Here is a 288,358-nt window from a genome sequence, read left to right on the forward strand (position 1 = left end):
CGTATTCTGCTTTTAAAGAAATTATCCAAATAGCCTGACCACTCATAGTACAATGCATCCAGATCGTTATTTGACTTGTAGATTACAATACCAAATAATGTTTCCTAATAACTTTTTTCTTCACTGTTTCCCTGTAATGTAGATTGTTAGTTCGTTCTACCCTTTTTGTTCTAGTTAATCTGGTTTTACAAACTCTGGCACTGTTAGCTCTATTGCCAAAGACGAGGCATATCTTGCCTAGTTTTTGGCATTTTCTGTCTTGCGATGTGCCACATCTTACATACTCCCCTATTCTTTCTGGCATCTCCACAAGTTTTGTTGCAGCACTTATTGGTTTCATGGCCTTTATATTCCTTCAGGAGAATGTTTTTCTGTTTGTTTGCCTTTCATTCTTCTAACTTTTTTGTCTGCTCTGTCTTAAACTTTCATGTCTTATTGGAAAATTTCTTAAACTCGGAAGTATAGGAAAAATTGATCATATAAATTTAGCCTCTTTCTGCTCACAGAATTTTCCAAACAGATTAAAATGTCTTTGATTTTGTTTTGTATTCATTTGACAAATTGTTTTGCGAATGTTTTTAATTCACGGGATTAATTGCAAATTTCCTATTCGAGTTGTGTTGCTTACTTGAGAGATTGGTCAGATAAGTCACATGGTTTTGGGTCTGTTCCCCAGTCAGATGACCAACACTCATGCATGCGAATTTAAACTTCAGTATCTATGAATATTCATGATCTAGTGTTGACATTTTGTTTCTGTGAACATTTGTGCCACTATGCACTAATATTTCAGGAAAAGTGAATGCAAGTGCCATAAGACTGGGTGAAGCAAATTCAATTAAAATTAAATTGAATTTTCACATATTATTATTTGTTTTATCCACTGAGTTTTGCATATTCCTTTGCAGCCTTTAAAGCTGAGGGGATTTTCATCATTTTTGAATGCTGTGGCCAGACATTAGGATTCTCTCTTTTATCATGTTCTAAGAATTGTCAAAAGAGCCAATTGACACTAGCAACCTTACGTGTGACTCGCTCATCTACAGTTTATCTTCTCTTGGCACCTTCATAGAATCTTTTCTTTCACACACCTGAAGAACAACATGACAAAACAAAAAAATTAAAAATGCACAATTCTTTTTTTTAGGGGCTGGTTTGTCTGCTTCAAACATCTCCTCATCTGAGTACCCAGAGTTTGACTCAGCCTTCAACTTTTGACCAGCACAACTCGAACAGTGCCTTTTCCCTGCACCTTACCATTTGGAGCCTGCTAAGCCCGCTAATATGAGCTCCTTCCATCAAGCTCAGCTTTCTGCTACATCCCCTGATTCTAATTCCTTATCACTTTGTCAGTCTTCTTTCTTTTAGAGGTCCTGCAGAGCTAGCATCCTGTGAGTAATCCTTTAGCCACTACATGTCACTGCTCTAGGGCTCCTTCCCTCATCCTATTCCTTGTCACTCTGGAAGACTTCCAGTTGTATAGTATATCCTGCTCTTCTACACTGTGAATGTGATGATGCCCTGGTACAAACACTATACAAAAGTTACCTAGTAGCTCTCCTGATTTTTAAATTCAGCTATCTTTATTTTATCTGTCTGTAGTTTTTAAAGAGGGAAAACCCATCTCCTTGTTCAACCTCTGGAACCATCTTACAGGGCTTGATTCTGTAAGCTTTTATGCAATATATAACAGGTTGCCTGCACGCAAGTGGAGGTTAGGCCTGGGCACCAAAAAGTTTATGCACTTGGTGTAATCTTCTGCATTTAAAGGCCATAATCCTGGACGCCTTTGTGCTCCAGTCCAAGTGAGCATAGCCTACTCAAGGCTGCATATGAAGTTAAGCATTAGCTGTAGTATTCTGCCCTTAAAAGTTAATTCTCAAGATTACAGAGAAAAAAAAAGATGATAGAGCTTAAGTAGGATCCTCATTATTCCTATAAGGTGCTTAGCTATGTTTTGTTATGCTAGGGGATGGGTGAAACCTTTTTGAAGCAAGTGGGCATAACAGCTGCCCTTCCTTTAGGATAAATGTAAAAAGCAATGAGGCTTCTTTATGGAATAGAAAGTTGAAACAATAGGCCGCATGGAAGACTAGAGTGCAAGTTGAGCCTTGAAGTTTGAAAAAAATTGAGGTGGGCTGGGTATTGTTTAATGGAGCTGTGTGTTTGTGAGGGAGGGAGAAGTGGCAGAAACATCACAGAAGAAGACAGGGAAAGCTAATAGGAAGCCCCAGAGAAGCATTTGTAGCATGACCCTGAGAAAATGCTAAGAGAGGGAACTTTTTGGACAGACTGCTGGCTGAAAGGGGTTTGGAGGTATGAACAAAGAAACCCATTTCCCATTTCATTCCTCCTGTGTTCAGGGAAACAGCACTTTGTACACTCTTTGTAAATAAACAGGATTGCGTCAGAGATACTTGACTCCATCATCACTTTTTTCCCCTTAACCAAAACAACCCACAGGGCCCTGAATTTTGGCTAATTGCTTGGGGCAAAGGGGATAATATGATTATTACAGCACTGGAATATAGTAGCTGTGCAATTCTTAATACTTCCTACTGCTCCATGTTGTCTTGTAGAAATTGGGAATTTGCTGATCTGCAGGGCATGTTCCATGGCTCATCTATTTTCCTGGTTGTTTAGGCAAAGTTGAGAAACAAGATACCTTCTTGGGGAGAGTTCTTCTTGCATTTGATTGCCTAGTTGGTTGATCAGATAGTTATGTGGATTGGGGTTGTGTTAATCTTAATTTGTATGGTTTATTTGTAAAGTATGTTGAAGCATCTAGAGGTCTAGAATAGATACTTTTGGTATCAAAAGCAATAAATAGTTTATATGAACATAATTTAGCCACTACATGGTCATGCTAACACCATTTCCTTTTATTTTCATTGATATTTTCTTTGATTTTACCCTTATTAACAATGGGCCAGTTCTGCCCAGATGTAAATGAGCACAAAACCATTGAAGTCAATGGAATTGTGTGCCGCTTGAATTTGGCCCAGAAAGCCTGATCTCTTGAGTTTGTAGTGTCAGAACTAAGTATTATGACAAACCATTGTTATGAAAATGGTCACATTTCCCTTTCAGCTACACCAATGCAATCCCACTGAAGTCAGCTGAAAGGAGAATTTAGCCTCTTATTGCCAAGGCAGGAATTTTTTCACTAGGCAATCTCAGTAAGTGTCTTCTGAACACTAACATGACCCAATCCTATTGGAGTATAATTACACTAATAAACTTTCTCTTTTAACATCTTTCTTTACAAATATTTATTTTGGCTGGAGCTTTGCAAAACAAACAAGTCTAGAACTGGCTCAAACTTACATCTATACTTCTCCTAAAAGTGCAATTTCCTGTCTTTGACTGAAAATTAAGACATTAGAACTGGCATAATTTAAGGTGCAAAACTAGTGTGAAGTGCCCTTTATGAATTCTGTGTTGATTAAGACAGTGGTTCTCAAACTTATGTGATCGCACCCACCTTCTTTGCATCTGTAGTAATTTATGCCTCCCTCCACCCGCCACACAGGTATATTTACGCATTGCCACTCTTACTTCTCTGCTACTGCTGGCCACAGCGCTGCCTTCAGAGATGGGCGCCTGGCCATCAGCTGCTGCTTTTGCTCTCCTTTTTGCTTTCAGAACTGAATGGCCAAATGCCTACTGACATGTCTGGAGGAATCAGCTTTGCTAGTTATTCATTGCTGTGGATAAAATGTACGCAGTATTTATTTTTTTCCCTAAAGTTTCTCACACACACAGAGAATACATTCCACACATCCCCAGTTTGAGAACCTTTGGGTTAAGGTATTGTGCTGTTGATGTATGTTCCAAGCCTTAAGACCAGGGTTTCTCAAACTAGAGGTCAGGACCCCTTAGTGGGTCACAAGGGTATTATATGGGGAGTCACGAGCTGTCAGCCTCCACCCCAAGCCCCACTTTCCCTCCAGCATTTATAATGGTGTTAAATATATAAAAAAGTGTTTTTAATGTATAAGGAGGGGTCGCACTCAGAGGCTTGCTGTGTGAAAGAGGTCACCAGTACAAAAGTCTGAGAACCCCTGCTTAATATTAAGATCTTTGAGACAGATGTTGAGCAAATCTCATCTATAATATTACAGCAGTATATACAGTGACAACACTATTTAAATGATAATTTTAGATGCTAGTTAGTTTCATCCAAATGCAATATCATATACAAAGAATTTAAGCCTTAAAAGTGGGAGTTTAAAATAAACTATAATACACCCTTAAAACAGCACTGCTATTCTTGCTGCTCTATTGCAGTTAATAGGCTATCAGCATTTTCAGTTTTCCAACTTGGATAGATTTTTATGGGGTATAGGAATATGTATATGTCAAAATCTATCGCAGCTTTAAAAAGTTTTTATTGAAGATCATTTTAGGCAGGTAGTGTAATGAACTCACTAATGTGCACAACTGCCTGCTATTAGAAGAGGTCAGAACTGCTCAATTTTGTACTGCTAGTAGAGTTACTGCTAAACTAGTAGAGTTTTTTTCTTTACCTCAAATGGTAAGATTGTGTGGTTTTGGAGAAAGAAAATCTGAGTTCAAAACATGTTGACACAAAGTTCCAAGTGTTCATGGTATGCAGTTTAGTGACAACAATGAAATCTCAGAAAACAACAGATTCATTATAGTAGATTGGAGATCTGGGCATTTGAGGTTACAAGGGTATAACTGAGAGCAGAATTTGGCCTTTTTGTTTAGGGAATTCTCACTAAAAGAAACACTCTGTTCAGTTAAGATTCTTTTTTGAGGGGCAGGATCATATTACAAAAACATGAAGATCTTTTTAAGAAGTAAATATGGCTGACTGGAAAAACTTCAACAAACCATTTTCCATTGGGAGATGCAGTTCTGTCAAAATTGAAGTGCTTTGCAAAATCATGTATTTTGCAGAAGATTCATCTTGGAGAAAATGAAAAAACTCTAACTCAAAACATCTCATTCTGACACTTCCAGAACTAAACGTTTTGATTTTTCCCTTTGAAATTACTTATTGGTTTGTTTGAATTTTGTATTTTATTATATATCATAAAATAAAAAGGTAAAAAATAAAACAGAATGATTCAAATTTGTCAAAACAAAACAATCTGCAATGATTTATTTTCTGAAATTTTCATTCACAGAGAATTTCAGAATCTGGGGGTTCTATTCTAAATTGAAATAAAACAAATTTCAAATCTCAAATTCCTCCACAAAATGGAATTTTCATTTTCCACACAACTCTAGTCCCAGTACGGGACACTGTAATAAAGGACTACCCATATATATTAGGAATGTTCAGGTCTGCTTTCCTAATTAAAGCCACCAACTGAAATTATGAATATTTCATCAACATCTATAAAATGGAGGCCAATCTAACATTATTGCTAGGTGACATCATTACTAGGTGAGAAAAATACTGTGTCAGGATCTGTGGAAGTAGAACCCAGGTTTGCAGAGCCTGGGACCCCTGACATTGAAACCAGAAGGGCAGGTAGAACCACATCCAGGAAACTCTGTGGAGATTGGGTACTGCAGGAAGTACCACCCAAAGGGTTCAAAGTGACATTACCCTCTGATTGGTCAAGCACATTATTTAACCCTGGAGAGTGCCCTAGGAAGTTGTCTGGGCTATCACACAGACTTCTGGCTTACTATGACTCTTCACAACATCTTGTCTTCTGATAGCCAGTCTCCAGCCTTGACCTGACTCTGACTTTTGCTTATTGAACCCAGCTCTAGCAATTCTTCTGACCTCTGCTCACAGACTATCGGCATGTGGCTGTCCTTGATATGTGGACACAAGCCCAGCAGTACAAAAGTCTGAGAACCTACACCCCAGTCTCTTACATATTAGTTCAATGTTTCATTTTATTTCTTTTCTGTGCACCATGCAACATATAATTTTATACTATACTCTTTATATGCATGTATTTTATGAGCTTTACATGTCGTGCTCCTGCAATATTATTTTTCACAAAATTTATAAAAAGACAGTTTAAAAAAAAAAGAAAAAATTTGGAAAGGAGATTCTTCCCTAGAATAGATAAAAGAATAAATGATAGGGACTGTAGGAATGCTGCTGTCACTATGCTTGTCCCGCACCTCTTTGTTGACCAGCCTGTTCTGACATCCCTCCCTTGTACCTGATGTACATTTTGACCTATATTATCAAAACATAGTATGTGAGCTACATGCATAAAATGTTTCAGATGCTTCATTGTTGCTCATTGAAATCGGAAGCATGTGAAAGACCAATGTCTGAAAAGTGGGTATAACAGGTCTGTAAGTTATACTCCAACATATGAAATAGGTGCCTTGTAATTCATAAGGAGGAAATGGGATCTTGTGCTACACCTATTATAGCAATGACTGAAATGTGTAGGTATGGCTGCTATTATTATTATTTGTTTACCATAGCCCCTAGAAGGCCTAGTCACGGGCCAGACCCAGTTGTGCTAGGTGCAGTACAAAACAGAGGACAAAAAACAGTCCCTGACCAAAGTGCTTACAAACTAAGTATAAGTCAAGCAACAGCAGATGGACACAGATAGATAGTCTCATTGTTTTCTCTGCACTCCCCTATCTTGGTTAGCACCAAACTCCAGCACCCAAGAAGCCTAACCGTTGTCCAGTTTGTTTTGTTTTGTTTTGTTTTTGTAAGCATCATGGCAAAGAAAGTTTTGAAGAGGATTTGAACATGAAGACAAGCAGCAATAGAGAAGGGGGAGCCAGAGAGAAGTGAAGAAGGTAGACAGGGAAGTCAGATAGCACATAGCAATCTGCCAAAGTCCATAGTAACAGCATAAGTACACAGTCATGAGCAAATAAACCAACACTCCCCTGGTATCTGACAAACCTAGTTGCTCAAATACTATAGTGATGTATGGTATAAATGCACAGAAAGACAGAATTGCATTGTGAATTTCAACAGTGAAATATAGTTGGCAATGCCTTCCATAATTGTTTATCCATCCCAGGATTTAGGGAAATCCTGTTTGTGACATAGCAAATCTGTGTTTATTAGTCTAGGACACAGAGAGCAGAGAGATTACATTTGTGACCACACGAGATAAATACAGTTAAAGAACCTATAGCATTTTTCAAAGGGGTAGGAGTGTTAACACCTCATTTCTGGCCACAAATATAGGTAATTATGTTTTTCTTCGTTAAATTCCCGTACAGTTCCAGTTAGAGATAGCATTGTTCACCTCCTTTCCGAAACTGCTGTTTTATTTTGCCATGCACAATTGAACAGCTGCCTTACTAGACCCCAGAAGTGTATACATTTCTCTGGTGGATGAAGTGAACTTTACAAAACCCTTACCTACATCACAAGGGATATTGTGAGTGGTTTAATTAGATAACATTAATAAACTGTTGTGAGATACTTGGATTAAAAGCATTATGTAAGTGAAAATTTATATTAATAATAATACAAACCTCGATCTAAAGGGCAATTTGAATAAAGAGTAAAACACTGAGATTTCTGTGTGAGTCATGCCCAAATTGTGGTAAATCAGCAAAAAGATTTTAAAATCTTCAGCATTGATGCAAATCTGTGGTAATATAGCATATATATTCTTGCCACTGAGCGAAATTCAGTGAAACCAGGATTGCACCCACTACGTGTTTTGTGACATGTTCATCGGATGGTAAGCCATGTAGGCTACTACTACAAGAGCAGAAAAAGCAAATACACTAAAAAGCCTCAAGTGTGGGTCCTGACCTGGCGTTCTGGATTGAATGGTGACTAGGAACATTTTCATAGCAACCTTTTGGCCAGTAAGGTTGAAAGTTTTTTTCAAGAGAGTCTGGGAAGTTAGGTACCCAACTTACATTGAATTTCAAAAGGATACAGACACCTGACTCCTTCATGCCTCTTTCAAACCACCAGCCTAAATCTTTATTTCAGTTAATATTTTTGGATTTAAAAGAGAAAGATTGAGCTAAAATTATAATATATAATATAAAACTATCAAAAAAAAGATGTAATTACAAGTATATCTAGTGCAAAGAAGTATACTGCCTTTAGTAGTAGACAATATCTGCATAATTCTTTCTGTGATTACATTTCAACTCAGTAAGCCAAATTATATTTTAGTTACTATGTAACTCACAAATCTCCTGGATGTGGTGCTCTGTCCCCTCTAGTGGCGCTGAGACCACTCAGAGATTAATGAGTCTGTTACAGCCCTAGCTAAGAGCCATGTGGCTTTTAGCTTATGCAGTAGAGGCTCATGTATTAAGCTCCAGAAATCCCAGGTTCAGCCCCGCCCGACGACGACTGGGGTTTGTTGGTGTTACAAGTGAGGATTCATCTGGGAAGTCTTTGAAGATACATTTCCTCAGCTAGGGGAAGTAGGTAACCCATACACCCTCCTGGGTATGGTGCTCTGTCCCCTGTAGTGGCACCTAGATCATTTAGAGATTAATGAGTCTGCTGCAATGTCACCTAGGAGCCATGTGGTTTTTAGCTTATGCAGTAGAGGCTTATGCTTTTAGCTCCAGAGGTCCCTACTTCTATCCCGCCCACCAATGACCAAGGTCTCTCAGTGTTACAACGGTAAGTAGGTAGCCAATGACCAGTTTAAAAACAAAATTTCAATTTAAAATATTAAAACTTTCACATGCAGTCAGAGTTCTCTTTTTTGTTGTAAATGCAAGACTTGATGTGGCTGACTAAAGCATAGCGTGTAAATGGCATTCTTAATGTCTGGTTCACTTATTTTCATTTTTCTATCCTTTGTACTACACTATAATGGGGATTGCCCATTTTGAGTTTGTTAGATTATAATTATTTATATCCATAGCTCAGCCTATTAGAGAATATCATATTATTTCTCACTTTCTGGTTCAAGCAAAAACTAGCCTAGAATGTCTGACACAGTCATCACTCTCAACATTTTAATGTGTTCCCTCCCTGTAACAGCTAACAGATTTGTTACATTTTGTTTAATTTTTCAACACAAAAATATTAATCTCCCTGCCCTCTAGCTCTTTTTCATAAAAAATGAAATTCACATTTCAAAATAAACTTCAGCAGAGCTGTTTGCATTCTTCCTGTGAGTGCAAATGCAACATGATACACACGAGCGACTGCGTGCTCTGTGCACGTGCAATAGGAATGATGGTACAGGAGGATCTGAATTTCACCCAGAGAGAACATACCCTTCTGAGCACATAGCCAGAGCAAGTGTTCTTTGTGTGGGGAACTCAGATGGGGGCAGGGGCAGGCTGTTGATCTACATGGCCACTAATTCATCCTGTATTTGACAATAGTGGCCTCAGGATCTGTGTGTCCCTTATCACCAAATTCTGGGCCATTGAATCCATGTAAGGGATCCATCCAATAGTCTCTCCCTTGGCCCATGATAGCCTATTATTATAAGTTTGCTTGAAGACCTTTCCAGGACACACAGGGTCTTCAGTAACCTCCTACCCCTTGTGGCCACTTCACTTATAACCTTTCCTCTCAGAGGGACACTGCAAATAGGTTGGAGTCCCTTACATGGGCCATCCACATTTGGGTGACTGTTTCTTCTGTGTGCTGTGAATGAAAGCACAGAAAGGTCTGCGTTCTCTCTATGGACTCACTAGGGATTTTTCCTTTCACACTGTTCATCATTTTAACTTGCGATGCTGACTCCAGAAAGACTGCACACATTGTGAACACAAAGCAAAGACACATATTGTTTGTTGTGCTTAGACAGATTTTTCTTTGCATACCGAACATGGTTTATGTTTTTATTTAAAACACAGAATTTTTTTTCAAAATTCAGCCAAGGGTCCAAATTCAAGCCATGTGCAAGCAGATGCAGTTGCATTGACTTCAAAAGAGTTACACCCACTTACAACAGGCCTGAACTGGCCCACAATCTAAGTATCATCAACTAATCACACAACATTTATTCCAAGGTAAATCTTACTGTTTTTTATCTATGTATTAAAGGAACAGTGGAAACAGTGAAAAAGGAAAGTAAAAGAGCCAGTTGCAAAATATCAAGAATTTTGGTTTATAGCAGAATCTCTTTTAACAGGAAATTTCTCTTAACCAAATTAAATTCAGAGAGCTAATTTTACCCTTTGCTAATTCATTTTTCTTTTTTTTTCTCTTTTATAATTCTATTTCCTATTCCATTATAAGGCTTTGGATAGATAGTCTTGCTTAATTATTTCAACATGTATGGTCTATGGTTTTATATGTATTTATTTGACTTAGGCCTATATAAAACTCGTCTGCTGTTTTCATGTATTTTATTGTTAATGGTAGAATTTACAAAAGAAAGGCTTTTAAAAAATTGGTTTATTCCAGGGATCTCAAACTCAAATCACCAGGAGGGCCACATGAGGATTAGTACATTGGCCTGAGGACCGCATCACTGAAACCTCCCATGAGGCCCTGCACCTGCCCCGCCCCTTCCCACCTCTTCCCCGCCCCCATTCCAACCCCTTCCCCAAAGTCACCACCCCAACTCCGCCCCTTCCTTGCCCCATTCCAATCCCATCCCCATCCCGGCCCCGCCTCTTCTCCACCTCCTCCCCTGAGCGCACTGTGTCCCTGTTTCCCCCCCTCCCTCCTAGAAAGTCTAAGAACCACCAACAGCTGTTTGGAGGCAGTAAAGCGTTGTAATATAGGCGGAGGAGCGGGGACATGGCGCACTGGTGGGGGAGGAAGGCAAGCTTGGCGGGCCACAGGAAATAACTCCAGGTAGAAGGCGGGGGAGCAGGGGAGCTTGGCGTTATTTGAAAACGTGTTTTGAGAACGCTGGTTATTCTATCTATGAGAAATAAAATATGTGCCCATTTTTCTCACAAGTCAAACTAACCATAAAGTCCTATGATATTATTGTTAAGGTTTACTTTACCATAGCACCTGGGAGCCCTAGGCATGGACGAAGACTCCATTGTGGCTAGGCACTGTACTAACACAGTACAAGGAGGAGGGTCCTGGATTCCAGGCTACAGCCTGAGCCTGAATGTCATACATATCCCTCTATGTATGTCATCCGATACAAACCTGGCTGTGAGTTTCAGTTGTCATTATTTATTTTCTTCTTCCCAATATTATGATGAAGTTTGAATAAATAGATGTCCGTGTCAAACATTTCTATATTCTGTGCCTTTTCATGTGGTTACTCAATAATGTTTCCAGAGATGATGATAAAATCAATATGTACAACTAGGGATGCTAAGAGATCATCACTGTAGGGGAAAAAATGATCATCTGACAAAGTTTTCACTGTATACGTTCTCATTTTGGATTGCAGCCAACTCTTTGTTGGCAAGAGCTACTCATTAAGAGATCGATCCTGCAAAATGGCAGACATAGTCAATTTAATTTTTGTTTTTTTTTAAAAAAAACACAAATTAAAATTTCCTAACTATTTTAGTTAAAAACAATTTTAACAAAAACAAACCTGATATTAAAAAACTTGAATGTTTAACTAAATTCAAAAATGAATATGCTTGTTTTGTTAAAATATTATGTTTGCTGTTGAAGAAAAAAATCCAGAATACATAACGTTGTTGTTTTATTTAAATAAAACAATTTAAATGTCTGTCTGGTGACATTCTCCTACTAATACAGCATGACAAGAAAATCTTCCAAATATTAATGATTAATCTGTTGAATTGGAGATAGTTTCACCTCCTAATGACTTCATAAATATCTGCTTCAATTACCTCTGGTAAATGAATAACCAAACATCATTCATTTTCTGATATAGCTGTAAAACTAATCTGAAAAATGTTCAAAATAAATCACTTAAAAATGTATAGTGTGTATCTTCTAAAAAGGAAACTTACATCTATCTCTGAGTTGAGAAGATTATGTATTAAGGTTATAACACCCAACAAGAATGCACTTTTATGTAGAAATCCATGATTAAATCAAGTCTTCCTGACTAGTGATTTAAATCATGAGATTTAAATCAAATCCACCCTGTCCTATTTAAAATTTAGTGGCAACACAACATTTTAAATACATGAGAAGTACTCTGATACTACAGTGAGAGGGGGCAGATATGTACCGGGATTAGAGAGAAATAGAGAGATTAGATAAATTCGTTTATCATTTAAATTATGATCCCAGTATTTTCTAATTTTTCCATTTTTTTCTATTTAGATATTATGTATTTACTGAGTTGAATGATTGCATAGTTTATAAGCATCCCTTGATCACATCTTAAATTGACAACTCTGCTGATTTCGTAAACACAGCAACCTCTGCATCACCCCATCACATCACATCAGAGAAATAGAAAGGGAAGAGAAGGGTGATCATACTTGTCCAGTCATCAGCACTTCAAAGAATCTATACTGAGCTTATCCTGAAGTTGAGTTGAAGTTTGTTACCTTAGAATAGCTATTAAAACATACACAGCACACAGAAAAGCATCCAGCTAGCTAGATTAAAATACTTTGACAGATGTCAAAATACTGAAAAAACACAACTGATTTAATAATCCCTTAGCACCAGCGGGTCCTAGATGCTTGCCAAAAAAATGTATTACCTTTGTTGCAGGAAATATCAGCCCAATGCTATTAGAGTTAAGTAAGTGAATTTGCAGGACTTTCAAAACATTTCATATCTATTTCTTTGACTTTTTATTTTTTAAATAAAAAATACTTTGCAGGCATTGAGAGAATTTCTCTAGAGTGAATTAGAGAGATTATTGGAACATAGGACATAAAAACTGATATACTTACAAAAAATAAAATGAGAAACTGTTCCATCCCACTAGACATTGATGATTTGCTGTCCTTGTGGGACAAGGTATACAGAAAAGGGGCTCAGTTCACTTCCAGATGGTTTTTGCTGGTGAAACCCAGGGTGTAGGATTCCTGTGGCAGAAAATGTACCTAGAAGTGGGTTGCAGCTGTTCAATCCACCTCTAACTCCTGCTCTGCGAGGTGCCCGGAGTTGGACTCACTGTTACCTCAGAAAAGCACGAGAACAGTGCGTCTTTGGGTAGCTTCCACTAGCTGGGTTTTTCTGCAACCCTCATTCAAGTTGAAAGAGACTTTTCACTGGCAGAATCACTTAGATGATGGGAGTGCAAACAAAGTCTGCCCTCTCTGGGGTACCCACTGACACAAAGCATTCAAATCAACATGTGCTAGTAGTGATGACTGTATCTGTGGAGTGTGTAAATTCCAGTTTTTGAGCAGAGGGATAACGGGAGTCTGCCACAGAAGAGCCTTGCCATGAAAGGATGGGCTGGGCCCTGATAGTGAGCTAAGGAACTGCATACAAAGGGAGAAATCTCTCTTGTATTTAGAGATTTTGATTGTGAGAAGTATTGTTTCTTGGTTTAGTTGGAATTCCTGCTGCAGAAAGCCATTTGCTTTGCATTATTCTGTTGACACCTGAATCATTCTCAGTGCTGGTGAGTGATCATTTTAACTGTAGCCAATGGAATCAGTAGATAAAGACCCCTCTAATGTAAATGGAGTATTAACCTTCTGAACCCTGAGAGTGCTCATGTAAGTGGAAAGAGATTTCCAGTTTCCTGCCAGCAATCATAATCTAGCCATTCTCTCCCCTGTCTGCCTCTGTGTGGGCCACACTGAAGTCAGTAGGAGCAGCTGTGTGCTCAGCACTTTTGAAAATCAGGCCATTCATTTAGGCACCTTATTATGAATTTGGGAGACTAATTTTAGGCAACCATTATTGACCATCTTGGCCAAAGTGTGTTGACACCAGCATTGTAAAAACAATCTTTCTTATGGCTAACAGAAGTAATCCAAGCAGCATTTGTGAAGTAGTAAACAATTGGGCAGGGCATGCAGCAGTGTCAGTTGGTGGAACAGAAGATTGCTGCAAAGTGTAATATGTCTGCTCTGAAGAAATATAAACACCTGGGCACAATGGAAATGCAAGATAGCAAGGAAAAAGGTGTGTAGCATTTTAGGGTTTCTCGACACAGGAAAGTTAATCTGGAATAAGGTAAACTGTGAATTTAAAACAGATTTAGTATCTCCAATTAACTCCATATGTGGATGCTCTTATTCTGGAATAAGAGTGACTGAATTACAGATGAGTTTAATCCAAGTGAAGGCAAGACTGTCATTTTGTATAGAGGGACTTTGATACCCCAGACGGGGAGGACTATAGTGACTTGGCTGGAGGGCTGAGTTATGAAAGGGCACCCTGATTGCCAGAGGAAAAGAGAGATCACAGGAAGAGGAACCGACAGAAGGAAGTGTAGAACCTGTAAAGAGCTAATCCCCAGAGAAACCAGAAGGAAGTGCCCTAATGGTGAATGGGTCCCATGACACAACTGAAAATCAAGATTGCAAGAACCCAAAGAAACAAACAGGAAAAGTCCAGAAAGTATCTGCCTTGACAGAAATCCTCCTTGGAATTGTAGGCATTTAGCTAATAACAGGACCATTTAACTGATTATCTTAAGCTATTTACATTTAATTCATCTGTTTTCTAATTCAAAGACTTCAGTAACAAGAAGTCAATAATACATTAAGTTATGAGAACAATGCATCAAAAATAACCTGCTCTGTCTGATTAAATACACTGAAAGGAGAATATCGCAGCCTTCAGCATATCAAAAGAGATTGGGTCTTTTTTCATTTTCTCGCCTATGGCAACATGTAACATGGGGAAAAGAGAAATGTTGTCAGTTAACAAAACTTCTAAGTTTGATAAGACTAGGATTAGAAAGAATATAGAAACATTTTGAAAATTAACACATTAAGAATACAGTAACAAAGGCAGCCTTAGATTTCATGTTAATATTTCTTCATTTTGGTTATTAGTCTGTAATATTAGCAAATGTTGGAGGCTTGAACTACAAAGTAAGCTCCAGTCTAATCAGTCTTACTTGAGCTACCAACATTTGGAGAAAACGCATAAGTACAGGTTTTTGGACATTTCAAAGTCAATGGAACTGTCTTTGGGGAGAGGAAGGAGAAGTGGGGGGTTAGATTTACTGTGAAAAAATTATGCTCCTGAGAATTCTAAATTTCCTGTTTACTAAGGCTTAAAGGCATAGATACATTCTATATGTACAGCAGTTGACAGCTCAAATGCTAGGAAGCTAATCTCTCTGTGTTTACTTTTCGTTCTGTGTGGGGAAAGCCAGCCATACACTATGCCTATCTGGAGAGCAAAAAGAGGGCTCAATCTAGCAGTCTAGACCATTCCCAAAATAAAACCACTTTGCATGTCCTCTCCTTCCCATCTAGGGGATTGGGAGGCAGCCAGCCAAGGAGACCAGATGAAGTCCACACAGACATAGTTTACCAACTATATCCGTTTGCCTGTGCAATCTTTAAACTCTGGGGGAATTCCTGACACTGAACAGTCCTAAACCTTGTTCTTGAAAGGCAATTCCCAGACTAACAACAGTCATTAAACAGGACTTAAGGCTGTAAACATTTATCAGTTATTTTGGATGGGCAGGGGAGCTTCAGCAGAGCATGGTGTATCAAATCCTGAAATCTTTGTCCCCTTCTTATTTGGGCAAAATTCTGCCTGACACCAATAGTCCTGTATTTCTGAGTGTGCTAAGTTCTTTTAAAGACCCACATCCCATTTTAAAAAAATAAATAGATACCTACCTTAACTCCAATTTAATGAGTTTTTACTTAGAAATTCAGGATATACTTTCCACTGAGACGTTAAATGTTATTATCATTATTTAATTAATTGTATTTTGGTAGCACTTAGGAGCCTCAGTCATGGACCAGAACCCCATTGTATTCGATGCTATATACAAACAGAACAAAAGGTGGTCCCTACCCCAAAGAGCTTACAGTCTAAGTAGCCCTGTTGTGCCTGATGATAAGGGTGAGTGGGTGCAGCTCTGAGAGGCAAGTCAGAGCCCAAAGAAAAATATTTATGTCATGATAGTTAAGTTTCTGCGTATTCTAGAGAAAGAAAATGTCAGTGTCTTGCATTGTTACCCTGCCACCATTGACCTCTAGCTTAGTTCTCATTCCAGACATGTCCCCAAATCTGAACACATAAAATTGATTTAAAAAAATTCAGTGAGGAACTATATGTATGTGTAATAGTAGTTCCCAAAATCCCACTAGGTGCCTACCTGCAACTTTAAGCATCTAACTACCGTTAGATATCTGTCCAAAGAGCCTGGTATCCAAACTCTTAATCTTCTACACTATAGAAAAATAATTTTTAGTGAACTACTGAAAACAGAAGGGATTTGTTAAGAGAAATCTGGCAAACCTGAATCTGTACCTACATAAAAACAACAAGGAGTCCAGTGGCACTGTACAGACTAACAGACTTATTTGGGCATAAGCTTTCGTGGGCAAAAAAAACACTTCTTCAGATGCATGTTTTTTGAGATGACCCAATGCCCTGCTCAATACAAAACAAGTTTTCTTGCAATGAATGCCATGCAAGCAAACTCGTGCTGAGCCCCAGTGTAGTCAGTTGGATTCCCAAGGGTAGAAGAGTCAGTTTGCTCAGGGCCATTGTGCTACTAGGGCCTAATCTTTCATTTTATACTCCCAGCACTTTCCAATTCACTCTGTTCTACAAGGAATTGTGTGTTCTGTCAGGCAAATAGAAATATATAAAAATCATTCCTTTCCTGCAGTGCAGAAGGAATCTTAAAGGGCCAGGACTTGAAGGCTGGGATTCTTAGAAGTTGCTCAGCATTAAGCCTAACTCTACTCTATTGAAGTTAATGAGAGTTTACCACTGACCTCAATGTGAATGTAGTTGGCCAACATTTAGCACTTCTGAAAATCACATCTCAAGTTGTTGTTTTTTTCAGTTTATGATTTTGAGTTATATTTTCTGACTTGTGTCACTATTTTGCTAATTCAAATTATCAGTGGTGAAAAATAAAGTGAAGTTAATTGTTTAAGCCATACTTGCCTCTAATTACAACCATCTGATTCCTTGTTGCAGCCAAATTTGCTCTTCTCATCTTTCTAGTAAGAAATAATTTTGCCCTGGTATATATCAGAATCCTTCTGTTCCCAGCTAAATGTCCTCCCTTCTATCTTTTCATTGGGTCTCCCATCACTGTGGTAACCAACTGCTTACTACTTAATCTACAAGTCAAAAACTCAAACAGAACAAAAAGAGGCTCTAGAAAAAAAGCTTAGATTCTAGTAAAATTAAAATATTAATTCTGGTGAGGTCTCTATTTTAAAAATAATATGGCAGCAAAGGTCTTAATATTCTAATAGCTTGAATATAAGCTGTAAGTTCACCATGCAGAAAAAAAATGGATATGTGATTTTTAGAGACTCTAGTGAATGTAAAGAAATGTACAATAGATATTCCTGCCTCTAAAGCTTGTCAGTTTTATAAATTATTTTTAATAAATTTAAATGTTATGTTTAATAAACATGATAGTGTCACTATCAGAAAGCCATGAGAGACAAATCTTGATGTGCTAAATATGGCCATGGTCTTGCACTGGATCTGTTCAGACTAGCCCATGTCTTTAGTGGGCCTCTGTGGAGGTATAAGGGTCTACACATGGTTCCAGTTTAGCGGCTACTGTTTGGAAGTGTTAGCTGGATTCCATTTAAACACACTTTCAACCTAAACTCTATTTTTAACAGAAACTGTTGTTTGCAAATATTATACATCTTTACTTTTCCTGTTAACCCACTGATGTAAAATACATTTTTACATTTTGCATTAATGAACTTCTCCTCAACAAGCCCAACAAAACAAAACAATATGAAGTTTGGAAGCCAAGCCATTTTGACAAGCCATTAGCAAGAGTATCAAAAAAGTCAATAACAAGTGGATGTTTTAAAAACACTGTCATTCAAAGGTGTCTTCTGGTTTCCCCCCCAAATATCAAAGAAAATTTCAACCTTGGTTAGGATTCCATGCGGAATTTTCAGGAGGATCAGTTTATTTTGGGAGAATTTAGGGGATCTACTTTGTACATCCAGCTTGTGATGGGCAGTTAGCTTTGCTTCTAGCTAAAAGGTGGTTACTGTAGATCCTTAATATTACTTTAATGCTAACCAATGTACAGCAACACCCAGTGCCCATTTGAGTTAGTGGAGTCTTTCCATTGATTTCAATGGGAAGTTGGAAGACTTCTAATGTCTGCTCCAAAGAGCTTAATTCTAAAAGAAGAAACATGTGAAAGACAGGTGACTGGATACAACATAGAAGCAATCTTTTTTATACAACTTGTGAAAAAGATACTATGAAAAATAAATTTGTATACATTTAATAGTTTATACTAAGATACCAAATTCTACCTGCAGTAATTCTAATTATTTGATCTCCATATCATTTACTATAGGCTCCTATTGTACAATATTAGATACCTTTCTTACCTGGCATCATGATGTGGCCAAATGACAGAAATAATGAGTTCACTAGTACTCTATGCCACATGTGTCACTACAGGAGGCTATCCTGATCTCAGTAAAGCTGATGGAAGATTTGTGTCCTGTATGACAATATCAACTAGGTGATATTCTATGGTGAAGTTGATTTATTCATTTTTATTTATTGCCTCAGCTGACTGTGGGTCCTCTATGTAGAAGATGGAATTAAAACAACTAAATAAGTTGTGATTCAGACCTTTAGTTAGTCTCCTTATAGACATTCTTGATTTGGAATAATAGTGCTCTATTTTGATACAACTTAAGTCAGTAAAGAGCTGACTTAAGCTATATTGAAAGAAGGAACTCTTAGTCTGAAATATATATACACACAGAGACTTGCACCAAAATAACTAAAGATGTGAATTACAACTGATTTAGGGTTTTTCAGTTCCAGTTCCCATGTAGACAAGATCCAAGTTCCAAAATGTAATTAGCGGCTATTTACCAAGAAAATGTCCTATTATGACCTTTCAATATATTTTCAGGTTAGATATTATGAAACAGGTAACTTGAGTGAAAAGATAAAACACTGGACACTCTGAAAGGAAATGATTACTGATGTTATCTTTAACATTATTGGATCTTTTTAAATCAAAGATTTCCTTTTCTGTGTAATTTTTGTAACATTAACAGTTTTATAGTATTTGTAGTTTATTTAATATAGCTAAAGCTTAAAAAAAATTTAAACAGCATACCATTTTTCTTTTGTCCCCCATCTCTTTTTGAAATTAAGGGGTTTTTTTGGTTTGCATCTCACTAAAAAGCATCTTCTGAACACCTTCAAAGCAATTTCTAAGAAATGATCATAGATATTAAAAATAGACAAAACCTATGAGCCTTTACCAATCTACACTGAAAAAAATAGTTCTATAAACAGCTTGTGCCTTTAAGCATTTTATTTTTATGGAACACTGGATTTCAAAATTATTCTGAGGCTTGTTTATTTTAATGGTTTATCTGAAATAACTGTCTTTCATCACTTTGCCTTTTAAGCTTGACTTATTTAGAGTGACTTTCAGGGAAAAATGCTTTTCTAATACTACTGTCTCAAAAATCCCTTTCAAGGATCTACTTTTAACACTCATTGTCTAAGCCCTTATAAAAGTATTATTTGAATTACAGTATTGCACTTATGCCTCTACAGTTAAGGGCCTTTTGATATTTCCATTACAAAGTTCTGTTTTCAAGGGCTTTTACAGCATTGTTGGATCTATAATCCTTTTGGGGTTTTGAATATTTGACAGGATTTTGAAGGGTTTCTGTGAAACCATGTAGATATTGTGCAGGGGACTTATTTAGCAAGTGTATTGTAGTGAATATATATATAACTAATGTAACTTGAGGGTATCTCTTTTAGTTACAAATGGTGCAAAACTTATTTTCTCTTAAAAACTTGTAAATACTGTAGCTTGGAAATGTACAGATGATATTTACATAAGAACATAAGAACAGCCATACTGGGTCAGAACAAAGGTCCATCCAGCCCAGTGTCCTGTCTGCTGACAGTGGCCAATGCCAGATGCCCCAGAGGGAGTGAACCTAACAGGTAATGATCAAGTGATCTCTCTCCTGCCATTCATCTCCAACCTCTGACAAACAGATGCTGGCTAATAGCCATTAATAGACTTAACCTCCATGAATTTATCTTGTTATCTTTTAAATCCTGTTATAGTCCTATCCTTCACAACATCCTCAGGCAAGGAGTTCCACAGGCTGACTGTGTGCTGTGTGAAGAATAACTTCCTTTTATTTGTTTTAAATCTGTTGCCCGTTAATTTCATTTGGTGGCCCCTAGTTCTTACATGATGGGAACAAGTAAATAACTTTTCCTTATTCACTTTCTCCATTCCACTTATTTTTTATATACCTCTATCATATCCCTCCCTTAGTCTCCTCTTTTCCGAGCTGAAAAGGCCTAGCCTCTTTAATCTCTCCTCATATGGGACCCGTTCCAAACCTCTAATTATTTCAGTTGCCCTTCTCTGAACCATTTCTAATGCCAATATATCTTTTTTGAGATGAGGAGACCATATCTGTATGTAGTATTCAAGATGTGGGCGTACCATGGATTTATATAAGGGCAATAAAATATTCTCCATTTTATTCTCTATCTCTTTTTTAATGATTCCTCACAGCCTGTTTGCTTTTTGGCTGCGGCTGCACACTGCGTAGACGTCTTCAGAGAACTATTCACGATGACTCCAAGATCTCCTTCCTGATTAGTTGTAGCTAAATTAGTCCCCATCATATTGTATGTATAGTTGGGGTCATTTTTTTCCAGTGTGCATTACTTTACATTTATCCACATTAAATTTCATTGCCATTTTGTTGCTCAATCACTTAGTTTTGTGAGATCTTTCGAAGTTCTTCACAGTTGCTTTTGATCTTAACTATCTTGAGCAGTTTAGTATTGTCTGCAGACTTTGCCACACCACTGTTTACCCCTTTCTCAGATCATTTATGAATAAGTTGAATAGGATTGGTCCTAGGACTGACCCTTGGGGAATTACCACTAGTTTTCCCTCTCCACTCTGAAAATTACCATTTATTCCTACACTTTGTTCCTTCTTTTAACCAGTTCTCAATCCATGAAAGTCTCTTCCCTCTTATCCCATGACAACTTAATTTACACGAGGGACTTAATTTGGTGAGGGACCTTGTCAAAGGCTTCCTGGAAATCTAAGTACACTGTGTCCACTGGATCCCCCTTGTCCACATGTTTGTTGACCCCTTCAAAGAAGTCTAATAGATTAGTAAGACATGATTTCCCTTTACAGAAACCATGTTTACTTTTGTCCAACAATTTGTTCTTCTATGTGTCTGACAATTTTATTCTTTACTGTTGTTTCAACTAATTTGCTCAGTACTGACATTAGACTTACTGGTCTGTAATTGCCAGGATCACCTTTAGAGCCCTTTTTAAATATTGGCATTACATTAGCTATCTTCCAGTCATTGAGTACAGAAGCCAATTTAAAGGACAGGTTACAAATCATAGTTAATAGTTCCACAATTTCACATTTGAGTTCTTTCAGACTGAATCTTTAGGATTGAATATGGATTAATGACTCTGATATCTGTAAGAATACATATATTTAATTTATAAACAATTTAATTTATTAACTCAGTTTTAAGAGAAAAAATCATGAGCACCTTTACCACATGCATATCTCTGGAGGAAATAAATACACTAACCGAGGAACCTATCCTTGCAACAAAGCCTGTTGCCAACTCTGTCCACATATCTATTCAAGGGACACCATCATAGGACCTAATCACATCAGCCACACCCATCTACCACTGTGATATATGCCATCATGTGCAAGCAATGCCCCTCTGCCATGTACATTGGCCAAACCAGACAGTCTCTACGCGAAAGAATAAATGGACCACAAATCAGATGTCAAGAATTACAACATTAAAAAACCAGTCGGAGAACACTCCCTGGTCACTCAATTACAGACCTAAAAGTCGCAGTTCTTCAACAAAAAACTTCAAAAACGGACTCCAATGAGAAACTATAGAATTGGAATTAATTTGCCAACTGGACACCATTAAATTAGGCTTGAATAAAGACTGGGAGTGGATGGGTCATTACACAAACTAAAAACTATTTCCCATGCTATTTTTTCCCTCCTACTGCTACTCACACCTTGCCACTTTAACTGGGGTTACCAAACAGTTCATTTTAAACCCAATATTGGATTAGTTTAAGGGCTTGTCTATACTTAAAACACTACAACAGCACAGCTGCACTGATGTAGCGGTGCTGCTGTAGCGCTTCAGTGACGATGATACCTATGCTGCAGGAAGGCTTCTCTCATCCATGCAGGTACTCCACCTCCCCAGGAGGCAGGAACTTTGTTGATGGGAGAAGCCTCTGTTAACATAGCGTTTTCTACATAGGAGTTAGGTTGGTATAACTATATCACTCAGGGAGTAAATTTTCCACTTGGCCACTTGACAGGTAATTGCCAATCAACTTTTACACCTGGCTAGAAACACCAAGTTGTCCTTTGTCTTTGAGAAATCAGTTTACCCACTCCCCAGACTTGTCTGCTAAAGACACTGGTATAATTTAAGCTTGTTTTCATCACTCAATATACATTTCAAACATACATTACACAAGAATATTAATAATTAGTGTGTTAGTTTTTAATGATACTCCAGAAGGCATATTTTGCACAAACATGATGATGATGATGTCTAGGGTGTGAATACAAGGGTGCTTTTAGTAACACAGGGCAAAATACTATTTTCTTTAAAACTGACAGAACAAGTCCTGACAACAGGGACAGGAGTAAGTACTTTGGATTGGAGGGAAACATGTTCAGCAAAAGATATCTCATGGCAAAAATGCTAGGTCCAGCTGAGGTTTCCTTCAAAGTGGACTGTGTCTTAAAAGTCCTTCGTACTCTGAAGGATTTAAAATGTTGCTCCTTGAAGGTATTTATCAGCAAGATATACTGTTCTGGGGACTAAGTAAATATTTAAAATTAAGAAAATGTGAATGTATAACAAAATAGATTTTGTAACTCATAGCATCTCTCTTGCAGTGGCTACAGTTGTGGTTGAGGAGGCAGTTCTGTTATAAAATCCTATTTTATGGTACTTAGAGCTTGTCAAAAATATGACCCTTAGCGCTAATATTTTTCATGTTTATTCTCCATCCAAAACATGAATTATTTTGGAAAATGTGGTAGAGTTCAACCTGGCTGGTTGTGAGTTATGAGAATATGAAAAAATAGTGTTTTTCATCAGCTGGAAAAAATGTTTCAGGTGCCTTTTTACACACTAATTCCAGTAACTTCAATTCATTATGGGGATCACTACAGGCTAACATGGGGGCTTCCCTAGTCAATCGCCTTTGGCATGTTCACAGAAATTCTGGTTTGGAAATAATAAAGTCACACATTTTAAAATTGCAAAACCTAATCATGACAGTGCCACACTGCACATAAGTATCCAAGGTTTGAGATCCATTTTCCCCTGAGATCTGTGCTTGACTTCTAATGAATTCACAGAGAGTTTTATATGCACATATATGTGCAGCATTTGGCCATAAAACATTAACATTATATGCAAACTACAAAATACTGGAGATGAATAAGGAATGAAAGTTATGTCTCTAGGACAAATAACTATGGTCCAAACTAACCTAACTGTAGATACAAGAGGATTATCTCTACAAATACTTCACATGCTACAATTTCATCCTAAGTAATCAGAGATCAGTTCAGAGAGAAACTGATTAAATTCCAGTTTAGCTCCTTAAAAACCTTAAGTAAGTTCCATGTAATACATATATCAAGATATTACATAGAACTCAGCTTTCTTTATGGTCTCATGCTAATTACCCAAATCAACAAAGTGAGCAATTGCCCCTTCTAAACTACAGTTTTCTCCTTTCCTTTTTTCCATAGAACCCAAAGAATTAAGAACATTTTCACTAAATATGTTACTTACCAGTTAAGTGTATAATAAAATCTAGTTCATGTACAGCTTAAATCAAATGTTGCAGTTAAAATCAATAACCAGTGATTTTACAAATTATAATATGAAACATAAGTCTCATTTAAACCAAACCCTAACATAAAAGGACCACTGCAATTAATATAACACTTTTTGTTTATGAACTATGCATGTGAAATAGATTTCATGGATTTACAAGGAAATGTGCTACAGAGGGGTTTTAGTGATGATATAAGTCATGACAGCTCAATTTAATTGTAAAAGTATGCATACTGTAAAACCTAGAATCATTTTAACTGCATTGTCTTTCCATCCGATAAGGTATTGTAGAATAAACTGCTAAGCTATCTCAATAATCTTTCAGGAAGCAGAGTTGACAACCTTATAAAACTTTTATATCTTCTTGTGAAGTTACAGCCAAGTATAGTTTTTCTCTTTAAGAACAAATATGGTTACAGGCAGTATAAGCTATAAATCCTAGCAGATAAGTTACTGTCCATTCCATGGGAGAATTTAAGATGCAGTCAGGGAGGCTGACTGGTATCTTTCCACAGTGGTAAAGGCATCAGCTCTCTCTGCTGATACAGTTTTCAGTAAAGCAGTGGTGTCCGATTTGAGGCCCCACTGATGGACCTAGAGGCTCTAAACCAGTAATCCCCAAACTTTTCATGGTCATGCCTCCCCCTCCCCACCTTACCCCTGTGCACACCCATGGGAGCTGGGGCTAGACGTGAGGCCGTGACTCCTGGGAGGCTGTGACTCCTCAGGGGGGCTGAGGCCGCAGCTTGGGGGCAGGGCCAGGAAATAAGCTGCAGCCAGGGGTGGGGCTGGGACTGGAGGAGAGCCAAGGCCGGGGACCAAGGCTGGGTCCGAGACCTGGAGTGGAGCAGCAGCTGGGGGGCTATGACTGGGCGCTGAGCTGAGGGTAGGGGTGGAGCTTTGGCCAGAGGACAAGGCTGGTGCCGTGGCCGGAAGCTATGGCTGTGCCACAGTCAGGGGTCAAAGCTGGGGGCAGGGCTGGGGCTTGGAGTAGAGCCAGGGCTGGGAGTGGGTCTGGAGCAGAGCTGGGGGCAGAGCAGGCCTGGGTGGCGCTCCCTTCCTGCCCCACCTGGGGGTTGGCCCAGGTCCTGCCATGCTCTCTCAAACATTGCTCCATGCTCCCCACAGTTTGGGGACCACTGCTCTAAACAGTGGTCTTCAAAGACAACTGTATTAGAAAGAAAACTTGTATTTGGTTAGGATTAGGAAATGTTTCCTGAGCCATACTATGTGATTTTTAACTAATATGTTTGAATCAGCCCCATCAATAAGTGGAGGAGGTAGTATTATTTTTTTCATTATTATTTGTATTGTGGTAGTGCCACCACTTCTGCAATCTCATGAGCCACAATGGTGTGATCTGAGAATGCTGTAAGCAGCTGCTCTCCCTTTGCAGCTGCATCTGCTCAGCTAGTCAACTTCTGGGAGGTAGGAGAGGGAAGTTTTCATTGCTCTATTGCCTGTCTCTCTGGTGGGCTGTGGGAGCCCCAGGAAGAGCAGGTTAAGAGCTGACTGGCTTTTCCTGAGCCTAGGGGAAAAGTTAAAGCATAGATTGTGACTTTTTGAAAATATATGATCAGCCCTCAGCTGGAAAAGTTTGAGCACCACGAATCACAGTATGCTTTGTTTATCTCCTGATGCGAGTTGACATGTTTGAAATTTGTTGGTCAGCAACAAAAATGACTTCTAATTCCATGGCTTTTTATGGCAAAACTGCTCCACTTCATTTTAAATGAATCTGTTTAGATTAAATATTGCACTGAGAACACTAGCAGTATTTTATGAGCCTTCCTAGTATTCTGTGAGCATTTCGGAGTTGTTACCTCCTTCTCTGTGTGTGGGGACACAGGGCCGGTGCAACAATATTTTGTGCCCTAGGCGAAACTTCCACCTTGCGCCCTCCCCGCACCTCCACCCTGAGGCACCCCCCGCGGCAGCTCCTTCCCTCCGCCCTGAGGTGCTGCCACTGTGGCAGCTCCCTCCCTCTTCACTGAGACACTCCCCTTGCGGCAGCTCCCCATCCCCGCCCTCCGACCTGTGGGCCACTCTCCCCCGCTCAGCTCACCCCCACCCCACCTCCACCCCGAGCACGCCATCGCTGCTTCACTTCTCCCACCTCCCAGGCTTGCGGCCCCTAGGCTGATTGGCACCGCAAGCCTGGGAGGCGGGGAGAAGTGAAGCAGCCACGGTGTGCTCGTGGAGGAGGCGGGGCAGGGGTGAGATGGGGTGGGGAGTTCTCCTGTGTGCCGTCCCCCCCTTACTTGGTGCTGGCGGCCCTCTCCGCGCTTCCTGCCCCAGCTCCCTCCGCCTAAATGCTGGTGGCGACCGGGGCGGCCGAAGATCTGGCCGCCGTGGTCGCTGCCGAAGAAAATGGTGCCCCAGGATCTGCCAAGGTTGCACCAGCCCTGGGTGGAGATAGAGAAACCTTTCCTTCTTGGGCTTTGAGATGCTAAATTTTTGACCATCTAATTTAGTAACCATGTTGGACACCAGGAAAAACTAACTGATTATCTTAAGCTTAACAAATGTACTGACTTCAGTTCAGATATGACAATTTACACCAGCTGAGAGTCTGTCCCACTATTTATAAGGGTAAAGCAACAAAGTTTATGTAAGACACTTCCCTTTTTCAGCGTATCAACGGTGAGGACTAAACTGGATAAATGTTCATTCCATAGAAAGAGGACTATGTAGCATGCAACTATATACGTGGGGTAAAGAATGTAAAAAATAGCCCAAAGTAAGAGCAGTTCTCTGGATCTACTATAAATGAGGTGTAAATCTTTCTTTCACTAGATTTGAATGTGTAACATGGATCTTTATATCATGGGTTAATTATTTTATAGCTACTATTTCTTCCTTTCTGATTCTGAAACTTCTGTATGGATTTCATAGATTATAAGAGCAATGACAACTACAGGAACTCCTCACTTAACATTGTAGTTATGTTCTGAAAAACGAGACTTTAAGCGAAACAATGTTAAGCGAATCCAATTTCCCCTAAGAATTAATGTAAATGAGGGGTTAGGTTCCAGGTAACACACACACACACACACACACACACACACACACACACACACACACACACACACACACACACACACACAGTATACATTTTAAACAATTTAATACTGGTACACAGTGATGATTGTGAAGCTTGGTTGAAGTGGAAGAGTCGAGGGTGGGATATTTCCAGGGAATGCCTTACTGCTAACTGAACTAGCAATTGACTGAGCCCTCAAGGTTAACTCTCACAACACTCTACAAGGCAGCAGGAAAGGAGGGAGGGCAGACAGAAAGACACATCCTGTGAGTGAGAGAAAAATGCGCATTTCCGCTTTAAGTAGCTGACCCCAGGATTAAGTACACTGCCTTGTTAGTAAATCAGCTTGCTGAGACCTGAGAGGCTCCCTCTCTCTGTCTTGTGTGTCCCCTGCTCTATGGGAAGATGGGTGGTAAGTGGGTGGAGGAGCAGGGGAGAGGGGGAGACACCTGACATTAGCCCCTTTTCCCTCTCCCCCTGAACAGCAAACAGGAATCTCTGGGAGCAGCTCCAAGGAGAGGGCAGGAGCAGCACATAACAGTGGAGAAGGGACAGCTGCTGCACAGGGAATTTAGGGAGTGGGGAGCTGGTAGGGGGGCTCCTGGTCCACCCTGGTTCCAGCCATCCACCAGCTAGCTACAATGGGCTGTTCTTCCTGAAAGCAATGGACAAAACAGGTGGCTGCCAAACGACATTAGAAGGGAGCATTGCACAACTTTAAATAAGCATGTTCTCTAATTGATCAGCAACTCAACATTGAAACAACGTTAACCAGGACAACTTTAAGTGAGGAGTTCCTTTACTTTTACACATCCTTTATTTTTTTTTAATTTTATTTTTGTGACCAGAAATCAGTTGTTTTGTAGGGAGGAGAATAAAATATCCCCAAAAATGTTTTGATATCCTTCAATTAGTAGTGATATGTAAATGCCATATCGTCCCCATCCATTTTTTAAGCAAAGTCCCACAGATGTCTGCCTGTCATTGTGACCACTTGCTGATATGTTTTATGCTTTTCTTTCACCCTTACTAGTGTCCTCCAGATTGTAAACCAGGGGTCGTCAACCTTTCAGAAGTGTGTGCCCTAAGTCTTCATTTATTCACTCCAATTTAAGGTTTTGCGTGCCAGTAATACATTTTAACATTTTTAGAAGGGCTCTTTTTATAAGTCTATAATATGTAACTAAACTATTGTTGTATGTAAAGTAAATAAGGTTTTTAAAATGTTTAAGCAGCTTCATTTAAAATTAAATTAAAATGCAGAACCGCCCCTGGACCAGTGGCCAGGACCTGGGCAGTGTGAGTGCCACTGAAAATCAGCTTGCGTGCTGCCTTTGGCACACGTGCCTTAGGTTGCCTACCCCTGTTGTAAACTTTTAAGGCAGGGACTCTCTTTCTAGTATTAGTACAGTACGTAACACAATGGGGCCTTTTAGAATTACCAAATATAAACAAAAGTGATTTTATTAACATAAGGGTACAGAGGTGCAAAAATGTACATAAAGTATGATTAGATATCTGCCCAGACAGATATGCATCTGACGAAGTGGGTATTCACCCATGAAAGCTCATGCTCCAAAACATGTTAGTCTATAAGGTGCCACAGGACTCTTTGCTGCCCAGTTTTTCACAATAACCAGCTGCAAGCTGTTACATATTATGAGGGTATTTTATTTGTTTCTTTCACTTCTCCCAAAATTAAGCTTACTTCTCTGCCTTGCTTTCTGAATGAGAGATTTTTTTTTTGCATCAGAAGTTATACTAGTTTCTTTCTTTCCTGTTCAGTTTAGAATTAGATGTTAAGATGGGTTAATACTTAGCTCTGTCATGAGGTCAGGGAACTGGACTAAAGGCCTCTCCAGGTCCCTTCCAGTCCTACACTTCTGTGATTCTATGTTATAATCCTTATAATGTCTACTGGTGAATAAGAATATCTTCTGTGTAAAAGACAACTTATGTAAAGAATATCATTTCTGATAAAGTTATCTTAGCTTCTACTCCAGTTAGGGACATAGTGGCTGAATGTCTTTAAGCTGGTAAGCTTTGATCAGGGTTCTTAAAGTAAAGCACACATTTCTTATGCAGAGCTACATAAATGCTTTTTTGAAGTTTTAAAAACAAGCTGTTTTTTGAGTTATCCAAACACAAGTGACTGAAATTATTTAAGTGAAAAATTATTTTAAAAGCTCCCCTGGTACCTCAGAATCAGTTGAAGAAAGAAACAAAGTTGAATAATATGAAAAATATATTTCCCTTTTAACAGAGTAGTGGGGGGAACCCATACCTAACATTTGAAAGGTTCTTCCTCTCCCAAATAATACCTGTGTCTGTATCCTCCAAACTCTAGCAGCAGGTGAGTTCACACTCTCCAATATTGTTTATTTGTACTACTGGACCAAGACCCATTGTGCGAGGCACTGTAGAAACAGAACAAAATGATAGTGCCTGGTCCAAAGAGCTTTCAGTCTAAGTATGAAAGAAGGGACAACAGCTGGATAGAGACAGACTTATGAGGGAGTAGCTCAAGTTAAAGCACCTCATCACTTGGAGAAGTGGGGTACTCTGGTGTTAGGTGTCCATTATAATATCTGTGTCAGCACAAAATATTATGAGCAGGGACAGTTCAGGTGACAAATAGGTACTTTGGCTCCAGCGAGATAAACTAGATGAGTGGAAATCTGGTAACTATTCCCCTTCGGAAACAGGTCTGGCCCACCCAAGAGAGGTTGAGTTAGCTTATATGAAATTGTTAAGAGGTTAGGGGAAGGTCTGGAAAAGAGTCCCAGGCACTGGCCATCTTGTATAAGGAGTAGTGTGGCAAGCGGCCGTACCAGAGCTGACTCCAGCCAGGGGGTGTAGCAGAGCAGGTGCGGAGGGAGGTGCTGCAGGCTGTTGGATGAGTTTTTTTTGTGTGGGGGGAGAGTTGCCGATTCCCTAGGGAGGCTCCCCCTGTTCAAGTGCAGCGCACGCTCAGCAGAGCTGCCCAGAGGGTAATCGCGGCTTTGCGCGGACGCGGAACCCCGCGAAAGTCTCCAGGAGTGTCCCGCGGAGGACCTGAAACCGCGGGCAGCCCCGGGACCCACTCCGCCCGCCTGTCCCCTCCCCGCCCGGGGGCTGCTCTCGGGTGCCGGCCCGGCGGGGCCCTGCAGGGGGCCGCGTGCCCTGCGCTGGGCCGAGCGAGGCGGGGAGCGTGAGGGCGGCGGCTCCTAGACTCGAGGCCTTCGATGGAGCCGGGGGGCAGCGCGGGCGTCCCGGCTCCTCTGCAGGTGGGTATCTCCGGGCGGGGGCTGGCCCCGATGCGGCCGCGGTGCCCCCTCTGCGCGGTGTGGCCTGACCCCGAGGACGCGGAGGAGCGGGCGGGCTGCACCCCATTGCCGCCCTGAGGGGTGGAGCCGAGGCTCATGCCGGGCGGGCCGCGGGCAACGCGCGGGCCATGCAGACCAGCCGCCAGCCCTATCGTGCGCGCCCTCCTGCCAGCCCGCCCGCGGCGCCGCTTCTGGGCTGCCTGGCGCCGGGAGGGGCTGAGCGCTGCCCAGTGCGGGTTCCTGCCCGCTCTCGGCCGGCGCGGCTCTGTCAGGGCTGGCGAGCTGCGCGCACGGCCGCGGTGGGTCTGCCCCTTTGGTGCTGCTGGCTGTGCTGGACTCAGGAGGCTGCTGTCCCTCGCCGAGGGGATACTGACCACAGCTGGGACCTGTTGTAGCAGGAAAGCTCCCATGACATCTTTTCCTAAGTTTAGGGCCGGTATCCTGTGTGCAAATAGGCCATCTGCTTGTAGCAATTCTCCCTGCCGTTGTAATTGATAGCTGCAGAGTTGCAGGGCTCGCTCTGCTTTTTATCCACGACACATTTTTGCTGAGTGGGTTCACGTACAAATTTTGTATTCATGTAGGGCTCTATCAGTTGGGTACAGCATTAATAGCCATGTGTGCTGACCCCTTGTTATGAGCTGTTTTCACTGCCTCTTTTGATCCTGGTAATTGCTCTATTTAGGGTCTAGGTGAATAAGTTCCTTAAATACCGCACAAGGATGTTTAGTGGCCTAATTAATCTCTGTAAATTAAATTCTTGAATAAAAGGTCTTATGGCATTGCAAAGCCTTATAGATAATAGAGATTCAGACATTTTTAGTTCCGTTTTCAAAAAAATAGTTGTGTATTCTTGGCCTATTTGCATACTGTAGATAAATCTGCAGCGCAGGCCTCATTCTCCATCCCCTTGCGCCAGAGTTAAACCTGAGCAATTTACATCTGATCTCAAGACATCACTATTCCATCTGCCACAACGTAAACATTTTCAAAAATATCTCCAGCACACCCTCCAGTTATGCCCAGTTTGCCATTGCTATTTTCAGGACTGATTCTAGGCACTGTGCATTAGTCACTATAACAGATTACCAGCAACCTTTTTCTCTCTCTTCTGACCTCTTCTGCAGATACTTCCTCATCTCCAAGCAGTCCCGTTTTACATTTCGTAGAATTACTGATATATGTAAAATGGGTACAACAGAGTAGAGAATTATGGCCTTAAATTCTGACAAACTGTTTCTAAGAGAAAACTCATTAACAGGAATTAATCTGGTAGATTTGTAATTACTGCAAATCTCATAAAATTCTTGTTAAAATTTAAACTTTTATAAACTTGTCGGTGTTCACTTGCATAATTAGCTCTACAGCTGCTAATATAATAATGCATAAATAATGGTAGTGTCCACCAGCTTATTTAACGTTTAAAATGGGAATTAATGCAGCAAAGTTCTGTTCCTTGTAACTTCATTAAAGCAAAGTTTCTGAACTGAAAATTGGCATGTGTGTTCTATACATAGGAGTTAATATCTTCCTGTTCCTATGTAAAAATGTAAGCCAAGAAGTTTGTTATAAATTAGATAAGTACAAAATAATTGGAGTGGAATATTTATTTACATTTTTAGTCTTAAACTGCAGCAGTTTTTCTAGAAATGAGACAGTCTTTGAAAGTAATAGTAACAGAGGACTAAATAATTCTATTTTAATATAGTCAAACAGTCTGTCACATCACAAATCCGATTAACATTATGTTAAAGATAAGTCAGTATATCGACACTGAGTGGGTTTGACTCTCACTGTTTATTATAGGCAGGTCCGGCAAGGGGAAGAACGTTAATTGTTTCTTAAGATTAAGGTGAAGATCAAGGCACATGGAAAATTATCTCATGGGAGTGAGAATGGAAAGTGAAGAGACACTTTTTAAAATATTCAAACAGGCACTGCATGTATTTCGGGAAATCTGGGCAACAGTTTGACACATTTGCTGTTAAGACAGAAAGACAAACTAATATTTTGGCATATTTACTGTTTTATTTATTTCTATTACTGTTGTGTCCACAGTATGCCAAGTGCTCTCCAGACATATAGTGAGGCACGGACACCACTCTCCCCAAGAGCTCACAACTGAAGGAGTGGATGGGGAAGAGCAGAGACAACATACTATCAATTTTTTTATTATTAAAAAGGAAGAGACAGTTATCCCCAATTGCTGCTCCAGCTGATTTCTTGTAGGTGTTATGGTGGAAGTGATCATAGTAGGGAGGAGTTGAAGGAGAAGAGGTTAGGGGCCTGCCTTGCAGACCCATTCAGGGAGGGCATTCAGTATGGAACTGTGTCTTCCAAAAAGAGGCCGATGGGCCAAGGCTGGCATAATTAATGGGGCAGAAAGTTGGGGACAATCAGAAAAGACACAAAATCAGGTAAGAAAGGAAGCAGAGTGTTAAAGATTTTAAGGTGAAAATGAGAAACTTGAGCATGTTTTGGTGGAAGATGCGGAATCAATGAGGGATTTAAATAGAGGGTGACATAGTGAGAATGATAGCTAAGGAAGAGATTAATGGGTTTTTGTCAGTGTATTGATCAGATATTGGAGAAGGAGAATGCACAGTGATTATCAGTTGCAGGATTGTATCCTTTACTTATGTGAATAATCCTGTAGGCTGATCAAGCAAAGAAAGAGGTTAAGGAGGAATCCTAAAGATCTGCTGTAAGTAGAGTATTTTCTTAAGCATGTGGAGGTTGGTATGTACCACCACATTCTCCTTCTAATATGGCAAACAGAAAGGAGGATATACTGGTAATTTCCCACAGTCCCAAATGGCTTTTGTAAACTTAGTCTTTCTTTTTTCATAATTTAAATTCCATAGTTGCATTCCTGTTTGTATTTTATTCTCTTCTCTGTTTTACCTTCTCCAGTGCTGACTTTCTCCATGTTTGTGTTTTCCCCCTTTCCTTAGATCTTGATTTTTAGTCATAGTGACTTCTGCTCACTTCTTCTTTATCTGTCAGTGGAAACCTTTCACTCTTAATTTTTGTCAGTCCGGATACATTTACAAAGTTAATTGTAAAATGAACTTAAAAAAGCATGTTTGAAGTTAGTCCTATGATGTCTGTTACAGTCTTATATTTTATTAGGGTGGAATTATAGTTTATCCAAAAGAAGATTAGCAGCAAGCATGAAACTAGGCACATGATATAAGGCCTGTGTTATATGACTTGTCTTACAAAACTATGTAAGAAAGTAATGTCATGTTTCCAAACAGAAGGAGGTTTAGGCCATTTCAGGTAAAACAAACAAACAAACAAAAAAAATTGCTGTTATACCTTTAGTGAGAGAAATTCTAGAGGGATGTAGACAGGATAGATTAGAAACCTGGACCACCAAGTAATTCTTTAGTTTTTGAAGAGTAAACTTTATGGGATAACGTCCCTGTATAACTATGTGTGTGTAAGTACAGGTGGGACAGGGGAAATCTGTGGTAATGGTACATGGCAGATTCAGTAGATATTCTAAATGACACAGCAAAGAGAGCTTGTCGTGGGAGATAAAAGGATCACGAGGAAGAACAGCTTGTAGGGAGAATATATACATAATTTAAAATTGATCAGAAATCTCAAGATTACACTAGGATTTTGATGTTTGGCCTATTCTAATGGGAATAAAACTGAAAAAAAGAATGCTTTTATCTCCATAAGACTCCAGTAGTGCACGGTCTCCCTTGCCTCAACACTTTTAAAGTCTTTTCAATTATTGAGGGACTTGAACTGTTGAGTGACTACATATTCTTATATGTAAAATTGTCTGTTGTTCTCTAGTGGGCACGTCACTAAACACAATACGCCAGAGATATGATAGCTAGGAAACCTGTCAGCTGAAGCTGATCAAAAAGAGCTAGACCAAACTTGTCCAAATTTCTGGAGTTAATTCAAGATGTATCATAGAGTTGTAGTAGCACCATTAGTTTTATGGATGAGAAAACATCTTAAAATAGGGGTTTATAAACTTTCTGATGGGAAAAATATCACCTTGAACTAAAATTTTCTCATATAACCTTTCACTCCAAATGCATGTCCCTTGAGCTAGTGGGGCAGACTAAAGTGGCCCATGCATCTTTAATTCTGTTTCTTTGGTAACTTCTAAATACTTGATTTTGTAACCTTAACTTTCTTTGTAAGAGAGGGGTTCTTTAATAAAATTTAAAAAAAAATAGTTTGTGTATGTGTATGTGTGCATATTTATGGATTTGTATTTTTAGTTATTCAGGGTGTAGGTTAAAATGATCAAAAGGGTGTTATTTTGGAGCCCAAGTCTCATTTTCTATAGGAGTAGCCGTGTTGCCACCTAAGTCCTGTTGAAAGTCAGTGGCCTTCCTCCCTTTTGAATGTAGAATTTGGGTTCTTATGTCACTTAAGGTATGTCTGCACAGCAAGAAAAAACCCATGGTAATGAATCTCAGAGCTCAGGTCAACTGAGCGCTTGTCTACACTTAAAACACTGCAACAGCGAAGTTGTAGTGCTTCAGTGTAAACTCTACCTATACCAAGTGGAGGGTTTCTTCCCTCAGCATGGGTAATCCATTTCTATTAGAGGTGGTAGCTACATTGATGGAAGAATTCTTCCATCGACCTAGTGCTGGTCTACACCAGGGATTCGGTTGGTATAACTGTGTCTCTTGGGAGTCGATTTTTTGCACTTTTGAGAGATGTACCTATGTAAAGTAAAGTTCTAGTGTGACCAGGCCTGAGTTGTACTCATGCTGTGAGGCTAAAAATAGCTGTGAGATGTTTTGGTTCAGGCTGGAGCCTGGGCTCTGAGATCTGGTGAGGAGGGAGGATTCTCAGGCACTTTTGAAAATTGTAGCTTTGGTGAAAGTAGAAAAACTTGGGGAACTTAAATGGCTTTATTTTTAAAACCTGAAATAACTTTAAAGTTGAAGTGTTTGATATTAGTGCAACTTTTGATCAAGGTTTGACCTAATATTTTAATCTTTATAGTTTGGAAAATAACTGAACATGCTCACCATATAAAAAGATGAGTATGTTGAAGCTTTCATTTTGAGCTCAAGTTAGTAAAACTGATTTGGTTTCTCCTACAGATATACATTGTGGATATATTTGCCCGGTGTTATTGAAAAAGGACATGCTCAAGTATAAATACACATTTATACACTAGAAGCTGCTTAATTGGAACATCCTGATTATGCAGCTGTCCCATTATTATTATTTATTTTTTTACATAAATAAAACCCTAGCATCATGCTAGGTGCACCAATTAAACCAAGTTATTGGTTATAAATAAACATTTTATACAGTTATAAATAAACAGTTATAAATAAACATTTATTTAAATGTTACTTAGTGTCATAAAACAGACAGCCACAAAAACAGAAAACCCAATAATAATGGGGGATTTCAGCTATCCCCATATTGACTGAGTACGTCACCTCAAGATTAGATGCAGAGATAAAATCTGTAGATACCATCAGTGACTGCTTGGAGCAGCTAATCTTTGAACCCATAAGGGGAGAGGCAATCCTACAAACTGTGGTATGTAACCTATCACTTAAATCAGCCTCCAGTTTTTTTAAAAAGGCTACAGTGATGACTCTGGCAGTTAGTTACAGGATGGTAAGCTTAATTTCAATTAATATGTTGCAGGTTTATAACATAAGGAAGTACTTGTTTATACAACACACAGACAACCTGTGGGAATTTGTTGCCAGGGGATGTTAGTAAGGCCAAAACTATTAGTTGGTTCAGAAAAAAATTAGATAAGTTCATGGAGGATAGGTCCATCAATGGTGATTAGCCAAGATAGTCAGGGATGCAACCCTATGCTCTGAGTGTCCCTAAATATTTGATTGCCAGGTCCTGGGACTGGATGATGGGATGGATCACTCAATAACTGCCCTGGTCTGATCATTCCCGCTGAAGCATCTGGCACTGGCCACTGTCAGAAGACTGGATACTTTGCTAGATGGGCCATTTGTCTGATCCAGTGTGGCCGTTCTTATGTTCTAACCACATGTGGAAAGTTTTCCCCCTCTTTTGTAGCAGTTAAATGAGAGTTAGGATAGGCGAAAGGTGCAGGACTGGGCATGGCTAGAGGCTTTCATCTTTCTCACCAGAGGCTGGGTTGGGAGGGGCAAGGAAGAGAATTCCTTCTCATTCCTTGCAGGCAGGGATGGTTTGGGGTGTGGGGGAGGCTTTCCCAGTTTCAGGCTTCTATCACTCAAAGCTGGTATGAAAGCTGAGGGCTATTAGTAAGGTCCTGGGACAGCCTTTTGTTTGCATTATTCCAGCTATTTAGTGCCTGTCCACTGAGCCCCTGGATAATAGGGGTAGGGGCACTAGACTGTCTCAGGGAACCTAGAGGTATTTTCCCAAATTCCCATGCTTACCAACAATTTCCCAACCTTACCAAAGCATGCATTTTATATTAAGGACTTCATATTTTGCCAACGTTGGTGATTTTAAAATGAAACTGCTTTAACTATTCATGTGCAGAGAGAGTCTGAGCAATTTTTTCTTATGCTATACTGCATAAAGAGGCTGATGTTCTCTATAGCTAATTTTTGGAAAACTTGCACTTCCTTGAGCTTGACACGGATGTGAGCTTACTCTCTCAGCCTCGTTGACTTTTGACTGTCCCTAATTTAGTGGACTAGAGCAATATTTATGGTTCAGAGATTTCAGAAAACATTGAGCATGCCACCCTTATTGCCCCTGACACGTGGGAAGAAAAACAAGGAATGTGGTTTAATTAGGCTGCAACTTTATTAACTGAAGTATCAGAGGGGTAGCCATGTTAGTCTGGATCTGTAAAAGCAGCAAAGAATCTTGTGGCACCTTATAGACTAACAGACATTTTGGAGCATGAGCTTTCGTGGATGCATGCATGCATGCATCTGACGAAGTGGGTATTCACCCATGAAAGCTCATGCTCCAAAATGTCTGTTAGTCTATAAGGTGCCACAGGATTCTTTGCTGCTTTTATTAACTGAACTCATCTGAGAACTATCCTACAGTAACTCATACAGTGCAGGTCATGATTCCTTCCTTAATAGTTTCTACCAGGTGGAAGGCTTTAGTCTCCTACTTCTCTGCAGCTGGTTCATAGCCTGCTGCTGTGACTCCTTTGCCCATGCTTTGAATGACGGTTAGGGGGCTGAAAAAAGGGGGTTGTCTCCTTGCTGTAGCTCCAATTCTATTCCCCAATTTCTTTAGGAGATGCCTTCCCCTAAGTCCCATTCCAATTCCAGTTTATCAGGGAATTGGACCTTCTGTAGAATGAATACTTGTGCTAGAGATGCCATCAATCAGAGTAGCTGGGCTGCTCCTTCCCAGAGGAATTCTCAGATAGTTAACAAAAATATATCCACTCCTTTGCTGGAAAGGTGTAGCCATATTTCCTGAATTTCACAGATATCAAATATATTTTTGGTGTGTAATTACTGATCCTTGCTCTTTATGTACCATCTGGCCTTGTCAACCTGTGGAGGCTTCATGGTTCCCCATCCTACCCTCTGCTGCTGCATTTCAGATGGGCGGGGGGAGGTCCCTGATCTGCCCTAAATTTCTGTTTGTCCTAATGACGGGTCACTTCTGTACTAAAAAGTTGTATCTGTAGCATTTGTTCTTGCAAACAGTGGTTGACATAGTTATTTTGTTAGAGTTCATTTCAAGTTTACTGGTGCATTGCCTCCTCCGAGTGACAGGTTGTATCAGCAAAAGATGGATGGCACTGTGGGTAAGCATTCCAGTACACTGCACCACCACCTGGTTTGCTAATTTCAGGGAAATTTTTGCAGTGTACCAGTTCTCTCAGGGAATCATGGGAATTTGGGGGCAAGTTCCTGCATTTCCCTTTGTCTCATCTGATAGTCTTTTTCTCACGCTTAAAAATAAAATTCTCACATTCTTTGTTACATCTCATAATATGATCTTCCTCGTACTAGTTTTCAATCTGGCTGCCATCTCACTGTCAAAAGCATGGATGATGAACTGATCAGCGGAGTTCTGTCCATTTTAGAGACACGGTGCCTGAGTTGTCATCGTCTTTGTGGAACTTGAGCTACCAGCCCAGCAGCTGGTCATGCAGCAATGGATATGAGAAAACGGAGGAAGAATGGATGATAAAGACAGTGAGTGAAAGTGACTAGGTGCAGCTGCACACAGGGGAGCGGTGCTTCCGGGAAACAAGTTTCAAGTGGTGAGATCAGATCAAATGCAAATCTGTGAGGACCAGCAGTGGCTGCAGAACTTTTGGATACAAAAGGCCATAATCTTGGAGTTGTGTGCTGAGCTTGCCTCAGGCCACCGGTACAGAGATGCCAGAATGAGAACTAATTTGACAGTGGAGAAGTGGGTGGCGATTGTGCTGTGGAAGATTACAACACCATTGCTGTTGGTGGTAGGCAATCCATTCCATATTGGAAAGTCTGTAGTCAGAGCAGTTGTCTAGATCACAAGCCCATTAAAACTGTCGTGCTGCACTGGATTATGACTTTGGGCAATGTGCAGGTAATAGGAGATGGGTATGATGCGATAGGCTTCTCTGTGTTGGTGGCATCATTGCTTCTGAGTACATAAAGAGAAAAGGGGTACTTCTCCACAGTTATGCAAGCTTTGGTGCATCACTGAGGCTATCTCACTAACATTAACATTAACATTGGGTAGCCAGGGAAGATGTATGAAATGTGCATCTTTTGGAGTACAGGACTTTTCAAAAAGCTACTAGCAGGGACACTGGCACTGCAACCCCTCCAATGTGGGGACCCAGCCTACCCTTTTCTTTGCATCATAAAGCCATACACAGGGACAGGAGCAAGGAAAGATTTAACCTGAGCGGTGCAGTATGACCATAGGTATATGTATCAGAGGGGTAGCCATGTTAGTCTGGATCTGTAAAAGTAGCAAAGAGTCCTGTGGCACCTTATAGACTAACAGACATATTGGAGCATGAGCTTTCATGGGTGAATACCCACTTCATCAGATGCATGTCGGTATTCATCCACAAAAGTTCATGCTCCAATACGTCTGTTAGTCTATAAGAACTCTTTGCTACTTTTACATGGGGTATATGTTTGGCAGATTAAAAGGGCCACTGGAGATGGTTTAGCACTAGGCTGGATCTAAGTGAGCCAAATGCTGTTATTGCTGCATGCTGTATTTTATATAATATTTGCAAGGCCAAGAGGGAAGTGTTACAGAAGGGTAGAGGGAGGAATTGGAAAGACTGATGATTTTGAGAAGTCTGACACAAGGGCAGTTACCAAGGCCTGTTGAAGCACATTACAGCTGAAGGAGGTCTTACAAACTCACTTAGACCATGTGCAGGGGTGGCTCTAGGCACCAGCAAAGCAAGCACCTGCTTGGGGCAGCCCATTTGCAGGGGTGGCAGGGATCTAGCATGGGAGCTAAGAACCAACAGGGGGCTCTGGGAGCTGTAGTTCCTTGGTTAGTTCCCTGCCTATAGAGCCAGCCCTGGAGCAGGGAAAGAACTACATTTCCCAGCATTCCCTTGGCCACTACAAACTGGAAAGGAAAGAGGGGACCTCATGCGGCAGCGTGCTGTGAGCGCTGTGAATGGTAGGGAGACCATATTTTAACATTCAAAAAACAGGACACTCCACGGGGAGGGAAGCCCCACCCTGCCACCATCCACTCCCTCCGACTGCCCCCCACAGAAACGCCAACCAATCCAACCCCCCCTTCCACTCCCTGTCCCATAATTACCCCCCCCGGGCTTCCCCTTGGGACCCCAGCCCCTATCTAAGCCTCCATTCTCCTTGCCCCAAACTGCCCCTTCCTGAGACCCCCCCACTTCCCTGCTAGGACCCCACCCCCTACCTGTCCCCCGACAAACCCCTGAGACTCCCATACCTATCCAACCGCTGCCTGTCCCCTGACTGCCCCCTCGACCCATCTAATCCCCCCTTCTCCCTTCCCCTGACTGCCCCCCGAACCTCCACCTCATCCAACCCCCCTGCTCCCTGTCCCTTGATTGCCCCCCCCGAACCCCCTACCTGTTCTCCAACCCCCCAGCCCCCTTACCGTGCCACTCAGACCAGCGTGTCTGGCTCCATGCAGCACCAGACATGCGCCTGCATACATGCTGCCGTGCTCCCGCGTGGAGCCCACAGCCCCCGCCCCACACACCCAGCACCTGCCTTCCAGATTTGAACACCTCAAAATTCAGGAGTGCTCAAGCTCAATTTGGGCAGCTGTTACTTCATTTCTCCCAAATCAAATATACTGATCCACTGTAACTTGCTGTAGAAAAAGTAGGATAAAGTTGAGCAAGAAATGCTTCCCAGTGGTTATTAGGACTGGAATTGCTATTTTCAGCAGCCATTGCCTTTTTTGTTTGTTTGTTTGTTTAAAAGGAAGACAGTGATATTGCATTGGCAAATTCCCCATAGAAAGAAAGAAAGAGTGAAACAAAAGAATAATAAAGGCAACTCAACTTTTCCTCATTTATGGAGGACAGTCTTGTAATATGCATCCAGATATCCTCCAATCACACAGGCTGAAAATTGTTCCACTTTACTGCAGCTCTGTAACCATACGGGAACCAATCCTGTTTGTGTTCTCTGGAAATCCAAAATTCCTGCTGAATGACCCGCCGTGGGAGCAAGTTACCAGTGACCCAGGGCTGCAGCGGAAGGAGGGTGCAGGTGGGAGGGAGGGGAAAGGGCCCAGGGCTGGGGCGGCAGGAGGTGTGGGGGGGCGGCACTGGGGTGGGGAAGATGGGAGCCCAGGGCTGGGGCGGCAGGGGGTGGGGGGAGGGCACTGGTGGGGGGGAAAGGGGGAAGCCCAGCGCTGGGGTGGCAGGGGGTGTGAGTGGGTGGATGGGGGAGAGCCCAGGGCTGGGGCAGCAGGGAGGTGTGGGGAGGAGCCCAGGGCTGGGACGTGGGGCAACCAACATTTTTTTTTGCTTGGGGCAGCAAAAAATCTGACCATGTGCTGTTTTTTGTGTTTTGTATTACTTTGTGAATAAACAGTCCAGATTATGTCCTTAAATATGTCCAGATTATGAATGATTATCAACGTTTATGAATCTGATGAGGGACTATTGATTTGAAGGGTTACATCTCTGTTGTAAGAGGTGTAGTTGCCCCATAGCACTCCATCTTAGCAGTGTGTGATTTTGGAGGTGCTCCCCGCCTCAATTTCCCTTCAACAGGCTTTTCAGTCTCAGGGATTCATATGGCTCAGCCCTCTGGCTGGATCCCACTCACAGTTCAGTCCCCTTCCAGGGTAACAGAAATCCAAACTATCAAAAGTTCTCCTCCTCACTTGTGCTTCTCTTCAGCTTGCCCTCTGTGCTCAGTTCTCAGCTCCTTCTGGGTTACCTTTGTCTTTCCTGCTCTGAGATAGAGCTCTGACTCCGCTGATTCTTCTTGACCCTGCTTTAGGGGCCTGTTCATAGTAACCCAACTTGCTGGCTGTGGTTCCTCTACCAAACTGAGTTTTCTGGCATTTTATTAGGCCCAGGTGTTTATCAGGCTGTCATCTGACCCCAGTTAGTCCTTCCCTGCTTAGCCTTGAAGGCAGCAAATTATGGCACATATGGGCTTATTGAACAGGGCTGACTAGTTCCAGGCCTCCTGGCTCTTGAAGGGCCAGGCTGCCCTATTCTAAAGACAAAATAAATCCTGGTTTTCACCACACAGAATTATTGCAAAGTAATAAGCAGAGTATTAAAGATTAAAAAACAAAATGCAAGGTGCATTTTGCTTTGAGATTCATCTCAGGTCAGTGTAGGTGCAAATCATAGCAGTTCTCCTTTTTTTCCCCCTGCTTGGGTTGAGTGGAGGAGATACTGTTGCAGGGACTGCTTCTGCCTTGAGTGGAGGGATGGACGGCTCAGGCGTCATGAAGAGGATATTGTCCAGGCAGTGTAATGGGCTGCTGTGCTGTACACCTTCAGAGGCTTTTCTCAATAATACTTTCGAGCATCTGAGTTTGCTGTCTGAGGATGATGTCTTTGTGCATTTGCTGATATACACCTTGGTCCTTCTGCCTTTCCTTCAGCATGTTCCCCCTCTATTCCCTGGCCTTGTGGGCACAGAACTCTTGATCAGGGCTCAGAACGTGCCTTCCTTATCCATTTCTTTTCCTCCATATTGAGGTCAGTCTTTTCAGCTAGTATGGTGAGAGTACCTCTCAAGGATGCCTCAGCTGAGGCCACTAATAATCAGCCAGAGAGTACTTACTAGACTTAAGGGACTAGCAGACACCAAACGAGTGTCATAACTATCTACACTTTTTCTCCCGTGTATGAATAGGGTCACATTCACTATTGCTTGCTTTCAGGGATGTTCAAAAACATACAACACAATAAATATATGGGGTTACTTTTCAACACTCTAGCCAGGAGGGGTGGGAGGCTGGATGTAGGGTGTCCCAGGTAAATGTACAGAGAGTTCAGTAAACACTGCTAAACTTATTACAGGCAGTGATGATCCTGGTGGGTGTATTGCTTATGAGGGTGCCAAAGGCCCAGAGAAGGTAGGTCCTTGAGATGGCTTGAGGTCACTGGGGCCATGTGCTACTGGCCTCTTCACAGCAACAGTGCTGCTGGAGCTGGTTGTAGAGATGTGGAAAAACAAAGCCCCTAATCCATTCAGTGTGGCTGTAGTTGCTGGCACCTAGGGCTAAAGCAAAATCCATCAACAAGGTATCTAATTTCCTCAACTGGTCTCCTCAGTTTAACATTCATGCATTTTACACAAACAAAGATGAGATCATCTATAAAGATGTTCACATTTTCTTTTTATCATATCCATGTCTAAACATCACCAAAGTATACTTTGAGATCATCATGTTAATGAACGGATACATCCATTATTACTAGCTCAAAAAAGAGAGAAACTATAGACACCAAGGCAAACATGCTTTTATCTCTGCAAATTTGGAACTAAAGGGCTTGTTAACATGAGAACAGGACACATAGCACACAAAGGAGAGAACAAACTGTACTTGAAACTAGAATGAAAGCAAGGAATTCCAGATGCATCAGAAGTAAATGTATTCCAAGTTTGGTCAATGAAACCAACACTAACAGCCTCCCCCACCAGGGAAATCTCTGCTTTCAAATACGGTTCTGCTCTGCAAAGTAACTTTGTAAAAATAGGTTTTGTGGGAATCCATGCTTATTGTCTCAGTAATTTCAATATGAAATTTATACAATTTAGAAGACATGATGTTTTGTTTTTTTTTCTATCTTCCAGCCTTGCAAATTCAGCTTTGGATCTGAAGATCAAGAGTTGCTCTTTCTTTGCGTCACCCTAGTAATTAAGATCCTTACCCTGCAAGGTGCTCTGCGCAGACAGACCCCCTATGTTGGTCCCCATTGACCTTTAGAGTCCTATGGAGATCCATGCAGAGCAGTTTTCAGGATCACAGTCAAAGATTTTGCAATGTATTTGTTGCCATCTGTTACACCTGTGCAGCTCTGTTGTTTCAGTGGAGTTTCACAGATGTAATTTAGATCATAATTTTGAAAGCAGTGGAGTTTCACACACGGCCCTGCAATTGGAAAAAGAAAACTTCTGTTGATGTATGAATCAGGAAAAAATCCAGTTTGCTGTCCCAGAGCTGTGTTTAATTTTGTAGAACTGACAATAGTAAAACTTATTAAACTTTATTTTTTCCACTGATATTGTCAGATATAACTGAAAACTTGCAGGAAGCAGACTGGTAAATAAGTTATGCAAAAATGACACCTCAAACTGGAACCATGTTTTAGAAAAATAGTTCTAAGTATACCATGCATTTTTCAGTGAACTATTCAACGCCTAAAGACCAGTTATCTTACTTGTCTCTTTAGCCATGGAAGAGAGGTTTCATGGTACATAACAGTTAAACTTCAGTACAAAACCAAAAGAAAGTATTAGAAGCAAATGAAAAAAATAAGTTTTATAGACTTATTCTCAAATGTACTGTAGTCTCTTCCCTGTCTTTAACCGTTTGGAGTTAAAACAAGCAAATTCATTATTTTGTTTTGAAAATATAATTCCAGCATATAATGGCTGTCCAAAGTTGGTTTTCATTTTGACAAAACTGTCAATCTTGCAGAAATGATTGATAAACATATTTATTTGAATCCTTAATGTGCAGTAAAATTGCCCTAAATAAGTAGACGATAAATTGGATAACATACCTTCTCATATAACATCATCCATTTTTCACAATGATTAAATTAACTAATTTAAATGAATTCAGTGTTCATTTGTTTATATGTTTCTACATTGTTAAATTATAATGTCATCTAAAATGTATGGCAAAATTAAGGCTCTTCAGTGCAACTTGCAAAATATATAAACTGTTTTGGGAAGTGTATATTAGTGTTTCTCAAACTGGGGTCGCGGGCCAAGGTATGTACTGGCCGCCGCTTCTAGCAGCTCCCATTGGCCTGCAGCGGCGAACCACGGCCAGTGGGAGCCATGATCAGCCAGACCTGCGCCTGGAGCAGGTAAACAAACCGGCCTGGCCCACCAGGGGCTTTCCCTACACAAGCCGCAACCCCACTTTGAGAAACACTGCTGTACATGATCTTGGCTTTTAATTGACCCCAGTCCAGTAAAAGCTTTTAAGAATATGCATAAATTGGACCAACTTCAGTGAGACTACTAAAGTGTTTAAAGTTAAGCATATGCTCAAGTGCTTTTGCTATATGGAGACCTCTCAGGATCAAGCTCTTTTATATCCTTGCTTGTTGTTAAAACTGACTGGAATATCTGAACTGAGATTGTAAATGAAGGAATTGCCTGTCTAATCTCTTGCTTTGTCTGAATTTCTTTTCAGGATCCGCACTTGGTAAAGTATGTATTGTTACCCAAATTATATTATGGGTGCTTGTCAAGGGTTTTTTCCCCACTTTGAACTTCAGCGTCCCAAAAGTGGGGACCTGCATGATCTCTTTTAAGCCTAATTAGTAGCTTAAATTTGGTACGCTGCCACCAGCCAAAAATATAGTGTTTGGCACACTTCCTGTTCCCCAAAAACCTTCCCTGGGGAACCCCAAACCCAGACCCCTTGGGTCTTAAAACAAGGAGAAATAAACCATCTGCCCTCCTTCCCCCCCCAGACTTTCCCCTCCCTGGGTTGCCTTGGGACGCTACACAGATCCAGACTCCTTGGATCTTAAAACAAAGAGGAATTAACCATTCCCTTCCTTTTCCCCCCACCAATCCCTGGTGAGTTTAGACTGAATCCCTTGGATTCCAAAACAAGGAAAAATCAATCGGGTTCTTAAAAAGAAAGCTTTTAATTAACGAAAGAAAAGGTAAAAATTATCTTTGTAAAATCAGGATGAAAAATGCTTACTGGGTATTCAGATTCATATAGACTGTGGGACCTCCCCCCACAGCCTTAGATTCAAAGTTACGGCAAACAGAGGTAAAAATCCTTCCAGCAAAAAACACATTTACAAGTTAAGAAAACAAACATAAGACTAATCCGCCTTGCCTGGCTATACTTACAATTTTGAAACATGAAAGACTGATTCAGAAAGATTGGGAACACCTGGGTGTACGTCTGGTCCCTCTTAGCCCCAAGAGCGAACAATGAACAAAACAAACAACACAAAGACTTCCCTCCACCAAGATTTGAAAGTATCTTGTCCCCCCATTGGTCCTCTGGTCAGGTGTCAGCCAGGTTCACTGAGCTTCTTAACCCTTTACAGGTAAAAGAGACATTAACCCTTAACCATCTGTTTATGACAGTGCTATTGGCATTTGGTAGCGCTTAATTATTTAAGTCATAGATTTAAATCAGCAAGCAAGAAACCTTGATTTAAATAATCAATATTAATCATGTTTTGTATTTGTACATTTTAGTTACTTTCCTAAAGAGTGGTTGATTCTCATTGGTTGGTAACCATTAAAATTTGTTGATTTGCAGTTAAATATAGTCTCTGTACTAAATTTGAAGCTTCTTTTGCTAACCATGGTGATACATTGTTTATTTAAATAAATATATAGCTTAACTTACGTTAATTCTCTTGATTTTTACATTTTGTGTTATGTTAATAATGGTGAATTATGAATTTCTCATTTTATGGGATCATTAATTTTTTACTTGTAATTTGTGTCATTTCATTTGGATGAAAAGTTAATTAAAATGTACAAAACCAACATTTAAAAAAAAATAAAACTGTGTTAAATATGCTGGATTTATAAAAATGTTTATCAAAACGTTTTTTGCATTTTAAACTAACAGTTATTAAACAAAGGAAGTTTGTTTAATAAAGGATTGGGTCAAAAGAAATCTGATGAGGTTCAACAGGGACAAATTCAGAGTCCCGCACTTAGGACGGAAGAACCCCATGCACTGCTCCAGACTAGGGACCGAGTGGCTAGGCGCCAGTTCTGCAGAAAAGGACCTGGGGTTTACAGTGGATGAAAAACTGGATATGAGACAACAGTGTGCCCTTGTTGCCGAGAAGGCTAACGGCATTTTGGGCTGTATAAGTAGGAGCATTGCCAGCAGATCAAGGGACGTGATCATTCCCTTCTATTTGGCATGGTGAGGCCTCATCTGGAGTAGTGTGTCCAGTTTTGGGCCCCACACTACAAGAAAGATATGGAAAAATTGGAAAGAGTCCAGCGGAGGGCAACAAAAATGATTAGGGGGCTGGGGTGCATGATTTATGAGGAGAGGCTGAGGGAACTGGATGAGGAGAGGCTGAGGGAACTGGGATTATTTAGTCTGCAGAAGAGAAGAATGAGGGGAGATTTGATAGCTGCTTTCAACTCTCTGAAATGGGGTTCCAAAGAGGATGGATCAAGACTGTTCTCAGTGGTAGCAGATGACAGAACAAGGAGTAATGGTCTCAAGTTGCAGTGGGGAAGGTTTAGGTTGGATATTAGGAAAAACTTTTTCACTAGGAGGATGGTGAAGCACTGGAATAGGTTACCTAGGGAGGTGGTGGAATCTCCTTCCTAAGAAGTTTTTAAGGCCCAGCTGGACAAAGCCCTGGCTGGGATGATTTAATTGGGGTCCTGCTTTGAAGAGGGAGTTGGACTAGATGACCTCCTGAGGTCCCTTCCAACCCTGATATTCTATGAAGTGTCTGTAGTTAGTGAATTGAACTAATGATTTCTGGTCACTGTCTTTCAAGATTTTAGAATTAGCAGATCTCATCTTCTCACACCTAGTTTTTAATCATAGATTAGAAGAGGAAACAAGCTTCTCTGCTTTTTCAACTTCCAAATGATTACTTAACTTTGACTGAACTGAATAAACTGAAATGGAGAAACTATTCTCTCTGCACCTGCAGAAGAGGCTGCTGCTGTCAAAAACTGGTTTCGCACTTCAACAAACTCTGGTTCCAAGTGTTTTGCCAGTGACTTCCATTAGTTGAGGGGTTTGACTTTTAAACTTGGTAGCACATGTGTAGTGCTTAATATTTTTTGTATTTAATTTAAATGATTTTAACATACTGTTATAAGTTTAGACCTTAACATAGATTACCTATTTAAAATTCAATTTTAAGTTGACATTTTAAAACATAAACTTATATTTTAATTTAAATTTTAAAAAAGTAAAAAAAAATTTTTTTTAAAGAGAAAAATTTATTTTTAGTCACTGCAAAGTTTAGATTTGGTTGCCCTTGGAGAGGTCATGTTTATTTCTATAAAAAAGATGAAAAACTTGCCATGATCCAATGCAGAAGTTCTCTGAAAAAAAAATCCAGTTGATGTGGTGAGGTCTTGCTAGAATAGTATTCCATTCAAACCATTGTTATGAAGAGGTTAAAGGCAGCTTCCCTAACACCTTGGCTCAAACTTCTCGCTGGCAGTTATATCTGTGTAGAACAAAGGTCCCCAATGTGTGGGGTGCACCCCTCTAGGGGGATGTGGAGGAACATCTGGGCGGGCACAGAGGGGCATGGGTCATCCCTGACCGGAGTTGGGGGAAAGCACCTCCCAGTCCCGCCGTGCCTCCCACCCCAGCTGTGTCCCCAGCTCCTAGCCCTCCTCCTCTCCCCGTCCCCAGTCTTGGCATGGCTCCGCTCCCGGTTAGGGGCAAGACTGGGAGCAAAGCCACACCTGGCTGCAGGCCTGGCTGGTGGCCGCTGCCGCAGGCCTGGCTGCAGCTCTGTTCCTGCCCCAGTCTCGGCCCTGGCTGCAGCCCCACTCCTGGCCCCAGACCTACCTCCAGCTGCGGCCCCAGCCTCTGCCCCCTTACCCTTGTCCACATTCCCCCTCCCCGTCCCCAGAGCCACGTTCTGGCTTGGGAGGTAGGGGGGAAGGGGATGGGGGAGTTCGGACACGGGTAAGGGGGGGCATAACCCTCAAAAATTTGGGGACGGCTTGTGTAGAAGCTTCCATGCTGATGATCATTTAAAATAGTGTTAATTTTGAGACTGAACTTCTTGGGGGAGAATATGTGTCCTGCTCTGCAGTTTTACCCGCATTCTGCCATATATTTTGTATTATGGCAGTCTTGGATGATGACCCAGCATATGTTCGATTTTATGAACACTTTCACTGCAGATTTCACAAACCATAAAGAAGGTACTGTGAGATTTCTAAAAATAGCTACAGCACTTGACCTAAATTATGGAGTCACAGTCATTGGATCCAAACATATCAAGTGTACAAAAAGACAAGCTAGAGTCATTTTATGAAGATCTTTTTATAAGATTCCTTTATTTTTAACACTTTACAAAATCATGTAATGGATAAAGTATGTACGATCCAGTACGCATTCTGCAATCATGAGGTTAGAACTTAGTGTTGGGATAAAATGTGCATTAAAATATTCACTAGAATATTTTTCCTCCTAAGGTAAACTTGTTTTGAGATGCATACTATTCCCGCTATTAGTTTCAAACTACCAAACTGAATTTGATTACTGACATTGCCTGCGTGCTACTTTTGCATGTTTCATGTTCATACTATATGTGATTGTTTAGATTTGTGTTTCTGTTGATTGATCTAAGGCCACATGAGAAAAAGATAATTAGCCTCACTGTGGAATATAGCCATCAGTAAATGAGATACATAACTAACTAAACAAAAAAACTTACTGTGACTTTTTCATTATATGATAGGAATAAAAGACAGAAAAGAACATCAAGCATGGTACTTGAAAATATCAAAGCTGGCACTGGCTTTGGCAATTATCCACTCAAAGCCTCCAGAAAAAAGCAGCAAAGAATACACAGAGCATCTTGCTAAAATTATTTCTGGACAGGATTTTAAATGGAGATCAAAAGTTGAAGCATTAGAAGCTGAAGTCCTTAGATTACGTCAGGAGCTTCTTTTGAACAAGATCTGTCCAAGATTCTGCTTGGAAAATAGTAAGTCTCTGAAGTTGTTTTTTAATAACATCTAACACTGCACTAACATTTGAAAAACAAAATATCAGAATGTTTTTGCTTTGCAATAGTATTTTTTTATGCGTAGGTAAAGGTGTCTTAAATGCAGGAATCTTTGTTTTTTTCCAAAAAGTGTACAGTGACGAGACACTAGTTTCAGTTATAAGAGGAATTCATATAAAAATTTTGAGATTTATTCAGTTAAAAAAAATCTTTATTCACAGTAGAAAATAAAATAACATAGGATTTGGCTATCAATCTTCAGTCTGTTGCTGTCTACAGCATATTGGATAATTTCAGAAGATATCATGACAAGACTTCTTAAATTTTCACAGCATAGCCTACTAGTTTTAATTTAATGGGAATATTAATGTACCATATTTAAATTTGGAACTCTATCTTTTGAACTTAGTTTTCTATCTCTAACCACATTAAATAGACTTAAAAATCAGCATTTGGGCCTAATATGTAATATATTGAAAAAAAGATAGAAGATAATATTTTAATCATTTTCTAATTTGTATCTTAAGTCCAAGAAGTTCTGAGACCAGTTGTGACTGGTTGGTGGGGAGGAAGACTGAGTTGCAAGATGCTGCAGGCTTAGTGCAATATGCCGGTAGATCTCTCTGCACCTCTCAGAGATTTGGCTCACAGGACAGTATGATTTAAAAACAAAATGTGATCAAGTTTTATTTAGTGGCATGATTTTTTTCACACCAGTGTTTTAGTTTAACTTTTGTCTATGGGAGGAATTTCTTTCCCCTATTTTTTGAAATGGAGAGGAGGCAATTTTATGCTGCTCATCCGCATTCAGTGTTAATTGTGGGTCTCCATTGTGGCAGTTTCTGGACTTTGTCCCCTTTTTTGTATATCTCTGCTTCCCTTCTTGTATATTGCCAGCCTTCTTTCTCAACACCTCCATCCCATACACACTACCATACTTTAAGCCAGGGGTCCCCAACACGATGCCCGCAGGCGCCATGACGCCCGCCGGGGCATCTAAGTGCACCTGCGTACTGGCTGGCAGACAAGCATTCTCTGAAATGCCGCCAACAAGTAGCGTCATCCAGAGGTGTCACTGCTGAAATAACGCCAAAAATTGATGGCATTTTGGCAGCGATGCCTCTGGATGACGCTACTTGTCAGCGACATTTCAGTGGTGATGACTGACGTTACCAGTTGTCGGTGGAATTTCGGCAGGTGATCATCCGCCACCACGGTCCTCTATGGCTCGTCATCTGGCGCCTGCCAGACGAAAAAGGTTGGGGACCACTGCTTTAAGCAGTATTTCAAGAAGAGGAACTCTCAGCTCTTCAGAATACTAAATCAATCGCTGGGCATCTGTGACAAGAAGAGCTTGAAAGATATGAGTGTGGGAGGCTCATTATCAGGATAGACTGCTCCTCTGTATTGGCTACCAAGGATATTGTAATTGGGGATGTGTGGTCTGCAGAACATGTTGACCAACTGGAAATGCAGAAGTTCCAGGTGAACAGATTTCATTTCAGCCTTTGTATTTTACAGTCTTGTTCATGGAGGCGTCTTACCTCCTCAATCAACCAGTGGCTAGGAGTGAAGCTCTGCTTTGAGGGGTACTATTAATCCTGAGGCAGAGAAGAGCAGATACGTTCCGGGGAATGGAGTCTCTATCAAGAGATATTGAGTCTCTCAGCCCTAGTTTAGTCACAGTGAAGGTGGTTCACATACCTCACCCTGATGACTGTAGCCAAGTTAGCCTTCGTTTCATCCTTACATGGATTTGTGTCTGTTGTAGAAGAGTCCTTTAATTGGTGCAGATCAGGCATCCAACTCCAGACGTCCAATTCGGATGTCAATACACTTTATCAAATCTCACTGACTAGTACAGAAGAGTCTGGAGTTTCCCTACATTGTGCTGTGCAAATAGGGGGTATTTCCCCTTTTCATATACTACCTATGAATATTCTAGTTTTCTCCAGTTAGCCAGAAAAGAAGAATTGTGTCACAGTACCTAGAGCAGGGGTGGGCAAACTTTTTGGCCCAAAGGCCACATCTTGGTGGGAAAATTGTATGTAGGGCCATGAATGTAGGGCTGGGGCAAGGGTTTGGCGTTTGGGAGGGGTGTGGTGTGCAGGAAGGGGCTCAGGGAAAGGGGTTGGGGTGCAGGAGGGGGCTCAGGGCAGGGACTTGGGGTGCAGGAGAGGTGTGGGTGTGGCCAGGGATTCAGGGAAGGGAGTTGGGGTGCAGCAGGGGCTCAAGGCAGGGGATTGGGGTGCGGAGTGCAGGAGGGTGCTCAGGGCAGGGGGTTGGGTGCAGGAGGGGTGTAGCGGGGGCTCAAGGCAGGGGTTCGGGGGTAAGGAAGGGTTTGGAGTGTGGGTTCTGGCCTACACCACTTACCTTGAGTGGCTCTGGGGTGACAGTGGGGCTAAGGCAGGCTCCCTGCCTGCCCTGGCCCTGCACCATTCCCAGAAATGATCAGCATGTCCAGCAGCAGCTCCTGGGGGTGGCGTGGGGTGCAGGTGGCTCCACCATGTGCTGCTCTTGCCTTCGGGTACCACCACCACCCTCGAATCTCCCATTGGTTGCGGTTCCCCATTCCTGGCCAATGGGAGCTGCGGGGGGTGGTGCCTACAGGTGAAGGCAGTGCATGAGCCTTCTACCCCCACCACCTTACTCTGGGCTGCAGGGACATGGTGCTGGCCGCTTCCGGGGGTTGTGCAGGGCCAGGGCAGGAAGGGAGCCTGCCTTAGCCCGGCTGTGCCACAGGGCTGGCAATCCCACCCTCCCCTGCCTAAAGAGTTTCCCTTCCCTGACCTGAAGAGTCAAAGTTCATCACTTACTACTACCAGAGGATCTATGGATGGCTTCTTTGTGGGGTTTCATGCCTCGTTAAAGTGTTTCTAAATGCCATCAAGCCCTGCATACATTTCATGGAAATTCAATCTAATATTCAGAACACTGTACCACTGTTCAATGGCCACTATTTCTTTAGAATTGCTTTAATTCAAAGTGGCACTCCTAGTTGTGATTACCTGAGCCAGGCAGGAGATGAGCTAGCTGCCTCTTCTAATTTTCCATTTGTTACCTTTTATCCTAACAGTTTTGAGAACTGTGCCAAGCTTCATTTCATGGAAGAATTCAGGTTTCATATTAATCAAGAGGTTTTTATCCCTTTCTTCTGCTCAAACCTGAAATATTACAAAGACGGGATTTCTGGCAATTTTCCAGGGAAAAGGACACAAAACATTTAGGTCAGCTGACCGTCTCTCTTTGGTTTGGAGAAGCACAAAAGACAAAATGGATACATTTAGCTATCCTCTGAGGCAGGTTTCCTTACCCATCATTAATAAGAGCTCATCAAATCAAGGATCATGTTGCTTCTTGGCAAGAAAGTGAGTCAGTCTCTGTAGCAGAGATTTGAAAAGCTAACACCTGGTATTCCAGCTCAGGAAGGCATTGCTAAACTTAAAATGGACAGAAAATTGCAGATTGGCTCCAATCGTTCTAGCATACATCTGGTGAATGGAGTATTAGAGGGTAGATACAGCTTTAGATTAATGCATTTGAAGGGCTGTAATTCAGTTAGCCAACATGTATCTTAGCAAAAGTCATCAAGGGGTACATTCCCCCCACTCGCATCTTCTAATTTAGCTCATCTGACTAATCACAGTCAACTGATTTGAATTACTGGAGATACTTGCTGTAGCAGAAGGAATCTTTCTATACCTCCAAAACTAGTTTGTTCTTTTTGCTAAGGCCCATAAATACATTACTCCAGCCTGCTTACAGCTTGGGGGCAGAACAAGAAAGGAACTAGGCAGGATTAGGGAAAAACTGACTTCAGGGCAAGCAGCCCCTGCTTTCCCACTTCCATTAGGGCAGTGAAGTCAGATGGACAGATAGAGAGCTTTTTGCTTTTAAGCTTTACCATACCATTTTAGATGCGTGCTCTCCCCTACCCCCTGGTCTCTCTCCAGAATCGTGGTAGCAATAGTACTGTCTTTAGGGAAGGGAATTCATGTATCTCTTCCTGGACAAAAGCAAAGCACACAGAGTGGGATGGTTTCTGGAATATCTTGGATTTAGGACAGATCCAGACATATGATGCAGGGACGCCAATTACAGTCTTGGGCTGAGGATGAACACGCTATTGCTGATTCGCCTGTGTTTTTTTGTGTGAGAGATAGGATTTAAGAGGGGACAGGCACTCTTCTTGTGATGATGCAAGAAACTTCAGCTCCCTCTTGAAGTTCATCACTGCAGGAAGAGTTTGTCCCTTCACTTGCAGAGCTCACAGGAGGTAAGAGTAGGAGGAGGGAGCAGAGAGCTCAGCAGCACAGCACAATGCTGCTCCCCTACCCCTCTCCTTCCTTGCTGAGGCCAAACAGCACCTCCTCTCCCTTACTGCAACACCCACCTTGAGAAGGAGGGATGGGGACAGGCTCCACTGCAGCTCCCCCAGGCGAAGAACCCCGAGGGCTGTAGAAGTGTAAGTGGTGGTGGAGGGGTGCAAAACTGATGGGGGGGGGTTGGAAGGCCTGGCAGATGTGGGTTTGGGGGCGAGGTAGATGTGGGCCTGGGTACGGCGTTGTTATGGGTGGTGGGAGCTGGAGGACAGACAGTTGGTACGATAGGCAATTGTGGGGGTGGAACTGATGTGGGAACTAGGAGAACAGGATTGGTTTGAGGGCAGAATTAATTGCTGGGCAAGGGCTGGGCAGATGTATTTTTTTTTGTACAAATCCCAACATTAAATGCTTCCATAGGGTGGTCATTGACTTTATTCCAACTTTGCAAGAAGAAAGGGCATGGCATTTGAACCTTATTCTGCTCCTCACAACACTACCCAGATTGGACCTCTTCAGGAAGCATTGTTACATTTCCTGTCCTGATGACTATCTCCGATCAGCTGAGACTTTGTATTTAAAGTTGGGAGCATTCTCTAATGAGATGTTATATAGTACTTTAAATTCAGACAGCTAGCTCTCACAACTATCTCACAACTATCATAGCATTCATTCCGTAACTAAATTCAACAAACATTGCTTCTCCAGTTAAGCACTGAATTCCAGTCCTCAGGAGCACTAACAGTCTCAGGGCAGAGTAGTTATGCCTCTTAGATTGAGTTCCATTAGATGTACATTAATTCTCCAAATTCTGCACATTGATCATCCAATCTTACATAATTGTTATGCGTATAAGAAGCACACAGAATCTTTTTCAAGGGTATAATCCGCCGCATTTATTGAGAGTATAGTTTAAGCATTAAAATCAGCATATACTTCCATTCTCTCTCTCTCTCTCTCTCGCGCACACACACACACGTTCTGCAGCTGGATCTTATAGTTACCAGCCCTTAGTGTTGCTTGGTCAGTTTCAGTGGCCAGCTGAAACTGCACAAGAGGGAGAGGAGGAACTGAAGCTGGGTCTTTGTTGGATGCGACGGAAGCTCCGATGTTGATGAAGAACGAACCCAAAGTCCCCTGACAATACACCCTTCTTTTATAGTAATAAGTTCCCATACAAGTCTGTGGACCTTGCTGTGTCGCATCGGAGCTGTTAATCACGAGGTAGTCAAGGTTGCTCCCAATCAGCATTATATTGGGTTGTTACTGGGAGTATGCACAGTGGTTTCTTATCTTGTCCCTCTGGCTCCACTCTTTATCTTGTCCTTGGGGTGTATGCCTTTGCTTTAGGGTCGTCAATCTGCCATTAGGGTGATTCTGATAATAAGATTGGTGCCTCTTAACTTCCCCTCTCGACCATCCGGCCCATTAGTACTGGTGCCTCCTGTCTCTTCTCTGTTAGCATGCTGTACGTTCTTCATTCATACACAAAACAGTAAATAATTTCAGAAGCAAGAATTTCAGCCATAACACTTCTATTATTCTAAAAACGATCATTAACATGTAAAGCAAAGAATAAAACCAAAACAATTTCTTCTTACTAATTCAAATCTAGCAAAACGGAGTACAATTTGCATGAGACAAGTTCTCCCCATTAGGCTTTTGGCATACATAATGCCATTTCCTTTCTTTTGGTAGAACTCTTCTTCGAATCTTAATGTCTAGGTTTAAACATATATCCGCCTAGTTTCAGATGTTGTTCTGTAAAAGGTGTTCCTGCTTCTCACACTGAAGGTAAACTGCTATGAAAATCTCATTGTAACAGCCTTGTGGTGCTTAGTATAAAGAAGTATAGAAATTCTGAATGCCTGATTCATGCTCATTTCTCTGAGTCTGTTCTTAAATGGGAAATCTGTAGTACAACCAGCTTTCTTGAATCACAGTCCTGTGTTTTTAATCAGAAAAGACCATTCTTTCTTTAATTTTTTTGTAAAAGTCCACTGAAGTATATAAGCAGACCCTAGAGCAGGGGTCCCCAATGCAGTGCATGGCGCCCGCCGGGGTGTCTAAGTGTGCCCATATACTGGCCAGCAGATGAGCATCCACTGAAATGCCACCGAATTTTGACGGCATTTCAGCGGCGATGTCTCTGGATGACAGTACTTGCTGGCGGCGTTTCGGTGGATGCCCGTCCATCACCACAGTCCTCCATGGCTCGTCGTCTGGCGCCCAACAGACAAAAAAGGTTGGGGACCACTATCCTAGAGTACTTGGTGTAAAATCTCTCTAAAGAGAAAATGTGTTGCTTGCTCAGTATAGAGAATCTTGCAAGCATTTACCATCTGCAGAACTATTCTGAAATAATACATAGAGGATGTAAATAGGTCCTGGGCAGAATTTATTTTATTGACTCAAAGAAATAAGGTCTATAAAAGCAGATCTTGTTTCCAAGGGACCATAACTGCCATAACCATATTAGTTTGCTAAACAGATAAAAGTTCTTGAAGTTGTGAAGGAGGGTTGTTTTTTTTTGCAATCCCAGCAGCTTAATTTTTAATGAGTTGAATAGTTACCAAAAAATTATATGGCAGAGAGAAGCTTACATAATAAGTCAGTTTAAAAAAAAAGCCACAAATACAAATAGTTGAAAGGATGGAAAAATGAAGTGAATAAACCTGATTCATCGTTCATGAAAGTCTACCTAGCAATATTTCAGCCACTGAAGACTTAATGAAGGGTAACAGGGATGCCTCAATGTGAAAAGAGAGACAGCAATAAAAAATAGATAAATAAACCATTCTGGTTTTTGGTATGCGGTTCCTCTCTCTTCTCTGAATTAGAGGCTCTCAAACTATGGTTCATGGAGCCCAAGATGGTGGTAACAGTGCTAGCTATCACGTGGTGCTGATCTTCCTCCTCCTTTCCAGCATTACCAACCAAAAATATATTCCTAACAGCTAAGCCACTGTTGTCATTGCCACAGGGATGATATGTGAAACATTGAAATTAAAATATTTAATGATTGGGGACCTTTCTCTGATCAACTATGATATTTACAGAACTAAATCTTTTCACTGCTTACAACAGAGTTCCACCTCATCCCAGCTTTTAAAAAGTTACTTGAGATGTTGTAAAGCTTTATTTATTCTAAAAAAACCCCCAACTTTATTTCAAAAAATCATTTAATGTTCTTAAGTGACAATACTGTACTTACCTATCATACCTTTTACAAAATCCAAGCATTTGCAAGCATGGATATGAATCTAGTACATAAACATAACATTTTTAAAACCACCTAGGTTCCATTTTATCAACTAAGGCACTTAGTGGCCTAACGGTCATTGAAGGTCAGTGGGATTTACGCTCATTCTTAAGGTGCTTTTGAAAATTTTAGCATAAACAAATTGCCCACTGTGGCAGCGCACCTTCTCGGTCTCCCCAGCCTCCGCTGCTTTTAGCCCTGGCGAAACAGGCCTGGGTAATATCGTCCCCCTTGGGGCACAGGGAAAGTTCATTCCTTCTCTCTTCCAGTCCTTTTTAGCTTATTTTTCTCCCTTGTGGGAGGGAATACAGCCTCTCCTCCTGGTGAGGCTCGCTGTCTTGCTGCTCCTAATCTCCTGGCAGCAGGACTCTTTTCTCTCTCTTTCCTCCCCTCCTTCCTCCCAGGGGAGGGTTTAAAAAGGTCTCAGGCAGCCCTTAGTTGGAATCAGCTGATCCTAATTGATACTTTGGTAACCCCTTCTCAGCTGAACCTGATTGACCTGTAGTTACCCCCCAGTTGATAGGGAGGAGGGCCTTTTAACCCTCTGAGACTGATTTCTACCCCCTACCCCCTTGCAGTTGTCTGTCCTGAGTTTATCACACTACATAATAAATGTAAACACATTTGTATCAAACAAAAAAGAATGGACATTTCAGCCCAGCCCAGCAATCTTAACTCTGACCCCTGTATTTTTTTTAAAAAGGTATATTTTTGTTGTCTTGATTTTGGTATCAAAATATTTTCTAACCCTGAGAAATGTTCTACTCTAATCTTTTTTTCAGTTCTTGTATTTAGGTGTTACTTATAACAACTTATAGATAACACATTTCCGTCCAAGATGTTCTTTGACTCCCCCCCCCCAATTGAATGTTTCTCTTTAAAGGTTAATTGTGATCAATTTCACATTTTTAACCAGTTGAATCTAGATTAGCTTCTAAATTGTTTAGGAACGTACTATTTAAAGCATGTTAACACATTCTAGAATGGTACGGTAATGCAAATAAAAAGTAATAGTAATCCATTTTCCAGGCATAGACAAAATCCAAGAATTTTTTTTTTCCTAACAGCACCCATAATGTGATACCTGCATAGAATCATATTCGTAAGCTGTCCTCCCTTGCATAGTGCGGAAGAGAGTAGAAGAACATTCATGTGTTTTCCCATGCAAAGCATAATTTGATTTGCTTGAATGACAAAGTAAATAGGTCACTTTTGGGGATATTTGACAACGAAAAAATTGGAAGGAGATTACTTAGTAGATACAATTATGTTAATTAGCTTTTAAATGTACAAAAATACTATTCTTTAAGTGGAAGGAGTAGTGAAAAAGGTAGTGGGAGATGGGGAATGGCATACAGTTCGTTTTTTGGAACTGATAGTAGCTTAAGTCCTATGAAGTCTTTGAACCATCAGAATATTTAAAATCAGATTAAAACTGTTACTCCTAAAATGCTCAAAGGATTTTATCAGAGATACAGGTTGGACTATCTATTTAAGGCAGAATCTCAATAAGCATTGTTTTCAGAGATTTTTAACTTTTTTAAAATGTGTTTTAAATTCTATTAGTATTAAAATTGATGGCTGGAAAACAACCTACTGTATTATTCATTTTTTGCATTTAAGATTTATGTTAAAAACACTGGATTAGATATAGTACATTCTTCGTGAAAGTGTCTCAGAAATATAAATATAACTTTCATGTTTGTATTTCAGGAAACCCAGATGCATTTACTGAAATTCTGCTGGATCAAGAACATATAAACCCTATAATAAATTGCTCAAGTCAGCTAGAAGATTCTGGGTGTGATGTATCTAGTGACTGTGTATTTGATACTGTAGACATATCCCATAACTTTGGGCACTCTGAGCATAGTTGTAACACTTCATCTTGTACATTTAATTCTGAAATACTTCCCATATTGAATACTCATTGTACTAGCAAAGAAAAAACTCTGGCTGCTCACATGCAATTCTTGCAACATCTCCTTGAATTAAGAAAACTGACTGAAGCAGGAGGTCTGAAAACAGTCTTTACAAAGCTTGAAAGCAACTGCTCCACAATATCAGATTCTGTCTCTCGATTGCTTGATGGCCTGCTTACTTTTTACAAGAATCCTAAATTTCCTGTCTCAAATTTTCTGACAGAAGGAGTTTCTGTTTTGATCAATTTAATAACTGATGCTAATTTATCTAATCATGTTCTGAAAATGTGTTTTGAGAAGCTAGAAGAATTTAAGAAAAACCTAGTTCAGGTTATTTTAAGCAACAACAATATCAATAGGGTAAGTGAAATAACTTCCAACCTCACTATCTACGTTAGCATGAAATCCAAATATATAGTTTACATTAATAGTATTGTTAGTTAGAAATAAAATATTATGCCTCCTTGGAACTTTCAACAGAGGCTAAGAAAAAGTAAATATGTAAAAAAGAGAGCATGTTGTAGCACACGTCTTGTTGTTATTGCTTAAGAATAGGATTTCAGTGAACTTCAGCATTTGAAAATCTTTTATTTTAATGTATGCAAAGTTCTCCTCCAGCCCCAAATTTAGGGTTTATCCTCCAACTAGCCGGCTATATGCAGATCAAAACAAATTTGTGGAAACTGGAATAAATACTGTTTTTTTGCTTTGTTGCATGAGGCGATTGTATAGTTTGACACAGGCTACTAAATATGTCTAATGATTTATTTTCTTTTGCCTGCATTACATATGTGGGGTCAGATCCTCAGCTGGTGTAAATCTGCATACTTGCTGTAATGAAGCAGTGTGGCCCCCCTCCAGCCCAGAGGAGGAAGAGCCCAGCCGGAGGCCAGAGTGGGCGGGGCTAAGGAGCTCTGAGCCCGCCCCTCAAAGGGTCAGACGCCGACCCAGAAATATAAAGGCCGGCCCTTAGAGCTCAGTCAGGGCCAGCAACCGGAGAGAGCAGACATGCGTCAGGGAGCTTGGGACAGGGAGACTCCTGCAACCCAGAGCAGCCACCCAGACTGGCCTGAGCTCCCCCGCGCCTGCTACCCGGAGGAGCCCCCGGAGCTCCCCCACGCCTGCTATCCGGAGGAGCTGCCGGAGCTACCACCCAGCCCTGGCTGTGACGAGCCCATGCTCCTGGACCCTGCAGAGGCCGACGTCAGGACCCAGGTAGGCCCCGAGAGGGAGTACGGAAATAGCCCCGGGGTCAGCTAACCCCAGTCTGGCTGCAGCATTACCAGAGCTTATGTCAGTGTGTTGCGGCCAGGATCCCCACTGACTGAGCAGCGGGTCGTTAGCCGCTGCTAGGGCTCCGGGCTGGAACGCAGTGGAGTGGGAGGGCCTGCGTCCCCCCTGCCACTCAGCTCCTGGGTGGCAGACTCCCCCTTCCCCTGGCCTGAGGAGGCCAAAGCCGGTTATTGTTGCTCAGACCTGCCCAAGGGCCTGAGCTTTCTGACGCAGTGTTTGCTGCCCCGCCCTGACCTAGGGCCAGGCCTTAACTGTTGTTGTTGCTCAGCCCTGCCCAAGGGCCTGAGCTTCCTGACTCAGTGCTTGCTGCCCCGCCCTGACCCAGAGCCAGGCTTATAGCGGTTGTCACAGCTCAGCCCTGCCGAAGGACCTGAGCCCTTGCCCCACAGGGCAGGCGATTGCCACGAGGACTGCCGGGCTATTTTTCCGCACCCACTCATGCGTAGTGAGTCAGCGTGGCTCCCCTCATCTCCCCGGAGAGGGTCGAGCCCCGGCCGCACTCGTGTACACATGGTACCAGAAGTGGGGAGTCGGAACCCTTGACCCCTGTGAGAAGGGGCCAGAGGGGGAGGTCTATGCTAGAGGACCATGGAGATGGAGCGGTTGTTTCAGCTGCTGGTGGAGAGTCAGGACCGGCAGCAGACCGCCCAGCTACAGCAGCAGCACCAGGCAGCTGCCAGCTCCAGCACAGCAACAGCGAGATGCCGCCCAACTCCAGCAGCAGCAGCAGCATGCCACCCAGCTTGAGCAGCAGCAGCAGCAGCAGCTTATCTAGCAGCTTGGAGCCCAGCTGCAGCAGCTGGTGACTGTGTTACTGCACCCCGTAGAACCGCCGGCAGGGAATGGCGCTGGGACGCCATGCTCTGCCACCCCAGTCCGACTAACAAAGCTGGGCCCCGACAATGACCCCGAGGCATTCCTGGTCACGTTTGAACGGGTGGCTCTTGTCGCTGGGTGGCCCCGGGTCCAGTGGGCCACCGTTCTGGCCCCGTACCTAACTGGGACTGCCCAGACGGCGTACCAGCAGCTGGCGATGGAAGAAGCCAGGGATTATGCCCGAGTAAAGGCCATGATCTTGGATGCACTGGATGTCAGCCCCGAGACTTGTTGGCAGTGGTTCCGGAGCCAGACGTATCCCTCGGGCACCCAACCTTGGCTGGTGGCTCAAACCCTCAAGGAGGCGTGTCGGCAATGGCTACAGCCAGAAACGAGGATGGCAGAGGAGGTCACTGAACAAGTTGTTTTGGAACAGTTTGTGCACACCCTACCGGCCTGAGGACGGGCCTGGGTGCTCCACCTCCGGCCGGCAATGTTGACCACAGCCGTCTCACTAATGGAGGACTTTCTTGCAGCCAAAACGTCAGTGGGGCCTGCCTTCCAGCCTCCAAATCCCGACCCTGTACGCCCTAGCTCTGACAGAAAGGAGGATGCCCTGACTGGGCTGCGAAACCCTGGCGACGGGCAGGACGCCCACCCGGGGCCTTGGTTCCGGCATCCGGATTTGGCTTTGCAGTCCAGAATGGCGCCCTCCGGGCTGGGGCCCTTGAGGGCCCATTGGAGTCCCCTCAGAAGTCCAAGGGGAGCCCCCTCCAGGGGCGGCCACCCTGACCTCGGACCCTGTTTCTGTTGTGGGCAGACTGGACACCTGCAGCAGGACTGCACAGAAATGGACTGCAGCTTCAGGCAGGTCTGTGCAGGGGACACCCGGGCTCGGCTACCACAGGCCCCCAAGATCACGGTCCTGGTAGTCATCGGGGACCAGGCCACCTAGGCTTTGATTGACTCTGGGTGCGGCCAGAGTTAATCCACCAGGCCCTGGGACCCCTGGCAGACCTCCGCCTGGAAACGATACACCTGCAATGCATCCATGGAGACGTCTGGCGCTACCCTAGTGCTTGTATCCCACTGATGGTAGCTGGCGTCACCCGACGACTCATGGTCGGCTTAGCCCCTCGACTGGCATACCCAGTGATCCTGGGGCGGGACTGGCCAGCCTTCGGGGAGGTCCTCCGGTTGACATTGGCGCTGGAGGGAGAGCGCCAGGAGGCCCTACTGGAAGAAGTGGATGGGACCCCGGAGACCGAAGCGGAGAACGAGGAAACCGATAATCTTCGGCGGGAGCCCGCGGCCGAACCCCTCCTTCACACTGATTTTTGCCAGGACCAGAGGGCTGATCCTACCCTTAGCCGAGCCTATGAACAGCTCATGGCAGTCGATGGGACCATCATCGACCCCCAGCGCGCAACCCAGTGGCCCCACTTCGAACTGTGCCGGGACTGTCTTTACCGAATTGACCATGACGCCCACACGCAGGAACCCCAAACGCAGCTGCTGGTACCGCGGTGTCACCGGCGGGCCGTGATGAAGCTGGCCCACGACATCCCGGTGGCCGGGCATCTGGGCCATGAGAAGACCCTCGCGTGGATCCTAACGCTGTTTTTTTGGCCCGGCATTTACCAGGAGATGAAGAACTATTGTAACTCCTGCACAGAGTGCCAGTTAGTCGCTCCACTATGAGTACCCAAGGCACCCCTGGTCCCCATGCCTGTAATAGAGACGCTGTTTGAATGGGTGGCCATGGACCTGGTGGGCCTGCTCCCAAAAAGTGCTTCCGGTTTCCGGTATGTTCTGGTCATCGTGGATTATGCCACCCATTTCCCCGAGGCCATTCTCTTGCGAAGTACCACTGCCCAGACCATCGCGGGGGAACTGGTGAAGGTCTTTGCTCGAGTGGGCTTGCCCTGGGAGATCCTAACAGATCAAGGCACCAGTTTTACCTCCTGGTTGCTTCAGCAGGTCTGTGAGCTCCTAGGGGTTAAACAGCTATGCACCTCCGTGTACCACCCACAGACGGATGGGCTGGTGGAACGATTCAATCAGACCCTCAAGGAGATGTTGCGGAAGTTCCCCCTGGAGGAGCTACGCCGATGGGACCAGTTGCTCCTGCCCCTGCTGCAGGACTCAGTCATCGATCAAGTTCTCTCCATTTGAAGTATTATACGGGCGCCGTCCACGGGGCCTGTTGGACTTAATGCGGGAGACCTGGGAACAGTCTCCCTCCTCAACCCAGGGACTCCTGAAGTATGTTCTGCAGCTGCAGGAGTATTTTGCTCAGGCTGGGGCCCTGGCGCATGGAAACTTAAAGACTGCACAGGACCGACGGGGCAGACCTACAACCAGGAGGCGCAGGTGCGTGACTTTGAACCTGAGGATTGGGTCCTGCTCATCCTGCCCTCGAGCGAATTGAAGTTAATGGCCCTCTGGAAGGGACCCTACGAGGTAGCTCGTAAGGCTAGGCCTGTCACATACGAGATTCACCAACCGGACAAACGCAAGAAGACCCAGCGGTACCATGTGAATTTGTTGAAGCCCTAGTGCGACCGAGAGGGCCTGCTAATCAATCCCTACCCGCCCGAGCCGGAACTGGGTCCCCACGCGCCCCAGACAGAGGATTTCGTGGCACCCCTGCTTGGTGACACCCTTACGGAAGAGCAGCGCAAACAGGCCAATTGTCTCCTGCGGGCTTTCCAGGGAACCTTCACAGCTCTACCTGGATACATGACTCTGGCCTATCATTGGATCCAGACCAAGCCAGGGAAGGTTATCTGGGAAACAACCAGGCCGCTGCCATACCGGATGTGCCAAGAGGTCGAGGAAGAGGTACAGGCTATGCTGGCCTTGGGAGTCATCGAGCCGTCCCAAAGTGAGTGGCGCAGCCCCATGGTCTTGGTACCCAAGCCCAATGGCACCCGCCGGTTTTGTATAGATTTCCGGAGGGTGAATGCCATCTCCAGGTTTGACGCCTACCCAATGCCCCACATGGATGAGCTGCTGGGCTGCCTAGGGGAAGCCCAGTTCATTACCACCCTTGACCTCAGTAAAGGATACTGGCAGATCCCGCTCAATGATACCTCGAAGGAAAAGACGGCGTTCGCCACTCCGATGGAACTCTACCAGTTCACGCGGATGCCTTTTGGCCTTCATGGGGCCTCGGCGACCTTCCAGCGACTAATGGACCACCCACTACGGCCCCACCGGGACTACGGCGCCGCGTATTTGGACAATGTAATAGTCTGTAGCCGCTGCTGGAAAGAGCACCTGGACCGGGTAGCGACAGTCCTGAGGTCCCTGCAACAGACGGGGCTGACAGCCAACCCAAAAAAATGCCGCATCGCATGGCAGGAGACCACGTATCTCGGCTATACTATTGAGGGCGGACGGGTGAAGCTCCTTGTGGGGAAAGTGCAAGCCCTGGCGGCCTGCCTGACTCCAACTACAGAATGCCACATCCGGCAGTTCCTGGGCCTTGTCGGGTACTATCGGCGGTTCATTTCCCAATTTGCCTCCATCGCAGCGCCCTTAACAGGACTATTGATGAAGAACAGCCCCCCGCAGGTACGGTGGTCCCCAGAATGTAAAGAGGCCTTCCGGATGCTCCAGACATGTCTCTGTCAAGAGCCAGTCCTATATAGCCCTGACTTCAACCGAAGGTTCATCCTCCAGATGGACGCCTCAGAGGTAGGGTTGGGGGCTGTCCTGTCCCAGGAGGTTTATGGAAGACACCACTCGGTTCTTTACCTGAGTCGAAAGTTATTTCCCCGGGAGAGGAACTACGCCGTGGTGGAGAAAGAAGCACTGGCCATAAAGTGGGCCTGTGACGCCCTCCACTTCTACCTCCTGGGGGTTCCGTTCACGCTGGTCACGGACCATGCCCCCCTCCGATGGTTGATGAAAATGAAAAACAACAGTGACCGCCTACTGCGCTGGTATCTGGCCTTACAGCCATATGCATTTACCATCCAGCATAGAGCGGGTAAGAAACATGTAAACACAGACTTCATGTCCCGCCTGGGGGGGATGGAAGCGCCTGGCCCCGATGAGCAGGAGCCAGATTTGAGAGGGGGTGTGTGTAGTGAGGCAGTGTGGCTCCCCTCCAGCCCAGAGGAGGAAGAGCCCAGCCGGAGGCCAGAGTGGGCGGGGCTAAGGAGCCCTGAGCCCGCCCCTCAAAGGGTCAGACACCGACCTGGAACTATAAAGGCCGGCCCTCAGAGCTCAGTCAGGGCCAGCAACCGGAGAGAGCAGACATGCCTCAGGGAGCTTGGGACTGGAGACTCCTGCAACCCAGAGCAGCCACCCAGACTGGCCTGAGCTCCCCCGCGCCCGCTACCCAGAGGAGCCCCCAGAGCTCCCCCGGGCTGACTATCCGGAGGAGCTGCCGGACCTACCACTGAGCCCCGGCCGCAACGAGCCCATGCTCCTGGACCCTGCAGAGGCCGACGACAGGACCCAGGTAGGCCCCGAGGGGGAGTACGGAAATAGCCCCGGGGCAGCTGACCCCAGTCTGGCTGCAGCATTACCAGAGCTTATGTCAGTGTGTTGCGGCCAGGATCCCCACTGACTAAGCAGCAGGTTGTTAGCTGCTGCTAGGGCATCGGGCTGGAACGCAGTAGAGTGGGAGGGCCTGCGTCCTCCCTGCCACCCAACTCCTGGGTGGCAGAGTCCTCCTTCCCCTGGCCTGAGGAGGCCGAAGCCGGTTATTGTTGCTCAGCTCTGCCCGAGGGCCTGAGCTTTCTGACTCAGTGTTTGCTGCCCCGCCCTGACCTAGGGCCAGGCTCATAGCAGTTGTCATGGCTCAGCCCTGCCGAAGGACCTGAGCCCTTGCCCCAGAGGGCAGGCGATTGCCACGAGGACTGCCGGGCTATTTTCCCAGACCCACCCGTGCGTAGTGAGCCAGCGTGGGTCCCCTCATCCCCCTGGAGAGGGTCGAGCCCCGGCCACACTCGTGTACACTTGCACTGAAGTCTGTGGAATTATACTGACTCACATTATCTGGGGATCCAGTCTCTTGAAGCTTGAAAATAATATTTAAAAATAAAACATAGGAATTAAGGAAGGAACATAGGAATTTAATGCCCACTATTATGAGAGTAAAGAGGAGTGCATACTTTACCTTTTGTATACCATACATCATTTTATATTTTCTATCATGCTATTTTTGATTAGTTGTCTCTGTTACCTCAGAATTTGACATTCTTGTGTGTACCTCAGAACTTGACAGTACTGCTGTCAACCATTTTGTATGTTCAACCACTGCCAGCTAAAAACCAAATACCACAGAGTGAAAAATAATCTTGTCTTTGTAAGACAAGGTCAAACAGCTGCATACTTTCAGTTGCTAATGAAAATATTTTTTGTTAATTTTGTTTTATTTTTTATTTAAAAAATAACCTTAATTTTAAATACTTCTAACATTATTATTATAACTAAAATGCTAAAACATTTTAAATAATAAATATATTCAATATAAACCAGTACAATTACTATACTAAAATAACTATAAATTATATATTTTGTATTAATAGTAACTATAAAAATAAACAATTTGCTTTAAAAAGTCCAAAAAAGCATTTCTTCAATGAAAAAGCTAACATCTACATTCCCCATCAGCTAAACTAAAAAAATCCTCTAAAAGCCTGGCTAATAATCACTCAAAACCATCTCCAACTATAAATAACTATATCTAAAATATCCTAAACCTATTGCATGTCTGTATGTATGCGTGTGTATAATGCTTAAAATCTAATAAATAACTTTAAATATAAGCACAGTTGCTTATACCACATATCAAACAAATAAGCTACATCCCTTAATAATTTATTCCTAACGCTGCCTAAAAAAAAGAATTAAATTGCCACAGTTTTAAATTCTAAAAAAACCAAGTAACAATCTCTTCCAAATTAAATAGTCCTTGTCTTTCTCTATGTGGAAGTTTTTTCCAATGCCTGCACTTGAACTTTCCATTTCTGCTCTGTTTTCTTGAATTATGAGAACTGAACACAATAAGTAGAATTTATGAAGTATTTTAAGTACATACAAAAATCCCCTTCAATATAAAAGAAAAGGGACGGGTCTAAATATTGTACAGTATGTTTTACTAGGGGAAAAGTGTTCAGCAGGACTACTCGTGCTGAAGTCTTTCCATGATAAGCGTCGTAAATGTGTAATTTCAACACGTTCTCATGATTGGATTTCTTTGTTGTGTTCTGTTCAGCTTCCCATCTATTTACTAGCTAGTCAGTAGTTTGGAAGGGCTTGAGAATTCCAACTATTCTATACTTGTGGCATAAGGAATAACGCAGCGTAGACCTGACTACAGTAACTCCTCACTTAACGTTGTAGTAATGTCCTGAAAAATGCGACTGTAAGCAGCATGATATTAAGTGAATCCAATTTCCCCATAAAAATTAATGTAAATGGTGGGGGGGGTAGGTTCCAGGGAAAAAAAATTCACCAGACAAAAGACATTATATATGCGGTTTGACTCAGAGCTGTGGCTAGGTAAGTGAATATCCTCTGGTCCCAGAGCCCTGGTAAGGGCGTGGGCCAACAACACCCCCACTCCTAGGCCTGCAGAATCCTCCCTGTGCAAGCTTTGTGGGTTTGGGCTCAGCATGGGAACCAGGCAGAGCTGGCAAGTGGCAGCACATAGGAAGTGACACTGTGCTGCATCCTTCCCCAGCACCGATGGGGATGTGTCTGCTAGTCTCTGAGCAGCAGATCACACAAATGCCTGCTCCAGTTAGTCACTGAACGTGCTGCCCCTCCCCCCTCCCCCCAAGGGTGCTGGGGAGGCCAGTCGTCTCATAAGGGAACCAGTCTGCTTGGTTGCATGGTACGCTTGGAACACACAACGCAGAGGCACTGGACCTCTAGATCCCTGCACAGCTGGAGACCGCCATAGGCTTCTGGGGCTACAGCTGATTGTGGGAGGCATGGAGAGGGAGAGGGGAGGCGCTGATCTGCGGGGCCCAGCAGCAGGCACTGATGATGGTGGAAGCTTTTATAACAGAACATTGTGCAACTTTAATAGAACAAAAAGAACAGGAGTACTTGTGGCACCTTAGAGACTAACAAATTTATTTCAGCATGAGCTTTCGTGAGCTACAGCTCACTTCTTCGGATGCAGTAGCTCACAAAAGCTCATGCTGAAATAAATTTGTTAGTCTCTAAGGTGCCACAAGTACTCCTGTTCTTTTTGCGGATACAGACTAACACAGCTGCTACTCTGAAACCTCTAATAGAACAGTGACTTAATAATGAAACAACTTTAACTGGGACAACTTTAAGTGAGGAGTTACTGTACACTGAGCCTTTCCTAAAGCTGGTGACTTCTCTTTTTTTTTGCTCCTAGTCCCTCCACTCTTGACTCTTGATGCAGAGCAAAGTACTTGGAACATTGTACTTCTGAGCAGAGGAGCCAACAGCAAAGATAATGAGGGTAGTTTAAAGAGATGGGAGAAGAGCAGATGTCGAGTGGTTTTCAAGGGCTTCTTGAGGATCGATTGTATCTAGAGTTTCCCTACTTGGAGGTGGGTGGGTGAGGAGAACAAGTGGACTTTTATAGAAAAAAACAAAACTGAAAAAATGATACATCACAATAGCACATCAAAAAACCAAAAACAATCTGCGGAAACTAGGTAGAGTTTATGAATAGAATCAGGAGGATATCGGAGGGAATCCAGGAAGAGGAATTCATTGTTGGGATGGGGAGGAAGAAGAGAGAAGAAACCATGGTTTGTGTGGGAGGTGGATTTAGCGTATTTTATATAGGAAGAAAGCTGAGTGTGGGATTGGAAGCAGTGTTTCCCATTGGGCAAACCCAGATAGAAGCCTCATGAGTTCCAAGTCAGCTTCATCTCTACTATTTAACTACTGGTACATTGAAATAGACAACTTTTTTTGCCAAATTACAAATGATATACATTCTACAGTATATTAATAGAACTCATTACTGCATTCAGATAGTTTGAGTGAACATCTGTTTAAACATATATTAATTAGTTAACGATGCTGTAGTAATTGCTAAGTTTCTGAAAAACTATTTAAATTGATATGGTTAATACCAGTAATGATGTGTTAGTGATACTTTAAGTAGAAAAAAATGAAACAGTTTATTTTTAGTTTCAGCCTCAGTGCTGAAAGAAAAAATAAGTAGGATGGAGTGTAGAATTTTTAATAGAAGTGGTGTGACTAATATGTCTTTTATCTAATATCACCCAGGAACATTTTTGTTTAGTTTTAATTATTGCTATTTACCCAAACAGTGATTGAAATATGGAGGATATTGATTTAAAACAAGATAGCAAGTGTGTGGCAAACTGGCAGCTGGTGAAAATTCATATCACTTAAACACCTTCAGAATAAAGTAGAAATTTTTTTTAATGTCTAATCTTAATGTTCGTGAGAATGACTTTGAAAACACGAACCCAGTACAAACCAGTGCAGTATTATCTATTTGACGTTGCAGACAGCCTGAAATAATAGTTGTAAAAGATGTGAACTTTCTGTTAATTTCAACAAAGAATAACTGAAACCTAGTGATGAGTGATGGCAATTTAGAGTAACACTTAGCTGTTTCACTGATGATCATGTTAGTAGAAGTATCAAGTCATTCTTATTCAAGTGCTAGTCCCTACATGTAATCTACTGTGGGTATGAATGTACTCCATGCACCCAGAATGCCACAGAATCCAAAGACCTGCTTCAGAAATTTGGTCCATCTGGCTGTGGATTATATTAATTGTAACTGCTTAGAGCACCAAAGGATCTCAGCAGTTTACAAATAGTGACTTAAATACTTTAAAAAATTGTTGCGAGGTGGGAAGAAATATCTCCATAGTATAGATAGGGAGAAAAAATGAGGCAGAGACGTTTGATGTAACTTACAAGAATCCCATTGCTTGAGTTACTCATCACTAGGTTGGACAAAGCACTAGAAAAAATATACTGTAGGAACCGATAAGACCGCTTATTCAAGTTAGGCACTTCAATTACAAAATTTTTGGTCTGAAATTCTAAACTCACATTTAAACAAAAAATTGCTTGTTCTTCAGGATGAAGGAGTTAGAATTAAGGAAAATACTTCTAATTTTAAAATATAAACCCCCTTTGTCTTGTAAAATTAAAATAAAAGAAGACTAAAATACAGTAGCTACTTCCATTTCCTTTTTCTTTGGCAAATAGTTCATAGGTGCATAATTTTCAGAGAAATGCACAGATTTTTTTGAAGGTGTCCTATAGATCAATTCCAGAGTATCCATGTAACTGTAAAGTTGGAAATCTGAAGTGTTACTTTGTCTTTTTCCACCGAAGCTGTTTACAGATTCCTTAAAATCTGTTTGGATTGGCATTAGTCTCCTCTAGGTAAACTTCTTACGTCTTTGTGTCCTCCCTGACCTTCTCAGTGATTACAGTCTATGGTGAGTTGTGCTTCAAGGGCTTTGCTTGCCTTCTGGTTTGAAGGCAGTTGTGGTGTTTTTATTTCTTCCATTTTAAGACAAGGGATAGTATCCCACAAAACTGTAGGAAGTTTTCAAAATTAAATAATTCTGTTCCATGCAATTCATTTTCAGGATTATATCCAGTAGTTCTGTAGTGGAGCTTTTTTTGTTGTGCCTCTTATCTGGCTGTTGCGAAAACCTATCCCTAAGAACCTTTTTTTTTTTTTCAATAGGCCACAATGTAATTGCATGTTAAATACAGTAACTGTTTGCTTTTTATGGTTTTTAAGTGTTTACGAAGTTGGAATATGCTTATAGTTAATTAAGATTCAGTGAAGCTATAGTTAAAAATATCAAATTGTCTATATAAACTGACATTTAGATGAAGTTTTTCTTTGGGGTTAGAGAACTACTTCAGTGGAATTATTTTACAGTATTTATTTTCAAAATTTTGAAACTGGAAAGCAATTTTTTGTGACAATTTCAGCCTACTCAAGTACAGAAGGTTAGCATCATTTCACTTACATAAAATAATATATATAGTCAGGTCCATCTCATAGAACTTAGTGGGCAGCAAAGGCTTTTATTAGCTACATCATCTACTATGCTTTGGTAGTAGTGGATTATAGAACAGTACATAATTACAAAAGAAGCTCTGTATCTGCTTTCCTTTTATGTCTCCTCATAATTAGAATTGAAAATAGCAGATGGCATTCAAAAACAACAAGGAAAGTCCAATATCATAAACAAAAATCCTTTTTTGAACATACACTAGATATAAACTGAGGATTTTACAATTTAACTATTGGGTATAATTATAGGCACCAATCTGCTTGCTGTAAATGTCTCCACTCTGCCTTCAACAGTTCTGAACCATGAGAATAATTGAACAATCATTTATCTTACAATGGAACCTACTGTTTCCAAATTATTGTTGAAGGAAGAAACAAACTCCCATGCCACAAGTCTGTCGCATCAGTTACTTCAATGATGGCATAAATTGTTTATAATTATGGGAATTCCCTGGTGCTTGGAATCTGACTTTTTTTCCCACCTATGTGAAGTCCACTGTCCATAATAGATGTACTGGCAACACTGAATTCACCTTTTTAAATAAGCATGATTGATAGGGCACTTAAAATAGTACTTAAACAAAGCTAACTCAGAAATCCATTGAGGAATAACAGAAGACACGTGGTAAAGTATATCACCATGCTGTGTAGAATGAATGGTTTTTTGTTTTTGTTTTGTGTTTTGGAGGCTGATGGTAGCTGCAAGATTGTGGATGGGGGAGACAGTCCAAAGAGATACCAGAATGCCACTCACTCCCTTCATTGTTCCTATGAATAAGATCTGCAATACCTATTTCCCCTCCTTTGGAATCCATATTAAGGTCCAAATAGCCTGGCTCTATTGATCTGCAGGAACTGCTGAAAGATGTATTTATTGATTCCACACATTGGTAGGGGAAATTGTTTGACTGTGCCTGAGGTTTTTATGAAAGCAGAGTTTTGCAGGAGTCTTGAAGTTGAGCTGTGTAAGTTGTATAGTTAAATATTTATTATTTATCTTGTTTCTATAATTTGTTGAACACAGAGTCTCAGATGCCGTCTTAAACATACTATAAATTCTCTGCACATGGCAAAATAATTCGCCTTTTCTTTACACTGTCTAGAGGATTTATTGTTTCATCTGGATGTTCAGAAAATTTGGAAAGATGGATTGTCATGGGGCCCTGCTGTTCTTAGGTTTTTAAATTAGGGAGCTTTCTATATTAATGGGTGACTTGGCTTGTAGGTCTAGAGTTATCAGGAAAGAATGTCCATAAAATCCAGCATACAGTTCTTCATTTTCAGAGTTGCTGTAAATCGTGTTTTTTGTTTTAACGTCAACTATCTTCTAGCTTGCTACATTTTTGTTAAAGTTCTTCTTCCCTGCAAAGAAGGAATGTAAGAGATAGTTTTTCCTTATAACACTGTTGTCTTCTCCAGTGCCTTATTCCACATCTCTTTGTTGGTTTGAAGAGAAATGACAGTCTCTTTAAAATCAGACAGTGATAATCATCTCTTTATGTAATTTGAAGAGGAGAATTTTTGCTCTCAGGAGCTTTACCTCTTTATGGGTTGCTCACAAACACATACACAGTTGCAAGGGAAGGGTGAACAAATGTGCTATTTATTGTTTTGCTAAGTAATTGGGTTTGGGGAAAAACCGGAAACTTTTCAAGTTGGGGAGACGTTTGATCCCCACCTGCAGAATGGGTTACCTAGTTATCTTTTGCAACTGTCCAACAAAAATTGTTTCTAAATATATAGTGTTTCATGAGACAACAGTAGAGATTCATTTTATGTAACTGTGAGTCATGTATTTCAATTGTAGAGTGTGTTGCACATTCATAAAATCCAACAGGTGCTTTTTACCAATAAGTTATGGGGAAATATCTCATACGTAGACTATATGTCACAGCAACAGAATAATTTCAGGATAAAGTAAAGACTATTATGGATTTTACAAAAGCAGCAACGAGTTCTGTGGCACCTTATAGACTAACAAACGTATTGGAGCATGGGCTTTCGTGGGTGAATACCCACGTTGTTGGATGCATGTAGTGGAAATGCATGCATCCGATGAGTGGGTATTCACACACGAAAGCTTATGCTCCAATATGTTTGTTAGTCTGTAAGGTGCCACAGAACTCTTTGCTGCTTTTACAGATCCAGACTAACATGGCTACCCCTCTGGTGGATTTTACAATGAGTCAACTAGTAGAATCTCTTTCCTAAATTTGCAAAATGCTTGCTACAGTGCTATAAAAGAAGGTTAAAACCTATGTAATTATGTCAGAAAGCTTCTCCAAAAAAAGTTTTGTAGTTCTCTATAAAAGCATGAATCAATATTTCAAAATAAGCATGGGGGTAAACGTTATCAAGAAAATATTATGAAATGTGAACAAGCAACATAAATGGAACTCAAAAGTGAATTCTGTATTATTCATCACATTTTAATTCTAGATAATGTAAATTAAGACCATAGGGAAATGTAATAAAAGTATTGTCTTAACTATCTTTTCTGCTTAGCTTTAAAGTAGATGGGCTGTATGCAAGATTTTAATACAATCTAGCATGTGATTGATAATGGGTTTAACAGGAATGCAGATACAAGAATTGCAAGCATGGGATTAATGTCTTTATAACTAAAGGGCTTGACAACAGGGTAACCTGCATACTTTGGGAAACATCATTATGTTGAAATATAGCATAATGAAAAACACAAACAGAATATTGGATAACTCAAGAACAGGCAGCTAAATTATGAATTGTGTGTGTGTTTATATATAAAAATACACTTTAAAGTAGTCAAAAACAGCGCCTGAAAAATCAGGAATCTGTTTCATATTGAGGTATAATTATATGCATCACCAAGGATTAAGATTTTCAAATAAAGAGAAATCATAATCTTATATAGATAGCTTTATTATGTTACACAATAACTAAACTTGCTGTAGGTGACACTAAGTTTCTATATACAATTGTAACCTGCTGTCTGTGTTGTCAGCACATTGACGTTGCCTGACTCATCAATGTACTGGAGCTTCCCAATTCAGGGACAGATAATATTTAAAAATAGATTAAGGTTATCCTGTTTCTCCAGTTCCTTTCAAGTGCAGTAGAACTTTAGAGTTATGAACACCAGAGTTACAAACTGACTGGTCAACCACACACCTCATTTGGAACAGGAAGTACACAATTAGGCAGCAGCAGAGACCAAAAAAGCCCAACCAAACAAAAAAAACCACAAATACAGTACAATACTGTGTGAAACACAAACTACTAAAAAGATACAGGGACAGTTTTAAAAAAAAGGTTTGACAAGGTAAGGAAACTCTGTGCTTGCTTCATTTAAATTAAGATGGTTAAAAGCAGCATTCTTCTCATAGTAAAGTTTCAAAGCTGTATTAAATCAATGTTAAATTGTAAACTTTTGAAAGAACCATAACATTTTGTTCAGCATTACGAACATTTCAGACTTACGGACCACCTCCATTCCCAAGGTATTTGTAACTCTAAGGTTCTACTGTATACAGCTAGTGGGCTTCAGTTCTTCTTTGAGTGATGGTCTCCACTGTGGGGTTATGCATGCACACCATGCATGTGAAACTGGAGAATTTGAAAATCACATATGTTAGTCTGGCTAACCTCGTGCCACTGACTGATGGGATAAACAGCAGAGCAGACTGACTACCTCTCCAGTTTCTTCTCACTGTTGTCCAGATTGGAACAGGCTTTGTCTTCATCTCTTAAGATAAGATTTAGCTTTGTAAATAGTTTTAGCATTTTATACAGTTTATAGTTTGTGTTTTCATAGTTTTAGTATTAGATTAATCTTTGGGGGAACAGTCCCCCATACCTTTTGTGGGTACTGGATGATGCCCTGCACTCTGGGCTTCAAACTCTGTTTCCTGCCCATGATCCTTCTTGGTCAGCGATGACCACCAATGCTACCTACACTGCCTCAGAGAAGCTCACTTTGTAGTGAGGTGCAGTATCTGCTGCTCATTCCCCAGCTGTACTCAAGAAGGGCTGGAACTCTGTCTCCAAAACCACCTACCTCATGGACAAAGCCATAAGACTTTAATTGGACCCAGGCCAAGGAACCCTCCTCCCCTATGCATTGGCCTGATGCAGGAAGGAATGAGCCTCTTGCTGCTAAATCTGAAACTGGTGCCAGAGAATCGATTCCCATAGACTCCCTGGTGGGATTTTTTTCTCCAGAAGCACTAGTACACATGAAACTTAGGCTATGTCTACACTACGAAATTAGGTCGAATTTATAGAAGTTGTTTTTTTAGAAATCATTTTTATACAGTTGATTGTGTGTGTCCCCACAGGAAATGCTCTAAGTGCATTAAGTCGGCGGACTGTGTCCACAGTACCAAGGCTAGCATCGACTTCCGGGGCATTGCACTGTGGTTAGCTGTGGGTAGCTATCCCACAGTTCCTGCAGTCGCTGCCGCCCATTGGAATTCTGGGTTGAGATCCCAATGCCTGATGGGGCAAAAACAGTGTCATGGGTGATTCTGGGTACATGTTGTCAGCCCCCCACCCCTGTGAAAGCAACGGCAGACAATCTTTTCATGCCTTTTTTCCTGGTTACCTGTGCAGATGCCATACCACAGCAAGCATGGAGCCGGCTCAGCTCACCTTACTATTACCGTATGTCTCCTGGGTGCTGGCAGACATGGGACTGCATTGCTACACAGCAGCAGCTCATTGCCTTTTGGCAGCAGACGATGCATTACGACTGGTAGCCATCGTCATTGTACTCTTGGGTGCTCTTTTAGCCAACCTCAGTGAGGTCAGTCAGGGGCACCTAGGCAGACATGGGAGTGACTCAGCCAGGTCATTCCCATCTTCTGCTGAGCACCCAGGAGATGATGATGGCTAGCAGTCATACTGCACCATCTTCTGGCCAGCAGCCGGGAGATGATGATGGCTAGCAGTCATAATGCAGAATCTTCTGCCGAGCACCCAGGAGATGATGATGGCTGGCAGTCAAACTGCACCATCTGCTGCCAGCCTAAAGATGTAAAATATAGATGGAGTGGATCAAAACAAGAAATAGACCCGATTTGTTTTGTATTAATTTGCTTCCTCCCTGGCCGGTACACCTGAGTTGAGAGCGCTGTCCTGAGCGGTCACAATGGAGCACTCTGGGATAGCTCCCAGAGGCCAATACCATCGAATTGTGTCCACACTACCCCAGATTCAACCCGACAAGGCCAATTTCAGCACTAATCCCCTCGTCAGAGATGAAGTAAAGAAATCGATTTAAAGAGCCCTTTAAGTTGAAAAAAAGGGCTTCAACATCTGGACAGGTCCAGGTTTAAATCGAGGTAACACTGCTAAATTCGACCTAAAATCGTAGTGTAGACCAGGCATAAGTCTTACTTGAAATGCACTTGGATATTTTCAGATTAATGTCTGAGCAAGCCCAGTACCCTAAGAAGACTTAGGTTGATTCTTCTTTGAGCACGGGATTGGACTAGATGACCTCCTGAGGTCTCTTCCAACCCTATTCTTCTATGATAAGTCCCAGAGGCTTGACAAGAAAGCCCCAAAACGTCAGGCTCCATTGGTATCAGAACATGATCCATTGATACTGTCATCCTTGGCCCCTCCTTGGGATTCATCGGCGTTGACAAAAGACTGTTCACAACCTATGCATGGCCCCACTCTGAACTTTAGGGTACAGATGTGGGGACCTGCATGGACACATTTAAGCTTAATTACTAGTTTAGATCTGGTATCGCCGCCACCACCCCCAACTACCATCTTTTTCCCTGGATAGTCACCAATTCCCTGGTGAACACAAATCCAAACCCCTTGGATCTTAAAACAAGGAGAAATTAACCATCTCCCTCCCTTTCTCCCACCAACTCCTTGTGGATCCAGATCCAACCCCCTTGGATCTGAAAAACAAGGAAAAATCAATCAGGTATTAAGAAAAAGGCTTTTAATTAAAGAAAAGAAAGGTAAAAGAAAACCCTCTGAGAGAAAGTAGCATACCAGCTACTCTCACAGACAACAGATTTAAAACACAGAGGATGTTCCCCTGGGCACAAATTTAGTTATACAAAAAAAATACCCAAATACCCAATTTTGATAATTCCCTAATAGCACCAAGACAAGTTACAAAGAAAATAAACAAAAACCTATTTATCCCTTTCTAAAATTTACTACTCTGATCAAGGAACCAGCCTCTTATCTTTTTCACCCCGGCTGAAACTGAAACTCTAAACAAAGGAAAAACTTCCCTCCTTCCTTTTGAAACATCTTGTTCCCCCATTGGTTCCTCTGGTCAGATGGTAGCTAGGCTAGGTGAACTTTTTAACCCTTTACAGGTAAAAGAGGCATTAACCCTTAACCATCTGTTTATGACAGCACCCTTTGCGGCTCCACTGATCTGGGCACAGACAACCTCTCTTACTGCAGGGGGAGCTGGGACTCTTCCTTCCCCACAGGATATTTCCTCATTCCTGGATCTGGATTCCTTTCCAGGGATGTCATAACACCACCTGTGGAGTCAACTGCTTGGAGAAGTTTATCGTCCATTCCTTTCTTGAAATACAACTTCCCTCCACTGGCACTGGCAGTACCACCTCTGGAACAGGAATCATCTTTCTCCTCACTGGGAGACTGCAGTCAAGAGGAGCATAAGTTTTGTTACCTTATGTATTCTCTGCCGCCCAAAAGACTTACATCACTGTGAGACCAACCTCCACATTTAGCTTAGGGCTGCTGGCACTCCATGCCATGTCAGCCTCTGCGTCCCCCTTTGACCCTTCCTGTTGGCCATATTGGGGGCCCTGAAACCAGAGTCAGAGTCAGTCAGGTCAGCTAGAGTCACCCCTCCCATTGAAAAAGGCACTCTGACTCCTCCCCTGATCCTTCGAAATCGGAAGACCTAGATGCACTGGATCTAGCGGCTTTTCTGAACTGCTATCTTCATCTCTGGATGAGGTGATAACCCCTATGTTTCCCTCTCCCACGCCATCTGTTCTCAGGCAGTTCTATGATCATTTTTATAGAATTGCTGGTGAACTTCAGATTCCTCTTGGAGGCTCAGGAATCCAAGCACAAACTCTTAAGACATCCTCCAGGCAAAATAGCGCTCCCCATTAATGAGGCTATAATGGAGCCAGCTAGGGCTGTGTGGCACAGATCACCTATCTGTGTTCCATTGTAGCCTCATGTGGACTATGAGGATGATAGAACATGTGCCTCCTCCATACCAAGGGAGTGGATTTTACTTGTCTTACTTCCTTATACCCAAAAAAAGGGCTGATGAAGACCAATCCTCGACCTCAACTACTTCATTTTAAACTCAAGTTTTGTACGGTTATCCTGGCCTTTATAATACCATTCCTAAAAAAGAACATAGTTTATCGTTGTCAGTATGAAGGACGCATACTTCCATGTCGATATTCATCCTGCTCTCAGATGCTTCCTCAGATATGTGGTGGGCTCTGACTGTTTTCAGTACAGAGCACTCCCCTTTGGGATAGCGACCACATCCAGAGTCTTCACTAAAGTATTAGCAATAGTGTCAGCTCACCCCAGATGCCTTGGTCTCTTTCTTCTTCCTCTGCCTAGACTATTGGCTCCTTGTTGCCATGTGACACCAGGAGGCCCATGTATCAACTCTAATGATGCTTTACCTCCTTTCTTCCCTGAGGATCAGTATAAACGCCAGAAAAACTGTTCTCGCACCCACACTATCTTTGGACTTTATCATGGCCACCCTGGATTCAGTCACTGCAAGAGCTTACTTGCCCACAGACAGGTTTCAGACCATGAGCTTCATTATAGCCCAGATCACAAACAATCCTTGAGTACCAGTCAGGACATGCCTATCTCTCCTAGGTCATATGGCCTCATGCACTCATGTCATGCCAATTGCAAAACTCCACCTTTTGTTGCCCTCAGGCATGGCTCCAGTTGATATGTTCTCTGAACCACCACCCCATGAGCTCCATGATAACAATCCCTGCCAAGATGGTTTCTTCCCTACTCTGGTGGATGAATCCTTGCCCGATATGCGTGGGTGTCTCTTTCTCCCTCATTCCTCTCCAGACAGGACCATTACCACAGACCCATTTCTTCTCAGTTGGGGAGACCACATGGACAGCCAGAAAAAACAAGGCACCTGCATGCCCCGAGAATCCAGAATGCACATAAATATTTTAGAGTTACGAGCAGTCCGGAAGGCATGCAAAGCTTCCTTCCATTCATTGATGCTCACCATTGATACTGTTGGAGAACACCATCACCATCTTCTACATCAACAGGCAGGAGGAATGAATCCTGTTTCCCTGTGTGTGACTGCGGTTAGCTTGTGGAATTGGTGCATCAGCAACCAGTTCACACTATCTTCCCAGGAAATTAAATACACTCATGGAATCTCTCAGCAAACCTATTGCTGTCGACCATGAGCGAGATCTCCATGACTTGGTGCTGCACAATGTCTTCAGTCTATGGGGAACCCAAACCAGAGATCTGTTCACCTCTAAAGCAAACTGAAAATGCATTGCATACTGCTCCAGAGAAGTTCTATGTCACCACTCTCAAAGTGATGCTATACTTCTTTCTTGGTCAGATAACCTGAACTATGCATTCCCTCCATTACTGCTTCTACCATGAATTCTACACAAAATCTGATAGGAGAGGGCACTGGTTATACTGATTACTCTCTACTGGCCCCAACCATTTTGGTTCCCAAATCTTCTGTGCATGTCATGCTGAGTACCAATCCTCCTCCTGATGTTTCCTGAACTTCTGAAACAGCAGAACAGTAAGATCAATCAGCCTGATCTGCATTTGCTTCATCTCATGGTTTGATTTTTGCATGGGCACCATCCTTAGAATGCTCATGTTCTGCATACTTTCCAACTTAAGAAGTATTCCCCAAGATGATATTATCTGACTCAGTGGAAATGTTTTTCTTCTTGGGCACATCAAAAGAATGTTCTTCCAGAAAATACAGATATCCCTCTCATTTTATAGTAGAAGCCGTGTTGTATCAGCAAAAACAGTGAGGTGTCCTGTATCAGTATGTATCAGCAAAAACAATGAGGTGTCCTTAAGGTGCAACAAGGACTCCTCGTTGTTTTTCCTCTCATTTTAGACTGTATCATTTTCTCTAAAGATGTCAGGCCTATCCATCAGCTCCTTGTAAGTCCACCTGGCAGCAGTCAGTGTGTACCATCCACTCAGTCTTCGTTCACCCATTGACCTCAAGATTTTGGAAGGGCCTAATCAGAACTTTCCTGCCTATTCACAAATCTGCCCCTCAGTAGGACTTGAACCTTATTCTCTCTGCACTCACAAGACCACCCTTTGAACTCCAAGCCTCCTGCTCCATGTCCCTTCTCTCCAGGAAGGTCACATTTCGTGTAGCCATCATCTCAGCCACAAGGTTGGTGAGCTTGGAGCGATGATAGCAGATCTTCCTTACACTGTATTCCATAAAGATGAGATTTCATTATGTTTACACCCCAAATTCACCCTCAGGGTTGTTTCAGAAATTCACTTGAACCAATCCACTTACTTATGTTCTTCCCTAAACAGCATCCTTTTTTATTGGAACAGAGACTCCATGCCCTCAGTGTCCAGTGAGCCTTGGCATTTTATTTACACAGAAAAAAACCAATCTGGAAGTCCCCAAGACTGTTCATTGCAATAACAGAAAGAATCAGGGGACAAGCACTCTCCCCCCCAGAGGATCTACATATGGTTCTCTGGCTGCATTCTACTCTGTCAACTATTGAACCTCCCCCAACCCCCATGGAGTAAGAGCTCATTCCATGAGAACACAAGCAGTGACTATGTCATTGCTTCAGGAGGTATATCCCTTCTTGAGATCTCTAAAGCAGCCACTTGGGCTCTGTTCACATGTTTACGAGACACTGTGTGCTGTAGTCTGTAACTCTTCTGCTGATGTCTCCTTTGGAATGACTGTCTTTCGTTTAGCTCTACTGTATACCTGCTAGCACTCTGCTCCTGCTTAGGTACTGCTTATCCGTCACCCACAGTAGAATATAATAAGGGCCATCACCGGAATAAGAAGTGGTTACTTACTTGTAATTGGAGGTTCTTCCAAATGCATGGTCTCTATCTGTATCCCACTGCCTATCATCCTTCCCCTCTGCTTTGGAACATCTCTGATTCACAGTGGAAAAGGAAGTGGAGAAGCAGTCGGTCCACCCCACCCTTTAATCCCTGTATCCGAGGCTTGAGATAAGCCAGGGTGCATGCATGGACCAATGGACACTATTTTCAAATTCTCCGGCTCCGGATGCATAGTGCACTTGCATAACCCCACAGTGGGATAGAGATGGGGACCACACATCTCAAAGAACCTCCAGTTACAGGTGGGTAACCTTCTCTTTCCTTGAATTGAGACCCAAGAGGATTTACAATTGAGAAGCAGCACATTTTGGCTGGTTTTAGAACATCAGTTATGTAACAGAACAACAGTTATGTCATAGGAATATTGAGAGTTCTTGCCAGACTTGTGATCTGGTACGAGAGAGGTAATGGCTGAGTCTGCTAATTGTTAAATACAGTTAAATGTTCTAAGCAATCTCCTTTGGAGATAGCTATTCAAGTTAAATAGTAATCGTTTATGAAAAACACCACATTCTAAAAACAATCACCAAATCCAGTGAGGTGGTCCAGAGGATTACCTAAACAGACATGGATGGGTTAGAATGTTTAAGCACATTGCACCTTCTCTTGCCTTCCCTTCCTCTGGCTGATATGTCCCATACATTAGGACTAAGGTGGTCGTGGTGGGAGGACGTAGAATAGAGCCCTGACTGTTGACCATGGAGCAGCTGCCAATCTCTCTCTCTATGAAACCTGCAGTGGCTCAGAGCTACTCCTTGCCAGCAGTGTCAGCCCAGCACTGTCTTCTAGTGCAGCATTGTATATTTTGCTACATTTTAGTATGTTTTATTCAAAGTACTGCAAAATGGTAACAAAAGACCACACCTTCAACAGGTAGTCCTGGGGGAGAATAAAATATTGTGTTTAGGAAAAGATGAAGAGAAGAGACCTCAAACATTACAAGAAGGAGTTTTAAAAAGGGGGAGGGAGAGAGGTCTTGAGTGTTACAGTGATGAAGAATATGAGCAAAATGGAGTAAAGTATGCCAAGGAGTTGAAACTTAGAAGAGAAATAGCATAATATTTAAATGACAATAGAAGAATGAGTTACAGTAAGAAGATAATGAGAAAATTAATAAAGGAAGCAAGTGGCAAGGTGGAAGCTAATAAAAGAATAATGGTAAAAAAGAACAGTTACAATTAATACTATTCCTGTAAGAGTGAGAATTTTAAAAGGACAACACAAGTGAATCGAAGTAAGTGAAGTGGAGAAACCAAAAAAGAAGACTAGAAAAGTAAGTGTTACAATTAGTGTTTAGGAATACCAACATAGCTAGTCACTCAGGTGCAGCGTCTCTATGGAATTAAAGGTGTATATCAGTCAAACATACAAGTATGAACACAATCCCTTAGGTTTTGATGTAGTGCACTTGTTTTTGGATAACCGTGCAGAGTTGAAACATGAGTTGTGCTAGTACTCACAATATTTGCCTTTATGAAACTTGCTACTGGTTAATATTTCTGAGTTTCAGATACCTCTTTCTGAAAAGGAGTTATCTGAATACAGTCTGATCAAACTAATTCTAAAATGAATAATTCATATCTTGGGATTTTTCCTGTGGTAAAGAAATACCAAGAAGTCCAAAGTCCAATAACTTTTTTGCCAGTACATTTAAAAAATAAACCCTGATAGATTCCTAACAGCATAAGTTTTATTGGATCCAAACCATTAATCCAGCCCAAGAACGGGCTGAACGGATTCTTGTTTCTTTTACTTTTACTGTATATTTTTGTGAGCTCAGTATATTTTATATTTTTGTTACTAATAAAAGACATGTAATAGTTTGAATTTTATAATATATCAATTTGAATATTTAAGGACAAATTCATTTTGCCATTATTTCCTGACTGAACTAAAAGATGATCCATGAATAGGCCACTGAAAGATGAAATTATTTATGTTCACTGTTTGTAGATAACTTTATTATTTAGCCAATGATGTTTGCATTTGTAGCCATGTTGGTCCCAGAATATTAGAGACAGCAGATCCCTTTAAATCTGAGAAAATCAGAAAAAATACCAGTTGGTCTCTGGCTCTGAAACGCCAAACCTCAGCCCACCTCCATTTTTTTCCAATAGAGTCCCCTAAAAGACAACAGAATGCAGACACATTGTGAGGTAGTGTCTTTTTCTGGACCAATGTCTGTTGGTGAAAGCTTGTCTCTCTCACCAAAAGAAGTTAGTCCAATAAAAGTTATACTAAGCAGCTGCTGTGGTCGTTAAAAAGTCTGCAGTCTGGAAAATGTAGGGCTGGGCACAGGAATCAAGATATGGAACTGTGAGAGTGGGAAAGAAGGAGACAGCTAGCTCAAGGAAGCCAGTTGTGAGTCATGCGCCTAAAAGGGCTATAGCAGAGGTCGGCAACCTTTCAGAAGTACTGTGCTGAGTCTTCATTTATTCACTCTGATTTAAGGTTTCGCGTGCCGGTAATACATTAATGTTTTTAGAAGGTCTGTTTCTATAAGTCTATAATATATAACTAAACTATTGTTGTATGTAAAGTAAATAAAGTTTTTAAAATGTTTAAGAAGCTTCATTTAAAATTAAATTAAAATGCAGAGCCCCCGGATGAGTGGCCAGGACCCAGGCAGTGTGAGTGCCGCTGAAAATCAGCTCGCGTGCTGCCTTCAGCACCCGTGCCATAGTTTGCCTACCTCTGGGCTATAGGATCAGAGAGCTCTACACTGTGTTCACCTGGCCGTTAGGAGTTCTGAAGGCGTGCTGAGCTGAGGGTAGAGGGAAATCTCTGAGATGCTTGGATATCAGATTACAGGAGTCCCTGGGATCGGGGAGGTCAGTCAGTCTGCCTCTCAGGCTCAGCTAATGTGCTGCTTCTAGTGGCTTCCTTCTCACAATTAATCTGTATGCATAGTTCTGCAATGTTATGGTGCTTGTACAAGTCACATGGTCCATAGTTCTGTCTTTTTCTTTAGCCCAACTATTTTCTCTTTCACCCCTTTTAGAACACAGAAGTTTTTACCATGTGAGGAAAATGCCGCCATATTTTCCTGGTGTGGTTGTGATAATTATGCAGCATTATCATGTCTGGGTGTGTGCATGGAATGGTGCTGCTTACAACCCTGTATGGGAGGGATCTGCTGCCTCTCTACCTCCACCATCTAAATGTTATACCAGCATACCCTTTTGGATGAGATGTTGCACGCTGCTACTGGAGGACAGCAGTGTCTGCATTCTGTTGTCTTTTAGGGGACTCTATTGGAAAAAAATGGAGATGGGCTGAGGTTTGGCGTTTCAGAGCCAGAGACCAACTGGTATTCTTTCTGATTTTCTCAGATTTAAAGTGTTCTCTTCATCTGATGTAATACGCTGTTCTGAATTTTCAGTTTTCTTCCGAAAATTTTGTCATTGTAATGTGGAAGGTGGTCTCAAACTTTTCTTTTTTAGGAGCAACATATTTATACAGGCCTTTAGTCTTAGAATGCTGGTTTTGTTGATGTAAGAGATGAGGTAAGTACTCCATGGATTATTTCTAAGTCAGAAATTCCAGCTGAATTTTCACTTAATTATTGCACTAGTAGCTTGACAGATGCTCTGTGAAATTCATAATGTTGCAGTTTTGCTTTGTTCTGTGCAGCCTGTGTTTTATGGTCTGTTTATATTTTCTAAATCTTTCAATTTCAGTACTCAGCACTTTCTATTCCTTTCTTAAGTATCTACTTCCTTGATTATATCCTCTCTAATGTAATCCATTTCAGCTTCCCAGCATTTTGTAGGGTCTAACTATACCTGTTTTTAACTCTGGGAAAAAAGACTCCAATTTGCTTCCTATCATACATGAAAATGTTTTCCTCAATAGAGAGGAGTTTATTCTCTGCTCATTTGATTTTATTTGACTGATACCCACATTTATTATTAATTCCAAGAGCTATGATCCCTAAACACTGTAATGTCTATCTGTCATAAAACAGTTCCTTGACGTAATAAATGTGACATTATGAAAAATTGTTCCCAAGAAAATACTGTGTAGCGTTGAGTGGAAAGTAAATCCCTTATTCGTCTATAGATCTTCTAGACAAGAAATTACATACAAAGACATCAGTGAAGATGGTAATGTGAGTTTAGTTGTCTTAAGATGGGTGATATTTTTGTAATGTTGGTGGCCTAGATCTACCTAAAAGTGGACCAGTGACTATATTTGAATATACCTTTTTGATAATGGCAACTCATGTTATATAATTAGGAATTGATGCAGTTAATAAACACAGTCATCTAGCTGATTCCTTCAGATGACCACTAGGGATTATCTTCAAGGACTCACGGAGAATCCAGAGGACTGGAGATGGGCAAATGTAGTAGCTATCTTTAAAAAGGGAACAAAGACCAGTCAGCCTAACTTTGAGACCTGAAAAGACACTGGAACAAATTATAAAACAATCAGTTTATAAGCCCCTAAAGGATAACAGGATGATAAGCAGTAGCCAATATTAATTTGTTAAGAATAAATCATGCCACACCAACCTAAATTCCTTCTTTGACAGGGTCACTGGCCTAGTGAATAGGAGGAAGCAGTAGACATAGTCTTGGTTTTTATTAAGTCTTTTGACACAGTCTCACATGACATTCTCATGAGCAAACTAGGGAAATGAGGTCTTGATAAAATTACACTAAGATGAGTACATGAGTGGTTGAAAAACCATACTTAGACTAATTATCAATGGTTTGCTGTCTTACTGGGAGGATATAGCTGGTGTGGTGCTGCAGGTGTCTATTTTGGGTCTGTTACCATTCAGTATTTCATTAATGACTTGGATAATAGTGTGGAGAGTATGCTTATAAAATTTGTGAATGACATGTTTCTGGGAGGGGTTGCAAGCACTTTGGAGGATGGTATTAGAAATCAATATGACCTTGACAAATTGAAAACATTGTTTTGAAATCAGCAAGATTAAAGTTTGATAAAGGTAAGTGTAAAATACTGCACTCAGGGAGGAAAAATCAAATGGACAAATAAAAAATGGAGACTAACTGGCTAGGAGTAGTACTGCAGAAAAGAATCTGAGGGTTATGGTGAACAAATTGAACGTGTCAACCAACATAATGCAGTTGTTAAAAAGATTAATATCATTCTCGGGTGTGTTAACAGGAGTGTCATATGTAAGACTCAGGAAGTAATTGTCCTGCTCTGCTTGGCAATGGTGAGGCATACTGTGTCCAATTCTGAGTGCCACACTTTAGGAAAGATGTGGACAAATTTGGAGAGAGACTAGAGGAAAGCTACAAAAATGATAAAAGTTTTAGAAAACTTGAGCAATGAGGAATTTTTTTGTTTTGTAAAAAGGGTGTGTTTTATCTTGAGAAAAGAAGACTGAGGGTGGACTTGGTAAGTCTTCAGATTTCTTAAGGGCTGTTATAAAGAGGCTAGAGATGAAGTATTCTCCATGGCTGCTGACAGTAGAACAAGGAGTAATCAGCTTAATGTGTAGCAAGGGAGATTTAGATTAGATATCAGGAAAAACTTTCTAACTATAGGGATATTTAATTCCTGTAATAGGTTACCAAAGGCGTTTGTGGAATCCCTGTCATTAGTGGTTTTTAAGAACAGTTTAGACAAACACATGCTTGGTGTGGCTTAGCCACTGCCTCAGTGCATGTCGATGAACTAGATGACCTCTCAAGATCCCTTCCAGCCCTACATTTCTGTGATTCTCTGATTGAGTCTATAAATTTGAAAGCTGATCTTGTAGCAATTGAAGTAAATGGGAATTTAGTAGGGCTGTCAATCAGTTAAAAAAAATCACAATCGCGCTGTTAATAATGGAATACCATTTATTTAAATATTTTGGATGTACCAAAAAAACTGCATTCAAAAATAAAATGATGTAAAACTTTAGAGCCTTCAAGTCCAATCAGTTCTACTTACTGTTCAGCCAATTGCTAAGAGAAACACGTTTACTTACATGTAAGGGAGATAACACTGCCCACTTCTTAATTACAATGTCATGTGAAAGTGAGAACAGGCATTTGCGTGACACTGTTGTAGCTGGCATCACAAGATATTTATGTGCAGATGGGCTAAAGATTCATATGCCTCTTCATGCTTCGGCCATTGTTCCAGAGGACATGCTTCCATGCTGATGAAGGGTTCTGCTCAATAACTGGCCAAAGCAATGTCGCCGGACACATGTTCATTTTCATCATCTGAGTCAGATGCCACCTGCAGAAGATTGATTTTTCTTTTTTGGTGGTTCGGGTTCTGTAGCTTCTGCATCAAAGTGTTGTTCTTTAAGACTTCTGAAAGCATGCTCCACCCTCATCCCTTTCTGATTTTGGAAGGCACTTCAGATTCTTAAGCCTCGGGTCGAGTACAGTAGCTATCTTCAGAAATTTCACATTGGTACCTTCTTTGCATTTTGTCAGATTTGCAGTGAAAATGTTCTTAAAACAAACAACATGTGCTGGGTCATCATCTGAGATGGCTATAATATGAAATATATGGCAGAAAGTGGGTAAAATAGAGCAGGAGACAGGCAATTTTCTCCCAGGAGTTCAGTAATAAATTTAATTAACACATTTTTTTTAGAGTGTCAACAGCATGGAAGCATGTCCTCTGGAATGGTGGCCGAAGCATGAAGTGGCATATGAATCTTTAGCGTATCTGGTACGTAAATACCTTGCGACTCTGGTTAGAACATGCCATGTGAACTCCTGTTCCCACTTTCAGTTGACATTGTAATTAAGAAGCAGGCAGTATTATCTCCCATAAATGTAAAACAAACTTGTTTCTCTTAGAAATTGGCTGAACAATAAGTAGGACTGAGTGGACTTGTAGGCTCTAAAGTTTTAGGTTGTTTTATTTTAGAATGCAGGTTTTTTGCACATAATTCTACACTTGTAAGTTCAACTTCTTTGATACAGAGATTGCACTACAGCAGAGGTTCTCAAACTGTGGTCCCTGGACTACCAGTGGTCTGCAAGCTCCATTCAAGTAGTCCATGGATAGTTCCCTCTAAGGTGCGCGCCTGGGCAGCTGCACATGTGAGAATGAAGGGCCACCCACCTAATTAGGTGGAGCCATGCAGGTGTGACTCCACTAATTAGGTGCCTCGAGCCTAGAGAAGACGCACATATAAGGTGAAGTGGTGGCCTTGGGGGGAATAGGGGGAGTGGGGTGAGAAAAGGGGGTGGGGGAATTTGGGACGTACAGGGCTGCGGTGGCCAAAGAAAGAGGAGACTTTTCCCAACTCCAGGGCTGCGGCTCCTGGGGAGAGATGGCTCTCCTTCCTAGCCTCAGATCTTTGACTGTACTGGCGGGTGAGAGACCCTCCTCCTTCCTAGCCCCAGCTCGGGGGCTGCTGTGGTGGGGGGGGAGAGGGCACATCCATTGCATTAGAAAGGTAAGACTACTGATATTAAAATATGAGTTGTGTGCTTTTATTTGTAGAACAAAAACAAATTTTTTTTATATAGTGCTTTTATTCAACATGCTTCACAATAGTTAGCTAACGGTATAAACAACATTTGGAAAGATCATTAAGTGATCTGCTGAGACCCTCAGCAATTTTCAAGTGGTCCATGAAATAAAAAGTTTGAGAACCACTACAATATTGTATTAGGTGAATTAAAAAATATTATTTATTTTGTTTATCTTTTTGCAGTGCAAATATTTGTTATAAAAATAATATAAAGTGAGCACTGTACACTTTGTATTCTATGTTGTAAATGAAATTGATATATTCTAATATATCAATATTTGAAAATGTGGAAAAACATCCAAAAATATTTAATACATTTCAATTGGTATTCTAGTGTTCAGTGTGATTAATTACAATTAATATTTTTAATTGCAATTAATTTTTTTGAGTTATTCATGTGAGTTAACTGTGATTAATTGACAGCCCTAGAATTTAGCTACATTGGTAGCAGGATTCATTGAAGTCTGGGAGCTGTGGGTGTCCAATGCCTCTGGAAATCAAGACAAGAATTTCTAAAAACATTTGTATAGATTTTTTTTCCAGTAGCTTTTATAAACTTTGGAAAAAATGTATAAGGTAAAAATAAGAAGGGAGAAGAGTGAGGAATTGAAGGAAAAAGTTGATATTAACATTTTAATTGTTTAAAAAAATGTTCGGTATGCCTATATGTTCTTTGGAGAAAGACAACATCAAAGGTCTAGTCCTATGCTCCTAAAGTAGGTCAAACTCTCATTGAAATCATGTTTCTCAGTGTTCACTGATTCAGGTGGCATTTGCCATGTTTAAGAGGTATGTGGTGTTACCTTAAGTCTAAGATGGAATTTCATTGAAGTATAGAATTATTTTGAGGGTATGGAATCTGTTCTGTAAGACAACTTTTAATTAATGTTGTAAACTTTGTTTGTGCTGCTCCAATAGTAGACCCCCAATATATTGTAGAATTATCTGGGACAAATGGTAGCAAAATCTGCTTTATTCCAAGTATAGTCCCTTTTTAACTTTCCAAGGATTGTAAATAACAGAGTGGAGTGAATTAAACTTTATTTAACATAATCAGACCAGAGGTTTTGTGTAGAATTATTAATGGCCAGTGCCAGGAAAGAAATCAGCAAGTAGGTGATGGTCTTTGCTGTTTAATTTAAAGAGAGTGGTTCAGTGACTCTCAGCATTCATCAACTTATTGAGGGAAAAGCTAGATCTCTTCAAAGCTTTATTTTATTCCATGACAGTCAGTTTGCTTATTTTTCTTCCTATATCTGCATCAGTGATATTTTAATCTTTTAGTTTTAAACAGTAATTGCAGATTTTTCTCATAGATCATTTGCCACTACTTACTGAATACAACTGCTACTTGTGCTGTCATAGTATAATTCCCAATTCTGAACCTTAGCGTCCAAAATATGGGTACTAGCATGAATTCCCCTAAGCTTAATTACCAGCTTAGATCCTGTAGTGCTGCCACCAATCAGGACTTAGAGTAGAGTGCCTGATAAACTCTAGTCTCCCCCAAAACCTTCCCTGGGGACCCCAAGACCCAAATTCCTTGAGTCTCACAACAAAGGGGAATAAACCATTTCCCTCCCCTTCTCCCTTCCAGGTGTTCCCTCTCTGGGCTCCTGGAGAGAGATACAGATTCAAGCTCCGTGAATCTAAACAAAGGGATTCCCCCTTCTCCTTTCTTCCTCCCAGATCTTTCCCGCCCTGGGTACACTAGGAGATCACCGTGATTCAAACTCCTTGAATCACAACACAGAGAAATCAGGTGGGTTCCCCCCCCTTTCTCTCCCCCTCCCTTCTCCTTCCCTGTTAAGTACAGACTCAATTCCCTTGAGCCTCAACAAGGGGAAAAATCAGACAGGTCTTAAAAGCAAAACTTTTAATAAAAGAAAAAAAAAGAATAAAGAAAATCACTGTAAATTCAAGATGGAATATTACAGGGTATGTCAGCTTCTAGAAATTGGAGAAACAGCCTCCTCCAGCAGAAATACAATTTAAATTACTTTCAGACAAATACACATTTGCAAATAAAGAAAAAACAAATAAAAAGACTATACCGCCTTTCTACCTTTGTACTTACAAAATTGGAATAGAAGATTAGAGAGCTTGTAGGTTCGTGTGGTCACTCTCAGAGCCCAGAGAGAACAAAACCAAACCCAAAAAACACAAACAAAGGCTTTCCTCCACCCAGATTTGAAAGTATCTTGTCTCCTGATTGGTCCCCTGGTCAGGTGTTTGGTTCCCTGTTTGTTAACCATTTACAGGCAAAAGAGACATTAACCCTTAACTATCTGTTTGTTGCCCGCAGATAACTGCCTGAGGCCAAGCAACAGCCGGGGGGGGGGGAGGTCCGTCGCCCGGTGTGCCGCACCAATAAACACACCAGGGTGGAGACGCAAACCAAGTTTATTTGAGATCAAAGCGGTGCAGGGAGACTGACTCAAGTCAAGCACGATTAAAACAAGCAGTCTGTTCCTTTATATCCATGAGAACTTTTCTCGCTGACTAGCAATCCCCCTTTTCCCCTCCCTCTTCTGTCCAGCTGCAGCATTTTCTTCTCACACACTTCTTTGTCTTCGCCCTCCCTTTCCCCCTTTTTGCTGCAGAGACATGTACGCTGTATCTAAAAGTGGCCTTGAAACTTGCTTCAGCCTAGCTTCAATGTATTACAGCAGAGAACTGGCTGTTACAACTGAAAACTAACTGCTAACATTACATTTTTGCAACTATTAGTACATTAGGTTACCCTAGGTTACACAAAGTGTTGAACGTGGAGGAACAATGGTTCACTGAGGCCTACAACAGGAGGGCTTCATTGACACTTGTGGTCTACCACTCTCCCGAGTTACACCTGGTGACACCAACATGTTTATGACATGTGCGAACTGCCACAAAGTAAAAAGCTATTGTTTGTTATATCTGTTAACAAAATGGTATTCATAAAGTGGGACTTTATAGATTAGCTACATATTTGTATCAGGGTGGGTTTGATTTAAATCAAATTGATTTAAATCACTAGTCAGGAAGATTCGATTTAATCATAGATTTCTACATAAAAGTGTATTCTTGTTGGGTGTTATAACCTTAATACATATTCTTCACAACTCAGAGATAGATGTAGATTTCATGTTTAGAAGATACATACTATATATTTTAAGTGATTTATTTTGAAAACTTTTCAGATTAGTTTTACAGCTATATCAGAAAATGAATGATTGTTTGGTTATTTCATTTACCAAGGATAACTGAAGCAGATATTTATGAAGTCATTGGGAGGTGAATTATCTCCAATTCAACAGGTTAATCATTAATATTTGGAGGATTTTTTTGATTTAAAAAAATTGATTTTTATCCACCCTGATTTGTACAAAGTTAGACCTGAATTCTGTATGTTTACATTACCTCTGCTTTGACCAACCCATATCCAATAGTATATAAGGAAATTATCATACAACTTCATATACAAATGTTCATTGTAACTACAAGTCATGCTCTAAACTCTGCAAGCTGTTAGTGGTCCCAGAGATCACAAGGGTTCACCAACTGTTCACTCTGTTTCCCAGCCACGATTGCTGCACCAGGTACTGGAGACAGATAGCACAGGAGTTGCTATAGTGGCTCTTCCCTATGTTGTGGGGAACCCTCTGACCAGTCACACTGGTTTTGAGTCTGTTTTTTACTGGAACTCTAGCTCAAAGCCAGTTTAATAAATCGGAGGATTATGGTCAAATGTCAGTTGAAGCTTCACATTGAAGATGGCCACTTTAGTGAGATATCAGAATACAGCACTGGCAATGACTAATTATTTAAAGCAAAATGACTTGGAATCCTGTATTAAGGCTAGAAATGAAATGCTGGGTAGTATTTGAGGTGCCTGTAGTTGTAGATAATAAGATTTTTTTTTTAATAAAATTTCTTTTATATTTTTTCCATCCCAAGAAATATTTGCTAGGCTGATAGAACATGTTGTGTAAATAATACAGAAATTGACTTTTTATAGCCTGAAATAAATGACATTGGAAATCATGGTGGTTTAGTATTCTTGACTGCCAAAGGCAAGTTAGTTTGCTAACATGCTCAAAGTTATACTCTAAAAGATATAGAATTTGTAAAATATGTATCCAGCCTTAATGCATAAAAATGAGAAATGAAGTCAGTCAAGATGACTTATATGCTAAAAATGTGAAACATGTTTGATTGTGGCATTGCCTAAACCTCTGTGTAACAATTTGCAACGTACTTAACCTTATCTAGATTTACAGGGATTAAATAGGCTGTCTAGAAGGCAGAATGATCCACATACAAGTGCTGCTCCAGTTATATATTATTAGTGGATACACCAGAAAATCTTTCAGAACTGTAGTTGTCTAAATTATTCCTGCAAAGTGCAACAATAGCATTGTGAATGATGTCTTGTACAAATGCCACATATCATTGTGTCCTGGTTTAAGGCCATATAAGATCATCGTGCCTATGATCTCAAATTACAATTACATTGACTTAATTGTTAATGGAAATTGAATCATTTTGTCTTGCATGAAGTAGACATACTAACTTTCTGGCATACTTGCATCCTATCTCAGTAGGAGATACTCTTATGCTGTTCAACTAGTGATAGTATTGTTTGGGATGTGTGGGGTGTGTGTTTTATTAAAAAAAAAAAATCTTCCTGTACACAAGTGGATCCGGGGCTCGACCCATTCCGGGGGGAGGAGGGGAGCCACACCAACTCACTACACATCGGTGGTTCCGGGAAATAGCCCGGCAGTCCTTGTGGCAATCGCCTGCCCTGTGGAGGCAAGGGGCTTAGGTCCTTCAGCAGGGCTGAGCAACAGTAACAGTTAGGCCCTGACCCTAGGTCATGGCGGGCAGCACATACTGAGTCAGGAAGTTCAGGCCCTTGGGTAGGACTGAGCAACAATAACCGGGTTCAGCCTCTTCAGGCCAGGAAGAGGGGGAGTATGCCACCCCTGGAGGAGTGGCAGTGTTGCAGGCACAGAGGGTGCCGGAGGCAAGCAGCAGTGATGTGTTGCCCAGAGTGCGTAGCGCCAATAAACACACCAGGGTGGAGAAGCAAGCAAAGTTTATTTGAGATCTCAAAGCGGTGCTGGGAGGCTGATGCCTCAAATCAAGCACAGCTAAAACAAGCTGTCTGTTCCTTTATATCCCATGAGAACTTTTCTTGCTGACTAACAATCCCCCGTGTCCCCTCCCTCTTCTGTCCAGCTGCAGCATTCTCTTCTCACACACTCCTTTGTCTTCCCCCTTCCTCCCCCCTCTCCACTGCTGAGACATGTATACTGTATCTAAAAGCGGCCTTGAAACTTGCTTCAATTTAGCTCCAGTGTGTTACAGCAGGGAACTGGCTGTTACAATCAGAAAACTAACTGCTGACATTACATTTTTGCAGCTATTAGTACATTAGGTTACACAAAGTGTTGAACATGGAGGAACATTGGTTCATGGAGGCCTACAACAGGAGGGCTTCATTGACACTTGTGGTCTATCTACCACCCTCCCGAGTTACCTAGGGTTATGCCTAGTGACACCAACAACTCCCTCCTTTGAGAATACTCAAACTATTGGCTGAGCGTTCTCACATTGAAAAGATAACGTGATTAAGCTCTAGGGAGCTGGACTGCTTTACAACAAGCAAGCAAGAGGAGAGTAACAATACACAACACCACACCAGTTAGCAGGAGGCAAGTAATGTCTCCCACTTGTCCCCCCCCCCAGGCTGGGTAACCAGTCCCAGAGGGAATCAGAAATAGTGGGTTCCCTTTCCTGGGCTTTCCACTGTTCAAAAGCCTGTTTGACTGACAGGATGTGCTTGTTAATATCCTGTGTGTTTTCTGAGACTTAAGTACAGCATCCATCCCCTATAAGGGCGCACACCCCGCTCTGGAAGCCACACTTCCACCCAGAAAGTGTCCAAGTATGTCTTCATGATCACAGATCAGATGGTATTTCTGATGCATCTGTAAGGGCAGTGGGCCAAGTCTGGTACTCAAGATCACTCCGAATGGCCATCAGCTTGTCATTCAGGAAATCCCAAATTCCTAAACATACTAGATCCCACTGCAATGCCTTCCCAGCCTCAGTGATATTCAATACCATCTTTCCTTGGTGTAGTACTATAATACACGTGTTATTTAACTATTCTCAGGTACTGTCAAAAGGCATTCCCATTAATAGCATACATTATTAGTCACTGGAATGGTTTCAATATGGGTAAAATTTCTAGTAGCAGAACAAACTCTTTGGGTACTTGTTATTTAAAATCCAATTAGAGAGAGCTATACATGCTGAAGGATTTATCCAAAACACAGGGCGCAGCCTGTAGAATAACCCCCCAAATCCAATACATACCACATTCCCAAACATGGGTCCCACAAATGAGGTTACTAGCACATCACCCTGTAATGGTTTTGATTCTTCTAGAAAAATTCAAAGGCACAATAGATCTGTCAGTGGACGAGGGAGAGGTTACTAGCACTTCACCTTGTACTTTTTCCCTACTGTCCAAGGTACAGTGGAGCTAGAAGGAGAAATAGGCTAAGCATCAATAGGAGAATTCTCCCGATGTGGAGGGGTCTTTTTGCAGTGAGAATCTTGAGTCCAAGCAGTCAGTCTTCAGCACTTCACAATGGTGTTGGTAGGTAGTAGGACTTAATAAGGGCCTTTCCAGGGTGGAGCTAGAGCAGTCTTTCATTGGTGGACCTTTACATCAATCCTGTCTCCTGGTTCCAAGGAGTGGAAGTGCTGCTAGGGTCTTTGGGTAGCACTTCTTTACCTGTGAGAAAAGAAACTTAACACATTTCATTAGTGCCTGGCAGTGTTTTGCAAATCTCATAGCTGCGTGGGCAAATTCAAGCCCTCCTTTTCCTGGTTGTTAGCCAAGTCTTAACTGTGAGCAGTGTCCTTGAATGGAGTCAGTGTCTTATCTATAACCTGAGCTTGCTATGTTATTTTATTTTTTTTTAGTTAATTCATTCCGGTTTTTGTCCTTCTTCCCTTCTTGGCTTCTTTTAACCTGCAAAGGAAACTTCCACTTTTTACTTATACACGTTTTTCCCAAAAATGAAGACATAAACATTGTCATTATACAGTACATTAGTCTTATTATTTAATATATGCCACACACACCCTTTTACTAAAACAACCTTATTACAGAGCAACAAGCCAGGACAAGCACATCCACTTTGAGGAGTTCACTCAGTACAGCCTCTAGTCCAATAGCCTTCCACCATCCCCAGCCCTCTGGCTAGAAATCTGAGGTAGCCAGAAAGATCCCATGTACAATATGGGGAGTGGGTTAACTTTTCATGTCTTTGCTTCCAAAGACTGTTGGTATGCAAATTTTAACAACAATTTTTGCAATTAACAACTTGGCCAATGAAGTCTCTTTTCCTTACTTAAGGAAATGCATTAGACTTTAGTATATCACATTCTCCTGATTTATCCAAACACTTTGTATTCCAAGTTGAACAAGACAAGTATCTGCATTTTAATTTAACTTTTTATTTTAAAATAGACTATTCTATGAAAATATTAAACACAACAATTCTGGCCACAAGACAAACACCACAGGACAGAACATAGAACACAAAACATAATTCCTATTGTGCCAGTAAATGCATGGTACGTTGAATGCTGTTCAGCTGGCATCAATTTTCTCTGGTTATCTGAAAGACAAAAAAACAGAGGTCTACCCACCCCTTCTGGGCAGACAATCATCGCTTGAAATATACTAATACCCTTGTTGACTTCAGACAAAACAGAGGAATTACCCCATATTTTCTTGTATTTGTTTCTTAGGCAGCTCAGGTTTTCAATTACATAACACTGTATACATTCTTCAGCTAATTTAACTAAATTGTTCATAGCCAAACCAAATGATTGCAATTTAATAATTTCTTTGCCTGAATTTACAAACATTTCACAGACACCAAGAACTTTCTTTAGCATTTTTACAAAGTTCAACTGCTGTTTCCTTCAGCAACTACAGAGTTAACTTCTCACTCTCCCTTAAATCACTTGCTTGTCTCCCAACAGCCACTTTTATCAACTTAACTCACCATTCCAAGTAAGTCCTAGGTATTTGAAATCCCTATGTTTACACTTACTGACTCCTTCCTTCCACTACACCCTTAAAGTTTTCCAACCTGTTTTCCAATCTCTCTCTCTGTTGCCTGCCTGCCTGGGCCCGATCCTGCTTTTCTTGCTGAACCGTCCCTTCCATGGGCACCAACTTGTTCCACTACCAGTTTAGCTAGGAGGGTGGGCTTCTCAACTAGCCCCCACCCTTCCTGGTCTTTTCCCTTAAACATTCTTACTCAGAAGACTACCCAGGTCCTCCTTCGTGAGGTTTGTCACCTGGACAAAAACACATGGTCCATTGGACAAAAGCCATTTACTTAACATATAATTTAAAGGACTATTCTTAGAAGGTTTACCCAGAGACTCATTCATCTGTTTGACACTTAAACAGAAAAGAGAATTACACAGAGCAGAGGAACTTACAGTCTAAGCCAGGCTTTCCCACTTCTATACAGGGGACGGGACAGAAGGATCTCAATTCGACCTCAGAGCTTCCTCGCACGCATGGCTTCCACTCCGAGGAATTACGAACGAGAGGTTCAGTTCCGCCCACACTCTTAACGCCCAAATGAACAGAGCAGAAAAACAACAGTAACCAATTAAACAGAACTGAACCAGAACCAGATAGCGTTTCCTTATCCTATTAGGGCTCACTTTTACTCATGCAGTTCTCAACATATAACACCAACAGTATCAAGCAAAGCAAACATAAAATAACAAGGGTAAAACAAATAGATGGTGTAAATTCTGCAGGGCTCCCCCCTTCTTAATTGCTCACCAAACTGTGACAAATTTCTGTTACCAATCTATCGCTCGTGTCAGGTGTCAGGCTGACACTACAGGATCGTTGGGGGAAGATAAAGAAAACACACCATATAACTGAATTTTAAAGCTTCATTAATAAAATAATAAAACAACAACGGAGAGTGTTGGGAACACTCCCACATCACTCAGGAAAATATTAATGCCCCAAGTCCCTTTCATACTCACACACGTACATCCAGACTGGCCACTTCTGTGTATAATGTTCAGAGAAGGGGGAGAGGTGGATGGGAGATTATCCTGTATACAGCTTGTCCAGAATTTTCAACATGCTTCCACTTTTGGGAGGGCTGTTCTTTTACACTCTGGAATCTCCTGCGGCGTCTCTTTCAGAGATTCCAGTCCAGGTCGGCTGCCTGTGGCTTCTTTGGTGTCACCAAGCCACAACAGCTCTGGGGTCACAAAGGCACACTGTTGGATCTTACTGGACAGTTAAGCTTTGCAAATGTAATCTCAGTTCTGTAACTTGTATTGCCTTTGGTTCTCCTCTGTCTATATTTTTTCCTTCACAGCCAGCTGGGGCCAAAAGCAGCCCCTCCCTGCACCAAGAACAGTCCGCGCCGATTCCTGACCCTGAACACAGAGCAACCCTTCTCCTTCCATCCCTGGGCCAAGATGATTTTTAAATTAACCCATTCCTTTCCTCAATAGACAAATTTGCTCACACTGTGTCAGGGCTTTTTGGTGATTAAACGCTCCTCTTAGATGTATGATCTTATCTAGATTGAAGTACCTTCTAGTGGGCATTGTTTAGATCAATTTTCACGCGTGTAAATATTCCAATTCTCTAAATACCTGCAGGTTGATGAACCATAATGTACGTACATGTAATATGTTGGGGTACCCTAAGGGGTGAGGTGGAATGTTTAGACTGTCTCCCCCCCCCCATTTTCCACTTACACACACAGGGAGAGTGTCCTGTCTGCGCTAGCGGCTCATAAACTAAGGATTTTTCCCTTCAGGGTACTCACACAGGAGAGGCTAACGAGGATGGCCACGACCTTCCTATACCTCCCTTCGGCAAAGAGCGTCGGCTAGTCTCTGGGAGATGGCGCTGCTTACTCTGATTGCATGCAGTGAGATGATCAGACTGTCAGTAGCCCACACGGAAAGGAAAGGGGAAAGGAAGATGGGTACACATACTCCTAGACCCAGGCAGCTTCCTCACCAGACGATGCCAGGCCGAGTCAGCCCACCATGGGTCGGACCTCCTAAAGATCCACTAGTTACTGGGCTTGCGTTAGAGTAGTCCTGGTCATGAGCTTTTGCTTCACAGGGTACTCTGGGCGTCTTTCGGTAACAGTCACTCACACTGGCCCCCAGTACCATTCTGCATCTGATCTTGCTTTTTAGCTACAACAGGGAGAGAGTGCACTAGGAAATAGGGTCCCCTTTCTAGACAGGTCCCTCCTTTGTCCCTGCACTATCCCTAACCTGCTTTTGAATCCTTGCACTCCGCCAGACGGGGAAGAACAGGAGCTACGGTGGGGGATTTTTACAAGAGCTCTCCATACAAACAGCTTCAGAAGCTACCCGTTCGACAAAACAGGAGTAATTGGAGGATCGTGTTGTAATTAAGTGATCCTTCCGGTGGCCACCTTTCTGGTCCTCTAGTTGATATTGAGGCCAGTCTACTGTACAGAACTTTTTAGTTTGCTTTTAGTTGGTGGATCTGATCCAAGCACTTCCCAATTTGCTAGAATGCATTCTAAGGGTGTACACCGTGCCCTGCCTGTACTCTGTTCCTGCCCCATATCCTAGGGTGACACTGGGCGTCCCCAGGTCCTAACAGGCAAAAATCCAGACCACTGGACTGTTCCTATCTTATCCAAGGGACTGGTTCCTCACCGTCGCCCCACTACTCGAGCGCGTTGTACCGTTGTGCCCTCTGGGGTCGCTCACACCACGTCTCCGCCGAGTCCCCGGTGAAGTCACCAGTGTGCACTGGGCATCGGTCGTCACCGCGATCCGTTGACCTCCAGGAGGGATCCGGGCAAGGCTAACTTTCGCCTCCGCCCACCCAGGGACACCAAAACTGTTGCAGGCACAGAGGGTGCCGGAGGCAAGCAACAGTGGTTCGTTGCCCAGAGTGCGTAGCGCCAATAAACACACCAGGGTGCAGAAGCAAGCAAAGTTTATTTGAGATCTTAAAGCGGTGCTGGGAGGCTGATGCCTCTTATCAAGCACAGCTAAAACAAGCTGTCTGTTCCTTTATATCCCATGACAACTGGCTGTTACAATCAGAAAACTAACTGCTGACATTACATTTTTGCAGCTATTAGTACATTAGGTTACACAAAGTGTTGAATGTGGAGAAACATTGGTTCATTGAGGCCTACAATAGGAGGGCTTCATTGACACTTGTGGTCTACCACCCTCCCGAGTTACCTAGGGTTATGCCTAGTGACACCAACAGCAGGGGGGACGCAGGCCCTCCCACTCCACTGCATCCCAGTCCGGGGCCCTAGCAGCGGCTAACAACCGCTGCGCAGTCAGTGGGGATCCTGGTCGCACCATACTGACATAAGCTCCGGTAAGGCTGCAGCCAGACTGGGGTCGGCGGCCCCCAGGCTACTTCTGTACTCCCCCTCAGGGCCTACCTGGGTCCTGACGTTGGCCTCTTCAGGGTCCAGGAGCATGGGCTCATCGTGGCCGGGGCTGGGTGGTTGGTCCGGCAGCTCCTGCGGATAGTAGGCCCATGGTAGCTCCGGCGGCTCCTCCAGGTAGCGGGCGCGGGGGGGCTCAGGCCAGTCTGAGCTGCTGCCCTGGGTTGCAGGGGGTTCCCAGTCTTAAGCTCCCTGAGGGACGTCTGCCTGCTCCAGCTGCTGGGGCCTGACTGAGCTCTGAGGGCCGGCCTGTATAGTTCCGGGCCGCCACCTGACCCTTTGAGGAGTGGACTCAGAGCTCTTTAACTCCGCCCACTCTGGCCTCCAGCTGGGTTCTTCCTACTCTGGGCTGGAGGGGAGCCACACCACTTCACTACACTTCCATGTTTATGCCTCGCATTGGGACAGTCGAGAAAACAATGGATGGTTACTTCCTGCATGATTTTCCTTTTTAGTCACTGTGTGTGTAAAGTAATATGATGTGATGGGACATCCTGAAGGAGTCAAGATATGAGATGTTATTTTGTGACAAGTCTATAACTTTGCAGCCTGCTTGCAATCAACTCCACACATGCTTTATAAAGTTTTAAGATAATATTGTTGCCAGTTTTTTATGATTTATCTCTTAATATTATGATAAAGTTCCAAGTAATTTTAATTGTTTGGAGATTTAATTACCTTTTCCTCACATAGATTTCATATTTATACTGTTTCCATTTGTTATCTGTGAAAATGTAATCATAAAAGAGGACCTTACAGTATATTTTCTACTGTCATGATGATGATGATGATGATATTTGGTTTTGTTTCTAGTGACAATAGAAGTGACTTTACTGAATGAATCTATGAATGAGTTTTGCATACAACAGAACCTCAGAGTTACAAACACCTAGGAATGGAGTTAGTTCATACCTCTGAAATGTTCGTAACTCCGAACGAAATGTTAAGGTTCTTTCAAAAGTGTATAACTGAACATTGACTTAATACCGCTTTGAAAATTTATTATACCGAAGAAAATGCTGCTTTCCCTTTCTTTGTATTGTTAGTAGTTACATTTAACACAGTACTGTATTGTATTTGCTTTTTGGGGGTGGGAGGGTCTCTGCTGCTGCCTGATTGCATACTACTAGTTCCAACTGAGATGTGTGGTTGACTGGTCAGTTTGTAACTCTGGTGTTCTTAACTCTGAGGTTCTATTGTATTATGACAACCAGGTTTTGTTGGATCTGGAAATATACAGATGAGAATCTGTGTATCATGTTTGAAAACTGCAAATATACATAAAACTAACAAAAAACAAACAAACAAAGCAATACGCGGGAATTAAATCTATGGCTACCCCCATTTACTATGGCTATTAGGAGGGGTAGAATGAATGATAATGTATGTGCACAACTTGTTCAAGTGGTGTAGGGCAGACCAAGGTAGAAAACAGTATGGTATTTCCTTCCAACTTGACTGATTGCGTCATTGCAGCTCTAGTGGGCTCTGTCTGACTGGCTGGCTGCTATCTCTCTCCTGCTCTTCTCTGTCTCTTCACTCCATCCTTCCTTCCTTTTCTCCCCTACCACTGTTGCCTCCCTCCCCTCATTGTCCTCTTTCCATTCCTGTGTTGTTCCTTTTTAGTTAATTCCCTTCCTTAACTGCCTTTGTCCTATAATTGGTTGAATGTCATAAAATGGAAAATAACAACCCTCCAAATAGATATGTAAACCAAACAAACAATTATGTCACTCATATGCTGGTTGTGAACCATCACTCTGTTTGCATATGTATATTTCTTTCCCCTTACTATGTGTCTGTCAGGTCTATTTAGACTGCAGGTGCTTTTTCTTTAAGAAAGGGATTGTCATATACTGTTCTGCACAGTGCCTAACACAATGGGATATCAATCTTGGTTAGGTGCTCTAAATGTTATTGTTCCTTCACTGGTTTCTGTGAATCTGTTTTTTCAAAATATGCTGAGATGAACTGTATGTTCCATTCTCTTCTACTTCCATAATTTTTTTCCTTCTACTAAGTGGAAGTTCATTGTTTCCTTCATGACCATCCATTTCTGAAGGTTTTATAAGAATTCGTTCCTATATTATGTTGTCTGGTGTAAGGCAGTAAAATTAATGTGATTTATGTATACTTTTGATATGCACAGAGGCCACATAGCCATTCTTGGTTTAGTGAGGCTTGTCCTGCATGGCTTTGTGTTTAAGGAACAAGAGATGAATTGAGAGGGCTGAGTTTTCTTCTTTGCTCTGCCACAGTTTCTGGTAGGATCTTAAGCTCTATACCTCTTGTTTCCTCTTCTTTAAAATCTTAAATACTAACTCACGGGGAAGTAAAGGCTAATTTCGTTAATGTTTGTAATGCAGTTTGAGAGCCTGAGATGGAAAGTGTGATTAGAAATGCAAATTACTATTTTCTGCCCACAGTGAACTAATTTGTACAACTTCTTCCTGTCCCCACACAATATTTTTATACTGATTTGTCAGCAGCCTGTTCTGAACAATCTGCCGTTGATTATTGTTGGTGATAGTGTGCTTTGCACTATATAAGGTGTTGAAGACATTACTCTCCTCACAGGATCTTACAGTATCCTGACGGACAGCACACAAGCCTGTTGAGACAGCCAGAGTGAGATACTAAATGTGAGAAACTTAAGTATATTGGTTGGGGGCTAGGGAGGTGGGGGAGCCTGGGCACACTAGCACCCACTCGTTTCCAAAAGACACCAAGATCCTCACATTTAAAATCTTAACTCTCTGTGTGTGTGTGTGTGTGTGTGTGATGTAATTTTTAGCTGTCAGAAGTAAGTTTTGAATGTATCTTCTTTTTTCCATGTCTTCCTTTTAACATATTTGTTTTTTAATTTAAAAGTGTGTATGTATGTATATATAAGTAAAGAGATCATACAAAGTAGAGGTTTGGACAGATGTTGAAAAGATGGAACTTACAGATACTTCTATTCAGTTTCAGGTGCAGTATCTCGTGTCCCACACTCTTGTTTTGCTGGGAAGGTGCAACAAATTAAGAAAGTCTATAATATCTCTGCTGTTATCCGAAGTAAATCAATTTGCTGATGAGTTGCAGCAAGCCCACCAGGTACTGTTCTGTTGAAAATTTTATATTGTTGTGAAGCAAAGTAAACCATAATACTTATTTAAATGGTACAACTTTTTAACATAATTTAAAATAACAAAAAGATCCACAGAAGTTGTTGACGTTCAGATTTAAATTTATATCTTCTACCAAGTTTCAGATATTTTTGAAAGTTAAATTTTTCATTCTACAAAAATAGTGTGTGATTTTCTTAAGTGAAAGATCAGCAAATTGAAGAAATTTCCAAACTAGGACCAAGTCTCAAAATATCTTAAATTCAAATACATGCACAATATATCTCTGATCTGTTTGACACCTGTTTTGGTCTGCTTATGCTGTAGAAACTGCATTAGTGGTGGCTGTGGTTGATCCTTTGCTAGTGATTCATGGAGGTCAGCATTCATTTTTAGATCGATCAGGTATCTTTGATACCATAGAGCATAAAGTATTATTTGTTTACTGGCCCTCATTAAAGCTGACTGGGTTGTTCTTGAGTGGCTTTCTTTCTTAGTGATCCCAAAGGGCAATTGTTTATCTGTGACTGTTGTTCTTGTATGTTGTCCCACAGATTCCATCTTTTTATACTTTCTGTTAAATGTATGCATGAGGCTTGTAGAGGGTTACTGAGGAAGAATGTCTTGAGAAGCCTTCAAAATGTTAACACTGAATTTTATATCTCTTTTCTGTCCCTGCTGGTGCAGTGGAGCAGTTTTATAATTGGCTAACAGAAATTATAGATGTGCACTGTTAGGAGATTTACCTAGCTGTAGAGCAAGTAGTTAAAACAAGACTGAGATGATGCTTACAGGATTTGAGAAACAACTGAAAGAGATGGTAAACATTGTATCAGCATCCCTGAATGCTGGGATATGCAGACATGCAACCTGGCGGGTTTTTTGGATACCCAGGGAGCTATGTGCTTATCATGATCTGGCAGACAGGGAAGCTACATTCTTTCCTTTCAGAGATGGCTTTTGCTTTGGTTATCTAGCTATAAAAATATTTATACGAGGCAAATTTCCCTTATTCCTTCCCTTGTTAACACAAGATTAGATTATTGCAATGAATGAGATATGGAGAGCAGAATGGAATGGAGGTTGTGGCTTGGGCAAGACTCATTTCATAGGAGATTAATTTAAGATTTCTTGTGCTGGCTGTATTTTGAAATAGAATGATTGTATACTTGGGCTAAGCATATTTTTTCAAGTACGAAACAAGTGTTTAAAAAAAATTACCTCCGGGGAAAATATGTATACCATTAGTATCTGATGAACAGATGTGAGACCAGGGAAATCCAGTAGATCCCAAGACATTATTGTAGTTGCATGCAGAAACACAGACACAGACGCTGTGTTCCTAGTGACCTCTAAACTCCTGTTAGAGTATGGCTCCCTTGTACACTGCTCTGGAAAGTTCTACAAACAAAAGAAACATAACAAAAATAATATCTGGAGAAAAAGGAAAGCCCAAGGTATTGAAAAGTATCTAAATGACTCATTAAAGTCATATAGAAAAATATTCTAATCGAGTTCCACGTCATTTATTTCTATTAGAAACGTATAAACACCTCTCTCTTCAAAATTAAATATTCCACAAAACAACCTTAATTGTGGTGCTTTTTTCATTATGCTCAGTTTGAGTGATACATTTGTTGAACTACTTGTGTATTAATTATGATATTATGTGGAACATACGTTTTGGCTACTCAAAAACAGGTAGGTAAGTACCAACATGAGATTACAAAAAAACAGCATTTCCAAACTAAATTCTTTATAAGGATCAGCAAAGCTTGAATGAAAGGAAAAAGAAGGGATAAGATTTTTCTGCATTCTAGTAAAGCGTTGATGACATGCTGCCATTCTTGATAGTATCTAAGAAATTGAACAAAAATCTGTACATTTCATTTAAAAATAGATATATGTAATTAAAAAATGAATTTTTAAAAATTAAATAACATATTCTGGCATGATTAAATCCCACCTGTGTAAAAATCACAAGATTATGCACCCATTATTTCGGCACATTGCTGTCACCAGTGCTGACACAGCACATATCAAGTTTGTTGCATCATCCTTTATGCTTCATGTTGATGTAAGTTTTCTGTTGGGTTATTGGGAAGACTGTGCTGAGCTCAAGAATTATGATAGTTCATTTCATTTTGCCATGCAGAATTTTAGTGTGTGTTGCTATTCTGTGTTGTAAGAAAGACTTAGTTGGAAAGAATTCTATGTTTGATGAAGAGATTATGCATGAGAGTTCATAAATTGTGTATTTTGCAGATGATAAACATAGGGCTAAATTAATATGCCATGGCTTTTAACCTTAAATTATACTTTTTATTTGTGTAATGTAGAGGTAGATTTTCCAATGACAAATACAGTTAGTGGTGTTCTGTAGAGCCATGATGTGGTTTGAGAATATTGCACTACTAAATTCATTTGTAAATGTAGAAGAGTTGATACTTTAATCCATAAACAATTTTCTACATAATAGCCAGTACAATAAATTGTAGGATAATTGCTGTGTTTGTCTTATTAAACCAGAATTCTAAATGAAAATGGTATCAGCTTTGATCTTGTCACATTGAACTAAAATTTCATTCTATTTACTTAGATATGAAAGTTATTTTCAATATTAAATTATAAATTGTATATTTTAATTGTTTCTGTGTAATTGCTGATTCTGAAAAATGATCACAAAAATAGCTTCAAATGTGCACAATTAGCAGCATTTCAATAAAATGTCCCTATAATCACTTATAAATACAGGTATGTATTTTTCCTACATGTAATAAGTATTCTGGGAAATTATGTTTAACGAAAGTATCACAGTTCAGAAAAGGATTAAAATAGTTCATATTAATCCTGTATGCTGTTCTGCCCAAGGTAAAAATATAAGATCATTTTCAAATGTACAGAATTCATGTTAAAAATCTTCCTCCATAAACATTTAAATTACAGTTTGCAGAAAGATGATACTCTCTACCAAATGTCACTCACTGACAAATGACCAGATCCTGCTTCATTCGTCAAAACTATCATTAACTTCAGAGGACATCTTGCTTGATTGCAGGATCAGGCTCCAATAGGCATTTCAGATATCCTGTTTAAACAGAACAAAATTGAGAATCTGAATCTTAGTTATGATCCAACTAGGTTTATAGTGTGTGACAGGTTTTGACTTAAGAATTCCAAAAGATCTAAAAAGAATGGAGCTGTGTCAGATGAGCCTAGACCTATGTCTCTACATCTCACAGGTTTTTCAAAGCTGTATGTTGAACTTGAATTTTATTGACTACAAAATAGATTCTGTGTAGGAGAATGGATCAAATTAAATGAAACAAGAAGGAAGTAGTAATTGTTACCTGAAATTGTTATACTGATCTTTTAGAAACCTCCTGAATAGTTAAATCCTGTGGTCTTAGAGGCCACAAATGAAAGAGAAATGTATGAATAATGAAGGTTTGCCTAACATTTTATAACACCTCCTCCATATTTTAATATATAAAATAAAACAAGCCAGGATGCTTATATAGCAATAAACCACTTTTAAATTTTTACTGACTTTCATCCGCAGAATACCATCTTTTTTCTAGTTTTTGTTCAGTCATTGTGTATTGGATTATATATAATTAAAGGGCCCAGTGCTGCAAACTCTGAAGCAAGTGAGTGACTTTACTCACATTGGTCCTGGTTCTGTAAAGTTCTTAATCATATGCTTAAAGTTAAGCACATACTTAAATGCTTTGCTGAATGACAGTTTAATAGGGTCTTCGATGGGCTGGGAGGCCTACTGGTTAACATCCACTCACTTGTGGGGCAGTGGCAGAGCCCGGGGCCACCTGCTTCACCAGCCTCTAACCCAGGGCCCTAGGAAGGATAACAGGATTAGAGTTACCCTCCCGGAGTTACTTCCTACCACTTCTCTCCGCTTCCGGTACCAGTTAAGAAAAAATAAAACCAAACAGTCAGCTCCAGCCGGACTCAGCGTATTACATCAGCATATTACAGCGCATTACATCAGGGAGCCATCACTAGCCTCATTTGGCAGGTGCCTTCAGGGTAGGTATGTACTCCTCTCCAGTCTTCTGAGCTTTTCAACCCTGTCTCCAGTTGGAGCACCCTCTGCAAGATTGGAGGGATGAGGCTAGCTGGGCCCAATACTGTCCTTTAACTCCTTCTGGCCCAGTGTGGGTTTTGTATATCCCATCAGACTGGGTCATTGTTTTCTATTTAGGTACATATATTAATGTAAACAGAATTGGGCCTCTTTGATTGTTACTTCTGTGGCATATGGCTTGTTGTCTTTAACTGTAAAACAGCATGCCCACCTATGTGCTGTATAATTAATAATTGTAACTGATTGTAAGAGCCTTACATCACACCTATCCTGCAGGAACAGGAGTGTCTTGTCTTGTCTTTTCTTTTTTTTTTTTTTAACCAAAAAAAAATAAAAATAAAAATCAGAGTAGCTTAATATTATTTACTTTTTAGAGCAGATGGAATTTATGGCTCCAGAACTGTATTATAGAATGTAGATTATTCCTTCATTCAGAGTGCTTATGTAGCACATTCCTTGGGGATGCCTCATAATCGCTTCAGAGACAGAGGATCAGAAATGGAAAGCACGTATTGATTGAAAGAATGTTTCTAACCTGTCAGGCTTTCAGATTTTCATTTTTTAAAAGAATTGTTAAATAGAAAATAAGCTTGAACTTAATTGGTGAGACCTTTTTTGATAATACTAGGTTTCACCTCACTAGGATGTCTTACCTAACTTTTGAGAACAGGTGTGGGCCAGACATGATGTAAGCTATTAAAAAGCTATTTAGGCTCTTGTTTAATTATTCCTACTGAGTAGTTAGATTAGTAACATTTTTGCACAATAAATAAGTTGTACACATTGTTTTTCCAGATAGGCATAGTTGCTGTCCATATCTTCTTCACATGTAAAATATTTATTTTAGGCATTTTTAGTGACATTTTTGAAATGCTAATTTTCATGCTAACGAATACTTTTTTATATCTTTTTATATATATAATGTGTGTGAATGCAAAAACATACACACACACACACACACACACACACACACACACACACACACACACACACACACACAATGAAAACTACTACTATTTTGGAAGGCTGCCAAAAATATACATGTAAGCACATAGTTCTTCTGTCAGTAAAGACCTGATTCTGCAGACCTTCTGTATGGAAAGCTATCATAGACTTAAGTAAGAGTTAAGTGTACAAAAACATTATATGATGTCTTAATCTATGCAAAGCTACATGAGAAATTCCTATTACCTATCTGGTGGAAAAGATAGAATTATAACATATCTTCAAGTTCCATTCACAGTGATTCATTTGTTAACTTATGCCCCAGTTTTGCAGAGTATTTAAGCAGCTGCTTAAGTCTGTCCATAGTAAGTTCAAAAGCTTCTCTCTCTCACCAACAAAAGTTGATCCAAGAACAGATATTACCTCACTCAGCATGTCTCTCTCATATTCAGCAAAGCACTTAAGGTCATGCTTTGTTAAATAGAGATGGACTGCTGAATTGGGATCAGGGCAAACAGAAAGGATGAAATTGCTGCAGAGATTCACGTTCTAGTATAGATCACATGCCGAGGTTATTGCATCAAATACATTCTGTTAGACTGAGAAATCACTTGGAACAAGTATTTGTGGAGTAACAAGGAAAGTTTGAAAAAAGGGAAGCGTAAGTACCATGTGTTTAGTGGAACTGAGAATATCTCATATTCTTCTGATTGCTCTTCAACACTATCTATCGGGTAGTCATGTCATTGTAATATCACACAGATGGCAATAGTTTCTTACTGAAATAAACAAGGAGATTAATTATTTCAGTGGGTGGGGAACCACACTTTCTGAGAGCTATGCATGTCAGCGAGATACTAAATGTCCAGTTGGGCAGGTGATGGTGTAGTTGTGTTGGTCCAAGGATATTGTAGAGACAAGGTGGGTAAGTTAATATCTTTTATTGGGTCAACTTCTGTTGATGAAAGACATGCTTTCAAGCTTACAAAACTGTGCAGGATCCAAGAAGCAGGAGACCAAAACCAAACCCACAACAACAAAAGTTGACAGGGTAGCTGGCCCTTAACTGAAACCAGGCACAACCCTCTTGTTCCAGTTCAGATGAGGCCTAGTTTGCTATAATATGGAGGGTGGGGCTCCTCACTGGAGTTACAAAATGGGAGAGAGCCCAAAGGTGGGAGTGTTCAGAACCCGGAAAGCAGAGGAAGAGGTGGCAGAAGATGACCAGAACTGGGTTAAGAGGTTCAGGGAGGAGGTGCCCCTGCAGGAGGGAGAAGTAAGAGTTCCCTAGTGAGTTGTGGAGGTAGATTAAGCTTCTGAAAGCAGAAGGTGGGAGGGAATTTGGGGGGCAGGGGGGGAAATCACCTACAAACTTCTCTGGGCCAGAAAGCCACGCCAGAGGGGACTGAAGGCTGGGAAATGATCAGTGTGCTGAGCCCACTGATGCCCTGGCAAAAGCTGGAGATATACCTCGGAATGGGGAAGCACCCTAGTAGAGGGGCAATGAGAGATGCTGGGGCTGTACTTAACAGGTGAGCATGGTGAGAGATACCAGTGCTGTACTGGAGAGCCAGAGCATGGTGAGAGATGCCAGAGCTGTATTTGGTGTGTTGATGGACTACAGGACCTTGAAAGACTTAATGTACTGTTTGGGCTGTGCTGAGGAATTCTGGATTGTGGTTGAGGAACTTCTGTAATAAATTAATCCCACAAGGGCGATTCATATGTAGAGAACTTGCATACACTTACTGGGGACTCTGGAAGATGGGGGGAAACTGATGCAGGAACACCTGTGCCACAGCCTACTGCTGTAGGGCACACCAGGCAGGGCTGCCTTTTCACATTTAGAGGAGAATGCAGGTACTTTGATCAGACCCTGGCACAGTATAGTTGAGATTTCTAAGGATGAAGGCTTGGGTGTCAGTGGACAAGGAAAACTGAGGCAAGGGCTGCGTGCAGGGCCACTCTGAGGCCACAAGAGAGCATACTGGAGATGACCACCCTATAACAATCGCCTTTAAGAAGGCCTCAAAACTGACCCTAACCATTAGAGATCCTAGTTTTCATTGTTCTAGGAGTCCCTTAGATGTCTGATCGGGGAAGGAACAGTGTAACCAAGTTCATTAGGCTTTTATGACAGAGCGTAGAATCACAGCAACCAAATGTATAGTCAGAAAACAGTTTCTAAGGCCCAGGACAGTCTAGTGTCCTGCAACCCAGAGCAGCCAGCATGGCTTCTTTTCCCTTCTCTTTCTTGCTCAGCTTCCTTTTCCTGTTTAGATGCAACCTCAGCCTCAGGGCAAAGCAGGGTTCTCCTTGACTGTGCCCAGACTGTTTTGGCTGAAGGTTTCAGACTGTACCTTAAAGGAATAGTGTACCCCACTACATATACTCTCCCATCACCCATAGGAAGGGAAGGGTTCTTATCTGAAACTCTGCCCCATCTTCAGTTAAAACTTGATACCAGTCACAAGTGCCATAAACATTGCAGACTGGGGATCTAGTTTTACTGCTAATGTCTTCTGCAATTCCAGATTAGATTGCAAGATACATACAAAATAATGTGGCATGCCAGATAAATAGGAAGTGATAAATGGGCCATACAACCGCGCAGTTCGCCCTGACACTATCATGGAATCTAGTAAGGAAAGAAGAATTTAAAATATTCTTAGGCAGCTGAGAAGTAACATTGCTTTGGCTATACTTAGGTATAGCGCAAAAGTGAAGATGACACATAATCAGAAAACTCAGGTGCTTTTGTGAATAGAAGAAGCAGGGATATCGATTTCATGAAGAGAGAAAGGATCTCTTTATTACTGTTGACTAGAGAATTATTTGCTGGAAGAGTTCAATGTTGGTGAGTCATCTCTTTCACTAGAGAATAAGTGATGGAGGGGGAGGAAAGCCACCATTGTAAAAATCAGAATGTACTATATCATAACAGACAAATGGGTTTATGTTATTTAGAAGCCTTTGTGCTTATATTTTATGTATGATTTGAAAAAGACACACCATACCATGATTATAAATTACTATAAATAATTTTAATTCTTGCAACAGGGAAAAGGAATGTGATTAACATCTAGCTGGATGCTGCTTTCTGGCTTTACTTTCATACAGTCTGTTTAATTACTTCCTTTTTTTCCCTCTGACTACTGCTTGCTTCCTTTCAGTAATTCCTCTGTGTGATGGATAGCTGAATGAAAACAAGAAAGAATTCTACCTTTTAACCTGCTTTGGTCACTGAGCATTCCTGCTTATTTACAAAAAGAAATATGCTAGAGAAAAGTAAGCACTGCTTCCTTCAAACTTTGATTAGATATTGAAACCCTTACTTGAATTGAGTAGCATTCATGGAGTCAGTGCAAGTAAGGGTATTACAAAGGGAAACATTGTACATTTGTGATAGTTAAAATATTTGTTACAACTGATAGCTATATTTTAAAAGACCCTCTATCTCTAGATTTGTTTAATATTACACTTGGAATTAACAAAATTGGAAAAATCTCAGATTTGGTATTTTAACTATATTTTAAAGATTGTTAAAAATCTGTGTTATTTTAAGACAGCCCTCACTGAAGTATTTTATATAAACCAGTATCAATACACAGTCCCTACCTCAAAGACATTGTCATTGAAATATAGATATGAAACACGATAGCAAATAGTATGGCAGTATTGGGGAAGGAAAGACCAGGAATGCATCACAGAGTTTTATTAGAAGGGCTTTTCTTAGTTTTTATAGCCAAACCAATCTGTGGGTTACAAATACTTACAGAATAGATTTATAATATGGGTTTGTAACTATTTGTTACTTTTTTGATTCTTTAAAATGTATTTCATCAATATAGTAAACAAACTGTTTAAATGTTTCCACTTTTATGGGAAAAGGTTGCTGGTATTAATGCATAAGTCATAAAATCTGTCTCTCTAGCATTAGTTATGGTTGTTTAACATAGCTAATTATTAAATTGCCCATACTTAACAATTTTGTTAAGTATATTAAAATACAAAATATAGAACTATGGAAAGGTAATGGATTGCCAATCAGATCTTAATTTCATTTTTCATTTTAAAAGTGTTGCTGCTTTTACAGTACATGATTTCTTATTCTCTCTCTCTCTCTCTCTCTCTCTCTCTTTCTCTCACTCACATACACCCTCTGGCCAGGAGGGATTTTATAGTACTTTATACAGAAAGGTGGTTACCCTTCCCTTTATATTTATGACATGCCCCCCAAATCATAGATAGTGTTGGATAGCCAGTTCCACACTGGCTGTGATTTCTTCCTGGAGCTCTAGGAGAAAACAGAGTTAATAAGTCACATGTACCTTTAGATGTCCTACTGACTATATTAAAACTAACAGTATTTCCCACATTTCAAGGATTATTTTAACCAGTAGATTCGGGGAAACTTTCACGGGAAAGTGCATTAGCCACTTTGTTAGAAGCTCCCAAAATGTGTTGTATTTCAAAATCAAAATCTTGGAGAGTTAAACTCCACTGAAGTAGTGTTTTGTTATTGTCCTGGATGGTGTGAAGCCACTTCAGCGCAGCATGATCGATTTATAGTTGGAAACGCCGTCCTCAAACATGTGGGCTTAGCTTTTCCAGGGCATACACAATGGCGTAGCATTCCTCTTCGATGATTGACCAGTGGCTTTCCCTCTCAGACAGTTTCTTGCTGAGAAACACAACAGGATGGAATTCTTGATCTGGTCCTTCCTGCATTAAAACTGCTCCCTCACCACACTCGGACGCATCTATGTTTACTAGGAACAGTTTGTTAAAGTCTGAGGCCCTTAGCACAGGGTCAGACATGAGTGTCACTTTAAGCTGGTTAGAGGCCTTCTGACATTCTTTAGTTACTGAACTGCATTTGGCTGTTTCTTTTTGGTTAGGTCTGTCAGTGGGACAGTGATTTGGCTGTAGTGAAGTACAAATCACCTGTAATATCCGGCCAAGCCTAGGAAGGATTGGACCTGTTTCTTTGACTTTGGGACAGGCCACTTTTGGATAGCATCCACTTTGGCCTGTAGGGAGTTGATAGTTCCTTGACACACCTGGTGTCCAAGATAAGTCACTCTGTTTAGGCCTTTTTGACATTTTTTAGCCGTAACAGTTAGTCCTGCCTCCCTTATATGCTTGAAGACTTTTTGTAGATGCACCAGGTGTTCTGCCCATGAATCAGAAAAGATGGCCACATCATCAAGGTAGGCGACTGCAGATTCTCCCAATCCCGCTAGGAGACCATCTACAAGTTTTTGGAAGGTGGGAGGTGCATTTCGCAGCCCAAAAGGGAGCATATTAAATTCATAGATCCCTGCACGGGTGGTGAAGGCTGACCTTTCCTTGGCGGGTTCATCTAGCAGTACTTGCCAGTACCCCTTGGTTAAGTCTAAGATAGAGATGAACTGGGCATGTCCCAGTTTCTCCAATAGCTCATCTGTGCATGGCATTGGATAGTTGTCTGGGCGAGTTACAGCATTTAGTTTATGAAAGTCCACACAAAAGCGTTTCTCCCCATCTGGTTTGGGAACTTGAACCACTGGAGATGCCCATGCACTGTTAGAGGGGCAGAGTCACCCATCTGTAGCATGTTCTGGATCTCCCATTCTATAACTGTTTTGGCTTGAGGAGACACCCAGTAGGGTTGGGCTCTAGTTGGATGAGCATTACTTGTGTCAGTGGAGTGGTATGCCCGTTCGGTCCATCCTGGGTGGCTGAGAACATTTGTGTGAAGCTAGTGCACAGCTCCTTGATCTGCTGTTGCTGCATACTTCATAGGGTCATGGAGAGGTTCACCTCTTCCACACCACCGTCACTTTTTCCTTTGCAGTAGACACCTTCAGGCCACTCAGCATCATCTCCTCCCTGGGCTGTAAACTGACAAACCTTTAACTCTCTGGAATAGAAGGGCTTTAGAGAATTAATATGATACACTTTAGGTTTGAGGTTGGGGGTGCTATGAGATAATTAACAGCTCCCAGGCGCTCTTGGACCATGAATGGCCCTTCCCATGATGCTTCCATCTTATGGGCCTGGAGCGCCTTCAAGACCATGACCTGGTTCCCTACTTTGAAGAAACGCTCTCTGGCATGTTTATCATACCAGTTTTTTTCTCTTCCTGAGCATCTTGTAGGTTTTCTCTAGCAAGGGCTAAAGAGGTTCAGAGGGTGTGTTGTAGGTTTACAAAGTCCAGAATGTTAGTTCCTGGAGAAGACATAAACCCCTCCCATTGTTGCTTCACCAACTGTAATGGTCCCTTAACCTCACGACCATACACAAGTTCAAATGGTGAAAACCCTAAACTGGGATGTGGTACGGCCCTGTAGGCAAAGAGCAGCTGCTGCAACACTAGATCCCAATCATTAGAGTGTTCATTTACGAATTTACATATCATGGCCTCCAAAGTTCCATTAAACTTCTCCACCAGGCCATTGGTTTGATGATGGTAAGGGGTGGCAACCAAGTGGTTTACCCCATGAGCTTCCCACAGGCTTTTTCATGGTCCCAGCCAGGAAATTAGTTCCCGAATCTATTAGCCCTGGTGTTGCTTAGAGCTACTGCTTCTGGCCAGCGGATGGCAAAATCCATGAAAGTCAATATGTAATGGTTTCCTCTGGGTGTCTTTTTTGGGAAAGGACGCAGAATATCCACAGCTATTCACTGAACTGGAACCTCAATTATAGTTGCTGGAGAGGGGTTTGACCTGGTCTTGGGGTTTTCCCACTCTGGAACACCTCACAAGACCGGACATAGGTAGAAACATCCTTGCTCATTCCCTCCCACTGGAAGGACTTTCCCAAATGGTCTTTGGTTCTGTTCTTCCCAGCATGGCCACTAGGATGATCATGGGCTAAGCTCAAGAGCTTTACCCGGTACTTAGTTGGAACTACCAACTGTCTTTGAGGATGCCAGTCTTCCTGGTGTCCACCAGAAAGAGTTTCCTTGTATAAAAGTCCTTGTTCTACAACAAACCGGGATCGATTAGAAGAGCTCCATGCCACCGTCCAAGCTCCCTGGAGACTGTCATCTGCTCCCTGCTCCGCCTGGAACTGTTCCCTTGATGCTGGAGAAATCAGTTCCTCCTTGGATTGTGGACTTGGGCTTGGTCCCTCTGGAAGCGATGTAGGTGATGAGGCTGTTTTCGTGGACTGTGAACTGCTCTCTGCTGGTGCACTATGTTGTATTTCAGGCTCCTGCTGAGCCTTTTGCGTAGATTTATCTGCTGCTGCCAGTGCAGGCTCGCTGGTGCCCTCTGGCATTGGAGTTGTAGACAGGTTTTCAAGCACTGGATTCAGTGTTGGCAATGGTTCTGGTGCTGGTTGCACCGTCAGTTCCAGTTCTGGGACTGGCTCTGTCTGTGCCTCTGTGACTGGATCCGCTACTGCTGCCGCAGACGTGGGCATGGAGTCTGGTTCCATCACCTCAGTCTGGGTCTGTGGTAACACCAACTGGGCCCCTGTGGAGGGTGCAGGAACAGAGCTAAGTGTAAAGGTTTGCTTAGCCTGCCTGCGGGTGACCATTCCCACCCTCTTGACCAGCTTCCCATGGTTGTCCAAGTCTTCCCACAGCAGCATGGGAATGGGATAATCATCATAGGCTGCAAAAGTCCACATTCCTGACACAGCCTTTGTACTGGAAAGGCAACTTGGCTGTAGGCAAGTTTAAAGTTTGACATGAAGGGTTGAATCATTACCAAGGGCTCTGGGTTGATGAATTTGGGGTCCACTAAGGATTGGTGGATAGCTGACACTTGTGCTCCAGTGTCCCTCCACGCGATAACCTTCCCCCCGCCCAAACTCACAATTCCCTTGCTCTGAGGGGTATCTGGGAGGCATCTGGACCTGGGGACCTTTGGTGTGATTCTGGTATAATGAACTGCAATCTGTGGGGGTTCTTGGGGCAGTTGGCCTTTATATGCCCCAGCTCATTACATTTAAATCATCGCCCAGAGGACTGGTCTCAGGGGCAAGGTGGTTTCCTGGAGACTGGTGTGGTGGGACGATAAGGAGTTTGGGGTTTTCCTTGGGATGTAGGTGGGGCCTTGGGCTGCCCCTGGTGGTAGGGTTTTGTTTCAGGTTGCCCCTTCTGATATTCGCTCAGCTGCTACTAGCTTTTTTCTTTTCTGCCACCTCCACCCATTTAGCTCCAGTCTCCCCTGCCTCAATTACAGTTTTGAGCTTCTCATCTAGGATGTACCTTTCTATTTCCTCAGGAACACCCTCTAAGAGCTACTCTATTTGCATTAGGAAGGGCAACTCTTCTAGAGATTTAACACTTGCTCCTGATATCCAGGCATCCCAATTTTTCACAATGTGGTAGGCATGTTGGGTAAATGACACGTCTGGTTTCCACCTTAGGGCTCTGAACCGCCGACTGGAATGCTCGGGTGTTAGCCCCTTTCTGATTCGGGCCTTTTTAAAAAAAAGTTCATAGCTGTTCATGTGTTCTGTAGGCATTTCAACCACCACCTCTGCTAAAGGTCCACTGAGCTGTGGTCTCAGCTCTACCATGTACTGGTTAGTAGAGATACTGTACCCAAGGCAGGAACTTTCAAAATTTTCTAAGAAGGCCTCGGTATTTCTCACCTGCCTTGTTGGTGGGGATGGGAGTGGTACCTGGGAGAAGGAGTGCCAGGGTTGTCTGGTACAGTGCTGCTTAGCCCTTCCTGGTCTCTACTAACTCCAGTTCATCTGGCTCTCTTTTTCTTGTAACTCCAGGGCTCGTCTTGTGGGCGCCTCTTCTCTGACCATCTTCTATCATGTTTTGTTTTTGTTTCTCTTCAGACTCACCTCAAATCTGGCTATTCCAGTTTCTTCTGGATGTCACTTTCTGTCATCCTAGCTAATCCCAAGAGTAAGAAAGAAAGAAAAAAAAAACCTGCTTGTGAATTCCCTTGTAGAAAGTTAACTATCCTTCCCTCAGTTACAGGACAAAAATCTCCAGCTGCTGTCAGCTTAAAAACATCCCTTTGTTACAAGAACCTGATACCTTGGCCTCCAGGCAAAGAGAGAGAAGATCTTTATCTGCCCTGAGTTCCTGCTTTCTAAGCAGCTAAAAAGGAAAAAAAATTGTCCTTTTAAAAATCCTACTGGGCTTTTGGTTCAAAATGATCACCACTCTGCCACCATGTCAGGGTTCCCATGAAAGACCCTCTAAGCTTATTTCTACCAGTTTAGGTTAAAAACTTCCCTATTCCTTGTATTAAGTAACGCTGCCACCACCAAGTGATCTAAACAAACATTTAGGGAGGGCCACTTGGAGCTCTACCTTCCCTAAATATCTTCCCAAGCCCCTACACCCCTTTCCTGAGGAGGCTTGAGAATAATATCCTCACAAATTGGTACAGGTGAACACAGACCCAAACCCTTGGATCTTAAAACAATGAAAAATCAATCAGGTTTTTAAAAGAAGAATTTTAATTAAAGAAAAGGTAAAAGAATTACATCTGTAAAATCGGGATGGTAAGTACTTTACAGAATAACAAAAGACTCAAGAACATAGAGGATCTTCCCTCTAGGCAAAACCTTAAAGTTACAAATCCAGGGATAAACCTCCCTCTAGACAAGGAAAATCACAAGCCAAAATAAAAGTAATCTAACACATTTCTTCACTAGTACTTACTAATGGAGTTGGATAGCGTGCTTTCTTGATCTGTCTCCGGTAAGCACACAGAACAGACAGACAAAGAATAGACAAAACAAAGTATTTTCCCCCTCCCCAGATTTGAAAATATCTTGTCCCCTTATTGGCCCTTTTGTCAGGTGCCAGCTAGGTTACCTGAGCTTCTTAATCCTTTACAGGTAAAAGGATTTTGTGCCTCTTGCCAGGAGGGATTTTATAGTACTGTATACAGAAAGGTGGTTACCCTTCCCTTTATATTTATGTCACACACTCACATGCACACCATTCTCATTCTTCTCCAAACGTTTGGAAAAATGCTGCACATAATAAATAGTACCTGTACCTGCCAAGTGTCCCACATTTTGGGGACACAATTCCTACTAACAATTCTGCTGAACAGAGAACTTTTAAACATACTGCATTACATTTACCTATAGAGTTTATGAATAACTAACTACTTAAACAATGAGGAGTTCTTGTTTTTGCTGATACAGACTAACATGGCTACCACTCTCATGGCTACCTCTCACTGCTTAGACACATCACTAGGGTGTTATGAGGAGTAGCTGACAATTGCACAGTGCTTGGAAAAATGTGAATTAATATCAAGCCTTAGATATACAAACATAAACTGGTACAAAAACCTGATAACTAAGCACTGTAAAAGCTATCATCCATCATAGCACAGGGCCGATTGAGCTGTTAAATACACAAGATGACATACATACTCATTTTATTTACAAACACATTATGTGCTTAAATTAGCTCTTCTGAAAAGACTTGCTATTTACGTGATCAAATGTGCACTCAAATACTCAGTGTTGAGTTGAAATGCAATACAGTACAACCTCAGAATTACGAACGCCTTGGGAATGGAGGTTGGTTGTAAACTCTGAAATGTTCATACTCTGAACAAATGTTATAGTTTCTTTCAAAGTTTACAGCTGAACACTGTTAGTACAGCTTTGAAACTTTACTATGAAGAAGAAAAATGCTGCTTTCCCTTTATTTTCTTAGTAGTTTACGTTTACAACAGTACTGTATTTGCAATTCTTTTGTCTCTGCTGCTGCTTGATTGGGTACTTCCGGTTCCAAATGAGTTGTGTGGTTGACTGGTCAGTTTAAAACTTTGGTGTTTGTAACTCTGACTGTAGTGCAAAAATAAATAAATAAAACAGAGTTAAACTAATTCCAGGGAGTACCTGTACATATGAATCCATATCAGGTGTTCCAGTCACATATTCCTGTTATTTACAGTGGAGTTTGTCTCCCTGATACAGTATAGAAAATCCAGACAAATAGGAGAATTGGACTACATACAGAGCACTGTCAAAGGCACAAATTAAACAAATTGGAGACAAATAAAGGATAATATTGTTTCTAATTTCTTTCATATATAGTAACTTTAGGTGCTACTCTATAAAATAGTATGTAAATGATATTCAGGCAGCCATTTTTTTTCTTCCAAAGTTAAGTATGTCACTGGTACATGCTTAAAGAGCAATATTTTAAAATTAACTTAGATGTTTTGTAGTTGCTGGCATCTGCTCCCCCTTGAACTGAGTTGGTCAAAAATCCAATTGTAGCTCTAGGATTCTTGTTTTGAAACAAGATTTGTTTGGCTCAGTACCTTCCTCAAAATTAATTCCTTTAATGAAAGTTACTTTTAGTTTATCTGGGTTTTCAGAGTATAGGTTTTATAGCTCAAGTTCCAGTTATAAAGAACCCTTTCTGATTACCAGTTCCCTTATTTACAATTTTGAATTACACGTTTCCAGTAATTTATCTCAAACACTAGGAGATTAATTGCAGGACATTAGATAAAGGTATTTTAGATTTCCTAAAGTGACTTCCAAAATTAACTGGAAATAAACCCATAGTAAATCTGTATGAATCATGAAGATCTGAGCAGAGGGAGAACTTAAGCTCATACTGTTTTATAATAAGAAAACTTTTGTCCTTAGTTCAGCCTTAACAATAAACATTCGAAGTCATATCAGGCCCAAAAAAATATTCTTCTTCCCCATTTGGGAGAGTGAAATACAAGGTGTAAAATTGCAATATAATTTGCTGTATGTACAAATGAAGCATGTAACAAAAAAACAAATTGTCCCTGTGTTTATAGAGTGCCTTCTTGTGTGTGCATGCATGCATATGCATTAGCAGCTCTCCTTCATATTATGGTACATTCAAGTGTGCAGAGAAGATGAGAGAGAACAATATATTGAATAAAGCAAATATAATGGATGGTGTTTGGTTATGTTTTGGCTTTATCACTCTATAGTAATTCAGGGATTATTCCTGCCAGTAGGAGAAAAATGGGTATCATTTAAGGCAAGGGCATACTTTAGCCTCAGTTCTATTTCCTTCGTTAGCTGGGGAACAGATTGATCAATTTGTCTGATTCAGGGATAGTACCTAATTCAGTTAACAATTACTATTTCATCTGTAAGTGTTACCTTCTTCTGCAGCCAATACTTGCTGCTACCAGTTAAATGACTTTGAAGATGACATTTGGTAAAATGCACACCCCCGTCACATAGCTGAGGGAAGCAGAATTCACACACCCTATCCACAAGCAACTCCTGTTGTCACTAACCGATCCAAGCCAATTGCAGCCTTTTTGGAGCCAACACAAAGTTCTCCCTCCACAACGTGTGGAGGTGTTAGAGGTCCCAACTTGTGTGACCACGCCACCTGACCCCACCTTACACAGGCGGCTTTAAGTGATATGAAGTGGCTTGAGCAGCTCTGGGTCAATTTCACGTATGCTGAACAGACATCAGTCTTTTAATTGGTTTTAAGATTTACTTTTCGGACTGTTAAGTGGTGTGCCACTGAGCACTGAAACAGTGCTATTAATTTTACACTTTTCATTGATCTAGCAATGCAGCAGAAATCTCAGTGGGAAATATTTTAGACACCGGCAGTGGTGCAAACATGCCCAGATTTTACTGGATTTATGGAGGTAAATGCAATTACTGCCAGGCTTCATTTTCGAGCTAATTGTTGCTTGTAATTTTCTGCTTCCTCTACTTTTACTCAGACTTTTCAGATTCATGGACCTTTTTAACAAATTGGCCTCAGAATCTCATTTTAGGATAAACTCAGGCATGAGTACCACCAGCATTTCCCTCTTCAGTGATCTGCCCATGTGTTCATCCAGGTACAAGGGTTCACTTCGGGAACAGGTCAGACTCCTTCCAATGGACAAGGTTCTTCTTGTCAGCAAGATCCAAGTCACCCTTTAGAACATGTTTAACTCACCGTTTGGATTTTCTTAGGAACAATTATATACTTGATTCCAGCTTTACATAACAGATTTAATAGTGAAAAGTGCAAGGTCATGCACTTAGGGATTAATAATAAGAACTTTAGATATAGATTGGGGACGCATCAGTTGGACGCAACAGAGGAGGAGAAGGACCTTGGGGTATTGGTAGATCACAGGATGACTATGAGCCGCCAATGTGATATGGCCGTTAAAAAAGCTAATGCGGTTTTAGGATGCATCAGGCTAGGTATTTCCAGCAAAGATAAGGAGGTGTTAGTACCATTATATAAGGTGCTGGTGAGACCCCACCTGGAATACTGTGTGCAGTTCTGGTCTCCCATGTTTAAGAAGGATGAATTCAAACTGGAAGAGGTTCAGAGACGGGCTACTAGGATGATCTGAGGAATGGAAAACCTGCCTTATGAAAGAAGACTCAAAGGGCTTGGCTTGTTTAGCCTAGACAAAAGAAGGCTGAGGGGGGATATGCTTGTTCTTTATAAATATATCAGAGGGATTAATATTAGAGAGGGAGAGGAATTATTTAAGCTTAGTACCTGTCATAAACAGATAGCTAAGGGTTAATGTCTCTTTCACCTGAAACACCTGACCAGAGAACCAATCAGGAAACCGGATTTTTTTTCAACTTTGGGTGGAGGGAATTGTGTGTCTGAGTCTTTTGTCTGTCTGCCTGCTGTCTCTGAGCTTTGGAGAAGTAGCTCTGTTTTCTAATCTTCTGTTTCTAAGTGTAAGGACAAAGAGATCAGATAGTAAGTTATATGGTTTCTTTTCTTTGGTATTTGCATGAATGTAAGTGCTGGAGTGCTTTGATTTGTATTCTTTTTGAATAAGGCTGTTTATTCAATATTCTTTTAAGCAATTGACCCTGTGTTGTATCATCTTAATACAGAGAGAACATTTGTATTTTTTCTTTCTTTTTTATATAAAGCTTTCTTTTAAGACCTGTTGGAGTTTCTCTTTACTTCAGGGAAATTGAGTCTGTACTCACCAGGGAATTGGTGGGAGGAAGAAATCAGGGGAGATCTGTGTGTGTTGAATTGGCTAGCCTGATTTTGCATTCCCTCTGGGGAATAGGAAAGTCCTTTTTGTTCCCAGGACGGGGGAACGGAGAGGGGGAATCACTCTGTGTAGTTTCACAGAGCTTGTGTCTGTGTATCTCTCCAGGAGCACCTGGAGGGGGAAGGGAAACAGGATTATTTCCCTTTGTTGTGAGACTCAAGGGATTTGGGTCTTGGGGTCCCCAGGGAAGGTGTTTCAGGGGGACCAGAGTGCCCCAAAACACTCTAATTTTTTGGGTGGTGGCAGCAAGTACCAGGTCCAAGCTGGTAACTAAGCTTGGAGGCTTTCATGCTAACCCCCATATTTTGGACGCTAAGGTCCAAATCTGGGAATAAGGTTATAACATGAGTGGCAGCAGTTGGGAGATAGACAGAATCCAGAAGCCAGTAGGAATATTATATTTTTCTTTTCTCTGCTAAGGGCTTTTTAGCAGAGAGAAACAATTGGTTTTAAAAGGGAACCAGAGAGAATTTTTTTTTCTGCTCTATCTGGCAGTTTGTGGCTTGCATAATAAGCAAGAAGCCATTACCAAACTGTTAAGGGTCTTTTGTCATGCAATAGCCCTCCCATTAGGAGGCAAGTACCAGCACTTATATGCATGCAAATAAAGTGGTTTTTCTGGTTTCCCTTCATTGAACATTAGCTAGAGAGAGAAAAGGAAAAAAGCACTGTTGCTAGGCAGACTTCAGGAGGCAACAGAGAGCCTGCAGTTCAGAAGAGAAACACCGGAGGGCACCCCAACACAAAAAAACAGGAATCATGACTTCTAAGGCAAAAATTGAGGCCGAAGAGCAATTCAAAGACGCTGAACACAGGCGACAAATGGAAATGAAAGAAAGAGAAGAACAGATCAGAGAGGCCGCCTACCAAAGAGAACAGGCAGCCTTCCAAAGAGAACAGGCAGCCCAAGAGGCAGCACACAAAAGAAAACTAGAAGAAGAAGAGGTAGCCTACCGAAGGAAACAAGCAGAAGATGAGTTGGCCCACAGAAGGAAGCAAGAAGAAGAAGAGGCAGCCCACCGCGGAGACATGGAAAAACAACAAAAACAAATGGAAAAAGAAAATGAAGAGAAGGAAAAACAGAGAAAACATGAACTGGATTTGGCAAAAGCTGGGCTGCATGTGCCAGCCAACCCTAACAACCCGGCGCCAATTATTGCTCCACAGCACAGGAAATTTCCCACCTACAAGGCAGGTGATGACACCGAGGCCTTCTTGGAAAATTTTGAAGGAGCTTGTCTTGGGTACAGCATCCCCGAAGACCAGTACATGGTAGAATTAAGGCCACAACTCAGTGGACCTTTAGTAGAGGTGGCAGCTGAAATGCCTAAGCTGCAAATGAACGACTATAAACTTTTTCAAACCAAGGCCAGATACAGGATGGGGATAACCCCAGATCATGCCCGTCGGCGCTTCAGAACCCAAAAATGGAAACCAGAGGTGTCATTTCCCAAACACGCCTACTACATTGCAAAAAACTATGAGGCCTGGCTAACAGGAAACAACATTCAAACCTTGGAAGAACTGAACCTCCTCATACAAATGGAGCAGTTCTTGGATGGTGTTCCTGAAGACATCACACGGTACATACAAGATAGAAATCCCAAAAATATCGCTGAGGCGGGGGAGATTGGAGCCAAATGGATGGAACTGGCAGAAAGCAAGAAAGCTACTGTCAAGGGGAACGATTACCCCAGGGGGCACACAGACCATAAACCCTACAACCGAGGACAGCCAAAGACCCCACATACCACCCAAGTAAAGCCACAGATATCCTACCCTTCAACCTCACCAGTCTCCAGTAACTCACCTCGGCCCAGTGACCCATCAGATGGAAGATGCTTTAAGTGTAATGAACTGGGACATATCAAGGCCAACTGTCCAAAGAACACCATGCGAGTGCAATTCATTACACCACCATCACCCCAAAGATCCCCAGGCCCAGATGCCTCTCAAATACCCTTGGAGCGAAGGGAAAATTTGAGAGTGGGCGGAAAGAAGGTTACTGCGTGGAGAGACACGGGGGCGCAAGTGTCAGCTATCCACCAATCCTTCGTAGACCCCAAATTCATCAACCCAAAGGCCAAAGTTACAATTTACCCCTTCATGTCACAAGCTGTAGACTTGCCTACAGCTCAACTGCCTGTCCAGTACAAAGGCTGGTCAGGAATGTGGACTTTTGCAGTCTATGACAATTATCCTATCCCCATGCTACTGGGGGAAGACTTGGCCAACCAAGTGAGGCGGGCCAAGAGAGTGGGAATGGTTACCCGTAGCCAAACCAGGCAAGCTTCCAGACCCATTCCTGTTCCTGAGCCGTCCACAGAGGCCCCGTCTGTGTTACCAGAGACCCAGACAGAGGTAGTGGACCCGGATTCCATGCCTACCACTGAAACAGCCACAGCATCTCCAGTACCAGGTCCGGAACTGGAACAGCAACCAGCAAGTGCAACCACATCTTCAAACTCAATGCCAGAGGGCGCCAGCGAGCCAGAACTGGCAGAAGCAAAAGACAGCCATACCCAAAAGGCTCAGCCAGAGCCTGAAATACCCTCAGGTGCACCAGCGGAGAGCGGTTCACCAGCCACGGAAACAACCCCATCACCTACATCGCTTCCAGAGGGACCAACCCCAAGTCCACAGTCTGAGGAAGAACTGGTGACCCCAGCCTCAAGGGAACAGTTCCAGGCTGAGCAGGAAGCAGATGACAGCCTTCAGAAAGCGTGGGCGGCGGCACGGAGCACCCCACCGCCTCTCAGCTCTTCAAATCGATCCCGGTTTGTTATAGACCAAGGACTTTTATACAAGGAAATTCTTTCTGGTGGACACCGGGAAGAATGGCAGCCGCAAAAAACAGTTGGTGGTTCCAACTAAGTACCGGGGGAAGCTCTTAAGCTTAGCCCATGATCATCCCAGTGGCCATGCTGGGGTGAACAGAACCAAGGACCGGTTGGGGAAGTCCTTCCACTGGGAGGGGATGGGCAAGGATGTTGCCAAGTATGTCCGGTCTTGTGAGGTATGCCAAAGAGTGGGTAAGCCTCAAGACCAGGTCAAGGCCCCTCTCCAGCCACTCCCCATAATTGAGGTCCCATTTCAGCGAGTAGCTGTGGATATTCTGGGCCCTTTCCCAAAAAAGACGCCCAGAGGAAAGCAGTATGTACTAACTTTAGTAGACTTTGCTACCCGATGGCCAGAAGCAGTAGCTCTAGGCAACACCAGGGCTAACACTGTGTGCCTGGCCCTAACAAACATCTTTGCCAGGGTAGGTTGGCCCTCTGACATCCTTACAGATTCAGGGTCTAATTTCCTGGCAGGGACCATGGAAAAACTGTGGGAAACTCATGGGGTGAATCACTTGGTTGCCACCCCGTACCACCATCAAACCAATGGCCTGGTGGAAAGGTTTAATGGAACTTTGGGGGCCATGATACGAAAATTCATCAACGAATTCTCCAATAATTGGGACCTAGTGTTGCAGCAGTTGCTGTTTGCCTACAGGGCTGTACCACATCCCAGTTTAGGGTTTTCACCATTTGAACTTGTGTATGGTCACGAGGTTAAGGGGCCATTACAGTTGGTGAAGCAGCAATGGGAGGGGTTTACGCCTTCTCCAGGAACTAACATTCTGGACTTTGTAAGCAACCTACAAAGCACCCTCCGACACTCTTTAGCCCTTGCTAGAGAGAACCTAAAGGATGCTCAGGAAGAGCAAAAGGCCTGGTATAACAGACATGCCAGAGAACGTTCCTTCAAGGTAGGAGACCAGGTTATGGTCTTGAAGGCGCAACAGGCCCATAAGATGCAAGCATCATGGGAAGGGCCATTCACGGTCCAAGAGCGCCTGGGAACTGTAAACTATCTCATAGCATTTCCCAATTCCTCACTAAAGCCTAAAGTGTACCATGTTAATTCTCTCAAGCCTTTCTATTCCAGAGACTTACAGGTTTGTCAGTTTACAGTCCAGGGAGATGATGCTGAGTGGCCTGACGGTGTCTACTACGACGGGAAAAAAGACGGTGGCGTGGAAGAGGTGAACCTCTCAACCACCCTGGAACGTCTGCAGCGGCAACAAATCAAGGAGCTGTGCACTAGCTTCGCCCCATTGTTCTCAGCCACCCCAGGACGGACTGAACGGGCATACCACTCCATTGATACAGGTAATGCTCACCCAATCAGAACCCCACCCTACCGAGTGTCTCCTCATGCCCAAGCTGCTATAGAACGGGAGATCCAGAACATGATACAGATGGGTATAATCCGCCCATCTACCAGTGCATGGGCATCTCCAGTGGTTCTGGTACCCAAACCAGATGGGGAAATACGCTTTTGCGTGGACTACCGTAAGCTAAATGCGGTAACTCGTCCGGACAACTATCCAATGCCACGCACTGATGAGCTATTGGAGAAGTTGGGACGTGCCCAGTTCATCTCTACAATAGACTTAACCAAGGGGTACTGGCAAGTACCGCTAGATCAACCTGCCAAGGAGAGGTCAGCATTCGTCACCCATGCGGGGGTGTATGAATTCAATGTCCTTCCTTTCGGCCTTCGAAATGCACCCGCCACCTTCCAGAGGCTGGTAGATGGTCTACTAGCTGGACTGGGAGAATTTGCAGTTGCCTACCTCGATGATGTGGCCATTTTTTCAGACTCCTGGCCCGAACACCTACTACACCTGCAAAAGGTCTTTGAGCGCATCAGGCGGGCAGGACTAACTGTTAAGGCCAAAAAGTGTCAAATAGGCCAAAACAGAGTGACTTACCTGGGGCACCAGGTGGGTCGAGGAACCATAAACCCCCTACAGGCCAAGGTGGATGCTATCCAAAAGTGGCCTGTCCCAAAGTCAAAGAAGCAGGTCCAATCCTTCTTAGGCTTGGCCGGATACTACAGGCGATTTGTACCACACTACAGCCAAATCGCTGCCCCATTGACCGACCTGACCAAAAAGACCCAGCCAAATGCAGTTAAGTGGACTGATGAGTGTCAAAAGGCCTTTACCCAACTTAAGGCAACACTCATGTCTGACCCTGTACTCAGGGCCCCGGACTTTGACAAGCCATTCCTAGTAACCACAGATGCATCTGAGCGTGGTATAGGAGCAGTGCTCATGCAGGAAGCAACAGATCACAACTTCCATCCTGTCGTGTTTCTCAGCAAGAAACTGTCTGAGAGGGAAAGTCACTGGTCAGTCAGTGAAAAGGAATGCTATGCCATTGTGTACGCCCTGGAAAAGCTACGCCCGTATGTTTGGGGACGGCGGTTCAAACTACAAACTGACCATGCTGCACTAAAGTGGCTTCATACTGCCAAGGGGAACAACAAGAAACTTCTTCGTTGGAGTTTAGCTCTCCAAGATTTTGATTTTGACATTCAACACATCACAGGAGCTTCTAACAAAGTTGCTGATGCACTCTCCCGTGAGAGTTTCCCAGAATCCAGTAGTTAAAAAGTGTTCTAACATGTAAAAGTCTGTTAGTTATATACTTAGTAGTATATGTAAAGGTGCATGTGTTGTATTGATCTGTTTATTTTCAAGTTCTAGAAGGAAATTGCCGCCAGTGAGCTTCCCCCACTGTCTGCAATTTGGGGGGCGTGTCATAAACAGATAGCTAAGGGTTAATGTCTCTTTCACCTGAAACAGCTGACCAGAGAACCAATCAGGAAACCGGATTTTTTTTCAACTTTGGGTGGAGGGAATTGTGTGTCTGAGTCTTTTGTCTGTCTGCCTGCTGTCTCTGAGCTTTGGGAGAAGTAGCTCTGTTTTCTAATCGTTCTGTTTCTAAGTGTAAGGACAAAGAGATCAGATAGTAAGTTATATGGTTTCTTTTCTTTGGTATTTGCATGAATGTAAGTGCTGGAGTGCTTTGATTTGTATTCTTTTTGAATAAGGCTGTTTATTCAATATTCTTTTAAGCAATTGACCCTGTGTTGTATCATCTTATACAGAGAGAACAGTTGTGATTTTTTCTTTCTTTTTTATATAAAGCTTTCCTTTTAAGACCTGTTGGAGTTTCTCTTTACTTCAGGGAAATTGAGTCTGTACTCACCAGGGGAATTGGTGGGAGGAAGGAAATCAGGGGAGATCTGTGTGTGTTGAATTGGCTAGCCTGATTTTGCATTCCCTCTGGGGAATAGGAAAGTCCTTTTTGTTTCCCAGGACGGGGGAACGGAGAGGGGAATCACTCTGTGTAGTTTCACAGAGCTTGTGTCTGTGTATCTCTCCAGGAGCACCTGGAGGGGAGGGAAACAGGATTATTTCCCTTTGTTGTGGAGACTCAGGGATTGGGTCTTGGGGGTCCCCAGGGAAGGTGTTTTCAGGGGACCAGAGTGCCCAAACACTCTAATTTTTTTGGTGGGTGGCAGCAAGTACCAGGTCCAAGCTGGTAACTAAGCTGGAGGCTTTCATGCTAACCCCCATATTTGGACGCTAAGGTCCAAATCTGGGAATAAGGTTATAACAGTACCATGTAATACAAGAACCATGGGTATAAACTGGACACTAGGAAGTTGACTTGAAATTAGACGAAGGTTTCTAACATCGAGGAGTGAAAGTTCTGGAACAGCCTTCCAAGGGGAGTAGTGGGGGCAAAAGATATATCTGGCTTCAAGATTAAGCTTGATAAGCTTATGGAAGGGATGGTATGACAGGAGAGCCTAATTTTGGCAACTGATCTTTGATTATCGCCAGATAAGTATGCCCAGTGGTTGGTGATGGGATGTTGGATGGGATAGGATCTGAGTTACTGCAGAGAATTCTTTTCTGAGTGCTGGCTGGTGAGTCTTTCCCACACGCTCAGGGTTTAGCTAATCGCCATATTGGGGTCGGGAAGGAATTTTCCTCCAGGGCAGATGGCAGGGCCCTGGAGGTTTTTTCACCTTCCCCTGCAGCGTGGGGCATGGGTCACTTGCTGATGGATTCTCTGCAGCTTGAGGTCTTCAAACCACAATTTGAAGACTTCAGTAACTCAGGCATAGGTTAGGGGTTTGTTATAGAAGTGGATGGGTAGGGTTCTGTGGCCTGCTTTGTGCAGGGGGTCAGACTAGATGATCACATTGGTCCCTTCTGACCCTAGAATCTATGAATCTAGATTTCCGCTAAAGAGAGACCCAAAAGTAACTGTATGTGGTGGAGAATTTTTCCCACTGTTATGGTAAAGAGTGGTTCCAACTATGTAAATCAAAAGGAAATGATCAGTGACAACTATTCCCTGGTGATACTGTACTGTGATACAGACTGGTCAGCCTCACTTCAGTCCCTGGCAAAATTATGGAGCAGTTCCTCAAGGAATCCATTTTGAAGCACTTGGAGGAGAGGAAAGTGGTCAGGAATAATCAACATGGATTCACCAAGGCCAAGTCATGCCTGACCAACCTGATTGCCTTCTATGATGAGATAACTGGCTGTGGATATGCGGAAAGTGGTGGATGTGATATATCTTGACTTTAGCAAAGCTTTTGATATGGTCTCCCACAGTATTCTTGCCAGCAAGTTTAAAAAAGCATGGATTGGATGAATGGACTATAAGGTGGATAGAAAGCTGGCTAGATTGTTGGGCTCAACAGGTAGTGATCAATGATTTGATGTCTAGTTGGCAGCCAGTATCAAGCGGAGTCCCCCAAGGGTTGGTCCTGGGACTGTTTTTTTTCAACATCTTTATTAATGATCTGGGTGATGGGATTAATTGCACCCTCAGCAAGTTTGCAGATGACACTAAACTGGAGAGGGAGGTAGATATGCTGGAGGGCAGGGATAGGGTCTGGAGATACCTAGACAAATTGGAGGGTTGGGACAAAAGATGTCTGATGAGGTTCAACAGGACAAGCGCAGAGTCCTGCACTTAGGAAGGAAGAATCCCATGCGCTGCTACAGGCTGCGGACCCACTGGCTAAGCAGCAGTTCTGCAGAAAAGGACCTGGGCATTACAATGGATGAGAAGCTGAGATGAGTCAGCAGTGTGCCCTTGTTGCCAAGAAGGCCAATGGCATATTGGGCTGTATTAGGAGCATTGCCAGCAGATCGAGGGAAGTGATTATTCCCCTCTATTCGGCACTGATGAGGCCACACCTGGAGTACTGTGTCCAATTTTGGTCCTCCCACAACAGAAGGGATGTGAGCAAATTGGAGAGAGTCCAGCGGAGGGCAGCAAAAATGATTAGGAGGCTGGGGCACATGACTTACAAGGAGAGGCTGAGGAAACTGAAGTTATTTAATTTGCAGAAGAGAAGAGTGAGGAGGAATTTGATAGCATCCTTCAACTACCTGAAGAGGGGTTCTAAAGAGGATGGAGCTAGGCTGTTCTCAGTGGTGGCAGATGACAGAACAAGAAGTAATGGTCTCAAGTTGCAGTGGGGGAGGTCTAGGTTGGGGTATTAGGAAACACCATTTCACTAGAAGGGTGGTGAAGCACTGGAATGGGTTACCTAGGGAGGTGTGGAATCTCCATCTGTAGAGGTTTTTAAGGCCTGGCTTGACAAAGCCTTGGCTGGGATGATTTAGTTGGTGTTGGTCCTGCTTTGGGCAGGGGGATTGGACTAGATGACCTCCTGAGGTCTCTTCCAACCCTAATATTCTATAGTTCTATGTTGGGAAGTGATGACACGTGAGACTTTTTTCTAACCTTGAAATATAACAATTACAGCAAAAGCCACACATGTATATTATGCTGGTATTGGGAAAACTAACAGTTTTTCTTATAGAAAGGTCATCAGCTCTAAAGTATCTTTGAGCTTATGGAATGGAATTTACCATAAAGAAATATCTCAAAAGTCATTTGTGCACATAGTTCTTGATTCTATCTTTCTGGAGAAAGTTATAGTTCAAGTGCTGTATGGAATGGACCACAGGAGATCCTCTGTCCATCTCTAACTTCAAGAAGTTGAAATAAAGTTAGCTATCCCTGGAACTTCTAATAATTTTTTTTAGGCATTTTATCTGTGGAGTCAAGAAACTTAAATGTCTCATAAATATTATAATGAGTTGTCTGAGTTAATAGACACGAGACAATACTTTCATCATACACTTAGTGCATTTAACTTGCAAAATTGATTGGAGGATGTTCTGGCCTAGGAAGTGTTTTGAAAAAGCAGTAAGTCCAACCTCTCTCACTTTGCAACAGCTAGAGAGTGAAGGTGCCTGTAGTGAAGCCAAGTAGAGCAGCAGCATCCCACATCCAGGCCGGGAATGCTCCTGACAGAAAATTGTTCTTTCAGCAATGACAGTCTCTGAAATTATTCATGCAGGACATGCAAATTAGTTAATTTATCCCACTGCAAAGTTACCTTCCTAAAACCTTTTAAATACATAAAGCACAAGTAGTAGAGTGGAAATATGCCATTAGGTATTGCACAGTGGTGATATTTTTCCAGTTGCTACACAAAAGATATATGAAGACTTGAAAGCTAGAGAAACTCTGCTTTCTCCTTCCAAATAACCGGAGGCCATTCACCAAGTTTTCTATTACAGATCACTGTCGTATGATTCCGTATGGTATTTCCATAAGCACTTTTAGCTAAGTCTGGATAGCGTGTTGCATTTCTTTCAGATAAATGCTTTATGGTTGAGAAGCTAATTGTGTGCTGACTGCTAAAAACCAAAAAGGTCACAAGTATACTAGGTATGAAGGATGCTTCTCCCACTTAGTTCACTTAGCTGCTAAGGAAACAGAAATGGCTCTGGAGTTGTGAAACTGAGCTAGAGTGTCGCCTAACCATATTGTTAAGGTTGTCCGACTTTTTTCATTATAAGATCCTATTTTCAGGTGTTTATAATTTTGCTAAACTTTAACCATTTTGACTGAAATTTTTCATGCCAGGTGACTGCTTCAGACATTTTTATTTTTATTTTTATTTTTTTGAGAGGGAGGAAGTTTCAAATGTTGAGCAGTCATAGTTGCAACTGAAATTAATGGGAGCTGCACTTTCAACATATACAATTCTATAAAATGTTAACTATTCTGAAAAATCTGGTCTTCTCTCAAATTGGGCACCCAAAATTAGTGAACATTTTTGTCTTCAGTCTCTCTGTACTTCAGTTCCCCATCTGTAAAAAGACTGTAACACCCCCTCCCTCACTTCCTGGGGATGTTGTAAGGATAAATTAATGTTTGTGAATCGCTTAGATACTGTAGTGATGAGTGTCTTAGAAAAGCCAATGAGGAAATTAAGAATTCTTTGTTCAGATCATAGTTTGACTAGCTTTCAGTGTAGAAGACCTCATTTAAGAATATAGATAAAAGAAATATTTAATAACTGCTCATCAGTTGAGCACCATTTATCTTGTGCACTGAATGAGGTAGAGGCCCTGTGGAAAAAACAACACGCGATCATGTAATTAAAGACTGTATTATACTATGTACATACACCCAGGTATGCCAAATTAAGGTTCCACAGACAAAAGACTCATTTGCTTTTAGATCTTGCTATTCATGATTGAAACCAGCGAATTACCAGTATATAGAGAAGCATATAAAAGTGAGAGAATTAATTTGAAATATTAGAGATAATGGTCTGACTAGTTCTTCTACAACAATTAGAGAGTTATGTAGTTAACTTGTCAGCATTCTACTAAGAAAGTGATTATTCTTTGACTGCTTTTCAGGATAAATCCTGGTAGGCTACAACTACAGTGGGAAAATGGCATATTTTTATAGTGATACAACTATCATGTGATAGCAATCTCACTGTAAAACATGCCTTTTCCCCCTCAGTATAGATACCATTGTATAAGTTGGTGAAAAAAAGTTAGCTTTAACTTTTAGTGGAAGAAAAATGCCTCAGAAACTTCTTCAAGAGTCCTTGATTAAAGTTTAAAGAAAAGGAACAGGATTTTAGCTGCTGTACTTGTTTTTTAAGACTTTATGTGGAAATTAAACAACATAATTTTTTTTTCTAGAATATTTTGTCACATTAGGTCATCACTTGATATCGATGTAGTGTACTTGCTATATAAGTAGTAAGCCTCGTTATTACTTTTTTCCTAAGTTCATCTATTTTCCACGCAGATAATGTTAGGGAATATGCAAAACTGTGTGAGGTGGTTTAATGACATGGAGTGATCTCTATTGATCATTAAAACTCATTTTAGTTTATAACAAGATTAGACATGATTTATAGACTCCACTGATCTAAATGGCGAGTGTTTCAATTTGCCAGAAATAGTGCCAAGTCATTTACACGCTTTTATTTCTTCACTTTTATGGTTTCTCTTTACCCATTTGATATTTTTTTTAAAAAATCTATATGTGCAGGAAATACAACACTCTCCATCATTGATGAGAACCTTGCACATGATTTTCCATGTATTCAGCTTCTATCAATGTATTTCTAAGGGGACCAAAGAGACAAAACCTAGTTGTTCAGACAGTGTTATAATGTGGACTTACCAAACTCAAGTCTTTTTTTTGTTTTGTGGTATTGTTCCGTGCATATCTAGGAGTTGTACTTGGATGCCAGTTGCTGCTTTGTGTATATCAGTCATTAGTAGAGATATTGTGTGAGCTTCTGCTCTAAAAGTCTGATCCAAAGCCTATTGAATTCAATGGAAAGGCACCATTAGTATCAACTAAGGTCCATACTGTTGCAATACATATTCAAGCCATACTGAGTGTGAGTGAATATTTAACAGGAAAATAAAATAGTTAACAACCTTTAAAAAGAGGAAGTAACAGGCATCTTTAAAAATATCACCAGTGGGTCCTTTATGAAAAACTCAGAATAAAAAAATGTTTGGACTGAAGTCAAAATGTTATGAAAAGCATTCTTGAGGAGAGAGAGCTCAGTGGTTTGAGCATTGTCCTGCTAGACCCAGGGTTGTGAGTTCAGTCTTTGGGGGGGCCACTTAGGGATCTGGGGCAATCAGTACTTGGTCCTGCTAGTGAAGGCAGGGGGCTGGACTCAACTCAATGGCCTTTCAAGGTCCCTTCCAGTTCTAGGAGATAGGTACATCTCCAATTTTTTTTTTTTTTTACTGATTTCAGTAGAGTTTCAGGGGTGTAACTGGGAGTGGAATTGATTTGATTTGTCTCTGAAGTTAACAGAGTACAACAATCCACAATTGGAAGTTATTAATACTTTGAAATTAATGATTTTATTAATATTGTTACCTTTATATGGAGCCTAGGGTATTAGCTTGGTAAAACCCAATTTCAGGACTTATTTTGTGATGGCTTTTTTTGTTTGTTTGTTTGTTTGGCATGGTGCTGAGCACTCTCACATAAGGCTAAGGTAAGAACATTATTTTTATATTGCCATGGTAATGGAGAAGGGCATAGCAAAAATGTAAGAATTTTTCACATATAAGTTAAAAAAGAATTGGCAGACCTGTAAATCGGGATTTTTGAAACACAGGATTCTCAAACTCCCTTCTCCTTCAAGCATTTGTGCAGTTCAGTTGTGGAATAGATTGGTGGATGATCTTGCTTCTGAATGTCAGTTCTGCTGCAGAGCAAGCATCTCTGTTTCCTGGATTTCTGTGATTTGGAGTCCTGTGAATACTGTGTTCTGAAGCAGCTTCTCTGTGCTAATTCAACCTGTACTCTCAGTTCTCTGTAAGACTTGTCTGTCATATAATTACTGCTTTCTGTAACTCTGTACATGTAATATAATATACATAAAATAGTATTATATTTTAAATGTGATAAAGTATATCCCTGAAAAACTGGCAGAAACATAAGCTGAGAACTAGTGGAGTGTTGATTGTAATGTGGTGCTTACAGAGGTGATGGCTGTCAATATAAGAATTTTTATAAATATCAATTAATAGCAACTGAGTACAGTTGAGTAGTATTTTAAATTATACTGTAATTTTTTGCTAATCAGAATTCACCATATTTAAATTCTTCTTTTTTTGCTATTTATAGTATACTGTTCATCTTAACTTTAAATATTTTATTTCATCATAACCATGTTATTCTAAATATACATTAGTGACACAATAAAGAAAATAAAGATTTGTGTTCAATATGTTCTGTGTTTGAAATATGTAGCGTACAACAAAATTTCAGAATGTCTTAATGTGTTTGCATACAGTTTTAAACATATATTTGAAAGACAAAATAAATAAGGCATCTATTTTATTGATTTTTCTCCATTGTTTATGATTATTTTCTCCATTGTTTATGATTATTTTCCTCCCAGCTTAAGAGCAGCTCACAATGTCTGACTTTCTAGCCCTGAAATGTATTTATTTTATTTCTTTCAATTTAGGTAATAGTAAAAAAAGATTCCTTTACAAAAGCTCTAGGGTGCCCTGACAGGGACTTAAAAATTACAACTGCGTAAGACACCGAGCAATGTTCTTTTTAGAATGTGAACAGGAACAAATTAATTTTGCCAGCCAGTGAATCAGACACAACAAAGCTTCTTTTGTACTCTTGCTTCATCTCCAGGAATATACCGTTACCCTTCTCTAAAAACTTTCAAATTACACACCATTTGTTCTTTTGTGGCAAGAATGTGATTTAGCATTCTGCCTATGCATCACTTACACATTAAAATCTTAAGTTTAATGCATAGATTTATTGCTTTGGCAGACATGGTTCAGTTGAAATGTTAGAAAATACGGTTAAAAAGGGTGAAAAAATCAATTAAAACAAGTAAAGGTTATGAAGCAGCTTACGAAGCAGCTAAAATGTTATAGAGGAACTTGAGTCAATAAAATTAACCCAAGCATGTTTTTTTTTTTGTTCAAAGAGAGCCGTTAGTTTAGAAAAGTTAGTAACAAAGTGGTAACAAAAATGTTAGTTTAACTAGTTTATGCATGTGTTCTCGCATATTTTAGTATATTCACTAAGGCACACAGTATAGCCAAAATATGTTAGTTTGCATTTCTGCCATGTTTTATACACATTCTGTATTCTACTAAGCTTGTACTAACTCAGAGGTTAAATTTCTGGGGCCCTGATTCAAAGCCTGCCATTAATGGAAGGACTCCCAGTGATTTCAGTGGGGATTGGATAGAGCCTTTGTTCTGATGGTTTGGTATTCTTATCATGTTTGTGTGAGGGCATTACCTGTAAAATAATATGTTGATAAGTATTTAAAATGATAGACTCAGGGTTTGGTTACAGAAATGTAAATCAGTTTCCTTTTATTAATTTGAGTGTTCACCATATTCACTTTTGAGTTCCCATTTTCTTCCCTTTAGTTACTCATGCTTTTTAGCAGCAGTGGGTGCTGTTGTTGCAGGCACAGAGGGTGCCTGAGGCAAGCAACAGTGGTTCGTGCCCGGAGTGCTTGGTGCCAATGAACACACATCAAGGTGGAGAAGCAAGCAAAGTTTATTTGAGGGTACGTCCAGACTACTCGCCGTATCGGCGGGTTAAAATCGATTGCTCGGGGATCGATATATCGCGTCTAATCTAGACGCGATATATCGATCCCCGAGTGCGCTTATATCGATTCCGGAACTCCATCAACCCGAACGGAGTTCCGGAATCGACACGGAGAGCCGCAGACATCGATCCCGCGCCGTCTGGACGGGTGAGTAATCCGATCTTAGATATTCGACTTCAGCTACGTTATTCACGTAGCTGAAGTTGCGTATCTAAGATCGATCTCCCCCCCCCTAGTCTGGACCAGCCCTGAGATCTCAAAGTGGTGCTGGAGACTTAGCATGCCTCAGATCCAGCACCCCTACACAAGCGGCTTTTCCCTTTTTATAAGTTTTTTTTTCTCTTTCTTCCCCCCTTTCTTCCTCCCCCTGTAGCAGTTACGTAAGCGCAGGTGCATTAAGTAATCTTGGCCACTGCAGCTTGTTAGTAAGTCTTCCTTCTGCAAGTTATCTTGTCCTTCTGCTAAAGGTGCACAGGCCTCATTATTTCTGCTTTAGACCAGTTAGAACTGTTGCAACTGATAACGGCTGTTACACCTGGCCTTTTAGGTCGATTAAAGTTCAAACATGGAGGGCCCCTTGTCTGCTGAGGCCTAAAACCAGGAAGACTCCATACCCTTGTGGCCTTCCACCCTCCCGAGTTACTTAGGGTTATGCTTAGTGACACCAACACTGTGATGCTTGTGGAGAACTGGGGAACGTATCAGTTATTTTTATGAAAAATTGTGTGACTCAGTTTTCCCTCTCACATTGAATTGTTACCTGCTAGATGTAAAGAGGTTGATTTCTTTCTTGAAACAAGACAAGCAATGTGGTGACTGTGGAGAGGTCATGTAAGCACGAATGAGCTATCAGGAACTGGGAACCTGGGAAGTAAGCTATAGAATCATAGGCTATTCAAAGACCATTGTATCAACTTTATAAGTATTATATGATCTATATGGGCTAGGGGGAGTGGCCTGAGTTTCCTGCAGGAACTAAAGTAACTGGGAGGGAAATTGCATAGACTTGTTATGCCTGGTTAGAGAAGCTTGGCAAACAAAGGACTGACGAATTTTATGTGACCAAGTTGATATAGGAGAATATACAGAAGATGGTAAGCTAAGACCTGTATGTAAGCTGTTTATTGTTTTCAAAATACATTTTCTCTGCAATACTTTTGTTCTTAATAAATCTTTGCTTTATGAAGATTGGCTGGTCACTGTTTAAATCGGTCATTGTCCCTGAGAGAACTGGATTGCAGTTACTGAATTAAATTCAGACTTGGTAAGGTGACCACACTGAATTGTAGGAGAAATTGCAGCCTAAATCCCCAGCCTAGAGGAAAAGAATAATGGGAATCTGCCCTGAGAAAGGCGATGGCTAAAGATCCGAAACGTAAGTGCGGTCCCCTTACAAAGGACTACAGAGAGCTCAGAGGTGCAGTTACTTTAGTAATTGTGACATCCCTATCAATGACTCGCTGGCTGCTCAGTTTTTTATAGCATTTATTGTACTTCAGAAAAACCAACTCTTCAGAAACATCTTACTAAGAACTTTTAGCAATGAAATACTTGTATTCAGCAGGAATTGTCATGCATTAGGTTACCATTGCTCTTGCACTTTTCCAGACTATAGTGAAACTTCTGCTCTGCATCTAAATGAAACATGACATTTATTGAAGGTGACAGTTATTTTTATATTTATTTTCAGAATACATCTAAGAACATCATCTGTTTGTGCCCAGAACTGTCTCTTCAGTTTTACTTTTCTAGAGAATCTCTTTTCTCTCTTCCACGTACATAAATAATTATTATTGACTATACTCCAGAAATCATTCAAGGTCATTACTGTTGTTTGTGGGTTTAAAATAAGAAGTTTAGTGAAAACTATTTAAAAGTCCTAAGTATTCTTGTCTCTTATGGTATTGCCTCTGTTCCATCAATGACAGCCAGCCTTGGTTGTCCATCTATCTGTTTCATTGTTTAACATCTCCATACTTTCTCCATGTCTCCTCTCATGCATGGAATGTTCTCCTTGAACTAATGTGCAAGGACTTACTCTCCTTCAAGCCTCTCCTTAACATCCAGCACTGTTGTGATTCCTCTAAGAAATTGACTAGCTAACAATGTCTGTGTTGAGTGGAAGGTGAGCATATTTGATAGGATTTTTTCTTTTGTATATAAAAAACAAAAGATTTGTGTTTGCATAGCTAGCCTATGTAACTTCGTGATCATGTTAACATTATCCTTGTATTCCCTCCCTCCCTCCCTCCTTTTGTATGGTTTGTTACACATACTAACTTTTGTTTCAAATTAGAATGTAAACCTTGCAAAGTGAGGACTGTCTCTTGCTAAGACTTTTTTTCTTTTTTGACTGATCCTAACTGAAACCTTTGGGCATTCCCATGATACAAATAATAAAGGCAGTTCAGGTTGCTGTGTCAGTTTAGTCCTTGCCCTACTTTTTAAATGGTGCTAGAGTTAGAGAGATTTGTTTACAGCTTTTTAGATCAAATCCTAAATTATATGACCCAATTATCGGGTCCTAATTTAACAATGAAAACAAGCAAGTGGTAATCTCACTTTTTCAAACAGGTTTTCATAGATTTCTACCAACCTTTAAATTAGTCAACTCCAGTGCAGCATGTAGCACTCACTGTTTGTTTCTTTTTACATATGGTAAGGGAAGGTTTCAGCAGTCCTTGCCTAGAGGCACAGCAGGTCATATTGCTGAATCACCTGTCTGAGTAGCTCCCCCAGTGAGGAACTTACTGCTGGGAACCTCGAGTCTCAATTTGCTCAGGTCTTATCACTAATGAATAGGTCATATCAATTTCACTCTTCCCATCTTTTCTCTTTCCTGCGATATCCACCATTAATCATAACTCTGGGAGAGTGTGTTCTTCCAGCTGTGATGTATGTCCAGCACCCTTATTTGGCTAGCGCTTATGCCAGTCAGCAGCATGCTGCTCCTGTCTAGATCAGCAGCAGATGTATATTCTACTGTCTCTCCTCTAAGGCTTATCTCATGAAATTCTGCTCTTGTTTTGTCAGAAATGCTGCAGCAGTGGGTTCACCAAGTAGCATCTCTACTCCCCCCGCTTGTAGCACTATCCAGCTCAATCTGCGGAGATGCTTGTTTCAAATATTTAAATTAATGCATGTCAGTTTTTATATTGGCATATAAAGAGTATATGAAACCTGTCTTGGCTTATTAAAACTGTTTTCAGTATTGGCAAATAATTGAGAAGTTATTTGTTAGTCTTTCATGGAAGCAAAGTATAAAGGATTGCACCTGAACAGCGAAGAAAAATGTTATTTTGTTCTATTTGAGTTATTTCTAACAAAACCTTCAGGCCTGCTTCCTTACCACAGTCAAATATTAACAGTTAATGTGACACCTAATAAAGGCACTTCTACCAAGTTAATAAAGAAAACATACAATTGGATGAATACCATAGTTTTATTAGCTGCCAATTGTAGCCATAAACATGAGCAGTGAACTGTGGCACTTAAAATAAATTGGAATGTTATAAATACTATTTAAGAAATAATTACAATCCCAGCAATGATGATCCATGAATAGTATAGATCACTTATTCACTTCTTCATATCATTTTTAACTTCATAAGTGTAAAATAAGATTTTGGTATTTAATCATATCTATTAGTTTGAAGATCTTGCTAGGCGGTAATTAGTTGCAGTCCGAACCATAAACATTCTCTTTGCATTGCTCCCAGCATTTTTTGCAAAGTGAATTTCTATTTCTATACTGTTCCTGGTACAAGTATGGGGTGGGATGTGTGCTCCCTTTTGGTCCTAGCAAAATGACCGTGTATTAACATTAAGGAGCTCTTCATAGCAGAAGGGCTTCCTCACCTTCTGGGTGCAGGGCCAAATCATTGCTTTAGAGGCATGTACAGAAAGAGTCAGTTTCTGCAGCATAGATCCTTCCAGCCAGTGATTTGGAGGTCAGTGCACACCTTTGTTTGACATTTTTAGAAACTGTGTTGAACACAGTTCTCAGGACTGTGGTCTAAGAGAAGTCACACACCCTCTAAACCACCCATTCCCAGCATTCCTGCATAAGCCTAAACCTGCCTATGGTTCTCCTGGGACTCTGTTAATTACAGTCTAGATTTCAGATTGGTGAGCTCCTCACAGACAGAAAGAAAGATCTTTGTTCTCCCTTATAAAGTAATTTTCTTTGAGGGAAACTAGTTGTCTGGAAGCTCCACTAGGGTATAAATGTCTATACCTGCAGTTAATGTATCTACAGGTATGTTTCAGGATTATTATTATTTTTTTTGAGTTAATGTTTGTTTGAGGCTAAGAAACTTTGATCAGAGGTTTGCTCAAAAAGAGGAGTCTGCCAGGATGAGGGGTTTTTCTGAGTGCTAAAACTGGGAAACCAGCGAATGGAGCTATCTTGTAACAATATAATGAGGAGCAACAGCCAGATTCCAGTACATCAAAGAATTCCTGTTCTCTAGCATGGGTTATTGCTTTTTCAGATTGTCAGTGGCATAAAGACCCCTCAGCCACTGCAAGATGGTGCCTTACCCTGGTGCTAGTTATGCATCCATGTTCCCGTGTTAAGGAGCAAATAATGGCACGCTGAACATAAACTGCAACTTGTTTTTGACAGAAGTACTAGGTTTCACAGGCTGGGAAGGTGTTCCATAGTATAGGCAGAAAAAACATCAGAATTACATTCAAAAGTGTTCTTGAAACTCCTGCTGCAAAAGAACATAATGTTCTTGCACATTCTTTTCAGTATCTCAATATTAATTGGTATAGGAACCTAATGTAGCAATGTCACCCCAATGCCAGTTGATAGCAGATGTGAGTCAAAGGACCTTGCAGGTCACTTCACCATTGAGCAGAAATCAGTGATGTGGAGTCTGGATATCGTCTTAGTGCAACTTGTTGATTTTATGCTATGGAAAGTCCTTGAATAAAAGTGGTCAGAAGTTGCACGCAGACAGGTCCCTGTTTCAGGAGCTGCCGCCAATTATATGTAATATAACAGTAATAACTCTGAATAGAATAAGGCTAAATTACAAACAGCTTCGGGTAGTTAGTTCTGAGAGTGGGGGTGAAGCTGGAAATAAAAGAAGAAGTTCAGTTCAATGAGTGTGGTCATCTTGGCATTTGTGTAAATTCCAGTTTTTTCAAGGGTTTGGGAAAGAACTATCACTCCTTTTATGTAATTATATTGTACTTGTACCATTTAACTTTATGAAAAGAATGTCATACCTAAACTCATGTTGGGTTAGTATAAATGTAAAACAAGAAAAGCTTTCTTGCTGCAGAATGATCCCTGTCCTTCAGTCACTAATTTCTCAAAGGAGTGTGTTAAAGAGACGCAGGAGGAGCACTCAGAAAGACTAGATAATTGACTGAGATTCAAAACTGCTTACAAACATAAATATTATACAGCCAGCATAACAGCAGTTGCACTGTGTGTAGAACCTTAATATGCTTCTTTATATGAGATAGATCTTTGTTATAAGCTCATTTTATTGATTAAACTGTTGTAATTTGTTTTCAGTATGAATCATGGCATACATTTGCATTAATAAACTCGTTTCACATACTGTATTGTCTTGTCTTGATATGCTGCTAAGTACATTTCTGAAATAGCTAAAATAAATTGTTCTGCAGAGCAACTGTATTAAATTAAAAATCCCTGTAAGCATAGTACTATTTTGTGTCATTAGCCTTTCATCAATTAGTTTAGCAAGTTTATGTAAGCGCTTGTAAATTTAAATTTGAAGAGATTATTAGTTGTAATTTTATCTGTAATTGTGGTATATGATTATTTTGTTTCAAACTTGAACAGGTTTAATTTGTTCCTGAAGACAAATTTAATTTATTGTCATTTGACAAGTACAGAAAACAGATCTTGAGCTAGTATACTTAAATGCAAAGCGACTGTATTAAGATATCATTAAGATTATGAGATATACCCGTAAAGTAAGAAATTCTGAGTTAGGGAGATTTGGCTTATTGTGATGATCTCATCTCACGGGAGAAAAAGTGGTAGAAATAAGTAGTTTTAGATACGGGCAACAAAAATAATTAGAGGCATCAAAAGGCTTCCTTATTGGCTGAGATTGAAAAGATTGGGATTATTCATTTAAAGACGAGACAGATAAGAGGGTTATTGGTGGAAATATACAAACAGTGAATGGTATAGAGAAAATAAATTGGGCATGCCTATTAACCTTTTTTCATGATAGAAGAGCTAGGGGGCATTCATTGAAATGGAGACACAGCAAATTTACTCTGATAAAAGGATATTTTTCTTTGAACAAACCACCTGGCAGATTCTCAGTTTCAGATCACTCACATGAGATTGGTTGAACGCACTAAGGGCAACAGTAGCAGGACAGAGCATTTGCCATTTCCCCTACTGGTGGTAGTGCACCAGCTGTTGGACTTAAAAACTGCCTCTGGAACTTCCCAGTAAATCTCTCTGTAATGGCACTTGGTAAAAATGCTCTGTAAAGGAGCTAATCCTCTGCAGTCGCTGCTCTTCTTTTCTGCTTCATCTTTCCTCCCTGGATTGCTCAGATAAATCAGGTATCTTTTCTAGTAAAAGTCCCTTTCCTCCAATTGGATCCAGGTATGTTTTACATTATTTTAGTGAAGTTTTTTGCCTTGGCCACTTTGACTGGTTTTCAGATGCTTCACTTTCATGCCTATTTTTCTCTCTGGTTTCCTTGTTCAGGTTTTTGTTAATGCTTCAGTACCTTATCTCCATGATTCAGGTCCCACTTCATTGCTTTTTGTTAGTCGGAGAGCCTGCTTTGGAACTTCATTGCCTCTATTTGCAGTACTTCTGTTGCTGCCTCAGTGCCTATATTTTTTTGGTGCTTTGATGCCTGCATTATCACTCTTGACTTTTTATATTGCTTTTTATGCCATACACTTCATTTTATTAGCTGTTCTGATTATTATTCCTCATGGGTATTTAACCTTATTACAACCAGTAATTTATTAGGTGTCAACTGGAGTCTAGCAAGGCAGCTTTGTGTTTCTTAATTTTGATGGGGTTTGACTTTGTTTAATCCCTATCTGTTTAATTATTTATTTTATGGTAACTTCCTGTCACATTTTTCTTATGCTTTCAGCATTCAGCTGAAATCATTCTGAAGACATAGGTGGTCTGTATTTTTAGCTTGATTTGTTAATATGAACTTTTATGTTATTGCAATTTTGCAGTACTAATTTATTTTAATAGAGTGGCTTTAATCATGCTTAACAATTTAAGAAATCATGATAAATCAGTTCTACAATATCTGTCTAACAAAGCATAATGCATGAGCAGAAGACACTGTTCATGCGCAGTTAAAGGCATTGTAAAGAAAGCCTCAGTTATTTACACATCTACAAAGTTTAAGTATTTGCTATCTGTAATTTCACTGTTAATTATTGGATAGAATTACCTACTCAGAAGCAATGAGTATCGAGAGAACTGAGTAGCGCATATTTCTAATTTAGCACAGTTTTAATATCTTGGGTCTCTTGTTTTTGTAAGGCAAGATGCAAGGATTTCTTTTAGCTAAGAATGCACTTTAGCAAAAGTAAACCACCTCCTCTTTTGTGAGATTCAGATATTATTTTGGCAGCAGCTCCAAGGCGGGGGAACAGAGGGGTCTCCATGCGCTGCTGCCTGCTGTCACCTCCCCCACAGCACCCATTGGCCACAGCTCAGGGTGGGGGCAGCATGTGGAGACATGCCCACAGGGGCCACAGGGATCATGCCAGCCACTTCCAGAAGCAGAGAAGTGGGCAGGAAGCTGCCTTAGCTCTCTCATGCTGCCAATGTGGTGGGGAGGGCCCTGGACCCTTTTAAATTGCCTGAGGGTGGCAGGGGGGGTTAGGGGTGGTCGCTCCAGGGGAGGCATATGGGGGCAGCAGGGACGGCTGGGGGAGAGACCCGGTTCTGAACTTTGCTGGAGCCGGACCCCCATGGTCTCATATTGGTGGAGCATGGGCACCAGTGGCACCATACAACTTGCCACCCCTGCCTGTCTACTGGACTACATTGTCTCTCGAATGTGTGCTTCAGAACTACACCGAGTATTCCAGTAGTAGTCATACTAATACAGTATACACTCCCTGCTCATACGTGATATGCCACTATTTATACATCCAGTTTATCATCCTGATCTTTTGTTTGAGTAACTTCCAGATTTGTAGGCCATCTGGCAAGAAAACTAGGTCTTTTGCAGATGTGAGTTTCATTTTTGAAGTTTACAAGTAGCACATATCTGATCATGTAGGGTGAGACAATCCTTTATGTAGCCTGGGATCACTCCATGGAAGGCTTTGAAGATAAGTACCAAAACCTTGAGCTTGACCTCATATTCAGTGGAGAAATAGTAAAGAAAGGGGAGCCTGGGGGTGCTAGCTCTCTGTGGTCTGTGTTGCTGAATAGAGGGGCTGCTGTGTTCTGAACCAGTTGTACCTTTTTTGTATGGTTGGCAGTTGATGTAGAACATGATGTTGGTTTGATGACTGTCTTAAAATACCAGCTCTCTGAAGTTCATTACTGCATTCAGGATCCCCCTTCTCATCAGAATGTTGATGTGCAGTTGTTAATGGACAGACAACATTCCCTAGTTTTGATGTTCTTCTGCATGGGATCATCAGTCGAGTTTGGATACCGCAGTCCATTGCTACCTTCTAAGTTCCAGGGGGGCAGTGGGAAAGAGAGAGAGAGTGTAGCAGCCAACAGATATAAAACAGTCAACACACATTTTATCTTCCTCTGTTGTTAGAATCAGATCACTAACACCAGTATGCTTTTCTTACCATACACAAACCTTGAACCTGTCTGAGCCAGGTCAAAGAAATCAGAGGACCTCAAATTCTACTGGAGTTGCTTCATCACAACCTTCTCAATTAATTTGCCACAGAGCTGGAGATTTGTCAGAAGTTGATAACCATTTGTTTAAGCTAAGACTGTGTAAGGCTTATAGAATATGGCCCTTTATTATATTAATTTATATTATTTTTTAATTCTTTATTCTGTTACCAATAATATTTTAACTTACTAAAAGTGGAGGAATTCTAAATATCTATTTTTTGCTACATAATGCTGTCTAATTTTTGCATATCTCTCAGCTTGGATAATGAAGAAAGGTTCTAGTTTTAATCCCCGTTCAAATTAATTTTGCTTTCTCTGGCACTAGCATGATGATGCAGTCTTCACACATCACTACAGTAGGATATGCATATACAGTAGGTTAACAGCATGTAGAAACTTACTCAGATGAATTTACTTAGGGAGAGCAACATCTGAAGCATCATCAACCCTCCCTGTCTTGACCCTATGAAAGCTCCTCCACTGAAACTTTATAGGGTAAGTGACCTACAGGACTTTAAGGAGAGGGATGGAAAAGCATACTGTGGTACCATCTCTTGCTGCCCCAGATTCTTGTGTATCCAGTGATGCTTTTGAAGTAGCATTAACGCATTCTAGAGGGAACTATGCTGCTTGAGGGGAACAACAGAACCGTCTTACAGGTCCAGCCTTCTGCAGACCCCCTTTTTCTCTCTCTATGCAAGATTACAGTTTCTGTCCTCTGTGGGCTTGCAAGAGTAGGGAGCTATTCTCCCCTCCTCCCTCCTTCCCCCCCCCATCCCACTGTCCAATCTGAGGGCACCCTAATTGAGAATTTCCATGAAATCAACCTTAGAGTTTCCTGGTCCTTTTGCTTCTTCCCCTAAGATCTCCATTGCAGTGAATAAACCAGCCCTAAATAAATTAAACCTTTTCAACTAGGAATATTCCTCAGTGGTTTCCTCTACTTTGGAGAGAAAGTATTTTAGCACCAGTTTTACACTATTTCAGCTTTTCTGTTATAAAATGTATTTCAAGCATCAGCTGTGAAGAATGATATTGATTTTTTTCTAGGCATACATCATACAAATAACATAATGGAATGTTAGATCTGACAGTTGAGGTTTTTGCATCATAAAGTAGAAGGAGATTGGTTTATACATTCTTAGTCCTGTTACCACAGGGACATAAAAGCGGGCTCATACATTCACTTTAAGTATGCTTCTCTCTAAATGAGATTTCTTAGTGACTCATATTTTAGCTGTCTTTTAAAAGGATAATGCAGATTTTAATTTGTATTGTTAATCTTTTTGTTTCCTGGTCAGGTTGCTTCCAAGATGATTACTATTAGAATTACTATTCTGAAATGAAAGTCTTAATATGTTATTGCTAGTATATTTAATGTCCCACAATATATTCAGGAAATCGTATTAGAAATAAGAGTAATACTGCTTAAGAAGTTTAAGAATTTCATGTAATTCACAACATTGTTTTATATATTAGATATTAGTAATAGATGACCCTGCTTAATGACCTGTGGGAAATACGATCCACAGATGTGCTCTTCTTATATGTCTATAGAAAGAGCATTTTTGCTTTTATGGGGTAGGATTTTAAAAGTGCCTGTTTCATTTGCTACCAAAAGTGTCTTCTAGTATTTGCCAAAATATTGTTACTTTATATATGCTATTAGCACACTATTCTTACTCTTGGTCCTCAAGCCTCCAAAGTGAGACTGGCTGGAACTTCTGAAATTTTGTTGTCAAAATTTTGCTTAGATTTGTAATTGTGAAACACTCTGCTGCTACAGATTCATGTCTTGTGTGACTTTTTTCCTGGAATGGACTGAAACTATCACAGATATATGAATTTAGAGGATGATTCTACTATCCTTATGCTAAATGAGTTTTACCTGACCCTGCAAGTAGTCCCTGTGAGGAGAAACTGCTACTCATTGTGGGTAAGGATGGCAGAATCAGGGCCTTAGTGCCCATTGAGTCAGATAAAATGTTTTACAGGGTTTCTGTACGTTTTATAAAAATGAATGCTTGGAGATATGACATTTGTCTAAACACTGAAATGTAGAATTGATCACTTCAAATTTCCCTGGCAGGTGAATATAGTATTAGTATTGTTAATTAGGATTAGTGGCAACCATGTCAGACTGGACCAGATATAGAAATCTGAATTGAAAAAACAGAAAACAAAAAATGCATTCAATGGGGTTTGCTCTTAAAAGAAATGCTAATTAGTAAAATAATAAATCCTGAAGCATGATAATTTGTAGGGTAATCTAACTGAAGACAATGGCTTTACAGTCAGAACAAGTAGACATCCTGTGTATTCTTTCATGACTGCCTGTCTTGGCTATTTCTGAGGTACTTATCACCCTGGTATCTAAGCCCCAGACAACAATCAAGGATAGCAGTGAGCAGGCTATAAAGGGTATATTATATTCTCAATCTTTCCCCGCCCGTGCCCTCCCCAGCCCTGTTTCAAGTATTTTTGTTTGTTTTTGTAAGTTTTAATTATCCAGATAAATATTCACATGCCTTTGAAACATTATTAGAAAACATTCCCTGTTGCTTTAAAATGAGTTCAGGTAATTTGTGTCTTAACAGCGCTGTAAAAAGTCAGTTTGTAGTGTCTTTATAACTGCCACATATTGATAAGGAGACTGAAATAATTTCTGAAAGAAAAAACAATGGTATTGGGGTGCAAGTCCCCTGGAAGGAAAATAAACATTGGCCATATGAATGGTAGAGAAAATGATCACTATCTACATAAGAACATAAGAACGGCCGTACCGAGTCAGACCAAAGGTCCATCTAGCCCAGTATCTGTCTACCGACGGTGGCCAATACCAGGTGCCCCAGAGGGAGTGAAGCTAACAGGCAATGATCACTTAAGTGATCTCTCTCCTGCCATCCATCTCCATCCTCTGATGAACAGAGGCTAGGGACACCATTTTTTACCCTTCCTGGCTAATAGCCATTTATGGACTTAGCCACCATGAATTTATTCAGTTCCCTTTTAAATATTGTTATAGTCCCAGCCTCCTCAGGTAAGGAGTTCCACAAGTTAACTGTGCTCTGTGTGAAGAAAACTTCCTTTTATTTGTTTTAAACCTGCTATCTATTAATTTCATTTGGTGCCCCCTAGTTCTTGTATTATGGGAATAAGTACATAACTTTTCCTTATCCACTTTCTCAACATCACTCATGATTTTATATACCTCTATCATATCCCCCCTTAGTCTCCTCTTTTCCAAGCTGAAGAGACCTAGCCTCTTTAGTCTTTCCTTGTATGGGACACTCTCCAAACCCCTAATCATTTTAGTTGCCCTTTTCTGAACCTTTTCTAGTGCTAGAATATCTCTTTTGAGGTGAGGAGACCACATCTGTACACAGTATTCGAGATGTGGGCGTACCATGGATTTATATAAGGGCAATAATATATTCTCTATCCCCTTTTTAATGATTCCTAACATCTTGTTTGCTTTTTTGACACCCTCTGCACACTGCGTGGACATCTTCAGAGAACTATCCACGATGACGCCAAGATCTTTTTCCTGACTCGTTGTAGCTAAATTAGCCCTCATCATATTGTATGTATAGTTGGGGTTATTTTTTCCAGTGTGCATTACTTTACATTTATCCACATTACATTTCATTTGCCATTTTGTTGCCCAATCACTTAGTTTTGTGAAATCTTTTTGAAGTTCTTCACAATCTGCTTTGGTCTTAACTATCTTGAATAGTTTAGTATCATCTCCAAACTTTGCCACCTCACTGTTTACCCCTTTCTCCAGATCATTTATTAATAAATTGAATAGGATTGGTCCTAGGACTGACCCTTGGGGAACACCACCAGTTACCCCTCTCCATTCTGAGAATTTACCACTAATTCCTACCCTTTGTTCCCTGTCTTTTAGCCAGTTCTCAGTCCATGAAAGGAGCTTCCCTTTTATCCCATGACAGTTAATTTACGTAAGAGTTTTTGTTGAGGGACCTTGTCAAATGCTTTCTGGAAATCTAAGTACACTATGTCCACTGGATCCCCCTTGTCCACACGTTTGTTGACCCCTTCAAAGAACTCTAATAGATTAGTAAGACACAATTTCCCTTTACAGAAACCATGTTGACTATTGCTCAACAGTTTATGTTTTTCTATGTGTCTGACAATTTTATTCTTAACTATTGTTTTGACTAATTTGCCCGGTATCGACATTAGACTTACCGATCTGTAATTGTCGGGATCACCTCTAGAGCCCTTTTTAAATATTGGCATTACATTAGCTAACTTCCAGTCATTGGGTACCGAAGCCGATTTAAAGGACAGGTTACAAACCTTAGTTAATAGTTCCGTAACTTCACATTTGAGTTCTTTCAGAAGTCTTGGGTGAATGCCATCTGGTCCCGGTGACTTGTTAATGTTAGGTTATCAATTAATTCCCAAACCTCCTCTAGAGACACTTCAATCTGTGACAGTTCCTCAGATTTGTCACCTACAAAAGCCAGTTCAGGTTTGGGAATCTCCCTAACATCCTCAACCGTGAAGACTGAAGCAAAGAATCCATTTAGTTTCTCCTCGATGACTTTATCGTCTTTAAGCGCACCTTTTGTGTTTCGATCATCAAGGAGCCACACTGGTTGTTTAGCAGGCTTCCTGCTTCTGATGTCCTTAAAAAACATTTTGTTACTACCTTTGGAGTTTTAGGCTAGGCGTTCTTCAAACTCCTCTTTGGCTTTTCTTATTACACTCTTGCACTTAAGCTGGCAGGGTTTGTGCTCCTTTCTATTTGCCTCACTAGGATTTGACTTCCACTTTTTAAAGGAAGTCTTTTTCTCTCTCACTGCTTCTTTTACATGGTTGTTAAGCCACGGTGACTCTTTTTTAGTTCTTTTATTGTGTTTCTTAATTTGGGGTATACATTGAAGTTGGGCCTCTATTATGGTGTCTTTAAAAAAGGCCCATGCAACTTGCAGGGATTTCACTTTAAGCCCTGTTCCTTTTAACTTTTGTTTAACTAACCCCCTCATTTTTGTATAGTTCCCCCTTTTGAAATTAAATACCACAGTGTTTAGCTGTTGAGGTGTTCTTCCCACCACAGTGATGTTGAGTGCTATTGTATTATGGTCACTATTTCCAAGCGGTCCTGCTATAGTTACCTCTTGGACCAGCTCCTGCGCTCCACTCAGGATTAAATCTAGAGTTGCCTCTCCCCTTGTGGGTTGCCATACCAGCTGCTCCATGAAGCAGTCATTTAAAGTATCAAGAAATTTCATCTCTGTATTTCGTCCTGAAGTGAAATTTCCCAGTCAATATGGGGATAATTGAAATTCCCCACTATTATTGGATTCTTAATTTTGATAGCCTCTCTAATTTCCCTTAGCCTTTCATCATCACTATTACTGTCCTGATCAGGTGGTCGATAATAGATCCCTAATGTTATATTTTTATTAGAGCATGACATTTCTATCCATAGCGATTCTATGGAACATGTGGATTCGCTTAAGATTTTTACTTCATTTGAATCTACATTTTCTTTCACATATAGTACCACTCCTCCCCCTGCACGACCTGTTCTGTCCTTCCGATATATTTTGTACCCCAGAATGATTGTGTCCCATTGATTGCTCTCAATCCACCAGGTTTCTGTGACGCCTATTGTATCAATATCCTCCTTTATCACAAGGCACTCTAGTTCACCCATCTTCTTATTTAGACTTGTAGCATTTGTGTACAAGCATTTTAAAAACTTGTCCTTGTTTATTTGTCTGCCCTTTTCTGATGTGCCAGTTTCTTTTTTATGTGACTGTTTATCATCTGATCCGGCCCTTACATTATCCTCTTCCGTCCTTTGTTCCTGACTATAACCTGGAGATTCTCTATCATCAGACTTTCCCCTAAGAGAAGTCTGTGTCCGATCCACGTGCTCCTCTGCAGCAGTCTGAAGAAACAAATGGTCATTCTCAGATCATTTCCAGTATTCTCTGAATTAGACTTGGCGGAAGAAGAGAGAATCTAATATGCCTCCTAGATGTACCTTATTGTAGAAGGGAAAGAAAGAATAACTTCCTGACCACTGTGACAATCAGTTTACCCCTGAAACATGATATGTACAACATGTACACCTGGAGGCATTCTGTGCCAAAAATTTTAAAATTTTGTGCACAATATTTTAAAATTCTGCAAAGTTCTGCAGATTTTATTTGTCAAAATAACACTATATAATCATGTCAGTTTCAATTATTTTGGTAATTTATTAAAATACCTATCAGCAACAGGGGCGGCTCCAGACCCTGGCACGCCAAGCGCATGCTTTGGGCGGCATGCCACGAGGGACACTGTGCCGGTTGCCGGGAGGGTGGGAAGTGGCTCCGGTGGACCTCCAGCAGGCGTGCCTGCAGAGGGTTTGCTGGTCCCATGGCTCCGGTGGACCTCCCGCAGGCGTGCCTGTGGAGGGTCCGCTGGTCCCGCGCAGCTTCGGTGGAGCCGCGGGACCAGCGCACCCTCTGCAAGCACGCCTGTGGGAGGTCCACCGGAGCCATGGGACCGGCGACCGGCAGAGCGCCTCCCGTGGCAGGCCGCCCTGCTTGGGGTGGCAAAATGTCTAGAGCTGCCTCTGGTCAGCAAGTATGTCTGTAACACAATACAGACACACATACATTTCCCCCCAGGAGTAGAGAGTTAAACAAACCACTATGACAACCCAGTTCCTGTTTCTCTGACCTCTTACTCCCCCAGAGCCTAGCTGTGGGGGGGGCAAACACCCACAACCCCTCCCCCCTGATCCCACCTGCAGGTCCCTCCCAGCCCAGATACCCATCCCCACCCCCATGAGCCCAGCAGCGGGGCCCTCATCCCAGATATCTGCACCCCATCACGTCTCAGAGCCCAGCTGCATGGCCCCCCCCTTGCCCACACACCCATCCCTCTTCCCCCACAGAGCCTAGGGATCGAGAAGGAGAAACTGCCTGATGCTCGGTTCCAGGTTTGCAAAGTTTCCTGTGTGCTGCCCTCTCCTTCCCTCAGGGCATGCTTGGAACTGCAGCTGCCAGGCTGTGTTCCCTGTAAGCTACGTGCTTGGGTGACTGTGCAGGAGAGATTTAAGTGCTCCCCAGCTGATAGCAGAGCATGCACAGCCAGCAGCATGTGTTCAGGTGCCCTTCCCCCCCATGTTGTTCCATCCTGCAGCTGCTCCCGGGCCCCTTCTGCTGGCTGTGCAGAGTGAGGATGGAGGGTGGGGAAGGGAGGAGGGTGCTGATGTCAGGGTGTCCCCCTCCCTCCAACCCTGTACGCCATCTCCCCAGAGCAGGGCAGGGGGGACAGCCTGGCTCAGGATGACTTGGAGCTGCTGAGATCTGAATGGTGAGTGACTGAATGCCTTTCTTAAGGAGACATTGCACTGTTTCTGAGACTTCTCTAACAGCCAGCTCACATTGTGTGTGTGTGTGTGTGTGCGCGCGTTTGTGTGTGTGTGTCTCTTTCTCTCTCTCTCTCTCTCTCTCTCTCTCTCTCTCACACACACACACACACACACACACAGTCTGTGTCTCACACACTTACCTCCCAGAACATACTTGTGTTATTATTACTTCTTGGAACTTCCTGCAATGCACATATATTCTCTGTAATTTTATTCTTTCAAAGTGTTGTTTTAATGTTTTCACTGGTCTATGGATTTCATAATTTTTATTTCTCTTACACTTAACTTTAATTCTTTGAGTAATGAGTTCTAAAATGCTTAATCTCTCCTGGCTGGAGTAACTGTGATAACTTTTAAAAATATATATTATATCTAGATTTTTTGTTTCTGCTAATGGCACACATAGGCACATACCTCGGTGCACATAAGATTTATTCCATACAGGGATGAAAAAAATTAGAGGGAACATTGCTTCCAGGAACCCTTTTCCTCCCTCTCTTTCTCCCCAGCAGTGTCTTCTGTGTGCAAGCTGGACTCTGCCGAGTCTAGTGGCCCCTACCGGTGACTAGCAGCACTGCAGCCCATTTCTGTGGGGGAAAGGAAATTCTGCACATGCGTTAATTTCTGCAAAATTCTGCGTTGCGCAGTAGTGAAGAATTCCCCCAGGAGTGAAAATGGTAGATTGGTTTTTTTTTATAGTATACAAAAAATTGCTAGGCACAGAACAAAATGTCCTTCCAGGCATTCCCTGCATAGCTAATAAAGGCGCATTGTTCAGCTTCTGAAATCCTAAACGCAAAATCCAACAGTCGGGCATCATTTATTTGAGATACTCTTAAGTTTTCACAAACACTGTGGTTCACACACCAAACTGGATTCTTTTGAATACGTACCCCAGGTTATTCACCTGTCATATGGTCAATATTCTTCATTTTAGTAAGTAATTCAGAACTGGTTTAGTACTTGAAAAAGGTGCAGTTTTTCATTGCTGACTGAAAGGATTGACTTGCATGTAGCAATCTAAGTGTGTGATGGTAAGCAGGAAGAAAGATTCATGGTCAGAAAGAGGGTAGCAATTCCACTGTCTACTATTGAATGGGGGGAGATGAGCCTTGCATAACATTTACAGTAAGCTTGTCAATAGGAAGAGTTTTTAGACCATTCATTAAGAAATAAGGTTGGGATTTTCAAAGGAACCAAGTGGATTTTAATGAGAGTTAGGTACTTAACTCTCTTAGGTTCCTTTGAAAATCACACCCTAAACAAAGAGAATATATTAATAGAAATGTGTATTGCCACCTTGTAATCAGAAATGGGATTGCAGAGAATCTGTGATAAACAGACATTTCTTTTTGGAATACGGCTATTTTTGAGTGCATCTGAATTAAGAAGCATCAATGGGCATGCCGTAGTAAGGTCTAGAAAGGGAAAAATGCTTTACGTACCAACACTGTAAGTCACATAGGATATTTTTTCTGTACCCTGGTTGAATGACCTAACCTTTATAAACTACTGCTGTCTGAAATGTATTTCATTTTCTCATGTAGCTAATTTTATTTTGTGATTTTTACATGAATTTTGACTTATTTTTCACAAACATTCTCAAGAACAAAATTTTCCTCACAACAAGGTTGAAACATGAATTACAAGGTTCTGTGAACAGAATCTGTCTAAACATCTAATTTTATGAGATGAAATAAGAAAAAATGAAGATTTAGGAAAGAAGTAAGGGTTGATAATCAACTTTCTGAAGAAATAACATTCACTTAATTATCTGGCTTAAAATCCGATTTATTTATTAAGTCAGGGAGCAAAAAAGAAATTTCTCTGGCACTGATGAGCTGTTTTGAATCAGAGTTCTAAATAAAGAAAAATAGATAAGAACCTTCAGTTCTAGTAAAGAGCCTTTGTTCTTTTATATAATATATATTATACTTCAAACAACTCCTCTTGCTTCAGCAAGGCATTCTTCTGAGTGGTTTTCTTTGTATCATAGTTTGTTAGTCTTAGTATAGTTGTAGTGTATATATTGCAAATAGTACTAGTATAGTTAGAACCCTGCCCCTTATCGTTGAGGGGCATGCCTTGCCTGTGGAGTCAGGCATGCCCCAGTCTCTAGGCTTCAAACCTTGTGCCTATGTGACAAGCCTATGCCCCTGAGAGAGCCAGACTCCACTTGTCTGAAGTATCAGAGAGAATCTCACATGAGAGACTGCAGTCAAATTTGTCGGGACTTCAAGCCTCACACAAAGAAGGTCAGAGAGATCAGACTGGAGACTATCTTAATGGAAGCCGCTCTTAGACTGGCTTCGGAGCCAAGCCATTCAGATTCGGCACAGAGCATTTTAGCCTTGGGGTGAAGTGCTCCTCCAGCACTGCATGCATCCTGAAATGGTGGAACGCACTAGAAAATGGGGAGGTCAAGGAATTGTCTCATGGCCTCATTGACATTCTGGCTGCAGCAGCACCATGTAAGGTGGCTCTGCCCATTAATGAGGCAGAGCAGATGGACATGAAACTCCACAGCCTGAAGGGCTCAATGGCAACCCTCAGGTCTCTGGGCCTTTATGCTCCGTCCACTTCGAGAAAGCACTTCAGGCCTCAACAGCTGCCCTGCTTGTTGTCCCTACCTCCAAGACAGGACACCTACAAAGGAAAGGGCAGAGATTACAAGTGCTGTCAACTACTTCAATCCATCTCAGTCTCACTGCCTGGGTTGCATAGGTTCTCTGGTGGGCCCAAGCAGGCCTTTGAAGGTGCTCCCGAGGGTGCTATACCAGTTCCCACTTCAGACCCTGCCTCTCCCTTATCTTTTGGTCCAGCTGTCCAACTTCAGCCCAGTGTGGTCCCATATCACATTGGACCACTGGGTTCTAAATACAGTGGTGGATGATTATACCCTTCAGTTTTCATCCACCCCTTCCTCCACCCCCCAACTCCATCCCTCTTCAGGGACCCTTCTCATGAACAACTCCTAGCCCAGGAGGTACAGTCTCTCCTACAGATGGGGGCTGTGAAGGAGGTACCTCAATACTTGAGAGGGAAAGGGTTTTACCTCCGATATTTCTTAATCCCAAAGGCCAAAAGGGGCCTTCGACCCATCCTGGACCTACATCACCTCAACAATTATTTCACAGAACTGAGGTTCCACATGGTCTCCCTGTCCTCCATCATCCCTTCTCTGGATCTACAGTACTGGTTTGCTTTCACATTTCCATCTTCCATGGCCACAGAAGATTCCTCAAATTTATTGTAAGCCAGACTCACGTTGTCCTGTTCACAGCCCCCTGGGATTTCACAAAGTGCATGGTGGTGGTAACTGCCTTGGTCATCAGTGCATACCTTCTCATCCCACTATGCCATCACCCAACATGCTTGAGATGACACCAGGGTCAGGAGAGCAGTGTTGCAGTCCACATGTCTGTGAACTCCAAGCCCACCTCCTTAGGTACTGCTTGTGAGCCACCTAATGTGGAATGGACAGGAGCAAGCACTCGAAGAAGAATTAAAAAAAACAGTTACTAACCTTTCCATAACAGAACATTGTTATTCTTTGAGATATGTTGCTCATGTCCATTCCATGACCCACCCTCTTACCCCACTGTCAGAGTTAGCCAGCAAAAAGGAAACTGAGAGGGTACAGGGCTGGCATATGCACACCTTATATTAGTGCATAAGCACCAGAGGATGCTAGAGCTGACGCAATGGATACCACTGAGGGAAAAATTTCCGACAGAGGTGCATGTGGTGCACACATACCTAATGTGGAAGGGACATAAGCAACACATTTTGAAGAATAACAGTTATGGAAATGTTAGTAACTGTTTTTTCTATTTCTTGACAGAAGATCATTGTACAACATTTTTGGCAGTAAAACTCAGAATTTAAACTGTAGTTCTAAATTGTCATATTGTGAAATTTAATATATGGAGTTATACCTGTCTCATAGAACTGGAAGGGACCCTGAAAGGTCATTGACTCCAGCCCCCTGCTTTCACTAGCAGGACCAAGTACTGATTTTCCCCCAGATCCCTTGCAGGTCACAAAGAAAATAAAGATGAAAAAGAGACTGATGATGAATATGGAAATAGGTGAAGAAAATGTAATTTATTAAAACATTCCTTTTTTAAATAGTATTCTGGCCATTATATACTGCTAGCATCAACTACTGTAAAAATGATTATTTTGATGTTGGACTGTCATGTCATCGTCAACACTTTCTTCAAAGTGTGACATTTCTTTGCCCTCATAAAACTTATTTTGGGTTTCTTCTTGTAGCACTAACACTGCACAACAATTTCTTAGAAGTCCTCAGCACTTACGTTCGTTTTGACTTATTTTTAATGAGTTTAGCTTAAAGTGCTGTAATATGTCAGGTCTTCTTGAGCATATTTTTAAGAAAAGAGATTAATTTATGCCAATGTTAGTTTCTAAATAAAATAAACTCATCATTGCAATTTTTAACAGTAAAGAAAAGGAACCAAAGTTGAACAGACTAATTTATTTAGGATGAAGCATTGCTGATGAGTTACCAGTGAAGGACAGACATATTGACTGTTATTAAAAGTGGATTGATGATCTGAATTTGGTCAACTATCTAAACACATGGAAATGTCATGCTGTTTTCATTGACTCCTGCTGATCTTTGTATCTGCTATTTGTACAGACTGCATTTCATGCTGCTTCTGGCAAATTTATGTAAGACTTGGCTGAGCACCCTTTAACACTGCTCTGGGCAATTTTTATTTGGCCTCTGGCTTTCATGTGCCTGGGCAGTCACTGATGCTGCTCCAGGAAATTTTTATCTAGTCTTTGGCTTCTGCCTAGTTGAGCAGATTTTGATGCTCTCTTGGGTAATCTTTGAACAAAAAGCTTATGAGAGCAGCTCTTGCTGATTTAACTTCACTGAGTTTTTGGAAATATATTTCCCATTATTAATGGGCCTCTTGTAGGTCCTTATGTTTTGAATCTAACATTTTCAATGTTTTTCTCAACTTGCTTTGATTTCTTTCACCAGTTAAATTTTCAAGCCGGAATCACTGTTATTAAATCATTTAATTATTTAAATTTGTGAGATAAGATTGAAACATGATTTACTTGTTGAAAAAAAATTATCTGGCGACCAGCACTGATCATTAGCTACTCTTCATTCACCTATTTCTATCACCAGGTCCAGAATGTTGATTGTACACTAAAGTTTTAGGTTTAAATAAGTAAAATATTTATTTATACATACATACATACATACATACATACATACGTACTACCATAGCACTTGGGGCCCCAGTCATAAACTAGGACCCCATTGTGCTAGGTACACAAACAAACAAAAAGATGGTCCCTGCCCCAAGAGGCTTGCAGTCTAATGGTAAGACAAAAGACAACTGATAAATATAGACAGGCAGAGAAGTACAAGTATATAATTAAACAATATTTGTTCCGGGATGCTGGCACAATTTTTACAGTACAGGTGCTGAGAACCATTGAACCAAACTGTAAACCCTCTATATAATGGAAACCACTTCAAGCCAGGAGGTACGGCAGCACCCTTAGTTCTTCTTCGAGTGATTGCTCACATCCATTCCAGTTAGGTGTGCGCGCTGCGCGTGCACGTTCGTCAGAAACTTTTTACCCTAGCAACTCCAGTGGGCCGGCAGGTCGCCCCCTATAGTGGCGCCGCCATGGCACCTGATATATACCCCTGCCGGCCCACCCGCTCCTCAGTTCCTTCTTACTGCCGTGTCGGTCGTTGGAACTGTGGAGCGCGGCATAGCTGTCCTCCACGTCCCTAGCTCTCCTTGTTCTACGGTTGATAGTTGTAGTTAGTAGTTAAGTGTAGTTAGTTATATAGTTAATAGTGTAAATAATATTGTAGATGTTTGTTAGCCGGTTTGGGCCGTAGCCCTTCCCGGCACCCGGCACCGGGCTCATGCCTGGTTCGCCGGGCTTCAAGCAATGTGCGGCCTGTAAGAAGCCGATGCCGACCAGCGACCCTCACGACGCGTGTCTAAAGTGCTTGGGGGAATCGCACAGATCGGACAAGTGCCGCATTTGCAAGGCTTTTAAGCCTAGAACAAAGAAGGAGAGAGACCAGAGACTTAGGACTCTCCTCATGGAAGCGGCACTCGACCCGGTAGCTTCGCAGGCCGTCATCTCGACACCGGCACCGGATCGCGCCGGCACTGGAAAGACTCCCCGGCACCGACCTTCCCCGGCACCGGGTGCAGAAGCAAGACCCTCGAAGTCTGCAACTCCATCCAGGCAGACTCGAGTGGAGCGCCCGGCACCGACATCTGCCGCGGCGCTACCGGCACCGTCGACTCCGGGCCCAGAGGGTCCGTCGAGTCCGGTCCCGCCGAGCTCCCCCATAAGATCTGGGGTTGAGCTGTTGGTCCCATCAACGCCAGAGACCTTCGCCTCGGCACGGGACCTCATTGCCCTGACTGAGTCAACTCAGCCTCCACCCCCGGTACCTCCGGTGCGGGTAGCGTCCAGGGGCAAACCTATGATGACAGCGCCGTCTCGGGACTCACGCTCGCTGTCGAGGTCCCGACACCATGGTCGCTCAAGATCCCGCCGCCGCTCGCAATCCCAGCACCGCTCCCCTCGGCGGTACCGGTCATACTCGCGGCACCGATCGGCCTCCAGACGGTCACGGTCTGGTTCCAGCCACCATTACCAGCACCGGGACTCTAGGAGCCAGTCCCACCGCCGATCAGCGCACCGGTCGACCTCCCGACACCATGTCAGTGGCAGGTCCCGGTCCCGATCCCGGCACCGAGTCAGCGGCCGGTACCTGTCCCGATCCCGGCACCGAGTCCAAGACAGACCCCGGTCCCGATCCCGGCACCGGTATGACATCTTCGGCGCCAGGACGCGGAGACTCTTACCAGCCGCGGTCGGCCCCTCCATGGCCTTCCAGACAGCCGTCGGTGTCATCGCAGGCGGACAGTGTATACGCGCTGGGCACTGACAGACAAGCGGCCCTTTTTCAAGACCCTCCGCAACAGGACCAGGGTCCGCAGCAGTGGGGGTTCTGGACACCCTGGGCGTACCATCAAGCCCAGGGCCCCCAACAGCTTCCTCCTAGGCCTGCAACGGCAGAGCACAGGGCGCCGGAGGCGTCGTTGTCTCGCCCCCCTCCCTCCTCCTCTCCCCCAGGACCCTGATTTCCCACCTGAGCCAGAGGCAAGGGCTGAGGCGGACCCCCTGCTGGACACTCTCTTGCCGGGTGTCTCCTCATCGTCTTCTCCCGATGAGGCGGTGGCTGGCACTTCCTCTAATAGCCCTCCTCCGCTAGATCTCAGGGCACATCAGGACCTCCTCAGGCACGTAGCACAGAATCTGAGCCTGCAAGCTGAGGAGGTCTCTGAGATCGAGGACCCTGTCGTCAGCATCCTCTCCTCCGATGCTCCCACCAGGGTCGCCCTGCCCTTCATTCGGACGATCCTGGCCAACGCCAATACGATCTGGCAATCGCCGGCCTCCATCCCCCCTACTGCACGGAGCGTCGAAAGGAAGTACATGGCCCCCTCCAAGGGCTATGAGTACCTCCATATTCACCCGACACCATGCTCCCTGGTGGTACAGTCGGTGAATGAGAGGGAGCGTCATGGACAGGAAGCCCCTGCCCCCAAATCCAAGGAGGCCAGGCGTATGGACCTCCTCGGCTGCAAGGTTTATTCAGCTGGGGCCCTTCAGCTCAGGGTTTCCAATCAGCAAGCCCTTCTTAGCCGCTACGCATTTAACTCTTGGGTGGCAGCGGATAAGTTCAAAGAGCTACTGCCACAAGAGGCGCGTCAAGAATTTGCGGCGATTCTTGACGAGGGCAAGAAGGTTGCACGAACCTCGTTGCAGGCCTCCTTGGACGCTGCAGACTCGGCTGCCCATACCCTCGCCTCGGGGGTGACGATGCGCCGCATCTCCTGGCTTCAGGTTTCTGGCCTTCCACCGGAGCTCCAATACACCATCCAGGACCTCCCGTTCGAAGGCCAGGGCCTGTTCTCGGAGAAGACAGACCCCAGACTGAAAAGTCTTAAGGACAATCGGGTCATTATGCGCTCCCTTGGTATGCACACGCCTGGGACGCAACGCAGACCCTTCCGGCTGCAGCAACAGCAGCAGTGTCGGCCGTACCCCCAGTTCCGCCAGCGGCAGGACCTTAATAGGCGCCGCGGCAGAAATGGCAGGCACAGGCCGTCGGGCAATCAAGGGGGGCAAAACCAAAGCTCCTCTAAAGCCCCACCTGGACCGAAACCTTCGTTTTGAAGGTGCGCCCGAGGGCGTAATACCAGTATCCCCCATGGATGCTTCCCCCCCGTTTTCCAACCGCCTTTCGTTTTTCCTCCAGGCGTGGTCCCGGATAACATCCGACCGCTGGGTCTTACGCACGGTGCAGACGGGATACCGTCTGCAGTTTGTATCATTTCCTCCCTCCCGCCCCCCACCTTCGTCCCTCTTCAGGGACCCCTCTCACGAGCAATTCCTCCGCCAGGAGGTACAGACGCTCCTCAACAAAGGAGCTATAGAGGCGGTTCCGGAGAACGAGAAGGGCGAGGGGTTTTATTCCCGCTACTTTCTGATCCCCAAGGCCAAGGGAGGCCTCAGGCCTATCCTCGACCTGCGAGAGCTCAACAAATATCTAGTGAAGTTGAAGTTCCACATGGTATCCCTGGGGACCATTATCCCATCCCTGGATCCTGGAGACTGGTATGCCGCCCTCGACATGCAGGACGCTTATTTTCATATTGCCATATGGCCACACCACAGACGTTTCCTTCGGTTCGTGGTCGACCGCCATCACTACCAATTTGCGGTCCTCCCGTTTGGCCTTTCTACGGCTCCGAGGGTATTCACAAAATGCATGGCTGTCGTTGTGGCACATCTTCGGCATTCACGTGTTCCCTTACCTCGACAATTGGTTAATTGGGGGCACGTCGGAGCTGCAGGTCCGCAGCCACGTCCGCAGGATCACCGGCCTGTTTGCTACCTTGGGCCTCATGATCAACGTGGACAAGTCCACCCTGCTCCCCTCGCAGAGGGTGGAGTTCATTGGGGCCGTCCTGGACTCCACCGTGGCCAGGGCCCTTCTGCCGTTGCCGCAGTTCCAGTCATTGTCGGCGATCGTTCAGCGCTTGCTGGCAGTCCCCCTGACATCGATACAGACATGTTTAACCCTGTTAGGCCATAAGGCAGCCTGCACGTATGTGACCGGGTATGCACGGCTCCGCATGAGGCTCCTCCAGTCTTGGCTCATTGCAGATTACCGGCCGGCAAGGCAGTCACTAGACATGCTGATCACAATCCCCCAGGGGGTGTTGGATTCTCTCAGTTGGTGGCTAGACCAGTCCGTCGTGTGTGCGGGGCTCCCATTCCACCCACCCCAGCCCTCGGTGTCCCTAACGACGGATGCCTCAGATCTCGGCTGGGGGGCCCACCTGGGAACCCTGAGGACACAGGGCCTGTGGTCTCCACAGGAGGTGGAGCTACACATCAACATGCGGGAGTTGAGAGCGGTCCGCCTTGCTTGTCAAACGTTCTGTCACCAGCTTCGGGGTCGTTGTGTCGCGGTATTTACCTACAACACGACGACCGTGTACTATATCAACAAGCAGGGTGGCACCAGATCCTTTCCCCTATGTCACGAGGCGATGCGACTCTGGGACTTTTGTATAGCCCACTCCATTCACCTCACGGCTTCCTTCCTCCCCGGAGTACGGAACACGCTGGCGGACCGCCTGAGCAGATCCTTCCTCGCGCACGAATGGTCCCTCCGCCCGGACGTCGCCCTCTCGATTTTCCAGAGGTGGGGTTGTCCCCGCGTGGACCTCTTCGCGTCCAGGAGGAACAGGAAATGCCAGGCATTCTGCTCCTCTCAGGGCCGGGAACCCGGGTCTATAGCGGACGCCTTCCTTATTCCGTGGACGACCCACTTGTTCTACGCGTCCCCCCCGTTCCCGCTGGTCCACAGGGTCCTTCTGAAGGTGCGCAGGGACAGGGCCCGTGTGATCATGGTAGCCCCGGCGTGGCCCAGGCAACATTGGTACCCCATGTTGTTGGACCTGGCCATAGCCGACCCAGTTCCCCTGCCCCTTCACCCGGACCTGATCACCCAGGACCACAGAACTCTCTGTCACCTGGACCTCCAGTCGCTGCACCTAGCAGCGTGGCTCCTGCATGGCTGACCAGTTCTGAGTTGCGCTGCTCCACCCCGGTACGTGAGGTACTCTTGGGCAGCAGGAAGCCTTCCACTAGAGCGACGTACTCGGCCAAGTGGAAGCGTTTCTCCTGTTGGTGCGTGGAGAAGGGTCTTCTCCCAATGGAAGTTTCGGTGGCCAATATTTTGGACTATATTTGGTCCCTTCAGCAACAGGGCCTGGCGATATCATCCCTGCGGGTCCACCTGGCGGCTATCTCCACCTTTCACCCGGGTGGGGATGGCCGCTCCGTTTTCTCTCACCCGACGGTGACTAGATTCCTTAAGGGGCTGGAACGTCTATACCCTAACGTCCGACCCCCTGCCCCCACCTGGGATCTTAACCTGGTGTTGTCTCGGCTCATGGGGCCCCCCTTTGAGCCGTTAGCTACTTGCTCCCTGCTCTATCTTTCTTGGAAGACTGCCTTTTTAGTAGCTATTACCTCAGCTAGACGGGTGTCGGAACTCCGGGCTCTCACGGTAGATCCCCCGTATACAGTCTTCCATAAAGATAAGGTGCAGCTGAGACCGCACCCTGCCTTTCTCCCCAAGGTGGTCTCAGCCTTCCACGTCAACCAGGAGATCTTCCTCCCAGTTTTTTTCCCGAAACCTCATTCTTCACGCAGGGAGCAACAACTCCACTCGCATTAAGGGGCTTCCCATTTCCTCGCAGAGGTTATCCTCGTGGGTAACATCCTGTATCAGGACCTGCTATGACTTGGCTCACGTTCCTACGGGCCGTGTGACTGCGCACTCTACCAAGGCGCAGGCGTCGTCACTGGCTTTCCTCGCCCGTGTGCCCATCCAGGAAATCTGTCGGGCAGCGACCTGGTCATCGGTCCACACCTTTGCTTCCCACTACGCCCTGGTCCAGCAGTCCAGAGAGGACGCGGCCTTCGGATCTGCAGTGCTCCATGCCGCTACTTCTCACTCCGACCCCACCGCCTAGGTATGGCTTGGGATTCACCTAACTGGAATGGATGTGAGCAATCACTCGAAGAAGAAAAGACGGTTACTCACCTTTGTAACTGTTGTTCTTCGAGATGTGTTGCTCACATCCATTCCACACCCGCCCTCCTTCCCCACTGTCGGAGTAGCCAGCAAGAAGGAACTGAGGAGCAGGTGGGCCGGCAGGGGTATATATCAGGTGCCATGGCGGCGCCACTCTAGGGGGCGACCTGCCGGCCCACTGGAGTTGCTAGGGTAAAAAGTTTCCGACGAACGTGCATGTGCGGCGCGCACACCTAACTGGAATGGCTGTGAGCAACACATCTCGAAGAACAACAGTTACAAAGGTGAGTAACCGTCTTTTCCAGCACCTATGATTCATCCGCATCAGAGGCAGCTCTCTTCTCCCACCTTACAAAGGATCTATCTAGAACAGCAAGTTGTGTTGTTCCATCATTTGAAAACAAGGTAAATTAATTAGCTGTAGATTGTATATAAATCCTTCCTGCTTCCCTCCTAGCTAAGACTGCTATTTTACCTGCACCTTCTGAAAAAAATAGTGTTTGCATTCCCTGGCTGATCATATCTTTCCTCTTCCTCATACTGCCTTTAGAGGAAAATAGTGTTATGCGAAAATAAACAGTTAAATATTCTAGACAGTAACTGCACTCAGTGAGTCAATAATTGTGTGGGTTAAAGCAATTTTTTTTCCACACACCTGGACCTTTCTGAGGTTCTTTTGTATGCAAAGCAGTGCACAAAAAGTAGGCAATGCCCAAGTACAACTTTCCAGGATACATGGTCTTAATGAGCAGCCTTGCTGTTGAGGTTTCCCAGGTGCAAAGTGGAAGGATTTAGAGAGAAAAAGAGGTATGGGGTAAGCAGAGACACAGGTTCCAGATAGCTGCTTCTGGGACAGGACAGAGATGGCTTATCTGAAGTTTCTGCAAGAGGGAGTCTCCTTTGTGCCATTTGTTATCATCCTTATTCACAGAAACAGGACATGTGAACATTTTGTAAATAAACAAATTACACTAAGAAAATTCCTGACTCAATGTCACCGATTTTGGCTCCAAATGGGAAACTTATCTACAAGGTCCCAAATTCTGCTGTCATCATTAAAGGGGCAACAATAGGAAAATGAGGCAGCTTCCAAGAGATGACAACAAAGAGAGACAGATAAAAGCAGACCTACTCACACAAAGTACTGCAATAACATAAGGAACATTTGGTATACAGTTGCTAGATGTTCCCTGAAAGTAAATGGTGATATTGGCAAGCTTTGTCTCACACAATTCTTGTTCCAGACTATCAGAATTCCTTTCTGTGCCGCTGTGGTTCTGCATGGATTTCTGTTCTCCTGCAGCTGAAATAAGTTACACTTCAGGAGTCTGTGAACATGACTATGAAAGGCCATAAAACCCGTGAAAATAACCTAAAATAGCATTGTGTACATAGTCTTTCCATTTTCATCTCAGATCCTTACTGGATTAGAAATCGGTGCCATAAATTACTGTGAATTTCCCTTTTTTAGTGTTATAAAGGTCAAGTTTCTAGCTCTATAGGAGCCCAAGATAACACTTTTTGTAGCCATAATATTTTAATGTATGGAAAGAGCTATCCTAGGACTCAGTCTCCCACATTCTGGTATCTGCTGGAATATTTTTTGAGGAAAAAGAAATATTCATCTAACAGATAAACATACACATTTCAAAAGATTCTTTGCTTGAAGTTGCTCAGTGAGTCAGAGTATTGGAATGCGTCCCAGGGAAACGAATCAATGGACTGAGATGGCCAAAGATGCATGATCAATCTATTGCATGAATCTGCACTGTTGCACATGAATAACACATCTACACGTCTGTGTGTATGTATGTATATTACATGTGCATTCTGTATGTGTGTGTATAATGTTTCCCCTTTTGACCCAAGTGACTAATTATGCAAAACTCTATGGATTGTTCCCACTAGGAGGATAAACTGATGATAGAGCCAGGTATTTTCTTTGACACAGTCTTGTTTATTTACAAAGATTATACATAAAGTCCTGTTTCCCTGAACACAATAAGAGTCAAACAGCAGGATACAGTTCACTTGCTTGCTCTTCCCAATGTGCCTTTCCCACCAGCTCCCTATACCCCAAAAGCTTTCCCTTGGGGCCACATTACTAACACTTCTGTTACTGTCTGCTCGACTGTCTGGCTAATTCTGTCTCCCTTCTGTCACATGCACCCAGACAAAAGGTTCCAACAATCAAAGCATGAGCCCCTGTATTTGAAACCTCTTAGGCCACCTGGTCAGCCTCTGCTCAAGCTTTTCCATATGCCTATGTTTTGGGGGCTGCTGCTTTAGTTTCAGCCACTGCTTTATAGTTACCCTGAATGAAAGGTGGCAGTTATGCCCAACCTATAACAACAAAGGTAGGGTCCAATCTACATATATATATATATATATATAATGAAAAACATTTACAGGGATGTTGTAATTACCCATACCAAGAATTACACAGGATAACCTTTGTGATATGAGGGCTGGGGAGCAGTGGGAGAGTAGTAGAGGGGAAGTATATAAGCCCTAGGCTAATTAAGGCATGATTCCCTGTAGAGTAGGGAGGGTTGCTACACATTCATTGGAGCACCTGCAGTTCTTGGATGGTGTTCCTGAAGACATCACACGGTACATACAAAATAGAAATCCCAAAGATATCGCTGAGGCGGGGGACATTGGAGCCAAATGGATGGAACTGGCGGAAAGCAAGAAAGCTATTGTCAAGGGGAACGATTACCCCAGGGGGCACACAGACCATAAACCCTACAACCGAGGACAGCCAAAGACCCCACATACCACCCAAGTAAAGCCACAGATACCCTACTCTTCCACCTCACCAGTCTCCAGTAACTCACCTCGGCCCAGTGACCCATCAGATGGAAGATGCTTTAAGTGTAATGAACTGGGACATATCAAGGCCAACTGTCCCAAGAACACCATGCGAGTGCAATTCATTACACCACCATCACCCCAAAGATCCCCAGGCCCGGATGCCTCTCAAATACCCTTGGAGCGAAGGGAAAATTTGAGAGTGGGCGGAAAGAAGGTTACGGCGTGGAGAGACACGGGGGCACAAGTGTCAGCTATCCACCAATCCTTCGTTGACCCCAAATTCATCAACCCAAAGGCCAAAGTTACAATTTACCCCTTCATGTCACAAGCTGTAGACTTGCCTACTGCTCAACTGCCTGTCCAGTACAAAGGCTGGTCAGGAATGTGGACTTTTGCCGTATATGACAATTATCCTATCCCCATGCTACTGGGGGAAGACTTGGCCAACCAGGTGAGGCGGGCCAAGAGAGTGGAAATGGTTACCCGTAGCCAAACCAGGCAAGCTTCCAGACCCATTCCTGTTCCTGAGCCGTCCACAGAGGCCCCGTCTGTGTTACCAGAGACCCAGACAGAGGTAGTGGACCCGGATTCCATGCCTACCACTAAAACAGCCACAGCATCTCCAGTCCCAGGCCCGGAACTGGAACAGCAACCAGCAAGTGCAACCACATCTTCAAACTCAACGCCAGAGGGCGCCAGCGAGCCAGAACTGGCAGAAGCAAAAGACAGCCATACCCAAAAGGCTCAGCCAGAGCCTGAAATACCCTCAGGTGCACCAGCGGAGAGCGGTTCACCAGCAACGGAAACAACCCCATCACCTACATCGCTTCCAGAGGGACCAAGCCCAAGTCCACAGTCTGAGGAAGAACTGGTGACCCCAGCCTCAAGGGAACAGTTCCAGGCTGAGCAGGAAGCAGATGACAGCCTTCAGAAAGCTTGGGCGGCGGCACGGAGCGCCCCACCGCCTCTCAGCTCTTCTAATCGATCCCGGTTTGTTATAGACCAAGGACTTTTATACAAGGAAATTCTTTCTGGTGGACACCGGGAAGAATGGCAGCCGCAAAAACAGTTGGTGGTTCCAACTAAGTACCGGGGGAAGCTCTTAAGCTTAGCCCATGATCATCCCAGTGGCCATGCTGGGGTGAACAGAACCAAGGACCGGTTGGGGAAGGCCTTCCACTGGGAGGGGATGGGCAAGGACGTTGCCAAGTATGTCCGGTCTTGTGAGGTATGCCAAAGAGTGGGAAGGCCTCAAGACCAGGTCAAGGCCCCTCTCCAGCCACTCCCCATAATTGAGGTCCCATTTCAGCGAGTAGCTGTGGATATTCTGGGCCCTTTTCCAAAAAAGACGCCCAGAGGAAAGCAGTACGTACTGACTTTAGTGGACTTTGCTACCCGATGGCCAGAAGCAGTAGCTCTAGGCAACACCAGAGCTAACACTGTGTGCCTGGCCCTAACAGACATCTTTGCCAGGGTAGGTTGGCCCTCTGACATCCTTACAGATTCAGGGTCTAATTTCCTGGCAGGGACCATGGAAAAACTGTGGGAAACTCATGGGGTGAATCACTTGGTTGCCACCCCATACCACCATCAAACCAATGGCCTGGTGGAAAGGTTCAATGGAACTTTGGGGGCCATTATACGAAAATTCATCAACGAATTCTCCAATAATTGGGACCTAGTGTTGCAGCAGTTGCTGTTTGCCTACAGGGCTGTACCACATCCCAGTTTAGGGTTTTCACCATTTGAACTTGTGTATGGTCACGAGGTTAAGGGGCCATTACAGTTGGTGAAGCAGCAATGGGAGGGGTTTACGCCTTCTCCAGGAACTAACATTCTGGACTTTGTAAGCAACCTACAAAACACCCTCCAACACTCTTTAGCCCTTGCTAGAGAGAACCTAAAGGATGCTCAACAAGAGCAAAAGGCCTGGTATGACAGACATGCCAGGGAACGTTCCTTCAAGGTAGGAGACCAGGTTATGGTCTTGAAGGCGCAACAGGCCCATAAGATGGAAGCATCATGGGAAGGGCCATTCACGGTCCAAGAGCGCCTGGGAAATGTAAATTACCTCATAGCATTTCCCAATTCCTCACTAAAGCCTAAAGTGTACCATGTTAATTCTCTCAAGCCTTTCTATTCCAGAGATTTACAGGTTTGTCAGTTTACAGTCCAGGGAGATGATGCTGAGTGGCCTGACGGTGTCTACTACGACGGGAAAAAAGACGGTGGCGTGGAAGAGGTGAACCTCTCAACCACCTTGGAACGTCTGCAGCGGCAACAAATCAAGGAGCTGTGCACTAGCTTCGCCCCATTGTTCTCAGCCACCCCAGGACGGACTGAACGGGCATACCACTCCATTGATACAGGTAATGCTCACCCAATCAGAACCCCACCCTACCGGGTGTCTCCTCATGCCCAAGCTGCTATAGAACGGGACATCCAGAACATGCTACAGATGGGTATAATCCGCTCATCTACCAGTGCATGGGCATCTCCAGTGGTTCTGGTACCCAAACCAGATGGGGAAATACGCTTTTGCGTGAACTACCGTAAGCTAAATGCGGTAACTCGTCCGGACAACTATCCAATGCCACGCACTGATGAGCTATTGGAGAAGTTGGGACGTGCCCAGTTCATCTCTACGATAGACTTAACCAAGGGGTACTGGCAAGTACCGCTAGATGAACCTGCCAAGGAGAGGTCAGCATTCGTCACCCATGCGGGGGTGTATGAATTCAATGTCCTTCCTTTCGGCCTTCGAAATGCACCCGCCACCTTCCAGAGGCTGGTAGATGGTCTACTAGCTGGACTGGGAGAATTTGCAGTTGCCTACCTCGATGATGTGGCCATTTTTTCCGACTCCTGGCCCGAACACCTACTCCACCTGGAAAAGGTCTTTGAGCGCATCAGGCAGGCAGGACTAACTGTTAAGGCCAAAAAGTGTCAAATAGGCCAAAACAGAGTGACTTACCTGGGGCACCAGGTGGGTCGAGGAACCATAAACCCCCTACAGGCCAAGGTGGATGCTATCCAAAAGTGGCCTGTCCCACGGTCCAAAAAGAAAGTCCAATCCTTCTTAGGCTTGGCCGGATACTACAGGCGATTTGTACCACACTACAGCCAAATCGCTGCCCCATTGACCGACCTGACCAAAAAGACCCAGCCAAATGCCGTTAAGTGGACTGATGAGTGTCAAAAGGCCTTTACCCAGCTTAAGGCAACACTCATGTCTGACCCTGTGCTCAGGGCCCCGGACTTTGACAAGCCATTCCTAGTAACCACGGATGCATCTGAGCGTGGTATAGGAGCAGTGCTCATGCAGGAAGCAACAGATCACAACTTCCATCCTGTCGTGTTTCTCAGCAAGAAACTGTCTGAGAGGGAAAGTCATTGGTCAGTCAGTGAAAAGGAATGCTATGCCATTGTGTACGCCCTGGAAAAGCTACGCCCATATGTTTGGGGACGGCGGTTCCAACTACAAACTGACCATGCTGCACTAAAGTGGCTTCATACTGCCAAGGGGAACAACAAGAAACTTCTTCGTTGGAGTTTAGCTCTCCAAGATTTTGATTTTAAAATTCAACACATCACAGGAGCTTCTAACAAAGTTGCTGATGCACTCTCCCGTGAGAGTTTCCCAGAATCCAGTACTTAAAAAGTGTTCTTAAAATGTAAAAGTCTGTTAGTTATATACTTAGTAGTATATGTAAAGGTGCATGTGTTGTATTAACCTGGTTATTTTCAAATTCTAGAAGGAAATTGCCGCCAGTGAGCTTCCCCACTGTCTGCAATTTGGGGGGCGTGTCATAAACAGATAGCTAAGGGTTAATGTCTCTTTCACCTGAAACACCTGACCAGAGAACCAATCAGGAAACCGGATTTTTTCAACTTTGGGTGGAGGGAATTGTGTGTCTGAGTCTTTTGTCAGTCTGCCTGCTGTCTCTGAGCTTTGGAGAAGTAGTTCTGTTTTCTAATCTTCTGTTTCTAAGTGTAAGGACAAAGAGATCAGATAGTAAGTTATATGGTTTCTTTTCTTTGGTATTTGCATGAATATAAGTGCTGGAGTGCTTTAATTTGTATTCTTTTTGAATAAGGCTGTTTATTCAATATTCTTTTAAGCAATTGACCCTGTGTTGTATTATCTTAATACAGAGAGAACATTTGTATGTATTTTTCTTTCTTTTTTTATATAAAGCTTTCTTTTAAGACCTGTTGGAGTTTTTCTTTACTTCAGGGAAATTGAGTCTGTACTCACCAGGGAATTGGTGGGAGGAAGAAATCAGGGGGGAGAGCTGTGTGTGGGTTGTATTGGCTAGCCTGATTTTGCATTCCCTCTGGGGAAATAGGAAAGTACTTTTTGTTTCCAGGATTGGAAACGGAGAGGGCAAGTTACTCTGTTTGGATTCACAGAGCTTGTGTCTGTGTATCTCTCCAGGAGCATCTGGAGGGGGGAAGGGAAAAAGGATTATTTCCCTTTGTTGTGAGACTCAAGGGATTTGGGTCTTGGGGTCCCCAGGGAAGGTTTTTCAGGGGGACCAGAGTGCCCCAAAACAGTCTAATTTTTTGGGTGGTGGCAGCAAGTACCAGGTCCAAGCTGGTAACTAAGCTTGGAGGTTTTCATGCTAACCCCCATATTTTGGACGCTAAGGTCCAAATCTGGGACTAAGGTTATGATAAGGCCCTGTTAGCAACCTAATAAAACCCCCTGCTTCAGGCAGTCAGAGGAGAAGGAGGAAGGAGAAAGGACTGGAGCTTGGAGGTGTGCTGTGAGATTTTGAAGAGCAGAAAATCAGAGTAAGGGAGATTCCCTCCCCCAGTGTTTAAGGACCAAAAGTACAAAGAACCTGCAGGGACTGAGAGGGGCTGGAGCTCAGAGTGAGGAGCAAACCCAGACCCCTTCCCTGCTTCCCTCCTTTACCACCTTCACAGGCCACTAGTGGGGCCCTTGGTGCCCGAAGAGCAGGGACAAGGGGTGGCATCTTAGCCCCCCACCAAGAAAAGTGCAGGACCCGCCATACTACATTGGCCATCTTCTCACACCTTTCAATGATGGTACAGTAACCTTACAATTATGACTAAGACATTTTAGTGTGTGTAGTCTCAGGTTAGATGAAGCTGAGATGGCGGGGGGGGCTTTCATCTTTTTCCTCTTATGGTATCACTACAGGACAGAGATAAGGTAGCTTAGTGTCTTAACTGTGTATTTCCATACCTTAATACATTTGAATTTTGTTTAAGTAAAAGTAGATTAGTTTCAGTTCAGAGGAAGCAAAGCAGTCAGAGGTTGAGACAAAGTATGGTCGGGAATGGTTGGAAACCAGGAAACAAAGAATTAAGAAGTCAATTTTTATCGTGGTGAAAAGTTAACAGCAAGATGGCATCCACTATTTAATATATTTATTAAGGACCTAGAAAAGGAGGTGAGCAGTGAGGTGGCAAAGTTTGCAGATGATACAAAGTTATCAAGGATAGTGAAGACCAAGAAGCGTTGTGAGGAACTTCAGAGGGATTTAACCAATCACAGAAAAAGGGCAATTTATAGCCAATTTAGTTCACTTTTGATAAATTCAAAGAAATACACATTGTAGAGAAAAAATAATCTTGTGAGGGATCTTACATGTTTCTAAATTAACCATGGGGCTCATTAAAGGGACCTGAGCAACATTGTGTACAGTTCAGCGAAGACCTCAGCTCCATATGCTGCAGCAGCAGCAGTGGGGAAAAAAAGAAGGTAGATTAAGAGCTTCTATTCATTCTGTCTCATTACACAAGACATGGGGATATTCAGTGAAGTTAGAGTGGCAAAATCAAAATTTTAAAGGTAATACTTTTTCATACAACATGTAGTTTGGCTGTTGGAGTCTCGTCACAGGATGTTATTGAGACCAAGAATGTAGCAAGATTTTAAAAAGGGCTTGGATACGTCTATGGGTATGATGAATATTCAGAGTTGTTAATAGTTAATCCCATTTCGGAAAGGATATTAAACCTTACGCTTTAGGGTTTAAACCAATTGCTAATAAATAGGGGTTAGGGTGAGACTCATTGCTGGGGACAGATTATTCCATATCTGCATACTGCAGGTTTTTTACATCTTCTGTCTGAAGCATCTGGCACTGGGCACTGTTCAGGATACTAGACTGATCCAGTGCGGTGCTTCCTATGAATTTCCTGTGCCAAGTAATTTATCCAGGAGAACATTTGACACACATGCAGGCTCTGTTATACTACTGAATCATTACTTCCAATAGAATTGTTCCATGCAAATTTCTTGTAGGAAAAAGGTATTGATTGTTACCTTTTAATGTCTCAATTTCCCTATTTAAGAGTTACCTGTGCGGTTGAACTGACCCTGTCCATAGCCTATGTAGTCATTATGTGAATACAGTTTTCCTGTTAATGTGCATCACAGAGAATGCACAGGAGTCTGACTGAGATTTCCCTGCCTCTAGAGTACTGCTAAGTGATCCTCAGTAGAACAGACTCTCATCTATGGGCCTTTAAAGATGCTTTTTCAGAACATTTTCATGTATTTATTTGTTTATATGTCTTTGGTATGCACTCTATTGTATCTAATGGCAGGTATCATGGGGAACGTACCACAGAGCTCTCCAAACATCTACATGTGTGAGTGTACACAATTACTTGTATATGTACTTCTAGAACACGTGCTCAGTGTCTAAATAAGTTCTACTGGGCATGGTGTACGCTGTGCACCGGCATATGCCTGCATCCATATTACCCTTTTTTGATATGTGGTATTAGTGCTAAAATTTCAGGAAGAGTATCCCAGAGTCCTGTGCATCACAGGAGACATTCTAGGAACTGCCTTGCTGCATGTTGATGGAACTGTATGCCGCCTTCACACATTTGATGACAGCAGCTCCTGCTCATCTCTCCCTTCTGCCAAACTGTATTAGAGACATGGAGCAAGTCCATGAAGATGTGGTTCTGCTACTGCTCCCAAGATTAATGTTCATTCAGTGCAGTATCAGATACCAGATGGAATCAGTCCAGAAAGCTATCAGATGGTAAAGATAGCTGACCTAGAGAGGGAATGAAAATCCACTCAGGTCCATGGAACAGATGCTTTGAATGCCGGGATTGCAACAGCACACCCATGGATCACCAGTTCTTGTCCTGGAGAACCAGCATGCTGTGGTGGGACTACGTTGTCTTAAAAACCTGAGATGGTGACCAATGGCTTGAGATTGAGGAAGCAGACTTTCATTTTGTTGCATGAGGAGCTTGCATCAACTTTGCAGTGCCAAATCATTTGATTTGGGAAACCTATAGCAGTGCACAAGCAGATGGCTATTGCCCTTTGAAAGCTGGCAACACCTGACAGCTACCGGTCAGTTGCCAACCAGTTTGTGGTTGGGAAGTCAGCTGTCAGAGTGTCTGTTGTACCAGTTGCTGAGATATCAATACTATATTCTACCCACTGGTGGTTGATATTACCCACATCTGAAATTATAGCAGGATTTCAGAGGATGGGGTTTCCAAACTGTGGGGGGGGGCATCAGTGGAACACACATTCCTATACTTTACCTACCAAAAGGGGCCTTTGAATATGTGTACTACTATCCACTAGTTCTCTAGGGCATAGTGGACCTGAGTGGTCAGTTCATGAACATGAACTTTGGACACGCGGGAAAGATCCATGATGCCAGGTGCTCAGGAGCATTTCCATGGCACCAGATTTTTAATGCAGTTACACAGTCATGTTCTGTGAATCCTACTAGCTCAACCCAAACCTCTGGGGAAGTATCCCATTGATCAGAGTCAGAAAACAAGGTGCACATACAAGGGAAATGAACAGTAACTTTTGTTTACATATGTGCATGAAAAACAGAGCTAGAACAGTTTGTAACAAGATCAAATGAACCAAAAAAACAGGTCAGTTCCCCCCCAAATGGCAAGCATTGCTTTCTGTAGAGATACCGCCTCATTCTTCCCCTCACCCTTTCTCTGAGAAGGGAGGAACACCCATGGAATATTGGGGGGGGGGCAATAAATGGGGATGTCTTCTGCATGGGGGCTGGGGGCTGAGCACAGGCTGATCTACAGGGACAGGATGAAACACGGCATTCCTCTCCTCCAGGTAAAGGTGCAGAATCACATGCTCCTTTTCCTCCGGATCTCTTGGGCTTCCTCTGGGGCATTGTTAGAGGTCTCTGCTGCCTCCTTGCCCTGCTACTCATCAGCATCCTGCCATACGATGCAGCTGGTTGCATTAAGAATGGGGTCATGAGTCACTTCAGATTCAGAGACCAAGCACTGAACAGTACTCGTCTGTGCTCCAGAAACCCAGAGGCTGCTCTCAAACCATGATTACTTGTCTGAATCACAGTTTGCTGCTACTAGGGACATGGTACTCGCTCTTTACTCCAATCCACATTTGTGATAAATGAAGAGGGGAGGTAGGTTCCTTTTATGGACATCCTGTCAGCCAGTTAGCTATAAAGTCCCTCATGGTAGCTGTTCTTTACTTGCTTTACCTGAAAAGGGCTTAAAAAGTGGGCACCTGATCAAAGAGCCAATGGGAAGGCTAGAACTTTTTAAAATGGGGAAAGAAACTTTCCCTTTGTCTGTTGTTCTCTGGGCTGGAGGGACAGCACCCAGGCTATAAGCAACTTTAAGCCAGGTATGATCATAAATCATCAGATCATGCCTAGAATTACTTATCTAAACTCCAAATGTGTAAGTAGATCAGAATGTTTAGCTAGAGGTGATCCGGTTTATTTCTTTTTTTTTAAGGCTTGTGGATTTCCTCTGTGCTAACCCAAGATGCTTTTGTTGCTTGTAACCTGTAAGCTGAACCCCGCAAGAAAGCTGTTTTGGGTGCTTAATTTTTGTAATTGTTTCTTTTAAAATCTAGCAAAAAGCCTACATTCCAGATGTGTTTTTTTTCTTTTTGTTTTAATACAGTTTAAAGAACAGGATTGGATTTTTGGTGTCCTGAGAGGTTTGTGCATGTTATTTGATTAGCTGATAGCTACAGCTAATTTCCTTTGTTTTCTCAGCTTTTCCCTGGGGTTTGTGTGTGAAAGGGCTTGAGGGTACGCCACAGGGAGGAATTCCCAACTGCTCCTTTCTGGGTCAAAGGGTGTGTGTGTGTGGTGGGTTTGTTTTGTTTGTTTGTTTGTTTCCCGCATTTGGGTGGTAGCAGCATTTACCAAGCCAAGGTCAAAGAAAAACTGTAACCTTGGGAGTATAATACAAGCCTGGAGTGGCAAGTATTAATTTTTTTAAATCCTTGTGGGTCCCCACTTCTGCACTTGGAGTGATAGAGTGAAGATTCAAGTTTGACCATTGAATGCAGGTGCTAGATTCATTTATACTGGATGTCAGGATTTTGGCTATTGGATGGAGTTATAACTATATCAGTGAAATTCTAATTTAATATTTTAGGTATTTTGCCGTGCTCTATGACTTAATTTTATATTAGGTAACATTCTAATTTCCTCCTTCAGTGATCTCTTGCTCTTGTAGTATTTAAAAAGAGTGTTTAAAGTTGTATTTAACACTTTTTGTTACACTATATTTATTTCAAAGTGTCTTGTAGCATTTTAAATGTTCTTTTTTTGCTGTTTCTGAATTCTCGATAGTATTCTTTGTATGTTTTATGGCGATCATTGATTCCTATCTGTGGTCTTGGCGTTACAAAAGTTCCTATCAGCTGCCATACCAAGAAGACCACAATGTTCAGTCGCGCCATGGTAGTAACTTCTCCCTCTCCCATTTTGCTTGGGGAGCCATGAGGGAATGTTTGTCCAATTCATCAATTTTTGAAAAAGCCAGTCAATGAGGTGAGATTTAAATTGGAAGAGGGTGATTACAATAAGAGGTTTATTTTCTGGAAGGGGCCAAATTACATTTTTAATTATGGTTCCTGGATGGGAGCAGCAAGCAAGGTTAGGGCCATAAACCACTGTTTAATTACAAGAGAGCTCGTACTGCTATCAGTAGGAGTTTGTCACAAAGAACATGGAAAAAACTTGTCCTCTTTTAGGTCACAATTTTCATAAAATTGGAAGCTAAAGTTGTAAGATCCTAAATCCACATTTACGCACGTGCCTGGTTTTTCAAAAGTGATTAGTGACCAACAGTTGTCATTGAAGTATTATTTCACACTATTTTATTGCTGTATGATCTGTGCCATAATGAAATTTGGTGCTGACATTTTTGGTGCTATAGCCTAAACAGTCAGAAACTAGAGGTTAAGATCTGCTTGTATGCATATGAACATGCAGATACCCAGAGATCCAAACCATTTTTTCAACCTTTACCAAACATATTTCTATACTTTCTCATGTATAAAGTTGATTTCCTACAAGCTATTATTTTACCTAGAAGAATCAGCTAGCTAGGAACTTTATTCATCTAACTGTCATAATTATGGTCTTTTCAGGACAAGATAGTACTGAAAAAAGAATAGGTTTTGCTACTAAGCAGAACACTGCCTTTTCATTTTCTCTTATTGTTCCTTTTTGTTCCTGACAGCCTAATACCAAATGGAAAGACGACTCCACATGCTGGTCATAAGAAGGAATTAAAATTTTACTTTAATAAACCCAATGCCCTGAGGATTTTAAATAAATGATCCTAAGAAGGCCTTCAATGAATTCAAAACTGCAATTTGCATATAGAGATACACCTCTACCTCGATATAATGCTGTCCTCGGGAGCCAAAAACTTATAGGTGAAACCACATTATATTAAACTTGATTTGATCCGCTGAAGTGCGCAGCTCCTTCCGCTCCCCCCCCCCCCCGGAGCGCTGCTTTAACACTTATATCCAAATTTGTGTTATATCGGGTGGCGTTATATAGGGGTAGAGGTATAATTGTATATCATATACAGTTGTCATGCTTGTAACAAATCACCACCGTGGTATATGACCTCATTCAACAAAGATGACTTCCCTCACTATTTAGTAATGGCAAAGAATTAGGAATTTTCATTTAACAACTGGAGAATTCCTGGTGATTTCCTCTCTCTTATAAAATGACAATGTTTCTGTCTTGTAATTTTGATTTCCCATAATAGAGACATCTACCGGTTTGGATTAAGCAACTGCATAAAAATAAACAATCAAAACCTTTGCTTTATTAATTAAACTAAATAAGAATTGTTTTGCAGAAGCTCAATGGCTTGTATTGTGGAGGAGGCCAGTCTAGATGATCACAATCATTCCTTCTGGCCTTAGACTCTACAAATCTGTTAAGAATCCTCATTTTATAGTTGTTAGATGTTTTAATTGGTTAGGTTTGGGCAGTTTCTGATTATGTGCCATTAACAGTGATAGTTTACTAAACAAAATTGGACTGTTTCTCCTGAGGGTATATAGAGTGCAATAGGGGGTGACTACCCAGTTTACCTCTCTCCTTGAGTGGGCCAAATCTCCAGGTTGGCAATTAACTCTTTTATGAGAAACCACAAAAGTTTTCTGTCACTCTTTTAGGTTGTGATCCTTCACTACTTGTCGATGCCAGTCTTGCAACTCACTGCAGAGTAGGAGCAGGATTGGATTCATAATCCTCAGAAACAGAATTCAATTTTATGATAAACTGCCTATAAATCTACATAATTATTCATTTGTATTTAATTAGTGATGGCCTCAGGTTAATATGTTTGCCAACATGATACAATAACAAAAATGTAATTGTACAATAAAATTGATATTTCCAATATAGCACTTTAAAATTGTAATATGTTTTGTAATGTAATACAAAATGCAGTTGCTAAAACATTACCATAATATGTATATTATGGGCTGAGTTTTCAAAAGTGAAACTTAATTTGGAGTGACTTCATTTTTGAGTGCCCAAGTTGGTACACCTAGAAGGTGTTTGGTTTTCAAAGAACATGTATGCCCAACATTTTCTGATAATTGGGTCCCTTTAAGTTGGATGTGCAAAAATAGAGCTATCTAAAGTCATTAGTCACTCATGAAAATTGTACAAATATCTCAACAATATCAGTGTTTTCTCCTCTAGACTTTTAGTGCATTTACAAATAAACATATTTTTACAATATTTTGTTAAGGATGTTTTTGGAAACACCACCAGGATTAAAACATGAACGGAAACTATCAGACCACCTGTGATGAATATGAATAGCAGGTACCTGTTCTCTTTTCCACAGCAGAGGAAAAGAGTTGTGAATAATATTCAGAGAAAACCTTACTATGAAAGTGGTCCCTCAAGAAAGACACCATTTTATGGTTATCGGTCACAAGATTTTATATACAGCACTTCATGTCTATATTGTCATTCTCTTTTATACAAAAATCTTGTATAATATTCAAGGAAATTGTGTCTTGAAGAGACTTGTCTCTATATATTTGTTGTTTTGCATACAACCTAGGTCAGGGATCGGCAACCTTTGGCGCACGGCCCATCAGGGAAATCTGCTGGCAGGCTGGGACAGTTTGTTTACCTGCAGCGTCCGCAGGTTCGTACAATCGCAGCTCCCACTGGCCGCAGTTCACCGTTCCAGGCCAATGGGGGCTTTAGGAAGCAGCGTCCAGCACATCCCTCAGCCTGTGCCACTTCCTGCAGCCCCCGTTGGCCTGGAATGGCGAACTGTGGCCAGAGGGAGCTGCGATTGGCCGAACCTGCAGACGCTGCAGGTAAACAAACCGTCCTGGCCCGCCAGCAGATTTCCCTGATGGGCTGCATGCCAAAGGTTGCCAATCCCTGACCTAGGTCATGCTAAAAAAAGAAATACAAAAACAAAAACTCCTTTAAAATAGATTTGAATCACACTCCATTTTGTTACATCTGTGAACCCCTCTACTGCAGTATTCTCTCTAGGTGGTTACATGGGTTCCATCATCATAGTATCTGAGTACCTCACATACATCAATGAATTTATCCTCAGAACACCCCTCTGACTATGGGAAGTATTCTCTCCATTTTACCAATGGGGAACTGTGACATTGAGACATTAAGGGTAGGATTTTCCAAAAGTCAAAATGATTTTTGGAGTACCAATCCAATTGAAAACAATGGTACTGGTGCCCCTTACTCACTTAGATGTTTTTGAAAATTCCATCCTAAGTAACTTGGTTCAGGTCACACACAAAATATTTGGAAGAACTGGAGTTGAACCCAGACCTCCAGTACCTTAACCATAAATTCATTTTCTTAATTCATTATTCTGTAACATTTCTTTTCATTTGTCTTGGGGGGGGTGTATGACCACGTTTGTAATTATACAACCAATTACATCTGTGTCCCCATTTCCATCACTAAATCAATGACTGGGATATCCCAGATCCACAGTAGGAAAACTCCACGAGTTCACACTTGTGGAGTTTCCAAGGTATCTGCAAATGGAGGATGGAAAGGTTTTTCTCACCTAGTCTGCAGATGTCCCTGGGAGAGCTTTGGTACCAGAAGCAAAACAGTGAACAATATATTCAAGATATAGTCCTGACTATGCAACAGTTGTTCCAGGACGATAAGTGGGAGTTATGGTTGAGAATGTATTATCCTCTTATAACACTAATATAATGTTATATTAGAGTGGGGCGAGAAGGAGAAACTAAATGCAAGAAACTGTGGGAATTTGAACTTAAGGTTCCAGCACAAACCTTGACTGTAACTCCATATACCCACCTATCCTTGGTGCTTTGGATTTATCTCGTATAGTTTCATATTCTGTGATGTTTCAATCCTCTTACTTTCCCCTTTATGTCCTTGGCTTTTTAATCTTGCCGGGTCTGAAGAAGCAGGTGTTGAGCTTCATAGATTCCAAGGCCAGGAAGGATTATAGAGATCATCCAGTATGATCTCCTTTATAACACCAGCCATAGAACTGCCCCAAAAATAATTCCTAGAACATATCTCTTAGAAAAATATGAAATCTTAATTTAAAAAGTGTCAGTGATGGAGAATCCACCACAACCCTTGGTAAATTTTTCTAATGGTTAATTACACTTCCTGTTAAAAATTAATGCCTTATTTCCAAACTGAATATTTCTACCTTCAGCTTCCAGCCAAAAGATTGTTATACTTTTCTCTCCTAAACTGAAGAGCCCATTATTAAATATTTGTTCCCCATATAGGTACTTGTAGCCTGTAATAATGTCACCCTTTAGTCTTTCTTTTGTTAAGCTATTTTAATTAAAGATGTCACTACCACTGCTTACTACATGCAGAGTGTGTATATAGATGTTGAATAATAAGTGAGAGAAAGTCAGAGGCTTTTGGAGGTGGATGGACTGTTGGTATAACAAATTTTAGGGTTCAGTCTGAGAGGAACCATCCCATTTAAGGCTATTTTTGCTCCTAAGCTAGATTCTGAATAGTTTGGTAATCAATGGTATCAGGTGCCAGCTAGAGATCCAGGAGCATGAGTGTTAATGTCTCAATGGACAGCAAGAAATCATCCATCATAAGAACTGGTGTTGTCTTTCCGTGCTCAATCTTGTTGCCTGAGAGAGATTTGGTAGCCTTCAAATCTGGCTTTTTCCATGGAAAATATAATTGTGCATTATGTTGTCTAATTCCTTGGTGCTAAATTACCTAATTTCTCATGTAAAAGTATAACACTATGCTATTTCAGCAGCAAAGAGTCCTATGGCACCTTATAGACTAACAGACGTATTGGAGCATGAGCTTTCGTGGGTGAATACATGCCACTACATGCATCTGACGAAGTGGGTATTCACCCACGAAAGCTCATGCTCCAATACGTCTGTTAGTCTGAAAGGTGCCACAGGACTCTTTGCTGCTTTCACAGATCCAAACTAACACGGCTACCCCTCTGATACTATGCTATTTGGTATCTGAGGGCTTAAGCAAAGATTTATTCAGTTTATAATGTATTTGTTTTTAAAAGCTGATCTGAAGGTACTACTGCATTGATTTTGATCGGCACATCCATGTATCATTATAGTATGTCATGGTCTTTCTATGGCTAAGTGGAAAAAATAAGCTTTCTTAAACCGTTTACTATGGAAGCTGGTAAGCTGTGGATTTTAAAATATATTTAATTGCTTGGAGGGTGGCATGTATAATGAAAAGGTTATTTTTTGTGGGGAAATCTAACTAATTGTACAGTTATCCTCAATTATATCAAAATAAACATTGCTAGGAATTTTAAGAACATTCTCTAGAGTATTGATGGACTGCAAAAGCATTTTCAGTTTATGCTTATACACCTCTTTTTATTTCTAGATCGAGGCCAAGTATAATGTTACCCACTATGAGAATATTTTTTCTCTCTGCATGATTTTGGAACAGCTTCTTCAGAAGGGGACAGGAGAAGGTAACATTTCAAGCTCGGACTATGATGGAGAAGAAAAAAACAAATTTCTGCAGAACCTTGATCAAATTATTCTCCATCTTGCTGATGAATTCCCATTGTTTTCTGTTTATATGTGGAGACTGGGTGCTCTTTTGAACTCCTCTCAAATGCAAATTGTTTAAAACAGCTAGGCTTCGTTTTAGCAGTATATTCATTATAGCTGTGGAAAACCGGAGCATGAAAATGGTCACTATTGAAAGACTTTCAATGATTATACTAAACAACAGTATCTAAGATAATGTGGTTTTTTTTCTTCATTCTTCATATAGAAAAGAGTGATATCTTGAATGCCACTGTGTAGTGACTGTGGGTAAATGTTAGCTTTTATTATGGAAACTCCTGTGTATTACATTGTCTACATGAATGGAAGTTGAGTAGCAAAGTCATTTTATGTGATATTTAGAATAAGTATCTAAAATGAACTTTTAGATTAAGTCCAAGGTTTTAAAAAATTGACTGCCCAAGTTTGGCTCATGGATCCATATTTAGGTACATAAATAAGTGGCATGACTTTCAAAAGCGCTGCTCATCAGCAGTTTCTGTATGTTTCAGTGTACTCAGCACTTTTAAAATCACACCATTTATTTAGATGCCTAAATATGGACTCACAAGCCTAACTGTAGGCATCCATGATTTTATTTTATTACTGTTAAGGTTAAATTGTATATAGCGAAGATTTCTATGCTGTGATGGAAATACAGATATATATTCATATGCAGAAGCGTTGTTTTCAGAAAACATTATTTTAGCTAAGTACAGCTATAACTTAGATAATTTTTCACATTCTCCTAAGTCAGTTGTAGTCTCCAACTTAACCAAAATATTTGTTTTATGTCTGATACACCCAGTGCTTAATTTGTCTATTTTTATCCTTTTCTCATTTTCAGCAAACAGTGCATATACACTAATTGTACGTGCATAAACACGGAGCCAAATTCAATCTGAATTAACTCAACTGAAGTTAACGGAGTTGCACTTGTATTAATTTAGCTCATTTTGTAATTGCTTGAACCTAAAAATTCTGAGCTAGACAGGTATAATGTATGAACATTTAAATGGGATTTTATCTAATTTTTGGGTTTTCATTTCTTTATACAGGATTTACATAAATATTTACATACTTTTGGTAGGAATCTTCTTAAACCTAAAAACTTTAAAATTTGGGGCCAACAGTTATTACAGTGATCAAGAATTTTTGTTATATTTGGAGGGTAATTGCTAAAATGTGTTACAATTTCTCAGGGAGATCAAACAATATTAATATTATGAGTTCTATTAGTGAGATTCACTTAAAAATTAATATTTGTAATATTTGTACAGTTTATTCCCATCACAAAGTTTGCTTCATATAGATTTTAATCTGTTTTTATCTGTTACTAAAATTCAGTGAAACACATCTTCAGTAACATTGGAAAAATGTTTATATTAAATGTGAATACATGTTATTTTAATGATCAAAATGTATTTTCTGTTTTGCTGAAATATATTAGTATTATGTTGCAGCAGAACAACTCTGCTGTTCTATAGGCATAACTGGGCCACAAAGAAAATTGTCTTGTGATTTCTGTTTTACCACTCTCTTGTATTATATTCGAGTTATTAAACTCGGGTTTTGGTTATAGCATAGGGGTACCATTTTTTCATGTTTTTGTATTAATAAATTTCAACAAAAATCCATTTTATGTATAAAACAGATGAACTACTATTCGTGAATAGCCACATCAGAAAATCAGCTAATTCCAATAGTGATACATATATCTACTAAACTTTATATCTTCTTAAGCTTGTCAACCACTCATCCACTAGCATGATTACTTTTTGAGGGGGTTGCTTTTGGGCTTTTTCTTCTTTTCTTAGTCAACTCTTCTACTCATTGTGTTGGAGGAGAAAGGTAGAAGTGATATTGACATACAGGATGGTGGAAAAAGAAGAGAGATACAGAAAGTGAACAAAAATAAGAACAGCCATACTGGGTCAGACCAAAGGTCCCTCTAGCCCAGTATCCTATCTTTCAACAGTGGCCAATGCCAGGTTCCCTAGAGGGAATGAACAGAACAGGTAATCATCAAGTGATCCATCCCGTCGCCTATTCTCAGCTTCTGGCAAACAGGCTAGGGACATCATCCTAGCTAATAACCATTGACAGACCTATCCTCCGTGAATTTGTCTAGTTCTTTTTGGAATCCTGTTGTAGTCTTGGCCTTCACAACATCCTCTGGCAAGGAGTTCCACAGATTGACCGTATGTTATGTGAAAAAAATACTTCCGTTTGTTTGTTTTTTAAGCCTGCTGCCTATTAATTTCATTTGCTGACCGTTTTTCTTGTGTTATGAGGAGGAGTAGATCACACTTCCTTATTTACTTTCTCCACACCAATCATGATTTTATAGACCTCTATCATATCTCCCTTAGTCATCCCTTTTCCAAGCTGAAAAGTCCCAGTCATATTAATCTCTCCTTATATGGCAGCCATTCCATACCCCTAATCACTTTTGTTGCCCTTTTCTAAACCTTTTCCAATTCCAATATATCTTTTTGAGATGGGGCATCCATATCTGCACACAGTATTCAAGATGTGGGCATAACATGGATTTATACAGAGGCAATACGATAAGAAGACAGAAAGTATCTATCTATCCCTTTCTTAATTATCAACGTTCTGTTCGCTTTTTTGACTGCCACTGCACATTGAGTGGATGTTTTCAGAGAGCTATCCACAATGACTCCAAGATCTTTTTCTTGAGTGGTAGCAGCTAATTTAGACCCCATTATTTTAAATGTATAATTGGGATTATGTTTTCTAATGTGCATTACTTTGCATTTATGAACACTGAATTTCATCTGCTCTTTTGTTGCCCGGTCACCCAGTTTTGTGAGATCCTTGTGTAGCTCTTCGCAGTCTGCTTGGGATTTAACAGAGCAGAAGGGAACTGGTATAAAATTTTTAAAGATTTCCACTCCTCCCATGGCAGAAAACAGAGAATAAATTGGGTCAGTTTTTAGCAATAATTTCTCAAGAAATAGTATTTTCCCCAAAATGCTTTTGCTTTAGTGAAAAAAAGGGGACAGATAATGAAAATTAGAGTTTGAAAAATGGCAAAATGCAAGTCATCTCAATACTTCAAGCTGTAATTGAGAGAGAGAGTGGGTTCAGCAGTTGATCAACTACCAGTTCAAGATGGTGCCTTTCTTACTGAGTGTTTTTAAAAAATGCCAGTAGCTGCATCTTGTCTCACAAAGGATGGGATATATATTTTCTCCTATACGGATCGAAGCTTTGTCTTAGACATATAGAGATATTGGATTTCTGTGTGTGTCTTTGATAAACTTAGAAAATAGCTCACACCAACCTGATGGTTGAGTCACCTCAGCGTTTTCATAAAAGGATCTGGGGTCGGACCTTTCTGGCCAGGGAACGGGTTAATTCTGTCACCCAGGTTCCACGAGAATAGACTATCCAGCAAGTCGTCATTATGTAACTTTCAGAGTTTGGGGAATGGTTTCCTGTAAAAGCACATTGGTATGGGTTTATCTTCATGTGGGAACCTTTGAGAGAATAATTGTCAAATATTAATCCAAGGGCTTCTCATTGGAAAAGAGACTTACAGTACCCCTAGGGTCACAGATTCTGTGGTGGGGAAAGCAAAGTATGACAGGTATATTTTTACAGCATCCAGAGAATGTGTGGTGAAACCCTCACAATGGATGTGAGCCTGCTATGTTGGGTAACACACAAGAACTTTCTTCTCACAGTTTCAGGTCAATAAAGGATAAAGATCCTCTAAATGACTGCACAGTGGTAATGCTAGCTATAAAAGCTTTGTAGTGCTCACTATTTATGCAGGGAAGCCACCCATTTAAACACATACATGCTGTTCCCAAAATCTTTAGGATAGCTTTGTCTATGATGGTGTGATCAAGGTGGATGAGGATCATATTTATTTGGGAAATTGTTTTGATGTGCCAGCCAAAAATGCTGGTTCAGCTTGTCAACATTTTTGCTCTTCTCTGAAGCTGCAGCCAAGCCAGCTGTTGCTTGCTGTACCTGCTGTTGCTACAGCCATGGCAGCTGTCATAAGAGGAATATCCCTCCTATTATCTCCATCACTGCAACTAGGTCCTCGCATCATTCCCTCCTTCTTCCCTGACCATTCCAGTTGCATATAAGATAGAGGAGATGGAAGCTGCCCTGAGTACTCTTGCTGCCTTGAGTAGCCACTGAGCTGTTCTCTCTGCTGTTGCATGCCCACCCAGCCAAGAGACTAAAGAGCTTGTACTGGGAAGGAGCCTTGATCCCTGTTTTCCCTTCCATCACTAGGAAATAATCCCACACACGTACCATGGTACAACCTTTCCCCACACTGCACATTAGTTAGGGGAGTTCATTAGCCAGGTTAGACCCACCTAGCTCAAGATCCAAAGTGGATTCATTCCCCAAACAGCACTGTCTACCTGACAATCCACCCCCACCCCAGCCAGAGCCTGGAGGGGAAAACTATGAAGTTGATGGGTTATGAATTAGTTGAGTGTGAATTGATGTTTTCTGGGGAGTGGGAATGACTATGGAATTGATGCATTTTTACAAAAGTAGGAATATTGAGTTGATGGATATTTGGGAGTAGGGGAAAGGTATTTCACCTACGGGCTGTCACATATATCACCAATTGAGGCAGAACTTCTTTTTTTTTTTTTAGAGAGTCCTTTGTTAAAAACTTGTAGTAGCACATCACCGATCTCTAGCTATGTCTTCATTATTAGGGTTACTGGCTGTGGCCTTTGCCAGGAGAAGGGGCATTTCTTCTTGCCTGATAATTTTTCTTCTACAAAAACCCATATGGGTGCCTGTGATGGGGCATAAATTCCACATTGGTGCTGTTACCAGGAGCCTCAGAGGACAATTAACCCACCTCCTGGCACCTGGAGGGGTATTAAGCAGGTCAGTGAGCAGGTCATTCTGGAAAGGAGTCAGGTTTCCTTAAAAGAACTGAAACAGCTCTCTTAGGGAGACAGAAGATTGGGGGTTCCTGACTATTAAGAATGGCATGATAGAAAAGAGTAGTTCACTTCTGTGGTGGGTCTCAAAATAGGAGTAAGACTCCAGGGAGGCAGCACTGAGATGTCATCATTCAGCTGAGGAACAGAGGAGCAAAGTATTAGGGAAGATTTGTGAAGAACTAAAGTTCAAGGCTGGGATCGATGGACTTTTCATTTGGGATTTCTTGGAGAACTCCAGTGGGGAATCCTGTGAGCAACTGCCCTGAAGGAAAGAGGGATCTTGAGATATCAGGGAGCCTGAGAGAAACTCAGGTATGCAGTGAGCCCAGGAAGAGGCTGGAGGGAAAAGGCCTGTAGACAGACTGAGGTAGAAAAACACCCCGGAAGGAAGCAGGGGGCCTGAATAGACTTCTGGACAAGGTCCCTGGGTGCTGCTTCTAACAAGGTCCCTGCTTCTAACAAGGTCCCTGGGTGCTGGACCTGGAGAAGAGAGTCTGGGTTCCCTTACTGGCCACCGGAAAAGGTAGTATGAAGATCCCAGAGACCAGTCATGGAAGGGTTATTGTGCTGGGACTTGGGCCAAAGACTCTGACTGAGGCTACAGAACTATTCTTTGTTGGACTTAGTTGCCTCAGAAAGGTCAAACTTTAAAGTGAAGTGTCTGGAGGGCTGAGACATGAGAAGAGGTGGACCACAGCAGGTCTGGAGCAGCCTTGGAGGGGTGTGCGAGTGGCGAGTCCACTCTTCTACTATGCCAATCTGCCGTTCCTTATGTATGGAAAGATTTTATTATAAATACTGTAATTTGCAGCTCGGTAAATTGTATTTCTAACAGTTCAATATATTCAGAGTTCTTTTATAGCACAGAGTTAGCGGTAACATAAAAGCCTAATAGTTTAATATACAGCTGTATGGAGGTTTAAAATTGTGGTTCTCCAGAATTCATGGACACTGTGATCCACCCAGTAGCTACCTGGTTGGCCAGCAGCTTTGTGCATCTCTCCATCTGGCAAGGAAGGAGACACTCCAGTATTAGAATTAATGGGTGTATCCTGTTTTACAGGAGAGAAATTAGTACTTAAGAAAAAACTCCCTTTTCACAGTTGCTGAAATGACATCTGCTTCTTCTCCAAAGACTATTTCATTGACCAGACAGTTTTACCTACAATGCCAATTATGGTAATTGGTGTTATCTTGTCATTAACAGTCTTGTCATTGTTGTGGATTAGTATATTTTTGTATCTTTCACATAATCTACCTGATTTGTTTTTCTTGAACTGCAGTTTGACTTAAACTCCAATCTATTGTATGTCCTGGCATACAATACAAGGGGAAATTCTACCTTACCAATTAATTTCTCAGTAAACTTTCTCTGTCCCTTTCAGCTAATGGATTACCATTAGTTATCAAAATGAAAATAATGCTTTATAATTTACTATCATACAGTACCAGAAAACAGGAGTGGAAGACAGGGATCGATCACTCCATAATTCCCCTGTTCTGTATGCTCCCTCTGAAGCTGTGGTACAGGTCACTGTCTGAGACAGAATACTAGGCAGGATTGACCATGGGTCTGACCCAGTAGGGCAGCTCTTAATCATGTTCATGAGGAGACTAGATCCTTAAAATATCACTTGCTTAAAAGACATCAGTGAAAGATCATGATCTAGGCTATTTGGCAACGTTCCGGTAATGAATGATTCAGGTTTCTTTACTGTTCCAAAGTATATAGGTTTCCAAATTCAGTATTAATATCAGATATCTGTAAAAAGATTGTTTAATCCGAAATCCAATTTGCTATAGCTAGTTTTAAAAAGCCACAGTATCTGAAGTGGCTAATTCATTTTTCATATCTTATTGATATAGACAGGAAAGTGTAAATAAATAAGGCTTTTAAATTCTTGTCTCTGGTGTGAGAACCGTGGACTAACAGATGATTTTACTTCTGCTTTATAAGGAAAAAATATTAACTGTTGGGATTCTTATTTACTCATATTTTATCAGTTCTTCAAGACCGTATCCAATTATTCTAAACTCAGTAAGCAGCCAACTTGGGACATAAATATCTGTTACCGAAATGTCGGGTCCACCTAGCTAAGAGCCAATGACAGCGAGACAGGGATAAGGAAAGGTTGCTTTATTCTGCAGAAGAAAGGAGAGTTCTGTACCTTGGTACAAAAAACTCTACTCCATACAAAAACCAAGAATCTTTTATACACACTCACACACAGGCTTCGGTCGTGTTAGCATTTGATTGGTGGTTAGCAAACCCTGCTCTTCTGCAATCTGCTCAGCAAAAACCAGCTTAGGACCAGCTTCAACTGCCTCAAGACTGATAAGGGAAGACAGTTCAAAAGTTCAGGCTACTGTGTCCGTGAGAGATCCAATTTCCCCTAATGGTTGCCAGCTACTATACGGCTACTAGCTGTTAGGGGGTCGCTGCTGATTATCACATATCTAAGACAGGAATAACAGTAGGGTAAATAATTAAAGGACTGATTTAATATCAGAAATCTTATCTTGATTGAAACTATTTTAAAGCAACTGTAAGCGAGTTTGACAATATTTTCAATTCATATTTTTTAAAAGGCTTGTGATACACTATTTTAAAAAAGAAAAGAATCTACAATCTTTCTATCTGTGTTATTTTAAATGACCCAGATCTTGGTTTGAACTCTACTTCAAGGGGTTTGTTCTCCTCCCATACATGCACATGGGACTTGCTGAACATAACCTCGGTTAGCATTAATGGTTGATTCTACTGTAAATCCTTCATTAAAATAATGAGAAAAAATTATCCTTAATAGAGTGTATGGTAAATGCCTATAAAATATTATAGTCTAGGGTAAGGCTGAGCAATCGGTTATGACAAATTTAGTTGAACTTATTAACTTAAAAAAAAAATCTTCATCTGAAAATGCTGCTCTTGAGATTAAAATATCCTGAAATTACCCATTTAAAAGACAGATTATACAGTTTAATTACTGAGCTGTACTGGATACAGTGCAAAGCCTCCTTTATCTCAGGATCTCTCTTGAGGTTTCAAGGGTTACCTTCACGACTTTAAGAATTCAGAAGAAATTAAAGAATGCTTTCATCCTGTAGAATCTGCCTCTCTGGTCCCTAGCATAGTATCTGAGTGCTTTAACAATAAAAATTATCTGAATCTGAATGTTGGGTGTCATGGAAAAAAAACATTAAATAGCCAGGCCCAGTGTGCAAACTGAAAGTTTGACACCCTTATCTGAAGATTTCTAATGTGACTCTCAGTGTAACATCTAGCTGCCTTGTGCACAAATTGAGGAACATTGATTCTGTCAGAATTCTACTCCTTTTATTCAGGGTAGCAGCTGTCTGAATAAATCCCAGAAGATGGTCATCCGAGCAATCAAGTTATTCAAGTTACTATGCTAATTTGGTCCTCATTTGCAGTCCTGGAGCAACATTTTGAACATGAAGCACTTGTATTTTCCCTGACTATGGCACCAACAATTTTTACTTCAGCTCCGCAAGACTATTTGCTCACACACCCCAGCTAAGTAATTATATTTATTGTTAATGAGTGAAATAACTTAGCTTTTTATTATCAGTCATAATAAAGGAGATGTGCATAGATTTTGTGCATGGTTTGGTAAATTTTCATGACAATATTGTAACATATCCTTATTTTTTTCAGTTAGTAATATTTTAGAGCACCCGAAGGTGAGGGCTCTGTATAGAACAAATGGAAAGTCATGGACCGTGCCTCAAAGAGCTAATGATCTAATTTTAAAATTTGACTCTGCAAGTGACGTTAACACTGACGGTACGTCCAGACTACCCGCCCTATTGGCGGGTAGCGATTGATTTATCGGGGATCAATATATCACGTCTCATCTAGACACAACATATCGATCCCCCAACGTGATCCCCGTCGACTCCGGAACTCCACCGGAGTGAGCGGCAGTAGCGGAGTCGACGGCGGAGCTGCAGACATCGATCCGGCACCATGAGGACCCGAGATAAATCAATCTAAGATACTTCGACTTCAGCTACGCTATACACGTATCTTAGATTGACACCCCCTGCTAGTGTAGACCAGCCCTTAGTTTGTCTGCACTGCAGTTGCTGGTGTGATTGCTGTTCAGCTGGGCATATGCCCACACTAGTTTTAATCAAGTGATCATAATTAAAAATAGCAGTGAAGACATGGCAACAGAAGCTGTACAAGCCTGTCCAAGACCCTGGGTATGTACTTGTATTGTAAGCATTTGATGAAGTCAGCACCAATGTTTTCACTACTATTTTTGCTGTGCTTGCTAGATTAAAGATTGTGGTATGCCTAACCAAAGTTGTAATCGCACCTCCGATTGCAGTGTAGACATTAGGGAAGGAGTTGGGATGAGGACGGACAAGAGTTCCATGAATGAAATCAAATAATTACTCAGGTTAGGGATGGCTCATATCTTGAAGGAGGCTCTAATTTTTCCCAGAGACTTCATCAGCATCTGTATGGATCATGATTTCAGGCTACAAAGAGCCCCTTCACATGTGCGATAGTGACTTGTCCCATGCACTCTTTGTCCAGAGATGACATCCCTCCACCACTGCTCAGTTTAATTTAATTTTACCATTATTGCTTTTTTATTTAACAAATTTGAATTAGAAAAAATGACTGATCATTAATACATGATGAGAGGACAGTTTAATTACCCCAAGGAAACAGTTTTCCGACACTTCTTGTAGTTTTTGTAAAGAATTATGAGTCAAAAACTCATGAGATGGAGACTTACGTAAATGATTATTACTTAGTTAAGGAAGAGGCAATCAAACTGAAGATTTTGTAAGTGAATGAAAATCTTGGGCCTGACTCTCTTCTCATTTAAAACATCAGTAAATTCCATTGCTTGATGGAGTTATTTCAGGTACAGAGTTTATCAGAAGGTCCATCATGCTACAGATGAGATGAGGTGTATATGATGTTTCAGAAATCTGGTCAAATTGCGATTTATTTTATTGATATTTTAAAGAGCCCAGAAAGAAAATTTAAAAGTCTGAGAAAAGAGATTTTAGCAATGGTATTTTTTCACTGGTTGCTGAAATGAGTAAAACAGACACATTTAAGGACTGCCTTGCTGTTTCTCTTCCTGGAATTATATAAAGTGTTAGGTATCAGAGGGGTAGCTGTGTGAGTCTGAATCTGTAAAAGCAGCAAAGAGTCCTGTGGCACCTTATAGACTAACAGACGTATTGGAGCATGAGCTTTTGTGGGCGAATACCTACTTTGTCAGATGCATGTAGTGGAAAGGTTGTACCTGTTTAACATGTTTTTCCACTACATGCATCCGACAAAGTAGGTATTCGCCCACGAAAGCTCATGCTCCAATACGTCTGTTAGTCTATAAGGTGCCACAGGACTCTTTGCTGCTTATAAAGTGTTAGGTGGATAATACCAAACAATGCAAACTTTTGAAGCTTTACCCATCTGCCACAATTAGGGCATTGGATTATATATTTGCATGCACTTTATGTGTAGTTCAGGGATATACCATAAAAGACGGAAATTTGGCCAGGTGTTTCTGCAGGATCTTTTTGCAAGAGGGATTTCAATGAATGATACTCATGCCTTAAAATTATATTGATATATTAGCTAATAGAAGCAGAAGAAAATGCCTGAATGGTATGAATACTATCTGATTCCAAATTCTTATGTAGTTTATACTAAGGTACAATTATAAGCTTTCACATATATTGTATATTTTTTGTGCAAAGTACTCCATTTCTCATTTACTCTGAAGTAACTATATAAAATAAAATTGACATCCTAAGCTGCGAGCAGTGAATTGACTCCAGTATAAACTTGAGGATTGTGTTTGACATTTCTAATTCTTACCTCAAAATGAGAAGGAAAATCTGTTTAAGCAAATTTATACCATAGCATGAGAATCACTTTAGGCAATAATTCAAGCAAGCAATATAAAGAAGTACACGTCAGTCAGGTATATCACTGTAAATGTTTTTGACACTTTTTGTTTACTCATTCATTAGTTTCCAATAATGCTGGAAAGGATAGCAAGGGCCTCTAAAAAATACCCAAACACTTCACTTCTAAGCTAATGATCCTGTTTCATTCTAGAAGTGCCCTGATGGTTTTTAACAGGAAAGAAAGGTACCATTTCTGGGGTTTTGGTGAGCTCTGTGACAAGACCAAATACAAATGCCGCATCCAACATCCATCACCACCGTTAACTTGTTCTTTTACTTTTGCAGCTGTATTCATATAGATCATTCAGTGAGTTTGATTGTACCTGTTTAACATGTAAACATTCACCTATATGAACTATTCAAGAGTCCACGCTATCTACTTCAATTTTTCATGATGGTTCACTTTTATACAAGCTGCCATTGTGTGTGCCATCCCACCCCAGCATAATTAAGGGACATAGCCTGCACTCCTTACTCAAGCTAATTTAGGGCTTGTCTACATTACCCGCTGGATTAACAGGCAACGATTGATCCAGCGGGGGTCAATTTACCGCATCTAGTCGAGACACTATAAATCGACTCCGAGTGCTCTCCCATTGACTCTGGTACTCCACCAGGGCAAGAGGTGCAGGCAGAGTCGACAGGCAGGGCCAGCTTTAGGAAGAGCGGGGCCCAATTCGAACAGTTTCGACTGGGCCCCAGCAGGGATGACCAAAAAAAAAAAAAGCACTTAAAAAAAAACACCTTTCATTTCTTCCATGTATTATTTACTTTCCATGACTATATACACATAACAAAAATATGTATTACATACATTGCATCATATATTATAAATATCAAGTTCATTAAGAGGAACTTTATTGTACACCTCACCTATATGTTTTTAAAACTTTATCTTCCTCGCTTTTTGTTTGACAAAATCTTTCAGTATATTGCCTAACTCTAAGCATATCCCCCCTCAGCCTTCTTTTGGCTAGATTAACAAGCCAAGCTCTTTGAGTCTCCTTTCATATGACAGGTTTTCCATTCCTCGGATCATCCTAGTAGCCTGTCTCTGAACCTGTTCCAGTTTGAATTCATCCTTCTTAAACATGGGAGACCAGAACTGCACACAGTATTCCAGGTGGGGTCTCACCAACGCCTTATATAACGGTACTAACACCTCCTTATCTTTGCTGGAAATACCTCGCCTGATGCATCCTAAAACCGCATTAGCTTTTTTAACGGCTATATCACATTGGCGGCTCATAGTCATCCTGTGATCTACCAATACCCCAAGGTCCTTCTCCTCCTCTGTTGCTTCCAACTGATGCGTCCCCAATCTATATCTAAAGTTCTTATTATTAATCCCTAAGTGCAGAAACCAAGAGAAGAGGATCTGCAAGAACTCCACTAAAGATTTGAACTCTAGTGAACAAGCTCCTATAACCGCTTTCACCTCTTTATTTTGCTTCTGAGGTTACTTTGCTTCTTCACCTTCCGTTGATCTGGTTGCATTGATTGTTGACAGTTGGAAGGAACAAAGAAGCAACAAGGAGACCTACAACCCTTCTCAGCTATGTGTCTAAAATGTAACATTTAGTCTCAGCTACTATGAAATTGTTACCAAAACCTGTTACCTTTTTGAAGGACCATTTTGTGAAAAACAACATTTGGAAGCACATCTGTGGCTACCAAATCACTGAAGCTGCCCTTAGGCTCAGTGACCAAATAAATCCTGAGACAATTAGAAACACTTTAATGAAGATTAGAACTTAGAAAGGCTTTGTTAATCATTTTGCAACTAATGAATAGCACATCGTTATTTTCAAGATGTACAGATGATATTCTAATCTTGTCAAGGTTCCTTCCCCACTCTGAACTTTAGGGTACAGAAGTGAGGACCTGCCTGGACACTTCTAAGCTTAATTACTAGCTTAGATCTGGTAACTCTGCCACCATCCAGAAATTTCAGTGTCTGGATCACTTCTTGTCCCCGCCCCCAACCTTCCCCTCCCTGGGCAGCCTTGAGAAGCTTTTTCACCAAGTCCCTGGTGAACACAGATCCAAACCCCTTGGATCTTAAAACAAGGAGAAATTAACCATCCCCACTCCTTTCCCCCCACCAATCCCCCCACCAATCATCTCTGTAAATCAGGATGGAAAATACTTGCCTGGTCATTACTTACAAGTTTGAAACATGAGAGACTGATTCAGAAAGATTTGGAGAGCCTGGATTGACGTCTGCTCCCTCTTAGTCCCAAGAGCGAACAACCCCCAAAGCAAAGAGCACAAACAAAAGACTTCCCTCCACCAAGATTTGAAAGTATCTTGTCCCCCTATTGGTCCTCTGGTCAGGTGTCAGCCAGGTTTACTGAGCTTCTTAAACCTTTACAGGTAAAAGAGACATTAACCCTTAACTATCTGTTTATGACACGCCCCCCAAATCTCAGACAGTGTGGAACCACACTGGCGATGATTTCTTCCTAGAACTTTAAAATAAACAGATTAATAAAACACATGCACCTTTACCTATACTACTAATTGTGTAAAACTACAAGATTTTTCACATTTCAAGGACAATTTTTAACCAGTTGATTCTGGGAAACTTTCACGGGAGAGTGCATCAGCTACTTTGTTAGAAGCTCCTGAAATGTGTTGAATTTCAAAATCAAAACCTTGGAGAGCTAAACTCCATCGAAGAAGGTTTTTGTTGTTTCCCTTGGCAGTATGAAGCCACTTTATCACAGCATGGTTGGTTTGTAGCTGGAACTGCCATCCCCAATCATATGGGCGTAGCTTTTCCAGGGCATACACAATGGCGTAGCTTTCTTTTTCACTGATTGACCAGTGGCTTTGCCTCTCAGACAGTTTCTTGCTGAGAAACATGACAGGATGAAATTCTTGACCCGGTCCTTCCTGCATTAAAACTGCTCCTACACCACGCTCAGATGCATCAGTGGTTACTAGGAATGGTTTGTCAAAGTCTGGGGCCCTTAGCACAGGGTCAGACATGAGTGTTGCCTTAAACTGTTTAAAGGCCTTGTGGCCTTTATCAGTCCACTTAACTGCATTTGGCTGTGTTTTTCTGGTCAGGTCTGTTAGTGGGGCAGCGATTTGGCTGTAGTGTGGTACAAATCACCTGTAATATCCGGCCAAGCCTAAGAAGCATTGGATCTGTTTCTTTGACTTTGGGACAGGCCACTTTTGGATAGCATCCACCTTGGCCTATAGGGGAGTTATCGTTTCTTGACCCACCTGGTGTCCAAGGTAAGTCACTCTGTTTTGACCTATTTGACACTTTCTAGCCTTAACAGTTAGTCCTGCCTGCCTGATGCGCTCGAAGACTTTTTCCAAGTGTTCCAGGTGTTCTGCCCATGAATCAGAAAAAATGGCCACATCATCGAGGTAGGCAACAGCATAGTCTCCCAATCCTGCTAGGAGACCATCTACAAGTCTTTGGAAGGTGGCGGGTGCATTTCGCAGCCCGAAGGGAAGCACATTAAATTCATACACCCCTGCATGGGTGATGAAGGCTGACCTTTCTTTGGCGGGTTCATCTAGCGGTACTTGCCAGTACCCCTTGGTTAAGTTTAATGTAGAGATGAACTGGGCACGTCCCAATTTCTCCAATAGTCATCGGTGCATGGCATTGGATAGTTGTCGGGACGAGTTACAGCATTTAGCTTATGGTAGTTCACGCAAAAGCGTATTTCCCCATTTGGTTTGGGAACTAGAACCACTGGAGATGCCCATGCACTGTTAGAGGGGCGGATTATACCCATCTGTAGCATGCTTTGGATCTCCCGTTCTATAGCAGCTTGGGTATGAGGAGACACCTGGTAGGATGCTGTTCTGATTGCGTGAGCATTACCTGTGTCAATGGAGTGGTATGCCCGTTCAGTCCGCCCTGGGGTGGCTGAGAACATTGGCGCAAAGCTAGTGCACAGCTCCTTGATCTGCTGTCGCTGCAGACGTCTAAGGTTCGCGGAGAGATTCACCTCTTCCATGCCACCGTCACTTTTTCCTTCATAGGATGCACCTTCAGGCCACTCGGCGTCATCTCCTCCCTGGGCTGTAAACTGTCAAACCTTTAATTCTCTGAAATAAAAGGGCTTTAGAGAGTTAACATGGTACACTTTAGGGTTGAGGTGGGGAATGCTATGAGATAGTTAACAGCTCCTAGCTGCTGTTGGACCGTGAAGGGCCCTTCCCATGACGCTTCCATCTTATGAGCCTGTTGCACCTTCAAGACAATAACCTGATCCCCTACTTTGAAGGAACGCTCTCTGGTATGTTTATCATACCAGGCCTTTTGCTCTTCCTGAGCATCCTTTAGGTTTTCTTTAGCAAGGGCTAAAGAGTGTTGGAGGGTGCTTTGTAAGTTGCTTACAAAATCTAGAATGATAGTTACTGGAGAAGGCGTAAACTCCTCCCATTACTGCTTCACCAACTGTTATGGCCTCTTAACCTCATGGCCATACACAAGTTCGAATGGTGAAAACCCCAAACTGGGATGTGGTACAGCCCTGTAGGCAAAAAGCAACTGCTGCAACACTAGGTCCCAATCATTGGAGTGTTCATTACGAATTTACATATCATGGCCCCATTAAACCTCTCCACCAGGCCATTGGTTTGATGGTGGTACGGAGTGGCAACCAAGTGATTCACCCCATGAGCTTCCCACAGATTTTTCATGGACCCTGCCAGGAAATTAGTTCCCAAATCTGTAAGGATATCGGAGGGCCAACCTACCCTGGCAAAAATGTCTGCTAAGGCCTGGCACACAGTTTTAGCCCTGGTGTTGCTTAGAGCTACTGCTTCCTGCCATTGGGTAGCAAAGTCCATGAACTGCTTTCCTCTGGGGGTCTTTTTTGAGAAAGGACCCAGAATATCCACAGCTACTCGCTGAAATGGGACCTCAATTATGGGGAGTGGCTGGAGAGTGTAATGAACTGTAATCGGTTGGGGTTCTTGGGGCAGTGGGCCATTATATGTCCCAGTTCATTACATTTAAAACATCACCCAGCTGACTGGTCACTGGGTCGAGGTGGGTTGCTACAGACTGGTGAGGTGGGACAGTAGGGTGTCTGGGGCTTTCCTTGAGTTGTAGGTGGGGTCTTGGGTTGCCCCCAGTGATAGGGTTTATTTTCGGTTTGCCCCCTCTGATATTCCCTCCCCTTGCTAGTAGTTTTTTTCTTTTCTGCCACTTTCACCCATCTGGCTCCAATCTTCCCCAACTCGGTTACAGTTTTGGGCTTCCCATCTAGGATGTACCTTTCTATTTCCTCAGGAACACCCTCTAAGTACTGCTCTATTTGCATTAGGAAGGACAGCTCTTCCAGAGAGTTAGCACTTGCTCCTGATATCCAGGCCTCCCAATTCTTTCCAATGTGGTAGGTGTCGGGTAAATGACACATCTGGTTTCCACCTTAGGGCTCTGAACCGCCGACGGGCATGCTCAGGTGTTAGCCCCATTCTGATTCTGGCCTTGGTTTGAAAAAGTTTATAATTGTTCATGTGTTCCTTAGGCATTTCAGCTGCCACCTCTGCTAAGGGTCCACTGAGCTGTGGCCTCAGCTCTATCATGTACTGGTCTGCAGAGATGCTGTACCCAAAGCAGGCCCTTTCAAAATTTTCTAAGAAGGCCTCAGTATCATCACCTGCCTTGTAGGTGCAGAATTTTCTGGGATGGGAAACAGTACCTGGAGAAGGGTTGTTAGGGTTGGCTGGCACATCCTGCTTAGCCCTTGCTAATTCCGGGGCCTGCTGGTGGGCCTCCCTCTGGATCTCCATAGCCCTTCGGTGGTCAGCCTCTTTGGCTTTCTCTTCTTTTTCTTTCATCTCCGTCTCTTTTTCCTTCGCCTCCATAACTCTCTTGTGGGCAGCTTCCTCCCTGGCTATTTCTGCATTAATTTCTAATTATTTTAGTTCCATCCGTCTCTTATGTTCATTGTCTTTCTCTGATGCTTCCAGCCTAGCCAGTTCTAGTTTGTTAGTGGCTCCACTGGTACTCATTTTCCTGCTTTCTTGTGCTGGCCACCCCCCTCTGCAGTTCACTGAAATTGGGATGCACTCAGCTCAGGGCTGCTTGGTTAACAGAGACTTTCTAACTAGCTATACTCGAGAGGTAGAAAGAAAGAAAACAATTCAGCTTGTAAATTCCTTTTGCTGGCTGCTTGCTCACAGCTTGAAGCCTCCTCTTAACAAAGACCCTTGTTAAAAAACTTGACACCTCTGCCTTCACGCTGCTTTCTATGCAACTAGAAAGGAGAGAAAAAAAATCCTACTGGCTTTTGGTTCCTAAAAAATCCCACACTGCTGCTCACCATGTCAAGGTTCCTTCCCCACTCTGAACTTTAGGGTACAGATGTGAGGATCTGCATGGACACGTCTAAGCTTAATTACTAGCTTAGATCTGGTACACTGCCACCATCCAGAATTTCAGTGTCTGGAGCATTCTCTGTCCCCCCAAAACTTTCTCCTCCCTGGGTTGCCTTGAGGGATTTCACCAGTTCCCTGGTGAACACAGATCCAAATCCCTTGGATTTTAAAACAAGAGAAATTAACCATCCCCACTCCTTTCCCCCCACCAATCCCTGGTGAGTCCAGATCCAAACCCCTTGGATCTTAAAACAAGGAAAAATCAATCAGGTTCTTAAAAAGAAAGCTTTTAATTAAAGAAAAAAAAGTAAAAATCATCTCTGTAAAATCAGGATGGAAAATACTTTACAGGGTAATCAGACTCATATAGCCCAGAGGAACCCCCTCTAGCCTTAGGTTCAAAGTTACAGCAAGCAGAGGTAAAATTCTCTCAGCAAAAAAAGTCACATTTACAAGTTGAGAAAACAAAAATAAGACTAACACGCCTTGCCTGGCTAATTACTTACACGTTTGAAACATGAGAGACTGATTCAGAAAGATTTGGAGAGCCTGGATTGACGTCTGCTCCCTCTTAGTCCCAAGAGCGAACCCCCAAAACAAAGAGCACAAACAAAAGACTTCCCTCCACCAAGATTTGAAAGTATCTTGTCCCTCATTGGTCCTCTGGTCAGGTGTCAGCCAGGTTCACTGAGCTTCTTAACCCTTTACAGGTAAAAGGGACATTAACCCTTAACTATCTGTTTATGACAAATCTGTTACAAAGCTCTGATAAATAGGAGTACATGCCCATTATGGTTTCATGTCCCTTCTCACGTCTTACATTTTTTACTTCATTAGCCATTTGAATTTTTCCATGGAAGTCAGCCACCCATTAACTTTTCCTGCTTTTATATGCACCAATTTGTTTGTATATTTCAGGTAAAGTGGTGCTTAGAACTGAATGCAGCATTCCTGTTCCAGGAGCTCTTGCATTGCACTATATTTAGTGATTGTTGTCTTTCTTGTCCACATCATGCAGACAGCCCTATTACACTGCATACTCTGATTTGCTCTCCACTGTCATCAATAGGTCTCTTTTTGCATTACAGTTTCCCTGGGTTCTCCCTCCCATTGATTGTTTGAGATTATCCCCACTCCCTGATGTATTTGTGAAGAAGGTGGAAGATGTCTGTATTTTTATGAATACGTTGTCACTATTTAGTTATTATCCTGCTGTCTGCTACATGGGTGCAAGGAGTTAACTTGGTCCTGAGGGGTTGCAGGAAAGCAGAGAATGGTTATAGATAGCCCAATCATTGATACTTAACCAAATAGTACAAGTGTCAAGAGCTGTTGTTGTTTTGTCCAAGTCCAAGAAGAGCACAATCACATTCAGCATAGGATGGATCCAGGGCCCTAGTTGGGGAGTGAAGACTACTGCCCCAAAACTATTGACTTGCTAATGACTCTTCTCCACTGTAACAAACACAGAGGATTGGTGAATGGAAAAGCCTATGAGGAAGGATGGGAAGAGACAAAGCTGTTAGAATCTGCTCTTAAAAGGGAGGGTCTCTCTAGCAAGGAGAAACCAGACCAGAACCAGAAAACAAGACTGGGCAGGAGGAGAAGATGGTGCAGAAAGATCTTGGAGGACACTGACTAAGACCCTAAAAGCTCTCAGGAGGGGTGAGGAAAGTGAAAGCAGGGTCTTGTGTGCAGCTGTTGGTTGTTTTTTTCCATAGATCTGTATATCTCTTGTACTTTGTCTGAGGCACATGTGTCTGATTTAAAAATTCCTTTGCAAAGTCTGTGTGTCCCTTGCTTTAACTGTCACGTAATTCTCAAAGAGTTAAATGGCATAGGAGGGCTCCTCTGAGGGTGGAGCTCTTCAAGGGTCATGCATGCATGACTGGGAAGTCGTGATGTGTAGGGCAGCAAGAAGAGGTACCAGCACAAGAGTGGAAAATGCCTGTGTCATAAACAGATAGCTAAGGGTTAATGTCTCTTTCACCTGAAGCACCTGACCAGAGGACCAATCAGGAAACAGGATTTTTTTTCAACTCTGGGTGCAGGGAAGTTTGTGTCTGAGTCTTTGTCTGTCTGCCTGCTTTTCTCTCAGCTTTGAGAAGTGATTTCTGTTTTCTAATCTTCTGTTTCCAAGTTGTAAGGACAAAGAGATCAAACAGTGAGTTATATGATTTCTTTTCTTTGGTATTTACATGTCTATAGTTGCTGGAGTGCTTTGATTTGTATTCTTTTTGAATAAGGCTGTTTATTCAATATTCTTTTAAGCAATTGACCCTGTATTTGTCACCTTAATGCAGAGAGACTATATGTATGTATTTTTCTTTCTTTCTTATATAAAGCTTTCTTTTAAGACCTGTTGAAGTTTTCTTTACTGGGAAACTTCAGGGAAGTTGAGTCTGTACTCACCAGGGAATTGGTGGGAGGAAGGAGTCAGAGGGAGATCTGTGTGTGTTGGATTTGTTCGCCTGACTTTGCATACCCTCTGGGTTGGGGGGGGAGGGAGATTGACTCGGTGATTCTGGTTTCCAGGACTGGGAACGGAGAGGGGGAGTCACTCTGTTTGGATTCACAGAGCTTGTGTCTGTGTATCTCTCCAGGAGCACCTGGAGGGGGGAAGGGGAAAAGGATTATTTCCCTTTGTTGTGAGACTCAAGGGATTTGGGTCTTGGGGTCCCCAGGGAAGGTTTTTCAGGGGGACCAGAGTGCCCCAAAACACTCTAATTTTTTGGGTGGTGGCAGCAGTACCAACTCCAAGCTGGTAACTAAGCTTGGAGGTTTTCATGCTAACCCCCATATTTTGGACACTAAGGTCCAAATCTGGGACTAAAGTTATGACATGAGTGGCAGCGTTTATGGGAAAGATAGAATCCAGAAGCCAGTAGGAATATTATATTTTTCTTTTCTCTGCTAGGGGCTTTTAAGCAGAGAGAAACAGTTTGGTTTTAAAAGGGAACCAGAGAGAATTTTTTTTCTGCACTCTCTGACAAGTTTCTGGCTTGCATAGTAAGCAAGAACCCATTAAGGGGCTATTAAGAGTCTTTTGTGACAATAGCACTCCCATTGAGAGTCATTACCAGCGCTATATACATGCAAATAAAGTGGTTTTTCTGGTTTGCTTTACATTGAAAACAAAGGGCAAAAGCACTGTTGCTAGGCAGACCCCAGGAGGCAACAGAGCCTGCAGTTCAGAAGATAAACACCGGAGGGCACCCCAACACAAGAAAACTGGAACCATGACTTCTAAGGCAAAAATTGAGGCCGAAGTACAATTCAAAGAAGCTGAACACAGGCGACAACTGGAAAAAAGACAAAAAGAGGTGGAGCTGAAAGAAAAGGAGGAAAGCATCAAACTGGCAGCCTACAAAAGAGAACAGGCAGCCAAAGAGGCAGCACACAAAAGAAAACTAGAAGAAGAAGAGGTGGCCCACAGAAGGAAACAAGAAGAAGACGAGGCGGCCCACCGCCAAGAAATGGAAAAACAACAAAAAGAAAATGAAGAGAAGGAAAAACAGAGAAAACATGAACTGGACTTAGCGCAAGCTGGGCTGCATGTGCCAGCCAATCCTAACAACCCTTCGCCAATTATGGTTCCACATCACAGAAAATTTCCCACCTACAAGGCAGGTGATGACACCGAGGCCTTCTTGGAAAATTTTGAAAGAGCCTGTCTTGGGTACAGCATCCCTGAAGACCAGTACATGGTAGAATTGAGGCCACAACTCAGTGGACCTTTAGCAGAGGTGGCAGCTGAAATGCCTAAGCAGCAAATGAATGACTATAAACTTTTTCAAACCAAGGCCAGATACAGAAAGGGGATAACCCCAGATCATGCCCGTCGGTGCTTCAGAACCCAAAAGTGGAAACCAGATGTGTCATTTCCCAAACATGCCTACTACGTTGGGAAAAATTATGAGGCCTGGATATCAGAACACAATGTTAAAACCTTGGAAGAACTGCACCTCCTCATACAAATGGAGCAGTTCTTGGATGGTGTTCCTGAGGACATAACACGGTACATACAAGATGGAAAACCCAAAAATCTTGCTGAGGCGGGGGAGATTGGAGCCAGATGGATGGAAGTGGCAGAAAGCAAGAAAGCTACAGTCAAGGGGAACGAATACCCCAGGGGGCACACCGACCATAAACCCTACAACCGAGGACAGCCAAAGACCCCACATACAACCCAAGTCAAGCCACAGACGCCCTATTCGTCCACCTCACCAGTCTCCAGTAACTCACCTCGGCCCAGTGACCCATCAGATGGAAGATGCTTTAAGTGTAATGAACTGGGACATATCAAGGCCAACTGTCCAAAGAACACCATGCGAGTGCAATTCATTACACCACCATCACACCAAAGATCCCCAGGCCCGGATGCCTCTCAAATACCCTTGGAGCGAAGGGAAAATTTGAGAGTGGGCGGAAAGAAGGTTACTGCGTGGAGAGACACGGGGGCGCAAGTGTCAGCTATCCACCAATCCTTCGTTGACCCCAAATTCATCAACCCAAAGGCCAAAGTGACAATTTACCCCTTCATGTCACAAGCTGTAGACTTGCCTACAGCTCAACTGCCTGTCCAGTACAAAGGCTGGTCAGGAATGTGGACTTTTGCAGTCTATGACAATTATCCTATCCCCATGCTACTGGGGGAAGACTTGGCCAACCAGGTGAAGCGGGCCAAGAGAGTGGGAATGGTTACACGTAGCCAAACCAGGCAAGCTTCCAGACCCATTCCTGTTCCTGAGCCGTCCACAGAGGCCCCGTCTGTGTTACCAGAGACCCAGACAGAGGTAGTGGACCCGGATTCCATGCCAACCACTGAAACAGCCACAGCACCTCCAGTCCCAGGCCCGGAACTGGAACAGCAACCCGCACCAGCAATTGCAACCACTTCTTCAAACTCAACGCCAGAGAGCGCCAGCGAGCCAGAACTGGCAGAAGCAACATACAGCCATACCCAAAAGGCTCAGCCAGAGCCTGAAATACCCTCAGGTGCACCAGCGGAGAGCGGTTCACCAGCAACGGAAACCACCCCATCACCTACATTGCTTCCAGAGGGACCAAGCCCAAGTCCACAGTCTGAGGAAGAACTGGTGACCCCAGCCTCAAGGGAACAGTTCCAGACCGAGCAGGAAGCAGATGACAGCCTTCAGAAAGCTTGGGTGGCGGTACGGAGCACTCCACCGCCTCTCAGCTCTTCTAATCGATCCCGGTTTGTTATGGACCAAGGACTTTTATACAAGGAGATTCTTTCTGGTGGACACCGGGAAGAATGGCAGCCGCAAAAACAGTTGGTGGTTCCAACTAAGTACCGGGGGAAGCTCTTAAGCTTAGCCCATGATCATCCCAGTGGCCATGCTGGGGTGAACAGAACCAAAGACAGGTTGGGGAAGTCCTTCCACTGGGAGGGGATGAGCAAGGACGTTGCCAAGTATGTCCGGTCTTGTGAGGTATGCCAAAGAGTGGGAAAGCCTCAAGACCAGGTCAAGGCCCCTCTCCAGTCACTCCCCATAATTGAGATCCCATTTCAGCGAGTAGCTGTGTATATTCTGGGCCCTTTCCCAAAAAAGACGCCCAGAGGAAAGCAGTACGTACTGACTTTAGTGGACTTTGCTACCCGATGGCCGGAAGCAGTAGCTCTAGGCAACACCAGGGCTAACACTGTGTGCCTGGCCCTAACAGACATCTTTGCCAGGGTAGGTTGGCCGTCCGACATCCTTACAGATTCAGGATCTAATTTCCTGGCAGGGACCATAGAAAAACTGTGGGAAACTCATGGGGTGAATCACTTGGTTGCCACCCCGTACCACCATCAAACCAATGGCCTGGTGGAAAGGTTTAATGGAACTTTGGGGGCCATGTTACATAAATTCGTCAACGAATACTCCAATAATTGGGACCTAGTGTTGCAGCAGTTGCTATTTGCCTACAGGGCTGTACCACATCCCAGTTTAGGGTTTTCACTGTTTGAACTTGTGTATGGCCACGAGGTTAAGGGGCCATTACAGTTGGTGAAGCAGCAATGGGAGGGGTTTACGCCTTCTCCAGGAACTAACATTCTGGACTTTGTAAGCAACCTACAAAGCACCCTCCGACACTCTTTAGCCCTTGCTAGAGAGAACCTAAAGGATGCTCAGGAAGAGCAAAAGGCCTGGTATGACAGACATGCCAGAGAACGTTCCTTCAAGGTAGGAGACCAGGTTATGGTCCTGAAGGCGCAACAGGCCCATAAGATGGAAGCATCATGGGAAGGGCCATTCACGGTCCAAGAGCACCTGGGAATGTGAACTACCTCATAGCATTTCCCAATTCCTCACTAAAACCTAGAGTTTACCATGTTAATTCTCTCAAGCCTTTCTATTCCAGAGACTTAGAGGTTTGTCAGTTTACAGTCCAGGGAGATGATGCTGAGTGGCCTGACGGTGTCTACTATGACGGAAAAAAAGACGGTGGCATGGAAGAGGTGAACCTCTCAACCACCCTGGAACGTCTGCAGCGGCGACAAATCAAGGAGCTGTGCACTAGCTTCGCCCCATTGTTCTCAGCCACCCGAGGACTTACTTAACGGGCATATCACTCCATTGACACAGGTAATGCTCATCCAATCAGAACTCCACCCTACCGGGTGTCTCCTCATGCCCAAGCTGCTATAGAACGGGAGATCCAGAACAGGCTACAGATGGGAACAATCCGCTCATCTACCAGTGCATGGGCATCTCCAGTGGTTCTGGTACCCAAACCAGATGGCGAAATACGCTTTTGCGTGGACTACCGTAAGCTAAATGCGGTAACTCGTCCGGACAACTATCCAATGCCACGCACCGATGAGCTATTGGAGAAGTTGGGACGTGCCCAGTTCATCTCTACAATAGACTTAACCAAGGGGTACTGGCAAGTACCGCTAGATAAACCTGCCAAGGAGAGGTCAGCATTCGTCACCCATGCGGGGGTGTATGAATTCAATGTCCTTCCTTTCGGCCTTCGAAATGCACCCGCCACCTTCCAGAGGCTGGTAGATGGTCTACTAGCAGGACTGGGAGAATTTGCAGTTGCCTACCTCGATGATGTGGCCATTTTTTCAGACTCCTGGCCCAAACACCTACTACACCTGGAAAAGGTCTTTGAGCGCATCAGGCAGGCCGGACTAACTGTTAAGGCCAAAAAGTGTCAAATAGGCCAAAACAGAGTGACTTACCTGGGGCACCAGGTGGGTCGAGGAACCATAAACCCGCTACAGGCCAAGGTGGATGCTATCCAAAAGTGGCCTGTCCCACGGTCCAAGAAGCAGGTCCAATCCTTCTTAGGCTTGGCCGGATACTACAGGCGATTTGTACCACACTACAGCCAAATCGCTGCCTCACTGACCGACCTGACCAAAAAGACCCAGCCAAATGCAGTTAAGTGGACTGATGAGTGTCAAAAGGCCTTTACCCAGCTTAAGACGACACTCATGTCTGACCTTGTGCTCAGGGCCCCGGATTTTGACAAGCCATTCCTGGTAACCACGGATGCATCTGAGCGTGGTATAGGAGCAGTGCTCATGCAGGAAGCAACAGATCACAACTTCCATCCTGTCGTGTTTCTCAGCAAAAAACTGTCTGAGAGAGAAAGTCACTGGTCAGTGAGTGAAAAGGAATGCTATGCCATTGTGTACGCCCTGGAAAAGCTACGCCCATATGTTTGGGGACGGCGATTCCAGCTACAAACTGACCATGCTGCGCTAAAGTGGCTTCAGACTGCCAAGGGGAACAACAAGAAACTTCTTCGTTGGAGTTTAGCTCTCCAAGATTTTGATTTTGAAATTCAGCGCATCTCAGGAGCTTCTAACAAAGTAGCTGATGCACTCTCCCGTGAGAGTTTCCCAGAATCCAGTAGTTGAACAGTGTTCTTAAAATGTAGAGGTCTGTTAGTTGTATACTTAGTGGTATATGTAAAGGTGCATGTGTTGTATTAATCTGTTTATTTTAAAGTTCTAGGAGGAAATCGCCGCCAGTGAGCTTCCCCACTGTCTGCAATTTGGGGGGCGTGTCATAAACAGATAGCTAAGGGTTAATGTCTCTTTCACCTGAAGCACCTGACCAGAGGACCAATCAGGAAACAGGATTTTTTTTCAACTTTGGGTGCAGGGAAGTTTGTGTCTGAGTCTTTGTCTGTCTGCCTGCTTTTCTCTCAGCTTTGAGAAGTGATTTCTGTTTTCTAATCTTCTGTTTCCAAGTTGTAAGGACAAAGAGATCAAATAGTGAGTTATATGATTTCTTTTCTTTGGTATTTACATGTCTATAGTTGCTGGAGTGCTTTGATTTGTATTCTTTTTGAATAAGGCTGTTTATTCAATATTCTTTTAAGCAATTGACCCTGTATTTGTCACCTTAATGCAGAGAGACTATTTGTATGTATTTTTCTTTTTCTTATATAAAGCTTTCTTTTAAGACTTGTTGAAGTTTTCTTTACTGGGAAACTTCAGGGAAGTTGAGTCTGTACTCACCAGGGAATTGGTGGGAGGAAGGAGTCAGAGGGAGATCTGTGTGTGTTGGATTTGTTCGCCTGACTTTGCATACCCTCTGCGTTGGGGGGGAAGGGAGATTGACTCGGTGATTCTGGTTTCCAGGACTGGGAACGGAGAGGGGGAGTCACTCTGTTTGGATTCGCAGAGCTTGTGTCTGTGTATCTCTCCAGGAGCACCTGGAGGGGGGAAGGGGAAAAGGATTATTTCCCTTTGTTGTGAGACTCAAGGGATTTGGGTCTTGGGGTCCCCAGGGAAGGTTTTTCAGGGGGACCAGAGTGCCCCAAAACACTCTAATTTTTTGGGTGGTGGCAGCAGTACCAACTCCAAGCTGGTAACTAAGCTTGGAGGTTTTCATGCTAACCCCCATATTTTGGACGCTAAGATCCAAATCTGGGACTAAAGTTATGACAGCCTGAAAGACCAACTGTAGAGTCTGTCTAGAACTGCTCAGACCCAGTAAGTTTAAAAAGGCTGGGTCCCATGTAGCATCCTGGTGACCATCGAAATAGGGAAGCTCAGCCAGGGATGTATGCGAGTATGTTTGAGATTATTTTCTTCCCATATGGATTAAGTTTAGTTTGCTCAGTGACTGAATATCTTTGTGTTCTGTGGCTCCAATCACTCTGTCCCCATTGGTATAGCTATGTACTTACTTGTGTTTGTAACTCCTCCCAAGATATTATCATTGGAATCACTAATACGCTCTTTACTCCCACTGAATAAGGCCAGCCCTAGCAGCCTCTTCAAACCACAAGATAGCTGCCTAGTCAATCCATTGCCATTTGTCACTATCCTTTATTTATGCTCCTTTAGACAATTTTCAGTCCTCATGGAGTATTGCATGTATCAGGCAGTGAAAGCCTTCAGAGTACATGCAGTTTGAATGGAGCTGTCAGCCGAAGGCCTGGAGGAGAGTGAGCCAGACCCCTGGGATGGGATTGTGGTGGGTTGGGTCACAGAAACCCCTTTGGGAGCTGCCACCCGATGTGCCAAGACTACTTCTACCACTGCCTTCCCTGCCAGCTCAGGACCCCAGCACCCTGTCTTGCTGAGCCAGACACTTCTGTCTGTTCCAACAAAGACCCAGGGTCTGAATTACTTGCCCCAAAGCTGCAGTTTTACCTGAATGCAGCTAACAGAAGTGTGCTTGTTTTTAACACTCAGATGCCCAACTTCCAATGGGGTCTAAACCCAAATAAATTTGTTTTACCCTGTATAAAGCTTATGCTGCAGGGTAAACTCATAAATTGTTCACCCTCTATAACACTGATAGATATGCATGGCCATTTGCTCCCCCAGGTATTAATACATACTCTGGGTCAATTAAATGAAAAGTGATTTCATTAAATACAGAAAATAGGATTTAAGTGGTTCCAAGTAGTAACAGGCAGAACAAAGTCACCAAGCAAAATAAAATAAAATGCGCAAATCTATGTCTAATCAAACTGAATACAGATAATCTCACTCTTAGAGATGCTTCAGTAATTTTTTTCCTCAGACTGGACACCTTCCAGGCCTGGGCACAATTCTTTCCCCTGGTACAACTCTTGTTCCAGCTCAGGTGGTAGCTAGGGGATTTTTCATGATGGCTCCTCTCTCCTCTTTGTTCTGTTCCAACCCTTTATATATCTTTTTTGCATAAGGCAGGAATCCTTTGTTCCTCTCTGGGTTTTCACCCCCTCCTTCTCAATGGAAAGACACCAGATTAAAGATGGATTCAAGTTCAAGTGACATAATCACATGTCACTGCAAGACTTCATTGCCCACTTGCCAGCACATACATATACAGGAAGACTTACAGGTAAAACACACCCATCTGCAGACAACTGTCCTGGTTAATGGGAGTCATCAAGATTCCAAACCACCATTAATGGCCCATGCTTTGCATGATTACAATAGGCCCTCAGAGTTATATTTCATATTTCTAGTTTCAGAAACAAGAGTGGTACATTAATACAGATAGGATGATCACACTCAGTAGATAATAAGCTTTGTAATGATACCTTACAAAAGACCTTTTGCATGAAGCATATTCCAGTTATATTGTATTCACTCATTATCAGATTTTTATAAAATCATATAGACTGCAACGTCACAGGGATCATCAAAGGTAGAGCGCCAGTTATATGTGTACATTCAAGTTCCATCTTCAGCACCTGTTTAAATCTTTGATGAGCACCAATGATCTTTATATCAACTCTGATATTTATCATCTCTCCTAAAAGAAATAGTTACTGCTGTAGTTGGAAACAACTGAAAGTAAAATAGTTAAAACCTTGGGGAAAGTGCAATAGCTTAGAAAAATCAGACTCTTGTAGCTTTGCCCTGTGTAGAGGGCACTTTTTTAGTTGAAACTGGGCCTCAAAGCAGATTTTGTTAAAGCAGGCTTTTACAAAACCTGAGGTGGCTTGAAATTACGGTGGAAACAGCTATTCTCCTGAAGTGTTTCCAACCAAAACATTGCAGCAGAGAGAACCTGCAAGTAAAGTGGAGTGAATTCATTGATTTCCTTAGATCCGTCTGAGAGGCAAACAAACATAATAAATAATGACCAGTAAAATCAATTTTTATTTTTCCTGTTCTTAGTATATAGGAGGGTGTTGTTAGTGCCACAGGTAAAGAATGTGTTTGTTTGTAATCGGTGACTATGTTGACACTGCAACTAACATTATTACTTTTCACAGTTTACAACACTTTAAGACTGTGTAACACTGCTCTACAGCCAAAATGCTTCTGAAATAAATGTAGTCCAACTTTACTAATTCTGGGTCACTGAGAATGAAAATGATGCTTAAAATTGTTGATTGGCTCTAGTTTTCAAGATATGCTATTGGGTCAGTATATACGACCCTTGACTTGGGAATGGCGGAGGATAAGTGAGTTATAAAGGGAAGGGATCTCAATTTAAACCAGAAATGACTAAAATACATCTTTGACTGGATCTATGAATAAATCTATGACTGGGTTTGGACGGTACTTGCTTTTTAGGCAAAACAATGAATGATGCAATCTGAAGCTGGTATTGTGTCATACATGATATGAATTGCATCCTGTTATTCCTAGAAGTCATGGATGATGCAATCATAATGAAGCTTACATCACTCTGCTGAACAAATTGCCCTATATCAGCTCTAGAAATCATACAGTGTGGTGCTCTCTTATTTATCAGTGTTTGATTTTGCAAAGGGACACATTTCTGTTTAGCCAAAGTGAGCAGAGATGCCTCATACTTGTGTAAACAGTGCAGATAACTTCTGCTATGTTTGTGATGAAGTGACTTTTGCATCACAAAAGTGCAGTATAACCACTATGGTTAAGAAAGCCTATCCTCTTTATTTTGGCTGCAAAATTGGAGATCAGGACAAGAGGTGGGCCCCACACATATGCTGCAACACTTGTGCAACAAATCTTCTCCAGTGGTTGAACAGGAAAAGGAAATCTATGCCTTTTGCAGTGCCAATGATTTGGAGAGAGCCAACAGATCATACCAGCAATTGTTACTTCTTCATGGTGCCTCCAGTTGGGAAAGGTGTGTCAAAGAAGAAAAAGTGGACTGTGCATTATCCAAACATTCCATCAGCTATACGCCCAGTACCCCACGGAGAAGGACTGCCAGTTCCTGATGCACCAGAATCATTCTCACTTGAGTCAGACGAGGAAGAGGAAGAGGATGAAACTTCTGGTCCTGAACCATCAATGTCACAGGACCCACCTTTTCTCCCATCCTCCTCCTCTGAACCACACCTCATAACACAAGGTGAACTGAATGACCTTGTCAGGGATTTGGAACTACCCAAGAGTAAGGCAGAGCTGTTGGGCTCCAGACTACAGCAGTGGAATCTCCTGGTAGGCTATCAGGGCAAATGGAGCCCATCAATGCTTGCAGACTATTGCTGGACGGTGACAAGAGATGCTCCATTTAATGAACACAAGAGACAAGCCAAGAAGCGCCGAGTAGACACTGAATAGGACTAAACTATGTACATAATAGTTTTTTGCCTTTTGTTTCATAATCAATTTGATTTATATAACCCTTTTGCTGATTTTTAAAGTGTTACATAAACAGGACAGGTGAAATATTATCATGTAAAGCAACCATAAACACATGAAAAGACCTAGGTTTACAATTTATGATTAAAACTCTATTATCTATACAATATACATAGACATAAAATGTAAAAACTTAAATATCTTAGAAACAGTAGCCAATCAGTTGTTTTAATTGTCATATTTGAATTCAGCACATCAAAATACATAATAAATATCACATTTTATCTCTGAAGCAGACGACTTCTCAAAAATTATAGACCAGTGTAATTTTTATAGGACATGGTTTCCCATCAATGGAGTTTGAACAGGGAATGGAGCATTTGTATTTACAATTCTTAAATGATGGTTAATAACCCAACTGTTGTGCTGCTGTGTAGGGTTTTTTTAAGCTACAAGTTCTTTTTTCTGTCAAATTCCATCACCTCTGATTAAAAAGGCAGCATCAGAACCGTCCGTGTTGGGGTATTCATCCCACACCAACCCTGAAAGGATTAAAGAAGCTCAGAAAGGGACAGTTAGTGTGCTTGGCCCCACATGAGGAATAGGCTGAAGGCACAACCTCTGACTGGAAGATGAAGCTCACCTGAACAGGTATGGGCTGGGCTAGTGTAAAGCCAGGAAGCTGGCAACAGAAATGGTGGTAGTGAGGAAATCTGCAGCCACCTTCTATGTATTAGAGAGGAAAGGAAGTAACCCAGGAAAAGAGTAGGACCCTAGGCGCCTGGCCTGAGGAAAAGGCATACCCTAAAGGGGAAACCACATAGTAACCTGGCCAGAGTCATGAAGAGGAAGCTTCACCTCCTACAATGAAAAAGAAGACAACAGGTGGCGAGACCACGTGGGAAGGCATTGGTCCTGGAAGAGAGCTAATCCCCCAGAGCAGCCAGGAGGAGGTGCCACTTGTGGTGAGTGAGAACCCCATGACATGACCATTTTAATTTTCACTTCTAAGAACTATTTTTAAAAGAGATTATTTGCCTTGGTAAATGGAAGAGCTCTACTATTATCCTAGAGACAAGAGTAAGCCACAAACTTCATAATTAGATTTTTAACACCTAGAAATTCAGCGATGTTTGGGTGTGATTCAGCCCATTGTAAGAACAAGAGGTATTTGTATCAACTTTCACACACCCAAGGTTTGGGGTTGTTCAGATCCAAGATTTAGGGTCAATCCCTTTTCTAGCATATACAATATATGCATGTTGAATTACAAATTGTAATTATGTGAAGAATTACAAAATGTATTGAAATGTCTGTGAGTCATTCCAAATAGAATATTTACAGAATAAGCCAAATTTCTTTTAGTGATGAGAGAACTTCAAGAGACTGAAAGATTCCTTGTGGTTCAGAAAAATCACTGCAATTGCAGTTTAATGAAATAACTGTAATCTGAAATGCAGTAATATAAAAATGGCATTTTTTAAACACAGATCTGGGCTCTTCCTTGTGCATAGTGAGAATCCTTTATGTAGTAACAAAAATGGTATTTGGGGGTTTTGTTTCTAATTGCCGTCTCTGCCGATTAGCACTGCAGAGTCACCACAAGTATGGGACAGTATACTGAATTCTGTCCTTTCTTGCACACTGTAATAGGTTATATATCTCTGGTGCCCTGCTAAGGAAAGGCCAGGCATCGCTCTTGTCTCAGAGTCTGGAGGATTGTACTGTTCCGGTTGTCCACTCCCCTTATAGGGGGAGAGGTAAAGCAGTCCAAATGAAAAAAGTCAGGATGCTTCCGCAACCCACAAAAGCCCTTTGGAAAACCAAGGAGAAAATAAAAAGAGAAAAGAAATGGACCTTCCCCTTTCATGAGGCACCTGGGCATCCAACGCTCTCAAGAGGTTTCCCCAGTCAGAAATTCCAGCTTTCTGGAGCTGGGGAGCTCTGAGTTCCAGCCTAGCTCCTTCAAAGTGGCACCCCACACTCAGCAGAGATCTGCTATTTAAGGACCTGTTCATCTCCAGGCTTCACAAGCCTCACTGGTGTGCTGGGTTGTGGCTGATTGTGCCCAGACAAGGCCTTTGATCCCTTCCTGGCTGATGTGGGGTTCACCACACGCACTTACAAAGTTATGACCTTCAGTTCCAGTTCTGCAATTTACAAGATGCACAGAGCTCCACTGCCTTCACTGGGATTCTGTGTGGTCTGGGGGACTGTAGCGAGGGGGCCCCACTCCCCCGCGCTCCTGAGGGACATAGGCCAGAGAAGGTGCGGCCATGGGAGGAGGCCCCGCCGCCTGTCCCCGCCCCCCAGAGGTCAGGAGGCGGGACCGGAAGTACAAAAGCCCGGCCCCAGCGCTCAGTTAGGAGGAGGCTGCCAGAGAAGGCAGACGCTAGGGCCCGAGCTCCCGCTGGGCCCGGCCTACCCCGTGCCCGGTACCCGGAGAGGTACTGGTCTGACCTCTCCTGGGGCCAGTACTCAGAGGAGCTGACTGAGCGGTCTGACGCTCGGCCTGTGGAGGAGCTGTCTGGACCTCCCGGCACCCGGTACCCCGAGGAGTGGACCGGACCTCCCGATACCCCAACGAGTGGACTGGACCTCCCGACGCTGGACACCCTGAGGAACTCATGATCTGGGACCCCCCGGACTACGCTGGCAGAGGGCGGGTACCCAGTCAGGGGCAGGTTGGAAGTGGCGGGGGCAGCTGATCCCAGTCAGGCAGCAGGCTCACCTGAGCCGATGACAGTGTGTTTCGGTCAGGATTCCCCACTGACCGTCAGCAGCGTTAACCGCTGCTAGGGCCCCGGGCTGGAACGCAGTGGAGTGGGAGGGCCTGCGTTCCCCCTGCCACTCCTTCAAGGGTGGCAGACTCTCCCTCCCCTGACCGGTGGAAGCTATATACTGTTCCCCTATGCTCAGCCCCGCTGACGAGGCCTGAGCCTAGACTGTGTGTGTTGCCCCGCCCTGCCCAAGGGCCTGGGCGTGCTTATATACTGTTCCCCTGTGCTCAGCCCGCTGACGAGGCCTGAGCCTAGACTGTGTGTGTTGCCCCGCCCTGCCCAAGGGCCTGGGCGTGCTTATATACTGTTCCCCTGAGCTCAGCCCCGCTGATGAGGCCTGAGCGTAGACTGTGTGTGTTGCCCCGCCATGCCCAAGGGCCTGGGCCACTTGCTAACTATTATGGGTTCACTCCGCCCCGCAGCAAGGGACGGACCCCGAGTCGACAGACCGCAGTGGGTCGGTGTGGCTCCCCTCCGCCCGCAAGGAGGGTTGAGCCCCGGCGCCGCTCTACTACAGGGACCATCTGCACATTTCAGACTTCAAACTTTCAGAGCCTAAATTATTTCTGAGTCAATTAAAGCTTTGCTATCTCTATGAAAACAAAGAGGCCTCTCCACTGAGGATGCCAAGGACTACCCCCGAGTCAAGGTGGCGATCCTGGACGCACTAGACGTCACCCCCGAGACCTTCCGGCAGCGGTTTAGGGGCCTGACCTACGGCGCGGGCGCCTGACCCTGGCTGATAGCTCAGGAACTGAGGGACCTGTGTAAGCGGTGGCTCCAGCCCGACCGACGAAGTCCTGAGGAACTGCTCGAGCAGAACATCTTGGAGCAGTACCTCCACATCCTCCCACCCCAGGGAAGAGCCTGGGTCCTCCGGCATTGGCCCCCGACAGTGGGGGACGCCGTCACCCTGATGGAAAACTTCCTAGCGGCCGAAACCTCGGGCGGGTTGACACCACGAAATCATCCGGCCGGGTCCAGACGCCCCCACTCGGAAAAAAGGGGGGACGGCCGCGATGAAGTTCGAATCGCACCCTGGGACCAGGAACCCCACCTGCGGCAGCCGGCGGGCTCAGCCCACCGAAGCCTGGTAGGTCCCGAGGCCCGACCAGGGCCCCCGCCCCGAAGTCCCCCCGGGAGCCTGCGGAGGGGGTCGGCTCGCTCTGGGCGGCCCGAGATCGGCCCTTGCTTTTCCTGCAGCCAGCGTGGACACCTCCAACAGGACTGCCCAGCGATGGAGTGTGACTTCGGACAGGTCTGCACCGGTGAAAGTCGGGCCCGGCCCCGGCAACCACCCAAGATCACCATGCCTGTAATTATTGACGGCTGCCAGACGCAGGCCCTGGTTGATTTGGGCTGCGGACAGACCTTAGTCCGCCAAAGCCTTGGTGTCACTAAAGACCCACAGCTCGGGACGATCCACCTGCAGTGCATCTATGGCGACATACGGCCGTATGCCAGCGCCCTGGTCTCCCTTTCAGTGGCTGGGGCCACATGGACTCTTGTGTCGGCCTGGCCCCGCGGCTCGCCTACCCGGTGATCTTGGGGCAGGACTGGCCCAAATTCGTGGACGTTCTGCGGTCCCATCCACTGGAAGAACCAGAGGGTATCCCCGCCTGCGAGGGAGACCGCGTCCCGGAGCGCACCACAGATGGGCCTGACGGGACGGAGCCTGACCACCCTGCCGAGCCCTGGAGGAACGCCGACCGCGGGTAACGGAAAGGCCCGAGGCTACCACAGATTTCTGCCGCGACCAGAGGGAGGACCCCACCTTAAACCAGATGTACAACCAGCTTGCCGCAGTCTACGGTGTCCCAGTCGACCCAGGCCGGGCGCAAAGCTGGCCCCGCTTGGAGTTACAGCAAGACTGTCTCTACCACATGGACCGGGATTCCCGTATGGGGGAGGTCCGGATGTAGCTGGTAGTCCCGCCATCGACGGGCCGTTATGAGTCTGGCACACGATGTTCCCGCTGCGGGACATTTAGGCCAGGAGAAGACCCTGGCCCGAATTTTGTCTCGCTTTTTCTGGCCCGGGGTGCACGCCGAGGTGCGGAGATACTCTGCCTCCTGCCCCGAGTGCCAACGGGCCACCCCCGCACGAACGGCCCCAGCCCCCCTGATTCCCATGCTCCTCGTGGAAACTCCGTTTGAATGGGTGGCCATGGACTTAGCGGGACCCCTCACGAGAAGCCAGGCCGGGTTCCGTTATATTCTGGTCATTATGGACTATGCCACCCGCTTCCCCGAGGCCATTGTGCTCCGGAGCATTACCACCCGAACCATCGCGGACGAACTGATCAAGGTCTTCGCCCGGGTCGGCCTGCCCCGGGAGCTACTTACTGACAGGGGACTAACTTCACCTCCCGAATATTGCGGCAGGTCTGCATGCTCCTCGAGGTCAAACAGTTGCGTAACTCGGTTTACCACCCGCAAACCGGCGGCCTCATGGAGCGGTTCAATTGGACTCTAAAGGACATGCTGTGCAAATTCCCCCCCCGAGGACCTGCGCCGGTGGGACCAGTTAATCCCGCTCCTGCTCTTGGCTATCCGTGAGGTGCCCCAGGCCTCCACCAAGTTCTCCTCCTTCGAGTTGTCATATGGCCACCGCCCAAGGGGGCTCCTGGACCTCGTGCGGGAGACCTGGGAACAGATCCCTTCTCCCACGCAGGGACTTTTGCAGTACGTCTCCCAGCTTCAGGAGCGGCTCAACCAAGCCGGGACACTCGCTCGCGCAAACTTGAAAGTGGCCCAGGAGGCCCAAGCCCAAACATATAACCGGGGAGCGCAGGTCTGTGAGTTTCAAGCTGGAGACCGGGTGCTGTTGCTCTTGCCCTCTACGGAGTCCAAGCTACTGGCCCGCTGGCATGGGCCCTATAAGGTGATTCGGAAAGTCAGCCCAGTTACCTACGAGGTCCACCAGCCCGACCGCCGGAAAAGGACCCAGAGGTACCATGTAAACCTCCTGAAGCCTTGGCAGGAATGAGAGGGGCTCTTGATCGACTCCTACCCCCCCGAACCAAAACTGAGACCCCGGGCTAGTCCTCCCGACGACCCCACAACACGTCAACTCAGGGAATCCCTCACTGAGGAGCAGCGAAAACAGACGGGCTGTCTCCTACAGGCATTTCGGAAAACCTTCACCGCCCAGCCGGGCTACATGACCCTCGAACAGCATACCATCCAGACGGAGCCGGGGGTGGTAATCCGGGAGGCAACCAGGCCTCTCCCCCATCGGATGCGACACGTCATAGAGGAGGAAGTACGGGCGATGCTAGAACTGGGTGTCATCGAACGGTCGCAGAGTGAGTGGCGGAGCCCTGTGGTCTGTGTCCCCAAACCCGACAGTACCCAGGGCTTCTGCATCAACTTTCGGCGTGTCAACTCCAATGCGTACCCAATGCCGCGGGTGGACGAGCTGCTGGACCGCCTGGGCGAGGCCCGCTTCCTCACCACCCTCGACCTTAGCAAGGGGTACTGGCAGATCCCGCTTGACCCTGCCTCTCGGGAGAAAACCGCGTTCGCTGCACCCTCCGGGCTCTATCACTTCACCCAGATGCCCTTTGGCCTCCATGGGGCCCCAGTGACATTCCAGTGACTCATGGACCGTCTCCTCCACCCACACCAGGAATACGCCGCTGCGTACCTGGATGACGTAGTTATTTACAGCACATCCTGGGACGACCACCTAGAACAGGTGGCCGTGGTCCTACGGGATGCTGGACTAACCGCCAACCCAAAGGAGTGCCGGATTGGCTGGCAAGAGACCACCTACCTCGGCTACACTATCGGCGGGGGGCAAGTACGGCCGCTCATGGGGAAGGTCCAAGCCCTCGCTGCTTGCCCACCCCCCACCACAAAACGACAGGCGCGGGTTGGCAGGTTATTGTCGGAGGTTCATCCCTAGCTTTGCATTCATCGCAGCCCCGCTAACGGACCTCCTCACTACGGACAGCCCATGGCGGATAGAATGGACCCCTGCATGCGACCGGGCCTTCCAGACCCTCAAAGATTGCCTCTGCCGGGAACCCGTCCTGTACAGTCCGAACTTTTCTCGAGGGTTCATCCTACAGACCGACTCCTCCGAGGTAGGGTTAGGCACGGTCCTGTCTCAGGAGGTGGAGGGCAAGGAACACCCCGTTGTCTACCTGAGCAGGAAATTGTTTCCACGGGAACGGCACTATGCCGTAATCGAGAAGGAAGCCCTGGCCATGAAGTGGGCTTGTGACGCCCTCCGATATTACCTCCTAGGGGACACCTTCCTACTGGTCACAGACCACGCTGTGCTCCGCTGGTTGGCACAGATGCGAAACAACAACACGTGGCTCACACGGTGGTACCTAGCACTGCAGCAATATGCCTTCACCATCTGCCACCGGGACGGCAAAAAGCATCTTAATACCGACTTCTTGTTGCGTCTGGTGGAGATGGGGGGGCCTGACCCCAATGGACCGGGATCAGCTTTAAGAGGGAGAGTGTAGCGAGGGGGCCCCACTCCCCCGCGCTCCTGAAGGACATAGGCCAGAGAAAGTGCGGCCACGGGCGGAGGCCCCGCCGCCTGTCCCTGCCCCCTGGAAGTCAAGCGGGCAGGACAGGAAGTCCAAGACCCGTCCCGCCTGTCCCCGCCCCCCGGAAGTCAGGGAGCGGGACCGAAAGTACAAAAGCCCAGCCCCAGCGCTCAGTTAGGAGGAGGCTGCCAGAGAAGGCAGACGCTAGGGCCCGAGCTCCCGCTGGGCCCAGCCTACCCCATGCCCGGTACCCGTTCTACTACAGGTACCATCTGCATATTTCAGACTTCAAACTTTCAGAGCCTAAATTATTTCCAAGTCAATTAAAGCTTTGCCATCTTTATGAAAACAAAGAGTTGTCACAGGTGCAACCAAAGGCAGAATCTTTATTACTGGTAGTGATGTGAAGAAAAAACATTAACTTCATTTTCAGATTCCAGGGGGAGTTTGCAAGACTGGCAGTCTATTTTAAAAAAAATATCTTGTGTATGAACTGAGCAAGAATGGGGGAACCACTCTTTAAGGGCTGGTCTACACACAAACTTGCACCAAAACAACTAACATAGATTTAATTCAGATCATTGGCTGTTCTGGTGCAAGTCTGAATGTGGAAACTTACTTTGAAATAAGCCTCTACTTCAATTTTGCTTATGTATCCCCCAGTTTTCCTTATGTAACCCGTGTCCTCAAGAAGGGAGGAATGAGGAGTCCTACCACCCTGGAAGATCAGATTGTCCTCAGGAGGAGAAACATTTGGTTGGCCTGTTTATCAGATGGACTCCTGGTTTTGCCCCCACAGAGGGAGTTGGCAGGCAGTCTCTTATTCAGTTCCCCCAGCCTCTGTGTCACTGTCTGTGGAAACTGCTAAGAACTGCTCTTCTAGCACCCTCAAGCAGGATGGGGGGAAGCTACACTAAACCAGCAGGGGTGCTGAAACAATTTGTATAGTGGGAGTGCTGAGAGCCATTAAAACAAACTAAACCCTGTATATGATGGAAACCACTTCAAGCCAGGGGGTGCAATAGCACCCCTAGCATTCCTAGTTCCAGCACTTATGTAAACCAATAAAAATGTCTTTATGTTGGTAAAAACTTGAGATAACATTTTCTCTTCAGATATCCTATACTAGTTTCTAGTTTTGGAATACCCGGGAAAAGTTATTTTTGCAGTTATTGTTGCCAAAAGCAGGAAGCAGAGAAGCATGCAAAGTGAGGTAAGGAATTATTAACAGACATTTTCCAAGTTTGATATCTGGGCTGAGGGGCCTTGTTTATCTGAACCAGTTCTCATCCATAGTACTCATCCAGTTGTTTCAGAAAACCTTCAGGAGCTAATTTAAAAGACACAAATGGCAGCTAAGCACCTAACTGTCATTTGTGCCTGTAATAATCTCCTTATTTTCCACAGAGGATTTGTCATGTTGTATCAGGTTAAGGTTTGTCCCTGGTAAAGACCCTGATTCACAAGTCCCTTTAATGGAACCACTCATTTCCTTAAATTTAGGCCTGTGCATACTACCTTGCAGAATCAGGGCCACTCTGTCTCAAGAAGGGGCCAATATCTCACAATTCAGAAAGTTAAAAAATGTAAAAAGGGAAAGAAAAAAAATTCACATCTAATAATACCTAGCTTTCCATTAGTAAGCCTCAAATTGCTTTACAAAGGAGGTGAACTTCATTGTCCCCATTTTACAGACTGAGAAATTGAGTCACAGAAAGGAAGTGACTTGCCAGAAGTCAAACAGCAGGCCAAGGGTAGAGCAAGGAATTGAACACAAGTCTCTCAAGACCCAATCCAGTATTCTCTCCACTAAGCCCCACTGCATCCTCTATCAGCCATCTTTTATTATTTCCACACACAAAACATTGCCATGTAAGAATGAAGGTAGTTGTAGAGAGGGCTTGAACAACTCTGAGGCAGGAACTGAAGAATCAGCTGTTCGCAGCTATGCCCTGATTACTTTGTACCAGAATTTCCCTCTTGTGTTCTAGAGGAGAACCTGATACAAAACCATCCTTTAACTTCTCTGCTGCTTCATCACTCTTTTCTGTTACTCTGTCCTGCTTGCTGGTGTGGTGGGAGGAAGACACCCATGTTGTTTTGATAGGTTTAGAGATAATATTTACCTGGGTTGCTGAGGATACCTATATTTATTGTCTCTCACTTTCTTCAATTTCCAGTTTGAACCTTAGCTGGCATTGTTTGCATTCCAGTCTACTAGTGTCATTCAGAACCGAGCTATACATACCTTATATCTCACAAACACTCAATCTACTATAAAGCAAGACTGTTTCAGTACTTTATATTCTAGAAGACCCTAGACTGAGAATGACTCAGTGAAGAAAGAGTATTAAATATTTCATTCAGCATATCAGATTCCATTAACTGCAGCTCCTAGTTATTTAGACAAATGTCAACAATGAGCTCTGTTGAAACAAATGCTATTCAGTAATGAGCAGGAACCCATTAATATACAAATCTTTGTAGGAATAAGTAGTAATTATAATGGAAACATAATCCTCTCATGGGGCAGTTAAAAAGCTTTCCTAATGCCTCACTGGTTCCCATTTCCCACTCAATAAATTACGATTTCCCAATGACCCTAGTTCTTGATTAGGCAGGGAGCAGTTTCCACACTTAAAAAAAAAACAGTCTGCTTTTTTGTTGCATATTTCTATTTGCCTTTAAGGGAGTTTATTTAAAAATAATGCCATTGGGAATAGAAGTTGCCACCCATTTACGGGAGTACAATGCAGAAGAGATGAGGGGCAAGGAAATTGCTGTAATTATGCATCTACATAAGGATTTACTGATTGCCATTTGCAGCTGCTCACAGATTGTTTAAAGACAGGACTGGCCAGAAGACAAGTATTCCATGTCATGAAAAATATTAAGGTTTTGAAATTTGTCACCATTCTGATGTGGAATGAGGCAGACAATGAGCACACACCAGTAGTCCAGTGGCTAGAGCACATACCTGGATGATGGGAGACCCAGATTTGAATCGCTTTTCTGCCAGAGTCAAAGCAGGTAGTTGAATCTGGGTCTCCCGTCTCCTAGCTGAGTGGTCCGACCACCCCTCTATTGGCTATTCAGCAGAAAGGTTCTCCCTGGTTTGACTAGAAATTCCCCCAAGGACCCGAGAAACGTTCCCAACAAAAGTTTTCTCACAGCCTAATTAAGAGTTCTTACCACTGGGTTCTATAGTCAATCTCTATGGTATAATTAATATTTAATTATTTATGCAAAGTGGAAAGACTCCAATGGGTGTGAGGAAGGGAAAAGGAAAGAGGATGAGAGAGAGACCATAGCCACATTGTCAGGGCACTTGTCTGGGATTTGGGAGATCCAGGATTGAGTCTCTGCTCTGAATAAGGCAGAGCCTCCCCCATTGTTTTTGACAAAATTTTGTCTGGATGGGTTCTCAGGATTGGAAATTCTAGTCAAAACCAGAGAAAGACCTGCCTCAAATAGCTATAAGTCTGGTGGTTAGAGGACTCACCTGGGATATAGCAGGCCCTCATTCAAAGTCTGGATCTGAATCAGGCAGCACAGGGGTTTGAATCTTTGTCTCCTACAACCCAGAGATGTGCTTTAATCACTTGGCTATAGGCATTTTAGGAGTGGTCTCACCGTGCACCAGAAATTCCAACCTGGACCTGAGAAAAGTTTCTTAACAAATTTCATTAAAATCAACTTTTTCCTACAAAAAGCTTCAGTTTTGATAAATCTGCATTTTTCAACAGGAAGAACTTTCATCAAAAAGTTTCCAACCAATTCTGTTTAACGACCTAACAGACACTAGGAGTGCAAAGTCTGAAGGTAATTTCCAAAGGGGCAAAGCTGTTTGCTACCACATGTTGTATAGCATTCAAAGAGCATTTGTGGCACAATTAAAATAGCTAGTAACGTTTATGCTTTGTAATTACATTTTTTTCTTTCAGAACATCACTGGGAGGAAATGTAAATAAGGCTTGATTAAACTTGAAGGGGTCAGAAAAACAGCATGCAAGAGTTAAGGAAAAGATGAAATGCACAAGCAATTCTTTATTAATGCCTTCTTCATGCTCATTCTGAGTTTCTGGAGCCCTCTACAGAATCAGAATGCAAAGCCCCACAATCCTATTAAAAGTTATATTCCTACCAGTTACAAATCTAATTTTTAATTAGCAACAATTACAGAAAAAGCACATTGTTTTTAAATAAGACAGGAAACATTAAATATAAACATTGGCTTTAAAATGTTAAAATATTTAATGGTATGACATTTACCTGTTACTTTACATTTTCAACTGCCTTGAAAATATGCCCATATGCCCCACTTGTATTTGCAACTGGTTTATAGTAAAAGCAGCAAAGAATCCTATGGCACCTTATAGACTAACAGACATTTTGGAGCATGAGCTTTCGTGGGTGAATACCCACTTCCTTAGATGCATGTAGTGGAAATTTCCAGGGGCAGGTATATATATGCTAGCAAGCAAACTAGAGATAATGAGGTCAGTTCAATCAGGGAGGATGAGGCCCTGTTCTAGCAGTTGAGGTGTGAAAACCAAGAGAGGAGAAACTGGTCTGTAGTTGGCAAGCAATTCACAGTCTTTGTTCAATCCTGAGCTGATGGTGTCAAATTTGCAGATGAACTGAAGCTCAGCAGTTTCTCTTTGAAGTCTGGTCCTGAAGTTTTTTTGCTGCAGGATGGCCACCTTAAGGTCTGCTATAGTGTGGCCAGGGAGGTTGAAGTGCTCTCCTACAGGTTTTTGTATATTGCCATTCCTAATGTCTGATTTGTGTCCATTTATCCTTTTCCGTAGAGACTGTCCAGTTTGGCCGATGTACATATCAGAGGGGCATTGCTGGCATATGATGGCGTATGTTACATTGGTGGATGTGCAGGTGAATGAACCGGTGATGGTGTGGCTGATCTGGTTAGGTCCTGTGATGGTGCGCTGGTGTAGATATGTGGGCAGAGTTGGCATCGAGGTTTGTTGCATGGATTGGTTCCTGAGCTAGAGTTATTATGGTGCGGTGTGCAGTTACTGGTGAGAATATGTTTCAGGTTGGCAGGTTGTCTGTGGGCAAGGACTGGCCTGCCACCCAAGGCCTGTGAAAGTGTGGGATCATTGTCCAGGATGGGTTGTAGATCCTTGATGATGCGTTGGAGGGGTTTTAGCTGGAGGCTGTATGTGATGGCCAATGGAGTCCTGTTGGTTTCTTTCTTGGGTTTGTCTTGCAGTAGGAGGCTTCTGGGTACACATCTGGCTCTGTTGATCTGTTTCCTTATTTCCTTGTGCGGGTATTGTAGTTTTGAGAATGCTTGGTGGAGATTTTGTAGGTATTGGTCTCTGTCTGAGGGGTTAGAGCAGATGCGGTTGTATAGTTTATAGTAGATTTATAGTAGTTTATAGTATATATGGTTTATAGTAGATTACTGCCCATTTTCTGTATGTAAAAATTCAACTCTTTCCAGGGGTATCTGGGCTCTGATTCAGCAACATACTTAAGCACATAGCTAACTTTAAGCATACGAGTAGTTACATTGACTTCCAAAGGACTTCTGATAAGCTTAAAGTCAGACTCATGCTTCAGTGCTTTGCTGAATCAGGATTTTGAGGAAAATAGTGTCAAACTTTGGATCCAGTTCTGCAACCCTTGCTGATATGAATAATCTTCTCAAATCAGTGGGGCTTCTCACCTCAGTATGGGCTACTTGTATGAGTCAGCACTGCAGAAATGAACTCAGTATTGAACTCAGTGTCTTCAAGCTGAGCCACCTCTCAAACACCCATTTTCTCCACATCTTCAGACAAGACAATTTGCCTCCACTGACTTCCATGGCTGACAATTTTCAGCAATTTCAAGACCTTATAAAGAGGGTAGCTGACAATCTTCAGATTCCACTAAAGAGGTCAAGGATTCACAACACAAGCTGTTGGATCTTCTGCAGACAGCAATGCCCTCCATGCATTACGCATTAATGAGGCATTCCTGGATCCAGCTAAGACTGTTTGACAAACACCTGCTACTATCCCACCAACGTGTAAAAGGGTGGATAAAAAGTATTATATTCTCCTGATTTCTTGTTCTCACAACCTCCACTTAACTCCCTAATAGTGGATGGGGTAAACGAGTGGGGCAGGCAACACTTCTCCACATGACAAGGACCAAAATAGACTGGATTGGTTTGGACAGAAGTCCTATGTGTCAGCAACCCTGCAGTTCAGGATTACGAACTATTAGGTGGTCATGGCTAAATACAATTTCACAAACTATAATAAGTTGACAGCCTTTATTGAACACCTGCCACAGGAATATAGAGAGCAATTCCAGTCCATCATTTGAGTGCCAATTATTGGCCAAGACTGCTCTGCAAACATCCCTGAACGCTGGAGACGCTACTGCCAAGTCCATCTTCACAGTAATAGTCATGTACAGGACATGTACAGCCTTCAGCTCTTCATCTATGAGATGGCCTTTTTAGTAGCCATCACATCATCCCATAAAGTTGAGGATACTGGTGCCTTGATGGCAGATCACCCTTTACAGTATTCTTCAAGGATAAAGTTACTTTATGCCCACATCCTAAATACTTACCTAAGATTCTCTTGGAGTTCCTCTGTAACTAACCTATTCATCTATCAGTATTTTTCCCAAAGCCACATAACTCTCTTCAGGAGTCCTGTTTTCATACCCTAGATGATAGAAGGGCTCTGACCATATACTTGGATAGGACCAAGCAATTTCGAAGGTAACCTAAGTTGTTCATCTCCTTTGCAGATAGATCCATGGGATCCATACAGGGCCGGCTCCAGGCCCCAGCACGACAAGCGCGTGCTTGGGGCGGCATGCCTCAGGGGGGCGCTTTGCCGGTTGCCGGAAGGGCGGCAGGTGGCTCCGGTGGACCTCCCGCAGGCGTGCCTGCGGAGGGTCCATTGGTCCCGCAGCTCCGGTGGAGCATCCGCAGGCACGCCTGCAGGAGGTCCACCAGAGCTGCGGGACCAGCGGACCCTCTGCAGGGACGCCTGCGGGAGGTCCACTGGAGCCGCGGGACCGGTGAGTGGCAGAGCGCCCCCCGCGGCGTGCCGCCGTGCTTGGGGTGGCGAAATGGCTAGAGTCGGCCCTGGATCCATGAGCTGTGCTCAGAGACTTTCAAGATGGATATCTGGAAGGACTGTCACTTGTTAGGAAACTACAGGCATTCCTCCTCCTTAAAAGGTGCTAGCACATTCCAGCAGGTCACAAACAATATGCACAACATTGCTTAAGAACATACTGGTGTCTGAGAGATGTATGGCCACTACATGGGCTTTGGTACATATACTTTCGAAGCACAACGCTTTACTGCAGGCCATCAGATCTGATGCAGCTCTGGGTATTGCAGTACTTTCTTCAGTTCTGAACACTCTCTTCCCTCTAGGGAAACTTCTTGGAAGTCACCTGATGTGGAGCACCAGTGGGGATGCTCCTGGAGGAAGAAGAGTTCTTGGAGGTGTTTTTCCCTTTAAGTGCTCTACTACCTGCACTTCCTCCCGCTTTGCTCCAGAGTGTTCTAAGTGGAGATGTTCGGGTGCTGAAGGAACTGAGGGCCGTTCACTTGTGCATCCCTATATAGCCTCAGTGTCCTGCACGTGAAGACATAGGGCATATGTGTGGGCTGAACAGGCACAGCTAGTGGAAAAATCACCAATCAAGGGCTCAAGAGGCACATCACCTGAAGTGGAGCACCCATAGGGGGACGCATCTTGAAGAACTGCAGTTACTCCACAGGGTGAGCAAACTCTTCTTTTTAAAAAAGGAAATAAAACCACATTTATTTTCAGTTACTACAGGAACAAACTTGAGGGTAAATCTGGGTAATTGACTGGACATGATACCAAGCATTGAAACAAAATAATTTTGTGGTGGTCTTCAGACATACTATTCTTAGCATCATATACAATATAGCTGAAGGTGCACAAATGCAGTGAAATTAAATTGGATTTTCATGAAATTACCCATGTAAGGAAAACTTGGTATGAATGAGAAAGCACAATTTGAACTTTAATTTTAATACATGCTTTGATCGTTTACTTTTGTATTCAGTGTATATTCATTTTCAATAGTTTCAGGTTCAATATTTTAGTCATGCTCAATTGTTTTGATACAAAAATATAGAAGCCTTATGGTGTCTAAAATACTGCAAATTTCTGTATCTATTTGCTCAGCAGGTGCCCAATTCTGTAGTAAATAAGACATTCTGGTTTCAGTAGGAGAAGGGGAAAAAGTATTTATATTTCAAGTTTATCACAGAAATGAGACATAGAGAAGACCTTTTATGTTGTGACTTCAAGCCCTGAACAGGGACCGCTTTCTGCTGGTGACACTAAGCTAAGGTCACTCAAAGTGGAATAAGGAAGAAGGTACATGACTATGCATTCTATCTCCATCAGTCTGTGGAGCTCTACCTACTAGAAGGGAAACACTATTGCAATTCTGAGGAGTCATACAATCTCTGTGCTCCCCAGAAACTCCATGAGGCATTGTGCACCAATTTCAATGGGACCTAATGCCATAGAGGCACTGTCTAGTCTCAAGCTTTCATATTTAAAACATAACTTAAATATCATTTTCTATTGAAAAGATAAATACTAATCATAATAATAATTGTGACTTTACGTGCCTGCATTGTGCACGTTGCTTTAAACAACATAAAGGCAGACATAGTTCCAGCTCCAAGGAACCTACAGGTAAACACTCAGATACCAGAAAAAATGAGCTGGGAAACAGAGGATACTGCTAATGTAAGTCCATCTATGTCATACTATCAGCTGTTTTAAGCAACCCAACTGCAAACAGTTCTTTACTGTAGCACAGATACGACTGAATGGTGTCCCTGAACCGTGCTAAGGCATTGTATATTTAACTGGTTTTAGTGTTTTATAAAGAAAATGTTCTGTTAGTAAGGGACATAAACAATTGGAGGGCCAAAGGGAATAAGAGACAAAGCTTACATTTCATATAAGTAAATGTGTGAGAACATTAGAAGGCAATGCAAAATGAACATATTGACAATATTCTTATTCCTGTCATCTAAAAAAGCTGCCTGGCTTTTGTGATTGATTCCTTTAAATTACAGTAATGCCAGGGGTTTGGAGTTTGACAGATTGTGTTGTCTGATAAGCAGTTTAATACGTTTTTTATTATTGCAGGAATGAGTTCAGGACCAATAACAATGTTATCTGTACTGTCTGACTAAGTGTGCATCTAGTACAGGGGTGAGCAAACTTTTTGGCCTGAGGGCCACATCACATTTTGGAAATTGTATGGGGGGCCGGTTCAGGGAGGCTGTGCCTCCTCAAACAGCCAGGTATGGCCCAGCCCCACCCCCTGACTTGCCCCACCCCGACTTCTGCCCCATCCAACCCCCCCATCCCTCCTTCTCCTTGTTTCCTGACTGCCTCCAGAACCCCAGCCCCTGACTACCCCCGCCTCCCATCCAACCACCCACTCCTTCCTGACTGCCCCGCTACCCCCATTGAACCCCTATTCCCCACACTCTGACCGCCCCAACCCCTATCCACACCCCTGGCTCCTGACCACCACCCCGAATTCCCCTGCCTCTATCCAACCCCCCTGTTCCCTGCCCCCTTACCATGCTGCCTGGAGCACTGTTGGCTGGCTGCATGACAGTCATGCCACCTGGCTGGAGCCAACTAGGCCACCGCACAGAGCACTGGGTCAGGCCCCAGCTCTGCAGCTGCAGTGCCCCAAGAGCTCACTGCCCAGAGCATTGAGGCAGAGCGAGCTGAGGCTGCAGGAGAGGGGGAACATCAAGGGAGGAGCCGGGGTAGCCTCCCGGGCCAGGAGCTCAGGGGCTGGGCAGGAGGGTCTCATGGGCCGGACGTGGCCCACAGGCCGTAGTTTGCCCACCTCTGATCTAGTACATTCCTCATGGTCAAGACTTGCCCTTTGCTTCTTGAGATGCCATTTAAATGGTCTGAATGAAGTTTAGGGTGGTGGAATTTTTTCTTTAAAGACAAGATCTAGACAGTATATGTCTGCAATCTATATCTATGGCTTGTTTATATTCCAGCAGTGTACTATCAACTAAACTTATTCACCTATTCTACTATTTCTCATTAAGTTAAAGATACTGAAGCTAATTTAATTTAGTATGCCTTTCTTGGCTCATAGTTGGAAACTATTTTTACGGTATTTTTATGGTAAAATATGATCAGGGACTTATGTAGCAAATTTGTAGCAATTAAAAACAGCAAACAAACTTCTGTTTCATACAGTATAGAATATGCTTCTTTAACAAATTATATTTACTAGATTCCTACTTTGGTATATTCTGTTTCCTAATACAAGATAGACCAGACATCCCTAGCTGTTAAAGATTGTTGACAATCAGGCAATTCAGGTCTGTTGCGCCAGTACCACTAACACATTTTGTTTCTGCTCCTTTCTGAAGGTGTTAGCTAAGGGCCTCTCATCTTTATGTCTGTCAGGAGTGAGTCCAGGGACATAACTTTAGAGGGAAACAATATGTTCCCCACAACTTTCGGCTCCTTGTGCAAGATCAAGAAGAGAGAAACTTGGGGAGGGAAAGAGGGGTCCAGCAGCTGAGCCTACTTAGTCTTTGTGGCTTCCAGCTGACCCACCAGTCAGCTGGCATTAAATAGAGAGGATGAGCTCCTGTTCAACAGTACAGAAAGAAAGCTGCATCACAAGCAGCCAGCAGGGTCAGTGATTGCTGCTTCCCTCCTGCTAGCTTCACTACAGAGAGGAGAGGGAGAAAGAGGAGGCACAGACCTTGGCCTCCTGCACTAGTCAGGAAAAGGTACAGCTATACTAGATCTGGTCCAACACAGTGAGAAGGGAGACAGGAGAAGAGAGACACTGCACTCTCAAGAACATTGAGAAAAGATACTACTGACTGGGGTGGAGACAGAGGGAGCCTGGGGAGAAGGAAGCCAGAGATGGTTGCATGAGGAACAGAATATGAGGAGCCAGACATGAGAGAACAAAGAGAGTCTGGCCAAGAGAGAGCCAAAGATGGGAAAGCAGAAGGCAATTAGGGATGGGAAGTGCAGCGGCAGAAAAGGAATCTTATGGGACGAAGGGAAACGAGGGAGATAAGAGGAATTTGGAGGTGGGAGGAGAAGGGATTGGGGGCCAGAAAACTGATGGGACGAAGGGAACTTTGGAAGGGGAAACCAGTAAGATGGGAGTGAGGAGCAGAAGGTGAGAGACTGGGGGCACGTGGTAGGAATGAGGACATCATCTGAGTAGTGGATGGAGGAAAGGGGAACCTCAGGTAAAGAAGACCCAAGAAGGAACTTAGGGTAAATAAGTTGAAAGTGTAAAGTTGGTAGGAGCATGTAAATGAAGGTGTTATGCTCCATACTAATACCCTGAGATGGGAGCAAATCTGCCATCTCTTCCTGAAAACACCTAGAATCCACTACCAGCAAATTTCCATAGGGAAAAGCAGACCATCAGAGCTAGCTCCCATCCCTTAACAAGGGATAATAGGTAAAATAAGAGCCGTTTGCTGAAGGTGGAGGGAGACCTATGAGTTATGTAAGGGGGTCAGGTCTTGGTGAAGCCTTCAGGGTATCTATTTCTTTATCCTCCTGCCCTGTCAAATGCATGGGTGTCTGTCAGTTCTTCTTCAAGTACGCGTGCATTCTGCTTAATTGTGTGCACACCCCAGCGCATCAGATCCGGAGACTTTTGCCTTGCAACATCCATAGAGGGGTGGCACTTGCCTCGTGGCTGTGGCCCCTCCCCTGGCTATATGAGGCAGCGCCAGCCCAACCCCCCCTCGGTTCCTTCTCACTGCATGTGGCTGGAATTGGAGCTCTATGTGGGTGTACTCTCACAACTGCGCATTTAGTCTTAGCCTGGTTTATTGTATATAGTTAATTAGTGTTAATTAGTAGTTAAATAGTGTTAGTTGACAGTTAGTGTTTCCCAGTGATGCCCTCATTGGGATTTAAACACTGTCCTTCATGTTGATCCCCAACAATGACCCTCACATGCGGTGCCTGCTTTGTCTCTGTGAGGCCTACCTTAAAAAGCACTGTTCGATCTGTAAATCATTTAAAAAGCAGATTTGGGTGGCACAGGACCTTCACTTTAAGCAGTAATAAAAGATGAAGAGCTGAAGCCATGATATCCTGTACATGACAAATTCATGGAGGATAGGTCACAGGGAAACGCCTCTGCTTCCTCCAGGAAAAGCACAGACCAGCACAAAGGATGGCGTGGGTACCTCTGACCCTTCCCCAATACCAAGTGACTCCCGTTCTGGCATCCATTGAGTCTAGTACCACCAGAGGAGATGCCAGTACTGACTAGGTCCATGTTGTTGCCAGACCACCTCTGCCTCTCAGTCCCGACCTCTCTGTTGATCCAGGGTTTTTCCATGGCTGCACCAGCTATAGCTATTCCAATGGACTGAGCCGCTGAATCTGTGTCTGTTGGCACTGCATCCAGATGCTTTTCTTGTGATGGAGATGGAAAGGGTACGAGGATCGATGTAGGACATCTCAGCACCGGAATTCTCTTTGGACCTATCATATTCTATGCCGCAAGTACTCTGATGGTGGCTCTCACCTCCATCAACAATGACACTTTTGGGTGCACCAATACAATGTTTGTGCTGAGACCTACGCTGCCTGTGGCATCACCTTCGTTGAGGGTGCCAATTTCTGCATCATTTTGGGCAATGAATGAATCAGACCACCTGTTGATTCCCTTGGGCATCACTTCACCCACATTGTTGAGATTCCAGGGCTCTGATTCTGAGTCAGTTGTCATCCTCCCATTCCTCATCACTCAATGAACTCAAGGGACCGCTAATGGACCAGTTTGGCTCCCAGAGTTGGCATGTGCCTCATGACTGGGATGGAGGTCCCTGGCCCAGCCCCTACTGACCACCAATGCCCTGCCCATATAAGCAGCCTTGGACTCAGTGGGATGCTCCTTGTTCATGGAGATTCCTCTCGTCATCCTACTCAAAACCAAAGTCACCCACATGATTTTCCCAGGCACTGAGAGTAACATGGATTCCTCGCAGTTTACTGCAGTTAGTAAGGTATTTTTTGTGTGTGGTTTTTTTTATTATGAGGCCTCTTTTCCATCCTAGGAAAGTCTGGAGAGCTATTTTGTCACTTGCTTTAGGCATCTCTCCAGTAATATCCTCTCCAGCTGCTTTCCCAATTTTAAGTTTACTGATGGCTTTTCTAACTTCTTCCATTGTAATATATCCTAAATCAATATCAAGCTCTGTTGGTAGAGCTTCATCACATATTTCTAGCAGTTTGCTTGGCTTGGTTTATTTAAAGCAGCCTGCAAATGTTCTTCCTATCCTTTCCTTTGTTCTTCTGTACTAAGAATCTTTCCATTTGCAGCTTTACTAGGATCTCCAGTACCACTATTAGCTGTTTGATTGTCTTATACAAGGTTGTAACATCACTTCTTTGGCAAGCATCTTCAGCCTCTCAATATTTTCTGTCAATATATGCCTTTACATCTCTACTAGCGCTCCTTTTTGTAGCTCTGTCTAGAGCTCTGTATTCTTCTTGCCACTTGTTTTTCTCTTCATATGTCTTAGCATTCATGAGTTTTTGCTTTACACTTCTCTTTCCCTCCACTACACAAGTAGCAATAATTTTCTTCTCTTTAGATTTTGTTTTTATTAGGACTAACTTTCTAGATAGCAGTCTCTGATGTTTTTCTGCAGAGTATCAGTGTCTTGGTTTTCTTCAGCTGACTTCATTAGAGCACTGAACTTGTTCTTCAGTTCAAGCTGAAAAACACTTTTTGTGACTGGGTCTTTTAATTAGCACTGTTGGTGCATCTTCTTTTAATCTTCTTCATCTTCTTTAACTGGATTTTTAGGTTAGCAATACAAGGGTCTTTGTCCATGTCTGCTCCCCTGTACACACTGCCAACTGTAAAACTTTCAATATGTGCAGATGTAATCAATCTGGTTCTTTGTAGTTTCACTTTAGGAGTTCTGTGTCACTTTATGGATTTCTAATCAAGCTCTAATAACTCTTTCTTACTCACTCACACTCAGTCTGTGTCTTCTCGGCTTCATTCAACATTAGAATTGTTATATTAGTTGAATGTCTATCATCCACATTCCTGGAGTACGTGATGGTCTTATTTGTTTCCCTAAAGTGTACTTTGTTTGAACCTGTTCTGATTCCAAGGACATCAAGAAGGTATCTGTACATGTCTTGAATTATTTGAGCAGTTTTTTTAGTTTCATACATTGTTCTCTCATTCCAAAATCTGATTTTCCTTATTGATCTGGCCTTAAGCAAGTGACTTTTCAAAACATGGTCTTCCTTATGGGTATGACCAATGGCTGTTATATTCATCACATAAAGTTGATCTCTTGTTTAAGACTGCTGAACACCACTATGGATCCTAGTGGTCATTTCCGTAGTAAGTTTTGTTCTACATGATGCAATTAACAGCCCCATGTACATTCTTAGGGCCACAGCTTCTTATTCATTATTTGGAGCTGTCCACATATGAACACTCCGCCATCCGGTAGAGGGAAAAGAGCATGAGCAAGGATAAATCTGGTGGTTAGGTAAGGGGGGGAGGGCATGATAGTGTGCTGGGTACAAACTGCTGAGCCAGCACTCTGTCGTGCCAGCTCCAATTAAGGGAGGTAGATTGGAGCTGCCTCGAGAAACCTGTCTGATTGGCAAAGGGGAAACAGCTGCCAGCCTAATTAGCCTGGGGCTGCATAAAAGCCTCAGAGGAAGGAAGCCAGGGTGCGTAGAAAAGGGGAAGCCAGAGAGTGGAAGGAGAGGAGTTGCTCATCCCTCCTGTCTGCAGAGATTGAGAAGCTCTTAACACTGAAACCCCCAAGTTGTAGATGGTGAGAAGGTGGTGGGATTGCACGCTATAAATAAACTGCACTGGTGATTGCTGAACCTGAAGGTCTCTGAGTGGCTTCTGGAGCAGAGCAGAGGCAGGATCAACGGGGGCCCTGCTGTGCCCTGTTACACTCTGATTATCTCAAACTATATATCTATATTCTGTGGACATGGGCAAAGACCTTTGTATTGCTAAACTGAAAATCAAGTTAAAGATGAAGACTGTTAAAAGACCATGCAATTGTCTTTTATACTTAGACCTTGATGGATTCTCTGCTTCCTGTTTATCAAGAAACCAAACCAGAAAGTTCCAGAAAGAGGATCCAAAGCCTGCAGTTCAGCATGTCATTTAGCTATGGAGCAATGGAGGGGGCAATTGGTTTGTGCCCCCAGACTTTTCACAGATTTATATGCTCCATTATGTCTTCCGTTCCCTGCCACCCACTCCTGATTTTTCAGGATATAATAAAAATCACATAAAATGTTCAGACACAATACAGACGCAATATCCTGAATTTTTCTGAAATGATGCTCCTGCTGCCAATTGGTGTCAGAAGGGTGTTGCATTACCACTGTCTCAATGAGCCCAATGTTTTTGAGAGCTCCTGGTGGTCTGTGTCTTCTGTGTCACATTAGGGAGCTGAAACCCAAAAAGTAGAAATCCAGTCAAAGAATATCTTTAGAGAAGCAGAACTGCAAGTGAAAAATGACCCCTTATAGTACCTTTTGGTGGGGAAATAATGAAAAACATTGCTGCGCCTTCACCTACAAAAGCAGGTCCTAAACAAATAAAATTGTTGCTATAATCTGCATGCCCTTTAAGGATACGTGTGTCTTCACATTTCAAAAATGGGATAGGTTTCCTGCCAGATTTTAAATGATTTTAAAACTTAATTTCCTGGGGAAAACATTTTCTCTGAATATATTCCAGTGATATTAGCATAAGAGTAAATAATTGTATAAATTATGCATATTTAATATTCTGAGTCATCATAAGCCATCATTTCATAAGAGAAATTTTACTCAATGTGGGAATGAATACTCTGAGATTTGATCATTAATATGCTGTGCGAGTTGGAAGAAAATACCATAGAAAGTACACGCACTTTCCAGATTAATTTTAGAACTCAGACCTCAGCATCAGATTTTTAGGTAGAGAACCAGCTGCGCCATAAAAGACCTGACCTTGCATTTATTGTATAGCTAAAGTTCCCACTGAAGCCACTGGGAATGGATCAAGGAGTACAGGATTAGGCCTAAAGTAACTAAATAATGGTTGTGAAATAAATTGCAATTCATTTTACGATACTGTTATGTATTCTTACATAATATACCCTAGAAGTTTAACAACCCCATAAAGCAGGAACAGTGTGTATTTCTGTCTAAATTAAATGCAGCTGTAGAGAAACACAGTTCAGCTAGTCCAGGCACATTGTAGCTGTTAATTGATACTCCAGTGTTACAGATAATTCATACAGCTTTGACTGGTGAGTTATGTCATTTCTTCCGATGTGGTGATTTATAGTAGTGATTTGTAGTAGCAAATGACACCAGGATTTAGTATCCCCCATTATCCTTTTCAAGAAGGCCACCAAGGATAAAAGAATGAGAGGAAATAACACAAAAAAGAGGCACGGCAACAAACTGTGTGTTTCTCATCCATAATAAAAGGTGATACAATGCAATTCCATCTATTTTTATATGGTGCCCTTTGTGCAGAATACAATACAAGAAGAGGTGCATTAGAGAGTTGATGCATCACTGAGCTGTGAACAGCAAGTCTTGCATCAACAGAGAAGTCAAACCAATACATGGAAATGGCAAAGAATAAAAGGACAGAAGACTGAAATTTAAAAGCTGCAAAGATGCAAATAATTGAAACTTCCAGAAACTAACTAGTCTGAGGAGAATTTAAAAAAGTAGTAATGAGAGAGAGAAAGAAAGTGGACCCTGATTTAGTATGAAAGGACCAGATCCAACTTAGGGACCTAAGACCCATTTTTAGGCACCACAGTGATCCACAGAACTCCTGATCAGCTTCCACCTAAGCCTGGAGGTGCCTAAATTCACTCAGCACATCCTTTTTCTGCAGTAAAAGTCCCCTAGGTGCCTGTGTTTCTGCCTTTCAGTATGTGCAGTGCTGCCTAACTCTAGGTGCCTGGACACCTATCTCCTGCCCCAGAGCGATTCCCATATTCCAGTATTTCGGAGCCCTTGACATATAGAGTATATGAACTTACGAAGATCTTAGCACAGGATGACTAATAGTCAAAATGAGAAGTGCTTGAGACATGAAAATGGATAAGCATGTTAGCAGACACAGGGGCAATGCAAGAATAAATTCTAGAAAGGTTTCACGGATGGTGACAGACAATGAGGATGTGTGGGGAAAGTATGTTCATACATAAGAAGGAATCTAAGGTTGTCCTAATAATAGGTGAGCTTGGGAGCACATTTAATGTCTGAGATAAAGAGCCTGAGATATTTTGTTTATATCAATAAATAAAATATGCTGAGATGAAATATTATGGGCTAAATGTTTCCATCCAGTCTGGGGTACAGAGAGCAACAAAATTTGTTACATGGCTAATTTTGTGCCATGAGCCTAAAAGTAGTGGAAAAGGGGAGTAGAACCTATAGAGAGCCAGACAGGCACTGAAAAGTGTTGAGGTTTGGTGTGGGGAATCTGGCCAGCCAAAACAATGCTGCTCATGGGACCCCAGTCCCTCTTCTGTTGGAACTGTTCCAGTAGGTATAAATAATTAAATATGCATTGGGCTGGAGAGAGAGAGAGAGAGAGACTGATTCTTGATAGCCCAGTGGCTAGGATACCTCAGATGTGGCTGACCCAGGTTCCAGTCTCCTTTCCAGAATACTCCATAACTCAGTGATTAGGGCACTCTCCTGGATAGTAAGAGCCAAATTCAAATATCTGCTCATGTCAAGCAGCCTGGGGAAAGTGAACCTGAGTGTCCCACATGCTGGTCAAGTGCTCTGCACTGCGCTAAAGCTTATAAGGGGGCACTGCCTCTTTTTATTTTTTTTTTTAATGGCTGATTTGGTTTACGTGTCTCACTCCTGGAGAGGGATCCTGGCTATAGAGATTGGCACCTAACTCCCTTTGACAGACAAGGCTTAGGGCACACACCTCTCCTTGACATTTCCTACTGGCTGGTGTAGGGGCTACCCACTCAGCTTTCTGACATCTGTGAATCCCATTTGTAGGCGACTGACTAACCTCAGGCACTGTGTGCAGATCCTGGGCACCTAATTCAGGGTTGCGAATTCCACTAGTGTAGAGGGTGTTGAAAAGTTAGTCTCAGCAATGCAGCACCTAAATCCCCCTTGTGAACCTAGTAGCCAAGACCCCCTTTCAATGCCACTCACCCATCTCTCTCACAAATGGTTACGATTTTCTTCAGCACTGCTTATATTTGTATTACTTTTTCCCCTTCCATGTAGAAGGAGATAATGTTTCTTCAGATGTTGAGGTATAGTTGTTAAATGCAAAGTTAATCTTATCATAGCTGCTGCTTGATTCATGAGGCAGCCCTGATAACGTCTGAACTGAGGTGAGAGAGGGAACCTGGAAATTAGTCGGCTTTCTACCAAGCTTTGCAGAAGACTGGACTAGAAAAGAACATTTTGTTTTTTCTGAAGCAGGTGGAGTCACACCACAGATAAAATTGGCCACCAGTGGGGTAGGGGGAAAAGTTGTAGTAAATTAGGCAGTGCATAATTATCCACAAGCAATTTAAATTTTACAAAACTGGCAACAGATTTTGTAATAGATGCTTACGTGTAAAATGTTCTCAAAGGTAAAAAATGTGGAAAAAGGGTTTTTTACAAAATTCTGGTAGTAGTGTTCAGAGATTAAATCAGAGTGCTTAATACAAGTTGATGTTCACAAGACAAACAGTCTGGGGGTTAAATTGATGATATATGGCATGCTTCAAATATATGAGTTACAGAATGAGAGGAATACCAGCAAGGATAGCTGTGGGATGTGTGCATTGAAGAGACAACACTGAAAACACAGGATGGAGTAAACGTTAGAAACTGAATAACTGTAGAGAATCTGTGGAATAATGGAGGTACAGCAAATAATTGTGTTCAAGTAGGTTCCAGTCACTGGTTGGTATTGATTGCAATTCAGTGTAAGTTGTAGCACAATTCAATGGATTGATAAAAGCAAAGTTTGGTATATTTTTTGTTCAGGACCGTTTCTGCAAAAGTAGGATGAGCTAACAGGAGAATGATGAGTTATCCAGACACAAAAGGTATATATGTTAGTGAAAACAATAGGCTGATCAATTGGTCTGATAAAACAAGGATGAGTCTGTTGTACATTTTGACATAAACGTTACCTAGTAACAACTACAAATATAAAAGGTTGAGACACTTCAGTAGGTGTAAATATACTTGCAATTTGGCTGGCACTTTCTTGGCTAACGTTTATCAAAACCTTGTCAAGAGGTGTCGTGGCCAGGTCCACTTACAGTAAGCAATTCAGCATTCCTCTGGAGAACTGGTTAATACAAGACTGGAACGGTATCAGGGTTAATAATCTTTAAAAATTAGAGTGACCTTTTTACTACTAATTAACTACAGGTGCTTAGATAGAAATGGTGAAGGTTTGTGCAACAGAGCTATGACCTGTTCTTAGAGACTAAATCTTACTTTCATGTAGTCTAGTACATGCAAGATCCAGAGCACAGCTAAAATGTCAATCTTTGCCTTAAGTGTGAACAGAAATTTTAAGTTTGAAAAAAAACTCACTACTCATACGTTATATAATAACAGACAGATTCTAATTTCTGGTAGTATTAGCAACAACATCAAGGCTTTCTTAAATGGAAAGCTTGTATAGGTTATAAGGGATGCATTAAACCAATGGGCACAAAACCACTGTCTAACAAGACATGAAAAACTTTGATTCACATTAGTATTTAGTGTTCTGGCACGGTAAGGAAGGAGTGAGTATGTGTGGGGGAAACACCTTATTCTAATTTTCACTGAGATGCAGAATTCATGTCTTTCACCAAACCACCTAATTATCTGTTGGGGAGGGAATTATCTTTTTCTAAAGGTACTCCATTAATTTGGCAGGTGAAAGAAGACTTAAATGGTCTTATGGAAATTTTTTCAAATTGCGACATCTTTCTCTAATATTGCAAGATGTCAACATTGGTGCTACGAAGAAGATGCATCTGCCACAAACAGATATTGTCGTACAGTAAATAAGGAGATTGATGCATCTTTGTTAAATAGAAGAATGGGTGACATTAATCACCTGGTATTAAAATACAACTGGTATCTCTAGTCATACTGCCTGCATGGGGTATAATTAAATTGCAAATGTAATTATGTCTTCCTAAAAAACTTCTGGGATTTTTTAATTATTATTATAATTTATAATCTCACTTTCTGATGTGTGCTTAAGAATTTCATAAAAACTCTCCATTATTGTGCTCTTGCAGTGGATCGAGAATCAAAATCACTTTATTAAATCTGTTCTATCCTATTACTTTAGTTTCCTGTTATCTTTTTTAGTGAACCAGTTTTCCTTATCGTTACTCTCTCTTGCAAGATTTATGCCTAAATGATACAGTGCTTGTTCATGACACTAGTCTTACTAGGTTAGTCCCAGAATAATTTCTGATCATGTGCAGTAGATGGTGTAAGTTGCCTGCATGTGGGTTTCCTACCTAATGGGCGAAACAGGACTTTGACTGGTGGTTGTGGTGGCAGTTTGGAGCACTGGTGAGCATAGGCCCAGGAGTCAGGTATCAGTCCAAGTTTAAGGGAGCAGCTAGGCTGGAAAACCTCTTCAAGGATCACATGTAAATGTTTGCAAAGCACAGGAATTGTTGTACCCCATGCATATCTGAGAGAGCCTTCCATTCTATGATTGCCACTACCTTGCAGGGGCCCATGGTGAACCCTGCCGGGGAAGAGATGTAACTCAGGAACCCCTCTGTGTCCGTGTCAAACTCTCACTTTTTGGGCTAGGCATAGAGTTGATCCTAGCAAAACCGATCTAGAATAATACATATGTGGTGGTCATGGAGCTCTGGTTCTCAAAGATGAGAATGTTGTCTAGGTACATGACCACTAACTGATCAAGGATATCCCTGAAGATGTCATTCATAAAGTGTTGGAAGGTAGTTGCTCTGGAACAATTTGTATAGTGACCTTTAGTCTTTAAAGGTTCTGGTGTAGAGAAATAAACACAAATACTTTTGTTAATCAGGACATCTGTCTTTGGGGAAATATCTAATTCACCAAGGAATTTTAAGTGAGTTCATGCAAACATAAAACATTTGCAGATAATATTACAAATATTGAAGAAACTGTAATTAAAATAAACCAGCTCTATATGAAAACAGTAAGTGGAGAACTTTCAGAAAGACAAGCACAATAGTGTGGAGAATGAGCTGTAAATATGCAGTGATGCAAGCTAAAAGGATAACTAGGGGCAAATATATTCATATTTACTATTTAAACTACAGAAAAGACCCTAAACTAACAATAAAAGTTTATTCAAAAAGGCTGAAGTGACAATAAGGAAAACTGATGCACTAAAAAAGAGAATGTGGAAACTGGAGTCATAGGACAAGGATATAGCAGATTTAGTAAACTGATTTTGTTTCTCCCACCATTGTAAAGGCATAAGAATAGAATCAGTTCTGGGGAACAATTTTGTTAGGATTGAACACTTCAAAGAGCATAACTCATTAGGCAAGGAAGATTTCACAGAAGGAACCTCACATAATCTTTACAGTGCTAATCCCAAACCTTCTATGCTAAGTGGCTGATGGGGGCTAAATTAGTTTCCACAATATCTTTCATATCCCCTTTCCCCCCCAGCAGGAGCCTCTACTTCTTCCTTCCTGCTTGCTAAAATAATAAAATAATTCTTGAGTAAAATAATTCCCCTCCCTTAACCCTGCTGTCTGTGACAGCTTGTGCTGACTCCAGCCCCTTCTTTTTGTGACTCATGTTTTCTCTACTCCCTCAAATCTTTTGTCTGCCAACCTCATCTTATTCTTCTCACATGCTCTTCTCCCAAGAATCTTGACCTGCTTGCCTTCCAAGAGCCAGAAATCTTCCTGGCGTGTGACCCATACTCTACAAAAATGGTCCCTTGATGATCAATATGTGATGATCAGCCAGTTTCCTGTGAGTTAATTAATTAGTGGGAGTTCTTTACAGATGTTACGTGATATAGCCAATAGGATGATCTGAGTGAGCACATCAAATATAAGATAAACTGTTACAGTCAACTGAGATATAATACACAGTGATGCTACCAGATTCAGAGAGACTTGAATCTTTTAGGAGATGGGGATTAATACATTTCTGCTTTTACTGTGGACACATGTAAATAACCACCTATAAGTTACTGAAAGTATCTGGTGCATGGGGGTGTTTGGAAAAACCCTTGTATCTGTTTTTAATGTATTACCTTTAATTTTCATTAGCAATCATCTTGCAGTTGTATTATGAGTGGGCATAAGTCCCAGTGCTGAACTAACCTTCTCTAAGTGTTTTATATAGCTGTATCATGTTCCCTCTTATTTGTTTCCTTTTAGCAGTGTGAAGTGATTAAAGCGCTTAATCGCGTTGTTAAACGATAGAATACAATTTATTTTAAATATTGTTGGATGTTTACTACATTTTCAAATATATTAATTTGAATTATAACACAGAATACATAGTGTACAGTGCTCACTTTATATTTATTTTTATTACAAATATTTGCTCTGTAAAAAACAAAAACTTATTTTTCAGTTCACCTCATACAACTACTGTAATGCAATCTCTTTATCATGAAAGTTGAACTTACAAATGTAGAATTATGTATCAAAAAAACTGCATTCAAAAATAAAACAATGTAAAACTTTAGAGCCTACAAGTCCACTCAGTCCTGCTTCTTGGTCAGCCAATAACTCCGACATACAAGGTTGGTTACAATTTGCAGGAGATAATGCTGCCTACTTATTGTTTACAGTGTCATCTGAAAGTGAGAACAGGCATTTGCGTGGCACTGTTGTAGCTGTTGCAAGATATTTACGTGCCAGATGCGCTAAAGATTCATATGTCCCTTCATGCTTCAACCACCATTCCAGAGGACATGCTTCCATGCTGATGATGGTTTCTGCTTGATAACAATCCGAAGCAGTGCTGACTGACGCATGCTCATTTTCATCATCTGAGTCAGATGCTACCAGCAAAAGGTTGATATTCTCTTTTGGTGCTTTGGGTTCTGTAGTTTCCACATCAGAGTGTTGCTCTTTTAAGACTTCTAAAAGCATGCTCCACACCTCATACCTTTCAGATTTTGGATGACACTTCAGATTCCTAAACCTTGGGTTGAGTGCTGTAGTTATTTTTAGAAATCTCACATTGGTACCTTCTTTGCATTTTGTCAAATCTGCTGTGAAAGTATTCTTAAAATGAACATGAGCTGGGTTATCATCCGAGAGTGCTGTAACATGAAATATATGCAGAATCCGGGTAAAACAGAGCAGGAAGCACACAATTCTCCCCTCAAGGAGTACAGTCACAAATTTAATTGATGCATTATTTTTTTAACGAGCATCATCAGCATGGAAGCATGTCCTCTGGAATGGTGGCCAAAGCACAAAGAGGCATATGCATGTTTAGCATACATGGCATGTAAATACCTTGCAACGTCATCTATAAAAGTGCCATGCATACACCTATTCTCACTTTCAGGTGACATTGTAAATAAGAAGCAAGCAGCAGTATCTCCTGTCAATGTAAACAAAGTTGTTTGTCTTAGCAATTGGCAGAATAAGAAGTAGGACTGAGTTAGGGTGATCAGATAGCAACTGTGAAAAAACGAGACAGGGGGTGAAGGGTAATAGTTGCCTATATAAGAAAAAGTCCCCAAAACGGGACTGTTCCTTTAAAAATGGGACATCTGGTCACCCTAGACTGAGTGGACTTGTAGGCTCTAAAGTTTTACACTGTTTTGTTTTTGAGTGCAGTTATATACCCCCCAAAAAATCCGCATTTGTAAATGACACTTCCGTGATAAAGAGATTGCACTACAGCACTAGTATGAGGTGAATTGAAAAATACTATTTATTTTGTTTATTAATTTTACAGTGCATATATTTGTAGTAAAAGATAATACAAAGTGAGCACTGTTCACTTTGTATTCTGTGTTGTAATTGAAATCAATATTGAAAATGTAGAAAAACATCCACAAATATTTAATAAATTGCAATTGGTATTCTATGTTATTAGTGTGATTAGTCACAATTAGTTTTTTTTTTAGTTAATCGCTTGAGTTTACTGCAATTAATTGATGGCCCTATTTCCTTAATAAACTAAACCGTTCCTATTTTTGTGGTATCTTCTCACATGGAAGTCTTTCCATGCCTCTAATCATTTTTATTGCACATTTCTAGGAAGAATGAAGTACATTTACATGGGGAAAAGTACCCTGTCCTTTACCATACGGAGCTATTCCTTTCAGAAAATTACCATCTGCTGAAATAGCAAAAGCAAAATTGGATTTTTCCCTAGTACACTTTTTAAAAGCCACTTCAAGTTCAAACCCATATATTTAAGTCTATTCATTTCAGCATCATTCGGTAGCAACCTTAATCTATTGCCACCATTCACTATAAGTAAGTGCTTACCTTTGCATAATAAAATCATAAATCATGCAGATGAAATTCCTTAGTAATAAGGGGAATCTATAATAGGTTTTAGGAAGTAATTTCGTCTCTTTGGTAATTAATAAATGCCTTAGATGGCAGCAACTACTTTGATGGACTGTCTTATATTTTAAGAATTGAAAAATGAGCAGAACATAAGAACAGCCATACTGAGTCAGACCAATGGTCTATCTAACCCAGTATCTTGTCTTCCAACAGTGGCCATGCCAGATGCTTCAGAGGGAGTGAACAGAACTGGGCAATTTCCAGTGATCCATCCCCCATCACCCAGTCCCAGTATCTGGCAATCAGAAATGTAGGGTTTATGTAGAAACCATTGTCTTGCTTTACCCAGCTGAAATAATTTGTCACGACTACAGAGCTCTAAATATACCCATAATATGCAGTAAATGTCAAGTTTAAACAGCCAGAATTTCATCTAAAGTCAATCTAAAGTTGCACCTGTGTAAGTCAGGTGAGAATTTGAATGAGAGAGTGTATTCACTGGGTAAAATGCTGCCTTCTTGCACATCTGTGCATTGAAGTCAGGGGGTTTGCATGAGTATAACCAAGAGCAGAGAGTTTTGAGGCGTTTGGTGTGGTAGTTTTGGGTTCTCTCTCTCTCCCACCCCTGAATCTCCAAGAAACAGTAGGCAATGATTTCCTTACACTGGAAATTGTCTCCTGAAATTGCATGGGATTGTGTACTTGATTTTCTGTTTTGGCTACCAGTCTTAAAGCAAAGATGTGTTAGATGGTTTACCTAATTTGTACAATGTAGCAGTCCAATATTCTTATAGCCCAAAATGGCTTCAAGTTTTCAGCCTCAAAACATTGAACTTCAACTGACTTTAAGAAATGATGAGTCAGCAGAGTTTTTTTGCTTCTCCTGTGTTGGCATCAGTCCCTAGCACACATGCCAGTTAAAGAACTGGAAGCTCTTAGGCCTGGTTCCACAAAGATACTTAGGTGCCCAAGTCCTGTTTTTGACACCACTGTAACAAAACTTCTGCCCAGCTCCCACCTAACCCTGCAGTGCCTAAACTTACTGACATCTAAGTTTTTACAGTAGACGTTCCCTATGTGCCTAGGTTCCTGCCTCTGAGCATGTGCATTGCTGCCTCACTCTAGGTGCCTGGGTGCTTCTCTCTCACCTAAGCCCCAAAGTGATCCACAAACCAGGAAAAGATAGGCGCTCATCTGCCTAACTCAGATGCAGGGCCTGATCCAGTAGGCTCGGGAGCCCTGTAATTCCACACAAAACACATGGGGGATGGCAGAGAAAGCCCTCCCCATTATTACATTTACTCAGTGTTTAGAGTACTCATCTGGGATGTGGAAGACCCCTTGGTTCAAGTCCTCACCTTTGCTGGTGAAGAGAAGAGATTTGAATGGAGAGCTGCCACCTCTCAGGTTTGTGGTCTAACCACTGTGTTGTAGAGGTAATTTCACTCTCTTGGCCCGATTAATATGTAATTATTCAATTATTTATTTCAAATGGAAGAATGTCAACAGTACAGAATGAGGGAGATGCATATCAGAATATCTCACAGCTCAGTGGTGAGAGCACTCACCATAGAGGTGGCAGATCCCTGTTCAGATCCCTTCTCCTCAGGCAGGGGGGGAATTGAACAGGTAAGTAAACTAACGGTAATAAGGGGAAGTCCTGTTCCCCACCCCACTATCTGTTTTGTTGGAGTTAGGTAGCCTCTGAGCACACCTATCAGATCAGGTCCCGCACATGAGTTTAGTCAATGAATGTCTAGGTTGCCCTGGTTCACGAATCGCTAGAGGAGGTAGGCACCTGCCTGCAGCCTGACTTAGCCACCTATCTCCATGAGAGAGACAGGGCTTAGGATTAGAGGCGGATTAAGGTCTCCTGGGGCCCTGAGCCAGAGAAGTGGGGGGTCCCAGCACTGGAACGGCAGTCCTGCCCCACCCCTTCCACCTGTGGTCCCGAACCCATTCCACCCCTTCTACCCCTTCCCCCACTACCCCACCCCTGTTCTACCCATGGTCCCACCCCATTCCACCCCTCCCCCTGTCCCCATTCCACTCAATTTGGCTCAATTGCACTGGTGTAAGTCCAGAGTTACTCTATTGGTTTCACTGGTGTTACCTCAGATTTATGCTAGTGTAATTGATGCATATGTGGCTCATCTGTGTGGTCCCCCAAATTATAAACATTTACATTATTTTGACATCATTAAAAATTGTAGAAATCATAGTATGCGAGGGGAGAGGGCAGGTTAACAAGTAAATGCTAATTTCTGTCTTGTTGGCATTGAAAATGCCAAGATTGCAAGCAAACTCTGAGCACTTTTTATTTCTCTCTAAAGCTTAGTATTTTTGCATTTAAAAGGTTAGCCTATTCCGGTTTTCTTGTTACCGGAATTCTGAATTAAAGATGGTTTGACAAGTGAGTGAAGTAATTCCTATAGGCATAGCATGCAGAGTTCTATTTTACCAGCCTGCTGCATATAGAACTTGTATTGAAATTATTTCCAAAGGAAATGAAGCCTCATGGAATCATGGAGCTAGATGAGTGCAACTCAGAAATATTAAGATTTCAAATGTTTTGGCCTATCCTCTCTGAATACATGATATTTAGAAACCCCATTTTGTAATTTATAGTAAGTATTAAGGGCCTTGATAATACTCCATTAAAGTCAATTGTAGTCTTCCCATTACCTTTGTGATGCTGGCAGAGCAGGTGTCAGCTCATGCCAGAGCCCCCCAGCCAATTCACTGGTGTATTAGGTAGATGAAAGTGATTGTTAAATGTATCAGAGTGTATTTAGTGTTTAAACTTCATGAAAATAGTGGGATGTTACTTGCATTGTTTTCATTTATCTGTATCCCATTATAATGTAGGAGCACATTTACTTTGTATATACATCTGTAACTAAATAACCCAACAAACAAGCCATCAAACAAGAAAGAAGTGTTGTGTAAATAAAGGACTTTAACAGAAAAGTGCTAATTTCAAATCAAGTGGTCATTGTGTGTGATGATCGGAGATCACAAAGCATTCCTCACTCTCCTCATCATAGGAAAAGTTGACACTGTAAGCTTGTTTTCTGTGAGAAGAAGCTGTAAGTAGGGATTCAAAGAAAGATCCTACATCTCTGAACTGTTTGGACTCTTACAGGGAAATGTACCAGATCCAAAGCAGAGGTCCCCAGGGACAATCTGGGTACCCTGAAAAGACTTTTGGGAAACTAGCAGTTTATTACATCACTGCCACCATCTGGAATTACAAACTGTGACTCACCTGTGCACATATTTTACCTGCTTGAACCTCTCAATAACTCTCAGATCCTCTTCTTATCTAATAAATCTTTAATTAGTTTACTATAGAATTGGCTGCCAGTGTTGTCTTTGGTGTAAGATTGGTTTGGGGAAATGACTGGTCTCTTGGGTCTGGAAGCAACCTGATGTGGTGTGATTTTGGTTTAAATGACCTTTTATCACTGAGTCCAGTTTGTCTGGGTGGCAAGATAGACTGGAGATTCTACGAAGACTGTCTACGACTCCATAGTAAGACTGGTATGGTGATCCAGGAGTTCACATTTGGCTTGGTGAAATCTAATTGTGGTATCTTCTCTGTTTTCTGACAATCTGCCCTGAGGTAGGCGCACTCAGTTGTGAGCCACTCCAGACAGCATGACAGCCTTCAATAGGATCACAGGCAAACCCTAGTACTTTACTTTATGTTTTGATTTTATGTTAAGTCAAAATAAATATTGCTCACATCAGCCAGTGATCTAATCTAACTGGGAAAAATAGCATGTGCCATAATTCAAAATCCCCTGCAATTTACTTAGAATGATCTTGTCTCACATAAATATGCACATGTCCATTTAAGGATTTAGTAAAAGTGCTTTTATAGAGTGCAGTTCTTCTCTTTCCTCTTCTAACAATATGTTTGCATTCCAGATGTCAGAAGAGCTATGTTTAACCTGGAGATGCCTGGATAGATGTATGTGCTGTCATATTTTTTCCCCCTGTACTAATTTATTTCGGTTGTACATCACTTGTACAATGTGAAGGACCAGCTTTAGAAAAGTAATTTTGTAATAAATTAATAGGTTCACTTAATAGCATGTCTGTTTGAAAAGTATCTATTAATACTGTGCAGTGAACATTCTTATTTTATCCTACTGAATATATTATTCACTTTGTTTTAAATTATATTCCACTGACAAGTGAAATGATCCTTTGTCGACAGTTGTTATACTCTAATCAAACAGTGCTAATCTTGTTACTACCGTGTCAGCGCTTCTACTGAGGGAGATAATGGCCAAGTCAAGCTGGCAAGTGAAAAGAAGGCACAAGGGTGTCTGAAGGAAACAGCAGGTCCCAGTGAAATTTAAACTGAAATGAGTGACTGGTAAAGCTATATGTAGACTGGAAGAGTGCTGTGTGTAATTTCCAGATGCGTTCCCAGCCAGTTGAGATAGAGCATAGTTGTCTTTTATACTCTGCCTCTAGGGCTGACATTCTGGTGTGTAGTTGAACTTCTGTTGAATTCTAAATAGACATGAAGTGTTGAAAGCACTCGGTGCTCACTATGTTCAAATTAGAGCTGAAAGGGCCAATCTACAGCTGATTGTGCAACAATAAATAGTTTTTCATTCCAGGCTCACTTTGGAGAATATTTTCATCCTCTAAAGCTCTGTTGTGTGTATGAAAGTGTTGTCTCTAAAGGCCAATTCTGATTGATGGGAGACTGAGAGGAGAGAGGTACAAATCCTCAGCTTGTGTAAATCAGCTACAGCTCTGGTGAAGTAATGGAACTACTACTTATTTACCCCAGTTGATCTGGTCCATAATGCTCATATGTTAACCTCCTTGCTGGGGGAGTTTGGAGCATAAGAAGTTGGAATGCACTACTGTAGTTCAAAGTGCATCTCCTGTTGAGAGAATATTTCACTTCTGTAGTCTGCTCATGTATTTGAATTAATATCCATAATACAACATTTTCTTCTTTTTCTAATTCACCTCAAGAATTTTATACTTTTTATATTCTTTTTAACCTGATCATGAAACTATATTATCTAGCCTGAAAGTCCTTCCAGGGCTGTGAAGTCTGCAGACCTCCTAGGGCTTCATAGTGACAGTAGCAGCTTTTTCCTCTGAGGAGAATTACCCTTTCTGCTGCAGCTATGTAAATGCTATTTTCTGGCCTGATGCACACAAGTCCGCTATCTTCTATGATGCTCTCCTGTTCTGATTACCCTGTCAAGAAACCAGGCTGCAGGTAGAAAAGTGTTTGTACGTGCACATTTGTACATGCCACGTATAGCAACAGAGACTGTTGCCAGTGAGCCAGGATAAAATGACACCACACAATTAAATGTAGCTAACTCAAAAATGGAGCACAGCTAAAGTGACATGACACTCTAGAGCCTGTACTCTATAATTATCTTTGTCTATGTCTTGCCTTTACATTCTGCCTCCTCAGCCCTAAGTGTTGAGAACACTGAAGCCTCCTTTCCTTGGCCAGCCCAGCATCCAAAACCGTAAACACAAAGAACAGTCCCAACATAGGCAGCAAGCACATCAGCGATCTCTACAGTTAGGGTGTACTTTTAAATGGTTCCTTTCTCCTTTTGATGCCTGCAGAGCTTCAGATAGCACTACAGTTTATTCATACATGGAGGGGAGACCAATACTCTTTTTGTACACTGGTGAATGTTTGGCATATATCAATGGCCTGATGATGAACAAACTTTTCTCTCTCTCTCTCTCTCTCAAAATCTGCCATAGCAAGATGTGCTGTTACTATCTTAAACAGCTTGAAATCTTGCTATGAAAACTATCTACAATCGGTTCCTTGTCCCTGTAGTAACATGCAGGTTTTGGTTAATAATTTACAAAGAAAAAATTGAAATTTGTTTTTAAGCTACAGGAAATTTTAGAAGAGAGATGAAGGGGTTATTTGTGATTCAGAGTGGAACATAGTGCTTACTTACTGGTGAGAAGCAAAAGAAAGTCAGAAGCTTCTCCAGTGTGCCAAATATCTCCGTCAAATTGGGAATGAAGCCAAAATCCTTGTATCAATCAGGTAGTGGATCATCTAAATTCCTTTCTCTGCCCAGTGGGGAAAATAAAAATACAGTTTCCTAGTTTCCTCTCCACTCCCACTGCCAGCCTTGGCTTTGTCTTTGGCCCTTGCCCTAATTCTTGAAGCCCTCCTCTCTGACTTACCATTTAATACAATACCACATGGAAAATTGCTAATTAAATGAGAGAAGATGGGAATTAATACAAAAATTGTAAGGTGTGTAAGGAAATGGCTAATGGGAAGATTGGAAATCGTTATGCTGAAAAGAGAACTGGATGACCAGTTGGACCGGAGTGATAAAAATCAGATGAAATTTAACAATACAAAGTGCAAGGTCATTCACTTGGGCACTAACAGCAAGAACATCTCCTGTCAATTGGGGATTCAGCAGTTGAAAACAAGAGAGGAGGAGAGAGACCTCTGTGTATTATAGAATGATTGTGAGTCACCAGTATAACACAGTTGGGGGGGGGAGGGGAGTTAATGCAATCCTAGGATGTATCAGGTGAGGTATTTCCACTAGAGATAGGGAAATATTAATTCCATTGTACAAGGCACTGGTAAGACCTCATCTAGAATACTGTGTATAGTTCTCGTCACCCATGTTGTGGAAAGATGAACTTAAATTGTAATAGGTGCAGAGAAGAGCTGCTAGGATGATCACAGGAATGGAGAGCCTATCTTATGGGAGGAGATTAAAAGAAATTGGCTTATTTAGCCTAACAAATTGAAGGGGATATGATTGCTCTCTATGAATATGTGATGGCAGTAAACACCAGGAAGGGAGACGAGATATTTAAACTAAAGGACAATGTTGGCACATGAAAAAATGGGTACAACTGGTCATGAACAAATTTGGCCAGGAATTAAAAAAAAGTTTCTAACGATTGGAGGAGTGAGGTTCTGGAACAGAATTACAATAGTAGTAGGGGCAAAAAACTAGCTATTCCTGCAATGGATTGTGATTTCTTTATGAATGGGATTATAGGATAGGATTGCTTGTGATAGCAGGAGACTGGACTCAAGGACTCAGGAGGTCCCTTCCAGTTCTATGTCTCTATGACAAATTTTGTCTTTAATAGCAACTACTGTCCTAACAAAAATTTTCAATTGAGTGGAACTGTGGGAATTAAAAGTCCAATGAATGTTTCACACCCTACAATGATGCTTATATCTGCCCAGTCTAGCTGGCATTGTAAATATTATGCTACTGTGTACTAAAAGAAACAGCCATAACAAGCTGGGGTGGGAGAAATGACACAAAGAAAAAACACGACACATGAAGTTCTGCAGTGAGGCTTCTGTGCCTCACCAGACACTGGAAGTGTCACTCCTCTCACTTCTATTGGTTCATTGATCCTGACCTCTCTGGCTGTCCCATGTTAGCTCTAACTAAACGTTGCTTTATATGCATCTTGAATGTTAATGGCATTACCAATTGATTTCTGTAATTCTTTTAATCAGTGAAGACATCCTGCATGATCTCTCAAGGAATTACTCTGTTTTATAATAGATAAGTGGCATGGATGAATTTTGAAGGCTCAATATGTTTAAAGATGAGGAATTTTTCTTTTAAAAAATGCAAATGGTTATATAGTCTCCTCTAAACTCTTTACTGCCCAGTGGAGCAGTGAATGAAGTGACAGATATAACAGATGTGCTCTCCACTACATGCAAGAATACAGGATACTTCCAAACCTGCAGACTGTTTAACTAAGTATAGAATAACCTTTAGCTGTTTTTTAAAAGGCTGTGAATGTTCTTAGGTTAAATTTCTTACTGATTTTCAGTCAGCTAATTGATACCATTAGGATATTCTGCTTATTTCTGCTGGCTCATTCTTAGGAGGAAAATGTGCATTTTTCTATGGCTGGGGAATGCAGAATCAGGGCATTCTACCATAGCTTTTTCTAACAGGGACAGAATCTGTGACGACTGCCCTAAATTTGTATATGGGAGTCAAATTGGGGGAAGTAGGTTTGAGTGAAAGAAAAGAAGGCTCCCGGCAAGAGAAACATGTCATCCCTTGTTTCATTATTTTTTAAAAAGCCAAAGAAAGGATCCAAACTGCTTGTCTTCACAAGAGAGTTACAGACTACAGCAGGCTTCTATGTCACTAGCTTTATGGAGGCAAGATTGAGTGACCAGAAGTCTGGAGAATCATGACTAGTGAACAACAGGGTGTTATTTGCTTATGCTCTTTGGACTGGATTGTGGCCAAAGCCTTGCTAGTGGATGTAGGTGCACTAGCCTTCATTTCCTGAGCTCAAGGGTTCTCATTCTGCTCTCTTTCTGTGGAGGTTCAGGGTAGGAGAACAGAGGAGGAAGGGACACAATTTGGAAAGGTCCTTGTATTCCTGCACAGGGTTTCTTTTCTTCTTGAGTGGATCCATAGCTCTCAGCCACACCTTAGTTGGTTTCTTTCTTTTTGGGACTGCCACAGTTGGGCTGATCTTTCCATTGATTCTAGTTTTCTTTATAATGGTTTCCATATAATACTGTCATTTTCTTTAGCATACTCAGTGGATAACTTGCGTAGGTATTGTCTGTTTTCTTTGCCCTTTTCTTGGTGCCAGCTGAGTGGTACCATGCATCACTGTGTGCTCATCATCAAGCACACTTGGGTAATCCATGTTTCACTTCTGATTTAAAAAAAACCTCACACTTCCTGCCTAGTTTGAAAGACTTTTGTGTTTCCCACAGTTAAATCAGAGAAAATAATTTTCTGAGAGCCCTATGCATGCTGGACAGTGCAAAGCTATATCACTTGCTTAACTTTGTAAAGGTTATTTAAGGAATAATCTCTATTGATTTGTAGCACACAAAGTCATAAGAAGCACTGAAACAGACTAATAGATTATATGAAATTGAAGCATTTAATCAATCTCAAAGGCCACTTTATGGAAGTATATTATGAAGTTGTTACAGTTGCTATTATACAATAAGCCATAACAGAAAGAAAGAACATGTGCTCTGGGAGTGCTACGTGTTCATTCTTAGATGCCAAGGTATTCTTAACTGTGTCCTTTGCAACTTAACCATTTTAAATATCTGATATATTTCTAACATAGCTGTGTTTATAAGCATCCTGAACTAGTCAGTCCTTGCATAGGTGTGCACAGCTCTCACTTAAGTCCAGGAGAATTGTGCCTGCTTACACCAGGGCTAAATTTAGCTCAATACCTGTATAAGGCTGATCTGTTTTTTCCCCAGTTTGTCTTCTTAACAGATCGTATGTTTTGAGTCCAAAAGAGCTGTTTTTCACCTTTGCTTTCAAAAACTGTTAAAGAACTGATGATTCATTTTAACTTGTGCTGACAGCCGACTGTTTCATTTGGCATGGAGGGTGGAATTCAGGTGAATGCAAGATCACATATGATGCTAAACTTCATTGCGTTTCAGTGAGAGTGACTCCTAGCCACCTAACTCAGCAGACAAGGTATCGAATGGAGTGGATCCTGAGCTCCCTGTAGCTGCTTCTTCAACCTCTGTGTTGGAATAGGAGTTGTGCCCTACTGCATTCCTGGGCTTTTTGTAATTGCTGCCTCTGCACATTGGCCAGTCCTGACTCCTGCCCACCCCCAGTCTCTACTCTGTGCTGACCTGGGCAGAGCTGATGTAAAACCAGCTGTGTTGAGCACAGGTAGTGTTAAGTCTTTTATTTTTTATTATATATTTTTTTGCTTGCTAGGCAGTTACCCACTCACTCTGCAGTTGAACCAGGGAGGCCTCATTGTGTTTGGAGGCCTCTTCACTAGAAGATGAATTTTCCCTCTGAACTAATAAGAGGTAAAGATATTTCTTGTAAAAGTCTAACTCCCAGGATTTGAGTCCCCTGTCTGTGCAATACAAAACAGATACTTTACTTTGCTTTACTTTCTGGGTCTGTGAATTTTCACCTATGGGAATACAGAAATGTTAAGTTAGCCCTGAAAGACATCCTTGTTCTTTGAATGGAAAAAAATAATAAAAATGATCAGAAAATCACCTACAAAGTCCAGAGTTCAAAAAAATTCCCTACTAGAGTACTCCTGAAGAACACTGTGCTGCAAATTGATTGCAAATCAGACATAATTGTGTCTTCTATATTTTTGATAAAGCAAGAAGATGTTTTCTACTTTTGGCTGCCAATTTCTTCATAAGTAATGTGTGTGTCTATTGCAATGCTTTTGTAAATGCAGTGTTAGTGACTAAATGTGTAAAAAGTACAACATTTCAAAGTTACACATTGACAAGGCACTATCAAGAGAATCCAGTCCTGTGTAGATAGAAATAGTTGATCTACTTCAACATTTCTCTTGTTTTGTTTTCTTTTTCAGTTGTACAAGTTTTTCTCCAGTCTTGCCAAAGGGTCTCAGTAGAATACTACATTGTTTTTCTCCAATCTCTACTTTGAATACTGTGTTTCCAACTGTGCTTCCATTGTATGTCTGTTCAACATGTCTTATTAGCATTTCTTTCCTGCTTCTAAAAACGAAGGTTCTTAAACTTGATATTTTTGACATGTGAAAGGAAAATGATAGGCCAAAGGTTGAGATTCAGTTTTCTTCAGATGCAGTCAGAGGTAGCCAAGACCCCAGTCTGGTCTGGGTGCATAAAATAAATGTCAAATCCACTACACATATGGCATGGTGAGTTTTCATATGTCATTTCAGACCAGCCGCCAGTGTTCTCTTTTCCTGCGCTAAGAACTAGATTCTGCAAGCAGCTGCGGGCCTCCTGAGGGGTCATGAGGTCCCTCAATCCCAGCTGAAAGTCAATGGGTAAGTCAGCGTGAGTGCTCAGCAGTCCTCTCAAGATCCTGTGACCTCCCTTCCCCACCAATACATAGCTAAACCTCTAAGCAGAGGGACATGGCAAACAGTTTTTCTCTGATTTTTTTCACCACTAACTGCATCCAAAGCACAGCCTATCACCAAGGACTGCAACTTTCTTTCTTTGAACATGGAAGCAAATATCTACTGCTTCACTCATGTTGGAGGAGAGATGATATTTTTTGGTTGTGGGTTAAAATACACAAATCAAACTGTAATGACTCCTTTCTGGAAACCATGTCAGATCAAGGGAAGTAAAATCTGAGGGTCCTTATCTCCTGCCATAGACTTCGCTGAAGACAATGGAATTTAGTCACATTGTGTGGCAGAAGAGTAGTCCCTTTGGAAAACAAAACTGACCTCTAGTTTGTAATAAAGCTCAGCAGTGAGAAACGGAGGATGTTTCTGAAATCTATGCAGCTGCTTTACCTTCTCATGAGTGTGTGTGTCTTTCAAACACCAAAAATCCCTCCCTAGCAATCCTCACTCTTTTTCCTGATTTTCTAAGTTATCCCCCTTTCAGACAGCATTGGCTGTGAGAGATGTTTGGAATGATAGCCTCAAGTTTTACTGCACAAGCTATTTTTTCTGGTGTTTTGAAACTTTCCTGTTAGTGCTGAATTGATAAGAATTCTCTGTAGATGAACTACACAAATAAGTTTGCATTCTTGATGTATGATCTTAAAATTTCAGTTTTAGAATACTAGGAAAAATCTACAGATTGACAGAATCTTTAATTTAGGGCTAGATTGTATGCCTGACAGGCACAGCTGCTTCTACCCCATATTATGGGGTGCAGTCCTGTGCTCCGCTCTTTTCATTTTTCATTCTGAAATTCCTCACAAGCTTCTCTATTCTCAATTAATTTAATTATTTGGTGGTATCTGCAAATTTTCTCACCTTACTGGTGAAACCCCTTCTCTCCACATCACTAATAGATTTATCTTCACCAGTCCTAAGGCTGGAACATTAGGCACCTGGAAATTGGCTATTTATTCCTCCTTTGTTTCCTGGCTCTTAGCTAGTTTCTGATCTAGGGCAGTGCTTTGCTTCTCACCCCATTACTATTAAATGTATGTCTTCACTTTGGAGTTAGCTCAAGTTATTTGCACTTGAGGTGACTCCTCCCAAGTTATCCTAGCCTGAGTGAGTGCATCCACACTGCAGAACAACATTTAAGCAGCACACAGTGTTTGGATTAGCAGCACAGAATAGCTGTATCCCCACTGCAATACCAGCTTGAGTGTTAGCAGCACTCAGTCTTCAACATCTAGCCCCTGATGGGCCAGTTAGCTCACGTTTTAAAGTTTCACCTAACTCAAGGGACAGATTTGTATGTGTGGGCGGGATTTGGGCTGGGGCAAACCTCAAATTATATCTCAAGCTAACACTGCAGTGAAGGCAAGCCCTTAGATTCCTGACTAGTCTCCTGTGAGGACAGCACCCCCTTACAAATACCCCCCGCACACACGCATTCTGACACACTCCATCTCCCTGGGATGCATCTAACCCCACTGCAGGAGCATACACCAGAGTGGCTAAGTATGGGTGTGCTGTGTGCACCATCTGTTCTGGCTTATGGAGCAGTCTGTTGGCAGCTGTGAGAAGCCACCCTTATGGCAGAGTAGGCTCTGTAGCTATTCTGTCTTACACCGAAAGCCATGCCAGTCCCTAGCCCATCTCACAATGATGGAGGTGCAAAGATGGTATAAAGTCTCCATTGTCCCACACAGCACACAAGCTATGCTTCCAGTACTGTATCGCAGAATCTGGCCCTAGGCCCAGGAGTATACTGACACAAGAGATCATTTAGAGTTTCTTCAATATCTTTGTCCTTGCTATTTGCTCCCCTTGCATAGTGTGAAAGAATAAAATCTAGACTGGAATGTCTTCTGTCTATAATATCCTAAAGGTACGGTAAATACTTTAGATGCCAGGTAGTGTGTAAATATTGTAGATACAGTATTTAGTGTAAGTTAGTGTAAGAGAAAGTTCTCAGAGAAAGTTCCTTCGCTCTGCTTTCCCTGTTCAAAATTTCAGCAGGGAGAAAACATGCACCAGTCTTTGCAGTTAGTTATTAATCATCCATAAACTTCTTATCAAAAACTGTTCTGAAAAGAATATTGCAGCTTATGTTAGTTTGATATTTCATTGTAACAAAACAAGAATGACAGTGATTGCAGTCCGAGGGACATGTCAGAACACCTTTCAGTGTGCTTTTGCTGAATGACACTAAATTAGCATAGTTTTATTAACCCTATTGGATACAACAGTAAATTGTTTTCACTGTTTGCTGGGTGAGCCACAAGTCCTTTGGGAAAGTATTGCAGCCAGATTTAGTCTAGAGAAGAGCACTCCTTGATCTGTCTGTGGAAATATAGATCTCTGGTGAAACCTAAAAATGAGTTAAAGCACATTGGAATTACCACGTATGGTCACATGATGAGTTATTAATGGGAAAAGAGGGTGAGATGCATGTAGAAAGACTGGAGGAACTGCTGATGTGATTCTTTGCTGACACAACTGTCTTGTCTGTATGGGACAAGTTTCACTCCCATGGGCACAGCTTGAGTGATGCTCAGTCACTGGGCAGGCCTCTCCCTACTTGGTATCAGTGAGGGAGCTAATAGGGGATTGGAGGAGGGGGCGGGCGGTGACTGTCTCCCCAGCTGCTTTTAAGTGTGTGTATGTGGCACCTTTTCAAGCCAAAAGGTATAATTAAAGGTGGCACCACTAATGACCCATCACCACTGCTCAGAACTTGGCTCTACTACTGCCTGAGCCCATCCACTTTGTGGATTTTTCCAGGCAGCTTCAGGACTCTCAGTGAAGCAAGGGTTGTGGGTGGTATGCACTGCTGTGGCCCTTCCCACTGGAGAGCCTTCAGACAAACCCAGGGAAAAAATCTATCCCATTATATTCAAGGTGGAAAGGAGTTCAAGGTGTTAATTTGTATTACTGTTTGCAGTATTGTTTTAGCCATGTTGGTCCCAGGATATAGCAACCTGTCCCAACTTGTATTTAGCTGTGACATTTTTGTTTTCTTCCTGTGATGGGGTGGACCAGGCCCTGAGGCCCCCTGCTGGAGGCCTTACGGCGCTGCCACACCCCACCGCAGAAAAAGGGCAGTAGAGAGGTCTTCCAAGCTGCCCAAAGCGGCTGTGTGGGAAGCAGCCAATCAGAGGCTGTAGGGAGCAGCCAATTAGGCCCAGCAGGCTAGGATAAGAAGAGCTGCAGGGCCAGCGTGAGATCAGTTCCTTGCTGACCTAGAGGAGAGCAGATGGTGTGCCTGGCTGGCTGATGGAGCTATGGGATCTCAGACAGAGCAGTGCTGGCAGAGGACAAGGGGAACACAAAGGAGCTCTAGGCTGTCTGCTGGGACTCCACCAGGACAAGGCCCTGAGATATGGATGAAGAATGTGCTGGAGCTACTGGGAAGTGGCCCAGGGAATCAGAGCAGCAGTGCATCTTAGATAAAGAGACACAGCACTACTGCTATCTATACGGTCCTTGGGCTGGGACCTGGCATAGAGGATGGATCTGGGACCCCCCACTGGAAAAGTGGCCTGGACTTTCATACACTCAGGATGAGAACTAAATTTCAGTGTCCCAGCTGGAAAGCTGCAGCCAGAAAGGCCCTGAGAGAGTGAAGACATTGCCTCCAGGGAGGGAGCCCTGGGGTACTGCTCTCTACCAGAGCAGGGACAACTTGAGAGAGCAGGGACAACTTGAGAGACATTACAGAGGGCACTGAGAGAGGTCCCTGTTGGACTCGTACCCCAGGAGGGGTTTGCTTTGCTTTTATCTCACAGACAATGTATGACTTGACTGGAGGGCTGAGTCAGTGAAGACCCACCACAAACACTGTGGGACAGGGACAGGCACATTCAGCCAGAGGGAGCCCATGAGGTGAGTGCACCACATTATACTTCCACAGACCTGAAGAAGGGTTCTGTGAAGCTAAAAGCTTGTTCCTTCCACCAACAGAAGTTGGCCCAATAAAAAATATTACCTCACCCACCTTGTCTCAGTTTCCATTAATGTAAATCCAGCCTCTAACTCTAAGAACCCTTTGAATTTACTGTTCTGCCACATCTTCTGTCTAAGAAATCATTCTTACTCCTACCCATACTACTTCTTTCTCATGAGCCTTTGGATTTTCTTTATTACCACCATTCAGTTCTACCCATAAACATAGCCCAAAAAAATTAAATACAGTCCCTTCTGCCTTTTCATGGAAGTGGGACAGTCTTTACCCTCTTCCCATTGGAGGGAACAATCTAGTTCAGTATAGTAAATAACAGGGTCCATTTCCAGAACATGCTAAAGGAAAGTAATACGCCACCTGCACATCAAGGTGTTCAGGATCTTGGGCACCAATTTTAGAGCTGACAGAAGGATGATAGTTCTGTGGCAACTTTTGAGGGTTCAAAAATATTTTTGTTCTGTACAGGAGGGAGGGACAGCTCAATGGTTTGAGCATTGGCCTGTTAAACCCAGGGTTGTTAGTTCAGTCCTTGAAGGGGCCATTTAGCGGTGTGGGGATTGGTCCTGCTTTGAGAAGGGTGTTGGACTAGGTGACCAAATTGTGTCAATGTCACTGTTTTAAATTGAAAACCTGAGGTGGTTTTATTCAAGAAGAGGGTCTAAGTAATGTGGTGGTTAGGACACTGGTCTGGGGTGTGGGACACTTAGGTTCAAGTCCTTGCTCTACCTCATTCAAAGCAGCATTCATCCCAGATCATGCTGACTGAGACAGAGCAGGGATGCAAATGTAGGTGTTCTAACCAGCAGGCTATAAAGTGCAAGTGTCTCTCCCCACCTGCAAACCAAAACTTATTTTTTTTTGTATTTACAATAGAAAGTAATATTTTAAAAATATCCACACAGAATTGTCCCCTGGGGGAGGAGATAAGGAAATTATCACATATGACAGATGCTAGTCACATAATTTAGTACACTTCTGGCTCTCAGGTATGACAGTAATGGGCGCATTATGGGAACCTGAATAGAGTAGAATGGATTCTGGATTGGTACTGATATATGAAGCCTGTACTTATAAGTCATTAGCATAAATATGTCTCAAATACTGACCAAAAGTTCTTGCCATCTGATTTCTATTTTATACTTTGCCTGATGATTTAAAAGTGAATGGACAGGAATATTCTGGAATTTGGGAATCCTCTTTCTGTGTGATCTGTTGTGAGTGCAGCAAGTACAGAAACTGGAAGTTTTCCTGAGGAGGCTGAGGTGGAAGCAGGTGGCTGTGGGAGGGAGAATAGGTGAAGAGTGATAAGGGGAGGGGCTGAGAGAGAAAAAGATTTTAAGAAAAAAGGAAAGTGAAAAACAAGAGTGGAAAAAGTCTGCAGGAAGGAGGGAGCAAGAAAATAAATGGATGAGAGAAGCAAGGAAAGGAGAAGAGTTGATAGGAGGGAATAAGTTAGAAATATAGAGCTACTATTGTGGCTTTTTAATGGCTAAGAGAAATGTGCATGTGCTAAGTATGCTTATGTTTCCAATGACATAATGATATGTCATTGGAAACAGAGAAAAAATAATTATTACCCTTATCTTTTTAAAGTTGCCACACATTTTTGAGATCTCCTTATGCATCTGACAGTTAGGCGGCTGACTGGTGTGGATCCTGCATCACATGTACTATTTGTTGGTCTGTGTTTATCGTTCTCTGTTAGAATGTCGTGCGTTTAGTCAATAAGCACTTCAGTTATTTGTTTGGCATGTTTGCTCATTGTAGAATACTGTGTACATCTACTGAGCTATAGAAATAAAAAAGCTGGGCCCAAATCAAACTGGAGATCGTATGAAATTAAATGAAGGTAAGCTGGAGTGTATCATTGTGTGGCCATCATCACACTGTCAAAGGTTGAAGCGGTATTTTCCAGCCAGTATATCAGATAAACAAAGGTGTTTTAAAAGTCATGTCGACTTAATGCCAACCAAATAATATATTAACTAGCAGATCTAGCTCTACTTTCTCATCTAGACTCACATCTAAAGAAGTCAGACTGTTGGGGAAAGTTCCCTTTCTATCTATTAGTAGACATTTTTCAGATTGGAGGAAGAGGTAATTAATATTATTACAAAAAACAATGCAGAAAGGCATTTCTCACCTTTTTGAGAAAGGGAAGTGGCAATATTGTCATCAAGAGACGCAGGGTTATGGGTTCCAGGAAGATAAAAAATGTATTTTTCTAAGTGTAGCACTGTATGTGTTATAAACATACAAACATGATTACATAGCACCAAAGGGCATGTTTCTAGCCGTTTCCTTCTATCCAAAAGAAATTATTGGGTAGGAAAAAAAGAATAATTCACAACACTTGTAATACCCTTAAGGTATGTGAGGCATCATGCAGTAGGCTTTACAAACTTTCAGCAGTTACCATCCTATTAAATTTCTTCTGTTGGCTTCCGTTTTCTCAGAAAATGTTTTGCTTTTAGTTTTAAGGGACTTTCTTATAATTTGAAGGAAAAGACATACTACGTAGTCAAAAAGTTGTTGTTAATTTTGTATTTATAATACAGAAGACATCGGTCTCTGCTGTCCTGCACCTTCTACATAGAAGTGGTAGAACACTACCATTGTGCATGGGTAGCATTTTGGGGGCACTTTGAACTGCTGTAAGATGGTTGCACAAGGTTCAAGACAAGAGAAAATTAGGTTCAGTATGTATTAGATGAAATGACTGTGATTAGATTAAGGCATTATACAATAGCTCTACTTCAGCCCCCAACTTGGTTCTGAGTTGCCCCTTACATGTGACTTGATTTCTGTGAATTAATCCACAAGACTTCTTCTATTTCCTCTTTCAAATCTTTCTTCAATAACTATTTGGCACCTAAGACATCACTCAAAGAACGCTGGCTAGATGGAGTGGCATTTGGTGATAGCAGATTTCAGTGTGTTTACACCACTTTTTTTCTTCACTATGATAGTATAACATATGTGGCAAGGCACCTTCTCAGTCTCCCCAGTCTCTGCTGCTTTTAGCCCTGGTGAGACAGGCTCAGGTAATGCAGTCCCCCTTGTGACACAAGGGAAGTTTGCTCCCCGTATCTCCACTAGTCCTGGCTAGCGAATTCTTACCCCCTTGTGGGAGAAAGTACTGCCTCTCCTCCTGGAGGGTCTCGCTGTTTTTCTGCTCCTGCACTCCTGGCAGCAGGGCTTCTTCTCTCTCTACTCTCCCCTCCTTCCTTCCACAGGGAAGGGTTTAAAAAGGTCTCAGGCAGCCCCAAGTTGGAATCAGCTGGTCCCAATTAACCTCAGGTAGCTCCCCCCTCAGCTGATTCTAATTTGCTACCTTGGTAACCTTTCACAGCTGAACCTGATTGACCTGTGGTTGCCTCTCAGTTGATAAGGAGGAGGGCCTTTTAACCTTCTGGTACTGATTCCTACCCCTCCCTTGCAGCTGTCTGTCCTGAGTTTATCACACATAGTATAAGATATTTATATAAAATGATTGCAAAAGTTTGCATTTTATATAAATACTGTTTTAAGTTTCCTGGCTATTGGAATCAATAAAACATATTTTCATTACTTTGATCAGTCACATAATAATACCCATGTTTCCTTACGGATCTGCAGTGTCCAGTGAGACTGAACGATTTCTTAAACAAGATCCCCTTTTCTAAAAGAAACCAGTAAGAATAACTTTCCTCTTCCATGGAGTTTTCTATGTCAGGTAAAATTATCTATAATTTATATAGCCAGTCAACAATTAACATTCTCAGCTTGTCACATGATGCTAATATTCCCTTTAATGTTTCCCTAAACTAGAGTAGGGTGGATAGTTAAAAGAAATCCTTTTATATATTTTATTTTTTAAATATTATTGTTTCTGCCATGTTCGCATCCAGTTTGCATTCACTTTCTGTAAAACCTTGTGAAGTTGGGTTCTGCTATCAGAAATGCTCTCACAACCCAAATGTTAAGCTCTTTTTCAGGATCAATAATTTAAAATTTTGATTCCCTGAGTGCTGATACCTGCACTTCTTCAGTCTGTTCCTCTTTAGCAACGCAAATAGGCTTGTTGTTTGAGTACTTCTCTGAATCAGGGCAGTTAGGTTTTGCTAGCAGAAATGTTCAGACAAACCAAATGTTAAGCTCATGTTAGAATCCTTAAGGAAAAAAATAAAAAATTCTCATTTGCTGTTGGGGGTTGGGCGTGGGTGGGTGCTTTTCAGAATCAGAGCCTTGGGCTCCAATTCTCCACCCACTTATGTCAGTTGAAGCTTTGTCAACAACTTCAAGGACAGTGGCATCAGTCCCCTTAAGTTTAATTAATAAAAGAACTATTTAAAGTTAAACTCTTTACATTACTTTGTTACCTTCTGTTTGTCAATAACTTGTTCTATTCCTACCCTTCAAAAATATTTCACATTATAATTCTTCACTGTTTTTTGTTTCTTGATACATTAAGTACAGAATTGGAGCAGTGTTTCATTAGAGTCCTTTTGTTTGTCCTTTCGGACCTGATTCTGCAATCTTATACGTGCTGGTGGTTTCTTTGTTTTGCAGGGCCCCGCTGAAGTCAGTAGTGCTCCATGCAGTCACACAGGTCTTCCTCAGTGCCTCAGCACTTCAGTAATTTGTCCATCACTGTTATATACAATGCCTTCTGGACCCACTCAGCCCCTGAGGACTGAAAGTCTCTCTCCCAAGACTGCTGTGTTCAATTTTTCCCAGCTGATAAAACTGGTTATACAAGTCTTTCAATTGTTCCTTTACACTAATGGTAAAAAAAGGAAATGTTTTTCTTTTGTTTGTAAATTCAGTATCCTGTTTCTCAAGTTGGAGTAACAATGTTGCATTTTCTTTTAACTCTTATTAAGACTTGAATGAGGAAAGCACTTAAGCATATGTTTATCTTTAAGCATGTGCTTAAGTCCTATTGATTTCAGTGCTTCCCTGAAGAGGATGCTTTCCTTAATCAGTGTCAAAAGGGTGCGATGGTTGTTTGGTTAGGCTTTACCTACATACCCGCAAGTGAAGAATTGGGTCCCAAATGGGCTTGCGTGCCATATCCCAAAGTAGTAAGAGTATAAACACTATCTCATTTAACTTCCATATTTCTGTGAGGAGATGTTTCACTTACTGCTTCAAAAGAAATGGAGAACTTAGTGCTTCAAAAGAAATGATTTTAAAAAGCAATTACTTTTTGAGTTAATCTGTTATATTTGTTTAATATGTAAATCATATCACAGTGCATATTGCCTCTTATAAATACCAGATCAAAAGCTGGCTTAATCTAGCACTGACTTCTCTCTTGTTTTAATAACTTTCCAGCTACCTAAAAATGTCGAAGTTCTCCCGTTTTAACACTAATATTTTGCCAAGAAAAGACATAGTTTTAGACTAGTCTTTATATATTATTGTTAATTCCCATAGTAGCTACATAGCAGCATTTGCGGTGCTGGCATAATTAATAGTGGTTTTATAATATTTAATAACAAATATGCATATTTTAAGAAGAGCCAAGGCCATTGCAGTTGTTGAATTAACCCATCATATCATAGTTAGACTAATGATTTTAACATGTAAGTTTCTTCTTCAACATCTATTTCAATTAATTTTCATGGATAGTCTATAGTTTTCATTCTAAGTGTGTCTTTTATTCAAATTTGGAAAGAGAACGAGGTTAGGCTGGATTTAATAGAAGTACAATGAACAGGTATACATTGTCGCATGATTGCACCATTTGAACTCATGACAAGTATTAAATTTTTAAACAATATTTTGTTTCCTGATGTTGAAATTAACAGATTTGTTGTTACTACACTTTTTAAATATAAACAGAGTTATGAACAGGACAAAATATCCGCTTGGATTATTAATACAGGGTGACAAAGACAAATATGGCAGTTGAGGTAGTAGAGGTTATGAGTTACAGTAGGGTTAAATGGTTTTTATAAATATTATATCTATAGTATTTTCTCTCTTCATTCCATTTGCCCCATAATTCCTAAAACAATTTCAATGCTAATCCCATGCAGGCACTCAGGGGATCCATTTTTCTTAATTCTTCTTTTCTGGCAAACCACACTTCTACAGACAGTATTTGCAGCCACAGAGATAAAATACGTGTGCTGTCTGCAGTCTCTAATATTCTGAACAGAAATCTCTCTCTTTATAGTTAACGGATCAGGACATTTTCCTAATGCCACATGTCATGGGATACAAGGTGATCCCAACACATACCAACCCTCAGTTTCCCCAAACCATGTGTCCTGAAGTGCCCAGCCCTGTTACTGACCCCTCAAAGAAATAATAAGGTTCATTTGTTCCTTTAAAGAGACAAAAGCATAGCACAGTTTATTAACTGGGGCAAATGCACTCTTCCCGTCAAACACAGGACTGAGCTGGTTTATAGTAAAGATACTTTTTTTTTAAATTAACATTGGGACATAAGCTAAGTGGTGCTGAGTAAATGAAATAAAAATAGAGATGGTTACAAGCAAATAAAATTTAAAACAAACATATAAAAGTCTAAAACTAATCTAACAAGGTACAGTCTTTGTTCAAGACGGTTTCGCTCACTTATATTCCTTTTTCCCAGGCATGGCTGACTTTCTGTGTCAAGAGCTTCCACAGAAGCATAGGGGCCTGGCTTCCCTGGTCTTCCCAGGTGAAAGATCTTTGCTGAAGCATGTTTCTCCCCTACATTCAGTTCCCAGAGACCTCAAATCATAGGTACTGACTCTGTGAATGCTCTGGGGCTGGAGCACCCATGGGGAAAAATTGGTGGGTGCTCTGCACCCACAGGCAGCCAAGCTTCCCTCTCCACTCCACCTCACCTCTGCCTCCTCTCCTGAGTATGCCGCATCCCTGCTTCTCCCAGCATTTGCTGGTACAAAACAGCTGTTTTGTGGTGTAACAAGCTCCAGGAGGGAATGGGGAGGAGTGGGAATGCGGCACACTCAGGGAGGAGGTGGGGCCGGGATGGGAATTTGGGGAAGGGGTTGGAATAGGGGCAGGGAGGGGCGGAGCTGGGGTAGGGGACTTTGGGGAAGGGTTTGGAATGGGGGCAGGGCAAGGGTGGGAGGGGCGGCGCAGGGGTGGAGTAGGGGCGGGGCCAAGGGCAGAAGTGGGTCGAGCACCCACTGACGCCAGCAGAAGTCAGCACCTATGCTTCAAATCCTCCCACCTTGTGTGAAGAACCCATCTTTCTCAGCTCACATGAGCTTTGACCCCTGGTGTCTGTCTAGTGATGGATGCCAAAGATGGCTTCTATCTTTGCTTACTTCTTCCAAAGATCAATGACCTTGCTTCAAGAGTCAGAACAACCTCATGCCGTTCTTCCTCGCCTGTGGACTTCCCATTCCCCTGCTGATTTTCTATGTAAATGAGGCCTCCGTTGTTTTTGGTCACACCTTGATTAATGTACGTAAATGTCAGGTAGATAACTGCCTTCTTTCCCATCTGAGATGGAACCTGTTTCACTCTGTTTGGCCACAGACTTTAAAGCATAATGGCATTGTTTCCATATTTTCTCATATAGTGCTAATACACACATTACACAATGATGTTAATCACCAGTGTGTCATTGGCTTTCAGGCAAACCCTCACTCTATACGCTTTTATAATACAGTAATATTGTGTACAATGAGTTAATTCAATTAATTAATTGACCAGTAAGCCATTGAAATGGAACCTTCTGAGGGTTACCCTTCAAAATAAAGTTTATTCAACCTGTGAAGAAGGCAACATGGAGTCTGGTGCTAAAGAAAACTCCATACTCTTTCTTCCCTCCTACTGGTGTTTGCTGAAATGCAAATTGTTCTGTTTCCTGAAATCTCTCCCTGCTCCCACCCTGTTTACTGCCTATTTGTAAATTGAGGCAAACCCACATTTCTTTGTCTAAGGCAAACTGTGCTTATGCATTTCTTGCCAAACACATTTTAAGAATATAATTCTAATACATACCCATAACTTTTGGTACATGCCCTGTGCATATATCATACAAGAACATAAACGAAGAGTGAGCAATTAGTTTTCCAATAATATCTCACAAGACATATTTTGTACAAAGATTATTACAACAGTGTGTAGGGTGTGAATACAGGAATGATTAGAACCATAGTAATAGGAATTTGAGGGACATATTGCTGCAATAACTTCTATATCAATTTTATAACATCAAACCAGAAACCTTTCAATTTGGGATAATCCCAGAAGATACTAAAATGATTCTTTATACCAAGGTATCTCCTTCAGTATTTTGCTGTAAATTTTGCATCTCTTTTCTTTTGCAAGATTATGTGAAAATATTAAATCATAATTTTCAACTAGTATTCTCTCCATGAGGAAAAACTTCTAGTACACACATTGGCTTGCACCTGTGAAAGTAGAATGAATAATATTGTAAAAATAAGAATGGATTAAAGAAATGCTGTATGTACCTTAAGCAGAAATAAATGTTGAAATACAGGTGTAGGAAAAGAAACATTAAGGCATAAAGAATGAACCCACTTAAGCTAATGGTGAAACATTAACTGGAGATTGGTAAAAGTTAGTAAGGAAATCAACTATGCATGTCTAGCCCAGGTAAACTCATCAGATTCTGCTTCCTTTGTTATCTTGTTAAGTTCACGCCCTTTTATCTGTATAAATGAGATAGTTTGTGTCTTGCATGGTGCTCACATTATCTGGGTACAAGTTGTGAGTCCCAAGTCTGATTTTGACACACCATATCTTTTAAATCCTCTGGAAGGATTTTCTGGTTCGATTTGCTTTTCCCAGCCTAACCTTCCATCCTCAGTATTGCCCTGTAGAAAAGAGTGCATACTTATTCATTTTAACCCAAGATCTGATTTGCTGGAATTTTCTTCCATAGTTCTCTATTGTGAAACAATCAAGTTTCATTCATCCTCATTTTTATGATATTGAAAATAGCATCTTAAGCATAAGAATATATCCATTTCTACTTACTCACATTGCTTTTGCTGTTTTGTGAAGAGCTCACTTGTCACAGAAATTGTGTGTATAATTTAATTTCCTATTTTTGTTCCCCTTTTTCTCTTACATCTTTTGTAAAAGTAGATCTAGACTATTAGAAATGATACATTTTGCAATATCCCTTGAAAATACTAGTTATTTTCCAATATAGATAACAGATATTTAGTGATTATGGATCTTGGCAAATTACAAACTATCCAATGTGTTTACAAACAAAATGAAGAAAAGTGTTAAAATTACTTCAAAAGCGTGAGTAACATAGTGAAGTCATCTCATCAGAGTTCCACGAATCCTTTGTGCTGTGTGGGAATCTTGGAATAATATGCTGAATTTACTCATCTAGCATCCTTACTCTGTTGCTTTAGGCTTGCTCTAGCAGCCATGGAATGGCTTTGTGGCAGAGGAAAGAAGTCGGGTACTATCAGCAGTGTCCTGATCCCTGACATTGCTGCAGCCTGAAGAAGGTTGCAGGCCCAGCTGGAGGCAGTTAAACTTTTTGTTGGGGGATTATGAGCACCTGTGTAGTAATTACTGGGCTAATGATGTAATTGGGATGATATAAGTGGAAGGAATAGGATGCAAGGAGGATTCCAGAAGGGGAACCTGGGCTAGGAAGTGGAGTCTGTGGAGAAGCCACCCCTTGCTGTAAACTTGCATTACAACTTGCATTTGTAAGCAAAGACTAAAAACACACCTGGTGGAAGATAATAACCTGGTGTGTGTTTGTGACCGTGAGGCCACACGAACTGGCCAGGCAGTTGAGTACACTGAGTAGTGGTGAAGGTGCACTGTGACTGTCCCCCATATGTCTTCCCAGCTCTCAATCCAGCTAGTCACCCTGGGAACTGGATTGGGCCTGAGTGTATAATTATGCTGGTGATTAAAGAACTCTCTATACACAATGTCTGCAACATGCACTGGTAATACTCTTTGTGAAGTTCTTTTAAAAATACATATAAACATTCAGTTACTTTCGCTATAATATAGTGTAAAATTCCAGATTAAATAACAAATATTGGAAACATTTGTTGCTTTTCCAATTTTAACTAACAAATGTCAGCTTGATGTATCCATTTTGTCCTTTTCATCCTCCTAAACCATTGTATTAATTAGTGTGGCTGTTAGTTTAGATTCAATGACATTTTTTAAAAAATATTTATTTATTTTATTACTGTAGCATCTACAGCCCTGGTCATGGAGCAGGAATGTGCTTGGAGCTCTACAAACACAGAACAAAAAGATGGTCCTTGCCCCAAGGAGCTTTCAATCTAATTATAAGACAATAGTTGGATACAAACGGGAAATACAAGTAAGCAATAGTAATAGCAGTAGGGATAAAGTGTAATTTTCTCTAGGTGACTTAGGCGCCTCAGCTCCATTTTCAAAATGACAGGGGTTCTCAGGACAAGATTTTCAGAGTTGTTTAGGTGTCTAAGGGCATGTCTACACTACAAAATTTGGTCGATTTAATAGAAGTTGATTTTTTTAGAAATCGATTTGATACAATCGATTGTGTGTGTCCCCACTTAAGATCATTAAGTCGGTGGAGTGCGTCCGCAGTACTGAGGCTAGCATCAACTTTCAGAGTGTTGCACTGTAGGTAGCTATTCCACAGTTCCCACAGTCTCCACCGCCCATTAGAATTCTGGGTTCAGCTCCCAATGCCTGATGGGGCAAAAACATTGTCGCGGATGGTTCTGGGTACATGTTGTCACCCCCCCGCCCATGAAAGCAATGGCAAAAAATCATTTCTCGCCTGTTTTTCCTGGGTTACCTGTGCAGACGACATACCATGGCAAGCATGGAACCCGCTCAGCTCACTGTCACCATACGTCTCCTAGGTGCTGCTGGCAGACGCGGTACTGCAGTGCTACACAGCAGCAGCTCCTTGCCTTTGCAAGTTAGCAAAGACAGTTGGCATCCATATTGTACTGTCTGCTGCTGTCTCCTGATTCCTCCTGGCCGGCCTCTGTGAGGTCGGTCGGAGGTGCCTGGGCAGACATGGGGGCGCCTGGGCAGACATGGGTGCTCCTGGCTGGCCTCGGTGAAGTCGGTCGGGGTACCTGGATATAAATGGGAGTGAATCCAGGTCATTCCCTTTGTTAAGTTTCATCTAATGGAGATTCAGTCCTGCCTGGAATATCAGGCAAGTCTACCAAAGAACCAGAGAGGCAAATGGCCGCTCTGGGTCAGAGCTCCAGACATCCTGCTTCTATGATGAGCTGCATGCCATTCTAAGGGGTGCCCCTGCAACTATCCTCTCCTGTGCTTCCTTCCTCCCTCACCGCTCCCAGTCTACCTTGGCAGTTATCCCCCCATTTGTGTGATGAATTAATAAAGAATGCATGAATTTGAAACATGACTTTATTGCCTCTGCAAGCAGAGATCAAAGGAGGGAGGGCAATTGTCTTACAGGGAAGTAGAGTGAACCAAAGAGGTGGGTTTTCATCAAGGAGAAACAAACAAAACTTTCACACCATAGCCTGGCCAGTCATGAAACTGGTTTTCAAAGCTTGTCTGATGCACAGCGCACCCTGCTACGCTTTTCTAACCACCCTGGTGTCTGGCTGCACTTAATCATTTAGTCTTTTAGAATGGAGTTCTGACAGCATGGATTCATCTCCCTAGACAGTGATCAGATGCAGTACCTCCCGTTCAATCTATGCTGAGCTCTTTTGCAATTCTTGGAATCCATGGTCACCTGTGCTGATGAGCTCTGCCTGGTCACCTGTGCTGATCAGCTCGCAATGCTGACCAAACAGGAAATGAAATTCAAAAGTTCGTGGGGCTTTTCTTGTCTATGTGGCCAGTGCATCTGAGTTGAGAGTGCTGTCCAGAGCAGTCACAATGGAACACTCTAGGATAGCTCCCAGAGGCCAATATGGTCAAATTGCATTCACACTTCCCCAAATTCAACCCAGCGAGATTGATTTCAGCGCTAATCCCCTCATTGGGGAAGAATACAGAAATTGATTTCAAGAGCCCTTTAAGTCGACAAAATGGCTTCGTCGCGTGGATGGGTGCAGGGTTAGATCGATCTAACACTGCTAAATTTGACCTTAACTCGTAGTGTAGACCAGGGCTAAAAATTCAGATAGGTGTCTAATGGCATTTTTCAAAAGCCCCTAAAATCAGTGGGGGTTAGGCACCTAAACTGCTTTGGTGCTTTTGAAAAATCTCACTAGGTACCTATCTGTATCTTTAGGTGTCTAAATATCTAAAAATCTGGCCTTAAATTCCCAGGTTGCTTTTGAAAATGGGACTTAGGCTCCTAAATCACCAAAGCATTTTTGAAAATTTTACCCAAATATCAACAAGCTTTAATATAAATGTTTGCAAAGTTGCATATTTTTGGAAATACAGGGGCTGGTCCTCATGTGACTCCACAGCTGTGCTAAGGTAGTGCTGGGGGCTTGCACTAGTCTTTGCAGGCGGAAATATTTACAAAAATGAGGAAAATATCTACCACTTATCCCTGTGCAGTATCAGATCTAATAAATATGATTTGTAAATGAGTGGAGAGATCTCAGCTAAACAAAATTCACCAGTTGTTCACCTGATCTTGTTTAAAGAACATTGCTGTGCAGAAGCAATTTAATGATCAGACTGGCTTTCTCAAAAAATGAAACCACCACAGGAGGCAATAGTTTCCAGGACATGAACTGAGAATGAGTGAAGGAGAAAAATCAGTCAGCAAACATGAGAAAAGGGTCTTATTTTAATACTATTTTAAACAATGTTGAACATAAAATGAATGAAAACAGAAATGCAGTTGGAGAGTAGATTGCATTGTGCTGAAACATTTCAGTCTAGAGCTTAAACGAAACAGATGATACAAAAAACTCTGACCATTGTTTGCGCTTTGGGAACGATCAGTCTTCAGTAGCCATTAATTATTGTATCACCACTTTGTTGTCTGTCATTTAAGATGCTAAAGCAGACAACTAATTATCAGAATTCTTTACCCAGTAGCAGAACCTGCTGTGGACATGCCATGCACTTTACTTCTGCGCTAATACTTGAACCAAGATGCACATGGGGCCTGATCCAAAGCCTACTGATGTCAATGGAAAGACTCTATTGACATCAATAAATAGGTTTTGGATCAGGTTCTCAGTCTTAGATTGCAACTCTATATGTGAGACCATCTCCATCAAGCCTGAATGAGTTGTACTAAGAGTGTCTCAGCTGGAAGTCAGGCTTACATATTGCTCATTATTATTAATGATATTTATTTATTAGGCATCTCTTTTCAAGAAGAGGTTGAACTACTCTCATGAGCAGTAGCTGGCACTAGCTTTAACCACTTTTAGGAACCTAATGTATGGCAGTTTGGTCAAGGATGGTGCCATAGTGAAGAGTCTACATTTTCAGATACAGAACATTTGGCGTGGTTATCCGAACTGTGACTCAGATTACTGAGTATCCGAACTGTGTATCTGACTACGGATTTTCTATTTGTCTGTTTGGAGCATTGCTGGCATTACCCAGGGTTTCCTGAAGCCAAAGCTCTTGGAACTTTACGCTTTGTGAGGTGGTGGCAGAAGATAAATCAATGGGGATACAGCCTATCCAGCCAATAGATAGTTGATGCAAACAGGCAAACAAAAGAACATTCACTCAAAGCTTCTACTTTATTTAGTCTCCAGCACTTACACATGTCTGAAACACGAGAGTATAGCACCCCAAATTACTATTTACCCAATTTCTTGAGGAGGTCTCGAGTGGATATCTGTGATATCCAGTGGCCAACCTTCTGTCTGCAGGGGAACTTCAGAGATGTGCCAGTGTTCACCGAGCTCAGATCGCTTCCTCCTTTTAAATTCAGTGTGTTAGTATTACATAGCTTGTTCATCAAAAAACTGCTGAGCAGAAGTTAAGTGTGGAGTTTTGCAGTCTGTCAAGCAGGGAACTTTCCATCAGTTAACCAGATGTATTTCACATAGCAATCGTTATCTATTGCCAGACTTTCCATCTTGCAAAATTGCATGCTTCACCAAAAAGCTCAACTAAGGAGATCAAAGGGCCATGCTTACTCCTCATGTTCACTCACTGCCCCCCTCCCAGTCTGTAAGTTGTGCTGAGGTTTCAGAAAGCCTTCCTTCCTTTTAGCTGCCTTCAGCAACAAGCATAACAATTGGTATTGCAGCTACTGGCAGTGGTCTACACGTTTTACTGGGCTCTGGGCTATCAAAAAAACCCTCCACACACACCCCATGCAAATCTTGCCATAGGCTCACTCTACCTTCCCAACTTCATATCCTATCTTCTTTTCTTCTCTGAATCCCAATGGCTCTTTCAGTTTGGGGTGGGAGAAGTAGATGCTTGTTTTGCTGCCTCTTTTAACACTCTCTCCGCCCGTCTCACTTAATGTCTTTTCTTAAATTCAAATTTCACTGGTAGCTTTCAGCGATCTGATGCTTACCTGCATAAAACTTCAGCTGATTTTATTTCCTTTGTTTCAATATTTAGAGAATGTCTGTAAACCTTTTTTAAAAGTAATTAGGTTTGAAAGTGTGTTTCAATGGAATAAGAAAATAACAGTGAAGGGATCCTCATTGCCATGTAAACCTTCCTCAATACACTATTCAATATCCCACTCTAACATTGCATCCTAGTTTTATTCTGTAAGGGAAATCTGCTTTTGGATTTATACAGTAGATTTGATATATTATTGTACACTAATTTGATTTACAAAGTTCTAGTAACAGTCATATAACATAGTTTCTTTCTGCCCTTTCATAAAATCCACTTTCAAATACAAGAAGACATCCTGGCAGAAACCTTTGACCAGAAGTATAACCACCACTGAATTCTGACTTGGACTGAACTCTTAGAGGCCCACCTCTCAATCGTTCCCCACTTTGGTGTTTTTTTAAACTGTATATTTTTCTCATGAAAATACTTTCCACCTTACTTTCACTGGCTGGCCAAAGGAAGTAATTATCCATTGGAACACTTTAGGGTGTAGTGGATTTTCTGTGATTGACCATTCTTAAATCAAGATTGGATGCTTTCTTAAAAGACATGCTCTAGGAATTATTTTGGGGAAGTTCTATGGCCTGTGCTATACAGGACATCAGACTAGATGATCAAAATGGTCCCTTCTGGTCTTCAAATCTATGTTTCTAAATTTGTTTTCATCTTGAAGTGGAACAAAATGTGAAAACATCCACATTTTTTGCAGAATTTAAAGTTTCAAAAAATTCAGTTGGGATTTTCCAAACATTCCTGAATGACTAAAACATAATATTTAGACACTCCAAAATTAAAATATTAAAAAATCAGTTTGTTAATCTGAATAAAGACTTAGATTTTGGCTTGATTCAACAATAATTTGTGCCCCTCTTATTTGCCATCTAGTTTACCCAGGAAGCCCAGTCCATAGAGAAGAATGGGACAGAGGTAACTAAACTATACCTCTTATGAGGCACCACAGTAGATCAGACAAATCCAGTCTTTATCTCACACATGATTCTGGTTCAGTTTGATATTAGCTTGCAGTCAAGCATTTTGTTTCAGTTTGATAAACTGGAATGTTTCAGTTTGGTTCAAACCAGTCAGAAATGAAACATTTCTCTTCACTTTTCCCAAAGGGAATTTTTAAAAAAATCAACAAAATTGAATTTTTTCTGTGGAAATTTTTGATTTAATGAAACTGCATTTTTGGACAGCAAAATATTTATGGAAATTCCCAACCAGCTCCAACTCCAAGTACTTTGCTCTCTCTAAGGCAGGGTACTGACCAAGCTGCAATGTTAATTCCATTATGCTCCTCACTGTTAATTCTCTTCAACTACACTAAATGAAAGCAGGAAATTAACCTATGTAGTAGTTGTCGTATTTCAGTAACTAACTGACATCTGAAGAGAGTCTCCTTGTCGCCAGTTAGCATATCTCCTACAAGAAGAGTTAGTGAAAAAAGTGCTTCTCTAAAAGACCAATATACTCGATGATTCTGATAGCTACATTTTACTATTTAAGTGCTTAAAGGAACAAAGAGGTAGAAGTCCTCAGCAGCAAATTCTGGTCCACTTCGTTACCTAACCTAGTGGTTTTAATAACTATTGTTCTTGTCCATTTTTGCATATTTAACTAAATATCTCATCAGCATTGTGCACTTTAGCACAAAGTTTATCATTTTTGTGTGTACATTTTTTTAAGAGAGTGGGCTTTTAACTTTTAGATCCTCTATTTTTGTCTACTCAGAACTGGAATATAAGTTTTACTGAAGAGGCGCTTAGGAGACTATCCTTGCTAATTGCTGGACAGGAAAACCCTTGATTTACATTTGCTGCCAACATAAAAATGGACGTGCGGCTGCTCCTCATTTGCTATTTATCAAAGTATCTCGAATGACTTCAGATGGAATTGACTTAAATAGAACTATACTGATTTACACCAGTGCTATGGAAATAAATCAGCTGCAGTTTGAGAGTAAACACTGAGCAGGGCTTTCATCAGTGCCAGTACGACCAGTTGCACTGAGTTTCCATGAGTGAATGAGCCACATGTCAGGCTACGGTCAGGGTTTTTGAAAGAATGGAAATTTGGAGTGATCAGAAAAAAGTTTCACATGGCTCATTAACAATTACTTGTGTGTGGTTCTGGTCTTTCTAAGAAAGTATCCGCGGTTCTATAGCCGTGTTTATCCCTATACAATTCAAAGAGAGGGATTTGGAAAAAGTAGAATTAATAAAGGGTGCAAAAAAGAGGAAAATTCTAGGCCTAACTCATCCCCTCCCATGGGAGGCAAGTAGCAGCAAAATACTCAGAAAATAGTTTGATCTCAAACGGCTTTGAAGGTGTTCCTCACTAGGAGGATGAATTAGGGCTGTCTGAGGGGAATCTGTGTGGCTGTCTAAAAACTGGAGCCAAAGGAAGTAACTATAGAGACACCTGGACCCAAACCTGTAGATTTTGAAGCATCTTCACAAAACAGAAGGCCCTTACCAAAGCTAGCTCTGAGCTCATGCTTCTCTTGGCTAATGGATCACTACCTCATGCCAAGGGACTAGAAGCCACAGATCATAAATCACAGCTGCTCTAAACAGCAAAAACATCTGAGGTGCTCTGTTAGAAAATGTACTACTTTCTAAGGGAACAACTCTGCTTCAAGTTGATGCGCCCAGCTTTTGTCCTGCTACCAGTCGGCCATGAATTCCCACAAACCTGCAGAGCCCCAGCCATGCAGTGTTCACATGGAGGGAGTTCCTTGGCTGAAAGTTGCAGTAGTTGCTCTACAATTTAAATTCCTAATCCCCATACCTATTTCCCTAATTTGGGTAGCGTTTGAACTAACTCAATTCCCTCCATGCAGTGGTGGGGATGTAATGGCCTCTAGAACCCAAACAAAATGATCAGATAATTAGCATTTAATCACAAGAGAAGCCAAAACTTAGAATTTTGGCAACAGTAGTTTATTAATTATAATTATTTATTAATTAACAAACACCCAGACTTAAAAAAAACCTCTGTGCAGATTAATAGCAAAAATGGTAGAGCACAGGACCATTTCAGCTTCCCAGATTTTCTCTTCACAAATCCTGTAAATTCTCTTTTATGTTAGATTACCACTGACTGATAGCTGGAAAAGCAGTGTCAAAAAGACCACACCAATCCTCCTATAGAAGATTCACCAGGTTTTATATTTAAAAAAAAACAAAACAATGCTGTAGTGACAAAGGGGATGAAGAAGCTAATGTTGATATCTCAATCCATGTATTTTTCCTCTTAGTTTGTCAGCCAAACTCCAAAGGATCACTCATGTGCTGGTTACTTATTATGGTTCTTTACTTTTTAATCACAACCTCAAACAAAATAACAAAAAATTAACTTTCCAATTTCATTTTTCTCACACAGGCAGTGGGCCAAAAAGCCAGAATTGTACGTCCAGCCTTGGATTTTTTTCCCCCAGTATGTTTTTTTAATCGGTAGCAAAGCTGAAAAAGAAAACCTATATCTTTATACCTTTATAAACCAAAGCTCAAGTAGCTTTAGCTTCGTCTTAAAAATTATTTAGTGTTTCATCACTAGCCCCATGTGGATTGCTGGCCTGCAGCCTACTGATTCTGCTACCAGGCATGCGGTATTTAGAACTAAATGATTAATTACTTCTCTATTGCTGTTGGCCCAGCCATTGTGTAACTGATGCTGCAGCTGGTTGACAGGGAACCGTGGTAAACAAGACATTGAATCTCACAATTTTCTTTTTAACCGTTAGATAGTTTACACTGTACCATATGGGACATAAGCTTATAATTTTAGTTCAAATTCCAGTCTGGAATGGTAAGGATCTGATTCAAAATGCTTTCCCCACCCTTCTACCTCTGATACACACTTGTATGCATGCAACATCATGCTTTATCCCAGTCCTTTTGTGTCGTATTTGATTGCATTAAATTGCTATATTTGATCAGTGACATAACTAGTAGACATAACTAATTAGATGCATCGTCTGTGAGATAAAATACTTATTTCGGGCCAATCATGCAGTTATTAGATGGTAATTTTATAAATGTGTCTGGTTATCTTGTTGCTTACCCCTGCACTCTACAGGAGCCAAAGCAGTAACGTGTGTTGTAGCTTGGCTAACCTCAGATTCAACATTTGGATGGTAATCCTTCAAGAACAATCCAGGTGCTATAGGAAGCGGTGTTGATTCAGTAGAAGGAATATCTGCCTCTGACTCATTGTTGAACCAAAATCCTAATATTCTGTTTGGGAATGTTATGCGATGTTTGGGCTCTGTCCTGTATTTGGCAAGAAGATATTTAAAACCTTCTTAATGAGCTTTTCCTCATTGTTGGACGTATATAGGAGCCACGTCACAAGTAGTGGGAGAAGGTAGCTGAGTGGAACTGTGGATAACTGTCTCATTAGGGAGGAAACATGAGATTTGTGGAGGATGGTTTAGTTTGGTTTGGTTTTTGAAAGTGCGCTTGTGAGTTGCTCATCTCTCATGTTTGTTTGTTTTTTTCAGGGGGTGAAAGAAACTTCTGGGTAGACCTGCCCATGGAATAGTGGAAACAGTGGCCATGAGAAACCATTTATTCCCATTTGAACTTGGCAGATAAGATCTTGTGTGTGGCGTTGTACCCTAGCTAAAGAAAGCCCCCCTTCTATCTTTATTTGGACCATTTTTCTAAAGTCATATGTATAAGTAATATGTCCTGAGCCTGGCCTCTGGGTGCTTGTAGTGTTGGAAGTACTACCTTTCAGCCAAGATATGGAAGAGAGTTCCTCCTCATGTGTGGTCATTAAAAACCTTAGCCTCTCTTTCCCTACCCATTCTGGCTAAATTTCATTTTGGAAAATACATTGTCCCTCTTTAAAGTACCTATACATATTTATAGCCTCAGTTTGCCTCAAGATTTGTCATTTTTCCATGTCCTAAACTATTGTGTAATGCTTCTGTGTGTATTTTGTAGAATGCTAGCACTGTACAGAGAGAACTTCATTATGGTGAAAGTTAGTGTGATGTTCCCTCGGGGTGCAATCTGGACTGTTGAACCACTGTGTCACTTCAATTTTACAGCCCAGGATGTCTTTTACAATGCTTTGCCAGTGAACAGCAAACTCCTTCAGGCTCTGTTCGCTAACAGCCAGCAGCATGCAAAGTCACACCCAGCAGAGTTACCTGAATGCTCTCGCAGCCACTCATGAACTACACACAGGGCAACACCTGCAAATTCCCCAGCCCCAGCTTCGCATCCCAGAAATGTGCATTTTGCATGGCTTAGCTCCCCCACCCCAAACAGTGTAAGCTCATTAAAAGTTTGTCATTCTATCAAAGTGTAATGTTTATACAACAGCCTTTGTTAACCTGTATAACCCCCCCCAAAAAACATTTCAGCCAAAACAGGCTGGTTTAGGTAAAACATTAAAACAATTGTATTAATTAGAGAAAGATAGATTTTAAGTGATGTAGGCATAAAAGTCAGAATTCTTTATGCAAGAAAATAAAAGAGAAAATAACAGTCTAATTCCTAAACTTTACTAAGGTGAATACTTCTAAAAGCAAAACAGGCTGTCTCACTAGAAGTTGCAATATATTTGACAAGCTGTCTCCCTCCAGCGTGAGACCATCCCTCCCACAGTTCAGTGATGCTTCTCTTTGTCTTCCAAACAATCTTGCTTCCATGTGTGAGGTAGGGGAGGAGAAGTGACCAGAGACCTTTTTTTTCCTCCTGCTTATATCCCAACTCATTGTGCTGGAAAAATCCTTGCTGGGTTATGGTGTTAGGCAGTCCCATTGCCTACATGCTCTGTAAACTGTCCTTCAAGTGAATTGCAAATTTTTGTTTACACCTTCTGTGTACATGTAGTTTGCACTGTCTCAAAGGCAACATGTAAACCCTTGGTTTACCATTAGCAATTAATAGTTTTCTAACACCTGTGGTCAGTCCTTTGTGTGTCTGAGGGGCTAGTTTGTGGGCATTCCTCAGACTCACAATAAGTTTCAGTAAAAAACGCCTAGCAAAATCTCGTAATGTTGACACACATTTTAAAAGGACAATGATATTCATTAGATCATGAATTTTCAAATGATACCTCAAAAGGCATGCATTGTTCAAAATATATCATACCCATTGTAGACCATTACTTCATTTTATCATTCATTTATTGTGTGATGTTATGATTAACTAATGTATCATGTCATATATACTCACTGTATACTAAATAGATTTAAATTGTAGGATTATAAAAGTATTAGATTGATAAGTATTTATAAACGATAAGCAGATATTAGGTATTTAAGTAAGTAGAGCTGAAATGCAAGGCCTACAAGCTGAGGCCTGTAAGATTTTAGCTTAGCCATGCTAGATCATAAGATTAAGAAATGCTTGACATAAGTAAGTGACCAGAGAATAACCCAGTGCTACAAGATTACAGGAAAAGATGAGCCAATGGGTGGTATTATGAAAATCTGACTACAAGATACCAGGCAGTCACATTGTTATAAAACATGTAAATGCTAATGAGAATAAAAGGAGCTATACACAACCTATGAAAAATGGGGTACCCCAATATTCTTGGGAGAGATAATACAAATAAAGAAAAAGAGGGTGGACACCTTCACACACATGCACAGAGTGTTAGGCGCAGTCCGAATCATAACATAAAAGAGGACTCACAGATTGGGTAAAATGAGTTTCCAATGGTAAAACTCCAGGAGGAACCATCCCTGGACTGATGATCAATTGGCAAGGCATCCATGAGACCCTAAGAATATCATTAAGGATGTGAGTATAACTATATTTGTAACTTATGCATAGGTCTTTACAGGATATCTATATCTTTGCGTAATCATAACCTTAATTGTAACTTTAATAAAACTTATAAAGTAGATTAAACCTTGTACTTTAAATGTCTCTGTGGTCATTATTTTGGTCTTTATGTGTTTCTAGCAGCTCTAAATCTGAAGCAAGTAGCAGGGGTGACTTTCACTCTGTTGAGCTTAAAACTGTAGCCACTCGAGCTGAACCCATGGCAGTGTAATACAGCATTACCAAATTCAGTTCAAGTGAAATAAAAGGCTACACCATACAAAAGGTGAGCATGGGGGTACAGAGTGTCATAGTGAGGAAGACATAATATTAAGGCTGTCAAGCGATAAAAAAAATTAATCATAATCATGATTAATCGTGCGATTAATCGCGCTGTTAAACAATAATAGAATACCATTTATATAAAATATTTTTGGATGTTTTCCACATTTTAAAATATATTAATTTCAATTAAAACACAGAATATAAAGTGTAAAGTGTACACTTTATTTTTTTATTACAAATATTTGCATTGTAAAAAGGAAACTATTTCAATTCACTTAATACAAGTACTGTAATGCAGTCTCTTTATTATAAAAGTTGAACTTACAAGCATAGAATTATGTATCACAAATAACTGCATTCAGAAATAAAACAATGTAAAACTTTAGAGCAGTGGTCCCCAACACGGTGCCCGCGGGAGCCATGGTGCCCACCAGGGCATTTATGTGCACCCGCCTAGTGCCCAGCACGGGAGAGAAGCCGTGGTCCCGTGCCTGCCGGGGACAGAGAATTCCAGGGCCCGCAGGCTGTGGGTGCTGGTGTTCCCTGTCCCTGGCAGATCTGGGACTGCAGCTTCTCTCTGGCTTCTTCAGGGCTGCAGACTGTGAGCCCAGTTCTCTGTCCCCGGCAGGGGCGGGGCCGCAGCTCCTCTCCAGCTTCGAAGCCGGAAAGAAGCCGCAGCCCCACACCTGCTGGGGACCAAGAACTCTGGGGCTGCAGGCTGCGGGTGCCGGTGTTCTCTGTCCCCGGCAGGCGCGGGACCCGCCTACTGCCCAGCAGGGGAGAGAACCCAGGGCCTCACGCCTTCTGGGAACAGAGAACTCCGGGGCTGCAGGTGCCAGCGTTCTCTGTCCCTGGCAGGCACAGGACTGTGCCTTCTCACCAGCTTCTCCGGGGCTGCAGGCTGCGGGCGCCGGTGTTCTCTGTCTCCGGCAGGCACCAGGCTGTGGCGTCTCTCTGGCTTCGAAACCGGATAGAAGCCGTGGCCTCGCGCCTGCCAGGGACAGAGAACTCCGGGGTTGCAGACTTCATTCTATGTTAAAGTAAGAATAATAAATATATTTGGACCAGCAGTCTTTTTAAAAATAAATAAGATGAAAACTGTTTGTGATATTTATTTTGTAAAAACTCCTTAATTTTTCTTACAGGTAGATAAAAAAGAGCAAATTCACATGGTAAAGTGAAAGAGAAAATGACAAATAATTTAATTAATACCTTTTACATGTAAAATTACCCTTTTATCTTATGGATTCATATATTATGTAATATTAAATATGATGTTTTTTGTATTATTTAATGTAAAAATACAAAATAAGCCTTGAAAAATTGTTGGCACTCACCCCACTCTTCTGAAAACATGAATGTGCTACTGGCCACAAAAAGGTTGGGGACCACTGCTTTAGAGGCTACAAGTCCACTCAGTCCTACTTCTTGTTTAGACAATCGCTCAAACAAGTTTGGTTACAATTGTGGGAGATAATGCTGCTCTCTTCTTGTTTACAATGTCAGCTGAAAGTGAGAATACGCATTCACATGGCACTGTTTTAACTGGTGTTGCAAGATATTTATGTGCCAGCTGCACTAAAAGTTCACATGTCCCTTCATGCTTCAACCACCATTCCAGAGGACATGCATCCATGCTGATGACGGGTTCTGCTTGATGATGATCCAAAGCAGTGCAGACCAATGCATGTCCATTTTCATCATCTGAGTCAGATGCCACCAGCCGAAGGTTGTTTCTTTTTTGGTGGTTCGGTTTCTGTAATTTCCACATTGGAGTGTTGCTCCTTCAAGACTTCTGAAAGCGTGCTCCACACCTCGCCCCTCTCAGATTTTGAACTGCAATTCAGATTCTTAAACCCTGGGTCGAGTGCTGTAGCTATCTTTAGAAATGTCACATTTTTACCTTTTTTTGCATTTTGTCAAACCTACAGTGAAAGTGTTCTTAAAACGAACAACATGCTGGGTCATCATCTGAGACTAATATAACATGAAATATATGGCAGAATGTGGAAAAAACAAAGCAGGAAACATACAATTCTTCCCCAAGGAATTCAGTCACAAATGTAATTAATGCATTGTTTTTTTAACGAGTGTCCAAAGCATGAAGGGGTATATGGATGTTTAGCATATCTGGCAGGTAAATACCTTGCAATGCCGTCTACAGAAGTGCCATGTGAATGTCTGTTCTCACTTTCAGATGACATTATAAATAAAAAGTGGGCAGCATTATCTCCTGTAAATGTAAACAAATTTGTTTATTTTAGCATTTGGCTTCACAAGTAGTAGGACTGAGTAGACTTGTAGGCTCTAAAGTTTTACATTGTTTTGTTTTTGAGTGCAGTTATGTAACAAAATAAATCTACATTGTAAGTTGCACTTTCATGATAAAGAAATTGCACTACAATATTTGTATGAGGTGAATTGAAAAATACTGTTTCTTTTGTTTATCATTTTTACCATGCAAATTATTGTAATAATTTGCATGGTACACTTTGAATTCTGTATTGTAATTGAAATCAATATATTTGAAAATGTAGAAAAACATCCAAAATATTTAATAAATGTCAATTGGTATTCTATTGTTCAACATTGAGATTAAAACTGAAATTAAGCGCTATTAATTTTTTCAGTTAATCGCATGACTTAAATCTCTTCCCCAAAGGAGGAAGTTGGTTGAACAGCCACTCAGACTGCCAAAAGACTTAGGAAAAGAGGGTAGAGGGATGTCAGGAGACCACTCCCCTTCTTCCACCTGCAGTAGACAATGTAAAGTTAGGTCTGGAACCTGGAAGTAGGGTTACTATTCAGGGGAATAGGTAGAGTTTCCTTGGAGGTTTGGGATTTGCTCGCTCCAAGTACCTGTGGGGTGGGAGGGATGGACAAAAGCTGGAGGCTCTAGTTCATTTAACACATACAACACAGACCCTCAGGGTTTGTTCAGCTACAAATTATAATTATGGTAGGGAAAATAAATAATGTATTGTTTGGGCTTTTGCATCATACTCTTTACAAACATGCCTGCACTGCATATTCCATTCCAAGAGTGAGGGGAAATAACAGGCTCTCATTCAATCTTGTTATTTTTAACAGCAACTTCCCCCAGAGAATTCAAGGATAGGCTCCCTACTTAGATCAGCAACAAGTGTTTTTGCTTCAGTTGTGAGTCTCTGCATCTCAACTGTCCTGATGTTGACTCCTGGGTGGAGAGAGATTGAAACCTCCTCACTTGTGTAGTTCACTGCACTCTCATTCATTAAATTGCCTTTTGCACTTATTATGAATACTGATACAGAGCCTTTCAATAGCCTAAAGTCAAGAGGTGACAATATTTTCCAGAGATCCCACTTTGGTGGAAACATGACTACCAAGGTGAAGAGGCAACTAGAAACAAGAAGTTAAAGGAGGTTGCATGGTAAAAAGTCATTCTGAAATAATAACTCTAAGTAAGTATTGGGGGGGAGGGAAGAGGAGGCAGAAGGCCCAGGCAGAAGCATTCCAGGCTCTGTTTACAATGAGATGTGACACATAGCACAGTACGGTTGCAATAAGATGGGCTGACACATGGAGTTAGTGGTGATTCATAGACATAGTGGATCACGTAGTATTCTGATTGTAGCTGGTTACGTTTTTTGATTAGCATCAGGTAGACAGTCTAGAGTTGTTTGTTTTGTGCTTAGTTTGTTTACATTTCTGTATACTATATGTTGCACTGCACCCGGTCATAAGGGGCACTAATGGTTAACCCTCGTATTCTGAATGACTGCTTTCCAAGTAAATAGTTGATACTTGCTATTCAGTGCTGGGGATATGTCTGTCAGCAACTTTGCTGTTATCTGAGAGTCAGGCCTATAATTTGGATTTGCTGCAGACAGCATGAATTTACAGATCATTCAGTCTCTGCATACATCTCCGTTCTCTGCCTGTGCATTACGAATAGTGTGCTCATCCTTAAAATTTTCTGAGATCTTTCTGCAAAAGTAGTTCTTCAGGATTAACTACAGATACACTTGATAAAATTGTTTGGGACTGGGGGAAAAAACTAAATGAATATACATTAGTCCTTTGGTTGCCATTTTTATTAAAAGTATCTTTGTGTTCACAGTAAAAGACAGCACATTCTGGCATTCAGTGGTTTTCAGACACAGTAAGCGTATAAATATATAGAATCATTGAATTCTGTTCTATATTTTTTGTACATCAGTAACATGTAAGAGTCTGTAATTTGAATTTGTGTCATATTTTAATTATTGGACTTCAGTATTCTCCCAAGCTGTTATTTGGACAGAGACTATTTAAAAAATCATGTTTAATATAAATGCTGTGATTTCCCTTGACATGGCTTCTTGATTAAAGTGTCTGTTTATACAACTGCAGAAGAATGAGAGAGTGTATTTCAGATTATTCAACAGAGTAGGAAAAAATTGATGATCAAGTGGAAATTTTGTGTAATTTTCCAGGATAAATGAACCAATGGCAGCCAAGGATCAATGTGCCTGGTTTTTTCCTGTTTATGTAGACTAGCGTTTTCACTGAGACAGTCTTCATTATGGGAATGTAATTCATATTTAATTCCAACCAAAGTTTCACTCACTGTAATATTTAATTTGCTCTATTTTTCTCTCCTTAGCAACTGAAATTAAAAGAATCTCCAATATAGTTTTCAGGAGGGGTCCTTGCTACCGTTCTTCACTGTTAAAAGAAACTGCTAGTCAACATATACACAAGGGAGAGCCAGGAAAGAACAAATGCAAAAGTAAGGGCCAATTTGAGGCTCTTAAACTATAGTTGCACAGTGTTTTTCTGTTGTAACAAAGAGTTTTAGTTAAATGAATTAGCAACTAATGAACATTTACAGATATGAGCCGGGGGTGGGGGGAGCGTGCTCAAATCTCTCAACCATAGGAGCTTTCCCGCTTTTCATCTTGTGAATGGAAATCAATGTCACTTTCTTGAGATCAGTTATTGGTTTCATAAACTGGCATGTGTGACACATTTCTAGGGAGCTTAGCGAGGCTAGTGTGTCTGTTCATGCAGAAGCATTTCTGCAGACACACAATAGGAAAGCTGATAGGACAGATAAATTGATTTGTAGAGTAAGAGTGATAGGTCTAGCTCGGATGTCTGCAGACTTAATTGTTATACTTTTCAATAGGTCAATTAGTAATAATAATGCAGCCTTTCAAAACATGCTTCTGTCATCATCTGTCAAGACAGTGTTATCTGTAAGTAAGAAACATTGTATAAACAAGCTCCATGATTTTAAAATCAAAACAAAGCAAAAAATTACTAAAGAATTTGTATTTCATGGCCTTTTCTTTTTTTTTAAATACCCTGGGAGCAGTCACAATTTATCTCTTTTGTGTTAATTTCTTTTTCTTTTGAGATTAGTTGAGGAAATATATCTGTAGTTGTTTCTGAAGGGAAAAAAAGATGTGCCTCTAGGATTGGGAATACTGCTGCTGTGGGAGACAAAGATCTTTGGGTATGTCTACACTACAGGATTATTCCGATTTTACATAAACCAGTTTTGTAAAACAGACTGTATAAAGTCAAGTGCACGTGGCCACACTAAGCACATTAATTCGGCGGTGTGTGTCCATGGTCCGAGGCTAGCGTCGATTTCCGGAGCGTTGCACTGTGGGTAGCTATTCCGTAGCTATCCCATAGTTCCCGCAGTCTCCCTCGCCCATTGGAATTCTGGGTTGAGAGCCCAGTGCCTGATGGGGCAAAAATCATTGTCGCGGGTGGTTCTGGGTAAATGTCGTCAGTCATTCCTTCCTCCGGGAAAGGAACGGCAGACAATCATTTTGCGCCCTTTTTCCCTGGATTGTCCTGGCAGATGCCATAGCATGGCAACCATGGGCCTGTTTTGCCTTTTGTCACTGTCACTGTGTGTGTACTGGATGCCGCGGACAGAGGCGATACTGCAGCGCTACACAGCAGCATTCATTTGCTTTTGCATGATAGCAGAGATGGTTATCAGTCATTCTATACCCTCTGCTGCCATTGTAAATTGGCAATGAGATGACGGTTATCTGTCGTTCTGTACTGACTGCTGCTATTATGGGTGCCCCTGGCTGAGGTCAGCTGGGGGCACAAAGGCAAAAATGGGAATGACTCCCTGAGTCAATCCCTCCTTTATGGTATCTAAAAATGGAGTCAGTCCTGCCTAGAATATGGGGCAAGTGTACTAGAGAACCAGTGTATCAGAGAGCACAGCCGCTCCATGTCAGATCCCACAGAAATGATGAGCTGCATGCCATTCACAGGGGGTGCCCTTGCAACAACCCCACCCGTTGCTTCCATCCTCCCCCAACCTTCCTGGGCTACCGTGGCAGTGTCCCCCCCCCATTTGTGTCATGAAGTTATAAAGAATGCAGGAATAAGAAACACTGACTTGTTAGTGAGATAAAATGAGGGGGAGGTAGCCTCCTGCTGCTATGATAGTCCAGGCAGGACATTAAGCGGTGTGGGGGAGAGGAACCCAGCATCCCGCTGCTATAATAGTCCAGGCAGTACAGAATCTTTTCTTTACACATGAAAGGAGGGGGCTGATGGAGCTCAGCCCCCAGTTGCTATGATGAAGACGGTTACCAGCTGTTCTGTACCATCTACTGGGAATGACGGGGAATCATTCCTATTTTTACCCAAGCGCCCCCAGCCAGCCTCACCTGAGGCCAGCCAGGAGTACTCAGCAGCTATCAAGCATATTGTACCATCTGCCACCAGGGAGGGAAGAGGAGCGAATACTGCTCTTTACTGCCGCAGCATCACATCTACCAGCAGCATTCAGTACACATAGGGTGACATTAAAAAAGGTCAAGAAATGATTTTTTTCTCTTTTCTTTCACGTGGTGGGGGAGGGAGTAAATTGACAAGCTATACCCTGAACCATGCCGGACAATGTGTTTGAACCTACAGGCATTGGGAGCTCAGCCAAGAATGCAAATACTTTTCAGAGACTGCTGTGGACTGTGGGATAGCTGGAGTCCTCAGTACCCCCTCCCTTCTTCCATGAGCGTCCATTTGATTCTTTGGCTTTCTGTTACGCTTTTTCACGCAGCATTGTGTAGCTTGGAGATTTTTCAAACGCTTTGGCATTTCGTCTTCTGTAACAGAGCTCTGATAGAACAGATTTGTCTCCCCATACAGCGATCAGATCCAGTATCTCCCGTACGGTCCATGCTGGAGCTCTTTTTGGATTTTGGACTGCATGGCCACCTGTGCTGATCAGAGCTCCATGCTGGGCAAACAGGAAATGAAATTCAAAAGTTCACGGGGATTTTCCTGTCCACCTGGCCACTGCATCAGAGTTCAGATTGCTGTCCAGAACGGTCACAATAGTGCACTTGGGATACCGCCCGGAGGCCAATACCGTCGATTTGCGGCCACACTAACCCTAATCCAATATGGTAATACCGATTTTAACGCTACTCCTCTCGTTGGGGAGGAGTACAGAAACTGATTTAAAGAGCCCTTTATATCGATATAAAGGGCCTCGTACTGTGGACGGGTGCGGCGTTAAATCGGTTTAACGCTGCTAAAATCGGTTTAAACGCGTAGTGTAGACCAGGCCTTTGTGGAAAATGATCTACAGTTCAGTGAAGAAACTCAGGGCTTTTCTACAAGGTAGGGTGATTTCTAAAGTGCACTGTGTAGTGCATTAATTGGTCCATGTATATTAAAGCTCACTGGGGAACATTTTGTGTGCACCAGCAGGGTCTGCACAGATCCATTAATGTGTAATACATTGGTATGCTTTAAACTCACACCCCTATAGTGCACATTACCATGCTGTGTAGACAACCCCTCAGACTGTCAGTTCTGTTTTGGCTC

General features: G+C 42.3%; 1 protein-coding gene across 1 annotated transcript; it reads left to right on the forward strand.

Annotated features, from left to right (window-relative positions):
- The first annotated feature begins 48,694 nt into the window (after positions 1-48,694).
- On the forward strand, positions 48,695-182,536 carry MEI4 (meiotic double-stranded break formation protein 4). Its single transcript, XM_030558323.1, has 5 exons — positions 48,695-48,758; positions 49,298-49,546; positions 58,865-59,433; positions 103,295-103,426; positions 182,285-182,536. Exons 1-5 carry the CDS (start codon positions 48,695-48,697, stop codon positions 182,534-182,536), a joined length of 1,266 nt encoding a protein of 421 aa, XP_030414183.1.
- Positions 182,537-288,358: the final 105,822 nt, after the last annotated feature.

The sequence above is a fragment of the Gopherus evgoodei genome, chromosome 3 (genome assembly GCF_007399415.2).
Source record: "Gopherus evgoodei ecotype Sinaloan lineage chromosome 3, rGopEvg1_v1.p, whole genome shotgun sequence".
In the NCBI taxonomy this organism is placed as follows: Eukaryota; Metazoa; Chordata; order Testudines; family Testudinidae; genus Gopherus; species Gopherus evgoodei.

What these genes read in the sequence shown, in the direction of transcription:
- MEI4 (XM_030558323.1), top strand. Translation starts at nt 48,695, where the DNA reads ATGACCCAGCATATGTTCGATTTTATGAACACTTTCACTGCAGATTTC. An exon ending in TTTCACAAACCATAAAGAAG is followed by an intron (nt 48,759 to 49,297) that starts GTACTGTGAGAT and finishes ATTATATGATAG; the next exon opens with GAATAAAAGACAGAAAAGAA. An exon ending in GCAACAACAATATCAATAGG is followed by an intron (nt 59,434 to 103,294) that starts GTAAGTGAAATA and finishes ACTTCTATTCAG; the next exon opens with TTTCAGGTGCAGTATCTCGT.